This window comes from Mixophyes fleayi, chromosome 5 (assembly GCF_038048845.1).
Source record: "Mixophyes fleayi isolate aMixFle1 chromosome 5, aMixFle1.hap1, whole genome shotgun sequence".
Lineage (NCBI taxonomy): Eukaryota > Metazoa > Chordata > Amphibia > Anura > Limnodynastidae > Mixophyes > Mixophyes fleayi.
In genome coordinates this window covers 1802234-2090591 of record NC_134406.1, presented here as the reverse complement: position 1 = coordinate 2090591, position 288358 = coordinate 1802234, and the positions used below count along the sequence as shown (strand labels likewise).

Genomic DNA, 288358 nt, shown 5'->3' with positions numbered 1-288358 from the left:
CGCATTGGAGCTGACTGGTGTCTGCACCTCTACGTCACAGTGTTTTTGTTTTTTGTTTTTTTCTCTCTCTCTTTTATTATTACGTACATATATATATATATATATATATATATATATATATATATATATATATATATATATATATAATGTGTGCATGGTGAGAAATTGAGATCCTGAATTATATTCAACTTCGATCTTTAAATGTGCCAAATTGGAGCAGCAGGAATTGTGGAAAGTGGAAATTCATCAAAGAATTTTGCGAACTTTGAAAATCTTGGAAATAGAAAATCTTGGAGTTATATCTTTATAAAGTCCCATGTTTATGTGATCTAATGGATTAATTATTAACTTGTCAGAAGATGCCACTAATTTAGAGTAACTCAGATGTATGTTAAATGTTTCGCTAAGTTACATCAGAGTATAGGTGTTATTATTTGCTGTTATTTGTAGTGATCTGTGAGCAGTGGAAGACCAGAGGTCACCATTTACCTCTGCAATCATAGTGCATTTTATTTGAATTATAACTGCACCCAATTACATCTAATTGCATCTAACTGAAGAACTGCACCTAAAATGCTGCATGAACAGTTGTGCAAATAAACTGTGCAAATGTCCTACTGGTCCAGTGGATGGAGATGATCTCGATTTGAGTGTCTAAAGTGTTTGAAAGCTAGTTACTGTTAGGTTGACGGTCTGATCACCAACCCACAGAACTAGATGGCGGAGGTCTTCCCCTATAGCAGCCGCCTTTCCCTTAGAGCTTTATATGCTCACCGGTACTCAGATGCCCCCAGGACTTAACTCCAGGCGTAGTGTGAGTTGGTAATACAGGCCTGTAGCGACAGGCCAGGAGGCTGGATTAAAGGCAGCGGATAGTCAGACGGTAGCCGAGGTCACGTGTCACAGACAAGCAGGATAGTCAGTAAACACACCAAGGGTCAGGGTCACGGGCAAACAGGCAGAGTCCAAAGTCCAGGCAGGGGTCATAAACAGAAAATCTGACAGGCAGAGTATCCACAGGACAGGATCCAACAACTGATAGCAGGTCAGCAAACTGGGTCAGAAGTGCTATAACCGGCAGGGAGGCTAAGCCCACCCTGCCTTACATACTTAGACCAACCAATCAGGGCTCATCCCTGAAAATACACACAGGCCAGTTTTAATTGCCCATTAATCAGCCCACAGGCTGGGCAGGAATTAGCGCCTGAGCCTGGCTGCAATATTTGCCGGGGTGCGCTGTACAGAGAACTCAGCATCCGGCCGTTGCCTTGCGAACGGTCGGACCAACTGGAGGAAGTGACGTCCCAGTCGTTAAGGAGACGGTCAGGACACCAGGCGGGGTAAGAGATAAGTCACGGTGGTGCCCGTGGCCGCCGCGGCTCCTAACAGTACCCCCCCCCCTTAAGGAGGGGTTAAAGAACCCCGACATCCCGGCTTCCTAGGAAACTGTTTGAAGAATTTCTGGATAAGTTCTTTTTTTGCATGAAGACTTCTTCGCCATGATCACGCGGTGGCCACGGGCACCGCCGCGGCTCCTAACAGTTACATCCTGATATATCTTGTTTCAATTGCAAATGAGGATCAATTTTTAATTTGATATAGAGCAGAAGTTGAAGTGACATTGTATTACTGAATATTATCATTATCGGCATTGTATTTCAGAGGACTAAAGATAGTCTATACCTATCTGGTTAGAGAGGAGAAGAGAATGAGAGGAAGGAAAAGGGAAAGAAAGAGAAAAGTGGAATAGAAAGGAAAAAGAGAAAGTTGAACATAGATAGGTTATGAGGAAGTATCCTGGGGGGAGAGGTGGGATCTAAACACTCTACTGCTAAATCTCAGGTTACTCCTATCTCCTCTCCTCTCCTCCTACACCTAAATCTCCTAGACATCCTGGAAGTTTTCATGGCTACAGTCACCTCCGACCCTTAGATTTCTTCTACAGCTGCAGAAATGGATAAATAATTGTGACTTATATTAATGCCTTTGATTGTTCAGAAATTAGATGACACATAATACTGTTGCTATGGCACAAATTGAATCTAAATATATTAAATCTTTATAAACCAGAGTTAGTGATATTGATGATTGTAATGAGGCTCTACAGGTGGGAACCTCTTCTCAGACTTATACAATTAAGAAGTTTGCTGAAAAACTAGATGATCTTGAAAATCATTTTAGACGTAATAATCTTTGTTAGATTGTTATCCCTGAAATGGTGAAAGGAAGTGATGTGATAAAATGTTTTCAATCTGAGTTAATTGAGGCTTTAGGTGCCTCATCCGATGTTAAGATTACAATTGAGAGAGCTCTTAGAATGGGTCCTGAACGTGGAGTCGCCCCAGACCAGTTATTGCTGAGTTTCTTAACTATAGAGAGAAGGAAATTATTCTACATTCTTTTCACAGGGTTAAATCTTTCATAATAAGGGGGTCAATAATCCTGATATTTCAGGACTTTCTTTCGGAAAATCAGATTGATTTTGCTTTATTATATCCCGCTAAATTGTGAATCACTAATAATGGACAACATTTTTTTTTTTGAAGATCAAGGCTAAGACGAGGGAATGTGTAAACCAGATGAATCTTCCACATACTGTGCAAATGAGATAATTTAAAGAAACAAGATGTTGGTTTATATTATTATGTTTATAACATTTTTTATTTTTTTATTTATTTTTTTTCTTTAGTGTATTTCCGTTCTTGTCCCTGGCATGTAACGTCAGGTGCATGAAGTTAGGTCAGGAGGAAAATTAGAAAAGGGAGAAGTTTTGTATATATAGTCCACAACTTTAACATAGGATATTATTGTTATACGTTTTCTGCTGTCCAGGTGCGGTCATAACCATAAAGGTATGGAAACTTGTTCTGGTTCTGCTTACTGGGACAGTGTGCGGGATGTTTAGAATCTTTATTATTGCTGTAGACCCCCCGAGGGTGGGTATTGGATCATTGAGAGATATTATGATAAAATTGAGCTTATATGATGTTGGAGTCTAAATTCAATATTGTCTCCAGAAATGTGGGAGGATTAAATTCCCGGCTTAAGAGGAAAAAAGTCTGGGACATTACTGGGCGCTGGGACATTACTGGGCGCTGGGACATTGGAGTGCTCCGGATATTACTGGGCGCTGGGACATTACTGGGCGCTGGGACATTACTGGGCGCTGGGACATTACTGGGCGCTGGGACATTACTGGGCGCTTGGACATTACTGGGCGCTGGGACATTGGAGTGCTCCGGACATTACTGGGCGCTGGGACATTACTGGGCGCTGGGACATTACTGGGTGCTTGGACATTACTGGGCGCTGGGACATTGGAGTGCTCCGGTCATTACTGGGCGCTGGGACATTACTGGGCGCTGGGACATTACTGGGCTCTGGGACATTGGAGTGCTCCGGACATTACTGGGCGCTGGGACATTACTGGGCGCTGGGACATTACTGGGCACTTGGACATTGGAGTGCTCCGGACATTAGAGTTTATCCAGGAGACGCATTGGAACTGTCCTCAGGGGATGACTTTAAAAACTTCATGGATTCAAGATTGTATCTCTGTCCCGTATCTACCAAAAAAGCATTGTGTTACGTTATTTTTGAATAAAAGATTGCGTGGTATTATTGAGGATATGTTAATTGATGTTGAGATATTCTTTTGTATTTGTTAATTAAGGGGGGAACATTTTACATTTTTGAACATTTATGCTCCTACTTTGCCTAATCGTAGTTTCTTTTTTACTAATCTGTTTGGATTTATGCTTCAAAGAGATTTTCCTAATCTTATTGTGGGAGGAGACTTTAATACGGCGGATAATTCACCATTAGATAAATCAGTTATTCTGTTTATTTTTCTAGTTCTGGGTGGGATATAAGTGAATACTTCAAAGATAGTCATAGACTTATTCATCACTGGAGGGTTCATAACCCAACTGATAGACCAAATACTTTCCAATCTGGGGTTCATCAAACATTTTTACGTATTGATTATTTGATGTCTCCAAGTTGTTGATTTCCAGAGTAAGTTATTCTCAGATTGGGAGTATTTTAATCTTGGATCATGCTCCTGTTTTGCTAACTTTGAAGGTTCGTCTGATGTGACCACACATAGGTCTTGGAGGTTCCCAGCATACTTGGCTCAGTCAGATGATTTTAGAGAATATCTCAACCACAAATGGATGAAATTTATAGACGATAGCTTGGACCATTGGAATGACACAGTGTTATTTTGGGAGACCTCCAAGACGGTACTAAGTGGTCACATCGTTGTGTACTTGGCTAAGCAGAAAAGAGAATTTCAAACTAAATATGATCTTCTGGATGGAGCTGTAAATGTTACATTTGATGCCTATATTAGGTCCCCATCGGTCTCTTCTTTTGATTTCTATATGAAAGAATGTCACCTCTTGGAAGATTTATTGGCCTCTGATGTGAAGTCTAGACCAGATGGTTGTAGAAATAAGGAGAAGCAAAACAAATCCTTATCTGAGATAAATGTATCAAAAAATTACTTAAATAAAAAAAAAAATAAGGGTTACAAAATATAACCCATATATCCCTTAACTTCATTATAACATCATAACGTCTGTTCCAAAATAAAAGTAGAAGTGCCTCCTATATAACACACAGGACCACATCCATGATTGTATTATTATTATTATTATTATTATTATTATTATTATTATTATTATTATTATGGACACAACAATACACAGCTCCGTATGATAAGATAATAATCTGAGCTCTCATGTCTCCTTCTCTTCTCACTACAATACACCTTGGGCAGATTTTATTTATGTTTTCTATGTTGTTGCAACAATGTTGCTGAATTCTGCAAAACAGTTTAACCTTTGTAGAGAAGTTGATACATTTATATGTTGTTATCAATCATACGGGAGACCAGTTATAAACACAGATCATCTTACTCACAATTGGGTGATATAAATAACAAATATTAAATTGACATTTATTTTAACCCTAATTTAGTTGCAGATTTACACCCATTAGATGGAGCTGGATTACTGCTTGTTCTGCTGAAATAACATGAAATATCTGTAACAGTAAATGAACAATTTATACAGTAGCCAAATTATCATGAAAATGGCAGAACAGTTACCAGTCTGGGACATAGAATAAAGTGAGTATGACGCCAGTAGTGTAGAATATATGGCATGATCCCCAGGTAGAGAGCACGTATACACGTCATACAGGTTACCGCAACCACAACACCATCATTCAGTCCATAGCTTCCCAGTGATCATTCTCAAACATCTATTTATTACCTGTCTGGTGGAAAAACAATGTCATTACATGACTTACTAACCTATCTACTTCTGACCTTGTGATGTATCACATGATTAAGGAAAGACAGTAGTTGTTTTTCTCACATTTATCTGCTCTCTCTATTCACTACAATGGAACATTGATGTAGAAAAATAACCAAGTCTGCTGGAAAACAATATTTATTTACAAAATGAAAAGCATAAACTCAAAAAAAGAACAAGTAAATACAAAAATTTTATTCCACCCCCCTAGGACTCGGAGGGACGTCAAGTGCCAGTAAGGACTAAAGTGATAACACTTGGCGTTAAAAGTGGCTTTGTCTAATTGCCGAACATATCAATACCCCATGGGCCTGTACCCAGTAAGAGATGTGCTACTGTGTACCATGGACTGGCCATATACATCTTGGGGTGTCATGTAACTGGGGTGCCTGGAATATACCGGGACATCAAACACCGATTTGTTAGGAGGGAAATCAATGGAAGCAGCCTTAACTTCAGCCGGTCGCTGTGGGAGGGGCATTTGTGGATGTAGGCTGGAGGAGTAATCTTCTCTCACCTCTGGGTAGGGGGCGCTAGTGTAAGGAGGGGGCATGTAGTTATAGTGAGAAAATGATGGGAAGTTGGGGTACAGCATGAGAGGGTGGATACTAGGAGGGGCCACCACATTGGGGGGAACACATTTGGAATAAGATGTAGGTAGATTAAAGAGAATCGTTGGGAAAGAAGCAGCTGGGTCCACAGGTGGAGGCTGAGCTGGTGCTGGAGACTGAGCTGGTGCTACAGGCTGGAGTGATGCTTGAAGCTGGAGAGGTGATGGAGGCTGGAGTGATGCTGGAGGCTGAGCTGGTGCTGGAGGCTGGAGAGGTGCTGGAGGCTGAAGTGACGCTGGAGGCAGGAGTGATCCTGGAGGCAGGAGTGATTCTGGAGGCTGGAGAGGTGCTGGAGGCTGGAGTGATGCTGGAGGCTGGAGTGATCCTGGAGGCAGGAGTGATTCTGGAGGCTGGAGAGGTGCTGGAGGCTGGAGTGATCCTGGAGGCAGGAGTGATGCTGGAGGCTGGAGTGGTGCTGGAGGCTGGAGTGGTGCTGGAGGCTGGAGTAATACTGGAGGCTGGAGTAATGCTGGAGGCTGGAGTGATGCTGGAGTCTGGAGAGATCCTGGAGGCTGGGGTGATCCTGGAGGCTGGAGTGATGCTTGAAGCTGGAGAGATGCTGGAGGATGGAGTGATGCTGGAGGTTGAGGCTCTGGATAAGCTCTGATGGGAGTGTCTTCTGTTTGTAGATGAATGTGATAGGAATTTAGGGACGGGAACGGCAACCCGTGGATAATGTAAGGGGACAGGTCATGTGGATAGCTGTATTGCCGGGTAACAGACGTGTTCTGAAGCCTCATGGCCTCTGCAGGAATCTGAGTAATGTCCACAGTCCAGTAGTTCCCTTTAGCCTGAGGTTTCAGTGGATCTTTCAGAACCTGTGAGAGAAACAAAAGTTCTAATTTTAAAAAGGGAATAAACTGGAGATATTTGTCCTCAAGACTATCTTATGATTACAAAACATGTTACAACCTCCCATAAATATTAAAAATAGGAAAAGTACAGTCATATCATCATCATCATCATCATGTCACACAATAAGAGAGACTGGAATCAATGAGACAGGTATGAGATCAGATTCTCTGTAATAAATGTGACTCTTGTACATTATAACAATTTACTAAAATTCTAAAAAAAACTTTGAGCATAAGATAAATCATACAATAAAATGTGTATTTCTCTTTAAGAAAATAAACATCATAATTCAGTTATATTTCAGTATGTAGAGTAGAATAAATAATTACATATTATTACATTACAATCCCTCAATATTCCACCACGTCCTCACCTTATTAAAGCATCCATTGGAAGATAGGTTGTGTCTGACAGAGTCCTTCCATCCTTGATAATTTCCTCTAAAGAAGGGGAACACGGTGCTGATATAGTCCAGAATCTGGGGGAACAGCAAAGGAACATTCAGATATTTGTCACACCCTATAATGGGAGATTGTTACCCACAGAATCTCAGCTACCCCAAACCCCCATTCTGTCCCCCAAATCCTGAGCTGTCTGAGCTCTAGAGGGTCTGATAAGAATTGTCTCCAAATTACTATAGATATGAAGGGTTATTACAGGTATCTTCTTTCTCAGAATTTGCTGGTTTCCAAATTTGATGTGGTAAATATCTCAAAATACATTCCACTTACATGATGATTACATGATGTGATGGGGGGCATACAGTATTAGGGGTCTCAGTGATATAATAGTGATAGTTCAACTCACTCCTGAGATTCTGTATCTGATTCCCTCTCCCCTAAATCTTATCCACCTGATACCACATTTCATAAGGACCCTCTAGCTCCCAATGTTCTTGGTCAATCAGCTGCTCTTACCTGGGAGAGTTTGAGCCTCCTTTCAGGGGAACCCCTGATGACCATGGCGATCATGGCCAGGTAGGAGTAGGGGGGCTTGGCATAGCGCTGGTAATTCTTCTTCTTCGCGGACCCCTTTTCCTTTTTTTTGAGCTCCTCTGTGGGCTCCGGTTCACGTAGGATCTTATTCCCCTCTCCGGGGCAGTTATTCTCCAATCGAAAGCTTTCCATGCTTGTAAGGTCAAGGCCTGGCATATAGGTGGGATCCCAGGGATGGAAAGTGAACGCCATGTCTTACCAATGTCCTCTGACCTCAGGTGGGTCACTGTCTGCTGTGATACTGGGAACAGGGGGTGTGTAAATAGCACAGGCCACCCCACCTAAAGCTTTCTTATGTAAATGCCCCATCAACAGAGGTAGTGCTGGGAACCTCTGACTATAGAAAGACTTTCCCTCCATGTAAACAACTATACACAGCTAAAGACATCAAGTATGAATATTTGGGCGTGATCCACCTGTGAAATAGGTATTGTTATGTATATACTATGTATATAGTGTGAATATACTGTGTGTATACTGTGTGTATACCACTCACTTGTTGTGTACAAGTCACTGTTATACTCAACCCTCACACTGAGATACAACTAATAATACACAGTAAATATATATGATTTATATATCCCACTATATATATATAAATATATAAAACTATCCATAGATGTGCCAGAGAGGATGTGCAGGCAGTGATCCTAGCCTGAGGAGCTTACTGTCAGTGGAACACTGTCTCAGTTTGTACGACTGGTACTAATGAGATATATGTTTATGCTCTTTATGATTTGTATATATGAAAACATTTTAATCAGCAATTGAACATGTAGTTCCCAACTATTTGAGGACCATAAATGTCAGTGTGGAATTGTTCTAGAACCTAAAAAATAAAAAAGATTATATTATATATCTGGTCATCAGGGGATCGCAAAATATAGATTACAGGATACAACTTTATTATAATATTTTTCTTAATGGGTGTAAAGTGAGCAAATAAATATGAATGTGTCAGTACATCCAGGTAAGGGTGAGGATAGTTCTGGGCAATGGGACATTAGTGGACGCTGGGACATTAGTGGGCTCTGGGACATTAGTGGGCGCTGGGACATTAGTCGGCTCTTGGACATTAGTGGGCGCTGGGATATTAGTGGGCTCTGGGACATTAGTGGATGCTGGGATATTAGTGGGCTCTGGGACATTAGTGGGCGCTGGGACATTAGTGGGCTCTGGGATATTAGTGGGTGCTGGGACATTAGTGGGCGCTGGGACATTAGTGGACGCTGGGACATTAGTGGGTGCTGGGACATTAGTGGGCTCTGGGACATTAGTGGGCGCTGGGACATTAATGGGCTTTGGGACATTAGTGGACGCTGGGACATTAGTGGGCGCTGGGATATTAGTGGGCTCTTGGACATTAAAGAGCGATGGGACATTATTGGGCCCTTGGACATTAGTGGGCGCTGGGACACTAGAGAGCGATGGGACATTAGTGGGCTCTGGAACATTAGTGGGCGCTGGTACATTAGGGGATGCTGGGATATTAGTGGGCTCTGGAACATTAGTGGGTGCTGGGACATTAGTGGGCGCTGGGACATTAGTGGGCGCTGGGACATTAGAGAGTAATGGGACATTAGTAGGCTCTGGGACATTAGTGGGCGCTGGGACATTAATGGGCTTTGGGACATTAGTGGACGCTGGGACATTAGTGGTAGCTGGGACATTAGTTGGTGCTGGGACATTAAAGGATGCTGGGACATTAGTGGGCGCTGGGACATCAGTGGGTGCTGGGACATTAGTGCACCCTGGGACATTAGTGGACATTGGGACATTAGTGGATGCTGGGACATTAGTGGGTGTTGGGACATTAGTGGGCTGTGGGACATTAGTGGACAGTGGAGCATTAGTGGGCTCTGGGACATTAGTGGCTGCAAGATAAGTTCTGTGCTTTCCTAGATCAAAGATCTAAATAATAATTTCATCACTTAACCTGTTTAAATGCACCAACTATGAGCAATAATGTGCCAATATTACCACCACTCCTGTGATTACCATCAGTGCCCTCTAATACCAGTGATTGTAAAGCTCCAGATATTTTATCACATCATAGCCCCCGGCTACAGCTTGTTTACAGTCATTTACACATAAGAGACCCCTGTACTAACTCATCAGGACCCTTATGTTCCAGTGATCTCCATCCGCAGGGGGCTGATCACACCTGACATATCCATACTGCCCCAGGGTAGTGGTCATCCCAGAACATGTAGAACATTGGATATAAACACATTATAGATTATATTATGTATAAATATTGTAACATTGCTGAGGGGATAATATTTACTATAAAAAGCAGAAATATCTGGATTTGGATACAAATAAAAGATGATACATTGTATTTATAAGAAGATACATTACACACGTATCAAGTTTACACTTATTCATCATCACTGAGCTGAGCTTATTTCATTTAGACATTTTACCAGAAATACTAAATTAGCAGAGAAATGTAACATAATTCCACTCAAGTAATATGGATTCCAGTAATATTACAGAATGACATTCACGTTATTCCCTCCGTGTTATTAATATGTCTGTTACTCTTAGTGTGTGAGATAAGAAGCTATCCTCTCTCTCATGGGCTTCTGGGTAGGTGTTCCTATTGACGGACGCACTTGTACAAGATCCCGGCACTCGACGTTAACCAGGGCTCCCAAAATACCAGGCGGACGGCGTCTTATGGGCACTCACGCTGATAACCCTACCGGCAATACAGAAAACCACGCTACCAGCAGCAGACTTCCATGTTGCCAACAATAGGACCATGAGTGAATGGAGTCGTGGTTGTTAAGGACAGGTATCCTGCAGATCTGTGTAGCCGACCTTCAGTACCTGCAGGGAGAAGCCTATGGGGATGTATGTGAGTGTTAGACAATCTGACAGCTGCTGGGATAAGGACAGGGAAGGCAAGCCAGGATTTTCATGCCGACTCCGTCACTAAATCTGCCCAGAGTTTAGCTCGCAGTAAGTGAGCGTTTGTTGTGTGGACATATAATACAGCACACTGTATAAGATTTTTATACATATCATCCTGAGACTGAGATATAAAACCAGACTTGGTCTGGGATAAAAGTGGTGTTGCTGGTGGTGGACCCAGGACTGAGGATAACTCTGTCTTAAAAAGAACAAGCTGCTGTAGGAAGCGTTTGGTTGTGTCCTCACTTGATTGTCCTTGTGAGCCTCTTAAGTGTCCTCTGGTGTCCTCTGGTTGGTGTATGTCTGGCCTATAAATCTGACGATCTCATATAATACTATACAGACCTATATGTAATCCAGTTTATTTCAATGCAGTTTAATACAGCTTAGTATTGGATTCATGACTGATTGATATTGAATGGGTTCTATATTGACACTAATATTGTTACTGCTTTTATTTTTGCAATTTAGACTGAAATAGATGGATACAGGCTACAGACCATAGGAAGAATAGAAGGCCTGTGTGTGCATGTGATATGCTGCTCTTGCTGGACTGGAGATAGACCTGCGTATCGCACCGACCCTTGGATTAGATTCGCATTGGAGCTGACTGGTGTCTGCACCTCTACGTCACAGTGTTTTTGTTTTTTGTTTTTTTCTCTCTCTCTTTTATTATTACGTACATATATATATATATATATATATATATATATATATATATATATATATATATAATGTGTGCATGTTGAGAAATTGAGATCCTGAATTATATTCAACTTCGATCTTTAAATGTGCCAAATTGGAGCAGAAGGAATTGTGGAAAGTGGAAATTCATCAAAGAATTTTGCGAACTTTGAAAATCTTGGAAATAGAAAATCTTGGAGTTATATCTTTATAAAGTCCCATGTTTATGTGATCTAATGGATTAATTATTAACTTGTCAGAAGATGCCACTAATTTAGAGTAACTCAGATGTATGTTAAATGTTTCGCTAAGTTACATCAGAGTATAGGTGTTATTATTTGCTGTTATTTGTAGTGATCTGTGAGCAGTGGAAGACCAGAGGTCACCATTTACCTCTGCAATCATAGTGCATTTTATTTGAATTATAACTGCACCCAATTACATCTAATTGCATCTAACTGAAGAACTGCACCTAAAATGCTGCATGAACAGTTGTGCAAATAAACTGTGCAAATGTCCTACTGGTCCAGTGGATGGAGATGATCTTGATTTGAGTGTCTAAAGTGTTTGAAAGCTAGTTACTGTTAGGTTGACGGTCTAATCACCAAACCACAGAACTAGATGGCGGAGGTCTTCACCTATAGCAGCCGCCTTTCCCTTAGAGCTTTATATGCTCACCGGTACTCAGATTCCCCCAGGACTTAACTCCAGGTGTAGTGTGAGTTGGTAATACAGGCCTGTAGCGACAGGCCAGGAGGCTGGATTAAAGGCAGCGGATAGTCAGACGGTAGCCGAGGTCACGTGTCACAGACAAGCAGGATAGTCAGTAAACACACCAAGGGTCAGGGTCACGGGCAAACAGGCAGAGTCCAAAGTCCAGGCAGGGGTCATAAACAGAAAATCTGACAGGCAGAGTATCCACAGGACAGGATCCAACAACTGATAGCAGGTCAGCAAACTGGGTCAGAAGCGCTATAACCGGCAGGGAGGCTAAGCCCACCCTGCCTTACATACTTAGACCAACCAATCAGGGCTCATCCCTGAAAATACACACAGGCCAGTTTTAATTGCCCATTAATCAGCCCACAGGCTGGGGAGGAATCAGCGCCTGAGCCTGGCTGCAATATTTGCCGGGGTGCGCTGTACAGAGAACTCAGCATCCGGCCGTTGCCTTGCGAACGGTCGGACCAACTGGAGGAAGTGACGTCCCAGTCGTTAAGGAGACGGCCAAGACACCAGGCGGGGTAAGAGATAAGTCACGGTGGTGCCCGTGGCTGCCTCGGCTCCTAACAGTACCCCCCCCCCTTGAGGAGGGGTTAAAGAACCCCGACATCCCAGCTTCCTAGGAAACTGTTTGAAGAATTTATGGATAAGTTCTTTTTTTGCATGAAGGCTTCTTCGCCATGATCACGCGGCTCCTAACAGTTACATCTTGATATATCTTGTTTCAATTGCAAATGAGGATCAATTTTTAATTTGATATAGAGCAGAAGTTGAAGTGACATTGTATTACTGAATATTATCATTATCGGCATTGTATTTCAGAGGACTAAAGATAGTCTATACCTATCTGGTTAGAGAGGAGAAGAGAATGAGAGGAAGGAAAAGGGAAAGAAAGAGAAAAGTGGAATAGAAAGGAAAAAGAGAAAGTTGAACATAGATAGGATATGAGGAAGTATCCTGGGGGGAGAGGTGGGATCTAAACACTCTACTGCTAAATCTCAGGTTACTCCTATCTCCTCTCCTCTCCTCCTACACCTAAATCTCCTAGACATCCTGGAAGTTTTCATGGCTACAGTCACCTCCGACCCTTAGATTTCTTCTACAGCTGCAGAAATGGATAAAGAATTGTGACTTATATTAATGCCTTTGATTGTTCAGAAATCAGATGACACATAATACTGTTGCTATGGCACAAATTGAATCTAAATGTATTAAATCTTTGGAGACCAGAGTTAGTGATATTGATGATTGTAATGAGGCTCTACAGGTGGGAACCTCTTCTCAGACTAATACAAGTAAGAAGTTTGCTGAAAAACTAGATGATCTTGAAAATCATTTTAGACGTAATAATCTTTGTTAGATTGTTATCCCTGAAATGGTGAAAGGAAGTGATCTGATAAAATGTTTTCAATCTGAGTTAATTGAGGCTTTAGGTGCCTCATCCGATGTTAAGATTACAATTGAGAGAGCTCTTAGAATGGGTCCTAAACGTGGAGTCGCCCCAGACCAGTTATTGCTGAGTTTCTTAATTATAGAGAGAAGGAAATTATTCTACATTCTTTTCACAGGGTTAAATCTTTCATAATAAGGGGGTCAATATTCCTGATATTTCAGGACTTTCTTTCGGAAAATCAGATTGATTTTGCTTTATTATATCCCACTAAATTGCGAATCACTAATAATGGACAACATTTTTCTTTTTTGAAGATCAAGGCTAAGACGAGGGAATATGTAAACCAGATGAATCTTCCACATACTGTGCAAATGAGATAATTTAAAGAAACAAGATGTTGGTTTATATTATTATGTTTATAACTTTTTTTATTTTTTTATTTATTTATTTTCTTTGCTGTATTTCCGTTCTTGTCCCTGGCATGTAACGTCAGGTGCATGAAGTTAGGTCAGGTGGAAAATTAGAAAAGGGAGAAGTTTTGTATATATAGTCAACAACTTTTATATAGGATATTATTGTTTAAGTTTTCTGCTGTCCAGGTGCGGTCATAACCATAAAAGTATGGAAACTTGTTCTGGTTCTGCTTACTGGGATAGTGTGCGGGATGTTTAGAATCTTTATTATTGCTTTAGCGGATAATTTACCATTAGATAAATCAGTTATTCTGTTTATTTTTCTAGTTCTCGGTGGGATATAAGTGAATACTTCAAAGATAGTCATAGACTTATTCATCACTGGAGGGTTCATAACCCAACTGATAGACCAAATACTTTCCAATCTGGGGTTCATCAAACATTTTTACGTATTGATTATTTGATGGTCTTCACTTTGTTGATTTCCAGAGTAAGTTATTCTCAGATTGGGAGTATTTTAATCTTGGATCATGCTCTTGTTTTGCTAACTTTGAAGGTTCGTCTGATGTGACCACACATAGGTCTTGGAGGTTCCCAGCACACTTGGCTCAGTCAGAGGATTTTAGAGAATATCTCAACCACAAATGGATGAAATTTATAGACGATAGCTTGGACCATTGGAATGACACAGTGTTATTTTGGGAGACCTCCAAGATGGTACTAAGTGGTCACATCGTTGTGTACTTGGCTAAGCAGAAAAGAGAATTTCAAGCTAAATATGATCTTCTGGATGGAGCTGTAAATGTTACATTTGATGCCTATATTAGGTCCCCATCGGTCTCTTCTTTTGATTTACGACCAGATGGTTGTAGAAATAAGGAGAAGCAAAACAAATCCTTATCTGAGATAAAATATATCAAAAAATTACTTAAATAAAAAAAAAAAAATAAGGGTTACAAAATATAACTTATATATCCCTTGTGTTTTAAACTCCCATTGTCCCATAGATTGTAAGCCTGCAAGCAGGGCCCTCTTACCTATCTGTATGTATTACCCAGTATTGTTTTATTAATGTTTGTTCCCAATTGTAAAGAGCTACAGAATTTGCTGGCGCTATTTATATAAATGTTGTTGATGATGATGATATATCTAATGATACGAACTTCTTATATCAACAATAGTTTATACATCTCCTGTAGTGCACATATAGGGGAAAAAAGTTGTAAACTGGGCTAGTTCTTCAGATAATCAAGAGACCATTCCGTAGTTTCCAAAATATGATTGTATCATTTAAATTCCATACAGCGATAGCACAGCCTCCTTAAGACCACAATGTGGATTAGCTGCCACGATCACTCATATCATATAAAAGTCCAAAGACTTAAGACTTTGATATGGCAGCTAATCAAAATTGTAGATTTAAGGAGGTTATTTATCTATCCCTGGGGCCTGATGGTCTAAATGGGGAATACTACTAAATTCTGTCCTAAAAGCGCTGTATTGGGAATTGTGACGCTTTCTCATGTAATGAGGGGTAGCGGAAAGTTACGTTTGATTATTTCTGCTGCAGCTCAAAAGTATGTTCTGCAAATGTGGTCACAGGAACAACCACAATCCTTAGAAATTTTTCATGCAAAATTGCTTTTTGCATTTAGAAGTGATGAGCTTCAGTCCTTTCTTGTTTTAAAGTGTAGGAAAGATTTATTGATTTGATGCCTAGTACAGAAAAATCACAAATGTTTCATGGTTCAAACTCACAAGTTGTTATGGAAAAAGAATGATCCCCCAATTCAAATACCAAATGATTGGGAAACTACTTTAAATAGAGGCTCCTTAGAGCCGGTATAGACTCTATTTGGATAGATTGACCGCACCTGGAAGCTGTATTATTAAAATCTATGATAAAGAAATTATAACATAAAATATATATGATTAAAATTCATGCTTTTAGCTACATTTTTGGAAACCACAAAAGCTTATAATCCTTTTTACTAGCGGGGGTGTAGGGATCTGTTTCCTCTTTATACTGAAATGCGATGTACAAAGGAGCTCTCAGGACCGTATGAGGGACGTTCCCTGTGTGTAATGTGGCAGAAACATGGACTGATTGGGGGTATTAGCTGACATGACCCCTTACCCCACACAATGTACCCAGGGGCATCTGTCCTAAGAACATCAGAAATAAATAACTGATGAATAATTCAGTCTCCACAACGGCTCTGAGGTCTCTCTCTGCTGTTTACAGTTCTCTGAAACATCTTTCATTAAAATATAAATGGAAAGTTCCTGGGCTGCGGGTGTTGTCCAGAGAAGGACCAGAGTCATCAATTCAGGGGAAACGTTATATGCTAAACTATTATCATAAGAAAGGTGAAACTGTAGTGATTACAGAGCACCAGCAGGGGGCAGCAGGAGCCAGGGGGGAATAAACCAAAACAAACATTGGTTCAGTTACAGACTCTCAGGTCCAGCATTATTCTGCAATCACTGAATAGAGAAATGAACGGTTTTATTTTAAAGTTTGTTTTTTTGCTTTTTTACAAAGTTTCTCTCATACATTATAGCTCTGTTATATCATTATAACTTCATTATAACATCATAACGTCTGTTCCAAAATAAAAGTAGAAGTGCCTCCTATATAACACACAGGACCACATCCATGATTGTATTATTATTATTATCATTATTATTATTATTATGGACACAACAATACACAGCTCCGTATGATAAGATAATAATCTGAGCTCTCACGTCTCCTTCTCTTCTCGCTACAATACACCTTGGGCAGATTTTATTTATGTTTTCTATGTTGTTGCAACAATGTTGCTGAATTCTGCAAAACAGTTTAACTTTAAGTAGAGAAGCCGATACATTTATATGGTTTTATCAATCATATGGGAGACCAGTTATAAACACAGATCATCTTACTCACAATTGGGTGATATAAATAACAAATATTAAATTGACATTTATTTTAACCCTAATTTAGTTGCAGATTTACACCCATTAGATGGAGCTGGATTACTGCTTGTTCTGCTGAAATAACATGAAATATCTGTAACAGTAAATGAACAATTTATCCAGTAGCCAAATTATCATGAAAATGGCAGAACAGTTACCAGTCTGGGACATAGAATAAAGTGAGTATGACGCCAGTAGTGTAGAATATATGGCGTGATCCCCAGGTAGAGAGCACGTATACACGTCATACAGGTTACCGCAGTGGTTCCCAAACTTTTGCAGTTCGCGGCTCCCTTAGAGTCTCCAAATTTTTTCAAGGCACCCCTACAAAATAATTACTGAGCAGTCCTGTTTTAGAAGTAGTTGGGTCAAAAAATTGTAATAAGTATTTAGGTCACGACAGAAATACTTATTTAGTTGTATGCAAAAATGCCCCTCTGCATCCGGACACTCTGCCCCCTTTGCATCCAGGCACACTGCCCTCTCTCACGTTGCCCCCTCTGCCCTCTGTCCCCTCCTCTGCCCTCTTTCACGCTGTCCCCCTCCTCTGCCCTGTGTCACCCTCCTCTGCCCTCTCTCACGCTGTCACCCTCCTCTGCCCTCTCTCACGCTGTCACCCTCCTCTGCCCTCTGTCACGCTGTCCCCCTCCTCTGCCATATGTCCACCTCCTCTGCTCTCTGTCCCCCTCCTCTGCTCTCTGTCCCCCTCCTCTGGTCTCTGTCCCCCTCCTCTGCCATCTGACCCCCTCCTCTGCAAACTGTCCCCCTCCTCTGCTCTCTGTCCCCCTCCTCTGCCATCTGCCCTCCTCCTCTGCTCTCTGTCCCCCTCCTCTGCCATCTGCCCTCCTCCTCTGCTCTCTGTCCCCCTCCTCTGCTCTCTGTCCCCCTTCTCTGCCATCTGCCCTCCTCCTCTGCTCTCTGTCCCCCTCCTCTGGTCTCTGTCCCCCTCCTCTGCTCTCTGTCCCCCTTCTCTGCCATCTGCCCTCCTCCTCAGCTCTCTGTCCCCCTCCTCTGCTATCTGTTCCCCTCCTCTGCCATTTGTCCCCCTCCTCTGCTCTCTCTTCCCCTCCTCTGCCATCTGACCCCCACCTCTGCCCCGCGCCAGGCGCCAGCTATAGAAAAAAGAAAGCAAACAGAAACTTACCAATCCGCACGGCGCTAGGACCCTGCAGCCTCCTCTCTCGCGCAGCTGTCACTGACGTCGATATTCAGTGACAGCTGCGGGAGAGAGAAGGCTGCAGGGTCCTAGCGCCGCGCGGATTGGTAAGTTTCTGTTTGCTTTCTTTTTTCTATGGCTGGCCCGTGGTACCCCAGTGACAGAGCCGCGGCACCCCTGGGAGCCGCGGCGCACACTTTGGGAACCGCCGGGTTACCGCAACCACAACACCCATCATTCAGTCCATATCTTCCCAGTGATCATTCTCAAACATCTATTTATTACCTGTGTAGTGGAAAAACAATGTCATTACATGACTTACTAACCTATCTACTTCTGACCTTGTGATGTATCACATGATTAAAGAAAGACAGTAGTTGTTTTTCTCACATTATCTGCTCTCTCTATTCACTAAAATGGAACATTGATGTAGAAAAATAACCAAGTCTGCTGGAAAACAATATTTATTTACAAAATGAAAAGCATAAACACAAAAAAAAAGAACAAGTAAATACAAAAATTTAATTTCACCCCCTGGGACTCGGAGGGACGTCAAGTGCCAGTAAGGACTAAAGTGATAACACTTGGCGTTAAAAGTGGCTTTGTCTAATTGCCGAACATATCAATACCCCATGGGCCTGTACCCAGTAAGAGATGTGCTACTGTGTACCATGGACTGGCCATATACACCTTGGGGTATCATGTAACCGGGGTGCCTGGAATATACCGGGACATCAAACACCGATTTGTTAGGAGGGAAATCAATGGACGTAGCTTTAATTTCAGCCGGTAGCTGTGGGAGGGGTATTTGTGGATGTAGGCTGGAGGAGAAAGCTTCTCTCACCTCTGGGTAGGGGGCGCTAGTGTAAGGAGGGGGCATGTAGTTATAGTGAGAAAATGATGGGAAGTTGGGGTACAGCATGAGAGGGTGGATACTAGGAGGGGCCACCACATTGGGGGGAACACATTTGGAATAAGATGTAGGTAGATTAAAGAGAATCGTTGGGAAAGAAGCAGGTGGGTCCACAGGTGGAGGCTGAGCTGGTGCTGGAGACTGAGCTGGTGCTACAGGCTGGAGTGATGCTGGAGGCTGAGCTGGTGCTGGAGGCTGGAGAGGTGCTCGAGGTTGGAGTGATGCTGGAGGCTGGAGAGGAGCTGGAGGCTGGAGAGGAGCTGGAGGCTGGAGTGATGCTGGAGGCTGGAGTGATGCTGGAGGCTGGAGTAATACTGGAGGTTGGAGTAATGCTGGAGGCTGGAGAGGAGCTGTAGAGATCCCGGAGGCTGGAGTGATGCTGGAGGCTGTAGAGATCCCAGGGGCTGGAGTGATGCTGGAGGCTGGAGAGATGCTGGAGGCTGGAGTGATGCTTGAAGCTGGAGAGGAGCTGGAGGCTGGAGAGGAGCTGGAGGCTGGAGTGATCCTGGAGGCTGGAGTAATGCTGGAGGCTGGAGTGATCCTGGAGGCTGGAGTGATGCTGGAGGCTGGAGAGATGCTGGAGGTTGAAGCTCTGGATAAGCTTTGATGGGAGTGCAATCTGCTTGTAGATGAATGTGAAAGGAATTTAGGGACGGGAACGGCAACCCGTGGATAATGTAAGGGGACAGGTCATGTGGATAGCTGTATTGCCGGGTAACAGACGTGTTCTGAAGCCTCATGGCCTCTGCAGGAATCTGAGTAATGTCCACAGTCCAGTAGTTCCCTTTAGCCTGAGGTTTCAGTGGATCTTTCAGAACCTGTGAGAGAAACAAAAGTTCTAATTTTAAAAAGGGAATAAACTGGAGATATTTGTCCTCAAGACTATCTTATGATTACAAAACATGTTACAACCTCCCATAAATATTAAAAATAGGAAAAGTACAGTCATATCATCATCATCATGTCACACAATAAGAGAGACTGGAATCAGTGAGATAGATATGAGATCAGATTCTCTCTAATAACTGTGACTGTTGTACATTAAAACAATTTACTAAAATTCTAAAAAAAACTTCGGTTTCTGAGCATAAGATAAATCATACAATAAAATGTGTATTTCTTTTTAAGAAAAAAAACATCATAATTCAGTTATATTTCAGTATGTAGAGTAGAATAAATAATTACATATTATTACATTACAACCACTAAATATTCCACCACGTCCTCACCTTATTAAAGCATCCATTGGAAGATAGGTTGTGTCTGACAGAGTCCTTCCATCCTTGATAATTTCCTCTAAAGAAGGGGAACACGGTGCTGATATAGTCCAGAATCTGGGGGAACAGCAAAGGAACATTTAGATATTTGTCACACGCTATAATGGGAGATTGTTACCCACAGAATCCCAGCTACCCCAAACCCCCATTCTGTCCCCCAAATCCTGAGCTATCTGAGCTCTAGAGGGTCTGATAAGAATTGTCTCCAAATTACTATGGATATGAAGGGTTATTACAGGTATCTTCTTTCTCAGAATTTGCTGCTTTCCAAATTTGATGTGTTAAATATCTCAAAATACATTCCACTTACATGATGATTACATGATGTGATGGGGGGCATACAGTATTGGGGGTCTCAGTGATATATAAGTGATAGATCAACTCACTCCTGAGATTCTGTATCTGATCCCCTCTCCCCTAAATCTTATCCACCTGATACCACATTTCATAAGGACCCTCTAACTCCCAATGTTCTTGGTCAATCAGCTGCTCTTACCTGGGAGAGTTTGAGCTTCCTTTCAGGGGAACCGCTGATGACCATGGCGATCATGGCCAGGTAGGAGTAGGGGGGCTTGGCATAGCGCTGGTAATTCTTCTTCTTTGCGGACCCCTTTTCCTTTTTCTTGAGCTTCTCTGTGGGGTCCGGTTCACGTAGGATCTTATTCCCCTCTCCGGGGCAGTTATCCTCCAGAGGAAAGCGTTCCATGCTTGGAAGGTCAAGGCCTGGCATATAGGTGGGATCCCAGGGATGGAAATTGAACGCCATGTCTTACCAATGTCCTCTGACCTCAGGTGGGTCACTGTCTGCTGTGATACTGGGACCAGGGGGTGTGTAAATAGCACAGGTCACCCCACCTAAAGCTTTCTTATGTAAATGCCCCATCAACAGAGGTAGTGCTGGGAACCTTTGACTATAGAAAGACTTTCCCTGCATGTAAACAACTATACACAGCTAAAGACATCAAGTATGAATACTTGGGCGTGATCCACCTGTGAAATAGGTATTGTTATGTATATATTATGTATATAGTGTGTATATACTGTGTGTATACTGTGTTTATACTGTGTGTATACCACTCACTTGTTGTGTACAAGTCACTGTTATACTCAACCCTCACACTGAGATACAACTAATAATACACGGTAAATATATATGATTTATATATCCCACTATATATATATATATATATATATATATATATATATATATAAATATATAAAACTATCCATAGATGTGCCAGAGAGGATGTGCAGGCAGTAAGCCTAGCCTGAGGAGCTTACTGTCAGTGGAACACTGTCTCAGTTTGTATGTATACAGATGACGACTGGTACTAATGAGATATATGTTTATGCTCTTTATGATTTGTATATATGAAAACATTTTAATCACCAATTGAACCTGTAGTTCCCAACTATTTGAGGACCATAAATGTCAGTGTGGAATTGTTCTAGAACCTAAAAAATAAAAAAGATTATATTATATATCTGGTCATCAGGGGATCGCAAAATATAGATTACAGGATTCAACTTTATTATAATATTTTTCTTAATGGGTGTAAAGTGACCAAATAAATATGAAAGTGTCAGTACATCCAGGTAAGGGTGAGGATAGTACTGGGCAATGGGACATTAGTGGATGCTGGGATATTAGTGGGCTCTGGGACATTAGTGGGCGTTGGTGCAATAGTGGACGTTGGGATATTAGTGGACGATGGGACATTAGTGGGCTCTGGGACATTAGTGGGCGCTGGGACATTAGTGGGCTCTGGGACATTAGTGGGCGCTGGGATATTAGTGGGCTCTGGGACATTACTGGATGCTGGGATATTAGTGGGCGCTGGGACATTAGTGGGCTCTGGGATATTAGTGGGTGCTGGGACATTAGTGGGCGCTGGGACATTAGTGTGCTCTGGGACATTTAGTGGATGCTGGGATATTAGTGAGCTCTGGGACATTAGTGGGTGCTGGGACATTGGTGGGCGCTGGGATATTAGGGGGCTCTTGGACATTAGAGAGCGATGGGACATTAGTGGGCCCTTGGACATTAGTGGGCGCTGGAACACTAGAGAGCGATGGGACATTAGTGGGCTCTGGGACATTAGTGGGCGCTGGGACATTAGGGGACGCTGGGATATTAGTGGGCTCTGGGACATTAGTGGGTGCTGGGACATTAGTGGGCTCTGGGACATTAGTGGGCGCTGGAACATTAGAGAGTGATGGGACATTAGTAGTCTCTGGTACATTAGTGGACGATGGGAAATTAGTGGGTGCTGGGACATTAGTGGGCTCTGGGACATTAGTGGGCGCTGGGACACTAATGAGCTTTGGGACATTAGTGGACGCTGGGACATTAGTGGTAGCTGGGACATTAGTTGGTGCTGGGACATTAAAGGGCGCTGGGACATTAGTGGGCGCTGGGACATCAGTGGGTGCTGGGACATTAGTGCACCCTGGGACATTAGTGGACGTTGGGACATTAGTGGATGCTGGGACATTAGTGGGTGTTGGGACATTAGCGGGCTGTGGGACATTAGTGGACGGTGGGACATTAGTGGACGCTGGGACATTAATGGGCTCTGGGACATTAGTGGCTGCAAGATAAGTTCTGTGCTTTCCTAGATCAAAGATCTAAATAATAAGTTTATCACTTAACCTGTTTAATTGCACCAACTATGAGCAATAATGTGCCAATATTACCACCATTCCTGTGATTACCATCACTGCCCTCTAATACCAGTGACTGTAAAGCTCCAGATATTGTATCACATCATAGCCCCCGGCTACAGCTTGTTTACAGTCACTTACACATGAGAGACCCTTGTACTAACTCATCAGGACCCTTATGTTCCAGTGATCTCCCTCCGCAGGGGCTGATCACACCTGACATATACATACTGCCCCAGGGTAGTGTAGTGGTCATCCCAGAACATGTAGAACATTGGATATAAACACATTATAGATTATATTATGTATAAATATTGTAACATTGCTGAGGGGATAATATTTACTATAAAAAGCAGAAATATCTGGATTTGGATACAAATAAAAGATGATACATTGTATTTATAAGAAGATACATTACACACGTATCAACTTTACACTTATTCATCATTACTGAGCTGAGCTTATTTCATTTAGACATTTTACCAGAAACTACCGACAATACAGAAAACCACGCTACCAGCAGCAGACTTCCATGTTGCCAACAATAGGACCATGAGTGAATGGAGTCGTGGTTGTTAAGGACAGGTATCCTGCAGATCTGTGTAGCCGACCTTCAGTACCTGCAGGGAGAAGCCTATGGGGATGTATGTGAGTGTTAGACAATCTGACAGCTGCTGGGATAAGGACAGGGAAGGCAAGAAAGGATTTTCTTGCCGACTCCGTCACTAAATCTGCCCAGAGTTTAGCTCGCAGTAAGTGAACGTTTGTTGTGTGGACATATAATACAGCACACTGTATAAGAATTTTATACATATCATCCTGAGACTGAGATATAAAACCAGACTTTCTCTGGGATAAAAGTGGTGTTGCTGGTGGTGGACCCAGGACTGAGGATAACTCTGTCTAAAAAAGAACAAGCTGCTGTAGGAAGCGTTTGGTTGTGTCCTCACTTGATTGTCCTTGTGAGCCTCTTAAGTGTCCTCTGGAGTCCTCTGGTTGGTGCATGTCTGGCCTATAAATCTGACGATCTTATATAATACCATACAGACCTATATGTAATCCAGTTTATTTCAATGCAGTTTAATACAGCTTAGTATTGGATTCATGACTGATTGATATTGAATGGGTTCTATATTGACACTAATATTGTTACTGCTTTTATTTTTGCAATTTAGACTGAAATAGATGGATACAGGCTACAGACCATGGGCCTGATTCATTAAGGATCTCAAATGAAGAGGATACTCATTTCAGTCTCCTGGACAAAACCATGTTACAATGGAAGGGGTGCAAATAAGTGTTCTGTTTTACACATAAGTTAAATACTGACAGTTTTTTCATTTAACACACAAATATTTGATAGCTTATTTGTACACTGAAATTTAAAGTTGATATTTGTGTGCTACATGAAAAAACAGTCAGTATTTAACTTATGTGTAAAACAGAACACTTATTTGCACCCCTTCCATTGTAACATGGTTTTGTCCAGGAGACTGAAATGAGAATCCTCTTCATTTGAGAACCTTAATGAATCAGGCCCCATAGGAAGAATAGAAGGCCTGTTTGTGCATGTGATATGCTGCTCTTGCTGGAGTGGAGATAGACCTGCGTATCGCACTGACCCTTGGATTAGATTCGCATTGGAGCTGACTGGTGTCTGCACCTCTACGTCACAGTGTTTTTGTTTTTTGTTTTTTTCTCTCTCTCTTTTATTATTACATCTATATATATATATATATATAATGTGTGCATGGTGAGAAATTGAGATCCTGAATTATATTCAACTTCGATCTTTAAATGTGCCAAATCAGACAAGGAGGAATTGTGGAAATTCATCAAAGAAATTTGCAAACTTTGAAAATCTTGGAAATAGAAAATCTTGGAGTTATACCTTTATAAAGTCCCATGTTTATGTGATCTAATGGATTAATTATTAACTTGTCAGAAGATGCCACTAATTTAGAGTAACTCAGATGTATGTTAAATGTTTCGCTAAGTTACATCAGAGTATAGGTGTTATTATTTGCTGTTATTTGTAGTGATCTGCGAGCAGTGGAAGACCAGAGGTCACCATTTAACTCTGCAATCATAGTGCATTTTATTTGAATTATAACTGCACCCAATTACATCTAATTGCATCTAACTGAAGAACTGCACCTGAAATGCTGCATGAACAGTTGTGCAAATAAACTGTGCAAATGTCCTATTGGGTCGGTGGATGGAGATGATCTCGATTTGAGTGTCTAAAGTGTTTGAAAGCTAGTTACTGTTAGGTTGACGGTCTGATCACCAACCCACAGAACTAGATGGCGGAGGTCTTCACCTATAGCAGCCGCCTTTCCCTTAGAGCTTTATATGCTCACCGGTACTCAGATGCCCCCAGGACTTAGCTCCAGGCGTAGTGTGAGTTGGTAATACAGGCCTGTAGCGACAGGCCAGGAGGCTGGATTAAAGGCCGCGGATAGTCAGATGGTAGCCGAGGTCACGTGTCACAGACAAGCAGGATAGTCAGTAAACACACCAAGGGTCAGGGTCACGGGCAAACAGGCAGAGTCCAAAGTCCAGGCAGGGGTCATAAACAGAAAATCTGACAGGCAGAGTATCCACAGGACAGGATCCAACAACTGATAGCAGGTCAGCAAACTGGGTCAGAAGCGCTATAACCGGCAGGGAGGCTAAGCCCACCCTGCCTTACATACTTAGACCAACCAATCAGGGCTCATCCCTGAAAATACACAGAGGCCAGTTTTAATTAGCCATTAATCAGCCCACAGGCTGGGGAGGAATCAGCGCCTGAGCCTGGCTGCAATATTTGCTGGGGTGCGCTGTACAGAGAACTCAGCATCCGGCCGTTGCCTTGCCAACGGTCGGACCAACTGGAGGAAGTGACGTCCCAGTCGTTAAGGAGACGGGCAAGACACCAGGCGGGGTAAGAGATAAGTCACGGTGGTGCCCGTGGCCGCCCCGGCTCCTAACAGTACCCCCCCCCCTTGAGGAGGGGTTAAAGAACCCCGACATCCCGGCTTCCTAGGAAACTGTTTGAAGAATTTATGGATAAGTTCTTTTTTTGCATGAAGGCTTCTTCGCCATGATCACGCGGCTCCTAACAGTTACATCCTGATATATCTTGTTTCAATTGCAAATGAGGATCAATTTTTAATTCGATATAGAGCAGAAGTTGAAGTGACATTGTATTACTGAATATTATCATTATCGGCATTGTATTTCAGAGGACTAAAGATAGTCTATACCTATCTGGTTAGAGAGGAGAAGAGAATGAGAGGAAGGAGAAGGGAAAGAAAGGGAAAAGGGGGAATAGAAAGGAAAAAGAGAAAGTTGAACATAGATAGGTTATGAGGAAGTATCCTGGGGGGAGAGGTGGGATCTAAACACTCTACTGCTAAATCTCAGGTTACTCCTATCTCCTCTCCTCTCCTCCTACACCTAAATCTCCTAGACATCCTTTGGAAGTTTTCATGGCTACAGTCACCTCCGACCCTTAGATTTCTTTTGCAGCTGCAGAAATGGATAAAGAATTGTGACTTATATTAATGCCTTTGATTGTTCAGAAATTAGATGACACATAATACTGTTGCTATGGCACAAATTGAATCTAAATATATTAAATCTTTATAAACTAGAGTTAGTGATATTGATGATTGTAATGAGGCTCTACAGGTGGGAACCTCTTCTCAGACTAATACAATTAAGAAGTTTGCTGAAAAACTAGATGATCTTGAAAATCATTTTAGACGTAATATTCTTTGTTAGAATGTTATCCCTGAAATGGTGAAAGGAAGTGATGTGATAAAATGTTTTCAATCTGAGTTAATTGAGGCTTTAGGTGCCTCATCCGATGTTAAGATTACAATTGAGAGAGCTCTTAGAATGGGTCCTAAACGTGGAGTCGCCCCAGACCAGTTATTGCTGAGTTTCTTAATTATAGAGAGAAGGAAATTATTTTACATTCTTTTCACAGGGTTAAATCTTTCATAATAAGGGGGTCAATAATCCTGATATTTCAGGACTTTCTTTCGGAAAATCAGATTGATTTTGCTTTATTATATTCCGCTAAATTGTGAATCACTAATAATGGACAACATTTTTTTTTTTGAAGATCAAGGCTAAGACGAGGGAATGTGTAAACCAGATGAATCTTCCACATACTGTGCAAATGAGATAATTTAAAGAAAAAAGATGTTGGTTTATATTATTATGTTTATAACATTTTTTATTTTTTAAAAAAAAAAATAAATTCTGGTGTATTTCTGTTCTTGTCCCTGGCATATAACGTCAGGTTCATGAAGTTAGGTGGAAAATTGGAAAAGGGAGAAGTTTTGTATATATAGTCCACAACTTTTAGATAGGATATTATTGTTATAAGTTTTCTGCTCTCCAGGTGCGGTCATAACCATAAAGGTATGGAAACTTGTTCTGGTTCTGCTTACTGGGACAGTGTGCGGGATGTTTAGAATCTTTATTATTGCTGTAGACCCCCTGAGGGTGGGTATTGAGCTTATATGATGTTGGAGTCTAAATTCAATATTGTCTCCAGAAATGTGGGAGGATTAAATTTCCCGCTTAAGTGGAAAAAAGTCTGGGACATTACTGGGCGCTGGGACATTACTGGGCGCTGGGACATTGGAGTGCTCCGGACATTACTGGGCGCTGGGACATTACTGGGCGCTGGGACATTACTGGGTGCTGGGACATTGGAGTGCTCAGGACATTACTGGGTGCTGGGACATTACTGGGCGCTGGGACATTACTGGGTGCTGGGACATTACTGGGCGCTGGGACATTACTGGGCGCTGGGACATTACTGGGCGCTGGGACATTGGAGTGCTCCGGACATTACTGGGCGCTGGGACATTACTGGGCGCTGAGACATTACTGGGTGCTGGGACATTACTGGGCGCTGGGACATTACTGGGCGCTGGGACATTACTGGGCGCTGGGACATTACTGGGCGCTGGGACATTGGAGTGCTCAGGACATTACTGGGTGCTGGGACATTACTGGGCGCTGGGACATTACTGGGCGCTGGGACATTACTGGGCGCTGGGACATTACTGGGCGCTGGGACATTACTGGGTGCTGGGACATTGGAGTGCTCCGGACATTACTGGGCGCTGGGACATTACTGGGCGCTGAGACATTACTGGGTGCTGGGACATTACTGGGCGCTGGGACATTACTGGGTGCTGGGACATTACTGGGTGCTGGGACATTGGAGTGCCCCGGACATTACTGGGCGCTGGGACATTACTGGGCGCTGGGACATTACGGGGCTCTTGGACATTACTGGGCACTTGGACATTGGAGTGCTCCGGACATTAGAGTTTATCCAGGAGACACATTGGAACTGTCCTCAGGGGATGACTTTAAAAACTTCATGGATTCAAGATTCTATCTCTGTCCCTTATCTACCAAAAAAGCATTGCGTTACTTTATTTTTGAATAAAAGATTGCGTGGTATTATTGAGGATATGTTAATTGATGTTGAGATATTCTTTTGTATTTGTTAATTAAGGTAGGAACATTTTACATTTTTGAACATTTATGCTCCCACTTTGCCTAATCATAGTTTCTTTTTTACTAATCTGTTTGGATTTATGCTTCAAAGAGATTTTCCTAATCGTATTGTGGGAGGAGACTTTAATATGGCAGATAATCCACGATTAGACAAATCAGTTATTCTGTTTATTTTTCTAGTTCTGGGTGGGATATAAGTGAATACTTCAAAGATAGTCATAGACTTATTCATCACTGGAGGGTTCATAACCCAACTGATAGACCAAATACTTTCCAATCTGGGGTTCATCAAACATTTTTACGTATTGATTATTTGATGTCTTCACTTTGTTGATTTCCAGAGTAAGTTATTCTCAGATTGGGAGTATTTTAATCTTGGATCATGCTCCTGTTTTGCTATCTTTGAAGGTTCGTCTGATGTGACCACACATAGGTCTTGGAGGTTCCCAGCACACTTGGCTCAGTCAGAGGATTTTAGAGAATATCTCAACCACAAATGGATGAAATTTATAGAGGATAACTTGGACCATTGGAATGACACAGTGTTATTTTGGGAGACCTCCAAGACGGTACTAAGTGGTCACATCGTTGTGTACTTGGCTAAGCAGAAAAGAGAATTTCAAGCTAAATATGATCTTCTGGATGGAGCTGTAAATGTTACATTTGATGCCTATATTAGGTCCCCATCGGTCTCTTCTTTTGATTTCTATATGAAAGAATGTCAGCTCTTGGAAGATTTATTGGCCTCTGATGTGAAGTCTAGACCAGATGGTTGTAGAAATAAGGAGAAGCAAAACAAATCCTTATCTGAGATAAAATATATCAAAAAATTACTTAAATAAAAAAATAAATAAGGGTTACAAAATATAACCCATATATCCCTTGTGTTTTAAACTCCCATTGTCCCATAGATTGTAAGCTTGTGAGCAGGGCCCTCTTACCTCTCTGTATGTATTACCCAGTATTGTTTTATTAATGTTTGTTCCCAATTGTAAAGCGCTACAGAATTTGCTGGCGCTATTTATATAAATGATGATGATGATGATATAATGATCTGAACTTCTTATATCAACAATAGTTTATACATCTCCTGTAGTGCACATATAGGGGAAAAAAAGTTTTAAACTGGGCTAGTTCTTCAGATAATCAAGAGACCATTCCGTAGTTTCCAAAATATGATCGTATCATTTAAATTCCATACAGCGATAGCACAGCCTCCTTAAGACCACAATGTTGATTAGCTGCCACGATCACTCATATCATATAAAAGTCCAAAGACTTAAGACTTTGATATGGCAGCTAATCAACATTGTAGATTTAAGGAGGTTATTTATCTATCCCTGAGGCCTGATGGTCTTAATGGGGAATACTACTAAATTTTGTCCTAAAAGCGCTATATTGGGAATTGTGACGCTCTCTCATGTAATGAGGGGTAGCGGAAAGTTACGTTTGATTATTTCTGCTGCAGCTCAAAAGTATGTTCTACAAATGTGGTCACAGGAACAACCACAATCCCTGGAAATTTTTCATGCAAAATTGCTTTTTGCATTTAGAAGTGATGAGCTTCAGTCCTTTCTTGTTTTAAAGTGTAGGAAAGATTTATTGATTTGATGCCTAGTACAGAAAAATCACAAATGTTTCATGGTTCAAACTCACAAGTTGTTATGGAAAAAGAATGATCCCCAAAATCAAATACCAAATGATTGGGAAACGACTTTAAATAGAGGATCCTTAGAGCCGGTATAGACTCTGTTTGGATAGATTGACCGCACCTTCAAGCTGTATTATTAAAATCTATGATAAAGAAATTATAACATAAAATATATATGATTACAATTCATGCTTTTAGCTGCATTTTTGGAAACCACAAAAGCTTACAATCCTTTTTACTAGCGGGGGTGTAGGGATCTGTTTCCTCTTTATACTGAAATGCGATGTACAGAGGAGCTCTCAGGACCGTATGAGGGACGTTCCCTGTGTGTAATGTGGCAGAAACATGGACTGATTGGGGGTATTAGATAGCTGACATGACCCCTTACCCCACATAATGTACCCAGGGGCATCTGTCCTAAGAACATCAGAAATAAATAAATGATGAATAATTCAGTCTCCACAACGGCTCTGAGGTCTCTCTCTGCTGTTTACAGTTCTCTGAAACATCTTTCATTAAAATATAAATGGAAAGTTCCTGGGCTGCGGGTGTTGTCCAGAGAAGGACCAGAGTCATCAAATCAGGGGAAACGTTATATGCTAAACTATTATCATAAGAAAGGTGAAACTGTAGTGATTACAGAGCACCAGCAGGGGGCAGCAGGAGCCAGGGGGGGATAAACCAAAACAAACATTGGTTCAGTTACAGACTCTCAGGTCCAGCATTATTCTACAATCACTGAATAGAGAAATGAACGGTTTTATTTTAAAGTTTGTTTTTTTGCTTTTTTACAAAGTTTCTCTCATACATTATAGCTCTGTTATATCATTATAACTTCATTATAACATCATAACGTCTGTTCCAAAATAAAAGTAGAAGTGCCTCCTATATAACACACAGGACCACATCCATGATTGTATTATTATTATTATTATTATTATTATTATGGACACAACAATACACAGCTCCGTATGATAAGATAATAATCTGTGCTCTCATGTCTCCTTCTCTTCTCACTACAATACACCTTGGGCAGATTTTATTTATGTTTTCTATGTTGTTGCAACAATGTTGCTGAATTCTGCAAAACAGTTTAACTTTAAGTAGAGAAGTTGATACATTTATATGGTTTTATGAATCATATGGGAGACCAGTTATAAACACAGATCATCTTACTCACAATTGGGTGATATAAATAACAAATATTAAATTGACATTTATTTTAACCCTAATTTAGTTGCAGATTTACACCCATTAGATGGAGCTGGATTACTGCTTGTTCTGCTGAAATAACATGAAATATCTGTAACAGTAAATGAACAATTTATCCAGTAGCCAAATTATCATGAAAATGGCAGAACAGTTACCAGTCTGGGACATAGAATAAAGTGAGTATGACGCCAGTAGTGTAGAATATATGGCGTGATCCCCAGGTAGAGAGCACGTATACACGTCATACAGGTTACCGCAACCACAACACCATCATTCAGTCCATAGCTTCCCAGTGATCATTCTCAAACATCTATTTATTACCTGTGTAGTGGAAAAACAATGTCATTACATGACTTACTAACCTATCTACTTCTGACCTTGTGATGTATCACATGATTAAGGAAAGACAGTAGTTGTTTTTCTCACATTTATCTGCTCTCTCTATTCACTACAATGGAACATTGATGTAGAAAAATAACCAAGTCTGCTGGAAAACAATATTTATTTACAAAATGAAAAGCATAAACACAAAAAAAAGAACAAGTAAATACAAAAATTTTATTCCACCCCCCTAGGACTCGGAGGGACGTCAAGTGCCAGTAAGGACTAAAGTGATAACACTTGGCGTTAAAAGTGGCTTTGTCTAATTGCCGAACATATCAATACCCCATGGGCCTGTACCCAGTAAGAGATGTGCTACTGTGTACCATGGACTGGCCATATACACCTTGGGGTATCATGTAACCGGGGTGCCTGGAATATACCGGGACATCAAACACTGATTTGTTAGGAGGGAAATCAATGGAAGCAGCCTTAATTTCAGCCGGTCGCTGTGGGAGGGGCATTTGTGGATGTAGACTGGAGGAGAAAGCTTCTCTCACCTCTGGGTAGGGGGCGCTAGTGTAAGGAGGGTGCATGTAGTTATAGTGAGAAAATGATGGGAAGTTGGGGTACAGCATGAGAGGGTGGATACTAGGAGGGGCCACCACATTGGGGGGAACACATTTGGAATAAGATGTAGGTAGATTAAAGAGAATCGTTTGGAAAGAAGCAGGTGGGTCAACAGGTGGAGGCTGAGCTGGTGCTGGAGGCTGAGCTGGTGCTGGAGGCTGAGCTGGTGCTGGAGACTGAGCTGGTGCTACAGGCTGGAGTAATGCTGGAGGCTGGAGTGATGCTGGAGGCTGGAGTGACGCTGGAGGCTGGAGTAATGCTGGAGCCTGGAGAGGTGCTGGAGGCTGGAGTGATGCTGGAGGTTGGAGTGATGCTGGAGGTTGAGGCTCTGGATAAGCTCTGATGGGAGTGTCTTCTGTTTGTAGATGAATGTGATAGGAATTTAGGGACGGGAACGGCAACCCGTGGATAATGTAAGGGGACAGGTCATGTGGATAGCTGTATTGCCGGGTAACAGATGTGTTCTGAAGCCTCATGGCCTCTGCAGGAATCTGAGTAATGTCCACAGTCCAGTAGTTCCCTTTAGCCTGAGGTTTCAGTGGATCTTTCAGAACCTGTGAGAGAAACAAAAGTTCTAATTTTAAAAAGGGAATAAACTGGAGATATTTGTCCTCAAGACTATCTTATGATTACAAAACATGTTACAACCTCCCATAAATATTAAAAATAGGAAAAGTACAGTCATATCATCATCATCATCATGTCACACAATAAGAGAGACTGAAATCAATGAGACAGGTATTAGATCAGATTCTCTGTAATAAATGTGACTCTTGTACATTATAACAATTTACTAAAATACTAAAAAAGCTTCAGGCTCCTGAGCATAAGATAAATCATACAATAAAATGTGTATTTCTCTTTAAGAAAATAAAGATCATAATTCAGTTATATTTCAGTATGTAGAGTAGAATAAATAATTACATATTATTACATTACAACCACTAAATATTCCACCACGTCCTCACCTTATTAAAGCATCCATTGGAAGATAGATTGTGTCTGACAGAGTCCTTCCATCCTTGATAATTTCCTCTAAAGAAGGGGAACACGGTGCTGATATAGTCCAGAATCTGGGGGAACAGCAAAGGAACATTCAGATATTTGTCACACCCTATAATGGGAGATTGTTACCCACAGAATCCTATCTACCTCAAACCCCCATTCTGTCCCCCAAATCCTGAGCTGTCTGAGCTCTAGAGGGTCTGATAAGAATTGTCTCCAAATTACTATGGATATGAAGGGTTATTACAGGTATCTTCTTTTTCAGAATTTGTTGGTTTCCAAATTTGATGTGTGAAATATCTCAAAATACATTCCACTTACATTATGATTACATGATGTGATGGGGGCATACAGTATTGGGGGTCTCAGTGATATAATAGTGATAGTTCAACTCACTCCTGAGATTCTGTATCTGATCCCCTCTCCCCTAAATCTTATCCACCTGATACCACATTTCATAAGGACCCTCTAGCTCCCAATGTTCTTGGTCAATCAGCTGCTCTTACCTGGGAGAGTTTGAGCCTCCTTTCGGGGGAACCCCTGATGACCATGGCGATCATGGCCAGGTAGGAGTAGGGGGGCTTGGCATAGCGCTGGTAATTCTTCTTCTTCGCGGACCCTTTTTCCTTTTTCTTGAGCACCTCTGTGGGGTCCGGTTCCCGTAGGACCTTATTCCCCTCTCCGGGGCAGTTATCCTCCAGAGGAAAGCTTTCCATGCTTGGAAGGTCAAGGCCTGGCATATAGCTGGGATCCCAAGGATGGAAAGTGAACGCCATGTCTTACTAATGTCCTCTGACCTCAGGTGGATCACTGTCTGCTGTGATACTGGGACCAGGGGGTGTGTAAATACCCCACCTAAAGCTTTCTTATGTAAATGCCCCATCAACAGAGGTAGTGCTGGGAACCCCTGACTATAGAAAGACTTTCCCTCCATGTAAACAACTATACACAGCTAAAGACATCAAGTATGAATACTTGGGCGTGATCTACCTGTGAAATAGCTATTGTCATGTATATACTGTGTGTATACTGTGTGTATACCTTTCACTTGTTGTGTACAAGTCGCTGTTATACTCATCCCTCACACTGAGATACAACTAATAATACACAGTAAATATATATGATTTATATATCCCACTATATATATATATAAATATATAAAACTATCCATAGATGTGCCAGAGAGGATGTGCAGGCAGTAAGCCTAGCCTGAGGAGCTTACTGTCAGTGGAACACTGTCGCAGTGTGTATATATACATATGACGACTGGTACTAATGAGATATATGTTTATGCTCTTTATGATTTGTATATATGTGAAAACATTTTAATCACCAATTGAACCTGTAGTTCCAAACTATTTGGGGACCATAAATGTCAGTGTGGAATTGTTCTAGAACCTAAAAAATAAAAAAGATTATATTATATATATGGTCATCAGGGGATCGCAAAATATAGATTACAGGATTCAACTTTATTATAATATTTTTCTTAATGGGTGTAAAGTGACCAAATAAATATGAAAGTGTCAGTATATCCAGGTAAGGGCGAGGATAGTAATGGGCAATGGGACATTGGTAAACGCTGGGATATTAGTGGGCTCTGAGACATTAGTGGGCGTTGGTGCAATAGTGGACGTTGGGATATTAGTGGACGATGGGACATTAGTGGGCTCTGGGACATTATTGGGTGCTGGGATATTAGTGGGCTCTGGGACATTAGTGGGCTCTTGGACATTAGAGAGCGATGGGACATTAGTGGGCTCTTGGACATTAGTGGGCGCTGGGACATTAGAGAGCGATGGGACTTTAGTGGGCTCTGGGACATTAGTGGGGGCTGGGACATTAGGGGACTCTGGGATATTAGTGGGCTCTGGGACATTAGTGGGTGCTGGGACATTAGTGGGCTCTGGGACATTAGTGGGTGCTGGGACATTAGTGGGCGCTGGGATATTAGTGGGCTCTTGGACATTAGAGAGTTATGGGACATTAGTGGGCTCTTGGACATTAGTGGGCGCTAGGACATTAGGGGACTCTGGGACATTAGTGGGCGCTGGGATATTAGTGGGCTCTTGGACATTAGAGAGCGATGGGACTTTAGTGGGCTCTGGGACATTAGTGGGCGCTGGGACATTAGGGGACTCTGGGATATTAGTGGGCTCTGGGACATTAGTGGGTGCTGGGACATTAGTGGGCTCTGGGACATTAGTGGGTGCTGGGACATTTGTGGGCGCTGGGATATTAGTGGGCTCTTGGACATTAGAGAGCAATGGTACATTAGTGGGCTCTTGGACATAAGTGGGTGCTGGGACATTAGAGAGCGATGGGACATTAGTGGGCTCTGAGACATTAGTGGGCGCTGGGACATTAGGGGACGCTGGGATATTAGTGGGCTCTGGGACATTAGTGGGTGCTGGGACATTAGTGGGCTCTGGGACATTAGTGGGCGCTGGGACATTAGAGAGCGATGGGACATTAGTGGGCGCTGGGACATTAGTGGGCTCTGGGACATTAGTGGATGCTGGGATATTAGTGGGCTCTGGGACATTAGTGAGCGCTGGGACATTAGTGGGCTCTTTGACATTAGTGGGTGCTGGGACATTAGAGAGCGATGGGACATTAGTGGGCTCTGGGACATTAGTCGGCGCTGGGACATTAGGGGACGCTGGGATATTAGTGGGCTCTGGGACATTAGTGGGTGCTGGGACATTAGTGGGCTCTGTAACATTAGTGGGCGCTGGGACATTAGAGAGCGATGGGACATTAGTGGGCTCTGGGACATTAGTGGGCTCTGGGATATTAGTGAGCGCTGGGACATTAGTGGGCTCTTTGACATTAGTGGGTGTTGGGACATTAGCGGGCTGTGGGACATTAGTGTGTGCTGGGACATTAAAGGGCGCTGGGACTTTAGTGGGCTCTGGGACATTAGTGGGCTCTGGGACATTAGAGAGCGATGGGACATTAGTGGACTCTGGGACATTAGTGGGCGCTGGGACATTAGAGAGCAATGGAACATTAGTGGGCTCTGGGACATTAGTGGGTGCTTGTACATTAGGGAGCAATGGGACACTAGTGGGCGATGTGACACTAGTGGAAACTCAGACACTAGTGAATGCTGGGACATTAGTGGATGCTGGGACATTAGTGGACACTGGGACATTAGTGGGCGCTGGGACATTAGTGGGTGCTGGGACATTAGTGGACACTGGAACATTATTGGACACTGGGATATAAGTGGATGCTGGGACATTAGTGGGTGCTGGGACAATAGTGGATGCTGGGACAATAGTGGATGCTGGGACATTAGTGGATGCTGGGACAATAGTGGATGCTGGGACATTAGTGGGTGCTGGTACATTAAGGCGCGCTGGTAAAATAGTGGGCTCTGTAATATTAGTGGGCGCTGTGACACTAGTGGGCACTCAGACACTAGTGGATGCTGGGACATTAGTGGGCGCTGAGATATTAGAGGATATTAGATAAAGTCTGAGCTTTCCTAGATCAAAGATCTTACTGTCATTAAATTCATCATTTAACCTGTTTAATTGCACCAACTATGAGCAATAATGTGCCAATATTACCACCACTCCTGTGATTACCATCACTGCCCTCTAATACCAGTGACTGTATAGCTCCAGATATTGTATCACATCATAGCCCCCGGCTACAGCTTGTGTACAGTCATTTACACATGAGAGACCCCTGTACTAACTCATCAGGACCCTTATGTTCCAGTGATCTCCCTCCGCAGGGGCTGATCACACCTGACATATACATACTGCCCCAGGGTAGTGTAGTGGTCATCCCAGAACATGTAGAACATTGGATATAAACACATTATAGATTATATTATGTATAAATATTGTCACATGACTGAGGGGATAATATTTACTATAAAAAGCAGAAATATCTGGATTTGGATACAAATATAAGATGATACATTGTATTTATAAGAAGATACATTACACTTGTATCAAGTTTACACTTATTCATCATCACTGAGCTGAGTTTATTTCATTTAGTCATTTTACCCGAAATACTAAATTAGCAGAGAAATGTAACATAATTCCACTCATCTCCTTGACAAAGACCGTGAGACGGTCGAAACGCGTCGGGCTGATAAGACTGGCATCTGAACGTGTGTTGAGTGCTATAGCAGTTACCTGTTTAAGTCATTAAGGCGGAAGAGTTATCCCGGGTACTTGTAACATCTGACTTCTGCTCGTTATGCACTAAGAACTCGTTTTCCGGTAGGAGCAACCACACACTATTTTTATTGTATGTAATTTTTTAATAAAGTGTTTTAGTTTTTTAAAACGATATAACGCTAGATTTTTTTCTACTTTGCTCCTTCTTCATGACCATCGAATTTCGTTGTTGGAGAGTATCATATTGGGATCGATTCTGAAAATCTTGATACCGAGAGGAGCCCCACATACCACCACGGGCTGGCGATACGTCATATCCGGTATCCAGGGTGCTATTTGCGTTCCATCGTGCACGCTTGCTGGTCCACATTGCTTCCGCTTTGAGTGGTGCAGTGGAGTCGATTCTGGGGATTTTGATGCCGAGGAGAGCCCTTCAGATATCCTACATACTTATATTATCTACGATCTGGTAGGAATTCATTTATACCATTTCCACGGAGGTGATAGGAAGGTGTTTTACATTTTGAAGAACTGTATTTGCATCATGGAATTTGTCACCCCTTACAATTCATAAGAGTGGAACTTTGCATTATGGATATGTCTGATACTTAATGTTATTTCTCTGTATTGTGATCTATGAGTACCTTTATGCGCTGAATGTCCTGATTTCCATTGCTATCATTTCACACAAGTAATATGGATTCCAGTAATATCACATAATGACATTCACGCTATTCCCTCCGTATTATTAATATGTCTGTTACTCTTAGTGTGTGAGATAAGAAGCTATCCTCTCTCTCATGGGCTTCTGGGTAGGTGTTCCTATTGACGGACGCACCTTTACAAGATCCCGGCACTCGACGATTACCAGGGCTCCCAAAATTCCAGGCGGACGGCGTCTTACCTTGCATTTACCTCTGCAATCATAGAACAGTTGTGCAAATAAACTGTGCAAATGTCCTATTGGTCCAGTGGATGGAGATAATGTCGACTTGAGTTTCTAAAGTGTTTGAAAGACAACAGTTAGTTGCATCCTGATATATCTTGTTGCAATTGCAATTGAGAATCAATTTCTAATTCGACATAGAGCAGAAGTTGAAGTGACATTGTATTACTGAATATTATCATTATCGTCATTGTATTTCAGGGGACTAAAGATAGTCTATACCTATCTGGTTAGAGAGGAGAAGAGAATGAGAGGAAGGAGAAGGGAAAGAAAGGGAAAAGGGGGAATAGAAAGGAAAAAGAGAAAGTTGAACATAGATAGGTTATGAGGAAGTATCCTGGGGGGAGAGGTGGGATCTAAACACTCTACTGCTAAATCTCAGGTTACTCCTATCTCCTCTCCTCTCCTCCTACACCTAAATCTCCTAGACATCCTGGAAGTTTTCATGGCTACAGTCACCTCCAACCCTTAGATTTCTTCTACAGCTGCAGAAATGGATAAAGAATTGTGACTTATATTAATGCCTTTGATTGTTCAGAAATTAGATGACACATAATACTGTTGCTATGGCAAAAATTGAATCTAAAGCTAAATATATTAAATCTTTGGAGACCAGAGTTAGTGATATTGATGATTGTAATGAGGCTCTACAGGTGGGAACCTCTTCTCAGACTAATACAATTAAGAAGTTTGCTGAAAAACTAGATGATCTTGAAAATCATTTTAGACGTAATATTCTTTGTTAGATTGTTATCCCTGAAATGGTGAAAGGAAGTGATCTGATAAAATGTTTTCAATCTGAGTTAATTGAGGCTTTAGGTGCCTCATCCGATGTTAAGATTATAATTGAGAGAGCTCTTAGAATGGGTCCTGAACGTGGAGTCGCCCCAGACCAGTTATTGCTGAGTTTCTTAATTATAGAGAGAAGGAAATTATTCTACATTCTTTTCACAGGGTTAAATCTTTTATAATAAGGAGGTCAATAATCCTGATATTTCAGGACTTTCTTTCGGAAAATCAGATTGATTTTGCTTTATTATATCCCGCTAAATTGTGAATCACTAATAATGGACAACATATTTTTTTTGAAGATCAAGGCTAAGGCGAGGGAATGTGTAAACCAGATGATTTTCCACATACTGTGCAAATGAGATAATTTAAAGAAACAAGATGTTGGTTTATATTATTATGTTTATAACATTTTTAATTTTTTTTTATTTTTTTTTTCTTTGGTGTATTTCCGTTCTTGTCCCTGGCATGTAACGTCAGGTGCATGAAGTTAGGTCAGGTGGAAAATTAGAAAAGGGAGAAGTTTAGTATATATAGTCCACAACTTTAACATAGGATATTATTGTTATAAGTTTTCTGCTCTCCAGGTGTGGTCATAACCATAAAGGTATGGAAACTTGTTCTGGTTCTGCTTACTGGCACAGTGTGCGGGATGTTTAGAATCTTTATTATTGCTTTAAACCCCCCGAGGGTGGGTATTGGATCATTGAGAGATATTATGATAAAATTGAGCTTATATGATGTTGGAGTCTAAATTCAATATTGTAGCCAGAAATGTGGGAGGATTAAATACCCGGCTTAAGCGGAAAAAGTCTGGGACATTACTGGGTGCTGGGACATTACTGGGCGCTGGGACATTACTGGGCGCTGGGACATTACTGGGCGCTGGGACATTACTGGGTGCTGGGACATTACTGGGCGCTGGGACATTACTGGGCGCTGGGACATTACTGGGCGCTTGGACATTGGAGTGCTCCGGACATTAGAGTTTATCCAGGAGACGCATTGGAACTGTCCTCAGGGGATGACTTTAAAAACTTCATGGATTCAAGATTGTATCTCTGTCCCTTATCTACCAAAAAAGCATTGTGTTACGTTATTTTTGAATAAAAGATTGCGTGGTATTATTGAGGATATGTTAATTGATGTTGAGATATTCTTTTGTATTTGTTAATTAAGGGGGGAACATTTTACATTTTTGAACATTTTTGAACATTTATGCTCCTACTTTGCCTAAACGTAGTTTCTTTTTTACTAATCTGTTTGGATTTATGCTTCAAAGAGATTTTCCTAATCGTATTGTGGGAGGAGACTTTAATACGGAGGATAATTCACCATTAGATAAATCAGTTATTCTGTTTATTTTTCTAGTTCTGGGTGGGATATAAGTGAATACTTCAAAGATAGTCATAGACTTATTCATCACTGGAGGGTTCATAACCCAACTGATAGACCAAATACTTTCCAATCTGGGGTTCATCAAACATTATGTATTGATTATTTGATGTCTCCAATTTGTTGATTTCCAGAGTAAGTTATTCTCAGATTGGGAGTATTTTAATCTTGGATCATGCTCCTGTTTTGCTATCTTTGAAGGTTCGTCTGATGTGACCACACATAGGTCTTGGAGGTTCCCAGCACACTTGGCTCAGTCAGATGATTTTAGAGAATATCTCAACCACAAATGGATGAAATTTATAGAGGATAACTTGGACCATTGGAATGACACAGTGTTATTTTGGGAGACCTCCAAGACGGTACTAAGTGGTCACATCGTTGTGTACTTGGCTAAGCAGAAAAGAGAATTTCAAGCGAAATATGATCTTCTGGATAGAGCTGTAAATGTTACATTTGATGCCTATATTAGGTCCCCATCGGTCTCTTCTTTTGATTTCTATATGAAAGAATGTCACCTCTTGGAAGATTTATTGGCCTCTGATGTGAAGTCTAGACCAGATGGTTGTAGAAATAAGAAGCAAAACAAATCCTTATCTGAGATAAAATATATCAAAAAATTACTTAAATAAAAAAAAAATAAGGGTTACAAAATATAACCCATATATCCCTTGTGCTTTAAACTCCCATTGTCCCATAGATTGTAAGCTTGTGAGCGGGGCCCTCTTACCTATCTGTATGTATTACCCAGTATTGTTTTATTAATGTTTGTTCCCAATTGTAAAGCGCTACAGAATTTGCTGGCGCTATTTATATAAATGTTGATGATGATGATGATGATGATAATGATGATGATTCATCTAATGATCCGAACTTCTTATATCACCAATAATTTATACATCTCCTGTAGTGCACATATATGGGAAAAAAGTTTTAAACCGGGCTAGTTCTTCAGATAATCAAGAGACCATTTCGTAGTTTCCAAAATATGATCGTATCATTTAAATTCCATACAGCGATAGCACAGCCTCCTTATGACCACAATGTGGATTAGCTGCCACGATCACTCATATCATATAAAAGTCCAAAGACTTAAGACTTTGATATGGCAGCTAATCAACATTGTAGATTTAAGGAGGTTATTTATCTATCCCTGAGGCCTGATGGTCTAAATGGGGAATACTACTAAATTCTGTCCTAAAAGGGCTGTATTGGGAATTGTGACGCTCTCTCATGTAATGAGGGGTAGCGGAAAGTTACGTTTGATTATTTCTGCTGCAGCTCAAAAGTATGTTCTGCAAATGTGGTCACAGGAACAACCACAATCCCTGGAAATTTTTCATGCAAAATTGCTTTTTGCATTTAGAAGTGATGAGCTTCAGTCCTTTCTTGTTTTAAAGTGTAGGAAAGATTTATTGATTTGATGCCTAGTACAGAAAAATCACAAATGTTTCATGGTTCAAACTCACAAGTTGTTATGGAAAAAGAATGATCCCCCAATTCAAATACCAAATGATTGGGAAACTACTTTAAATAGAGGCTCCTTAGAGCCGGTATAGACTCTATTTGGATAGATTGACCGCACCTGGAAGCTGTATTATTAAAATCTATGATAAAGAAATTATAACATAAAATATATATGATTAAAATTCATGCTTTTAGCTACATTTTTGGAAACCACAAAAGCTTATAATCCTTTTTACTAGCGGGGGTGTAGGGATCTGTTTCCTCTTTATACTGAAATGCGATGTACAGAGGAGCTCTCAGGACCGTATGAGGGACGTTCCCTGTGTGTAATGTGGCAGAAACATGGACTGATTGGGGGTATTAGCTGACATGACCCCTTACCCCACACAATGTACCCAGGGGCATCTGTCCTAAGAACATCAGAAATAAATAACTGATGAATAATTCAGTCTCCACAACGGCTCTGAGGTCTCTCTCTGCTGTTTACAGTTCTCTGAAACATCTTTCATTAAAATATAAATGGAAAGTTCCTGGGCTGCGGGTGTTGTCCAGAGAAGGACCAGAGTCATCAATTCAGGGGAAACGTTATATGCTAAACTATTATCATAAGAAAGGTGAAACTGTAGTGATTACAGAGCACCAGCAGGGGGCAGCAGGAGCCAGGGGGGAATAAACCAAAACAAACATTGGTTCAGTTACAGACTCTCAGGTCCAGCATTATTCTGCAATCACTGAGCAGAGAAATGAAGGGGTTTTATTTTAAAGTTTGTTTTTTTGTTTTTTTACAAAGTTTCTCTCATACATTATAGCTCTGTTATATCATTATAACTTCATTATAACATCATAACGTCTGTTCCAAAATAAAAGTAGAAGTGCCTCCTATATAACACACAGGACCACATCCATGATTGTATTATTATTATTATTATTATTATTATTATTATTATTATTATTATGGACACAACAATACACAGCTCCGTATGATAAGATAATAATCTGAGCTCTCGCGTCTCCTTCTCTTCTCACTACAATACACCTTGGGCAGATTATATTTATGTTTTCTATGTTGTTGCAACAATGTTGCTGAATTCTGCAAAACAGTTTAACTTTAAGTAGAGACGCCGATACATTTATATGGTTTTATCAATCATACGGGAGACCAGGTATAAACACAGATCATCTTACTCACAATTGGGTGATATAAATAACAAATATTAAATTGACATTTATTTTAACCCTAATTTAGTTGCAGATTTACACCCATTAGATGGAGCTGGATTACTGCTTGTTCTGCTGAAATAACATGAAATATCTGTAACAGTAAATGAACAATTTATCCAGTAGCCAAATTATCATGAAAATGGCAGAACAGTTACCAGTCTGGGACATAGAATAAAGTGAGTATGACGCCAGTAGTGTAGAATATATGGCGTGATCCCCAGGTAGAGAGCACGTATACACGTCATACAGGTTACCGCAACCACAACACCATCATTCAGTCCATAGCTTCCCAGTGATCATTCTCAAACATCTATTTATTACCTGTCTGGTGGAAAAACAATATCATTACATGACTTTCTAGCCTATCTACTTCTGACCTTGTGATGTATCACATGATTAAAGAAAGACAGTAGTTGTTTTTCTCACATTTATCTGCTCTCTCTATTCACTACAATGGAACATTGATGTAGAAAAATAACCAAATCTGCTGGAAAACAAATATTTATTTACAAAATGAAAAGCATAAACACAAAAAAAAGAACAAGTAAATACAAAAATTTTATTCCACCCCCCTAGGACTCGGAGGGACGACAAGTGCCAGTAAGGACTAAAGTGATAACACTTGGCGTTAAAAGTGGCTTTGTCTAATTGCCGAACATATCAATACCCCATGGGCCTGTACCCAGTAAGAGATGTGCTACTGTGTACCATGGACTGGCCATATACACCTTGGGGTGTCATGTAACTGGGGTGCCTGGAATATACCGGGACATCAAACACCGATATATTAGAAGGGAAATCAATGGACGCAGCTTTAATTTCAGCCAGTCGCTGTGGGAGGGACATTTCTAGATGTAGACTGGAGGAGAAAGCTTCTCTCACCTCTGGGTAGGGGGCGCTAGTGTAAGGAGGGGGCATGTAGTTATAGTGAGAAAATGATGGGAAATTGGGGTACAGCATGAGAGGGTGGATACTAGGAGGGGCCACCACATTGGGGGGAACACATTTGGAATAAGATGTAGGTAGATTAAAGAGAATCGTTGGGAAAGAAGCAGCTGTGTCCACAGGTGGAGGCTGAGCTGGCGCTGGAGACTGAGCTGGTGCTACAGGCTGGAGTGATGCTGGAGGCTAGAGAGGTGCTGGAGGCTGGAGTGATGCTGGAGGCTGGAGTGATGCTGGAGGCTGGAGTGATGCTGGAGGCTGGAGTAATGCTGGAGGCTGGAGTGATACTGGAGGCTGGAGTGATACTTGAGGCTGGAGAGGTGCTGTAGAGATCCCGGAGGCTGGAGTGATGCTGGAGGCTGGAGAGGTGCTGAAGGCTGGAGTGATGCTTGAGGCTGGAGAGGAGCTGGAGGCTGGAGAGGAGCTGGAGGCTGGAGTGATCCTGGAGGCTGGAGTGATGCTGGAGGCTGGAGTGATGCTGGAGGCTGGAGTAATGCTGGAGGCTGGAGAGGAGCTGGAGGCTGGAGTGATCCTGGAGGCTGGAGAGGTGCTGTAGAGATCCCGGAGGCTGGAGTGATGCTGGAGGCTGGAGAGATGCTGGAGGTTGAGGCTCTGGATAAGCTCGGATGGGAGTGCCATCTATTTGTAGATGAATGTGATAGGAATTTAGGGACGGAAACGGCAACCCGTGGATAATGTAAGGGGACAGGTCATGTGGATAGCTGTATTGCCGGGTAACAGACGTGTTCTGAAGCCTCATGGCCTCTGCAGGAATCTGAGTAATGTCCACAGTCCAGTAGTTCCCTTTAGCCTGAGGTTTCAGTGGATCTTTCAGAACCTGTGAGAGAAACAAAATTTCTAATTTTAAAAAGGGAATAAACTGGAGATATTTGTCCTCAAGACTATCTTATGATTACAAAACATGTTACAACCTCCCATAAATATTAAAAATAGGAAAAGTACAGTCATATCATCATAATCATCATGTCACACAATAAGAGAGACTGGAATCAATGAGACAGGTATGAGATCAGATTCTCTGTAATAAATGTGACTCTTGTACATTATAACAATTTACTAAAATTCTAAAAAAAACTTTGGCTCCTGAGCATAAGATAAATCATACAATAAAATGTGTATTTCTCTATAAGAAAATAAACATCATAATTCAGTTATATTTCAGTATGTAGAGTAGAATAAATAATTACATATTATTACATTACAATCCCTCAATATTCCACCACGTCCTCACCTTATTAAAGCATCCATTGGAAGATAGGTTGTGTCTGACGGAGTCCTTCCATCCTTGATAATTTCCTCTAAAGAAGGGGAACACGGTGCTGATATAGTCCAGAATCTGGGGGAACAGCAAAGGAACATTCAGATAATTTTCACACCCTATAATGGGAGATTGTTACCCACAGAATCCCAGCTACCCCAAACCCCCATTCTGTCCCCCAAATCCTGAGCTGTCTGCGCTCTAGAGGGTCTGATGAGAATTGTCTCCAAATTACTATGGATATGAACGGTTATTACAGGTATCTTCTTTCTCAGAATTTGCTGGTTTCCAAATTTGATGTGTTTAATATCTCAAAATACATTCCCCTTACATGATGATTACATGATGTGATGGGGGGCATACAGTATTGGGGGTCTCAGTGATATATAAGTGATAGTTCAACTCACTCCTGAGATTCTGTATCTGATCCCCTAAATCTTATCCACCTGATACCACATTTCATAAGGACCCTCTAACTCCCAATGTTCTTGGTCAATCATTTGCTCTTACCTGGGAGAGTTTGAGCCTCCTTTCAGGGGAACCCCTGATGACCATGGCGATCATGGCCAGGTAGGAGTAGGGGGGCTTGGCATAGCGCTGGTAATTCTTCTTCTTCGCGGACCCCTTTTTCTTTTTCTTGAGCTCCTCTGTGGGGTCCGGTTCACGTAGGATCTTATTCCCCTCTCCGGGGCAGTTATTCTCCAATCGAAAGCTTTCCATGCTTGGAAGGTGAAGGCCTGGCATATAGCTGGGATCCCAGGGATGGAAAGTGAACGCCATGTCTTACCAATGTCCTCTGACCTCAGGTGGGTAACTGTCTGCTGTGATACTGGGACCAGGGGGTGTGTAAATAGCACAGGTCACCCCACCTAAAGCTTTCTTATGTAAATGCCCCATCAACAGAGGTAGTGCTGGGAACCCCTGACTATAGAAAGACTTTCCCTCTATGTAAACAACTATACACAGCTAAAGACATCAAGTATGAATACTTGGGCGTGATCCACCTGTGAAATAGGTATTGTTATGTATATACTATGTATATAGTGTGTATATACTGTGTGTGTCTACTGTGTGTATACTATGTATATACTGTGTGTATACTGTGTGTGTATACTGTGTGTATACTGTGTGTATACCACTCACTTGTTCAGTACAAGTCACTTTTATACTCATCCCTCTCACATATATATAAATATTCACTCAGTGTGCTTGTATACAGATGAGGACTGGTACTAATGAGATATATGTTTATGCTCTTTATGATTTGTATATATAAAAACATTTTAGTCACCGATTGAACCTGTAGTTCCCAACTATTTGGAGATAATAAAGGTCAGTGTGAAATTGTTCTGCAACCTTAAAAATAGAAAAGATTATATTATATACTGATCATCAGGGGATCCCAAAATACAGATTTTAGGATTCCCCTTTATTATAATCTATTTCTTAATGGGTGTAAAAGTGACCAAATAAATATGAAAGAAGTGTTATTACTCCCAGGTAAGGGTAAGGACATTACTGGGAAATGGGACATTAGTGGATGCTGGGATATTAGTGGACACTGGAACATTAGTGGGCGCTGGGACATTAGTGGACACTGGGACATTAGTGGGCGCTGGGACACTAGTGGGCTCTGGGACATTAGTGGACACTGGGACATTAGTGGGCGCTGGGATATTAGTGGATACTGGGACATTAGTGGGTGCTGGGACATTAGTGGACAATGGGACATTAGTGGACACTGGGATATTAGTGGAAACTGGGACATTAGTGGGCGCTGGGACATTAGTGGACACTGGGACATTAGTGGACACTGGGACATTAGTGGGCACTGGGACATTAGTGGACACTGGAACATTAGTGGACACTGGGATATTAGTGGACACTGGGACATAAGTGGGCGCTGGCACATTAGTGGATGCTGGGACATTAGTGGATACTGGGACATTAGTGGGCGCTGGGACATTAGTGGACACTGGGACATTAGTGGGCGCTGGGACATTAGTGGGTGCTGGGACATTAGTGGACACTGGAACATTATTGGACATTGGGATATAAGTGGATGCTGGGACATTAGTGGGTGCTGGGACATTAGTGGATGCTGGGACATTAGTGGGTGCTGGGACATTAGTGGGTGCTGGTACATTAAGGCGCGCTGGTAAAATAGTGGGCTCTGTAATATTAGTGGGCGCTGTGACACTAGTGGGCACTCAGACACTAGTGGATGCTGGGACATTAGTGGGCGCTGAGATATTAGAGGATATTAGATAAAGTCTGAGCTTTCCTAGATCAAAGATCTTACTGTCATTAAATTCATCATTTAACCTGTTTAATTGCACCAACTATGAGCAATAATGTGCCAATATTACCACCACTCCTGTGATTACCATCACTGCCCTCTAATACCAGTGACTGTATAGCTCCAGATATTGTATCACATCATAGCCCCCGGCTACAGCTTGTTTACAGTCATTTACACATGAGAGACCCCTGTACTAACTCATCAGGATCCTTATGTTCCAGTGATCTCCCTCCGCAGGGGGCTGATCACACCTGACATATCCATAGTGCCCCAGGGTAGTGTAGTGGTCATCCCAGAACATGTAGAACATTGGATATAAACACATTATAGATTATATTATGTATAAATATTGTCACATGACTGAGGGAATAATATTTACTATAAAAAGCAGAAATATCTGGATTTGGATACAAATATAAGATGATACATTGTATTTATAAGAAGATACATTACACACGTATCAAGTTTACACTTATTCATCATTACTGAGCTGAGTTTATTTAATTCAGACATTTTTTCCAGTAAAAAATTTCTCTGCTATTATTAGCAGAGAATGTAACACAATTCCACTCAAGTAATATGGATTCCAGTAAAATCACAGAGCCACATTCATGTTATTCCCTCTGTGTTATTAATATGTCTGTTACTCTTAATGTATGAGATAAAATTATTTGTGTAAAATAAGATGCATCAGGCAATGTGTGTGTTCCTGAGATGGAGAATTTACAGATATGGAGAAATGATTTAGCAGCACCAGGGAAATGCATCCCACTCCCACTGGTTATGTATAAATCCTGGTTCATGTTATCACCCTTGTAGGGGGTATAAGTGATATAACTATCTATGAGCTCTGGAGGTCAGGACTGTGCACTGTCTATACTGTAACAATGGATTCTGTATGTACTGTGCCACTATATGGGGGCTTTAAACATCAATCTCAAATAATTAAGGAGGTATTGGAAATATGGGGCAAAATGTGCATCTGGGGCAAACACATTAATATGACATATTTCAGTTCTAAAGTGTCATACGTGTAGTATTATACAGCCACATATTACAGGACACTTGATATGAGAGATACCGGCTCCAATTATTCAACTGCCCAATGCGGCTACTGCTTTTCCTACTGTCTCCCAGGTGCAGCCACAAAAAAACTTGGCAGTTGGAGACGCTCCTGGCAGCGTAAACCCCTCTAAGGTCAATTCTGGGGTATTCCCATCTCATAGTCTTTACACTATTGTCCCTATTGTTCTTCTGACTGCTTTCAGATTGTCAGCTCTTGAGGCATGTTATGCTATGTGAATAAAATATATTAATAATATAGGAGAAATGTTAAATATATGACTACAATTCACGCTTTCAGCTAAATTTTTAGAAACCACAAAAGCTTGCAATCCATTTTACTAGCGGTGGGGGGGGGGGGTGTAGGGATCTATTTCCTCTTTATACTGAAATGCGAAGTACAGAGGAGCTCTCAGGACAATATGAGGGACGATCCCTGTGTGTAATGTGGCAGAAACATGGACTAATTGGGGGCATTAGATAGCTGACATGACCCCTTATATCATCCATGGGACTTTGCCATAGGGAGATTACACCATATTACTATCATGGGACAGGTTACATATAGGGATATATCATAATACACAGACCCTACTGTCCCCAGATCATCATAAATAAATAAATGATGAATAATTCAGTCTCCACAACGGCTCTGAGGTCTCTCTCTGCTGTTTACAGTTCTCTGAAACATCTTTCATTAAAATATAAATGGAAAGTTCCTGGGCTGCGGGTGTTGTCCAGAGAAGGACCAGAGTCATCAAATCAGGGGAAACGTTATATCAGGGGTGGGCAAACCTGTCCTCAAGGGCCATATCCAGTTCATGTTTTTAGGATTTCTTTAATCATGTACAGCTGAGTTAATCTATTTGGCTGGGTCAGTAATTATCCCACCTGTTTTCTGAATTTCATCTCGCAGCTCAGGGAGCTGCAAGATGAAATTTAGCGAGTAATTACCGTATTAATGCTAATATTTTTAGAGCGCTCGTTTTTTTTTGTTTTAGCGTGTTAAAAGCAACAATTGAATACCCCCCTTGGAACAACATAGAAAACATAAATATAATCTGCCCAAGGTGTATTGTAGTGAGAAGAGAAAGACGCGAGAGCTCAGATTATTATCTTATCATACGGAGCTGTGTATTGTTGTGTCCATAATAATAATAATAATACAATCATGGATGTGGTCCTGTGTGTTATATAGGAATCACTTCTACTTTTATTTTGGAACAGACGTTATGATGTTATAATGAAGTTATAATGATATAACAGAGCTATAATGTATGAGCGAAATATCGTAGAAAAACAAACAAACAAACTTTAAAATATAAACCCCCCTTATTTCTCTATTCAGTGATTGCAGAATAATGCTGGACCTGAGAGTCTGTAACTGAACCAATGTTTGTTTTGGTTTATTCCCCCCTGGCTCCTGCTGCCCCCTGCTGGTGCTCTGTAATCACTACAGTTTCACCTTTCTTATGATAATAGTTTAGCATATAACGTTTCCCCTGAATTGATGACTCTGGTCCTTCTCTGGACAACACCCGCAGCCCAGGAACTTTCCATTTATATTTTAATGAAAGATGTTTCAGAGAACTGTAAACAGCAGAGAGAGACCTCAGAGCCGTTGTGGAGACTGAATTATTCATCATTTATTTATTTCTGATGATCTGGGGACAGTAGGGTCTGTGTATTATGTTATATCCCTATATGTAACATGGATGAAATAAGGGGGGGGGGGGTCATGTCAGCTATCTAATGCCCCCAATCAGTCCATGTTTCTGCCACATTACACACAGGGATCGTCCCTCATATCGTCCTGAGAGCTCCTCTGTACATCGGATTTCAGTATAAAGGGGAAATTCAGCACCCACTAGTAAAAAGGATTGTAAGCGTGGTTTTCAAAAATGTAGTTGAAAGCGTGCATTGTAGTCATATCTATTTATTATTTCTCCTCTATCATTAATATGTTTTAGCAAACATGCCTCAACTTAACATTAATATGTTATATTAATAGAAGAGTAACAGACATATTAATAACACGGAGGGAATAACATGAATGTGGCTCTGTGATATTACTGGAATTACTTGACTGGAATTGTGTTACATTTCTCTGATGATAATTCCTTTTAGTTTTGCTGGTAAAGGGGCATATTCAATTCTCGGCGGAAACGTCGAAAATCTCACAGTCCACGCACGATTAACGTTATTACGGTAATCATGCGCAGAAAAAACGTTAATGCGGTCATTTTCTCACTGAGCCGCGAGCTGAAATCCAGCTAACTATTACCATATAAACGGTAAAAAAACAATTGAATATGCCCCAAAATGTCTGAATGAAATAAACTCAGCTCAGTGATGATGAATAAAGTGTAAACTTGTTACATGTGTAATGTATCTTCTTATATATACAATGTATCATCTTATAATTATATCCAACTCCAGATATTTCTGCTGTTTATAATAAGCATTATTCCCTCAGTCATGGGACAAAACCTCAGAGCCGTTGTGGAGACTGTATTAATCATCATTCATTTATTTCTGATGTTCTGGGGACAGTAGCCTCTAAGTAGGGTCTGTGTATTATGTGATATCACTATTTATACAACCAGGTTACCATGATAGTAATATAGAGGGCAGCACAGTGGTCTAGTGGTTAGCACATCTGCCTCACAGCACTGGGGTTATGAGTTCAATTCCCGACCATGGCCTTATCTGTGTGGAGTTTGTATGTTCTCCCTGTGTTTGCGTGGGTTTCCTCCAGGTGCTCCAGTTTCCTCCCTCACTCCAAAAAACATACTAGTAGGTTAATTGACCCTAGTGTCTCTCTGTGTGTGTGTGTGTGTGTGTGTGTGTTAGGGAATTTAGACTGTAAGCTCCAATGGGGCAGGGACTGATGTGAGTTCTCTGTACAGCACTGGAATAAGAGGCACTATATAGATAGATGATGGTGATAGTGTAATCTCCCTATGGCAGAGTCCCGTGGATGATATAAGTTACAGGGGGAGAGCAGCTATCACATGTCTCCAATCAGTCCATGTTTCTGCTGTATTACACACAGGGAACGTCCTGAGAGATCCTCTGTACATCACATTTCAGTATAAAGAGGCTCTCCAGCACCACCCGCTCTCTGCTGTTGGAAGCCACGCTTCTGGGTATCAGCAGACACATAACTGCAAGTCTGGGTGGGGACTTCAAACTTTCTGGGCTATTTAAACTTCACTCTGACACTCAGTGAGCAACTTGTATGCTTCATGCCTCCAGATTCCTTGTGGATCCTTGCACTCTTTTGCTTCCTGACCTGATTCCCGTGTACCAGTGCTGCCTGTTTGACTATTCTGATTCCCCTGCATTTGTGTACTGACCCGTCTTGCTGACCTTGCAACTGCCTGCTGATTCTACTTCTGACGTCCGACCGTGTGCCGAACCCGGAATCCCTTCACGCTGAGACCGTCTCCTGATTCTCTTTATGTACCAGATCTGGTTGTCTTGACTACGAGAGTCTGCTCTCTACCTGCTACCTCCATTTGTTCATCTCATCCGCTAAGTGCTACGTCCGGAGGCAGGCCAAGGGACTGCTGCCTGCGAGCTCCCGACCACTAGGTCCATCCCGCCTTGCAGTGGTTCTTGGTGAACACTGGAGAGTTCGTTAGACTCCGCACCTCTGGTCGGCCAGCACCAATCTAGACAAGCACTAGATCCAATCATATCCGCTACACCTATCTGTGTGGAGTTTGTATGTTCACCCAGTGACTGCATGGGTTTCGTCCGGGTGCTCTGGTTTCCTCCCACACTCCAAAAACACACACTAGCAGATTAGTTGGCTGCTATCAAAAATTGACCCTAGTGTGTGTGTGTGTCTGTGTGTGTGTGTGTGTGTGTGTGTGTGTGTGTGTGGTGTGTGTGTGTGTCTAAGTTAGGGAATTTTGGAATTTAGAGACTGCAATCTCCAAGGGACTAATGTGATTTCTCTGTACAGAGCTGCTGAATTAGTGGTGTTATATATATATATATATATAATGATGAATTAGATAAACTCAGCTCAGTGATGATGAATGTTACATGTGTAATGTGTCTTCTTATAAATACAATGTATCATCTTACATTTGTATCCAATTCTAGATATTTCTACTGTTTATAGAGAGCTACATTTAAAACGGCATTGTGTTTAAAGACAAATCTTGCCTTTAAACACATTTCCGTTTTAAATTTAGCTTTAGCTTGAGTTGAGTAAGGATCATGGGGGCCAGTAAGAGTAAATAGTTGCCTTGTCCACCACATGTGACACCAGCCTCTTATATGTGCATGAAATACAGTAAAAAGACTAGTAGACTTTTAAGGGAATGTAATTTTTGCATCTGACATGATCCTAAGCTTCAGTTTCCACTGCACTACTCCCAAAATCCTTACAACGGCCCCCAGTTACCTTCTCACCATCAGAGCCCTCACTAATTGCCCCCTTCATACATCTTTGACCTCGCCACGAGACACATTCCCACTCACTGCCTGCGCCTCGCCTTGTCTCTGACACAGCTTCCACTCACAATCGCCTCCTACACTTCTCCCATGCTCCCCCCCCCCATTTATGGAACCCCCAATCCACTAAACAAGACTCTTCCCCAATCTTCTAACTTTCAAACTCTCTCTCAAAACACACTATTGTCTATCCCGTCCCCACCTGATACTACTGCCTCTTGGAGTCCCATCTCCAAACTAGTCCCACTGGCTTCTATTGTCTCAGCATTGTACTCTCTCTCTAGACTGTGAGCTCTCATGAGCAGAACCTTAGAACCTTTATTACCTGTTCCAGGTGCCAGACCAACCACTCCCTAATGGGTGGGAACAGAGATGAATGGAACCAGATACCACTTATATATATGGATATGAACATAATCTAAAGCATATCATTGGCTAAACTGTGAGTATACAATAGTGCATTCCTACACATGTGACTAGTAACTAGGGCGACACCTTTTCACATCTTCTTGTAACTCCTTTCTTTTTGAAGTATGAAGATTGCAAAGGATTTTGTCGCTGGCGCACAGTATTTGCTCTCTCTTTCACCAGCCCTATGTGGCTTGTTACCTACATGTAACAGTCTAACATGTCCTGGTGGCGACCACTTCACTCCTCGTCACTGAGAGAGAAAACCACCACCCCAAAGCAGAAAGAGACGAGACACCAGACGCAACATCCAAAGAAGCAGAACAAATACACTTAGAAATAATATTTATTAGGACATGAGCATAGTTTATAATTTTTATCAATGTATTTATTCATTTGATTGAGAAGCAGTTTTGTTAGTTACTTTTCTCAGATATACTGGATGTTGTCCATCAGCACTCTCCAAATGTCCCTCATGGAACTACCCCTTTAAAGACTAATCAGTAATTGGTGTACATTACAATGAATCATCTGTTCTAAAGACCCAGCCGCTTCTTGGCCACTGGAGTGACGTTATCATGCACAATGTCCATAGAGTGGTCACTATTGGTCAAGCCGCAGAGGACGGTCTCTAGGATGGGGGTGATCGAGGCACAGCGCAGAGCTCTGAGAAATAACTGTTTTTAATCTTGTTTAGTTTCAGGGTTTTACAGTCCTGGCGCTCGGTCCCGGGGGGCTGAGTGAAGGTGAATTTCTGGAGCAGAGCACAGAAGAGCAGGAAAAGTTCCATACGAGCCAGGTTCTCTCCAGCGCAAATACGTTTCCCTAACGGAGAGAGAAGGAAGATTATACAGTGCTGGGAGGAAGAGTTGAGTCAGAGTAGATCATTAGATTTATTGTAACATTATAAAATATATATGTGAGTTATATAATATCAATAATCATATTAACAATGGTAACAGAATAAATGTCATTATTCTCACCTGCTGAAAAGGCCATAAATGCAGGTTTTGTCCGGAACTGCCCCTTGTCATCGAGGAAGTGCCCCGGGTTGAACTCTTGGGGGGTTTCCCACTGGAAGGGGTCAGATAGCACAGACGAGATGAATGGAATGACTGTTGTACCCTATAAAGATAGAGGAAAGAGACAGTTACATAATGTATTGATTCATTAATACATTGCAGAGAGATCAGTTTAAAATAAATCATTGGGGTAAATTAGGTTAAAGTGTTTATTGCTCCCAATCACAAATATCACTCATTGACCATTGGACTGACATTTCACTCTGTCATAGAGATTCCCATTCATATTATATATTGTATCATGTGCTGTTATATCATAGAGTGCCCAGTGATACAATGTATCTGGTTATTACTGCTAATATATCATAGAGAGTGTCCAGTGATACAATGTATCTGGTTATTACTGCTAATATATCATAGAGTGCCCAGTGATACAATGTATCTGGTTATTAGTGCTGTTATATCAGGGGCTTCCAGTAATACAATGTATGGGGCCATGTGCTGCTGTTATATAATGAGAACCCCCTGCTACAATATATATATTCCGGCGGTTCCCAAACTGTGCACCGTGGCTCCCAGGGGGGCCGCGGCGCTGTCACTGGGGTGCCGTGGGCCAAGCATTTAAAAAAAAAAGCACAGAGACTTACCAATCCGCCGGGCGCCGGGACCCAGAAGCCTCCTCTCTCCTGCAGCTGTCACTGAATATCGATGTCAGTAACAAGCTGCTGCGGGAGAGAGGAGGCTTCTGGGTCCCGGCGCCCGGCGGATTGGTAAGTTTCTGTGCTCTTTCTTTTTTTTCTATGGCTGGCGCGCGACAGAGGAGTGAGAGGGAGCGTGACAGCGGAGCAGACAGCGGGCAGACAGAGGGGCACAGCGGGGCACACAGCAGGCAGACAGAGGGGCACAGTGGGGCAGACAGAGGGACACAGCGGGGCAGACAGAGGGGCACAGCGGGGCAGACAGCGGGCCGACAGAGGGGCACAGCGGGGTAGACAGCGGGCAGACAGAGGGGCACAGCAGGGCAGACAGAGGGGCACAGTGGGGCAGACAGCGGGCAGACAGAGGGGCACAGCGGGGCAGACAGAGGGGCACAGCGGGGCAGACAGCGGGCAGACAGAGGGGCACAGCGGGGTAGACAGCGGGCAGACAGAGGGGCACAGCAGGGCAGACAGAGGGGCACAGCGGGGCAGACAGCGGGCAGACAGCGGGCAGACAGAGGGGCACAGCGGGGCAGACAGCAGGCAGACAGAGTGGCACAGCGGGGCAGACAGAGGGGCACAGCGGGGCAGACAGCGGGCAGACAGAGGGGCACTGCGGGGCAGACAGAGGGGCACAGCGGGGTAGACAGCGGGCAGACAGAGGGGCACAGCAGGGCAGACAGAGGGGCACAGCGGGGCAGACAGCAGGCAGGCAGAGGGGCACAGCGGGGCAGACAGCAGGCAGACAGAGGGGCACAGCGGGGCAGACAGCAGGCAGACAGAGGAGCACAGCGGGGCAGACAGCAGGCAGACAGAGGGGCACAGCGGGGCAGACAGCGGGCAGACAGCGGGGCAGAGGAACGTGACAGCTGGCGCACAACGGGACAGAGGAGTGTGACAGGGGCAGAGGAGGGTAACAGCGTGCCTGGATGCAGAGGGGGCATTTTTGCATACAACTAAATAAGTATTTCTGTCCTGACCTAAATACTTATTACAATTTTTTGACCCAACTACTTCTAAAACAGGACTGCTCAATAATTATTTTGGAGGGGTGCCTTGAAAAAATTTGGAGACTCTAAGGGTGCCGCGAACTGCAAAAGTTTGGGAACCACTGGTATATTCAATCAAATGTTGTTGTTGTATCCTAGAGATCCTCAATGATACAAGGTATCGGTTCATTACTGCTGTATTACACAATAGTTGATTGCTATAATTGTAGTTCATACACTATATAAACAAAATGTGTATAATCAACTCTTTATTCATTGTGTAACTGTTTATTAATCTGTAATTACTGTAGTAAATGAAGACTGGGCAGCAATTGTACTTCTAGTGATCTATATACATGGCCACTAGAGGGCCCCATCACAGAGGAAATCAGCAATCAGGTAGCTGAGGGCTGATGCATCCAGTCAGCTGCTGCTTTATTGTGTCAATGTATCTGTTAGTATTATTATTGTCCTCATATATGTCATATCTGACAGGTGCTTTTCCTGTGCTATGGAATCTGCGGTGTTCTATGAATAACAGATGATGATGATGATGATGATGATGATGATATCGGGATCACTGAGGTGTCTCTGTTGCCACGGCTGCAGCACTTTTCAGAGCGGGGCTGGTAGCTTGCTGTAAAAGGGAGGGGGGTGTTATTATTTGGTGCCCCCTCCAGTCCAATCAGGGCTGATGCTGGATCACATTGTTATGTAATTGGGGAATTACGGCTGTAACAGTCCCAATCCGTCTAGTGTTGTGAATTTTTGGGGGTGCTACTACTTTGGTTTTTATTTATTTATTTAGGGCTTTCCCTTTCAATTGAAAGGCGTTTCCAGTGCATGATTGTTGATTACAATACTGTAGGAAGCGCTGTTCATTTGAGGTCATTGTTTTATAATACAGTATAGCGTATAATCCATAATATAGCATATGAATAAAAAATATAGCTAATTTTGGGGATGATTCAATTAGACGCACGTTGCCTTGCATGTTATTTTTCCGAGTGTAATGTACCGAGAGTAATTCAATTACAAGACCTGCTGTAAGGATCACATCTGAAAACAAGGCTTAAATCACTCATTTTGCTCACAACCCTCAGAGGTGCGAGCAAAAATGAACAAATTCAGCTCTATTTTCAGGCACAGTCCTTAACTCTGTCTGGTAATTGAATTACTCCCAGTACATTCCTGGCAGAAAAATAATGCGTGGGGCAACTGATTCAAATGTAACAAGAAATGTAACTGTATATAGTTTTATGTCCCTCTCCCTTTCCATACATTGATAACCGCTCTATCTGATGAGTGCATGTACTTAATGCACATTTTAAATTTCCTGTCACAGTCTTTAATGCAGTGAATTAGTGATGTCATGGAGCAGTTTGGAATGGAATCATATGAATGACTTTGTAATTGATTAATGATTCATTATTTTGTTTTTCAATACTTTATTTTTATATTTTATTCTACTTTTGATTAATCAGCAGAATATCTGTAAGAAGAAGATCATAGGAAGGTTTATGTATCTTGTAAGGTAATTAGAGAACAAAACATCTTCAGGAGTTGTTTGAGATAGTTAGATAATGGAAACAGTCCATTGTACTGAAATAAAAGCAGATCTACCAAGGCATAAAATCTTACAAAGTTTGTAAACATGCTCAGATTTTACAGATTATCGCTTAAGGTTAGAAAATATACTATTGACAGTAGCTTAAACAGCCACAGACAATTATTTCAGTACAGGAAGTTAGTAGGATGCTGTTATGAGTTCAGTTTGTTCCATCAACCAACTTGTATGATGACTTCATGCTGATTTAACAGCCTGTTATACTCTGCTGTTGTTTTACCTCAGAAGAATTAAAACTACATAACTACAATAACTACATCTTATTCAAGTTTCAATATAGTTTAGGTTTCCAACTGCAATGTGCGGTAAGAGCACCCCAGGTGGACAATACTGGTACTACAAGCAAACAGTACAAGGATTAGAGAATATTTTATTGTTAACCTGTATTTCTATAGCGCTACCATATTATGCAGCACTCTACAGAGAATATTTAATCATTCACATAAGTCCCTAGTCAGTAGAGTTTACAAACTATATTCCCTGTCACACAAACACACACACTAGTGTTAATTTTGACAGAAGTTCAATTAACCAACATGGATATTTTTGGAGTATTCAAGGAAACGGAGCATCCAGAGGAAACCCACGCAAACATGGGGAGAACATACAAACGCCAAACAGATAGCACCCTAATTGGAATTGAAGTCATGGCCTTAGTGAGACAGCAATGCTAACCCGTATGCTACAGTGCCACATCATGCTATAGTAATGTGATATTAAATGGAAACACCTGAACAGCAGGATGCAATAAAATTGTGATATGATGGTTTCCAATTTAACTCTTGCTACATCTGTATTACAGCTCCTTGTCATATGTAACCCCTCTGTTCCCATTTATCGCTAATTTTCTAATTCTCACCTAGGCTCTGTGCGGATACAAATACTGATGAACATCTGAAGTCAGATACTGTGCATATAAACTGGCACAGGTTCAGCCTAGAGAGTTTCCTTCTCCTCCTCTCCGGTTTCACCATCGCAATGTGATACATTCAGGGTAATACATAGTAACTGCAGAGCCTCTTTAATGGTTACTTGGGCTCAATCCTTCCTGACCACTTACTACGGAGTTGAAGACCTCAAAATACTTTTCAGTTTGAATCTGGGTGTTAATACGCCCTGCCTAAACGTTACTTGTTCTATGTAGACAGCTGTAGAGCTGGCAGAGAGATAACGCAGGATCGGGGCTCTGCACAGGACACTTGGATGATGATCTAAAGTGTACACAGCAAGGACAGACATCTCACAAGTACAAGTAGGATCTTAGTAGTAATGGGGCATTGGTGCTCATTAGATAATATAGCTCTTATAGTGGGTTGGGTACGTGTTTACGGTGTGGATAATTCCGACACCAAGGAGTCCTACACTTAAACTCTGAATCCGAAAAAACAATTGAAATATAAGCAGATTTACCTGCATGCCACTTTAAATTAAAAGGGATAGAGGGCTCAGTGTTGTCAAAGTCTAGTGACGGATACCTGAGTAGTCAGAATCACTTGCGGTCAGGATCCTGCTCCGATCGGAGATCTACATCGTCGGTATGACAATAAGTCTGCTTATATTTCAATCGTTTTTTCACAGATTACGAGTTTAAGTGTAGGACTCCTCGGAGTCGGAATGGTGGTAATCATGAACCACCGCTAATAGTAGATGTATCTTTACGTTCATACGCACACCACTAAAAGACAGTAAGGTTAGAGAGATTTACATGCCCTTCTTTTGTACAGTCTTTTACATGGGACTAGGGATAGAGAAGTCATCATGCAGCTACATGGCTTTACATGACAACTTAACACCCATCTTTAGTCATCATCATCATCATCATCACCATTTATTTATATAGCGCCACTGATTCCACAGCGCTGTACAGAGAACTCATTCACATCAGTCCCTGCCCCATTGGAGCTTACAGTCTAAATTCTCTAACACACACACAGACAGAGAGAGACTAGGGTCAATTTTTTTGATAGCAGCCAATTAACCTACAAGTATATTTTTGGAATGTAGGAGGAAACCGGAGCACCCGGAGGAAACCCACGCAAACACAGGGAGAACATACAAACTCCACACAGATAAGGCCATGATCGGGAATTGAACTCATGACCCCAGCGCTGTGAGGCAGAGGACTAGACCACTGTGCTGCCCTCTATATTACTATCATGGTAACCTGGTTGTATAAATAGTGATATCACATAATACACAGACCCTACTTAGAGGCTACTGTCCCCAGAACATCAGAAATAAATGAATGATGATTAATACAGTCTCCACAACGGCTCTGAGGTTTTGTCCCATGACTGAGGGAATAATGCTTATTATAAACAGCAGAAATATCTGGAGTTGGATATAATTATAAGAAGATACATTACACATGTAACAAGTTTACACTTTATTCATCATCACTGAGCTGAGTTTATTTCATTCAGACATTTTGGGGCATATTCAATTGTTTTTTTACCGTTTATATGGTAATAGTTAGCTGGATTTTAGCTCGCGGCTCAGTGAGAAAATTACCGCATTAACGTTTTTTCTGCGCATGATTACCGTAATAACGTTAATCGTGCGTGGACTACGAGATTTTTGGCGTTTCCGCCGAGAATTGAATATGCCCCTTTACCAGCAAAACTAAAGGGAATTATCATCAGAGAAATGTAACACAATTCCAGTCAAGTAATTCCAGTAATATCACAGAGCCACATTCATGTTATTCCCTCCGTGTTATTAATATGTCTGTTACTCTTCTATTAATATAACATATTAATGTTATGTTGAGGCATGTTTGCTAAAACATATTAATGATAGAGGAGAAATAATAAATAGATATGACTACAATGCACGCTTTCAACTACATTTTTGAAAACCACGCTTGCAGTCCTTTTTACTAGCGGGTGCTGAATTTCCTCTTTCTGCTGTGAGGCAGATGTGCTAACCACTGAGCCACCGTACTGCCCTAGTCTTTAGTCTATAGTGTTCATCAATCTGGTATGTGGGCGGTATAAGTGGGCACATATGGCATTTCCATACCTTAGGGATGGTATATCCTTGAAAGTGCGTGTCTGCGGTCACTGCGTGGTAATGAGCTATTGGTGCCAGGTCCAAAATTCTCTGTATCTCATGGACCACGGCATTGGTGTACGGCATCTGTGCCCTGTCCATAATCCCAGGTGGGCGCAGTGACTGCGTCACCTCATCGATCTCCTGCTGGACTTTCACTAAAATATATAGATGATTACATAAATATGTAGATGATTATATAAATATGTAGATGATTATATAAATATGTAGATGATTATATAAATATGTAGATGATTATATAAACATATAGATGATTAGTCTTTTACACATGAATTCCAATAAATAAACATAAAACATCCTAATAAAAAACCTAAATTCACATGGACTCCAAAAACTACCGGCCAGCGACCAATGAACCACCGACTGCAGAAGATTACAATAGAGGTTGATATTTGCCTTCACATCAAGGCAAGTGCACCCTAAACAGTGGACCTTTGTCAGTAGCTCAGAACACCTAATGTAGCCAACAGACCCCCAGACTGGACTGAGCCCCTTGGACGCACACTAGCACAATGATTGGGGTCTCACACTAGAATGAGTAACAGCCCCCCTGTCAGACCCCTATATACTTAGTAGGTTTAACTTGATCATTCTGGTGTTTAATGCTAATAAACCCATATAGAGGCCTATATCTGACATTTTACTCAGTGGGATCCTCTAATAAAGCTGATAAACTGGTAACTGCACAAGACTTGGTCATCGCCAGTTATGGTGACAGCGCCTATGAGAACAGATTGGAGCATTCACCCTCATTGTTATTATTATAAGTGCATTATATCCACACATCTGCTGGTGGGAATACTGCTGAGCTAGGGGAACTAAGGATACCTTATTGGGTCTTATACAAATACTAGGGGGCCCATCAATTAAGTTACCAAGAGGCCAGGGTGGTAGGTCAGTAACTGGTAAATAGCACAACATAAATTTAAAAGGCAATCTGTTCGTCATCTGCAGGCAGAGCCGTTAGTAGGTAAAGTAGTCAGCATCAAGCAGAAGGTTGGGGGCCACAAATCAGAAAAATAATCAACTGGGTGACACAACACACAAGTATAAAAAAGAAGTCAACAAACAGAGCAGAGGGCAGGAATAACAAGAACAAATAAAAACTTAGGACTCATCTAGCGGAGGAGGCCGGAGAGGACCAGGACCGGGCACTGAGGGTAATTAGAGGCTGGTTCATGATGTCAGTAAATCCTTCCTGACTGAAACCAGTCGAGTACACAACAAAAACCTGATGGCCAGGAGGAGGAAGACAAAGAGCTGAAGAGCTCCACAGAACATTGCATCCAGGCCGTCTCAAGATCAATTCTCATATATTCCCATATAACCAATGTCCAGGCCCAGCGCTCCCATTAGGCAACCTTAGGCAGTTGCCTAGGGCACCAGGACCTGCAGGGCGCCGCTGACTAGATTTTAAAATCTTGGGAAAGAATAGCAGCGGCGGCACCGCTTTTTAACTGTCCGCGTCCTCTTCAGTATGATGCGCCCGGGCTGCCCGGCGCATCTCACACATGATCACTGACGTCATTCAGTGATCATGTGACAGTCTGTCCAGCGGCGCCTGTCTGCAGGTTCTACCCAACACCCCCCTCCCCTCCCAGCAATCACCGCTCTGCTGAGCCATTAAAGGAGATCCTCCCTGCACCTGCTGACCAGCCTCAAAAACAGTGAGTATATTTTTATTTTTATTTTTTTTATTATTAATTTTTTTTTAAAAAAAAAAAGGGGTACCCAAAGGTAAAATACTAAAGTGTGGAGGGAAAAGAAATGTTGGGAGTGGGATTTCATTATTATTTTGCACTTTATGCTCTATCTTAGATTTAAAATTTATGGTGGATAAAATAATTATTTTATTTCACCTTATGATCTATATTTGACTTGCTGCAAGTCAATAATAGAGCATGAGGTGCCAATAAAATAACTATTTTATCCACCATAGTTTTTAAATCAAAGATAGAGCATAAAGTGCAAAATAAAAGTAATTTTTCTCCCACATAGCTTGAAAATCAAATATAGAGCATGAGGTGGAAAATAGTAATTTTTCAATGGTATAAAAATGACCATTTGCTACGTTATACTCTATATTGGATTTGAAAACTATGCGGTGGAAAAATGACTATTATTTGGCACTTCATGCTCTATATTTGATTTAAACACTATGGTGGATAAAATAATTATTTTATTGCACCTCATGATCTATATTTGACTTGCTGCAAGTCAAAAATAGAGCGTAAGGTGCCAATAAAAGTAATTTTCTCCCCCATACTTTGCAAGTCAAATATAGAGCATGAGGTGGCAAATAGTCATTTTTCTACAACATAAAAATGACTATTTGCCCCATCATGCTCTATATTTGATTTTCAATCTATGGTGGAGAAAACAACTATTTGATTGGCACCTCATGCTCTATATTTGACTTGCAATCTATTGTTACAATTTCTACACCATAGTTTGCAAGTGATGCAGAGGGGGGTCCAGTGGTGTGATTCAGAGGGGGGTGCATTGGTGCGATGCAGGTGTTCCGAAATCTAACACCTGGATACCTCCCCTCTAGAAATCCTGTGTCTGCAGTGAAGTCTGGACAGCGTTCTGCATCAAACATCACGGCATCCGGACCGCCGGATAAGGTAAGGCTAATGTTTATTTTTTTTTAAACACAAATGCACAAAGTCGAGTAGGTAAGGGTCTGTAAGGCAGGTATTTGGTGTGTTCGCGAGCGGGGGGGGGGGGCGTCATCTTGAAATTTTGCCTAGGGCGCCGAGAACCCTAGCACCAGCCCTGCCAATGTCATATATACAGAATGTGACTCTTACCTTGTACTTCTGGGAAACAGCTGATCGCAACTAGACAGAAATTCAGGGTAGAACTTGTGGTTTCCATTCCAGCCGCAAGCATGGTCATAACTGTTATCAGTAGGCTGGTGTCACAGAAATGACCCCCAGTCAGATGTTCCTCCTGGTAAAGAAACATCAGGAAATATCATCACTGTCCTTTCATCAGATCACTTTATATAGAGACTTACTACCAACATGAAGATATAGACCGAATGGTCATCAGAACGGGTACATGTGCCTAGTGGCATATGTGTGACAGAAGTGCAAGAGATAACAGTGATTTATTCGGTGTTTGTGGTCCTCCGTGTTTAGGACTGAACCCATTTTATACTCAGAGAAGCAACTTCAAGACTACACCATAGACATTATTTATCAAGGATCATTTTGTTTTTTAAACCACTGATTTTTGGCAATTCTGGCGGGATTAAAAACGCCAATTTATTAAAGGAAAAACCTGGCATGGAGGTTTGTTAAAAACCCCAAAAGATTTTGAAAATGTGATTCTTGATAAATGATATCCAGGTCTGATGTTTGGTCTGCTAGGCTCACTATTATTCAGGGTAGACATAGTAAAGATAAGAATTATTATTATAGTTTATTTATAGTTAGCTGCAAATAGTCTGCAGCGCCGTACATAGGAGGTGAACAGAGTACACATTTAATGGTATTACACAATGCACAGACAGCTATGAATAACACATGATTACACAATACAAATTTATGCAATCGCCAATCAACAACAAATTTACACAGTATAAACAGGGAACATAGAATGACTCTATCACCAACTCTGTTCTTCAATTCTGCCAAGTCTCTCTCTGTCTCCCTCTCCCCTCTCTGTCTCTCTCTGTCTCTCTCTCTCTCTCTCTCTCTCTCTCTCTCTCCCTCCCCTCCTCTCTCTCTGTCTCTCTCTCCCCCCTCTCTCTTGGTCTGTCTCTCTGGGTCTCTCTCTGGGTCTCTCTCTGTCTCCCTCTCCCCTCTTTGTCTCTCTCTATCTCCCTCTCTCTCTCTCTTTCCCTCCCCTCCTCTCTCTCTGTCTCTCTCTCCCCCCTCTCTCTTGGTCTGTCTCTCTCGGTCTCTGTCTCTCTCTCTCTATCTCTCGGCTCACACATGCATTGCTCTCCTTCCCACTCTGCACCACCTCTGTGTGCCTCTGGCACCAGAACACACTTTCAGGTGTGCCGGGATATGTAGTCCAATGTCACCAATGTTTTATTCAACCTGTGCAGCCCATCTCGGTCGCTGGCGCTACATGAGGGCCACAGTTAGATGCACTGGTCACAATATGTTCCTGGGGCAGAGGACTAGGCTGGCCCTGACCTAACTGTATAACATCCACAGTATTGCAGCAGACCATGGACCTTCTTTGGGTTTTCTCCAGGTACTCTGGCTTTTTCCCACACTCCAATACCATAGTGCTGCGTAATATGTGGTGGGATATAAATAAAGTATAATAATAAATTAGAGTAATCAAGTCACGTGACAGAACCTAGCGAATGGTAATACACTCTAGGAGCCTGGCAGAGATGCCTGGGAGTCAAATAGGGAACACTTACCCTCTACCATCACATCCATGAATTGCTATAAATGGGGAACAGTCTCCCCCCCTCCCTCATTATTACCACCCAAAGCTGTCCCCCACTACCACCAACTCCTTCAGCTTCCCCATCATGCACCATTATAATGCTTTCCCTGTGTGTCTAATCACTAGCAGGACAGGAGACGATTCCAGTACTCTGTGAGGTGCTGTATATACAATATTAGGGTTTGTCATGATTCTAGTACTCCGTAAGGTGCTGTATATACAATATTAGGGTTTATCATGATTCTAGTACTCCGTCAGGTGCTGTATATACAATATTAGGGTTTATCATGATTCTAGTACTCCGTGAGGTGCTGTATATACAATATTAGGGTTTATCACGATTCTAGTACACCCAGTGAGGTGCTCTATATACAATATTAGGGTTTATCATGATTTTAGTACTCTGTGAGGTGCTATATATACAATATTAGGGTTTATCATGATTTTAGTACACCCAGTAAGGTGCTATATATACAATATTAGGGATTATCACGATTCTAGTACTCTGTGAGGTGCTGTATATACAATATTAGGGATTATCACGATTCTAGTACTCTGTGAGGTGCTGTATATACAGTATTTAACAGTGAACTAATATCCAGTCCAATCTAAATGTTCAGTATTACTGTTGGCTAGATCATACGTCAATCATGAATCCTTGGTCTCTGTTGCTAGTAAACGTCTCCATGGCTGACGTCACTGGGGGCGCAGCTAAAGACTTTAAATAGTGAATGGAAAGGCTGCGTCGGGTTGCCTTTGATTAAGCCTATTTGCGAAATGCGCGTTGTGAGTTTCTATGCATTCTGCTTACTCTTCTTAGATTTTTCTGCTCACTTATCTATACCAATGTCCTGTTGAATCAATCATGTGGCCAAGTTAGATATTAATCTCAGCCTGGTAGTTTATGCCCCCTCTCTGGACAATCTGTGCTCTATGAATTACACTCAGGGTTACAGCGTTCAGCTTCAGTATCAGGGAGATTAACCCTGTGACAAATGGATCCCTTATATTAACTATATATGACAGAAAAAATAGGATACAAATTATATGAGGGACCAGATCGCAATACTTTTTTCAGATGTTACTCCCATGAACAACAATTATTGTAGATAACACGGTAGCTAAATGGTTAGCACTTCTGCCTCACATCACTGGGGTCATGAGTTCAATTCCAGACCATGACCTTATCTGTGTGGAGTTTGTATGTTCTCCCTGTGTTTGTGTGGGTTTCCTCTGGGTGCTCCAGTTTCCTCCCACACTCCAAAAACATACTGGTAGGTAACAATGACAGGGGACCCCACATTGTAGGTTTCCCTACCTTAGTGTCACCAGACCCAGATACACACAATTGCGCAGTATTCTGAGTCACATGTATCTTAGAACATGTGCGGATTGGAATACACAGTAGACTATGGGGACGCATAGTAAAGTGAGATTTTCTTGTTTTATATATGTCTTTGAATTCTTAGCGTTGGGTGGAATTACCCTGTAAGAACCCCTGATATCTAGCAATGAATTTACCTCTTTTATCTTCACCAGGAAGTAGTCGATGAAGTCCCGCGGGGAGGCTGGGTTAAGAGTCTGTTTGTGCTGCTCAATGTATTTTCTGACAAAGGATTTTAGTTCTGGACAACCCTTGAAGATTCTCTGCTTGAGAATAGGTACGTTCATGAGAACGGGGAATGTGTTTGCCAGCTACAAACCCAGAAAACAAATACATCATAATCAGTGAGTGAAACATTAGGAGCTGCTTAGGTAAAATGCAATCATGTTTACTAGTGTGGTGCTTGTCTCATGAGAAGAAATGTTTGCACCCACAGGGACGTCCATGAGAAGATTTGGGATAGAATAATTGAGATAAAAGAAGAAAGCAGTGAAGGTAACATTACACTATTATCTCTGATTCCAGAACCTGGGTGAGAGACCAGAGGTTGTTTCATTTTTTCTTCTACTTTATATCATGTGGTATCTACTGGGATTTCATCCCTGGTCTCCAACACCCTGACTCAGACCACACAACATCTTGGTTTTGCACAGCTACATCCGGATGGTCTACCCAGCAGACTTCAAGGTGCTCCCCTACTCTACGCTCTTGATAGACACATCTGTGTAGAACTGCTCCTAGGTGAGTGGGGAGATGGAATATTTAGAAGAAGCACATTGTGCAAACGTGTAGGCGTTACATTAAATCCAATTTCCCACCACTGTTCAAGAGAGTGAGGGGACATTGGTCCTTCTTATCAAAAGCCAGTGCATCTACCAGAATGTTTTTGGACTGTAGGAGGAACCTTTGTATACAATGGGTGAAAGTACTCATTGACATGCGCTTCTACAATAAGTGTAACTGACAGGTTCAAAATGCGACCAATTAACAGATGACCACATCCCAGCCAGTTTGGAGTCAAATGGAAGTTGCTGTGTGCCTTGTTCCCCCTAAACATTTGCCCTCTCCGCTCATTTATCTCATATAAATAACTTAACAATAATATATATATATATATCATCATCACCATTATCACCATTTATTTATATAGCGCCACTAATTCCGCAGCGCTGTACAGAGAACCCGCAGACCTCAGTCCCTGCCCCATTAGAGCTTACAGTCTAAATTCCCTAAGACACACACACAGACAGAGAGAGAGAGAGAGAGACTAGGGTCAATTTTGATAGCAGCCAATTAACCTATATATATAGCACCCTGAACAGAGAAACAAACAGGTTTTTGTACCTGAAACTCCACCCACAGCCCTAGCTTGATGGGCAGGTAACACTCCAACCTTCTCTTTAAAAAGAAGCTATCACCACCTGCTTCTGTTTGATTGCTGTTACTGCAGGTACACTCTGTTTACTTACTGCATGGTAACAGATAATTCCAAACCATGTAAGTTAAATAAAACTCTGTGCTTTTATTTTGTCACACATATGTCCTCCTCCTGTTTATCTTTAGACTAGGTCCATTGTTGCACAAATATGTTACTCTGCTTACATCCTTTCTCTGCAGATTGCCAGCTAAATGCCTCCCTTTGTTACATATCCCTCCCCTTAGCGTTACCAACTAGTGGGGCGCAGACTTCGCAAGGAGCGCAAATTTTCATGACAGTGCACCTGCGTTTTTATCCAGAATCCCGGGTCTATGTTCTACTGAGAAATTTAAAGATTGCAGTGCCAAGAACCAGCGGGTTACCTTGGCATTTACGTCCCAGTTGTACTGCATCCACTGCAATGGGGCATTGTCTGTTGTTAAAGTGACTTCTCTGCCTAGAAGATAAAAGCGCAGAGCTTCTGTAGCCCATTTTATGGCGAGACATTCTTTCTCCATAGTGGCATATTTTTATTCCCTTGGAAGTAACGTATGACTTAGGTATAGGGTTAGGGTTAGGTATAGGTACAGGACATGGTTTTCAACTCCATCCTTCTCCTGCGACCAAGGCTGCACCTAAGCTGACACCGAAGGCATCAGTTTGAAGGAAGAAATTCTGGGTAAAGTCCGGGCTAAGGGAAGATATGACCAAGTGGCAGAAATTGCTGTTTTCAAACAAAAGCTTGTCAGTGATGTGAGTGTGTTCTCTGTACAGCGCTGCGAAATTAGTGGCGCTATATAAATAGATGATGATGATGATCCTGGTTCAGCAAGAGGTACAGTACATGCGTCAAGAGACTCTGTAAAGGAACTTGTGGAGTGCAAGTTAGAGAGGCTTCATCTTACTGTAAACAGGGGCATCTTAACACCATTATGGGCCCCCGGGCAAAGCAGTGCACCGGGGCCCATATATATATATATATAGATATAGATATAGATGTATAGATACAGATATAGATATATAGAGATAGAGATAGATAGATGTACTTGCTCGGTGACCCTTGAAGGTTTTTTTTGCAGGTTTTTTTTTTTTTTGCAGGATTATTTATTCTAATTAAGAGCCCTGCCTATGGAGCCCCCTTGCCCGTGGAGCCACCGGGCACCTGCCCATCGTGCCCAATGGAAAAGATGGCCCTGACTGTAAAGCATGAAACTATTGACCGGTTGGTCTGTGGATAAAAGACTGTTTCTGTTAGGTATGCCAAGGAACATGACAAATCTGTGGTATTTCGAGTGGTTACTGTGAAGAGGAGGAAGGAAGAGCAATTGGTAGTTACACAGGTTCATGTAATGTACCCCTAGTGTTGGAAGCTGCACACACTCAGGTGGCAGAAACTTAGGGGAAGGTTGAATGAGGGAACAAGTGCTGCACAGGTTTTACAGGTCCAGAGATTACTTAGCCGTAAAAAGGTTTTGCAGGACTTGTTCTGAATGCCATAAAACCTATCCCATTGTCGCAGTACAGCCGGAGTGAGGAAGGGTTCATAAGCGTCCTTGTGTAAGAATGGGAGGGAAGACAAGGTGTTTGAAAGTAGGATTCTCAGGTGTCGAGAAGATAAAGTCTCCGTTAGTGCACTAGAAGGCGTGATTGTCAGGACATTTAAAAAGGCAATAGAACTATCCTTATCTGGAGCCTTAAAAAGTCAGATGGACAAAACGATCACAGAGACTCTCTTTCCCAGAGATGCGCTCCTTGCGAAGTCCATACCACCCGACTTGGTGACGCTAAGGGGAGGGATATAGGACAAAGTGAGTGGTTTGCCACAGGCCTCCAAGAGATGAGTTAAGTGTTCAACTGGCAAAGGCTGCAGACTGGTTACACAAGTAGGGTAGTTTCCCTAGGTCAAAGGTATACAGGTGCAAGACGTGTGTGACAAAGTAAAAGTATAAAGTGTGATTTAACTTGCATGGTGGAGGCGGATATGTTATTCTTTTACAGCTGGCTGGGTGTGTCTGCAGTGAGATGGATAAGACAGAACACCTGAAGAGACCTCCTTCTCTAAGGACCAGGTGGGAGTGTCACCTGTCAATCAAGCTAGGGGGGAAGAGGGCTGAAAAGTATTTAAACTTGTATTGTGCACTTGCACAGTGTGACCAATGCCAGACAGTGGCCGGTGTTTAGAAAGAATCACTATGTCTAGTCAGGGTTAGGTTGCCTGGTCTTATCCTGATGGATGTGCTCTTTATCTGTGATTGTGACTGGAACAATAAAAGCACCATTTGTACAGCAAGAAGCTGTCTGTGTGTGCATCACCAGAGGAGCGAACGTGCTACAATATATATTTATATATAGATGTATATACAGTCTGCTAAAGGATACAGCTAACAAAGCAGAATGTTTATTGATGGAAGTCAGTGACTTAGGAAATGTGCTGTACTGTCACTTACATATGGCAAGATTCTGTGAGCAACTTCTGAATGTGCATTTGTGGGAACAGAGGTATTTTGGCATTCAATGAAAGGCAACATAACACAATTTACCTGTCTCTACATCATATGTCGTTATATTTGGGGGTTCGTTTACTACATTTCTCAGTTGCTCCTAGAACCGTTCTTCCATTGACTTATATACCTGAGATTTGTCATACACAACTGTCCTGCACCCGGTGTAGAAGTTTGCTGAAGGTTCACGAAATATGATGTAAATATTCCTAGGACTATTTATTACAAGTGTTATTGCAGCAATAAGTGTCATTCCTTTCATTATTTTCCAGCACTATTTATCACCAATAATTTATCATTTTGATGTTTTCAACACTGCTTTTCACCCATTGATAAATTAGTTATATTACATATTGCAATAAACCAGTGATAAATAATAGAGACATTCCCTGCAAATAATAACCAATACTCACCTCGTGTAAGGGTGAATGAGAGTTCATTACAACCTTCCTTGTAGTTATAATAAGTTCTTGTAACTTTGGGTCCTGATAGTCAAAGTGCTCCCCCAACATCGCGTAGCTGGTGATATTTCCTACAGCGCCGCCCAGGAGCATAATAGGATTGAAGGGTTTTCCTAGGAAAACATGATTGTACATTAACATTGTCTTTTTTAATTGGTTTTCTATCATAATAACTTTTGCTACATGAAACTAGGACAATATTGACTAATATTACAACTGAAAAGACACAAATGTGTGTAAACATTCTTTAAAGCATTTTTTATATTATTCATGTTTAAGAATAAGCAACATATTAACAAAATGACGCTAAACAGTGATCAGAGTAATGTTATTGTGCATTAAGAAAGGAATCAGCAATATGCATCATGTTCAACTTAATAAAACACATTACAGGAAGGAATTCACAGAGACATTACAGTCCGCAGAAGTTACACAGTTTCTGTTGCTGCAAAATAATTGGTCGTCCTGAAAACCGGGTAAATCGCGCTGTCAGTATGAACTGAGATTTATTATTGTACAGACTGTTAATGGGACGAAGTTGCTCCATTTGTGTAGTTACTCAGAAGAATATAAGACCCTCACCTCCTATCTCTGACATGGCCTGGATGAGATTCCCGGATTCCTCCAACACCCGCTTTTCCATGGCCTTCTTCCCCATCCCAAAATTCCTGAGTGACGCTATTGTGAATCTGCGGAGCTGGCGCCATCTCTCTCCGTCGATGTTGGGAAAACCTACAGAGAAAGATGTCACATGGACAGTGCAGGTAGCGGGAAACAGGCAAAGAATAGTTGGCGCAGGATAATGTTCTGTATAAGTAGAGATGGGCAAACTGCTCAAACTTCAATTTAGGATTTATGTGGCGTATTTGGTTTTAACATTTCAGATATTTAAGTTGGAAATGTTTAGTAGGAAATAATAATATGTATTAAAAAATAAACAAATTATTATTTTTAACATGTATTTATATAGCGCCAACATATTCAGTAGCGCTTTACAATTGGAAACAAGAACAGTAATAAAACGAGACTGGGTAATACAGACAGACAGAGAGGTAAGAGGGCCCTGCTCACCACCTTCCAATCTATAGGACAATAGTGATTAGATACATGAGAGTAACTGCCGCATATTGTATATTAGTCCAGACAGATAGCGATGGTGGGACTGTATGATCCGGTCACACAGTAATACTGGTTTGGGGGTCAGATGGTTGTTTGAGAAGTGAAGGAGAATAAATGTAAACTCTGAGGGAACAGTGCGAACGGGTGATAATCGGGCAGAATAGGGAGTAACCTGGGCGCAGGAGAAGGGACAGTCAGTTTGCATGGGGTGAATGAAATTCACAGATATAAAGGGTCTCAAATCCTATATGAAGATGTATATAATAAAAAATCTATCCTCAATATAAAGTTATATGATTAAAATAATAATAAACGTAAATTAAAAACATACATTGATAAACAATATATAAAAAGCAATTGTTGCTGAATTACCAAGGATGAAAGCCTAAAACCAATGGAATTATATTGTATAAATAGCTTCATTCTAATAGACTGTGTTAAAATAATTCAATTATAACACATCTAAAACCATCAGAGTAAAAACCAATTCCCAGCGTTGGCCCCTATCATAGTCCACTCAATGTTTCAGCAAGCCCGTTCCAGGAGATCTTTTATCTTTGGGAAAAGGGAAATTCCGCAGAACTGCAGCAGAATGAGAAGAGTCCGGTAACCGGGAATGGGAGCAGATAATGGGCTGTGGATGAGAGGCATAGATTTTGTGTAGAGTCGGGGGGGGGGGGGGGGGGGATCGAGTTAGGAGATATATGAGAAACGGGAAGAGGTGTATGTTGGACCAGTTTTGTCAAATTCTTGTAATAAAGTTTTTTATATTGGATTTGGTAAAATATAGACAACCAGTGTAGGGATTGCTAATGTCTAGATGCTGTGTTCAAAATAGATTATCTGGTTATCAGAAGACCAGTAAGAAGGTAATTGCTATAATCATGTGGGGATACTGAGTGCAGGTGTTACAGTATTGCAGGGGCTTGTGTGAGACCTATGAATATTCTGATAATGTTTATTAGATGTATATTACAGGTTTGGATGCAGATTGAATGGGGGGAACAAAGGACAACTTGGAGTCCAGAATGACCCATAGCAGTGAGCTCAAGGAGGTGTCGTGCTGTCAGCAGAAATAGGAAACTTCTATTGGTGGGGAGGTTATTAGCAAAACAGAAAAACTGAGGTGAAGAGAAGACATCCAGGGTGAAAGGGCAAAGAGACATTCAAAACGTGGCCAATAGGATAGAGGATAGATACATTCAGGTATTGTTCACATAGAGGTGATACTGAAATCCAAAGGAGTCTATTAGTTTAACAAGAGATAGAGAAAAACAGATCAGACTGAGCATTGTGGTACCAACTGATAGATGAAGCAGAGAAGAGTTGGATCCAGAGAAGAACTGAAGGAGCAGTTTGACAAGTTAGAGGAGAACCAGGATAGGACAATGTCCTGAAGACCAATAATGGTTGTATGAGAAGAGAGTCAACTGTGTGAAATGCAGCAAAGAGTCCAGGAGAATTAGAAGCAAGTGTTGACTTACAGATTTAGCAGTGATCAAATCATTGGCCGCCTTAGTCTGTGCACTTTTTGTGGAGTTCTGGGAACAGCCTGAAGTCTGACAGAAGAGGATCCAGCATTTGAGGCAAGTGTAGGCAAGCCTCTGAAGAATGGTAGAGGGGTAGGTTGGCTGATAGGTAGGACAGCAATTTGAGAGAGAGTTTGGGTCAGAATTTTGTTATTTTCAGAAGAGGAGTGTGACTGATGGGCTTACTTCCCCAACGGAGGGATGTCCTTCCCGCGCAGTTTATTTTTGTTTCCTTCTCACCATCAGTAACCGACTGTTACTGACCACTTCTACTGGTGTCACCTTGCCACCAGAGTGATGGTTTATTGCTGTATTAGTCCTGACAAAGGACTTTTACACACCAGTTTGTGGTACTGGTGATCTTCCAGAAGTACAGATGAAATATGATACATGGTCAAACAGAGCTCCCTTTTATACACATTCTGACATTCATGTTGTCAGGGGGTAGCCCAGCTCCCTAATCTGACAAGGCCCCTAAACGTCTGAGATCACATATACAGAGTTACAGTACATATACAGTGTTACCGTACATGCTGTATACAGTGTTACAGTACATATAGTCTTACAGTACATATACAGTGTTACAGTACATATACAGAGTTACAGTACATACTGTATACAGTGTTACAGTACATATAGTCTTACAGTACATATACAGTGTTACAGTACATACTGTATACAGTGTTACAGTACATATAGTCTTACAGTACATATAGTCTTACAGTACATATACAGTGTTACAGTACATACTGTATACAGTGTTACAGTACATATAGTCTTACAGTACATATACAGTGTTACCGTACATATACAGAGTTACAGTACATACTGTATACAGTGTTACAGTACATATAGTCTTACAGTACATATAGTCTTACAGTACATATACAGTGTTACAGTACATACTGTATATTGTTACAGTACATATACAGTGTTACAGTACATACTGTATGCAGTGTAACAGTACATATAGAATTACAGTACATATACAGTGTTACAGTACATACTGTTTAGTGTTACAGTACATATACAGTGTTACAGTACATACTGTATAGTGTTACAGTACATATACAGTGTTACCATACATATACAGTGTTACAGTACATACTGTATAGTGTTACAGTACATATACAGTGTTACCATACATATACAGTGTTACAGTACATATAACAGTCTGCACCTGCATCTGTTTATAAGTGTGTATGTTGAAACCTGCCTGCAACTGTACATACTGCATGTATACTGGATAACAGTGTACAAGACTACACATACAGCTGTATACCTGCATAATACTGTTATTCTCTGATTACCTGCTGTACTACAATCACAACTGTGAGTACCTGAAAGTTCAAATAAACAGCATGATAAGAAGAGAGTAGATACTTCATTTTCATCTATGGAATCACATGAAGACCAAGTGCCAGGGGTGAAGGTAAATTACCTGAGCAGTTTTTTGAAGATACCATTTCTTACCAATCTTGTCCTTGACAGAAGGCTTAGTGTGGGAGGGTCAATAAGAGATTTAAATGTATTAGAGGTGTTTGGGGTTAGAAGCCTGAGTGGAGAGGAGAGACTGGAAGTGTATTTGTTTGGCAGTGTCCAGTGAATTTCCATGGAAGTAAGAGATAGTTGTATATCTGAGGAATTCATGAGAAGTACGAGACTTTCACCATTATCGTTTGGTTTGCCGGAGAGTTTTTGACATCTACTACATAGGTACATGGCTGCATTGCATGGTTTGGAAGTGCCGTCCACGCCTTGAATCTCATTGAAATATCTCACCCTACAACATGAAATCTCATGTTTGCATTACATTACTCCCATCAAAAAGAGAAGATTTTAACATTGTAGCTATCATCGCCACTTAGGAATGCTCACCTTTACCTGTACAGACAGGTATAATTGTGCAAAAAATGGAGCATGAAATCAAATAACAAGAAAGAAGACTTTTGTCCGCACACAAATTTTTAGGAGTGTAAATCTCTCTTCATGGCTATCTGTGCCCCTGCTGGTTCATTACCCCCATCAGAAATAGCGATAGTAGGAATAGGAAGTATCCCAGAAGTATCGCAGCGTTTATCGGATAGAACAAAGTAGGGATTTCACATTTGGAATTATCGTACATGTATATTTAATGGACCATTATGCATAAAATGAAAGCAACTTCATATGAAATTCACAGATATACATATTTAAGCTACACAATCTTGTTAGAAGATTTTCCCATCAGGCTGTGAAGCATTTTGCACTTTGATTTGAACGAGTACAGGATGTTCTGAACGTTGCATTATTTCTGTAGAACACTGACCTATTGCTTTGTAGTACTTGGCTGAACTAAGCATCTATTTGTATTGAACTGCTAGTAAGGTTATTTAGTAACTGGGAAGAGATAAGGCACATGCATTTTAATGAGTTTGTCATTCTGAAGAGTCTATTTACAAAGGAGCGATCAGCAAACAGAAGAGGAAACAGTTTTATCCATAAAATATCCTTATGAAGGGTTCAATGGAGGAGAAATCATAGATTTTTCCTGCCATAACCCATCATCATTGTTATAGCGCCACTAATTCCACAGCGCTGTACAGAGAACTCATTCACATCAGACTGCAAAGTTCTCTAATTTATTAGGCTGATACCATCTCATGATGTTACCTGTAATTTTCAATGGGATCCAGCTGAAGCCTCTCTGGCTTCACAGACTCCCTCACCCATAGAAGTGTCATAGCGCTTTCGCCATTCGCCCGCAGCGTTAGGCTGCTGGTAAATAGTAAAAGAGTTTGTGGAGGGGGGGGGGGGGGACTTCACCGGAGCTCCCAGAGTGGCCCCAGACATGGTACATTACACAGGTGATTCATTAAGTATCGCTGTAATTTGCGGTGATGTATATTGATTTTCATAACAATTATAGAATTAATTAATAGATTCCTAAATCTTCCATACTTGAATACAGAGTAATTAATCAGGCACCATAAGATATTTACTAAGTGAAGTCATTGACCTCATAACACTGACCATAATGTTTATTATTGAGTATTGTTCAACCTTTACATGTTGTTGGATGTAGTTCTCAGTCATCTAATTTCTAAAGACATTGACTTGTTTTCCTCTTTGAATTTATTTGGTAACATATTTATGAAGGTGGAGCTTTGCTATCATATAAGGAGACATCATTACCACCAAAATCAGAGAAGACTACCTAACACAATACCTGTTATATGTGCATCTTTCCTCTCTACTAACTTGGGGTTAATAAACATTTTTGGGATTTTTGAAACCAGTTCCGGCCTCTTTCTGAAACTCTGCAATTCTCCCTCGTTTAGGGGAATGACACCAATGCTGTCGTATTAACACTTTTACATGAGCAGCTGAGAATTCAGTAAATCCATAGAGGTGTCTTACTGTATCCTTCAGCAAATTTGTTCATCACTTCTGAGTGCGGACGACCACTAAACTCCTCGCCATGATTTAACAGAGCGTCTTTCACTACGTCATAGCCGCAGAGAACCACCACAGGATCCGTTAGTTTCCAGATAGTGAATATGGGACCGTACTTCTTAGAGAGCTGCAGAACAAGCACAAGTGATAGTTACACCAATGGCGTTATACCAACATATACCCCAATAAATCTACCCACACAGGTGGCAGAAAAATAAAAACAACCGGGTGTATTAGAGACAGTAAGTGAGTTCATCCAGTAAAATAACTCAGAACGCATAGGGCCTTATGTAACATGATGCTCAGGACCGGCTTACTATAATAATGATGGGGACAGCTGTGAGCCAGAGGATATTTTGGAATAAGGATAGCCTTACCAAGGGGAATTCATCATTGGGGAAAGGACAGCATTATGGGAAAGCACATATCACATTATATCAGTACATACTGTACTGTGCAAAAGTTACAGGCAGGTGTGGAAAAAATGCTGCAAAGTAAGAATCCTTTCAAAAATAGAAGTGTTAATAGTTTTTTGTATCAATTAACAAAATGCAAACTGTCTAAAATGGTTGCTGATGAGAGAATTGCAAGTTGTTTAACTCTACAGTTACTGGGAGAGATCGATTACTGATTGCATCTTGTACAAATAAATAAGCTTCATGAGTCCAGCTGAAACTCCACTTTAACTTGTGGATAACAATTTACCCCCATGTGTTCTGTCTCTTATAAAGTGGCACTAATCTACACTCATTTCTGATAAAGCATCTAACCTGAACAAACTGGATTAATCCTTGCTGCATCTCTGCAAATTTTGTATGATAAATGGTGTATAAATGAACTAAAAGTCTATCGTGATTGATTTATCTAGATAATCTTTTGCTGTAGCATTTAGTCTAGTGGCCCAATTAACTCATTAGCAACCGGTTGTCTCTCAAAAGTATTTATCCAATGAAACACATTTCACTGAAGCACAATGCCTAATTTCAAAGTGAGATATATTTATTCAGCGATCTATGTGTTGTGGAAATTTATGTTTGGATATTGATAATTTTGTTGAACCAAGATTCCTAAAATGTTATTTATTTTGTGACATGTTGCATAAAATTGCATATTGATGGTATTGTGGTATTACTTCCCTACATTAATGCTACTTCACTGCCTCTGTGGTAAAACTTATGCCACAAGCAAAGAGAATAATCTGACGAGTTTATGCAGTTTTAGCCCCTTGTTCCTTGTTTTATTCCAACACTACTGGGGAATCTTTTCCTCTCTACCATACTAACTGGCCTGTAGAATCCTTCCTTACACTACTTCTGGGGGTGCCAACCATCTGCCCCGTGACAACTCGGCATCACGATCAGGATCTACTAAGAGTCCAAAGCAAGTCACCCACCCCGTCTAAAACTAGATGTTGCAGAAGGAGCAACGATCACTCACAGGGAGTGAGAGTCCAATCATGGCTGCCAGTGCACTTATAACCATGCCATATTACTCTGGTCTACAATGGCTCACCAGCTTTTCCGGTTACTCATATCACATTGGTACCAGTTTGCTCTGCGAGTTCTGGAGAAAAATGTATTCGACGTTCTGTCTATAACCACTACTGGAACAACAGAAGATTGAGATCCTAGTTAGCCAATTGAAAGTATCTGCGTTTAGAGAAGTTGAGATGTGGCCTCTCAAGGATGAAGACAATCTAGATCAAATTTTGAAAAAGTTAGCTACCATCTTTGATACACGAATTGTGTCTGAATTTAAGATGCATTTTTATGCCAAATGGCAACAGCCAGGCAAAACCCTGTGGGAATTTGTACTCATACTGCAAGAGATCCTGAGGGGTATTCAGAGTTATGATCCCACTAAAGTTAGACGGGTAGATGAGACTTAATAAACCAATTCATTGAAGGTGCATGTGGAGCAACTCTGAAGTGCATATGCTCAGGCAGCAAGGTCCAGCTAACACCTCCTCAGAATTTAAGGAACCCGCTATTGAAGTCTTGGGCTCTGACCAATGTAAAAAAGTAAAGTTGTAGGAAAACCCAGATATAAAGGCAAAATCAACCTCCCTGAAACCATTTAAATGGGGGAGGTGGTCATCAGCTTGATCCAAGAAGCTACCAGCCAAAGGACCCAAATTGTTATGTCAGATTCAGTCAGCACCATAAAGGTACATATGGTTGACCTGTTTTGTGAAATTAGCATGATAGACAGGAAGTTGCAACACGTCAAGAGTGAACAGACACCACACAAAGAAAAGAGTGAGAGGCACCTAGAGAAATGGCAACGCTACCTCAGGATCGCAGGATCACCCCAGATATACTGGAAGACTGTCCTCTGACCAGTTTGATGGACAAGGAAGAACAAACCTTTAAACTACAAAGCCATGAGGAAGAAGTTCTCCAGTAGATCAACACCAAGGGAATGGTGTCCCTGATATGTCGGCCACTGCCCCACCATCATCGTTCAAATTAATGGGATCAACATACCTCTTGTCTTGGATACACGCTCCCAGGTCATGACAATCCAGTTGGAGAAATTCAAGCAACATTGGAGGGGGGGGGGAAGGGGGAGAACTGACCCCACCACCTCCTGCCTGGCTGAACTTGTTGGCCATCAATTGTCTTAGCATCGCCTGCCGGGGCTATTGGGAAGTTGATTTGAAGATAGGGCAGACTGTTCTGTAAAAACAAGGGTGTGTTATCACAGACGTCTGGGATGACAGAATATCTACAGTGATAATTGGAATGAACATCCTGCAGAGCTGTTCTGATGAATTGGTCATGGCTTTGAAGGCAGAATTACAGACCATTGCACCGCCAGACTGGTGTGCCCTCCAACAAGCAATTTGATTTCTACAAAGGCATCAAAAGTTTGTAAAGGTAGGTGGAGAAGTGGGAAAGGCTAGAATTGTTGACCAAGGTGGTAGCCTACATTTCTGCATAGATTATCAGAAGTTGAATCAGGTGACTCATAAAGAAGTCTACCCTCTGCCAAGGATAGAAGAGTCATTGACTGCATTGAAGCCCGCAGCATACTTCTCCATGCTGGACCTGACCAGTGAAGATCAGGAGAAAACTGCATTTACAACCCCTATGTGTTCGAATTTGAATGATTGCTGTTCGGACGTTGCAACACACCTGCTGCATTCCAGCGAGTCATGGAATCCTGCCTGGGTCACATGAATTTCAAAATTATTGCTACTGTATCTGGATAACATCATCTTCTCCAGAACATATTATTATTATTATTGTTATTATTATTGTTATTATTATTTATTGGGCGCCACTAGGTATTCGTAGCACCGTACAGGGACATACAATTACAATACGAGGTGAGAAAGCACGGTACAGTAAACAATAAGCACAGTAACTCAGAAGCTCAAAGCACAGCTAGAGAGGGGGGGGGAGGGGAGAGGGAAGATCCGCATACGATGTAGCCCAAGAGGGAGGGTGCGGATGACAGGGAAACCCCCAGAGTGGTGAGGAGAGAAGCTAGAGGGATCAGAGGGCAGAGGGTCCTTGAGGAGGAGGGCTAGGCAGCTGGATAGCAGAGTTAGAAGTGTTGAAAACAGGAGAGAAGGCCCTGCTCAAGACATATGAGGTACAGCTGAAGCATCTGGTTTGAAGGTGAAACAGTCCAAGTGCCACCTGTTGAAGCCAAAAGTTCAATACTTAGGACACATTGTCAGCTCAGAAGGAGTGACACCAGAACCAGAGAAGACAAGCGCAGTGAGCGATTGACCTGCTCCCAAAACTGTGAAAGATGTCTGGAGGTTCTTCAAATTTAATGGATACAGTAGGAAGTGTGTGGAAAATTTTGTGAAGGTTGCAGCTCCTTTGCACAAATTATTGCGTGGAGAACCTGGAAAGGGGCATCGGAGGAATATTCCTGTTGAATGGACTGGACATCAACAAGGGGCATTTGATCAGCTGAAAGCTTTATTAATTGTTGCCCACTTGTTGGCCTATCCCGACTGCAAAAAATGTCACGTATATACTGATACCAGTTCCAGAAGGTTGGGCGCAGTCTTAACGCATGTTCAAGATTGTAGGAAAAAGGTCATTTTCTATGCTGGTGTCTGTAAGAGACTGAAAGGAATGATGAGATCTACAGAGCTTTCAAATTGAAATTTCTGACCCTGGTATGGGCAGTGACAGAAAAGTTCAAAAACTACTTGCCAGCCGCCCTGTTCATTGTTTTCACTAACAATAATCCGCTGACGATCTGCAAACGGCCAGATTGGTGCTCTTGAACAAAGTTGGCCCTCTGGACTCACCAGCTTGCAGTACACCCTTAGATACTGGAGTGGAAAATCCAATGGCAATGCAGATTTGGAAAAATGATTGTACACTGGAAATTGTGGCCATGGATCACGTGAAGCTAGAGAACAGTAGTACACGGTACCAATACCCATTGACCATCACAGACCATTACACCAAATTTACAGTGGTAGCACCTGTGAAAGACCAGACACCTAGAACCACAGCTGCTGTATTCTGGGAAGAGTTGGTAAAACTGATGGGTTCCCTAAGAAAATCCTCACAGATCAGGGGCCCTGCATTTAAATCGCAACTGTTCCAGAAACTCTGTGATATGTACAGTTGCAAGAAGATGAGGATGACATTATATCATCCTCAATGTAATAGCCTTTGTGAAAATATTAATTAAACCTTGATTGGCATTGTGAGAGCCATCCCTCTGCCACAGCGACTAGAGTGGCTCAGTCTATTCTCCGAATAGACCTTCCTATACAATAATATTGAACATTGCTCTACAGGGTTCACACCCTACTACCTGCTGTTTGGAAGACAAGGTAAATTGCCTGTAGACCTGTTGTTATACACCAGTACAGATAACAAGAAGCTCAAGGAATTGTCCAGCAGCGCATGGAAGCTGTGGACCAACATCAGAAAGAGAATTATAATTCAAATGCAAGGGCAAAAAAAAGAACAATCACAATAGTAAACTTGATAGTAGATAGGATCTGATTCCGAATGTTGTCACTAACATCCCAATTCATGGTGTTGCTGTATACACAATTGAAATAGAAAATGGCAGAACTTCTAGTGTAGTCCACAGAGACTAACTCAAGTTGTGCATGGTCAGTTCTACCAACATTCAGGAATGTGAGGATGAAGAAGGCACTTCTCTGACAGTAAATCCACGGACTAACTCATGGCTATGTATGGGCCTGTGATCCCAGAGTCACCAATGACTTTATCCCTAGAGTCAGACATGGAAGACATCGTCTAGGTAGAGAGTGATAGAGAGTGATGAAACTGTAAGTGAGGATAATGACAAGGTTGACACTAATATGGATTAATGATTTTGATATTGACAATGTGCCAGTGGCCGTCAGGAGGTCAGAGAGAAGCATTAGGGATGTCTTACTTTCCAAATACAGGCAGTAGTGCAAGGCTAATTTGAATGGCCTATTAACGAGTTTGATTACTTTCATTGCAGATAAGGTTAAAATTGTTTTGAAAAGACTTTTGTGGACTTCTGTGATTCTTATCCAGAATGAGGACATGCTTTGTGTCCAGCGGGGGAGAATGTAATATCCTGCAAAGCACAGGTATGTTACGGCATGCAAGCATTCGGAACACTACAGTTTCCAGAGTGCCTCTGAGAGGTTCAGTGCAAATTGCATTGGTTATTTTGGGGTGGACAAACTGCAAACTACAGCCCTAGACTGCTCACTAGAGCATCTGACTGCATTAGAATAAAGGAGCCATTGAGTGCCTGTGCTAGACTGTTGCCCTGAGGAATTTCTGCAGCTAAAGTTATAGACTTAAAAGTCAGCCCAACATCTTTGAAAAAATAGTAAAAAGACCCAGCTTGCCACTGGCTATAAAATGTCAGCAGGACTCATATGAAGACAGATAAGTTTATGGTTTATTTGCTTTTCTATGTTCCTGTTATTAAGTGAAATATGAAACATCAAGTTGTGTTATTAAAACCTCTAATTGTGACTGTACAGTCATGGATAAAAGTTTTGAGAATGACACAAATATTATTTTTCACAAAGTCTGGTGCCTCAGTTTTTATTATGGCAATTTGCATATAGTCCAGTATGTCATGAAGATGATCAGATGAATTGAAAATAATTTCAAAGTCCCTCTTTGCCATGACAGTGAACCTTATCCCAAAAACAACTTTTTCACTGCATTTCTCTTGTTAACACAGGTGAGAGTGTTGACAAGGACAAAGCTGGAGATCACTCTGTCATGCTGATTGAGTTAGAATAACAGACTGGAAGCTTTTAAAGGAGGGTGGTGCTTGAAATCATTGTTCTTCCTCTGCTAACCATGGTTAACTGCAAGGAAACACATACAGTAATCATTGCTTTGCACAAAAAGGGCTTCACAGGCAAGGATATTGCTGCTAGTAAGATTGAACCTAGATTAACCATTTATGAGATCATCAAGAACTTCAAAAAGAGAGGTTCTATAGTTGTGAAGAAGGCTTCAGGGCGCCCAAGAACATCCAGCAAGCGCCAGGACCATCTCCTAAAGCTGATTCAGCTGCGGGATCGGGGCACCACCAGTGCAGAGCTTGCTCAGGAATGGCAGCAGGCAGGTGTCAGTGCATCTGCACGCACAGTGAGGTGAAGAATTTTGGAGGATGGCCTGGTGTCAAGAAGGCCAGCAAAGAAGCCATTTCTCTCCAGGTACAACATCAGGGACAGGCTGATATTCTGCAAAAGGTACAGGGATTGGACTGCAGAGGACTGGGATAAAGTAATTTTCTCTGATGAATCCCCTTTCAGATTGTTTGGGAAATCTGGAAAAACCATTGTCCAGAGAAATAAATGTGAGCGCTACCATCATTCTTGTGTCATGCCATCAGTAAAGCATCCTGAGACTATTCATGTGTGGGGCTGCTTCTCAGCCAAGGGAGTGGGCTCACTCACAATTTTGCCTAAGAACACAGCCACGAATAAAGAATGGTACCCTAAAACATTCTCCAAGAGCAACTTCTCCCAACCATCCAAGAACAGTTTGGTGACGAACAGTGCCTTTCCCAGCATGATGGAGCACCTTGCTATAAGGCAATATTGATAACTAAGTGGCTCGGGGATCGAAGCATCGAAACTTTGGGTCCATGGCCAAGAAACTCCCCAAATCTTAATCCCATTGAGAACTTGAGGTCAATCCTCAAGAGGCAGGTGGACAAACAAAAACCCACAAATGCTGGAAAAACTCCAAGCATTGATTAGGCAAGAATGGGCGGATATCAGTCAGAATGTGGCCCAGAAGTTGATTGACAGCATGCCAGGGCGAATTGCAGAGGTCTTCAAAAAGAGGGGTCAACACTGCAAATATTGACTATTTGCATAAACTTAATGTAATTGCCAATAAAAGCCTTTGACACTTATGAAATGCTTGTAATTTTACTTCAGTATACCAAAGCAACATCTAACAAAAAGGTCTAAAAACACTAAACCAACAAACTTTGTGAAAACCAATACTTGTGTCATTCTCAAAACCTTTGGCCATGACTCTACAGTTATTTCTGCTACAACATCTAACCTTAATAAACTGGATTAATCCTTGTTGCATCTCCACTGATTTTGTGTGATAAGTGGTGTATAATTGCACTAAATGTCTACCGTGATTTATTTTTCTAGATAACACTAAATGCTACAGCAGCATTTAGTGTAATGGTCTAATTAACTCATTAGCAACCGGTTATCTCTCAGAAGTATTTATCCAGTAATGCCCATTTCACTGAAGCACAGTACCTAAATTCAAAGTGAGATATACAGTATTTATTTAGTGACCTATGTGCTATGGTGATTTATGTTTGCAAATTGCTGATATTGTTGAACCAAGATTACTTAAATGTTATGGATGTACTATACTATATATTGGCAATTATAGGCCATACTGGACACTGGATGTAGTATATTATATACTGGCATTGGAATATACTGTATGCTGGCAATTTTGCAGTGTATTATATATTGGCATTGGGGTGTACTGCACACTAGCATGGATGCAGTATAGTATATTTCAGCATGGGTTATACTGTATACTGACATGTATGTACTATACTAAGTATTCTTAATTATTATTGTTTATTTATAAGGTGCCACAAATATCTGCAGCACTGTACAGTGGGAAGTGACAGTATACAAAAAGGCATAAAGAATCAACAGACATAGCCCTGGACATACAAGAATCATAAAACTGTGCATAAGGCGTTTTAGGTATATGGTATATAAAATGTGTTGTGAAGAGCATGCATGAGGCCACACACAAGGCCGCACAAGTGGAATAGGAGGGAAGACATAGGAAGACATGAGGAAGGAGGCAGGGGCGGGCTGGCCCGGGGTACAGGGGGGCAAATGACACCCGGGCAGGACAGAATAACAGTATTTTGGGCCGCCTGGTGGTCCAGTGGTAATGCAATGGAGACAGCCTGTGCAGGGGCTGTCACATCGCAGAGTACTACAAGTTGTAGTACAATATTCTGTGAATGAATGATGCGGCTGCAGTGAGTACTCTGCGATGTGACAGCCCCTGCACAGACCGCACAGGCTGTCTCCATCCCATCTCAGTAACAGCTACATCACCAGGTCATGTGACCGCAGTGGTCACATGGTAGGAAGTGTAGGCGGGGCTGCTGGAACTCTATGGTCTGTGCAGAGCTGCAGCATTTCTCTCTGTCCCTTGAGCGACTCGTGTACAACAAGGTAAGAGGAGGGGGAGTTAGTGTGTGTAGGGGGGGGATTGAAGCTGCAGGATAGAGGGATACATGTGTGACTAAAGGTGCTGGGACAGAGGGGGATATGTCTGACTAAAGGTGCTGGGACAGAGGGGGACATGTGTGACTAAAGGTGCTGGGACAGAGGGGGGGACATGTGTGACTAAAGGTGCTGGGACAGAGGGGGACATGTCTGACTAAAGGTGCTGGGACAGAGGGGGACATGTGTGACTAAAGGTGCTGGGACAGAGGGGGATATGTGTGACTAAAGGTGCTGGGACAGAGAGGGACATGTGTGACTAAAGGTGCTGGGACAGAGGGGACATGTGTGACTAAAGGTGCTGGGACAGAGGGGGACATGTGTGACTAAAGGTGCTGAGACAGAGAGGGACATGTGTAACTAAAGGTGCTGAGGCAGAGGGGGGACATGTGTGACTAAAGGTGCTGGGACAGAGGGGGACATGTGTGACTAAAGGTGCTGGGACAGAGGGGCACATGTGTGAATAAAGGTGCTGGGACAGAGGGGGACATGTGTGACTAAAGGTGCTGGGACAGAGGGGGACATGTGTGACTAAAGGTGCTGGGACAGAGGGGGACATGTGTGACTAAAGGTGCTGGAACAGAGGGCGACATGTGTGACTAAAGGTGCTGGGACAGAGGGGGACATGTGTGACTAAAGGTGCTGGGACAGAGAGGGACATGTGTGACTAAAGGTGCTGGGACAGAGGGGGACATGTGTGACTAGAGGTGCTGGGACAGAGGGGGACATGTGTGACTAGAGGTGCTGGGACAGAGGGGGACATGTGTGACTAGAGGTGCTGGGACAGAGGGGGACATGTGTGACTAAAGGTGCTGGGACAGAGGGGGACATGTGTGACTAAAGGTGCTGGGACAGAGGGGGACATGTGTGACTAAAGGTGCTGGGACAGAGGGGGACATGTGTGACTAAAGGTGCTGGGACAGAGGGGGACATGTGTGACTAAAGATGCTGGGACAGAGGGGGACATGTGTGACTAAAGGTGCTGGGACAGAGAGGGACATGTGTGACTAAAGGTGCTGGGACAGAGAGGGACATGTGTGACTAAAGTTGCTGGGACAGAGGGGGACATGTGTGACTAAAGGTGCTGGGACAGAGGGGACATGTGTGACTAGAGGTGCTGGGACAGAGGGGGACATGTGTGACTAAAGGTGCTGGGACAGAGGGGGACATGTGTGACTAGAGGTGCTGGGACAGAGGGGGACATGTATGACTAGAGGTGCTGGGACAGAGGGGGACATGTGTGACTAAAGGTGCTGGGACAGAGGGGGACATGTGTGACTAAAGGTGCTGAGGCAGAGGGGGACATGTGTGACTAAAGGTGCTGGGACAGAGGGGGACATGTGTGACTAAAGGTGCTGGGAAAGAGGGGGACATGTGTGACTAAAGATGCTGGGACAGAGGGGGACATGTGTGACTAAAGGTGCTGGGACAGAGAGGGACATGTGTGACTAAAGGTGCTGGGACAGAGAGGGACATGTGTGACTAAAGGTGCTGGGACAGAGAGGGACATGTGTGACTAAAGGTGCTGGGACAGAGGGGGACATGTGTGACTAAAGGTGCTGGGACAGAGGGGACATGTGTGACTAGAGGTGCTGGGACAGAGGGGGACATGTATGACTAGAGGTGCTGGGACAGAGGGGGACATGTGTGACTAAAGGTGCTGGGACAGAGGGGGACATGTGTGACTAGAGGTGCTGGGACAGAGGGGGACATGAGTGACTAAAGGTGCTGAGACAGAGGGGGACATGTGTGACTAAAGGTGCTGAGACAGAGGGGGACATGTGTGACTAAAGGTGCTGGGCAGAGGGGGGACATGTGTGGATAAAGCATGTGGGCAGAAGGGGGGGCCTAATTATAAAACTTGGGTGATATATTGATTTAATGCCAGGGATTGTTGAAGTTTTCTAAATTTCATGTACCCTTTTTTTTTTTTTTTACCAAATAGGACCTCCAAGGATCCAGAGCCAAAATAACCAGCAGCCACAAGTGGTGACAGTGACAAGAACAGGTAGGAGAGAGGAGGACAGTCTGCCAACTGTCCTGAATCTGGTGGGACAGTCCCGAATTTGAGTGACTGTTTCACATAGGAGAGTTGGGAGGTCTGTCCCGCTTCACCGTGTACTGCTCGTGAAGGCAGAACTGGGTATGATCGGAAGGACCAACTGCACGGGATCTGCAACCCCGTAGATAAAAAATATATATAACAAACAAATTGAAGTGAGACCTCAAATCAGAAAAAACACTGGTACTGTAATGTGAATAGTTAAAAACAATTTATTAAAACAAATACATAAACATTTATGTTATTATATATATGTTGATACCATCTCTTAAAGGGATTAACGATAATATAGGTGACCTATAACATTATCAGTAAAAACTTTTGTGATATCCTCAAAGAGCAATCTGGATGGTATAAACTACATCAGGCTCATAAACCTTTTTAACCAGAAAAAATAGTTGTTGTGAAGCTCAAAAAAATATATATAGTTCTTTGTGAGTCTCAGTGTAAAAAACACTATGAATAGATGAGGGTAGGAAATCACTTCTGTTCCCAGACACCTAGGTAAATGTCACATCTAGTGACGTTTTGCAAATCTGATGGTGATATAGCAATCACTGATGCTCCTAAGCGCCTAGGATAGATGATGGTTGCATCCAATATTATCTTGTGGGACAATGGTGATTCCAAAGTTCAGTTCGGAATAGCCCGCATGGTGATGATACAGGCAATAATATGGAGGTATAATACGGAGGTATAGATATAAATATTTTTGGAGGTGTAAATGTTCATCGGGTAATTGGAACAGATAAATATATTCCTTACCAGATCCCTGGGATATATAAAAGACCAGAACGGGGGCCTCTTCGGAACATGCCTGGTCCAGCATATGCGCCCAGTGCACCTGTGAAAGACTGGCACATTAAATGAAGAGACCCCCATTCTGCTCTCTTGAGAGCAGAGCGGGAATGTAAGCAGGGAGCGGGGGAGTGAGGGTGGAGTGGGAGCCTTGAAGGTAAGGGTGACCAGGCTGGACCCCCATCACCTCTGGGCACCTGTAGTAGGTTATCAAAATGTCACCAGTCAAATTGTTGAGTCAGGATTAAACAGACGCTTTAGGATCCACAGCCTAACACAGCAATACAGGTGAACACTAAACCAAGGCAATGCAGAAAGATCAGCATATATAGGCTTCTTTAGTAGAGACATGTGAGACATCCACCCTGCCCAGATACCAGCAGAGCCTAGACTGAATGTAAGCCCTTAAATAGGCCAAAACTCCTCCCCTCTGTAGAATGGGTATGACTTACCCCTGACTCCCAGGAGGTTACCCCCTTTCCTCATATGTGGCATATTCTCACCCTGTCAATGCACCATAGCAGCCGTACCCCCTGCACCCCCATTTTCCAGAGGTAGTTACCAAAAGCGAAATGTGGGTATGAGATAGAATAATAGTCCTATTCTTGCAAATCGAAATGTGTTGTGCATCAGTAAATTCTGCTGTTAGTAAATGACCCTCATTAAATTCTCTGACATTGTCCTTTGCATGCACATTTCTATAGCATATGACATTAGATGCACCAGTTAGATTCTTGTTACCTACCTCTGGAAAGTACTTGCTGGCAGCATGGATTCCAATATATTTGGGGTTCCCCAGTAGAGGAATTGGAGCTGGACCTGGAGGTAGAAACTGATATTTCTTCTGCTTTCTCCAGAACGAGAGGAGGAAGAGGAGTGTGAGGAGGAAGGAGACGGCCACAGACAGCACTGGTAAGATGCTCATGGTCCTGGAAGTTTCAGGAGAAGGGAAATGTGTTATTCTTATCCCTACAGCCATAAACGGACTATCCGTCTAGACCCCCATAGGTCCTAAGGATTCATGTCTAGTACACTGGGAACACTGGGATGACACAGTTGGCATTCCAGGGGTCCCATAATCGTTTATTATGCAACACACACAGTCTAAGGGTGTCAGGAAGAGTCCAAGTGCTTTTCAGTCTGGGGCTCTAAATGTCATGGAGGGGGCACATCTATTGTGTGCGCTGATTGGCCTGGGCATAGTTTTCACTATAAAACGGGCACCACAAGCTTGTACTCACCTCCTGTTATAGTGGAATTCGGTCATGGCTGCCTAGCGCTAGGAAATGTCCCCGCCCTCCCCCCCCCCTCATCCTTCTTCTCTCATCTCAACTCTCTGCAAGATACCCAAATGCCAAGTATTTTAATCCTATCCCCATTATAATAATACAGTATCAAGAGGAATGAATAAGTATGGATGGGGTAATAATCTCTGCCAGATCTCCAGGACAAATGAATAAGATACTTTATTAATATCATACTTAATTTGCTAGAAGTTCATCCTCTCTACTTTCTGCAGTAGTTTTGTAGGTTATAAGTAGAGATAATCACTATCATCATCATCACCATTTATTTATATAGTGCCGCTGATTCTGCAGCGCTGTACAGAGAACTCACTCACATCAGTCCCTGCTCCCATTGGAGCTTACAGTCTAAATTCCCTAATATACACACACAGACAGAGAGAGAGACTAGGGTCAATTTTGATAGCAGCCAATTAACCTACTAGTATGTTTTTGGAGTGTGAGAGGAAACCGGAGCACCCGGAGGAAACCCACGCAAACACAGGGAGAACATACAAACTCCTCGCAGATAAGGCCATGGTCGGGAATTGAACTCATGACCCCAGCGCTGTGAGGCAGAAGTGCTAACCACTGAGCCACCGTGCTGCACTATGTTTCTCTCACTATTACAATTCCCTGGATTTGTGCTGATTCAGAGTCTTAAAACACTTTCTATGATGAAATCCTATATATTCGCTCATAGACATCACCAGATGTATCACATGGACACTTCATTCTGTTCATCGTGATATCTGAAGTTACCTTGTTGTGAATGTGGGGGGGGGGGGTGACTAATGTGAGCTGAGCGTTGCCAGGTACAGGGTGTGAAACATATGTGGTGTCAGCAATTAGACGTTCTCTAATCTCACTGGTTTGATGGTCAGAAAAATGAATTGATGAAATTAGGTCTCTCCAAGGTTCAGATTAATTTGCAATGTGAAACATAGGGAGTTCAGGCTTCTCTAATTGTTCACTTATTGCCCTCTCTAGAGACCTTCAGAATGTTCCAAATATCCCTTGACAGATACATAGTGACATGTTCTGCAAATTATTACATTACTGGCCTCTCTAGAGATCTGAAAACCATATATATATATATATATATATATATATATATATATATATATATATATTACATTATATGGACAAAAGTGTTTGGCCACACCTGTTAATTATTGAATTGAGGTGTCTCAATCAGACTCGTTGCATCAAGCACCTAGCCATGCAGTCTCCATTTGCAAACATTTTTAATTCAAAATGGGTCGTTCTAAAGAGCTCAGTGACGACAAACGTGGTCCTGTGATAGGATGTCACCTTTGTAATAAGACGGTTCGTGAAATTTCATCCCTGCTGGATATTCCACGGTCAACTGTAAGTGTTATTATTAGAAAGTGAACGCATTTAGGAACAACAGTAACTCAGCCATGAAGCAGAAGACCACGTAAAATCACAGAGCGGGGTCAACAACTGCTAAGGTGCATGGTGCATACAAGTCGCCAACTCTCTGCTGATTCCATAGCTGAAGAGTTCCGAACTTCCACTGGCAATGTAAGCACAAAAACTGTGCGTCGGGAGCTTAGTTGTTTGGCAGTCAGATGAGCGAGTCTGGGTTTGTCGGATGCCGGGAGAACGTTACCTGCCTGACTGCATTATACCAACTGTGAAGTTTGGTGGAGGAGAGATAATGGTAGGGGACTGTTTTTCAGGGTTTGGGCTAAGCCCCTTATCTCCAGTGAAGGGCAATCTTAATGCTTCAGCATACCAAGTCATTTTGGACAATACTATCCTTCCAACTTTGTGGCAACAGTTTGGGGAAGGCCCTTTTCTATTCCAACATGACTGTGCCCCAGTGCACAAAGCAAGGACTACAAAGACATGGTTTGATGAGTGCAGTGTGGAAGAACCTGACTGGCCCGCATAGAGCCCTGACCTCAACCCCATCTAACACCTTTGGGATGAACTGGAACAGAGATTGTGAGCCAGGTCTTCTCGTCCAACATCAGTGTCTGACCTCATAAATGCTCTACAGAATGAATGGGCACAAATTCCCACAGAAACACTCCAACATCTTGTGGAAGCCTTCCAAGAAGAGTGGAAGCTGTTATCACTGCAAAAGGGGGACCAACTCCATATTACAGTATATGTATTTGTGTACAATGTCATTACAGTCCCTGTTGGTGTAATGGTCAAGCGTAGGAATACTTTTGTCCGTATAGTGTGGAGAGAGAGAAAGAGAGTAAGAAAGAGAGTGAGAGAGATAGAGAGAGAGAGACAGTAAGAGAGAGAGTGAGAGAAGTTAGAGAGAGAGTGAGAGAGAGAGAGTAAGAGAGAGAGTGAGAGAGATAGAGAGAGAGAGGGAGTAAGAGAGAGAGTGAGAGAAGTTAGAGAGAGAGTGAGTGAGAGAGAGAGTGAGAGAGAGAGAGTAAGAGAGAGAGTGAGAGAGATAGAGTGAGAGAGAGAGAGAGTAAGAGAGAGAGAGAGAGTGAGAGAGAGTAAAAGAGAGAAAGAGAGAGAGTAAAAGAGAGAGTGAGAGAGAGAGTAAAGGAGAGAGAGTAACTGAGAGAGAGAGAGTAAGAGAGAGAGTAAGAAATAGAGAGTGAGAGATAAAGGGGAATTCAGTTTGCGCACCCAAATTTTTGAAATGTAATATAAAGTGTATCACTGCTTTTGCTGACTATACATTATTCAGGATAATAATACAGGAGCACACTGTACACACTATAGACACACTAATCACAATAACAAATATTTGTGTATTAGACTCTGTAATATCAATATGCAAATAATGTCTCAGATAAACATGATTTTCTTAGTGCACATCTGTATCATATTGTAAATGTCAAATTAATGCTCATTTCTATACCATGGTACATACTTCCCTCTGTTACATCTCCCTACAGGTTATAGACAGTGCTGACAGGACCTAGCTGATAGCTGCAATAACTAAATACAGCTATTAAGAAATATTTTCTGTCACCTTGTTGCTGTAGATGGACATTCACTGGTATTGTGCACTAATCTTCATATTTATTTCATATATCAGAATGTCTATTGATGCTACAAATGTTCATTGTTGTGATTAGTATGTCTATAGCGTGTAAAGTGTGTAAAGTGTGCTCCTGCAGTCACATCCTGTATTTTATATATATAATATATATGAGAAAGTGTGAATGAATGAATGAATGAATGATGCTCCATATACTAATCCCCATACTTGTGATTACCTCCCAGACACAAGACTGTGAAGCTGTTTTACTGTCTTCACCTGTGTAAGACTTTCTACAAGTCATTACTGGGATCTGTAATTATCTGACAATTCTCTTTAGAAATGAATATATCACTGACCTGTAAGTCCGGCGGCTTGGACCGATAGATATATAATTCTTGTGATATTCGTTCTACTTGTCCTTCCCCTGGTCACCCTCCTGTTTATAAGCTGAGAGCTCACAGATCAAATATTTACCTCTATCTGGATGGGACCCAGTAACCATAAAAATGCTGGTGCTCTCGCTTAGAGCAAAATAAAGATATAAATATGACACAGGGGGTCTGATTCATCTTTGGATGCAACCTGAACACAACTTGCGTTTATAAACCACCTGTCCCGTAGCTGGTGCAACTGATAACGGTTAAAAAACGTACTTTAGAGAAACTCAGAACTTGAATATGACGCTTCTGCTCCCCCGCCACACCCTTAGTATACATTGCCTATGTTCATCGTCCCCTTCCATCCCCGTTCTGCCCTTCAAGACGTCGGCTGTCATGTTACTTGCGTTCAGGCATGAATTGAATGCAAATGTGGTCATTGGCGCAAGGTCCATTTCTGAACATGCGCAGAACTATTTCACGCCAGATATAACACGCAAATGTACTTATGTCCGAACATGAATCAGGCCCGGGATCTTTAGCATGTCCATAGACAGTGGAAGGAGACGCATTAGAGGTTGTACTTGGAGCCAGAATAATAGAAACACTTTGGGTCAAGGAAACGTTCCCTGAAAAATTCAATAGAAAATGTTATAGAATCTGCAGAATCGGGGGCAAAAACTCTAAATCACCGGGCCCATAGCAAGATTTGGGGGGGCGTAGTCTGGCCCTTGTTCTGCTCTTTTGAGTGTGTGCGGGGGCTTGTGCAGGTGCAGTTAGCCTTGTATGATCTGTGAGTTTAGTAGATCAAAGGCAGTTAAGGAACTCTCGCTGTTGCAGAGTGTGCAGGGGCTTCCACCCCCCACCCCCTATACTTCCAGACCCCATAGTCCTTGCACCCCTACATTATGGATGATGCAAGGTGATGACGCAGTAACGGTTATTACAGACAACATGATGGATGTTGAAGTTTGTAGATTTATCATTTGATTCAATTATACCATGAACATTTTGGCGTTTTCTCTGCTACAGGATAAGCTTCTTACTCTATCATTCGGCTCCACCAGCATTTACGTGGATGTACAGTTTATCACTTTAGGGAGCCATTTCTTAGTGACCTCTGTTAGGAACTTGACTACAATGCTGAAGTCAAAGACAAACCACCTGTAAATGGGTCTCCTAATTGTCCTATGTTCACCAGTTTTTACCTGATGTTACATCCATGAGCGTAGTATGGCTGGTTTCCCAAAGAACAGTTCAGCAAAGAATAGCAGTACTACTGCCAGCTGTCAGCACTGTCACCCAGAGGTTTGCCACAGAAAACCTCTTCAACATCACTCTTCCTTTGACATCCACGAGAAAGTCAGGTAATGGTTCACATTGCTACTACCAACTCCACACGACTAAGGTTTGCCCAGTTGCATATTTATTTGGTCGGTGTGATATCAAACAACTGTACATAGTTGCTGTCACTCAGGAGGTTTTAGACCATGTACAGCACAGGCCGCCTGCAGAGTGCTTTAACATGTGAGCATACAAACTAACACCCTCTCCCTTTCCTCAATGACTCGGGCATACTAATCATGACAATTCTTCTATTTGGTCTGTGGCTTTAGTAGATTCATTTGTGCTAGCCACATGGCTCATTCTACTAAGTCTCTGAATCTCACTACATACTCTGCCAAGGAAGTATCCTGTGTCACAAATCACAAATACCTGCATCATCCGTTGAACCGCATGTACAGTCCGTTCATTTGTGAATGGTAGGACGCGGAACAGAGTCGCATCACTCCACACTCCACGCCAGAGACATCGGACAAGATCACTTATGTATTGAGATTCCTGATCATTTAGAATATCACTGGGAAAGCTTACTCTGCTCTCCTCTCCTAACAGGGGTCCTGGTACAATACCCGCAGTGATCAAGGCCAGATCTACAGCCTCAGGTTGGTATAGTTCACCATGGCAAAGATGTACCTATTCCTGCTCAACCTCATCTATATTATTTAGTGGACCAGTCACTTGGCAATATAAATGCACTATGTCCACAACCACCCACTGAAAAGGTTTCCCAACTACTGGCAAAGACATGAGGGAAACACAATCACAGGGTTCCAAAGCTACTGGAAAGTGTTTCATGACTTAGAGAAGGTCTTCGTCCTATACTCTGGGCAGAAAAAGATTGTGATAGACATATTAGTGATAGGTACCTCCCTGGTGTCTGGCCAGAGAATTTGTGACAACTGACAATAATTATTTGTGAAAGCAATGTGTAACCACTGGTTGCATGTGCTCCATGAAAGGCCTATTTCCTTCTACCTTCCTGCCAACTCTGTAGCCCCTTTAGCCCCTTAAGCCAGGTCATACTCCCTGAAAGGCCATGTGCCAGGTCATTTCTTTTAGAGCTGGATCAGAGAGCTTCCCTTAACTCCCTATACTACGGCCCTCACTCACTGCTAAGTTACTTGGGGCTCGGTCACCTTTGTATTACAAGGGTATACCTGTTACGGCTCCCATTGACAATGGATACATTCTCAGAACCAGACTATTAGAGGTCTTTACCTATAGTAAGCCACTCTTTGCCGTAGAGAGCGATATTCTCATAGGTACTCAGATGCTCCCAGGACTTGAGCTCAGGATTATCATGGACGCCAGGTAGTATAGGTATATGGAGACTCACGTAGCTGGCAAACTGAGAGAATGTACCAGATGGTAGACAAGAGGTGATCGGAGGGAATGCTAATGGTCAAGGCAGGTAGCGTGCAAGAATAAAAGGTGGCAAGTCGAAGTCGGAGCAGGCAACGAGCAAGAGAGGTCTAGTAAACAAAGCCAAAGGGTGACGAAAACTTGCGAGAACTGAAAAAGAAAGGCAAAGGGATGTAATCTCTTATCAATAAGATCAATTTGGGAATGGATGGCTCCAGCACCAACATCAGAAGCATCCATTTCAAGGAAAAAACTTAATTCTGGTTTGGGATGATGAAGCCCTGGAGCAGATATAAATGCTCTCTTTAGAGCAGTCCTTCCAAGGTTGAGGAGTCCAATTCATAGTGTCAGTCCCTTTTCTTTGTCAGGGCAGTGATGGGTACAACTAAGACCAAGTATTTTCTGTAGTAGTTGACAAATCCTAGAATCCTCTGGATGGCTTTTAGGTTGGGGGGTTGTACCCAATCTAGGATGGCCTGAAGCTTACCGGGATCCATAGAAAATCCTGTGAGGGAGAAAATGTATCCAAGAAAGGCAATTTTGATAACTTCAAATTCACATTTTTCCAATTTTTGAAATAAATAATGCTCCTGGAGTTTCAGAAGGACCTTCTTATCATGAAGCAGATGTAATAATAGAAATGGGGAAAGACCAGGATATCGTCTAGATACATTTGCTCAGGAAATCTTGAAGAATGTCATTGGTTAATTCCTGAAAGACTGCAGGAGCATATCTAGACATTTGTAATGTTCAGATTGAATATTGAATTCAGTCTTTCACTCATCCCCTTCTTTTATGCGATTTAAATCATGTGCTCCAGGAAGGTCTATTTTAGAAACAATGCTAGTTGCCTTCAGCTGTCTTGAGTAGCTCAAACAAGACTGAGACAAATGGTATGGGGAAAGTACTTTTGATGGTAAATTTATTTAGTCCCCCTAAAATCAATACAGGGTCGAAGACTCATCTTTTTTAGAAGCAAAGAAGAACTCTGCGCCAGCAGGTGACTTGGAAGGTCTTATGAAGCCTTTACCGAGGTTCTCCTTCATATATTCTTCTATGGCCTTATTTTCTGGAGAAGACAAAGCATAAAATCTCCATTTAGGCAGTCTGGCCCCTGGAACCTGAGCAATAGCACAGTCGTGGTTTTGGTGTGGGGATAGAGTATCAGCTGCTTTTTTAGAGGAAGCATCTAGGAACTCATGGTAAGCATGAGGAAGATCTTGTGAAACAGCCCCAGCAAATAATTTCACTTTCAGTCCAGTCAACGATAGGATTATGATTGTATTACCACAGATGACCTAAAATGAGTGGAGCCATTTGAGAATTAATCTGGAATAGAGACAAATGTTCTGAATGCAGTCTCCCAATGGCTAAACATAAAAGGTGAAATCTTGTTCAGACTATTTCCTACTAGGGGACAGGGGCGGATCTACAATTTTTTGTTACCCGGGACGATTTAGGGTGGGATTGGCGATTTAGTCCCCGCCCCCTGTTTGAAAACTCTTGCTGCCGATGGCTGCACACTATGTGCAGGTCCGTTATGCAGAGACATGCGGGGAGAGTCTGCTGCCCAGCTGCTCTGATTGTGTTTCAGAGCAGCCGGGCAGCACACTCTCCCTGCTTGTCTCTGCCGAATGGACCTGCACTTAGTGTGCAGCCATCGGCAGCAAACCAATGCCCCCCCCCCCCTGGATCCGCCACTGCTTATGGGGATTACGTTCTAGACTGCAGGCTGTGATAACAGGATCCATTTTGGGGAAAGGAAATTTAAAGGCTTTAGCTAACCCAATGTCCAAGAAATTTTCAGCTGCTCTACTATCCATGAAAACTGAGATGTCATAGACTTGCCTTCCAAAAATATACCAGCAAGAATTTGAAGAGAGGTACTGGAACCGAAAAATTATATGCCTAAATGGACCCCTTCCTACTCCACTAGGCTTGGTCTTTTCCCAGCTTATTGGGACAGGTGTGGACCACATGACTCTTACATCCACAGTACAGACAGAGGCCCAGAGAGCATCTCCTGGACATTTCTTCCTGAGACATTCTGTAAGCCCCCAGCTGTATGGGCTCTGGCCACAACAGGAGAAGATGTTATAGATGAAGCAAAAGCACCTTGCTCCTTCTCTATTTTCCTTTTTTAATGCGCCTAGCAATTTTAATAGCTAGCTGCATTAAATTCAGGATTTTGAACCAGGGAATCTCTTAGTATGCAAGTCCAAACAGAATTGGCAACGAAGTGCTAGATTGTTCAACTCTCTGTCCCTGGACCAGTGTCTGAATCGAACACAGTATTAGACTGCTGTTCTGTGACCTTACCTCTGGGATTGTAGGTAACTTTCAGCAGAGGCCACCTTGTTAGGGTCATCATATAGTAATGCAAGAGCTTTAGAAAATGCATCTACTGAGAGGAGTACTCAATGATTAGTTTAGGACCGAGGACAAAATCCCATGTTTGTGGGTCTCCCTGTATTAAAGAGATAACAATTCCCACTTTTTGTTGCTCAGAACCAGAAGAATTAGGCCTCAATCTGAAATATAATTTTCACTATTCCTTGGAGGTGAGAAACAGTTTTTGCTCCCCAGAGAAGTGAGGTTCATCTTACGGCCCATTATCAAACTTCTGGTTGCTTGGGATGCTCTGGTGGCCTCTTCCTGGGACAACAAATGAACAGACAGCACTTGACCAACTGGAGAGACTGTCTGTATCTTGGTAGCTAGTATTTGAGCAGAACTTGGTGTTCCAGTCTCCATGGGATTCCTTTTCCCAGCAGTTATAATTATATGGCTCACACTAACACAGGATAATTTCTTTGAACCCGACTAAATATGAGAGGTCTCCACCAATAGTAAGATGCTTTTACCGTAGAGAAAAAATTTATCATGGATGCCAGGTAGCGAAGGTGTATGGAGATGGTAGACAAGAGGAAACCGGGGAAAATGAAAATACTTGAGGGGGCTCTGTACAAGGATAACGGAGACAAGCTGAAGTCCGAGCAGGCAGCGAGTAAGTAAACCAGTAAACCAATCCAAAGGGTCAAAATGGGCTGCAGATAAAGGAATCACCAGGGACAGGCAGAAGGTTAGGCAACAGGTAATTCAAATATATATAGTCAGTAGCAGCAGGCAAACGAAGTGCAGGCACAACGCTATAATCGGCAGGAGGGCCAAGTCATCCCTGCTATATAAAGTATAGAGGGTCAATCAGAAGTGCTTTCCAGCTACGAGCCCCCTTCCAGCCCATAGGTAAATTGCAATCATATAATATCTTTGTGTAGCCACGGTGCCCCAGCTGCTAAGCAACCAGCCAAAATAGAATGTGAATATAAGTGAGGTTCTCATACAGGAGGCAGCATCCCAGTCGCTACAAGAAGAGATCGAGCAATGGTGATCAGTGCAGCCGCTCATTACAATACCAAGGTGGATCAGTCACTGTAGGTCATGGTGGGCAGGTCATTACTAATCACCACTGGAGCTGGTTTCATACCAAGGACAAGAGCATCAACAGGTCAATCAAACAGGATTGGAGAGGGTTGAAATAATATCTACTGCACTGTGGCGGGATGATGTCTCTCAAGGAGTAAAGGTCTTCTGCAATATGGTCAGTCTAAGAGGACAGCTGGGGATGGATTCAATTGTGCAGTTGGTCAAATAAACCCAGTAGGGACAAACATCGCACATTCACAAGTAGGATGTTAGTAGTGATGATGGTTATTGGCTTATGTAGCTGTAAGGAGAGATTTTCTTTAAGTAAATACACTAGAAGATTTTACATGGACTGCTAGCCTTTGTTTTATACTTTTTATACACATGGCCTTAAGCCTCTTTAACCAATCCAGGCTGACTACCTTAACTGTACATAAGGATCAGCCTGTAAACATTACACTTACTATAGTAGCAGAGGTGTCCACAGGCAGCCAGCTGTCAGGGGTCAGGCCCATGTTGACACCATCCAGTTTTTACTGTCAGGGCTTTGTTCCCATTGTGCAATTTCTAATCTGTATTAGGTCACCAGAGGTTTGGAGCCAGATTACAGGGGCATAGCCCAGAATCGACAGAAGCCATGGATCTCTGAACTCTGCTTGGGCTCCTGGACTGCCATGAGGCAATACTCCTTCAGGGCTCCGTAGAACCCTTCCTCAGCTGCTGCAAGGACCTCACTTGCTGCTGCTGTTTGGAAGTCTAACACCTCTGGGCCCTCCATAATTCAGTCCTCCTTCAGGGTTCATCAGAACCCTGCAGAGCAGCTGTGAGGACACCGGGGTTATTACCAAAGCTCTCTAGATACCCGGTCCTCTAGGTTCACAGGTCACACAGGTAAGGAGACAGGAAAGAAATAATAATCCCTTTTATTAAACAAAGTGCACACACTTAGTAAAATACAACAGTGCTCCCCAAGGAGAAACTTGTTCCCCCCGCCAAATATATCAAGTGTCAGAAAATCACCAGTGCAAGTAAAACTCCCCAACAAAATCCCCAGCAGGTTACCTCCAAGCACAGAGTCCTAGCAGGCCCAAACTCCTGGTAATAAAATCCACAGCTGACAATCCAAGTGGGCCAGGGTTTCTGATCCTTAAGGTGGGTCTGTGTATCTTGCTGATCCCAGCCGCTCGGCCAACTCTCCACCAGCTTGGTGGGACCCTGGGTATCAGTCTCCCTACGGATGTAGGCTCACCAATTCCCCAGAATCTGCGAGTGTCTCCCGATGGAGTGGTAACAGAATCAGTCCTAGAGGTACACTGTCCGATCTCTGTCAAGAAGCTCCTGCCTCAAGCATTCCTTTAAGGCCCTGCGAGAATACGGTTACTCTCTAACAGGTCCTTGCTGTCTCCAGATTCTCCAACAACAACCCCCATCCCCCAGACAGCTCCTTTTTGGTCCCTTCTCACCACCCCCCCCCACTCACTGTCCTCTTGTGATTGGTGGTGTGAAGAGTTTGGGTGGTAACCGGGGTGGAAATAGTGCATGACATCAGTGGTCACCCCTTGCTGTGATGGTGCCATTCAGACTGTGTTGCAGACTTGCTAGAACAATAGTTAGCAAACAGGGAGAGACCCCCTACTGATTTTAGATAAGGTCCTGACCCTCCTTTTTTTAACCCGTTCCACTACTTTTTGATGTCACAGGGTCCACAGCTGATTCACACTTCCTGTGAGCTGCCTCTCCCCTCCCTCTCTGGACACCACAGTAATAACAGATCTGGCCACCGGGCGGCATTTAATAACAGAGTGGGCCATGGTTGTTCAATTGGCCCACTGAGGACAGACCGGGTTGGCACGATATTCTCAATATAAGGCCCGGGTCTGTCACATACCTCCCCCTTATTAAATCAAGGGGACAGTTGGAGTCTGGTGGTCGGGCTCCAGATGTTCTCCTTGGCACGGTGGGTTCCTTAATGAAGGGTTCTCCTCCTCTCTTCTGGAGAGTCCGTCCGCATTTGAGTGGTCTTTTCCCTTTTTGTGCGAGATAGTAAAGTTATAACCTTGTAATGCTAAACTCCACCGTAATAACCTCCCATTTTCCCCAGCAGATCTTTGTAACCAGTAAAGGGGGTTGTGGTCTGTAATTACTGTGAACTCTTGCCCATAAATGTAGGGTTGTAATTTCTTTAGGGCCCACACTATGGCCAGGCATTCTTTTTCAATGGTGGCATAGGCTACCTCTCTATCCACCAGCTTTCGGGATAAATAAACTACTGGGTGCTCATGCCCATCCTCCCCCACTTGGCTGAGCACAGCACCGAGTCCACACCCTGAAGCATCTGTCTGTACCAGAAATCGTTTCTTGAAGTCTGGGGCTGCTAACACTGGGGACTGGGTCAATGCTGCCTTCAGAGCGTCAAAGGCTCCCTCGCACTCTGGGGTCCATTCTATACGTCTAGAGTATTTTTTCTTTGTCAAGTCAGTCAGGGGCCTGGCAACAGTGCTATACTGCGGCACAAATTTTCTGTAGTACCCTGCGATCCCGAGGAACGCTCGTACTTGCTTTTGGTTGGTGGGTCGGGGCCACTGAACAATGGCTTTTACTTTTGCCGGTTCAGGTCGTATGATTCCCCCACCAACACGGTGCCCCAAGTATTGCACTTCTGCCATGCCCATGAAGCATTTGTCTGGGCGAATGGTCAACCCTGCCTGCCTGATTCTCCTCAGGACCTCTGACACCTGCACTAAGTGATCCTCCCACGTCTGGCTGAAGATGGCAATGTCATCTAAGTAAGCCTGGGCAAATTCCTGACACCCCCCCAACAGGTCATCAACCATCCGTTGGAATGTGGCTGGAGCATTTTTCATCCCAAACGGCATTGTCGTACATTCAAACAATCCCAGTGGGGTTATAAAGGCTGACCGCTCCTGAGCCTCGGGGGTGAGGGGAATTTGCCAATAGCCCTTACTCAGATCCAAAGTTGACACAAACTTGGCTGCCCCTAGCCTGTCTAGTAGCTCATCTATTCGGGCCATGGGATAAGCATCAGTGGTGGTGACCTCATTTAGTTTACGGTAGTCCACGCAGAAGCGGGTGGTCCCATCCTTCTTCGGGACCAATACCACCCCTGCAGCCCATGGACTATTTGACTTCTTAATTACTCCTAAGGCCAGCATTTCCTCTATCTCCTTCCGTACTTGGGCCAGTACAGCGGGGGTCATGCGGTATGCTACCTGCCTTATGGGCTTCTCCTCCCCCGTGTCTACATGGTGGGTGGCTAGGTGGGTACGACCGGGCTTACAGGTAAATTGGGCCTGCTCCTTCTCCAGTACCTCCCTCATTTCCTGCCTCTGTCCCTCTCCTAGCTGCGTCCCCACTGTCACTGTCTCCACCCCCTTTTCCTCTCTCACCTCCCCTATCATCTCCAGTAGGGGGTCTACCTCTGTGGGACCCATGGGGGGACAACACACCACCATTGCTGCCACTTGCCGTTCCACATAACCTTTTAGTCGATTGATGTGGAAGGTTTTCAGCCAGGTTTCCTCATCATCCAGCGCTACTACATAGTTAACCGGCCCTACCTGCCTCACCACTTTGTATGGGCCATCCCAGGTGGCTTGAAGTTTATTCCGTCTCATTGGGATTAGCACCATCACCTTCTGTCCTGCGTTCAGCTTCCTATCCTGAGCGTGGGCATCGTACCACTCTTTTTGTCTTGCCTGGGCTCCTTTTAAATGGCCTTGCGCCAGCTGCGCTACTCTCTTCATCCTCTCCCTCATCTTCTCTACATATTTAAGGATAGGCTGCTCATTGGCCTGGAATGTTCCTTCCCAGCTCTCTCTAACCAGGTCTAGGGGGCCTCGTACCCTCCGGCCATACAGAAGTTCGAAAGGAGAGTATCCGGTGGACTCCTGGGGTACTTCCCTGTATGCAAACAGGAGCTGCTGCAGGGCCCTGTCCCAGTCTCTCCCTTCAGACTGTACATATGCCTTCAGGAGGTGTTTCAGCGTTCCATTGAAACGCTCACATAACCCATTGGTCTGGGGATGGTACGGGGTGGTTCGTAGGGGCTTAATGCCCCACTTTTCCCATAGGGTCTGGACTAGGTCCCCTTGGAATTGGGTCCCCTGGTCAGTAACCACTTCCCTGGGATATCCTACCCGGCTGAAAATGTCCACCAGAGCCTGGGCCACATGCTCTGCGTCTATGGACGACAGGGCTACTGCCTCTGGGTATCTGGTGGCAAAGTCCACCAGGGTGAGGATGAATCTTTTTCCGGTGTAACTGGGGATGGCTAATGGACCTACGATATCTATAGCCACCCGGACAAAGGGCTCCTCAATTATAGGCAGGGATTGTAGTGGAACTTTCTTAGGGGCTCTCCCTATTCTCTGACAGGTGTCACAGGAGGCTTTGTAACGTTTCACATCCTGGGTGACTTGAGGCCAGAAAAAAGTCCGCAACAACCGGGCCAACGTTTTTCTGGTCCCAAAGTGCCCCGCTGCTGGAATGTCATGGGCCAGCGCTAATAAATGGGTCCGGTAAGCCCATGGTACTACCAACTGCTTCACTTCTGTCCCTGGGTCTTGATCTAGGGTGGGGGTGACTACCCTATATAACAGTCCTTTGTCCCACACTACTTTACTGCCTGCCACTTCCCCTCCCCCAGCGTCTGCTGCACTCCTCAGTTTGGCTAGGGATGGGTCAGTCTGTTGGGCCTTCCTAAATTCCCTTCTGTCCTCCTCCCCCAAATCAATTTCTGGTACAACATCAGATATTTCTGGGTTACTCACCAACGGTGCTGCCTCTGGCTCCTTGGTTCTGGTTGCCGGGGTTAATCTTGGTGGTCTCCTTGGCGTTGCGGCTTCTTGTGCTGCTGTGGCTTGTGCTCGGCTCTGGCTGCGGGTCACAGCTTGCACAAAGTGAGTGACCAATCCCTGGCCCAAATCATTCCCCAAAATCACTTTTGCTGGTAGTCCATCCAGAATGCCCACCTCCACCATTCCAAATCCCGCCCCCCAATCCAAATGTACCCGGGCCACCTGAATATCTGCAAGATGGCCCCCCACCGTGGAAATCCGGACCTGCTGTCCCTCCATAACTTGGGATCTTTTAATTATATCAGGCTCCACCAGGGTCAGGGATGCTCCTGAGTCTCTCAACCCCTGGACCTTGCAGTCCCCCACCCACACGTCCTGTAGATGACCCTGCATATTCCTAGGGCTCTGCCTCCCCTTCCCCAAAATCAGGTTCACCACATACACCCCGTCCCTTGCCTCTGGCACATCAGGACAGGGTGGCTCGGCCTCAATGCCGATTTCAAAATCTCCTGGGGCATACTGTACAGCGGCCACTGGTGCAGCTCTGGCTCCTGGGATCGGACTTCTGGTACGGGGGCAATCTCTCTGGAAGTGCCCCACCTGGTTGCACCGAAAGCACCTCTTTGGATTCAGGTCCCAGGGTCTGGATCGGGCTGGTTCATCTCTTGGATTCCGGGCAGAGTTCTCTCTAATAAAGGGGGCTCCCGGTGTCACTAGACCTGCTGGAATTGTTCGGCTCCCCCTCCCTGCAGCTGCTTGACTAGGCATACTAGGGGCTCTCCATCTTGGTCGACTCACCACATACTCATCAGCTAGCCCTGCTGCCTCCTCCAGGGTCTCAGGTTTTCTGTCCGCCAGCCATTCCCGGATCTCTGGGGCCATTTTTAGAGTCAGCTGCTCCAGCATAATGAGCTCTTTAATTTGCTTAGCGGAGCGGGCCCCTTTCCCTTCCATCCATTTCTCGCAGGCCCTCTGTAGCTGGCTGGCAAATTCCTGGTGCGACTGTGACCCTCCTTTATTCAAAGTCCTGAACTTGTATCTGTAGGTCTCTGCATTTAACTGGAATTTTACCATCAGTGCCTTTTTCACTGTACCATAATCCCCACATTCGTGAGGGCTTAGAGCCTGGTAAGCTTCCAGCGCTCTCCCAGTCAGGCTGGGTCCCAGATATTTGGACCACTCTTCCTCCTCAATCCCATGGACTCCCATCAAGTTTTCAAAAACCTGGAGATGGGTATCAATGTCTGTGTCTGCCTCTTTAAAAATTGGGACTCCACTATATCCCAGCTGAGGTCTCAACCGGGCCTCTCCCCGACCTTCTACTCTCTGAATCTGGGGTACCTCATATGCTACCCCCAACATTGCTTGGAGTACGGCTGCCCTTTCATGCAGGGTTGCCCTTTCCCCCAGTGCTGTCAGCCAATCTTGCAGCACTGCTGGAGTGCCGGACGGTGGTCTGGGTTGTGTCCCACTAGGGGGTCTCTGTGGCTGGTCTTTGGCCTCCTCCTCTTCCACCTCTGACTCTTCCATCTCCTCAGGGTGGGCCTTTTCCCATTCCATTAGTTTGGCCACCAGAACTTCACGCACGTCTGTGTCATCAAAGTCCACCCCTTTGGTTCTGCAGAACCCCTGCAAGTGTTGTTTCCTTGCTTTCATATAGAATCTCTCTGTGGCTTTTAAGCTGATCTGCTCTGCTTCTGTGGCCATTCCTGCTGACTTCCTAGCTAGGGTTTTTTTTTTTTTTTTTACTAACACTGGTGCTGACAGACTGTTGCCTTGTGTCCTTACAGAGCCTGACCGTATCTGGATACGAGTCCCTGCGCTCTACCCAAACGTTGGGACTGTGTGACCCCACTGCTTGCCACCAAAATTGTGAGGACACCGGGGTTATTACCAAAGCTCTCTAGATACCCGGTCCTCTAGGTTCACAGGTCACACAGGTAAGGAGACAGGAAAGAAATAATAATCCCTTTTATTAAACAAAGTGCACACACTTAGTAAAATACAACAGTGCTCCCCAAGGAGAAACTTGTTCCCCCCGCCAAATATATCAAGTGTCAGAAAATCACCAGTGCAAGTAAAACTCCCCAACAAAATCCCCAGCAGGTTACCTCCAAGCACAGAGTCCTAGCAGGCCCAAACTCCTGGTAATAAAATCCACAGCTGACAATCCAAGTGGGCCAGGGTTTCTGATCCTTAAGGTGGGTCTGTGTATCTTGCTGATCCCAGCCGCTCGGCCAACTCTCCACCAGCTTGGTGGGACCCTGGGTATCAGTCTCCCTACGGATGTAGGCTCACCAATTCCTCAGAATCTGCGAGTGTCTCCCGATGGAGTGGTAACAGAATCAGTCCTAGAGGTACACTGTCCGATCTCTGTCAAGAAGCTCCTGCCTCAAGCATTCCTTTAAGGCCCTGCGAGAATACGGTTACTCTCTAACAGGTCCTTGCTGTCTCCAGATTCTCCAACAACAACCCCCATCCCCCAGACAGCTCCTTTTTGGTCCCTTCTCACCACCCCCCCCCCCCCACTCACTGTCCTCTTGTGATTGGTGGTGTGAAGAGTTTGGGTGGTAACCGGGGTGGAAATAGTGCATGACATCAGTGGTCACCCCTTGCTGTGATGGTGCCATTCAGACTGTGTTGCAGACTTGCTAGAACAATAGTTAGCAAACAGGGAGAGACCCCCTACTGATTTTAGATAAGGTCCTGACCCTCCTTTTTTTTAACCCGTTCCACTACTTTTTGATGTCACAGGGTCCACAGCTGATTCACACTTCCTGTGAGCTGCCTCTCCCCTCCCTCTCTGGACACCACAGTAATAACAGATCTGGCCACCGGGCGGCATTTAATAACAGAGTGGGCCATGGTTGTTCAATTGGCCCACTGAGGACAGACCGGGTTGGCACGATATTCTCAATATAAGGCCCGGGTCTGTCCCAGCAGCTAGGAGACCTCCGACTCTCCCACAATTGGTTCCCCAGACTTGGGACAGGACAAGCGTCAGAATGAACTATAGGTTAACTGAGCCTCCTGGTCTTGGTTAGATCACCAGGTTAGTTTTTACATGTAGGCTTAAACGTTACACATATATATTTATATTCAAGGTACTGTAGTGACCCAAAACACAGATAAAGTTTCCCCCAGTATGTGTGGGGAGGGGAGGAGGAACCAGGCTGTAATTGTCATTTGGAATCTCTGTCAAAGTACTTTGACCTACCTACCTTTCTTTATATGCTTCTCTCTGATTGTCAGTAGTGGACTGTCATAATATTAGAAAGAGTGTGATATTATTATCCATATGGGCTTTACCATTTCAGTTGTCAATCCCTGGTCATTTAATAGTTGGGTTCAAATTCACATTCATTCTTTATATAATCATTAACAAAGAAAGATGTCAAATCTGTTGTTAGCTCTAAATTCCTACTGCCCCCTTCTACATAGGGCACGACTTAACCTTAGTCTCCTCTCATCGTTGTCATTGAAATAATGTCTCATTCATATCATCAATTATTCACATAGATGTTGATAAAATCCAAATCAGCGTTCAAATAGTAAATGGATATCAGTGGTGAGTGTACAGTCTGTGATATATAACTGGAACTCTACTAAGTCCCAAAAATAACAGATCAAATTATAACATCATTTATATATAAATCAAGGACTCACGTGAATCTGTAGAATACAAGAATCAAATCAGCTGCCACAAACTCTTCTAATCGAAAATAACTGCAACAAACTCAGAATGGAAACACGTAGTTTAGTCTGTATCGTATAGGTGACCAAACACTCCACCAAAAAGTATGTAGAATTGAGTTAGAAAGTAATCCTTCAAAGTTAAGAAATTAAATTTTGTCCAAATAGTGTGCACCCATGCAGAATAGCCTTTATGTGAACACACAGAGACTCAGTCCCCCATAAGAAGTATGCTTACTAGAGGATATCTTGCTGTATTCATAGCAATCACAACGTAGTGGGAATAGACTTAAATCCACTTCAGGGCATGCAAAATAAAAAAGGAACATGACTCTAGTGCATTAACTTTTATTAAGTAACACAGGTAACAAATAGCATTGCATTCTCATAAAAACAGGTAAAGAAACAAGGCTGACTTGATAAAGACTTCACTTCAAGGAGCTGAAATACGTCGATGGACTGACCTACTTCACCCATCTCCTGGAGACATCGTTGGTGGAACACCAATCCCAGGTGCATCTTCTGCCATTGCTTTATATGCGCAATCACCAATGAACTATTTGGTGTGGGTATTTTACCCATAGCTAGCATATAAAAAATAGAGCAGCTCTGGGGGGCATTATCTCTGTATTATGTGGTGGTAACAAGGATGATCTCCATATTGTGTTTGCATCACATGGATGCTCTCTGTGGTCTCTGCGTTCACTATAATGCTAAAAACTAAACAAATGGCGCTGGTAGATGTTAGTATTTCATTGTAGCTATTTGACAACAATTTTTCATGTATTTTATTGCCTATATATATATACCTGTGCTAGGGGGTAGTTTTATCTGGTTATAATGGAGTGTTGTGTATGAACTAAACATTCAGGGCTTATTAACATTTTTCATTCAATACAGTTTTAAATATTTTCAAAACAGGAGACAATAAAACTGCAAGTACAAGTGAGAGAGAAGAGCAGGTAGTCAGAGCTGCAGGAACAAGTGAAAGAGAAGAGCAGGTAGTCAGATCTGCAGGAATAGGTGGGAGAGAAGAGCAGGTAGTGAGAGCTGCAGGAACAGGAGAGAGAGAAGAGCAGGTAGTCAGATCTGCAGGAACAGGTGAGAAAGAAGAGCAGGTAGTCAGAGCTGCAGGAACAGGAGAGAGAGAAGAGCAGGTAGTCAGATCTGCAGGAACAGGTGAGAGAGAAGAGCAGGTAGTCAGAGCTGCAGGAACAGGAGAGAGAGAAGAGCAGGTAGTCAGATCTGCAGGAACAGGTGGGAGTGAAGAGCAGGTAGTCAGATCTGCAGGAACAGGTGAAAGAAAAGAGCAGGTAGTCAGATCTGCAGGAATAGGTGGGAGAGAAGAGCAGGTAGTGAGAGCTGCAGGAACAGGAGAGAGAGAAGAGCAGGTAGTCAGAGCTGCAGGAACAGGTGAGAGAGAAGAGCAGGTAGTCAGAGCATCAGGAACAGGAGAGAGAGAAGAGCAGGTAGTCAGATCTGCAGGAACAGGTGAAAGAGAAGAGCAGGTAGTCAGAGTTGCAGGAACAGGTGGGAGAGAAGAGCAGGTAGTCAGATCTGCAGAACAGGTGAAAGAAAAGAGCAGGTAGTCAGAGCAGCAGGAACAGGTGGGAGAGAAGAGCAGGTAGTCAGAGCTGCAGGAACAGGTGGGAGAGAAGAGCAGATAGTCAGAGCTGCAGGAACAGGTGAGAGAGGAGAGCAGGTAGTCAGAGCTGCAGGAACAGGTGAGAGAGAAGAGCAGGTAGTCAGATCTGCAGGAACAGGTGAAAGAGAAGAGCAGGTAGTCAGAGCTGCAGGAACAGGTGGGAGAGAAGAGCAGGTAGTCAGCGCAGCAGGAACAGGTGATAGAGAAGAGCAGGTAGTCAGATCTGCAGGAACAGGTGAGAGAGAACAGCAGGTTGTCAGATCTGCAGGAACAGGTGGGAGAGAAGAGCAGGTAGTCAGAGCTGCAGGAACAGGTGAAAGAAAAGAGCAGGTAATCAGAGCTGCAGGAACAGGTGAGAGAGAAGAGCAGGTAGTCAGAGCTGCAGGAACAGGTGAGAGAGAAGAGCAGGTAGTCAGAGTTGCAGGAACAGGTGAGAGAAAAAAAGCAGGTAATCAGAGCTGCAGGAACAGGTGAGAGAGAAGAGCAGGTTGTCAGATCTACAGGAACAGGTGAGAGAGAAGAGCAGGTTGTCAGATCTGCAGGAACAGGTGAGAGAGAAGAGCAGGTTGTCAGATCTGTAGGAACAGGTGAAAGAGAAGAGCAGGTAGTCAGAGCTGCAGGAACAGGTGAGAGAGAAGAGCAGGTAGTCAGAGCTGCAAGAACAGGTGAGAGAGAAGAGCAGGTAGTCAGATCTGCAGGAACAGGAGAGAGAGAAGAGCAGGTAGTCAGAGCTGCAGGAACAGGAGAGTGAGAAGAGCAGGTAGTCAGAGCTGCAGGAACAGGAGAGAGAGAAGAGCAGGTAGTCAGAGCTGCAGGAACAGGAGAGCGAGAAGAGCAGGTAGTCAGAGCTGCAGGAACAGGAGAGAGAGAAGAGCAGGTAGTCAGAGCTGCAGGAACAGGTGATAGAGAAGAGCAGGTAGTCAGAGCTGCAGGAATAGGTGAGAGAGAAGAGCAGGTAGTCAGAGCTGCAGGAACAGGTGAGAGAGAAGAGCAGGTAGTCAGAGCTGCAGGAACAGGTGAAAGAGAAGAGCAGGTAGTCAGAGCTGCAGGAACAGGTGAGAGAGAAAAGTACAGTCTGTCTAAATTTGAATGCTGGATAATATGATATTATATAATATGCTGAATGTCAACATATAGCTCCTTATGTGCATTCATTTTTAGTTTATTTGGGGCGGAATCGCTACAGATGTATTAGCCTAGGCTGGCAGGAAACACTTGCACCACTTTCCTAAGGTATTGATCTGTAATGTACTATGCCAGGGGAGGAAATGTGTATTCTGTGACTTTCTGAAGAAAGGACCCCATGTTAATCTCATGTTAATTAGACCTTTTAATGTGTGAGTGTCCAACACACCTGACGGCACAGGAAGGTTTAATTAGACTTGCTGCTAGATTTTCTCTGTTCCTAAAACAGGATTCAGGAAATCGCAGCAAGGTTTAGAAACTCACATATTGACTTTTGTAAGTTTAATTGTATTAGATGCAAAATTAGATTACATCCTGAGATCAGATGGAATATTTCAGACGTGGCAGAGCCACATAGGATCAGGGGGAGGCGCTGGCTTGTACTGAAATGTATCATTCTTGCACCATCTATACTTCTGGAAAGATTGCTAGTATCACAGACTGGCGTGTGAACTGCTCTTGTTAGGACTACCTGAGCTAATAAATTATCTTTTTCTTCAAGAACCTGCTTTGACGACTACTTACCCTGCTGTAAACCTACAGATTAGACCCAAATCTAATTTGTTATCCGGCTGTTCTGAGGTTGGGACCCAGCACCCCAGTACCAGCATTTTGACCGCTACCAGCAACTATGGCCAGTGTGATAGACCACGGGGGAACCATCCACAGTAACCCTGTTCGGAAGGCAAGAGGTCAGGGGTACCAGCCCAGGGGTACCAGTGAGGGCGTACACTAGCAGTGACAGTTACCCAGAAGGAAGCGGTTCTAGGTGCAGGATGGCATAGGCGGTCCATCCTGTCCCACACCCATATACCATATGTTCTGTTATTGGATTGTCTGGCATATCAGTGTGATGATCAATGATCCCTGTGATCATTGGTTATCTAGCTGACTCCGCAGCCTACAGGACGTGGAATGTGGCTTATACACAGGAATATTAGCGGAAACATGCGTGTGCTGTGACCTTTACCCCACGGCTGCTTTTCACTCCAAATCTAAGGTTGATCACTGTTATTACATCCTATTTGCTAAAGACAAACATGACAGATAAATAGATTTAAATAAATACAAGATTACAACACCGCCCCCATGAATAGTCTATCACTGACCTGACATAACACTCTGCACAGTGGGCCTGACCTAGCTCCCACCGCAATTTGTTGCGTTTCCATTTGAGTACACGTATCAGTGCGCTCTGGTTATACGGTACTTCTCGTACGCAGACAGAACACACTGCAGGATGCACACAATACATATGTGCAATATAAAGTCCCATCGGAATGCATTGAAGAAAAAATAAATACATTAACAACTCTTAATACTATAATCATTAATAAAAATACATGAAAACTTTTTTTTCAAATAATTTTTTTAACATGAAATATATTTAGCAGGATGTTATTAATGTCTACTCTACATAAAATGCAATTTTTACAATTGCTCTTGATTGCAAACACATGTTCTAGCTGTATACACATGTTCTAGCATGTTCTTTGGTTTCTTCTTGTCTTTGGTTTCTTCAGATCCCATAATATTCCATAAATGCTTGTAATCCATCTTCTTTCTAAAGACCCCATAATAATTCCATAGGAACCGGCTTGGCAAGAAAACAAACCATAATAAACGACCAGTCTATTTATACTGTACGGGGGTTTTCCACGATGTCATGGCATAGAATACAAGCAATAATGAATCAGGCCCGAGTGCGTGGATACATTTATAATAAATGTAACAAACACTTTAATAAAATATATAATTAAAACATGTGTACTCAATATAAAGTTGTATCTAAATACAGTAACTAATATCTTTATGACAGTGGTTCTTGTTAGAAGATGTATTACTTTGCCAGCTGTTTCAGGGATATAGAGATATAGTTATGTCTATATAGAGTACAAACCTTTTAATTATATTTTATGTACAATTAGGGAATAAATAATAATTAAACAGACAAACACTTTTATGAGGTTGAGTATTAGACTCATTATAAATATATTAATAAATTTGGATGTTATAGTAGCTATGTAATTTTAATATTATGCTAACTATTTCTACTAGCCTACAAAATTTCCTTTAGAAACTAATCTTAATTCACAATAATATATCACTATGTCTAATACCTATATATATAGATCATACCAGTGGATGCGGTGCATTGGGGCCCATGGAGGTAATGGGGCCCCCTGCATGGGGGGCTAGCGAGCTGTGGACCCCAGTTCCCTCCTCCCCACTTCCCTACACCGGGGCCCTCTGCTGGCTAGTTCCGCCTCTGGATCATACTACTCTAACTTACTATCTAAAAGTCTGAAAATAATACTAAATTATACTCATTACTCATTAGAATAAATATTAATTAATATTAATAACAAACCGAAAACTTCACATTTCACAGTATTGATTCTTGCTATATCCCTCATCTCCAGGCCAAGTTATGGCAGGTACACTTATAATACCGTTGCTTAGTTATATGTCAATTTTAGTTTCTAAATGATTTGTATCTGAATTCCATATCAATAATGATGTAGATGTAATAAATTTATATATAATTCAGATTCTCTGAAAAATGTATTTCTAATGACTCAGATATATATTGAATGGACCTATATCACAGTCTTTGGAATAAATATTTATAACGATGCAGGTGTTAAATCAATATCTTCCTTTCACTTCAGATTTATGTAATATAACGATATGACAGTTTCTCAGGTTTACTCACAAGAACCAGGGTTTGATTATACCAACACCGCTATTCTCACTGTTTCTTTGCCCAGAGGGTTGCTTTTCTTTTTCAAAATCATGTTTCTCCTCACATACGTTTTGATTTTATAAATAATTATCTTTACATATATTTCTATCATCATATGCTTTTTCTCATAGATCTTTCCTGATGCCGAGGACTCTGGGATATGTAGTCCCAGCCAGCTCCGGATTCTATATTTATGTTTAATTTCCACTCAGCGGCAGTTACACTTAATATGTATGGTGCGGTCTGAGATATTACTAAGATGAAGGTGATAGGGATGAAGGGGGTTATTCTAGGACTGCTTAACTGAACACATTGCCAGAAGGGTGTTCTATCAAGTTATCTATTGATTATTGCTTTATAAGTTAGTGGAACTACAAGTGCCAGAACACTGTCAAACAGAGAAACTGAATTTTCTTGATAGTCTTTTTGTGTCTTAACTGTCGTCTATGAGGAGCAGACATCTTGTGTTTCATGAGTATTCTGTATTGTTCAATGCACTTTGCTGTTATCCGAAACGCTGCCAGGACTGATTTCAAAGTCTGTCTGTGCAGTCTGGATTTACGCACTTATTAATTAACTTGTTTAGGGTGATTGCGATGTGTGATATGTGTAGTAGATCTTTTGTAATGAGACACTAAAAAAGAAATACAGGTTCATAATTTAGTGAATGGTATTGTTGTAGGTAGAAAATACCATATTAAAGTCTATTTGTGTTATTCATTTACAGTACGTGTACTGTTGTCCAAATACTCATCTTTTATCACAATGAATTGAAATTCTTTGTGTTAGACTTTTGTGATCATTTATTCAAAATATGTTATATATAACAAGCAGTGGCTGACCTATTATTTGCCAATAACTTATACGGGGGGTTCTACACCAAAGCTGAGTGTTAATTTGTAGGAACAGTGAGTGGTGGGCAGGGGGTTCCCCAAGTGTCCCCCTGGTGTCCATGGTCTCAGGCATTGCCCAGAAGTAGAACCATTTATCAAGATTGACAAAGGCTGAGCCAATCAGGGCTCATCTTTCCCCGCTGGCCAATCAGCGGCCGGATGCGCGAGCCAGTCGCGGTTCGCGCCTGGCCATTCAAAAGATTGGCGCCGACGCGAGCCAATCAGCGCTCGCGCCGGCTGATGACGCCGCGCCGGTGACTATATAAGTCGCCGGGCGGCGCCATTTCCTCAGAAGTCCGTCGGCGGAGAAGAGGGAGGACGTCTCTTCAAGACGTCCAGCAACAGGATCAGCGGCAGCAGCGGCAGGGGGCCCTTGTGAGGGCCGTGAGCTACCCTGCCGCCCGAAGACTACAATCAAGCCGCCGGAGCAGTGATCGCCGGCGGGGAGCCCTTGTAAGGGCTGAGAGCGCCCCCGCCAAGCAGCCCTCAACATCGCCGAACCGGAGAAGAGGCGCCGCCGGCTGGAGGGTCTGGAAGACCCGGAGAAGGAAGAAGACGGCGTGACAAGTTGAGATTCCTGCGCAGAGCAGGTAAGTATACTCAACGTTAAATTCGGGCACTAGGCCCGGGGCCACGGTCGGGCACAAGGCCCGTTGGCACAGTAAATTAGGGGCACAAGGCCCAGGGACCTGGGCACTAGGCCCCTACTAATTAGTGGGCCAGTAGGCCATAATATTTGTGATAAAGGGGACAAGCCCCTGTTAGTTAGACAGGGGGCGTGAGAGCCCCAGGTATAAAAGGGCACAAGGCCCTTAGATAGTTAGTGGCCTAGAGGCCATAGGAAGGCCAGAGGGCCTGGTTAGGGGCTGGTAGTCCGTAGGCTATAAAGGGCACAAGGCCCTCAGTCAGTCAGGGAGGCCACAGGCCTCAGGCAGGGGCTAGGACCCCTAGGTAGCAGGGCACAAGGCCCTAGTTAGTGGGCTCAGAGCCCTGAGGTAGAGAGGGGGCTGAGGCCCATTAATCAGAGCACAAGGCTCTGTGTGCAACTGGGCAAGAGGCCCATGGTGTGAAGGGCAGAAGGCCCTGGTGGTGGTGTGGTAGAGGCGTGGGAGCCTCGTGAGTGTAGGCGCGGTCCTGTGTGAGGTGAGCACACGTGGTTAGGGGGTACAGTAGAGCTGAGGCTCCTGTGGTGCTGTAGCAACCGGCTGGTTGGCTAGCAGCGGTGTGCTCTGGTAAGTAGCTTACAAAGTACTGTATATTGTATTCTGTCTGTGCGGCGGGTATTGTTGAATTACAGTATTTTGGGTGTGCTACGTATTTGTGTCCAGGGGCAAGACGTCAGGCCCCCATTAAAGGTAGGCTCTTGTTCCTGTGGTTTCCTGTGCTAACCCGTGCTGTGGGGACAAGTGTAGTTACCAGCATACACATAGTCAGGGGAGAACACACGTAGTTTTCCTGTCCCTTAGGTCCCCGGGGTCACACTGGTTCCCAGAGGGGGTGGCTGAGTGAGTTGGTGGCAGTGAAGCACACCTTGAGGCAGTTCCAGAGGCGGCCGTGGTTCTGATTGAGGGTTCCCAAGGCCGGTTCCGTGCAGGTGGACCTGTGGTTCCGGACGTGTGAGATACCAGAGTACAGGCAGTCAGGCGGTTCAGTTCGATCGGCTGTTCCGTGCAGCAGTCGGCCTGCGGGTTAGTGTGCTGTTCCACTGAGCCTCAGCCGGGCTTGAAGCAGCCGGTCCTTAGGGTCCGTGGGTGACCCCATCGTAAGGAGACAGTCTCCTTGGTTAGACCTGGGTGAGGGGGTTAGGAACCGCCCTCCGGTTTAGTCCGTGAACACCGGCTGGTGTTCCCCATAGTGTGTAAGTGAGCAGTTCCGTTAGTGCACCACACCTAGTTAGTCATAGTGGTTTGACTTAGTTGTGTTGCCGACCATTAGAACGTTGTTAGGGTCGGGTCGCTGTTGTAGTCAGTCCAGTTTTGTGGGTGCCATCTTAGTCTCACTGAGAGCGTAGAGGGAGGCTGTGTGTTCTTGTCATCCGCAGGAGTCGGGAAGGTGCAGGGGAACCGGATCGGAAGTGGGAGTGTCCCGGTGAGCATCACGCTCGATTCCCCCTTTCGGTTAGGCCCTCACCGGCAGGTGTGTGAGGTACTTGAGGCGGGATTAGTCCTCGGACTAGTCTTGGTCTTAAGTGCCTGTAGTCCCCCGCGTCTTGGCAAGAGCAAAGCGAGGAGGCGGCAAGTGGGCTTGGACTGAGAGTGTCCTTGTTCGTTGCCGTATTCTCGGACAGCCCTTACCTGGTAGGCACGGCCGTAATCTCTGTCTCTTTCTTAAAGGGACGTGGTTGGAGGTGACAAGGGTTGCGGCTGCGGATCTGCTGGGATTGGATCGCAGCTGGGATATTGGAAGCGGACTGGAGGTGACCATCGTTTTCAAGGTAAGTTCTTTTGTGTTGCGTCTGTCCCTGTTTTCCCCGCAGGGGGCGTTACATCCCCATTCGGTGTCTCTCTGTGTCCCCTTCACTCTCCTTTACTTACCTTCTGTCCTGACGTCCTCTCTGCTGCTGCTCCTCACTGAGGCTGACGGACGTGATGAGGTCACGCCCCCGGCAGTCAGTGAGGAGGAGGATCCGGCGCTGGATGATGGGTAAGTTTTGCTTTTTATTTGTTTTTTTCTCTTCTCTTTCTTGCTAGGGATCACGGCACCCCTGTGACAGGGAGCTGCGGCGCACAGTTTAGGAACCGCTGTACTAGTCAATGTACAGTAAGGACGCGCCGAGCTCGAGCACCTACAGCAGCGTCCGATCCAAACTCCGGCATCTCTCGGGTAAGTGAATTTCAGTCCTATCACATGCTCCAGCTACAGGGCGGGTGTAAGTGCTGATTACTAGTGATGACGGCTGTGTATACAGCTAGGACATGTGTCTGTAATCAGGAGATACTGTAATAATGTATTTTCTGCACCCTAGACATTAAGAGCAGCCTAATAAATGTTTTTCATGGGGGAAAAAAACAACAAAAAAACACAAACTTTTTTTATTTTTTAATGTTTTGTCATTAATGACTTTATTATCAACAGGTGACATTATTGAATTTTTTTTTTCTGTTTCTTTTATATTTTAGACATATCCAGCAGAGTCCTGCAGACCTAGACTCGTATTCATCACCCTACGTACTTTTACTTCCGCTCCTTGTTGAATACGGACAACACATTTGTTTTCCGTGCCCTAAATTTTATCTATAGTGTGTTTACACATCCAATGTTATATATGTTCTGGAATGTTTAATTCATTATTATTTAAGTTTGCAATCTATTATTACAGTCTGAAATTAAAAATAAAAAACAAGTCCTCCCTCTGTCTCCCAGACAATATATATAGTAACGGATAATGACTTCCTAGCAGGGAGCAGACTCACTGTGCTATCTGGTATATAGCGGTGGATGGTGATATAATGGTGAATGTGCTCACTTGGAGGGGATACAGGAGCAGAGGGGCTGTATAGGTGGGATAGATGTGACATCACTGAGAGACCACTACTGTAAGTTGGGACAGTATATGTCAGGTGTGATCAGCCCCCTGCGGAGGGAGATCACTGGAACATAAGGGTCCTGATGAGTTAGTACAGGGGTCTCTCATGTGTAAATGACTGTAAACAAGCTGTAGCCGGGGGCTATGATGTGATACAATACCTGGAGCTTTACAGTCACTGGTATTAGAGGGCACTGGTGGTAATCACAGGAATGGTGGTAATATTGGCCAATTAATCCTTATAACTGGTCTAATAACTGTGGCAAATAAGAGGTTAAGTGATGTATGTAATGTCTCTGACTGTAAGCTCTTTAAACTAATGCAGACCCCAGAGCCATAACTTAGAATTCTAGCGCCTGGGGCGAGAAAGACAAATGCCACCTCCCATGCCCTCAATTTTAACCAAATTAGCCTAAAATATTCCTATATTGCGCCCCACTTCAGCGTTGGGCCCTGGGCGATCGCCCCTGTCGCACAGCCCTAGTTACGGCCCTGGCAGACCCTATCTCATACTTGCCAAAAAAAACGAAATTCTGGTCGGTCACACAGACTCCCGGGAGAGCAGGCAAGTCTCCCACATCCCGCAACTTCCTAGCCTAAATCACACGATTTACGGTGAATCGCATCATTTTGGCAGCGCCCCTCTCCCGGACTACACTTGCCGAAAGTAGGCAACTGTGCCCTATCTTGCCCTGTTGTGGCCCTTATATTCTGATATAAGGTCAGTAAATTCCCACAATAATGTAAGAGAAATGTTAGAAAATACATCAGCTGTAATCTGCATCTTATAGAGAGAGCAGAATATGAGGGGGGGGGGGGGGGTCTGTATATAACAAACAGAAAAGAATACCAGTTATTATAAACATTCAGCATTCTGGGAGATACGGTTGTCATACACTATTCCATACTCCACACAGTGATATTATACACCAGGGCCTATATAATGGAGCACACTGTATATAACAGTGTTATACACTACACCATGTATTCTGATATTATACACTAGAACCAATATACTAGAACACAAGTGTGTAACGTTTGTGTTGGGGTCACAGTATATATTTTGGTGGTCTGTCAGATATGCAAAACATTCTTTTGGGAAAGACCCCTTATGGGGTCCCAGATAAGATAAGGATAAGCATTTCTATATACAATCCTGTCTACGGGTATGATACTGGCGCTGATAGACTGAATATATACAGTAATATATACTGGAGCTTTTATATGTTGTCCACGCTCTTATCATCTCCCGCTTGGACTACTGCAACCTCCTCCTTACCGGCCTCCCCCGCACTCATCTCGCTCCCCTTCGCTCTGTACCGCTCGGCTCATTTTCCTTTCTCGCCGCTCCTCTTCTGTCTCCCCCCTATACCAATCCCTTCACTGGCTCCCCTTCCATAGCCGGATTAAGGGGGGGGCACAGGGGGCACAGGGGGCACGTGCCCCAGGCCCCCCCGCTCTCTGAGGGCCCCCCGCCGCCACCCGCCACCCGCCATCTGATCGGATCACCTGTCAGTTGGTGATCCGATTCTGTTGCTTTTGCTTTGAGGCATAATTACTTTAATAATTACTGACAAAATAGGGGATCCCATAACATATTTGTTGTGTGTGCCTACGTATATACATATATATATATATATATATATATATATATATATATATACATACATACATACATACATTATATGTGTAGATAGATAGATATATCAAAATTATTGACATGTTATAAATGTTTCTTTCATTTTAATGTGGGGCATCATTGCTCTTTATGTATGTGTATTTATATGTATACATATATATACATTTATACACATACACATACATAAAGAGCAATGATACCGCACATTAAAAAGAAAGAAACATTTATAACATGTCAATAAGTTTGATATATATATATATATAAGTTAAAACTGATGTAATTTTATCAATGTTTTTTTTTTTTTTTTAATGTGCAGTATCAGTACTATTTTCTGAGGCGGGCTGGGGCGGGAAGAATAAAAAAGACTATTTTGGGCCGGTCCCTGCAATGGCCCAAGTCTCTATTAGTTGGTGGATGGCCCCTCCTCCGAGACCAGCCACGTTCTATCATTGGCTGCAGATTCTTACAATCCGTTCCCCTCTTCCCCTATGTGTGGCTGCTATTGTTGTCAGGGACGTGCACCACGTGACAGGTGCCGTCCCATTTGTGAAGAGAAACAAGGCCATACAGCGTGCAGATAAAACAAAGTTAGTGGGGGTAGTATGTTAATATAATGTGTGTGTGTGAGGGGGTAGTATGGTAATATAATGTGTGTGTGAGAGGGGTTGTATGTTAATATAATGTGTGTGTGAGGGGGGTAGTATGTTAATATAATGTGTGTGTGAGGGGGTAGTATGGTAATATAATGTGTGTGTGTGAGGGGGTAGTATGTTAATATAATGTGTGTGTGAGAGGGGTTGTATGTTAATATAATGTGTGTGTGAGAGGGGTTGTATGTTAATATAATGTGTGTGTGAGGGGGGTAGTATGTTAATATAATGTGTGTGTGATGGGGGTAGTATGTTAATATAATGTGTGTGTGTGTGTGTGTGAGGGGGGGTAGTATGTTAATATAATGTGTGTGTGAGGGGGTAGTATGTTAATATAATGTGTGTGTGAGGGGTGTAGTATGTTAATATAATGTGTGTGTGAGGGGGTAGTATGTTAATATAATGTGTGTGTGTGAGGGGGGTAGTATGTTAATATAATGTGTGTGAGGGGTGTAGTATGTTAATATAATGTGTGAGGGAAGGGGGTTTTTTAATATAATGTGTGAGGGAAGGGTTTTTTTTAATATAATGTGGGAGGGAAGGGGGGGTTCTTAATTTAATCGTGGATTGCAGGTAGATGCTAATTATTTAATGGGTGCTATTTTATTTGTGGAGTGATGGTGGGGCAATTTAATGTAATAGTGTGGGCTATCAATTTAAGATGGGGTGATTGGACCTTTAAATTTGATGCTGGGGTGGTTTGGAAGCTCATAAATGAATGTGGGGCTGTTTGGGGAAAATTAGGTCTGTTTATTAAATGTGGATATTAATTATTTAATGCAGTGGATGATTGTGCAAAATGGTTATATTTTTTAAACATAAATGCCATTTAATTTATTGATAGGGCTGTTTCGAGGGAGGGAAATATGTTTATATATTAAATGGGAATACTATTGATTTAATGCTGGGGTTGGTTGGAATTTTCTAATTTTCATGTACCCATTTTTTTTTCCAAATAGGGCTCCCATCATTCCAGTATCCAGACAAGCAGCAACTGAGCTAAAGACACCAGCAGCCACAGGTGGAGAAAGTGACAAGAACAGGTAGGAGAGAGCAGGGCAGTCTGCCAACTGTCCTGAATCTGGTCGGGCAGTCCTGAATTTGGGTGACTGTCTCAGCGTAGTCAGGATTGGGTCCGACTACAAGGACAGTTGGGAGGCATGTCCCGCTTCACCTTGTACGGCTTGTGAAGGCAGAGCTGCGTGCACCTAACAGCAGTGCACACAGCATTGCCTGTGTGTTTGTCTAAAATGATAACCATGTTACATCATAAGGGCCCCCCTGCCTAAAGTGCCCCGGGCCCCCCAGAGCCTTAATCCAGCTCTGTCCCCTTCCCCTACAGAATAGTGTTCAAGCTCCTCACACTTACTTTCAAGGCCCTCTCCAACTCCACTGCTCCCTACATCTCCAACCTCATTTCCATCCACGCTCCATCCCGCCCTCTGCGTTCGGCTAATGACGTCACCTCACCTCCCCCCTGGTTACCTCCTCCCATGCTCGCATCCAAGACTTCTCCCGCGCTGCTCCCCTCCACTGGAACCAGCTCCCCCGCTCCATCAGAACATCCCCCAACTTGTCCAGCTTCAAACGGGCCTTAAAAACCCACCTCTTCCTCAAAGCCTTCCAGTCCCCCACCTAACCGACCTCCTTCCAGCCTCCCACCTACCGCCCTCCCTGTCATTCTCCTCTCCCCCCTCTCCCTCTCTGCGTTCTCCCCCTTTCCTCCTCCTACCCTTGTGTCTCTGTCCGTCCTACCCTCCCCTTAGATTGTACGCTCCTTCGAGCAGGGCCTCCTCTCCTCCTGTTCTCCACCACCTTAACTCTGCTCTCCAGCTCCTTGTCTCCTCCGTGAGGTCCTCCTGCCCTTCTAGCTTCACCGCTGGGGGCTCTCACCTCTCATCTAGCTGTACAGATGAGCTTCTGAGTTACTGTGCTTTTTGTTAACTGTACCGTGCTGTCTCACCCTGTATCGTGTTTCTGTCTGTCCCTGTACGGCGCTACGGATACCTAGTGGTGCCTTATAAATAAAAATTAATAATAATAATATATATATATATATATTAGAGAAGCACATAAACTGCCATTATACACTGAGGTTTATATACTAGAACATAGATATTAGGATTATGCACTGGAGCTTATATAATAAAGACCTGCATTAGTATATACAAGTGCCAGATGTTTTATTTGGAAGCACATTGTACAGAAAGTTCTTAAAAATAAAAAGTAAAATAATTGGTGGTGATGTCATTCACAGAGATGTAATCACCTGGTTCTTCCTACAGTCACTGCGAGGAGCTCTGCTAAACAACTACTGAGGAGCAGAAGCCACCATAAGCCATGTGATTAAAGATAGTGGTAAATGATATATGTATTTCAGTAAATATTGGGTATGGTGTTTTAGATCCATTCAGAAACGTACAGGCGTCGTTCCTGCGTTCCTTGTCTGCCGCAGGGACAGACGTCGGTTATCTGGACTGCGCATGCACGCCCCATTGCTAGCTAACAGGATGTGACTTCTTATGTGTGGTCAGCCATCAGGTGATGACACTGACAGCCGGGATGGTTTAGGACTGCCTATGTAAGGCAGACTCTGGCACTAGTCCAGTGTCAGAGTATTGGGTTTCACACCTTCAGTCTGTGCTATTATTCTAGTACCCTTCTGGTTCTACACTCTACACTCTCGGATATCCTGGTTATGACTTCTGCCTATTACCGACTTCTCTTCTGCCTCACGAACTGGTTCTGTTTGGATCAGCAGGTTCTAACCTTGGCTACCGAGAGTACTCACCCAGATACTTCCATTGTCTATTCTGGTTCTGACCCCGCTTGTCCACTACTCTCTACTAGTGTCACCAGCTACCTCGCTAGCAACTGACATTGAAGGCCGAAACCTGCACGTCCCACCCAGCTAAGCCCCCACCTCCTTGTGGAAGTCCCTGGTGAACACCGTGGACGTGTTAGATTCCGTTCCTCGTTGCTCATTAGTGCCAACTGCTGCCAGGTATATGTCCATTAGTTTTCCCAGTGAGTTTGTGACACAATACTCTGGCCAAAAAAAAATATATGGACAGTGCTGGAGAACCATCAGCTCATGATTTTCTTCGGCATCTGGCGATAAGGGGGGATCAGCAAGAATCAAATCAACTTCTTTAATGCCTACAAGGACTAGCCACTCACCTGGATACTATTCACAGCTCTCAGACTATACAAGAACAAGTATCTCCTCTGTCTGCACCACAGACACACATTCCTACTCCAGACAAATTTGACAGAGATCCCAAAAAATGCTGGGGACATCTTAACCAATGCGCAATCAGGTTTGAGCTTTCTCCAAGAATTTTCTCATCAGAAGGAGCGAAGGCTGCGAGTATGATTTCTTTGCTGTCCATCCGCAAGTCCTCCTTCCTGGCAAGAGATGGTTTCTTTTTTGGTAAATAATAAAATAATCTATACAGCATCTATACAAGGGACAAGGTCTAACTATAAAGAATCTCTACCCGTTGTTTGTTATCTCTAAACATTTTAACTACATACGTGGGGCCAAAGTCTTTACTAAACTAGATTTATGAGGTGCTTATAATTTCATTAGAATCCATCAGGGAGATAAATAGAAGACTCCCTTCAACACGTGAGACTACGAATACCTGGTAATGCCCTTTGGCCCCAATAATTTTCCAGCAGTCTTCCAGGGATTTGTGACTGAGGTTTTCCAGGACCCCTTGAGCTACTCAATATTCCTCAACCTGGATAACATTTTCATCTTTTTCAAGGATTTGAATTCCCACGATAACCAGCTGAGGAAGGTTCTCTATCACCTCCAATCCCATCGTCTGTGTTGTAAACTGGAAAAATGTCTCTTTGAAGAAGAGAAAACTCCATTCCTTGGATATATAGGGGCATGTTCAATTGTCGGCGGAAACGCCGAAAATCTCACGGCATGCGCACTATTACCGTTATTATGGTAATAGCGCTTGGAAAAACCATTATTACGGTAGTTTCCTCGCTGGATTTCAGCTTGCGGCTCCCTGAGCCACGAGCTAAAATCCAGCTAACTACTACCGTAATAACGGTAGTAGTTTTAACGCCGCGGAAACCCGCAACAATTGAATATGCCCCATAGTGTCCGGTCAGTGTCTGCAGATAGATCTGGAGAAAGAGACTTCTGTATCCGGCTGTTCTGAGGTTGTGACTCAACATCTAGTACCAACGCTCTGCCCACTACCTGCAGCTCTGGCGTGTGATAGGCCAGGGGGAACCATCCACAGCAACCCTGATATCAAGGAAGAGGTCAGCTCTGGTGCCCAGCAAGGGGGTACACTAGCACAGAGACTGTGCAACTTTATAGAGACTGTCATATTTTTTCCTGTTACCAGTAAGAGAACTATATAATATATCAGTATCTACTATCATACTGAACGGATCACCTAATAACTACATTCACTTCACTTACATCCATCATTTACAAAGTAAAAATATTGTGTGTTTCAAAGACATTTCTGTTATTATCAACATGTATTTATATAGCGCCACCATATTCCATAGTGCTTTACAATTGGGAACAAATACACAAAGGTAACAAGACTGAGTATTACAGACAGACAGAGAGATAAGAGGATGCTGCTCATGAGCTTCCAATCTATGGGACAATAGGGGTTAGTCACATGAGAGTAAGTGCCACGTATTATATATGGGTCTAGTCAGAACATGGGGGGGAGAGAGGCTGGAGAAAACATGGTGGGGGGAGAGGGGCTGGAGAGAACAGCGTTGGAGAGATGCTGGAGTGAACATTCGGGGAGAGAGACTGGATAGAACAGGTGAATATGGGGGGGGAGGGGCTGTAAAGAGCAGGAAAACATGGGGGGCTGGATAGAACAGTGATGGGGAGGGGATGGAGAGAACATGGGGGGGAGAGAGGCTGCAGAAAACATGGAGGGAGAGGGGCTGGAGAAAACATGGAGGGAGAGGGGCTGGATAGAACACAGTTGTGGAGGGGATGGAGAGAACATGGGGGGAGAGAGGCTGCAGAAAACATGGAGGGAGAGGGGCTGGAGAAAACATGGAGGGAGAGGGGCTGGATAGAACACAGTTGTGGAGGGGATGGAGAGAACATGGGGGGAGAGAGGCTGTAGAAAACATGGTGGGGGGAGAGGCTGGAGAGAACAGCGTTGGAGAGATGCTGGAGTGAACATTGGGGGAGAGAGACTGGAGAGAACAGGTGAATATGGGGGGGAGGGGCTAGAGAGAGCAGGAAAACATGGGGGGCTGGATAGAACAGTGATGGGGAGGGTCTGGAGGTAACATGGGGGGAGAGAGGCTGGAGAAAACATGGGGGGAGAGAGGCTGGAGAAAACATGGGGGGAGAGAGGCTGGAGAAAACATGGGGGGAGAGAGAGTGGAGAGAACAGGAGAATGTGGGGGAGAGGCGCTGGATAGAACAGCATTGGGCAGGGAATGAAGAGGACAGGAGAACATGGGGAAATGAGCCGGAGAACATGCGGGGGCTGGACCCAATGGGGGGAGAAGGTCTTGGAGAGAAGGGGGATTTTCTTTGTGGTGGATAAATATATAGACACAAATACTATAAAACAGAACAATTAAAGTTATTAGCAGTAATAGTCTCTATTGAATGTGGGTGAAATTTATAAGCTAGTTGAGAGGAAAGAAGCCTATTTATTAAATGTGAACACATAATTTAATGCCTGGCTGGTAAGGGGGAATGAAGCATAATTAAATATGGGTGCTATTAATTTAATATTGGGGGGGTGAATAGGCATATTTATTAAATGTGAATACCATTAATTAAATCTGGGGGCTGATTGGGTGGAAGGCCTGTTTAGAGAACAAAAAATACTACTGATTTATTGCCCGGCTAGTTGAAGTGGGGGGAGGCCTAGAGTGTTCACTCACTGTTCAGCTTTGCAGGAAGTCAATAATAATTCTATCTATTCCAAACAGGGACCCAACATTCCAGGATCCAACCAAGCAACAACCAAGTGGAAGACACCAGCAGCAGGTAATCAAAGCTACAAGAACAAGTGGGAGAATGTACCGTAGGATGACTGCGCCTGCCCGGCAGTGCGCCCCCACTGAAAGGAAACATCTACTTCCTCAAAGATTCGGAGGGGGGGGCACTCTGGACTGTACAAGCTGTATGGTCCAGTCACACAGCAATGTTGGCCTGGGGGTTGGAGAGTGTAAAGAAAGTAATCGGGAATGGAAGGATGTGATGAGAGTGGAAGAGAGACGCAGATCTTGTGCAGAACGGAGGTGTCGAGTTGGAAGGTATTTTGAGACAAGTGAGGAGATGTATGTCGGTGCAGTTTTGTTGATGGCCTTGTATGTTAGTAGAAATACTTTAAATTGGATTCTGTACCGTACAGACAACCAATGTAGAGACTGACAGAGCGGAGCAGCAGTAGAACATTTTGTGAAGAAAATCATTCCAGACGCTGCCTACAATATGGATCGGAGCAGTGAGCGTCTGGTTATGGGGAGACCTGTAAGGAGGACATTGCAATAGTTAATGAGGGAGATTATAAACGCTGCAATTATATGTGTTGATGAAACACCAAGTAGATGCTCCTATTACTCCAATAGCTTAGTTTGATGTCATTGTGTGGATTGAGGACTACAATACATAATAGACATAATAAGTGGAAGCTGCGAGCTCTGTCCTGTGATAATTGAGGGCGGAGGCGCTGAATCTCGGGCTCCACTTGGTCTAGAATCATTTTGTCCACATTAAAAGCTGCTGAATAAACTTGGAGCCTTGTAGCAGCAATGTACAATACAGTGGAAGGTTTAATGCTAGAACTGCAAGGATACAAAGACTCAGAACTAATGACCTTAGGAGACGTCACGTCTAACTGCACAATGATCGTTTTACAGAGAAGGACGTGTGGGCCACGGTAGCAGCATTCTGCGGAGGTGATCAGAGGACCTGGTCTCATGATTCATTTAAGACACAAATGAGGATAAACACAGCAGTATTTTAGGAGTAAACATTTAAATGAATGAAAAGTGTGGTCCTAACATGGTAGGAGGGTGAACTTTGTGAACTTTTTACGGTTTCTACCACGGGCATTTTCTGGAGCATCAACCAACCCCCACAACTTCCGCTGGCGTTTCCAAAGAATCCTGGATTGGGTGGGCACCTTGAACTACACAGCAGACCAGTGTATTTATACAGCCAAGTGCCTGTAGACTAAGGGCCTCATTAGGGGTTAGGAGCGAAGCAAAAAAAAAGTAGCAAATTTGCTCCCAGAAAAATCATATTACGATGCAATGTAAATGTATTTATTTTTGCATGCAGGGAAAGTACTGATTGCATCTGCATGTAGCAGACAAATACTGAATTTTTACACTGCGGCCCCCTCCCAACTCTAAAACTGTCTGCACATTGTAAATTTTCCACCTGAAGTGCAATATAGTTTTGCCCAGGTGCAAATATGCTCCTTTGTTTTTTGCTTTGCTCCTAATCCTTATTTAAGGCCCAATTTATGTGGCCAAATCATCCTCTGGACCAATTAGCGCCAACAATTTTATCCACAATCAGTCAAATTTTGGTCAGCATCAGACCGAATCTTCCACCAGTAATGATACCCCAAAGATTCTGACCTGATGTTTATTGAGATCAATGGTTGTTATATGCGCACACATGCTGCAAATTGCCCCTTTATCATTCCTGTCAATTGTTCGTTGTACCAGGTCAATACAGTGTGTGTGCGTCACCGATTCAAGGGAAGAAAACCTGGAAGTCTCAGCATTTATCTCAGGACACAGGCAGTTAAACATTGTATCACTATAGTCATAGAGTCAGATCTCTGTTCCCTGTCCCTGTCTGTGTGTCACATTATCATGCGAGACACACAAGAGAGGTGCGGACACTGAGATTATAGCTGTGCATCACTAGATCTTTGTATGTTACTAAATAGTATTTAAAAGAATATAAAATTAGGGTTAAAATTAATTTAAAAGTATTAAATAACCTAAAGTTTCAGGGACTAGTTTACTCAGTTACATTTCCATACTGTTACTTCTAAAGTCCCATTTCGAACACCAACTTCTGTTTGGCTGTCATACATTTATTATACAAAGGCGTCTTTATTTATAAATAAGACAGGTCTGAACTTCATTTCATTTGCTTAAGTACGAGGAGCAACTCACAATAAAGGCCAAGATCATGGGTGGGACAGTTTATTTTATTACATTTAATCTGAGCCAATAAATCTGTTGTATATGGAATGGCTGTCAGTCCCTGCACTGCCTCCTATTGGTAGAAAGAGGGAATGACAGAGGGTTGGAGGTAAATTGTGTAATCATTGAACGAACCTTTTATGTGATGCTGGTTATACAATTTTAGCTTTATTTTAAATACCCTATGACACCAGACAGTAAACATGTTTAACTTGGTCACCTTATAAAACACAGAACGGTAAAAAGACATTTAATGTAAGTTCTGCAGCTTGCCCAAGCATCCCTCCAGCACATCGCCATTGCTCTGCTATAAATAGGGATTCAGTAGTAAGAACATTCAGTGCACGTACAGCTATGTCGGGAGAAGATGTGCTACATAGAAGCTTCCATCGCCCTTCAGAATAATACAGTAAATGATCACATGATATTACAGCCTAGCCGCTATATCAGTTTAGAGCAGCCAACCTGTGGATCCCCAGGTGTTGTGAAACTACGAGTCCCAGCATGCTTTGCCACTAGAACGCCCCCTAGAGAGCCACAGGTTGGCCAGGCCTGGTTTAGAGGCTACAGAGGGGCTCTGAAGAGGATTTTTGTATTTCCCTCGAAACGTTTGAGGGTCTTCCGTAATGGAATCCACTATCGCCAAAGCTCGCGGGAAGATTTTCACGTGAAGCGACCTTTAAAAGTGTCCGTAAACACAAGCAAGGACGAGCTCTGCTACCAGGTCATTCTGCGGACTGTCACGGGCCCCCAGGGGTGCTCCACGTCACTTTCTGGGCAGTGTGCTAGGTTTTTATAAAAAAATACTTTTCCTTATTGCACCGCATTGCTCAAAATAAAAAAAAATTAAAAACGTCACGTTCCCAAGTTCAAGTTATTTTATAGACCTGAATTTTGTTATCTTTCCTAACACAATATTCATTATTATTTCGTGTGTGATGTAACCCAGAGCAATTAATCAGACATTAATTAGCTTTCATTATTCTGGCCTCACTAGACCACTCTGACCGGGTGCGGTGGGTTACACGACATGGCTTCACCAGGTAATTAGCTATACACCCCGATATTTGCAAACTCAACAGCTGGAAGTAAAACATAAACCAATTGTTGCCACTGTTTGATGTCACGCAACATACTATGAAATAACTCTACGTGACTGTAGACGGGATACTCATTTTTATCTGGTAAATGGAATGATTCACAGATCTTTCATACTGCTAAGAAATAGATTGATATTTACAAACTGTAGAAAAATAGGGAATGGTAAAATCAGTGGATGTTCAGTGCTTCATTCTTTGTGTACAAGACTACGGTATACTCCAACATCCCTTAAATCAGCCTTTATCTTGGTTGCATTATTTTCTGGAACTTTGCATTGTTGTCACAGGTACCATTTAACGTGTTAATGAATATGACAGTCCTGCCGAATAAATTAATATGTAGATAAGGAAAGCAGAGGTAGGCAACCTATGTCTCTACAGCGGTTGTGGGACTGGGACTTGTAGATCCGCAAACAGTGGAGAGCCACAGGTCACCCAAGTCTGCTCTAGGCAGAGAGCTGGGGAATTTGTCCTATATGCCATTATGAAGAGCATTATTGTATTCAGAAGTGAAGAGAAAGCTGCAGATTGCCCATCGATAGACCATCTTGTCATGGAATGCTCGGTCTCCATCATACAGGCACAAGCGGGAGTTTCTTTGGTAAGATGTCTAGGTAAGTATCGCTTACAACGGTACGCCATTTGTTCACTAGCTAGTCATCCAAGTAAACATCTTATTGTCTCTATAGGACTCTCCTGAACTCCTTTTGTTGTATATAACAATTTCTAACCATTGGTGTAAATTGTCCACAGTTCAGGTCCCCAGAAAATTCAGCAATGCAAACAGGCCTGTCCAAATAACGCCTCTGTTGGTAATTCTAACACAAAGGAGTTCTGAGAAGGTTGAAGAGGAATTGGCACCAGATGGAAAAAGCTGCACTACCTCTGTGGTCATTTTTTAATTAAATTTCCTAAAATCCTAGGCAATTTTCCCAGTTTCTTATCTCTATCCTCAGCCTCATCCGTTGGACTCTGCTGGTCTTCCTTTTTGCAAAATACTTCGAACCTACTATATACTCGTTTCTCTTTCCTAATACTTTCCATACGCTTTAACAGAATGTCTCTATCCTCTGGGGAAGTTGTAGAGGGTCGTGAAAAACGGCTTCGGCTTAGAAAGCTTCCTGTCCGGGTTACGGAGGATGAATCTGTACTGTTGACCTCCTCCGCTTTGCTTTCTGATGAGGTAGAGCTGGGAGAAGACACCTCGGAGTCATTTGTGCTCAAAGCTTGTGTCTGCTTGGCCATCTCAGCCCTGTTTTTCTGGCTATTGGCAGATATTTGCTCCAAGATAACCTTTGTGTCATCACGTAGGTTACTGCTGAAGATGACATTTGAGGTTGATGCAGACAACCTGCTTTGGGAAGCAGATGCAGACTTTGGAGAAACAGATGGTAATTTAATGGTCTTTTCTTCACCATCCACCACAGGTGAAGATTCCAAATTTTCTGTTTTAGAATGTCTCCTGAGTGCGCTATTCTGTTTTTCTACTTTAGCTGCATCGGAAGCCGCATCTTCTTCTGCCTTCTTCTCTGCTCTTGATTGCAAAAATTGTTTGAGTTTCATGGACCCTCTCCGCATGAACTCAAAGGGACTCTGATCAGTTTTTGACAATTCCTCCTCTGACTTGGTCAAGGTGCTGACTGGAGTTGGGTTTTGTGACATATTCTCTAGAGCGCTTCCGAACAGAAGACCAGAGGTAGGTCTGCTCTTGGGCTTTTGCACTTCGACCTGTGGTGATTTTGGTGGCTCTTCAATTTCAGTGATAATGGGTCCGCTTTCTTTCGACTCTACAAGGGCAGGTTTGTTGCTTTCTATTGCCTGGTGACTTGAGACCCTTTGTTCAATCTTTGTGAAAGAGCTAGTCTGTGTCTCTTTGCCAAAAAGGTCTTGAAATTGAGAAGTAACTGAAGACTTATATTGAGATTCAAGAAATGTTCGACTAAAGGAATCTTTTTCTAGTAGCTTAGATTCTAGAGATTTGTATGCTAAAGATTCAGTGCTTCTCTTCTGCCCATTATCCATCTCTTCCTCAATAACTCTGGAGGCTTCTTTTTCTTGCATTATCGCAGTAACATCATTATCTTTGTTGACACTTCTGTACTTCCTCAGGATCTCAGCCACTTTGGCTGTGCTCTTTGTAATTTCATTTTCCGTAGTGACCTCACTTGTGCTTTGCTCTTTCTGAACAACCTGTACAGCCTCAGCAGTGGAATTGTGTAGCTCCAGCTTGGAGTTGCTGAATATAAGCGATGATCTTAGACGGGAACTTCTTTGGATCAGCGGGTTAGTCCTTGATCGGAAAGAATCATGTCTTGCTAACAAAGAGTCTTCTTTCTCCTTCTCCAATATGGCTATCTCCTTGGATGGTTCTACTGGCATAGGGGCATCAATAATGGGCAATGAGGGCTTGTACGGGGGTATAGGCTCAACAGAATACTTCACATAAGATTCACTTATGGGTGCTGACTTGTCCACAGGTACAAAAGAATCATCAAAGGGCTCTGAATCTATGGGCACGAGGAGACCTTCTTCATCATGGTCTGGCTGAATTCCACTCAAGTAGGAGGAGATCCGCCAGCTGCGTAAACCTTGTTTGTTTTCTTGAAGTTTTTTATCTGCATCTTGGTCTTGAAAAAACTGCTTTTGCTCATTGCTCTGCTTCTGTGTGGGTGACATTTGACACATGAATTTCTGACGTTGCTGTGACCTTTGCCCAAATCTTCCTTCTCCACCATGCATAACCCGGTCCGAACCTTGTCTAACCTCTCGGGATGAATTGGAAGGGTTGTAACCTAGTCTTGTGTGAGGACCCTCAAGAGCCAAATTACTTTCTCCTTGCAAACCCTTGTATGGGGCAAACCTGGAATCTATATCCTCCACTTCCTGCAGTCCTTGGCGATTGCCTCGAATCTTTTCAAACAGCCCCTGAGTCCGCCCAGGACGTTCCATCTGTACAAACTGACTTTTCTGAAAATGGCTTGACTGCATGCGGTATTCATTATTATCAGTGTTCATAAACATTTGCCTAGAGTATTGCTTAGAGGCTGTATAATTTTCAAAAGTGCCTTCAGCAAAGCTGTGCCTCTTATAGGCTTCAACGTCCAGGTGTTTGCTCTGCATGAAAGGCATCGGCACTTTATCCATGTGCATCGGGTCTGGATACATCTGCCCATGGGCTCTCATGTTAGGCGAGTCCAATGCATGCCTCATGTCTTCTCTGCGCAATGAGTGGAGGAAATGCCGATCAGGATCTACACCAAAGGAGGGGTAAGAATTTTGAGAGCCGTCGTCCCTGGGGTACATGAAATGAAGCTTTCGCTCATACGGACGAGGGCCAGCATAGGGAACCATTCCCATGTATGGCTTGTCCATCTTCATCAAAGCATTCTCCGGAGGTATGAGAGGGTCGGACTGGGCAAACAGGATCCGAAACTCTTCATCGAAGCTGGAAACCAGCTCTCCTTGGAAGATGTGAGCCATGCTGCGGTGGATCTTCTCAAACGACCACATAAAACTGTGGGAACAGAAGAACATAGACACGTTATAAACACACTAAAGTATTCCATATATTAGATATATTGTGGCAGAAAAATATTCTTAGGAAAAACAAACAGACTGTTAAAAACAGCTTTTCTGCAGCAAACCCTTAAATTAAATAAAAGTCAATGCATCTTCAAGTGTAGAGGAAAGGACAGAAATAGCAGAAATATTTGCAGTGTTGACCCTTCTTTTTGAAGACCTCTGCACTTCGCCCTGGCAGCTGTCAATCAACCTCTGGACCACATACTGACTGATGGCCGCCCATTCGTGTGTAATCAATGCTTAGAGTTTGTCAGAATTTGTGGGTTTTTGTTTGTCCACCTGTCTCTTGAGGATTGACCATAAATTCTCAATGGGATTAAGGTCTGAGGAGTTTCCTGGCCATTGTTACAATTCAGATACCTGTATTAATCCTGATAGCGCAGGCAGACCAGAGTCAGAGTCTAACGGATTCCCCGGTACTCACCAAGAACCGCCGCAATGGCTTAGCTGCCAGAAATCCGCAGGTCGCGGCCCTCAGGGTTGCCTCAGAATGTAACACTAGGTCTGAATCACTTGATAATGTCTCTGGAGAGCAGCGGATCCGGAGGGATGCAGTGAAAGAATCAGACACTGCAAATACTGACTCTTAGCATAAACTTAATGTAATTGTCAATAAAAGCCTTTGACACGTATGAAATGCTTGTAATGTTACTTCAGTATAACACAGTAACATCTGACAAAGGTCTAAAAACACTGAAGCAGCAAACTGTGTGAAAACCAATAATTGTGTCATTCACAAAACTCTTGGCCATGACTGTACACCGACCATACATTAAACAACATAAGAATAGATTTGCAGCATATAGAAAATTTAGATTAAAAAACAGAAATCCTTAGAGATTCTTGAGGCATAACTTAGAATATTTTGTGCTACTTATAATAATCGTTATGTAATACCACCTCTCCTTTTGCAGGTTTATAAATGTTCATTAAAGATGGAGGCTCTTTAAATCAAGGTGAGGGTATGTAGATATGTTATGAAAAAAATATATATATTTATATATATTTGTTTTTTTTAGGTGATCCCAAAGCATTTGATGTACATGAAAATTGTCATGGTGATTGAGATATTAAATACCTTAGGCTATGAGGGGGTTAAAACAAAACTCACTAGACCCATATCAGACACAAGCGCTCAGTACCCCCCAGGATGTGGGCACCTCTACCACTCACCTGTAAGCGCCGCTGAGGACCACCGTGCAGTCCACCAGTATAAACTTCTCCAACAGGTTCCCCTTGAATGTGGTTCCTGTCCTGCAGAAATACGTGGGGCCAGAGACCGTCCGGACCCTCAGGAACTGTGCAAAGCAGAGAGAAGAAAAACAGATCTTTGAATACAATGTAACATTTTTATTCCAGCAAGAAAATGGTTTTCATTTCTCAGGACTGTGATACAGATACGTTTCATCTCTTGTTTCTTAGTTTATAGATCTATATGATGCCCCCAGATCAGGGCCGGTGCTAGGGTCCATGGCGCCCTAGGCAAAAATCGGCACCCCCCCCGCAAAAATCGGCGCCCTCCTCCCCCCTCACCCCGTCTTTTCTTACCTTGTCTCACCACCGCCGCCTCTCTGCTCCGTCTCCTCCCCTCCACTCACTGACACTAGTGAGTGGAGGGGAGGAGACGGAGCAGAGAGGCGGCGGTGGTGAGCAATAGCCTCTCCCCCCTCCCCGTGCATCTGAATGCTGTGCGGTGGCCGTGACAGGTATGGTCAGCGGTCGCCGCACAGTTTTAAAATTAATTTCCAGTTCTGTGGCGCCCTCCAGAGCCCGGCGCCCTAGGCAAGTGCCTAACCTTGCCTAATGGGAGCGCCGGGCCTGCCCCAGATTCAGACATTGCTGCTGATAGATCAGATCTGTGCCCATTTTAGCCACACGTTACCGCAAATTGTACAGGTTTGGACTCCTGAAGATAGGCAAAACCACAGAATACCCTCCGGTCCCACAAAGTGTGTTCTACAGATGGTCCCTCCCATAGCTGCTATCATCGTACAATCGTCTGATAAAAATACAATCAGTCCAATCAGATTTTGATTGGATAAACTGGCTGTTGGTCCCACGTGGGCCATGGAAATCAGTAAAAAACGATCCGACACAGGAAAGGATTTATATAAAAGGTCTTCTATAAAGCACTGTACAGCTGTTCCTTATATATCTGAATGTCTAAGAAACTGCTGGAACATTGACACATTCATGAATAGACTGTTTACAGCAAGTTATATTTATACTTAATGATCCCTTAACGAGTAACTACACCCAGAACTTAAGGTTTATTATTGGGCAGAGTTCACCAAGATAAAATACAGAGAATTATTGACCAATCGTGCGCTGTATTCCCCAACCACCGAGGCCTACGCACTCAGCGATCCAGCGCCAGGCTCTGCCCATTTCCCAAGTCAACCCGATTCAAACACACAGCAGTGGTGTCAATGCCAACTCGTGTCCTTTCCCAGGGTAGAGGGGCATCAAAAACAATGCTTAGTGCCCGGACCACACCGATGGGACAATATGCAGAGCGGTGCTGTACCGAGGGGGCCTTGGGAGCCTCGGAAGTTCCAGAGAAGGGCGCCCTCCGGATGAAGAAAACTCTGTATTTTATATTAACTTAAGGGCTCCATTGCTGAAGATCTGTATCCAGCCTGCCGATACACACGGATGACTAAGTTGGACAGATCCAACCATTTGCCAATTAGGACGAATTCCTTCGGACATATTTCAATTTCGGAACAAATAGGCAGAATAAGAAAACAATATTGGATGTGTCATTTACACACAGACAGAAAGGGTCTATAATTCATTGGCAAAACATTGTGTACAATTCTGGGATCAAGTTTCCAAAAAGACAAATCATGGAAAAAGATAGCACCGAGGTTCTGGTAGGTGGGACTTGTAAGCACTCCTGTCCCTAATTAAAATATAACTTTTTTTGATATTTCATTAAAATATAATTATCCAGCAAACAAAACTCGTGCAATATTAAAAACAAATGAACATAAACACAACAGACACGTGATTAAAATCATCACTTTCAGTGGCAGAGTAATTAGAAATACACATGTACCGAGATTGTTCTCGTTAATCTGCAGTTGGAACACTTAATATTCTAGATAATAATTAATCCCACAACATATAAAGTCATGCAAACTGTTACTGCCATTGTGGACTAAAAAAATTACTAGTTGGTGCTTAACTGCCTATTGTATACAGTTATATTTATGCCGAGTTGGCTATAATTACGCTCTGCTGTTCTGGATCAAAATTATTCACTGGTTAGCGCTGCAGCTGCCTGTTTTATGTAGCTGGGTTGCTAGACTGAAATTGAGCTCTGCTATGAGGTTCTAACTTAGGTCATTGCATTTACGTATAAAAGCGTTTGCTACGATGCCCTGGGGCTAAGTCGGCATAGGTGGTAAATCTTATAGCCGAAAACAGTGGCATAAACAACGTCCACACTGGCAGGTGAAACGTCAAAGGACGCGACTCACGACGTACGTTTCACTTAAATGCTTTTACCCCTGAAAAAGCATTTAAGTGAAACGTACGTCGGGACTCGTTTTTTTCTATATATAGTGGGATTAAATATTATCTAGAATATTAAGTGTTCCAACTGCAGATTAATGAAAACAATCTCGGTACATGCGTATTTATAATTACTTTCCAACCGACGGTGATAATTTTAATCACTTGTCTGTTATGATTATGTTAATTTGTTTTTAATAGTTCACAAGTTTTGTTTGGTGGATGATTATATTTTAATGAAATATCAATAAAAGTTATATTTTAATTAGGGACAGGAGTGTTTACAAGTCCCACCTACCAGAACCTTGGTTATATTCTTTTCTAGTTGTTTATAGAGGACCAGCACCCCTCCTGTTATACAGAACTATACAAGAATATAAAGTAATTAATTCTAGCTATAAGATTCAGGAGGTTTCTCTCTCTCTCTCTTGGTGCAGAACATTCTTTTTTCTTTTTAAAATAAAATGTCAGAGAAGAAGCAACAAGACCAAATATATGGACAAGTCCAGTTTAGCAGATAGAAAGTGCATATAGAACGGTACAAAGAGTATTAGGCGCTGTAGATGTAATGAGGATGTTTGACATTAGGCCGCGTCTAGAACAGATATATAGAATAGATACCCTAATAACATCAGATCTAGAAAGCAGCTGCTGCAGTACCACTTGTGGACAACAGATGGCAACACAGAGCCAAGTCACTCCCCTAGCCCTTGTTAATCAGACCCTTGGGCACAGTGATTTATAAAAGCATTTTAGAGGGAGGTGAATAGAGACTTATAGGTTTGTATTTTATAAATAGAAAAAGTTTAGTTTACAGATGGAGCAGAATTTAGTGATTGTGGCAATAGTCTCTCACGAAACTCCTCGTTCCTACTACACTCACACAGAACCATTATTCAGTGAATAGGGTCAGGATTAGCCAAGAGAGACCTTTGGGGTTATAAGACTCACACAGGTGTCCCGTTTTATTACTAATAGATCCAATGCATACTATATCTATTAGTAGATACAACAGTCCTTATTAGAGCCAGGTAGCATGGGAATAACAATAATGCCTTGTGGGGGAGGGGTGAGTCAGCTATACTGTGCCAGATACCAGGCCTGGCGACCAGAAGGAAATCTCATAACTGTACCCGGTGGTCAGGATAGGGTGACCCATGCAGGAGCTTTATCACCAACCCCCCCTCCCCCCCACCTCATCAACCCACTGTGCTTTATCGTCAGATATATCTAGATGTGCGCAGGGTAAAGGATTAAATAATAAAACATATACACAATATATAACAGGTTCAGTATCCCGATAACGTCGTTGGATGTGTAAAGTAGGGCGCACACGGTTACACTGCGCAGCCAACAAAGAGCCGCAGGATCAGTTCCTAATCGGCTCACACACGACAGAGGTCATTTTGGACAGACCCAGGCATTTGGCTCTTGGACCACGTGCCCAGATCATCGTTAGTGTAGACAACAGATGATCGCGACCACCGTCATCTTCCCAATTCCTCAGACGACTCATGGCCGGACTAGGGGGCTCACACATGTAGATATTGGTCCATTTTGGGGATGATCAGAGCTCCTGCCCGGGTTTGGGCAGCTTAAATCCAGGTCTTTGCTCTTCTGCGAGTACTTCTAGAGTCTGTGTTATTGTATCTAGGATCTACATCATCATTTCCCATCTAGGACGGGGACAATAAGACAGTTGCTGTATGGGAGAGGTGCAGGTGTGGTCGCTCGTCGCCCTACACAGGGTGTCATTAGCTCCAGGTAAATATAAGAGTCACTGCTGGGTGGGAGCAAGAGATTCACAGCTAAATTCAGGGACAGGGCTGGGACAATGGTTCATTATTATCAGTAGTCTGGGATGTGACGTCAGAGGGAGAATATGGGGTTGATCCAGAGACTACAAGATGGCAGCACCCTCGCTCCTCTGCACGGTGCTGCAGGAGGTGGGTTACCACCGGAGGGACCTTTACTTATTCATTTTATGGTATGTTCATAATAATGAATCTTATCCAAACAGTCCTATTTCTGTACTTTTAGTAAAACATTACACGGCAAAGACAAATCACAAAAAAAGAAATATACAGTGACCGTAGCAGATCCACCAGCGGGAATCAAGAGGCAGGAAACTGCCACAGAGGAAATACTTCTAGTAGAGAAGGAAAAAGAGAGAAACTGATCTCTGTGCCGGATTACCTGGAGATTACACTCTGTATCCACACAATTCTGGGAGATTTTGACCAGCAACAACTGAAATATTAACCATTTCCAAACTTTACCCCTGCAAGGGATCTTCTCTACCCCCCCACCTGTAGATCACTTATTGATCTAGAGGAGATTATTTTTACTTTATATCAGTGTATCCCAAACCCAGTCCTCAGGACCCCACAGTGCAGGTTACCGGGTGACAAGAAAAATAATTATCCCACAAGTGGATTTGTTACAATGTGTCAGTCGGTAATGATTACACCTGTGCTAAAGCAAGGAGATATGGAAAACCTGCACTGTTAGGGGTTCCGAGGACCAGGTTTAAGACGCATTTCTCCATAGGTCCATTGGATGAAGGTCTCCAGCTGTGGTGCTTGTAGGATGGACTTAGATGATTTATGTCCAGAGATTCCAGGACTAGACAATCTGAAGATATCGAACGGTCCCCACTAAGTCCCGGGGTCTCACCTCCACAAAGTTCAGGTTGACCCTGCACTTAGAAGCCATATCCAGGAAGTGCTGAGAGTTCATCTCGTCCAGGATCATATAGACCGGAACGCGCCGAGCGGCAGCGTCCAGAAGCTCCAGGAGGATGTCCACATCTGTGAAGATGTCCATGACGATACCGATGACCTGGAAAGAAGAGTATAACATAGATAACGACCGGACCTGAGCAGATATCTTATTTATACCATCAGAGCTCATTCACATGTTGGCCAGAAAAATAGATAAAAATGCAGGAAAACAGGCTTCAAACGCACCTTAGTCCCATTATCTAGTTACATGTTAGTGCGTTACATGTGCTGCAATCTATCAATTGTACAGGTGGATCATGGGAAATAGGTTGGACCTCGTACTAAATCTCACAGTGCATATAGTGTGAACAGAACCATTGACTCTTATGTTACCTATTTTGAAGGCACTTTTAATGTATTTATTAACATGAGAACAACCCTCAGATCTCACCGCACAGCGGTCACTTCTTCATTTAAAGTAAAAAAATCCATTAAACAGAAACTTCATAAAACAATAATATTTGCAATTTAAACATTTATCTTCATTGGTGAATGTATATTTAGGGAAATATTCACTAAACGGCGGGTTTAGTGAATATACCCCAATGTAGGAGATGTTGCCTATAGCAACCAATCAGATTCTAGTTATCATTTATTTAGTACATTCTACAAAATAACAGCTAGAATCTGATTGGTTGCTATAGGCAACATCTCCACTTTTTTAAACCCGCTGCTTAGTGAATATACCCCTTACTCTTTTTGTTTGTTTGTACTACACATTAGTGAAAATTATGTTTTGTCTTCCTTTAATGACCATTTAAGATGAATTAAGATGATCCAACATCTAGAAACTGAATGGAAAATACAACAGAACTTTCCTTTTCATTCTGTCCTCCAATAGTTAGGTGACCAGAATACTTTAAATGAAAATCGGGGACAAGTAGTGTGCAGCCGAGTTAGGGGGTCTGGTGGTCAGTGTAAGGATGGGCGTGGCCAGTACATGGAGGGGGTGTGGCCAGTACATGGAGGGGGTGTGGCCAGTACATGGAGGGGGTGTGGCCAGTACATGGAGGGGGTGTGGCCAGTACATGGAGGGGGTGTGGCCAGCCCACGGAGGGTGCACTTTGTGCTGAACCGAGTACTATAAGTGCAGCTATTTTATTCTGCTCTCATTTTTAATTGTATAATAATTAGCCAAGTGAGAATCATTAAGAACATATCTGTAATTGGCTGGTGCAATAAATACTCCAGTCACCGTGTTCCCACTATTTTGGCTCATTAAGAAGATCCTCATGGAAACCTGTCCTGTTAGAGGTCACTGATAACTGGAGGTGGGAAGCGGTTTATAAATTACTCAGTACAGTTATACATCATACATAGAGAGAACTTGGGCAGTTTCCTACCTGCTGTGCGGATCGGATCATCCTGCGGACCTCCTCCTTAATGCTGGGGCAGTCGGGGGGAGGAGGATGTATCAGGGTGGTCACCTCTGTCCCTTGGAAGCCATAGATCGTGGGCCACCCAAGGTCCAGCTCTGGGGCAGCAGTGTCCGAGTGCATTGGCCAATATGTCCCCGAAGAACAGTCATCCTCCTGAGCGCTGTACACGGGGTCTGAGTAGGAACTTTCCTGGCTGGGTTCTGGGGGTCTCTGTAGGTATTTGGAGATATGGTCAATTTCAGAGTTGCATAAAAAGTCTGGAGCGCCCTCGTCCATGAGGAAACGCTCGTAGGCATTGGGGCCATCCTCCGCCAGAACATCGATAGCGATGCGATAATATTCCTTATAGTGCGGAGGCAGATAATTGGGGTCCAAAGGATTATCCCCCTGTGAGGAGCTCTGAGACCGACGTGCCATGGGTCTACACCAGAGGGAGGGGAGAGACGGGACCTAGGGGAGAGAGAGGCAAAATTATTACAGTGTAACTACTGCCCCCAGCAGGGCATTATACATATTACACACTCCATACTGCCCTCAGCTGGGCATTATACATATTACACACTCCATACTGCCCCCAGCAGGGCATTATACATATTACACACTCCATACTGCTCCCAGCAGGGCATTATACATATTACACACTCTATACTGCCCCCAGCTGGGTATTATACACATTACACACTCTATACTGCCCCCAGCTGGGTATTATACACATTACACACTCCATACTGCCCCCAGCTGGGCATTATACATATTACACACTCCATACTGCCCCCAGCAGGGCATTATACATATTACACACTCCATACTGCCCCCAGCAGGGCATTATACATATTACACACTCCATACTGCCCCCAGCAGGGCATTATACACTCTATACTGCCCCCAGCTGGGTATTATACACATTACACACTCCATACTGCCCCCAGCTGGGTATTATACATATTACACACTCCATACTGCCCCCAGCAGGGCATTATACACATTACACACTCCATACTGCCCCCAGCAGGGCATTATACACATTACACACTCCATACTGCCCCCAGCAGGGCATTATACACATTACACACTCCATACTGCCCCCAGCAGGGCATTATACATATTACACATTCCATACTGCCCCCAGCAGGGCATTATACACATTACACACTCCATACTGCCCCCAGCAGGGCATTATACACATTACACACTCCATACTGCCCCCAGCTGGGTATTATACACATTACACACTCCATACTGCCCCCAGCAGGGCATTATACATATTACACACTCTATACTGCCCCCAGCTGGGTATTATACATATTACACACTCCATACTGCCCCCAGCAGGGCATTATACATATTACACACTCCATACTGCTCCCAGCTGGGTATTATACACATTACACACTCCATACTGCCCCCAGCAGGGCATTATACATATTACACACTCTATACTGCCCCCAGCTGGGTATTATACATATTACACACTCCGTACTGCCCCCAGGAGGGCATTATACATATTACACACTCCATACTGCTCCCAGCTGGGTATTATACACATTACACACTCCATACTGCCCCCAGCAGGGCATTATACATATAACACACTCCATACTGCCCCCAGCAGGGCATTATACATATTACACACTCTATACTGCCCCCAGCTGGGTATTATACACATTACACGCTCTTTCCGTGTGGGACAAGACTGTTTTTGAAGCTTCATCTTAATCCAAACCGGAAATTCAGCAAAAACATAACAGACAACCTGCAGCAATATTGGGATTGGCGATTGTAAAGTATTTGCTTAGAAGGAGACACTCACAGTGTGTCCCAATTCCTTCTCTGCTGAATAAACAATATTTCATATTCTTCAGAATGAGAACATTCCTCTGACTGAAGACGCAACCTGGACCAACATGGAATGTCCCCTACGACCCCTCCACCAACTTCATCATCATCATCATCATCACCGCAGCTCGGTGAACGGCTCCAGAAATTAGGTGCCCATCCCTAAAATTTACGGCTAACTGTGTGCTGGGTACTGCCTCTGTCATTGGCAACAACCACCATACCACCAGACTAAACAAGGCATGCTGGGTCAGAGCGAGGCACCAGGTTAGAGGCATGCTGGGTCAGAGCGAGGCACCAGGTTAGAGGCATGCTGGGTCAGAGCGAGGCACCAGGTAAGAGGCATGCTGGGTCAGAGCGAGGCACCAGGTTAGAGGCATGCTGGGTCAGAGCGAGGCACCAGGTTAGAGGCATGCTGGGTCAGAGCGAGGCACCAGGTTAGAGGCATGCTGGGTCAGAGCGAGGCACCAGGTTAGAGGCATGCTGGGTCAGAGCGAGGCACCAGGTTAGAGGCATGCTGGGTCAGAGCGAGGCACCAGGTTAGAGGCATGCTGGGTCAGAGCGAGGCACCAGGTTAGAGGCATGCTGGGTCAGAGCGAGGCACCAGGTTAGAGGCATGCTGGGTCAGAGCGAGGCACCAGGTTAGAGGCATGCTGGGTCAGAGCGAGGCACCAGGTTAGAGGCATGCTGGGTCAGAGCGAGGCACCAGGTAAGAGGCATGCTGGGTCAGAGCGAGGCACCAGGTTAGAGGCATGCTGGGTCAGAGCGAGGCACCAGGTTAGAGGCATGCTGGGTCAGAGCGAGGCACCAGGTTAGAGGCATGCTGGGTCAGAGCGAGGCACCAGGTTAGAGGCATGCTGGGTCAGAGCGAGGCACCAGGTTAGAGGCATGCTGGGTCAGAGCGAGGCACCAGGTTAGAGGCATGCTGGGTCAGAGCGAGGCACCAGGTTAGAGGCATGCTGGGTCAGAGCGAGGCACCAGGTTAGAGGCATGCTGGGTCAGAGCGAGGCACCAGGTTAGAGGCATGCTGGGTCAGAGCGAGGCACCAGGTTAGAGGCATGCTGGGTCAGAGCGAGGCACCAGGTAAGAGGCATGCTGGGTCAGAGCGAGGCACCAGGTTAGAGGCATGCTGGGTCAGAGCGAGGCACCAGGTTAGAGGCATGCTGGGTCAGAGCGAGGCACCAGGTTAGAGGCATGCTGGGTCAGAAGCATGCTGGGTCAGAGCGAGGCACCAGGTTAGAGGCATGCTGGGTCAGAGCGAGGCACCAGGTTAGAGGCATGCTGGGTCAGAGCGAGGCACCAGGTTAGAGGCATGCTGGGTCAGAGCGAGGCACCAGGTTAGAGGCATGCTGGGTCAGAGCGAGGCACCAGGTTAGAGGCATGCTGGGTCAGAGCGAGGCACCAGGTTAGAGGCATGCTGGGTCAGAGCGAGGCACCAGGTTAGAGGCATGCTGGGTCAGAGCGAGGCACCAGGTAAGAGGCATGCTGGGTCAGAGCGAGGCACCAGGTTAGAGGCATGCTGGGTCAGAGCGAGGCACCAGGTTAGAGGCATGCTGGGTCAGAGCGAGGCACCAGGTTAGAGGCATGCTGGGTCAGAGCGAGGCACCAGGTTAGAGGCATGCTGGGTCAGAGCGAGGCACCAGGTTAGAGGCATGCTGGGTCAGAAGCATGCTGGGTCAGAGCGAGGCACCAGGTTAGAGGCATGCTGGGTCAGAGCGAGGCACCAGGTTAGAGGCATGCTGGGTCAGAGCGAGGCACCAGGTTAGAGGCATGCTGGGTCAGAGCGAGGCACCAGGTTAGAGGCATGCTGGGTCAGAAGCATGCTGGGTCAGAGCGAGGCACCAGGTAAGAGGCATGCTGGGTCAGAGCGAGGCACCAGGTTAGAGGCATGCTGGGTCAGAGCGAGGCACCAGGTAAGAGGCATGCTGGGTCAGAGCGAGGCATGCTGGGTACGGCCAAGCCTCAGGTGACTGCTCAGGCAGGGTGTGAACCAGATTACAATGGGTGCATATATGAATGGAATGTCAGGAGTTGTCGGATACCTGGCTGTAGAAGTATAAGCAGCGTCTCCACCCAATACAGAGACACAAACCACCTGCACTCAGATCTGTGTACACTATAACCAGAGAGCCACAGGTAGAGGGTACTTCTGGCTATAACATCGTTGCCCTGGTTGTGTTTTGCCAACTTCTACCGGTAAACTAAATACACAGCCGGGAATCCACTGTCAATCCAAACCTTATGGTGGAAACTCAGAAGCCGGAGGCTGGAACGCCCTGCGGCAGAGATGGAAAATGTGAGCAGAGCGCAGGAAGTGTGTGTGTAGGTAAATCACCTGCAGGGACCGTCACTATGTCAGGAATCAGCCTCTGCATTCTCTACACACAGGGCGTTTACTGCTAAATATACAGATGGCTCAACCGGGGGAGGGAGAGAACCGACCTCAGAGCCAAGAGTCCCCTGTACGGCTGGGCTCCCCTGACCCCACAGATTCAGATATCACCCCCTCCCCCATAGGCACCCTACGGGGGAGGGGGGGCACACTGATACCGCCCCCTGAAACCGGGTTCTCTCTAGCTGGCAGGAGAGAAAATAAAAAGATATGATTAACTTATAATAGTAGACCCCTTGGATGACCCCCAAATCCTTGTGTAGCAGTCGTCCAGTTTGTAGCCCCCCACCCAGTCCCACGACTTCTGAGACACCAGTTCTACGAGTCCTGAGTGAGTCCCGTGTTGTGGTATTTACCTGAGAATGACAGATATGAGACTAAAGTATTTGGAAACTGTGACCCACATTTTTGTTTCCAGTGATTAAGGAACGCAGCATTACAAATATCTACACTCCAGACGACGCCCGTCAGACCAATACATGGCAAGGTCTCTGCACCAGAGCGAGTCCCAGCTACGACTCTCTACCTGTCCCATGTATATCTTGTACCAGGTAGATCTAATCTCTGAATATATCCAACCACCGAGCAATCACCTCATTACTAAATATCAACCACAATCCTCCCAATCATCTTAGGAGAGGTGCTCCCACACAGATTAACCATAAAAAGTAGAGAGAAAACATACTTTTACCTTTGCGTTCTAGCTGGTCCAGTGTACAATATGATGTAGCACATGCCCTTGTGTTTCTAACTTCCATTGTCCTATAGATTGTAAGCTTGTGGGCAGGGTTCTCTTACCTCTCTGTCTGTATGTATTACCCAGTATTGTTTTATCAGTGTTTGTTCCCAATTGTAAAGCGCTACGGAATTTGCTGGCGCTATATAAATAAATGTTGATGATGATGATGATGATGATGATGATGATGATGAGTACAAGGGGCACTCAAAGGTCTATATAAAACCTACTGTCAGACTTTATTAGTATACATTAAAATATTCTCCAATCCAAGAATTTCCTTTATATAGAAGATCAAATTTAATTAGCGAAATGATTAAAAAGTGAGTATTATTAATGTGAACCAAACATGTGAGCAACTGTAAGAATATCAGATCCACACAGCTATATCACGCTGCTTATTTACAATAGTGAGGTCCTATAATGCCTCTAATGCGTCCTCCTATATATAAAAGTCATTATTACCTTATTTACTGGTGCCTGATTCGGTTCACATTAAGTACTATCACAGTATGTTAGGGAGCCAGCCCACGAATTTTACAGAGTGCTGGGACTCCTAGCTCCGTCATGAGGTGGAGAACGTGCACCAATTATACTGAATCACCAGAACGCATTGTATTAGGACCAGGCACACGTTTCACACGTTGGCCCAATCTGGGGGACTTCTCCTGACTGCTGGCAATGTTGGGAGGTATCATTTGCTGACCATGGTTTCATTCAAGGGTCTTTTTTTTTAGGGAGAGGGGGTTAGGGGCGGCTTAGCACTTCAGGAGCCCCCGGGGAACATGACCTTGCTCTTTTTTTGTGTGTGCTCTTCGCAGATTGCCCTGATGTGGAATGTTGGCTGCATTTCTGCTGCCATTTTCCACTTTTGTAGATCAGTCTCATTGAGTAGCGAATCTCCGAACACAAAGCATCCTGGGAACTTTAGACTCCAGTACAACTCTGTGCCCCATGTCTGCTGGGTGCGGCCCTAAATACCAGTTGTGCAGGAATGGTACTTACAGCTCATCCTTGTAAAACACCTGAGACAGCTACAGGACTCACAGACAACATGAACCTCCCTCAGGATGAGATCACAGACGTGGCACGGAGAGCTGCTCCCGTGGCATTCCCAGAGCGTGGCACGGACATGGCACAGACAGCACGTGATTCAACCAGAGAGATCTCTCAGCATCGGCACCAGAGTATGATGCCAGTTTGCAGAGCATATCTTGCGTGAGACCATGCCCAGAAATAGGGCACACACATGTAGGCTACACAGATTTCTCTGTCTCTGGCACTTACACCGGTTTGCGCTAGGAGTGGTGGGACGGAGAAGGGAAGGTTCTATTTTAGCCTAGTACAGTACATGTGCTGCTGGTGTGGACCTGCTGGTATCTTGCGATAGTTGCAACTTTGCATATACCCACAATTGTGTCTATCTTAGTGCATGCAATGTGGGGCACAATTGTGGCCCAACTGTGCATCAGCTCCAGGGGGTGTAAACCCAGAATAACTGAACTGGAAGAATTAAGCAGCACTCACATGGCACAGAGGGCAGCACAGACGTGGCACAGAGTGTGGCACAGAGCATGGCACAGAGGGCAGCACAGACGTAGCACAGAGGGCGGCACAGACATGGCACAGAGCACAGCACAGAGGGCAGCACAGACGTGGCACAGAGCGTGTTACAGAGGGCGGCACAGACATGGCACAAAGGGCAGCACAGACGTGGCACAGAGCACAGCACAAAGGGCAGCACAGAGCACGTGAAGCCACTTTACCATCATGATGCACAGAGAGACCCAACAGTTGAGGTTTCCGTCAGGTGAATACAGCACAATCTTCACCTCACATATACAGGATATTTGTAACTTTTGGTGCTCATTAAGGACATTTTCTCACACCGCGCCCTGAAAACACTTTATATATCCATGTAGAACAGGAATGGTAAAAAATAAAGTGCAGTTGACAGATACTCGTTTCTGTGAACATCCAGATACTATACAGATAATACAGCTTTGTACTCTGTATCCCCTGTACAGATCCCTATGGATGAGTCCTGTATTCCTGCCCAGACCCAGTCTGGGTCCGGGATGGGTCGGGGGAAATTTACTATAATGAGGTCAAAGTGCAGAAAACACAACAGATTTGTTCCTAGAAACAAAATGTTTACTAAATATTCAATTTCCTGGAAGTGGCTATAAATCCACCTTGGACGTTATCTCTGAGTTTTCTTACAGTCACTACAGAAATATTCTCTTCTGACATATTTCACATTTTATTATCTTCACGAGAGATCTGCTCAGATTTGCTTCACAGCGACTCTAAAATTGAAAAATTTGCTATGATTTTGTGAACTTTAACATTTAAGCTAAAAACAAGCAAAAAAACAGGTTCCCCCGTGGTCACGCTTGTTGGGCCTCCGTTGTACAGTATGAGCGGCTTCCCATGCAGACGGCAAACTCATAATTTAAGCTTGAACACAGCGGTATTTACTGTCCAATAAAAAAAAGCATTAAAATAAAGTATAACATGCAGCCATTTCTAGTTTATTTGAACTTCTTCTTTTAACTGCGAGTATTGGACCTCAAACCAAACTGGAACAAAAACCACAATTGTTTTGCAAACAGCTTAGAGCTCCGACCAGCCAAAGTCCAGACAATTTTGAACCAGTTTGAATGATTCCAGCATCTAAACTGATTTCTTACCACTGATCTACTCACAATATTCTGTAATGTCAAAAGTTTTTCTTAATTACTAAGAATAAACAGACAATAAATTATTACGTATTCAGTCCAAAATAACAACTGGTGTAATCAGTTGGCTTCAGACAGTGTAGAATTAATTCTGTGAACAATGAAAGTGTTTCAACTGGTTTTAAAATTAATGTATCTTTGCGTTTCTTACATTTCCCATAGATTATAAGCTGGTGAACAGCGTCCTCTTACCGCTATGTCTGTATTACCCAGTATTGTCTTATTACAGTTTGGTCCAATTGTAAAGCGCTACGGAATATGCTGACACTTTATAAATAAATGTGATGGTGTCTGGATCACTAATAAATAATTTATTGTATAAATATATTTAAATTATTAGCGCAGAGCGCCAATTTATATCACTGCAAATGTACTGATTTTGATACTGTGTTATATTTGTGTTTGTTTGTGTAAGAAAGGATGAAAGGAAATCCTAAATTAAGTTAATTAATTATTTTCATCTCAGACATAACAAACACCTGCTTTGGCCTGAAGGCCGGGCAGGAGGTCAGTACCTGTGTACATGTCGTGTTAGAGGGACATGAAATCTCATAACAATGTAGACAGCAAATCTGAGGAAATCAGATTGGTGTGAAAGTTAAACTGTGTTAGATGCAAGATTAGATTATATCCTGATATTACATTATCTAATGTGATATCAGACATTTCGGTGCCAGCTAGAGTCAGAGGACTGGATTACCTCCTGCCTGGGTATGTGTGTGAATCTGTATAAAAGGAGGACTGTTTGACCATGTAATGTATCATTTTCCATCTGACTTCTAGATGATCACTAGTAGCACAAACTGGTGTGTAAGAGTTCTTGTCAGGACTCTTGAGCAATAAACCATCACTGTTTGGAGATTCCGCCTGCGACTATTACCTGCTGTATTCTGTGACAGATAAGAGCTTACACTCTAATCCGTTCCTCGGCTATCCTGTGTTGAACCCATCATCTCTGTGTCAACGCTCTGCCCGCTACCCAGCAGTCCCGATCCATAGTAAGTGGTCAGGAGGTACCAGCCAGCCCCCACCAAAGAGGCGCTGCAGCAGCTATAACAGCTACCACAGAAGTACAAGGTTCTGGACGCCGCAAATGAGTCGAGTGGTGGCAGCCAAATTCTCCTATAACTATTGTGCAGTTGGCATTTGAATCGGCGAGTGTCTGGTGGCACCAGGAGGAGTGGTCAGAAACAGTTCATTACTGACGGTGAGAAGGAAACCGAAATAAACTGTGCAGGAAGAACATCCCTCCGTTCCTCCTCCCCCTATAGAACGGGAGGTGAAATAAGCCTACAGGTCACAGATAATATTAATCATTTCCAAGAGTTTTGTAAACAAGATCAAATAAATTAAAGCAAATCTGAGAAAATGTTACGGACAAGAAATTATTGGAGGAAGGAGATAAGATGACATGAGATCGGTACCACACTGACCAATGAGAATAGTTATTAAGAATGTTTACGTTTGTTACCCCCGTCCCGTGGCATGCATGGATAAAGGCAATAAAGTTATTATATATACTGTTACCTCTAAGCTGAGTGTAACATACCAAACCCAAAACATGGGGAGACTGATCTGTGCAGGGTTGCATCAAACAGCAGATTCTCAGTCCAAGGTGAAACCTTTATTTCCGGACCTCACAGCATAGAATAAACACGATCTTTATATGATGCTGGATAAACACTTTAGTATAGTTTTTAACCACAAATATATTAAGATTAATATACGGATACATTTTTGTCATTTTGTTGGTATGACGGAGTGTCAGCTCACATGTAGGCGATGATAATTGAGAAGACACATTCTGCAGGATTCTTTCTATTGCACAAAGTCCTCCAACTTTACACAGCAAAATACACAGCGTGGAAAACTATATCCAGTTCCTGTGTTCTCAGCAGCCAAACACTAAGAATAACTTCGCCTAAGATCGACTTTGTGTAAGTGGCTGCGGCCTGGTCAGACCATGGGAATAAATGTAACAAGAAATGGCAGAATCAGGACAAGGCGCAGAGAGGATTGCACACAGAGAATTCCAGAGACTGGACACGGCGGAGAGAGGATTGCACAGACAGGATTGCACAGAGAGAATTGCACAGACTGGAAAAGGCGGAGAGAGGATTGCACAGACAGGATTGCACAGAGAGAATTGCAGAGACTGGACACGGATCAGAGAGGATTGCACCGGGTGTAAGTAGCCAGTGGTCATTAGAGACACTTATCGTTGAGACAGAATATCTTGTACTCAGCACCCAGTGCGTGTTCTCTCTGCACATGTATGTCCTGGTATTGCGGGTTCATACAGGTGCGGTGGAACTGGAAACTCAACTTGGGCTTTTCTCCCTTTATTCTTAATATAGAAGAAGAAGTTGTGGCCACGTTCTCACATTTTTCCTTTTACCAAAACCTAAGAAGCAGATTGATGAAATATTTTCACTCTTTGTGTCACACGTTTCACAATTTCCTAGAAGTACTTGCAGAGCTCTCCAATAGGCGCCCGCTGGGTGATCAGTAAATGTTTTACATACTTTGTGACTTTGTCAGTCTAACACACAAGGGCTATTATCACCTGTGAGTTATAACTGTATAATCAGGGTGTAGTGATGTCACAGTATGGAAGAGGACACGTCACCCGCCATCTGTCTGTTACCAGCGCAATCATTTACCTATAACCAGGACAATATTTGGATAAAATTTGACTGTACCAATATGAAAAACAGATATATGTGAGGTTCTTCCTCTTCATATTGTAACATTATGCCACTAAAAGCTAGAAAACCTCATGGTCTCGGAGCGAACATTAGGAATGACCATGTAACAAATATATTAAACAGCCCCTTTCTGGTCTATAGACCCCCAACAACCCCTCACAATATTGCTTTAAATGCACATAAAATATGGCGTAACTAAAACTCATTATAGACAGAACTGAGCTTCATAACAAACATACAATGGTGAGATACTCCAGCCTCGTACCAGAGAGCTTACAATCTATTACTGGCCATGTGATGGAGAGAAGATCAGTTACAGAGAGAAATGAGTAAATACCCTTTAAATCACACACATCAAAGGCCTCGTCTGGTTTCCTGTCATTTGAGATAAAGCCATTAATTACCTACTTAACACAGACATGACTTGTGTGTGTGTCAAACGGCTACAAAACTGGCAGCATAAGAATATTCAGTCAGCTCCGAGTGTCAGTTACCAGAGACTGCCGCTCTCACGTACTGCCTACGGGTGCCAGCAACGTCTTACATGTAATTTTGTATATACTAAGCTGGCCTAAGGTACCCGCATATTCCTTGGCCCACAGATTTCAGGGATCAATGGAAGGTTTTGTGGAAGATTCACTACTGAAAATATTAGGAACCAACAGACTGCCAAGCTGCCCAAACATGGGCCAATCTGGTGGTTCAACAGGCCATAAACCTCAACGTTCAACAAACAAGCGGTATCACATGCCAACGTGATAGCCGTGTGGTCAATGGGCGGCCAACTTCAACATTTACTAAATCATCATCTATTTATATAGCGCCACTAATTCTGCAGCGCTGTACAGAGAACTCACATCAGACCCTGCCCCATTGGAGCTTACAGTCTAAATTCTCAAACACACACACAGACAGACTAGGGTCAATTTGATAGCAGCCAATTAACCTACTAGTAAGTCTTTGGAGTGTGGAAGGAAACCGGAGCACCCGGAGGAAACTCACGCAAACACAGGGAAAGCATACAAACTCCACACAGATAAGGCCATGGTCGGGAATCAAACTCATGACCCAAGTGCTGTAAGGTAGAAGTGCTAACCACTGAGCCACCGTGACCTTAGAACCAAGAGCATTACCTGCACAATAACCAGTCGGCGGCCCTCAGTTAGTGATGGCCGCCAAAGGTCCTCTGTACAGAAATGCAATCTGTATTACGCTGTATACAAATATAGAAGGAATAGAGCAGTTCAGTGCAACTCTGCGGCGCCGGGCTCAGGGTACAGCTAATTATTTTACTATAACCTGCTATATAAAGGAATCGGTATAGTTATCACATGGGTACGATGTGATTTTGATGACACATGAAACTTCTGCCACCTTTACACCCACTGCCCTGGATGCCAATCACCATCCACAAGTCACGGATCAGGGCAGGGAGCAGACATTACAGACGGTAGATCAGTCTGGATATTGTATATATTTACACTCCCACATCATTCATCAGCAGATGAGACAACGTAATCACTCCGGGATTCCTAGAACAAAGGTCTACGTAACGCCACCAGCCCACGGCTCTATGTGACTGTTCTGTGACAGCATCTGGATGCTTCGCAGTGTTATCAGATGTGCACTAGATCTTCAATAAGTGGAATATAAGAAATCCTGCCGATTCATTCTTGGTAATGTAAAACATGCAGTCAGGATGTCCCTGTTTAAGATTTCCCTTGCACAGCACAAGCTTCCCAGGCCAGATACCTGCTCTGTGCATAATTGCTCCTTGGCAGCCTGTCTGTACCTGCAACGCATGTATGTTCTCTGACTCACAACCTGCTTCTACCTGACGGCGTCTCCCAGCCAGTAACGCGTAATTCCCTGTAACCCGTTCACTGCCTGATGGGGCGAGAGTGGCAGCTGGTCTGTGCTCCTATCATTACTTATACAGAACACTTCACAATCTGCACTAATCACAATCCTCTTTTACTTGAAATTCTCTTTATCCCGATATTCACATAGTCCCCAAATCTGAACGTACAGTAAACATATAACTTTAGACCTAGGCGGTGGCGCAGTCCCCCACCATCGTCTTACAGCTGCCCAGTATTCACGGTTACTGTACATATATAAATAACGACTGTACAAGATAAAGGACCAGGACAGCCAGCAGCATAGTGTGACGTGGGAGTCTGTGGTTTTCCATATGTACAAAGTGTAGCTTAGGAACAGATTAATAACATGTGTTGTGACAGCAGTGTTATCGTGTGAAGCGGTCATAGTCCATGTATTTACTGGTCCCACAAACAGCGTAGACTGTACAGTAATACTGCTGCTGATCCTACAGTCCTAGGCTATCCTTTATACCACTTCAATGCACAGAAAACTGTAAATAGAGAGCGCCAGATACAACGTATTGGGGACACCCTTCCCCGGTCCCCCCCCCCCATTCCGAACAGGTAGAGGGACCTCAGAGTCCTAACCTACCACAGACTGGCTCCATGTGGAGACGGATGGACTGAAGGACTCCGGGAGGTCACCGTGCAGCAGGAAGGGAGGAGGTGTGACGGCCATCCAGACTTTCTGCCCCCACGTCTTCGTCTCGTGGACCACCGGGAGGTACAGGCTCCACGTTGCCGGCCACCCTGACTGCATCATGGGGCCGGGGTACTTACATACAGGATAGGACATGGTCACAGATCCATAGATCCTGCTCTGTGCGAGGTGGGACAGTCACTGAGCCTCACGGTGACACAGAGGGAGGGATATTATGTGTGGGACATACTTACCAGTTATCTGTCACTTAATCCCTTCACTAGGCCCAAACCCTCATTAAAAACTTCAATCGAGCCGCGCCGCTGAGGTGAATGTTCTCTGCTTTGAAGAGGACGGTGTGATGTTTGGGAAGCTCAGTACGACACAATCACACCTTCAGTATCTCTGGGGATAAAGCTCTATACACAGAAATACCTCACCGGACACAACGTGTCTGAGATATCACAATGACCGGTTATTATTACATTACATGGATCTACCACCCTGCGTCCTCCGCAGGGGGCCTTTAATGGACCCTCAGAGCTTGGCCCCGTTACTAAACCGTAAATGAAAGTGGAAACACTTAGTACAGTCATTCACAGAATGAGATTGTTCTACAACTGATGGCGAGAGGAGGACGGTTTGTGGAAGAATTGGGAAATGTTAATGGACAGTGAAACTCCCCAGTGCCTGGCCCCCCAATCCCCCACACTAAGCTCTCCTTTCCTCCCAGCCCCCTGGCAGCCCCCATCAGGCTCCTCCTTAGTCTCTGAATCCGCAGAGACTGACTACCAGGCAGCCCAACAGGACTGGGCAGCTAGTAATTCTCCCCCTGATCAGAAGGTCATGTGATCCCAGAAAGCACAGGTGGGGGGGGGGGGGGGGTCTGACCAATGGAACCCACCCCCTGAGTTCTCCACGAATGGCAGATCTATGATTGACACAGAAATATTCATTAATTGTAACCATCTAAAGCTGTACAGACCAGACACATTATTCGTTGTTACAGAGATTGTTGGCAGCTGTACAAGGCGTTTACTGTGTTTAATGAGGCATCTATATGAAACTATAAACTGCCACAAACATACAGTATACAGAGTTCTGTTATTGTGTATGGTAGCGTCATAGATTTAAATAAGCTGCTGCACTTTACAGTATATACTATATAATAACATACCATAAATAATAAATATGCAAACTGTATATTATATGTATTTTATCTCTGTCATAAATTTATATTCCCGCTTCCTTCTGAAAAAAATTATATGTATTTATTTTTAAACTTTCTCCCAAATTTCAACATTTTATCCACGGTTCTCTCATCCTCTAAACCTTTTTAAAAAGGGAACTTTTTCCAGACTTTGCCCTGTTTTCATTGAATTATAATTGTATATTTGCAGTAACTACTTATGTGCAGTATATAGCGCTGGATACATTGGATACATTTGATGTGTATGAAACCCCAGAGTAGATAAATTCTACAGAACAATCAGTGCTGAAGTTTTAAACAAAATAATACAATGTTCTCAGCTGCAAAGAGAACGTCAAGTGGTCACTTAATGTTTCTTCAGTGAACGAACAAGAAAAGATCATTTCACGTCAGGGCGGAGCCTACAGAAGGCGTCGCCGAGTGGATCAGCGCCAGGAAAGAACTTCAGGGGCCCTTTAGCCGCACATATATACAAGGTACAGATATACCTATAGGACAGAGAGCAGCATTCCTCCGACCATTGAAGAAACACACAAAGAAGAACAAGAAACATCTCAGCGAGACAACCAAGGCTAATCCAACCAGCAAAACGATTTGGGATAATTAATAAATTATCCAAAAGAGATCTCTGTTCCAGGATTATAACGTTATCTAAAAGTGCCGCAACTCCACCACTTACTGGTACGAATTCCGGCTATGAACACCACAGATTCCCATTTTCTTGACCAAGGGTCTATTGATGTACAATAACGCTTATTGCAAAGACAAGAAAAATCTCTGCCCATTGAAAAGATGTTTTATTCACATAACAAAACATTTTCTTCTGTTATCGCCGCCCTGAGAGTCTTAGTGGCGTCAGAAGATATGGTTATCGGAGAGGTCTTGATAAATAGACCCCTTAGAGGGCAGATGTTGGCAGGATTCTGGACACCCCAGGGTGGGACCATTGGGTGTTGGAACCTATATCATTTTACTCCATTCTTACGTCTTCTGGGTGACGCCTCCTCCAAAAACTCTACACAACTTGTACCTGACTCCGAGACTGCGCCACATGTCGGTTGCTGCGGTCCTGGGGGTGCAGGGTTTATGGAGGATGGATTGTCCTGAAGTACAGAGCTCCGATGTCTTACAGACATGAAACCTGGATAAGAGGGAATCACTGACTTCCACATACACAACAGAACATATTATTCACAAGGCACATGGGCTGCGCTGCAAGTCATTATGTGTCCTCTCCAGTGCGTCTAGATGGTCCGCCCAGCGCACAGAGACACGCACTTAGTACGGGGCACCTGGTGTGCGGCAGGTCGGGAGAACCTGACGAGGAGCATTTCTCGTAATGTCCAAAACTTCTCCTACGTCACCTAAGAAACAGCTTGGTTCAGTTTCATTGATGGCTTTAGGGGCATATTTAATAAAGCACAATAGTGCTTTTAACGGGTCATTAAGGTCCCACAGTGTCCTCCGCAAATTTATTAAGGGGGCATCGCAGCAGATATCATGGATATCTGCTGCTTTGCACTCCTCTTCGTTTTTGGGAGCAGTCACCATTCAACAGAACAAGTCCCGAAAAAACATTTTTTTCAGGAACTTGTCATGTTAATGTACCAGCTGAAGCTGGCGTACATCATCCGAATTGAGGAAATCTAATGCTGTCAGCACTGCTCCGGAGAGCAGAGCTGGACAGCGCATGTGTGGAGGGATCACATGATCCCTCCCTGTCACTCAGTGCTCTCTCTCTGCAACTATCGTTGCAGAGACAGAGAGGGGATCTGTGTGCGCATGTGCAGTTCTTGGAACTGGACATGCGCAATTAAAGAGTGAAGAGAAGACCCGGAGACAGCGCTTCCGAAGAGGGGGGTAAGTAGGATTTTTTTTATCTCTGAAACAGCAGTTTTTCGGAACTGCTGTTTCTGTGCAGGGCCGTACATAAATGTGAGAAATAGTCCAATCCTTATCATTGCGATAAGGATTGAAAACTACTTTTCACTTTATGTGAATATTGATAAATGTGCCCCTTAATGAGAGTCAGGGTACCTCGGGATATGGGACATGTGACACGTGTGTGTGTGTTGGTTTTTAATATATTGCTCAGAATGCGCCTAGAAAACGTTTCTCCACCAAGGTAATAATGGAAGGAGCCAACAGTGCCCTGTTATAAGCATAGGTGGAGCCCTAATCTCTGTCAGATTAGGAACGACCCTAAAATCGTACCCTACTCATTCTAAGGGGGAATTCAATTCCCCCCCGAAGCACCACAGCGCTAAAACTATTACTGTTATTACGGTAGTTCTAACACCGACTTCGGAGCCAAGACAGAAAGCCGGGTTAGTATTACTGTAATAATGGTAATATCTATAGTGCGGCGGTACTTCAAGGAGGTCCAATTCAGTGCGAGGTGTCTCAGGAGTGTCCGTGGAGACACCTCACGCCGATATTATGGCTGGATTACTATCCCGATGTGCGCCGCCTTACATCGTAGTGATGTCTGTGCACCACATAGTCAGCATTTGAGTCTCCCCCTAAAAATCTTGTTTGGTCTGCAGAACTCTGCGCGGATTCCGCTCTGGCCAATTAACGCCTTCGCCGTGACCAGCTCCTCCCTTCTGGCAGAGAATCTCCTGCTTCTCCACAAACGTTAGCAAAACTCTAGGCGCCCCAGCACAAAGAGACGTGTGTGACATCAAGCAGGATCTTACTGCGGCTACATCGGTTTGCCATGTTGTGTGGCCCAATGTTAGTAATAATGGGATATTAGTAACATGGCGGCCACCACGGACAACAACACTACTGCTCCTATAGAACGGGAATAATTACATGGCTTGTATGTAGGTTAGACACAGACTGTGAGGAATAAAATAACAGATACATGTTTATGAGCCTGGGCCGGGCGCCTGAACATGTCAGAGCGCTGCCCGGAGATGGGGAGAGAGAGAGGGAGAGAGGGAGCATCAAGCAGAGCCCGGGGCATTATCTGTGCAGCTGTCAGACATGGCTCTTACCCCTCCCTGGAAACATGATCCCACTATACTGGGAGCAGGTAACTAGGAAGAGTAATGCTTTCCAGAGCTCACCTATAAAACAGGGATAATAGTCCCAGAGACACAGAGGAACAAGACAGGGATAATAGTCCCAGAGACACAGAGGAACAAGACAGGGATAATAGTCCCAGAGACACAGAGGAACAAGACAGGGATAATAGTCCCAGAGACACAGAGGAACAAGACAGGGATAATAGTCCCAGAGACACAGAGGAACAAGACAGGGATAATAATCCCAGAGACACAGAGGAACAAGACAGGGATAATAATCCCAGAGACACAGAGGAACAAGACAGGCAGGCCCGGTGCTCCCATTAGGCAAGGTTAGGCACTTGCCTAGGGCGCCGGGCTCTGGAGGGCGCCACAGAATGTTAAATGACTTTAAAACTGTGCTGCGACCGCTGACCATACCTGTCACGGCCGCCGCACAGCATTCAGATGCACGGGGAGGGGGGGGGAAGAGGCTATTGCTCACCACCGCCGCCTCTCTGCTCCGTCTCCTCCCCTCCACTCACTAGTGTCAGTGAGTGGAGGGGAGGAGACGGAGCAGAGAGGCGGCGGTGGTGAGACAAGGTAAGGAAAGATGGGGTGAGGGGGGAGGAGGGCGCCGATTTTTGCGGGGGGGGGGGGGGGCGCCGATTTTGTAAAAATGCCTAGGGCGCCATGGACCCTAGCACCGGCCCTGAAGACAGGGATAATAATCCCAGAGACACAGAGGAACAAGACAGGGATAATAATCCCAGAGACACAGAGGAACAAGACAGGGATAATAATCCCAGAGACACAGAGGAACAAGACAGGGATAATAATCCCAGAGACACAGAGGAACAAGACAGGGATAATAATCCCAGAGACACAGGAGTTTGGAAGTGACGGTATCAATGTAAAACAGATATGTGACTTTTTCTGTTTGGGGAACTGGGGTAATTAATAAGGTGAGATGGAAGTGGGGTAATTGGGGCAATTAACAAGGTGAGAGACCCTGACCGTGTCCTGTGGGTCCTGACGCTGCATATATCAGATACCTGGACCTTCGGTTTCATTTCATTTGTTGCCTTGTACACACCCTCCTGCAGCTTTCACTAAATACACTATTTACATTCCTGGCTTCTGTGCTTTCCTGCAGTGTCTATATATCATCGGGCCGAGCTGGTTATTTCTCTTGCTCCAGGATACATCATAAAGTTGCTACTGGATACAATTGTATCAGTGCAGATCTGTGTTGTATACCGCTGATATAAAGGCATGGATGAAAAGCACAGACGGAGTTGAGGAGATAATGCAATGTATTTATTAAAAGTTGAAGGAGGGCGTGCATAAATGAAAGTCGATTGCAGGTGAAACAGCCGAGTGTTTGTATTCACCTCAGCTGAGGCAGGTGTGACCATGAACGGGGTCTCACACCCAGGCCCCCTGTAGATTGCACTCACCCGCTTTTTTGCATTAGACGCCCACCCCCCAGTTATCACTACATTGCCGATCCCTTTTCTTTTCTTATTTTACAAACTCAGCATTTTCCTATAACAGTGAAAGCCCCTCAAGCACAAAAGATGTAAACAAGTGTCCCAAGTATCAGAAGTTATTTAGGTAATCCCCCTCCCCGAGTAGTCAGCAGTGCATTGTGGGAAAATGGTACTGGCCTGCCAAATCCCCTGCCCCAGAGACCTCCTGTGTCAGAAATATCCCCATGTACTCCCAGTACACATCAGGCAGTGCGGTTAGCATTGTTACCTGGCAGCGCTGGGGCGGGGTCCGTTCCGCGCAGGTGGTATCTACACACTATACAAGGTATGTGATACCAACACTGGGTGATCAGTGTCACTATTACATTTGTCTCCAATGCAGCAGCCATAGTGGCTGAGCTATTTACATAGGCTTCAGGGCATTTTGGCCTCCAGAAAAATGGCTGCCGCCTGTATAATGTATCCAGTAATAGAGACACATTGGAAAATAGACTATTTGGCAAAACTTCATTCTGGAATTTCCCCTCAGCAGAGAGAACAAACCAGAAGATCATTATTCATCCCCAATCTTAGGACACAGACAGGTACATTACTATTGTATATACTGGGTGTTATTCTCAGTCTGTGATGTGTGTGTGTGTGTGTGTGTGTGTGTGTGTGTGTGTGTGTGTGTGTGTGTGTGTGTGTGTGTGTGTGTGTGTGTGTGTGTGTGTGTGTGTGTGTGTGTGTGTCATATCTGCCTCTGTTTTGTCTGTGTGATCCCAGGTGTGTGTCTCATGTGTGTCCCTTGTGTATGACATGTGTATTTCTTTTGTCTGTGTCTCATGTGTGTTCCGTGTGTGTGTGTGTGTGTGTGTGTGTGTGTGTGTGTGTGTGTGTGTGTGTGTGACATATCTGTCTCTGTTTTGTCTGTGTGATCCCAGGTGTGTGTCATGTTTCTCTCTTGTCTGTGTGTCCCATGTGTGTGACGTGTGTGTGACGTGTGTGTGTGTGTGTGTGACAGGTGTGTCACACACACACACACACACACACACACACACACACACACACACACACACACACACACATCACTATCTAGCTCATTACTAATAACAGTTATGGAGAAATACTGGGAGGGGGGTAAAAACAAAATTAATGGAATTTAAATGTGAATTTAATTCTCACGTAAGGGGGCGGGGTCAGGAGGCATGGGGTGTGGCCACGTTACATTGGGAGCGTGTCATGACCCCCGGGTTGTTCCCACAGCTTCAGCGCTGCCACTTATCCTAAAAATACCCCATTCAATGCCAAGTGCACCCGCTGGACACATCTCACAACTGTCCCCGAATTGGGATAAAAGTCCAGACGGGACCCTCATATCTGGAGGTCATCACCCAACTGGGTCAGTTGTAGAATGGAATTGGCAGCGGCTGAGTACATGGGCACGTTACCCCATTAATAAGAGGACATACATTCACCTTCACAGAGAGACAGTTAACATGTATCCCAGATGTGTTACATGCAGTGTAATATGACAAATACTTCTGCCGTTTTCCCCCCATAAAACCAGATGGAAATAAAAGTGGGACTGTGCCTTGGGGAGGTTATTGCCTTTGAGAACAGATAAGATTACTGCAGATAGTTGCTGTGGGATTAGGACTCTGACATTTTATTCTCTCCAATTGTCTTCTTACAGGGATTTACTAATGACCTGCAGTAAAGGACTAGAGATTTACAGGAAGATCAATATTATATCAGGTATTTAAGCAATGTAGGTGCAGACACAATATAAACTGGATCTATACAACGACACTACACATTACAAAGTATCACACCGTCCACAACACACCTATGCTGTATAGGGCGAAACGAAAACAATACCCATATAGTTGACGAAATCGGCTTTTCACCCGGTGATAAATCAACTTTTTTTATTTGTAGATTTCCACTTGACCTATGAAACATTGATGTGGTGGGAATCACAGATTACGTAAATGTATTGGTTTGGTTAAAGAGTAACTCAAAAATGATGTTGCCTAATTAAATCCGGATACAAAAACTTACAGGAAGAACAATTGATATTTGTAAATAGGATAATATAAAATCACCTTTAGAAAAGTCAGAAATATACTGTTTGACAGACAAGTTGTGAACAATCGACCTTCCTCAAACACAGATTTCTTTTTGTCTGCACTGCCTGTTCTAAGGGTTACAAGAGATGCGAAGGAAGGTTAGTTATTCACAACCTGACAGTAAGAGTGTGTTTCTGTGTTTTGAAAAGTCGATTTCAGACAGAAGTCCTATTTTTAGGAATCGGCATTGTTATGATAACTCCCTATTTCTCACAGCTTCCCTCCAGGTGATGCTATAGAGGTGTGATAAGAACAGAAGAGAGTGTCTTCATGACGTGGGCAGCACATGGAGTATAATAACACAAATCAGGCCCCTGTCCACGATCTGCGTCATGACATCACCAATACATTATGGATCTTGGTGCTGGGGAGACACAGACAATAACAAGATCTGAAAGCTCAGTGATCAGCAGATAAAACTGCCCAGAAAAACGGGTCAGGGCCAGAGGTGCAGAATAAACTCCCCCAAAACTAGTTCCACACGTAACCCCCCCCCCCCCCCCCCCCCAGCACTGAATGTACCGATAATAAAGATTACATAATGAACTATTGTCCTCGGGATAAACAGCTGCTTATAGTGAGGAGGAGAAGCTGCAATGACAGATAGTAAAAGCCGGGTAACTGTGCTCTGTACACAATGAAACACAATAGACAGTTATCGGACTCCGATCGGTAGACGTTGGCGGCGTCCAGGACCCTGGAAAAATCTCTGCCCAGAGATGTAACAAATAGACCCCCAATTCTGTCTCACTGAGGAATAACGGCAAAATAAGGAAATACCATGGTCAGTTATTCGTATGGCGTAAACATGTTCCGTAGCGATGTACAACAGGGGAGGCAATCTCCCACAGACGTACCATTTGGACGCACTTTACTGAACTCGCTGTAGACCTGTGCGGGATAACAGCAACAGAAGTGGCGACGGCCTGGGTGATCGTACAGGTAACAAAGGTCCTGGGGGCCCGAACCGGCCATTAATTAGCTCTCTCGTTAATCAGCCCGTGCAAGTGAGCAGTTTATTTATTTACATTGATCCCACAGCGGGTTATATTGAGGCTCCATACACTGGTCAACATCAAAGATATTGTATATAAGTCCAGGGGTCATGCCCACTATAGATCCCACACCTAGGAACTGAAGATCTCACGTTGTATTTATACATGTTATTGCTCTCTGTTATCAGCCATTTCACAAATAGAGGCTTCCTGCAGCACTCTTCAGTAGATTTAAAGACAGGAAAACAGTTGTGCACGGGGGAAAAAATCCCCCACCCTTGTCACAACTTTACCCGACATCTACCAGTCCGGTGGATCCCGAAATGTTCATACATCTATTTATGTTAGGAGCAGTTGTTTAAGCCAAACTTGTATTTTAGGTTTAGTCTGTTAGGTCCATGAGGTCAGTAAATAGCCCCCCTCCCAGACTAATGACCTCTCCTATTCTTATCACACGCCCATAGCATCACCCGGAGGAAGCTGTGAGAAGTAGGGAGTTATAACAATGCCGATTCCTAAAAATATGACTTCTGTCTGAAATCGACGTCTCAAAACACAGAAACACACTCTTACTGTCAGGTTGTTAATTAATTTTACTAATAGAGTAAAATTGTGCCGTGTGTGCTGAATGCAACAATATTTATGTTATCGTAACATCGATGTAACCTCAGGAATGAGTTATTTTATACAATGAACAATACAGAGTGAGGTGGGAAATCCTGGGGTCTCCCCGGGCCTCAGGCCAAATAAACCTAGACACAAACCAGCTGTGCAGTGGCCGAGTGGACACACAGTGACCTCCGACCCGTCTACTTCTGTCTAATAGCCAAACAGTGGTACTCCAAACATGAGCAGACAGTGGTACTCCAAACATGAGCAGACAGTGGTACTCCAAACATGAGCAGACAGTGGTACTCCAAACATGAGCAGACAGTGGTACTCCAAACATGAGCAGACAGTGGTACTCCAAACATGAGCAGACAGTGGTACTCCAAACATGAGCAAACAGTGGTACTCCAAACATGAGCAAACAGTGGTACTCCAAACATGAGCAAACAGTGGTACTCCAAACATGAGCAAACAGTGGTACTCCAAACATGAGCAAACAGTGGTACTCCAAACATGAGCAAACAGTGGTACTCCAAACATGAGCAAACAGTGGTACTCCAAACATGAGCAAACAGTGGTACTCCAAACATGAGCAAACAGTGGTACTCCAAACATGAGCAAACAGTGGTACTCCAAACATGAGCAAACAGTGGTACTCCAAACATGAGCAAACAGTGGTACTCCAAACATGAGCAAACAGTGGTACTCCAAACATGAGCAAACAGGTGACGAGGTGTCACAGAATCTCTGCCCCACAATCTTGTTCCATGAATCATTACAGGTTTCAGATTGCTGCTCGCTGATGTCTAACATTTAAGGACAGTTCACTCTTATGCTGCAGATTTCTTCCCCATAATAAATGAAATATAGTTAAAACTCATCAGAACGGCTGCAATTTTCTAGAGATGAGCGGGCTCGGACTCCGCTAATCCGAGCCCACCCGAACAGTGCGGATCCGAACGGGATCCGAGCACTGTTCGGATATTTCCGGCGGGCAAAAAATTGAAAACGTGGCTCTGTCGCCCAAGTCTCGCGTCGAATCTCGCGAGGGGTGGGAGGGAGGGCCCAGAACAATTCCATCTTGTACCTCTTTTTTTTGGCATTATGTGCTCAAGCTACCTCGGTGCAACCTTTTGGCCTAAAACAATATTGTGAGGTGTTCAGAATAGACTGGAAATTAGTGGAAATGATTGTTATTGAATGTTATTGAGGTTAATAATAGCGTAGGAGTGAAAAAAAAAAAACACAAAACTGGTTTTTAGCGCTTTTTAAAAAATAAATCGGAACCAAAACCTTTCGTCGGATGTTTTGGCAAAACAAATCAGAACACAAAACCTCAAGCTAATCAGAACCCAAAACCCAAAACACTAAAAGTGGCCGGTGCACACCCTTACAATTTTCATGCAGATTTATGTATGTGGATGTCAGGATGAGTCCTCAGACTTTCCGCACGATGCGTTGGATAAAGGGAGAAGAGAGCCCTTAGATTCAAGATGTTATTTCTGATCAGTTTGCTACCACCTTAAATCCAGGAAACAAGCAGTAAGGTGACAGCGAGCCGCCCCGCTGGTTATTCTGCGCACGCACCACATCACAACCTGCGAGAGCCGGGCTGGTCACTGACTAATCGATAAATCATCACATTTCATCAGACGTTCCTCATGGAGGAGGTCAGAGAAATGACTAATGGAGTCTAATTCCAGGAGTGAAGAACGAGGCCGCAGCCCTCCTTCCCTGAGACGTCTCAGGTGTGAGGACTGGGCCTACCTGTCTTACAGCGCCTCCTCCTCAGTACAATTGGTTTCTGCCCAGAGGCCACCACAGCAAATCCATGTCTATAATCTAGACGAGCGGGAACCAGCTAAAGATCGTCAGATATAATTCAACAACAACCTGGGTGTCTGAAGTCCCGAACCCAAGTCAGGAATCTTGTGACACTCCAGCAGCTGTAGGACTACAAGTCCCAGCACTCTACAACAGCTGGAGAGCTAGTAGCTGTCTGAGTTTGTTCTACAACCTAACACCACCCCGGGGCAGCGGGAGAGTTTGTGAGAGACAACTTTAATAAATGGGGGGGGTATTCTGAGTAGGGCGAGTCTCACCCCACAGACCTGCTGTAATGCAGAGAGGGTGATGTGTCTGGATCCACAACAACAGCCCCACTGTCCCTCTTGGTACAACCTCTGGTGTGAGCCTGGGAACCGGTCATTAAACCTCCCTGATCGGTCTCCGCACCTCCTCCCTCTGTCACTCATAATGAGCGACCGGCCCACAGCCATAATCCATCCCAGCCTACGGACTGGGGACAATGCAGTGCTCATCCATGGGAGAAGGTTCCTGCCCCCCTGTGGGGCAAGTGACGGGAGGAAGACTGTCCTAGGAGCAGACTCTGCTAGACCAACAGGGGGTCAGTTACCCCAAAACACAGTTCTGATACATTTACTGACAGACATCAGTGTGTGCCCCACATCACACAGAGACTGCTGGATTATTCAGTGTTAAACTCCTTACAAAAATTATATTACTTTCTAAAAGTAAAGTTCAAATTTAAATACTGTCTTTAGAACAGAAATAAACAGTAATAACTGTTCACTAAATAATAGCACAAGGATCCCAGTATAAATAATACATATTGCTGCAAATGATTTGTGTTCAGTGTATTATTAACCTGTTGAATCTGCTATATTCCTTCAGTGGTCTGGTCATTACCTGGAGCTTTGGACGAACAGGTAGATCCTGAAACGCTGTCCTGCCACCTGTGCCAGGGCAGACAGGACCTGGCACTGTGATATCACCAGTGTACCGGGTGAATGTACCGGGTGAATGTACCGGGTGGACCTCACTGACAACCGGTCATATAATATGTATCAGAAAGCGACATTATCAACAAAGGGCAAAGTCTCAGTAACAAGAAATAAAGATTCTCAACATTCCTCCCGCAACAACCATTATGTGTCAGTAAATTTACTGATGGGGGACTGATGAAATATGGCCTCCACCACTGTGCTATTATAGAACCATAGAATTGACAGACTATATTTCTATTAATGCCATTAAATGTGAGATTTACAAACCAAAATACATTGTAATTATACAGACACCAGCGGGTGGGATTAAGCTGCTCTAATAAATGGCTAATAATTCTTACAGTGAAGGAATTGTACAGTATAGAGGGAATGGCATATATAACAGAAATAAATTGTTTTTATTTGTCAAAAATGATGTTAAGAGGCGCAGTATTTACAGACTGATAATAGGCGCAAACTTCTCCGCACACACACACACATATATATATATATATATATATATATATATATATATATATATACACACAGAGCATTATAACACGTACAAAGCAGAGACAATAAACATGAGAACCCTGCTCAGAAGAGCTTACAATCTAAACAACACACAGTTTGTCATTACGTTGGATCCCTATGACCTTACGGCCCAGTGTTAGTCCACATACACATATAACAATAACGGACTGTACATGAGGATCATTACAATGGATATATTGGTGTCTATACTATAATCTATCAGCGTCAGTCATTATTATCGCCGAAGGCACACAATACGAGAGAGTGAACACTCACAGCTCCGTACCTTGTAATCCTGGCATGGGACCTCTGACCTACTTCTCTAGTAATACCCAGTATTGTTTTATTACTGAGTTTCTTCCCAATTGTAAAGCGCTACGGAGTCTGCTGGCGCTATATAACTACATATTAATGATGATGATGAATGGGAGACTCACAGATCAGATACAGACTGAACTTTGTCTCCAATAAAAGTTACATAAAAGTCAGACAAGTTACTGAGCTGTCTGCTGGAGGGGGCTGTACCCTCCCAGAGCCCCCCAGTGTCTGATAGAAGGGGTGGTGGGCTCCTGTCTGCTGGAGGGGGCTGTACCCTCCCAGAGCCCCCAAGTGTCTGATAGAAGGGGTGGTGGGCTCCTGTCTGCTGGAGGGTGGCCTGGACTCTCCCCAGTGTCTGATAGAAGGAGTGACAGTCTCCTACCTTGGCAGGTGGTGGGGAGCGGTCTCTCTGCAGCTCTGCCTGTCTCTTCCTGGAACTCTCACTCCCTATCAGACTCCCTCAGGAAGAGAACCGTAAACTCCACCCAGAGCCAGTGACTAGTGAGAGTCTGGCAGCTGCAGTGTTTGTTCACCAGTAACTGGGAGCTGTCAGATAAAAAGACATTCCTGAGCCTGACCCAGCCCTGCACTCTCCTCCCCCACCCTGCATCTGCCTGTCTCTTCCTCACCTAGGTGTGCACCATTATCTTCCCCTCACTGTGTGTGCATGCTCCTTTATCTTCCCCTCACTGTGTGTATCCTCCATAATCTGACCCTCACTGTGTGTGCATGCTCCTTTATCTTCCCCTCACTGTGTGTGCATGCTCCATTATCTTCCCCTCAATGTGTGTGCAAGCTCCATTATCTTCCCCTCAATGTGTGTGCATGCTCCATTATCTTCCCCTCAATGTGTGTGCAAGCTCCATTATCTTCCCCTCAATGTGTGTGCAAGCTCCATTATCTTCCCCTCAATGTGTGTGCATGCTCCTTTATCTTCACCTCACGGTGTGTGCATGCGCCATTATCTTCCCCTCACTGTGTGTGCATGCTCCTTTATCTTCCCCTCACTGTGTGTATCCTCCATAATCTGACCCTCACTGTGTGTGCATGCTCCTTTATCTTCCCCTCACTGTGTGTGCATGCTCCATAATCTTCCCCTCAATGTGTTCATGCTCCATTATCTTCCCCTCACTGTGTGTATCCTCCATAATCTGACCCTCACTGTGTGTGCATGCTCCTTTATCTACCCCTCACTGTGTGTGCATGCTCCTTTATCTTCCCCTCACTGTGTGTGCATGCTCTGTTTTGTTAAACATCACATGCTCCATAATCTTCCCCTCAATGTGTTCATGCTCCATTATCTTCCCCTCAGTGTGTGTGCATGCTCCATTATCTTCCGTTCACTGTGTGTATGCACCATTGTCTTCCCCACACTGTGTGTGTATGCACCATTGTCTTCCCCACACTGTGTGTGCATGCTCCATTGTCTTCCCCACACTGTGTGTGCATGCTCCATTATTTTCCCTTCACTGTGTCTGCATGGTCCATTATCTTCCCCTCACTGTGTCTGCATGCTCCATTATCTTCCCCTCACTGTGTGTGCATGCTCCATTATCTTCCCCTCACTGTGTGTGCATGCTCCATTATCTTCCCCTCACGATGTGTGCATGTTCCTTTTTCTTCCCCTCACTGTGTGTATGCTCCATTATCTTCCCCTCAATGTGTGTGCATGTTCCTTTTTCTTCCCCTCACTGTGTGTATGCTCCATTATCTTCCCCTCAATGTGTGTGCATGCTCCATTATCTTCCCTCAATGTGTGTGCATGCTCCTTTATCTTCACCTCACGGTGTGTGCATGCACCATTATCTTCCCCTCACGGTGTGTGCATGCTCCATTATCTTCCCCTCAGTGTATGTGCATGCTCCTTTATCTTCCCCTCACTGTGTGTATGCTCCATAATCTTCCCCTCACTGTGTGTGCATGCTCCATTATCTTCCCCTCACGGTGTGTGCATGCTCCATTATCTTCCCCTCAGTGTATGTGCATGCTCCTTTATCTTCCCCTCACTGTGTGTGTATGCACCATTATCTTCCCCACACTGTGTGTGCATGCTCCATTATCTTCCCCTCACTGTGTGTGCATGCTCCATTATCTTCCCTTCACTGTGTGTGCATGCTCCATTATCTTCCCCTCACTGTGTGTGCATGCTCCATTATCTTCCCTTCACTGTGTGTGCATGCTCCATTATCTTCCCTTCACTGTGTGTGCATGCTCCATTATCTTCCCCTCAGTGTGTGTGCATGCTCCATTATCTTCCCCTCAGTGTGTGTGCATGTTCCTTTTTCTTCCCCTCACTGTGTGTGCATGCTCCATTATCTTCCCCTCACTGTGTGTGCATGCTCCTTTATATTCTCCCTGTGTGCATATTCCATTGTCTTCTCCCCACTGTGTGTGCATGCTCCATTATCTTCCCCCCACTGTGTGTGCATGCTCCATTATCTTCTCTGCACTGCGTGTGTGCATGCTCCATTGTCTTCCCCTCACTGTGTATGCACCATTTTCTTCCCCTCAGCGTGTGTGCATGCTCCATTGTCTTTCCCTCACTGTGCGTGCATGCACCATTATCTTCTCAGTGTGTGTGCATGCTCCATTGTCTTCCCCTCACTGTGCGTGCATGCTTCATTATCTTCCCCTCACTGTGCGTACATCCTCTATTATCTTCCCCTCACAACTTACTATATGTGAAATCTCCAACTTCCCCTCACACTTACTCTGAGTGCATCTTTCAGTATCTTCCCCCGCACACACTTTATACACATCCCCTCACACGTGTGAATGCATTTTTCAGTATCTTCACTCAACATCTCACTATGTGTGCAACAGTAATTATCATCCCCTCACACATCACTAAGGGGGTCATGTTGTGTTGGACTGGGCGTGTACAGTACGTAGTCAATGTAAGTTGCATGCCTTAATGCATGCCCTGTGTGCATCCTTCAGTATATTCCCCTAGCACCTGATGAGGATCTCACGCTACTCTGCCCTCATCTGCTAGAACCGCTTTGTGAGATGTTCACCTTTAGCAGCCCCCTTTTACGAGGAACTAGTTACATTCCACAGTACTCTGGTGCCTCTAGGATTTAGCCTTAGGTAGTAGCAGTTGTTGGTCTAGTACCTGCCCAGTGGAGAAGACAAAGCGCAGTAGGAGGTAATAAGCAACCAGGGTATACAAGCAGAACTCTGTGCCAGACAGGCAAGGGTTAATGTGGAGTAATCTGGCACTTGTCTGATGAAGTGGAGAGCACACGTCAGCAGGTAGTGAGTAACCAAACTGTATATAGCAGAACTCTGAGCCAGACAGGCAAGGAATAATGCAGAGTAGTCCGGCACTTGACGGAGTGGACAACTCATGGTAACAAATAGTGGGCAACCAGAATGTATTTGACAGGACTCTGAGTCAGACTGCCAGGGATCAGGCGTAGAGAAGATAGTGGAATTCTTTAAACAAGTCAGGGGTCAGGGCAGGTAGATATATGAGAGCAAACATGTTTAACAAATCCAAGAGTCAGGAGTGGGGAAGACAGCAATTCCTATAAACAGTCGGGTTTAAACACTGATAACAGAACAGGTCAGTATACAAGGCACACTAGGTCAAGCAGGAACTATCACCAGCATTGGTATGCTGTCAGAAAGAGGTTTATAAAGGCAGCAGCACCAGTCAGAACTGCAGGATGATTAGTTGCATGAGTGAGGTAGGTGATTGCACACATGAGGCTGCCAGACTGAGAGCTGTAACTATTTGACTAGCAACTAGCTAAATCATTGAACTGCAGGAATGATCCTACACATAGTAGTAGCAATAATTGCTCAGATGATAGATCAAAAAAGCAGGAGAGTTCCTATTTCTTAACATTATCCCCTCTTCCCCCTTAGGAGGCGTCGAAGGACCCTAATACCTAAGTTTTTGAGGGTTTCTTTTATGGAAGTCCACTAATTTTTTTAGCATGAGGACCTCTGGCTGGGACCCAGGACCTTTCTTCTGGGTCATATCCTTTCCACAGGACAAGTTAATGCAGCTGTTTCTGAACCTTCTTCACATCCAGGATTTTCTCTATTTTGAACTCAGCTTAACCGTCTACTGGAGGTGACTGAACCTTGGACGTGGGTCTAAAATTTTTAGTCTTGAACACAGGTTTAAACAGAGAGCAATGGAAGGTCCTAGGGATCCTTGGAGAGGAAGGAAGATCCAATTGGAAGCTTACAGGATTTCTCTTCCTTGTAATCTCAAATGGACCCATGAAAATGGGTCCAAATTTATTAGAAGGCTGCTTTATCCTTGTATTTTTAGTGGACAGCTATACTCTGTCCCCCACTTTGAAGTTACATTTCTTGCAATGTTTATTAAAGAATAATTTAGAACGCGTTGCAACTCGAGAAAGAGACACTTGAACTTTGCTCCAGCTATTTGTAAGCTTCCTGGTTGTTCTGGTGTCCCATTTATTAGTAAGCCTGGAATGAGAGAAGAAGCTTTAGGATGAAGACTAGAGATGGAGACGGAGACGAGACAGTGTTGTTATAAGTGAACTCTGCCCATGGTAATGCCTCGGCCCAGTACTTGTAAATGTGGGAAATGTAGCATCTAAGATATTCAATGAGAACTTAATTAAGCCTCTTGGTTTGTCCATTAGTCTGAGTATGATAAGCAGAAGAAAAGTTAAATTCCACACCTAAGCTTGAGCAGAATGATCTATAGAATCTAGCTATAAACTGAATCCCTGTCGGAGATGATATTAGTAGGGATCCCGTGTACTTTAAAGATGTTCTGGATGAATAACAAAGCCAAAACTGAGGGTATCCCAGGTACAAAATGAGCCATTTTACTAAAGCGGTTTCACTTCAAGGTGTTGCTGCATAAAGCATCTAGAAAGAGTGTAAGCTTTCAGATCTTTAGACCCAGGTGAAATTAAACCTGGAAAAGAACAGAACCCAGCGAGCTTGTCATGGGTTTAGTCTTTTTGCAGACTTGATATAATGCAGGTTTATGTGATCGGTATATGCAGTACCTTGCCTCTTCACCCAGTGCCTCTATTCTTTGAAGGTCCACTTGATGGCCAACAATTCTCTGTTGCTTACATCATAATTCATCTCCGCTGTGGAGAATTTTCGTGAGAAGGCGCATGGGTGTAATTTGTTATCAAAGGAGCTATCGTGTCACAGGATAGTCCCGGTTCTGAGATCAGAGGCGTCTATTTCAGTGATAAATGGTGGCTCCAGATTAGAGAACTTAAGCACCGGTGCTTTACAAAACCTTTTTTTGATGTAAGAAAAGCTTCTGAAGATGGATCTGCTCCTTTACGGGTGATAAGAGGAGTAACAACAATGGAGAATGTATGGATCTCTGATAATAGTTTGCAAAGCTGAGAAATCTCTGCAAAGCTTTAAGATTGGTAGTTTGGATCTACTTCTGTAATGCTTGAATTTTGTTAGGGCCCATAGTAAATCCTTGGGGGCCAATGATATAGCCCAGGAGGTCACTTGAAAAACCTCAAATTCACACTTCTCCAACATTGCAAAAATTGTGAACTTTTTAAGTTACTGGAGGACAGACTTAACATGGTGCCGATGTTGCGACAAAGAGCAAAAGTATACCAGAATGTCGTCCAGATAGACCACAACGTATCTCTCCTCTCTCAGGGCGTTATTAATGAGTTCCTGGAATACAGCAGATTACTGAGGCTGAAGGGCATAAGAAGATACTCGTAGTGCCCCATAAGTAGTGAAGGTGTTCTCCACGTCCCCCAGGCGTGTTCCTAAGAGGTTACATGCTCCCGAAGATCTAAGTGCTCCTTTTAGTTGATTGAACAGCTCCAGAATGAGAGGAAGAAGATATCTGTTCTTAATAGTTATCTGCTTCAATCCTCCATAGTCAACACAGGGTCTCAAGTCACTATCATTCTTTGCCACAAAGAATAAACCTGTGCCTAATGAAGACTTTTAGGGTCTGATAAAGGCTTTGGCTACGTTTTCGGAAATAAAGTTCTCAACAGCCTTGAGTTCTGGGGCAGCCAGATTGAACAGACGACTTTGGGCAGTTTAGCTCCTGGCATAAGATCAGTGGTGCAGTGATGCGGCCTGTGGGGTGGAAGTGAATCTGCCGCTACCTTACATGATATATCTGCAAATTCAAGAAATGCAGCAGGACCGGAACCAGGTAAAGATGAGGAAGTCTCATAGAGAGTGAGAGACGGGATCGTGAGCACCATTCACTCCAGCGAGTAGTCTGTCCGAGTGGTCAATCATTCTGAGGGTTATGTTGAAAGAGACATGGAAACCCCAAAGTTCTGGGATAATTAGGAGAGCGGCTTCTTTGGGCATTCTCATACCGAATGTCCCTTGTCGCTGAACGGCTAATGGGACTCTCAGTCCCTCCAGGTAACGGAGGAACATCCTGAAGCATAGTGAGCATTAATTTCAATATTTTGGGGAGATGGGAAACAAAAGAATTTCCCATTGGATTACGACAAATAAAGAACAAATAAAGAAGATTTTGTAGTAAAGTGATGGATGAGGATTTGGGTATTAAACTTTATTAAAATGCGTTAGTGTTATTAATTTACTCATTTATATACTTTTGGTATAGTGTGACCTTAAGGGGATCGAATCCCGTTGTCCTTGAATCTTGTAGTGCAAACGAATTGACTAGAACTTTGCATGGCCTCCTATACGCTAAGCAGTGATAACGTAGGCACAAAAAGTCAATTATATCGGGCTGTGAAAAAGGTGAAGAACTGAATGATGTAAAGATAAAAATGTATTATTATTAATACAGCAATATAACCTACAAAAGCTGGGAATTGAATAAGCCTCTACATTACTTATCTTCTAACGCTGTATGTTTTGTTTTACAGAATGTGGGGGGTGGGGTGGGGGGTCTAAAATTGATGATAAATCTCCTTGGAGATGCTGCATTCATGCTAGAAGCCTCGACCTCTTCCTGCAAGTTGCCGTTAACAAACATCCTGTCGCACCACCATTGTTTGATCCCGGCTCACAGTGACCTCATTCAGTTCCCGACCCCTGAACATTACAAGCAGTGGTGACAGACGAACAGTTTCCTTAATGTGGAAGCGTCAGCAGGTTGTGATATGAAGTCTGCTGCACTTTCACATGATATTAAATGTATCAATCCTAATACTTCCCCCGTCACAGGAGAAGCTGCGCTATCTAAACCCCGCCCCCCTGGTGTTTTATCCATACTGATAGGTGGACCCCTTACAGGTTGGTGATTCTGGGAGCGCAGGCGGAACAATTTCATTTTGATTGTAACACACATTTTATTTATTGTATTGTAACAGGTTGTATTTCAGCGGACAAGTAAAGAGTTACTTTATGTTATTGTATCTATATGCACGTGGTCTGTGCAGGTATAATACTGCAACTGAACATCACTCATTTCTGTATTTTACTAAAATAAATCTAGTTTGAATATTTTTATGTAAATATGTTCATACTGATTTTATTTGTACTCCCAATACAGCTGCGCAGAAAATGGTGGACTTCATGCCTTATTTCATCTGTTTTTCAATTATAGTTTAAGTCCTAACAATCACATAATTTGTGTCTGATATATTGTTACGTTTACTGTATATGTCCCTGTAGCAAATGCTGGGAGATGATTCTATGGATGTATCCCCCTGGCTGTATTCATTATTCCTCATCATCATCATCATTTATTTATTTATATAGCGCCAGCAGATTCCGTAGCGCTTTACAATTGGGAACAAACAGTAATAAAACAATACTGGGTAATACATACATACGTAGAGGTAAGAGGGCCCTGCTCACAAGCTTACAATCTATGGGACAATGGTTTGATACAAAAGGGTAAGTGCTACATCGTATTGAATATTTGTCCAGCTAGAATGCAAAGGTTACAAAGTATTTAATAGCTGTGTGATCAGTTACACAACTGTGTTGGTCAGAGGGTGGTAATAGGGTAACTTAGGGAGATTAAGAGGGTGGTAGAGGAATATTATTCCTCATGTTACCTCTCAGTCTCCTTATCCCCAATATTGGTGCTCCTTTGTGCTGGACATTTATATAAATATTGTGTTCCTGATCTCTATTATTACCTATCATGTCCCCTCTCTCCTCTAATACCAGTGTCTCCTGTTCTAGAAATCCTCTTATGTATATAAATATTGCTTCCTGATCTCTATTAATACTTTCCTATCAGATCCTGTCTGCCCCTTCTCTCCTCGTCCTATCATCATCATCACCATTTATTTATATAGCGCCACTAATTCCGCAGAGCTGTACAGAGAACTCATTCACATCAGTCTCTGCCCCTTTGGAGCTTACAGTCTAAATTGCCTAATATACACACAGACAGAGACTAGGGTTAATTTTGATAGCAGCCAATTAACCTACTAGTATATTTTTGGAGTGTGGGAGGAAACCGGAGCACCCGGAAGAAACCCACACAAACACGGGGAGAACATCCAAACTCCACACAGATAAGGCCATGTCGGGAATTGAACCCATGACCCCAGCGCTGTGAGGCAGAAGTGCTAACCACTGAGCCACAGTGCTGCCTGTCCTAAATATAAGTGTTTTTCCCTCTCTCCTCGTCCTATATATGTCTTGTGCTTTCCCCATTCTCAGTCCGCCCTCTGTATGTCACTTTCTTCACAGCTGCCTGTAATGTGGGACTAAGCAGCATGTATATTAACTAGGGCATTTTATCACAATAATTTTCTCTCTCTATCACAATGATAAGGAATGAGAGACCTGAGCATTTACTAACAGTGTTCTTACAGCAGTCACGATAAGCGTCTGTTCCTGTGAACACACAAGTGTAACCCTCATCTATGTCCTCTATGGTCACTATCACAAGGTGGTGACCGGAGGGAGGGAGGGGGGGGGGGGGCAGATAAGACGCGGTGACCGGGCCGAAGATCCCTCTACCGCAATGTTCTCCCCATAGGCTTCAATGACTAACACCAGCTGATAGTGTTAGCCGTCCTTCGAGAACAAGTTCTATAAATCATTGATTTAATATTACTATTGTGTATGGTGCCGGCGGGACTACAGCAGACTAGTTATAAATAGAGGGGAGCTTGTTAAATAGACCCCCAAAGGTTTCATCTTCTGACACATTGTCCTGCTGTCCGTCAGTGACCAGACCACATTCTGTCTCCTCCGGCACCAGCTCAGCACAAGGCTCGAGGTCCCAGAGCGTCGGAGCCTGAATAACTGTTTTATGGAGTAATTCTGAGTTCTCTTGGCCAGAAACCAGAATATAACTGGGACACAGGGAATAGGAGCAGCCTTTAAAAATAACCAATTTCCCTTAAATGGAAGTGTAAGAGAACAGCCTGTGTGGGAAGGTTTAACAGACTGTGAGACTTGTGCTAGTAAATGTTTCCATACCTTGAGATTCTCGGATGACGTGCGCCATTACCGGTATGATGGGAGGTCACAGACCGTTCTCCAGCCCTTCAACCCCCCCCCCCCTCGTGGAGAGTTTTAGGGGCACATTTATCATTATTCACATAAAGTGAAAAGTAGTTTTCAATCCTTATTGCAATGATAAGGATTGAACTACTTCTCACATTTATGTACAGCCCTGCACAGAAACAGCAGTTACGAAAAACTGCTGTTTCAGTGATAAAAATAAACATACTTACCCCCCTCTTCGGAAGCGCTGTCTTCAGGTCTTCTCCTCACTCTTCAAGTGCGCATATCCAGTTCCAAGAACTGGACATGCGCACACAGATCCCTGAGCTGTGAGTGACAGGGAGGGATCATGTGATCCCTCCACACATGCGCTGTCCAGCTCTGCTCTCCGGAGCAGAGCTGGACATAACGAGGAAGAAAAGAACATGTTACAGTTCTGATGATGTACGCCAGCTTCAGCTGTACATTTACATTACAAGTTTCCGAAAAATGTGCTTTTTCGGAACTTGTTAAATGCCGGCCCCGAGCAGTCATCATTCTGTTGTATGGTGACTGTTAGAAAAAACGAACTGCAGCGAAAATTAATGGTTTGGGAGATTGAACAGTCGAACGGAGCTGTCATAAATACCAATTGCAGACTTCCTTCACCTATTTTCACGGTAAGTGCACGATAGTGCAATACCGTCATTTGTTAAATGTGCCCCTAAGACGTTAATCGTGACGGATTAGCATAATATTACAGATTTGTTTTATCCGATAATTTTGTAATGAGTAACGCTGCAGAACCGTATGGGCTGATACTGGGTGACCCCTGCGCACGGGGTACTGCGCCGGTACTTTTTTATTTTATTTTAGTGCATCCCGGTGAGTGGAGTAACATCTACCACTCAGTATCGTCGCTCAGCCCCTGGAGATATTTTCTTGATAAATTGCGGCATTGACTGTTATATTTCAGTAATAAACGGCATTGAAAAAATCCTCCTTATCGCCGCAGATTGATCATCAGGCCCCAGTGTGAGGACGGAGACGTACACACTGCGCTGGTGACGCGCTGGCTGCCCGAGCCGCACTCACTGATGTGTAACTTCATCTATTTCTTGTAGGCTTTGTCCATCTGGGCCCAATAGGAACATGGGGCTCAGTGAGCGGGTGAATTCAGGTGAGTGTGGCTCAGTGAGCAGGTGAGTGGGGCTCAGTGAGCAGGTGAGTGGGGCTCAGTGAGCGGGTGAATGCAGGTGAGTGGGGCTCAGTGAGCAGGTGAGTGGGGGATCATCGAGCAGGTGAATGCAGGTGAGTGGGGCTCAGTGAGCAGGTGAGTGGGGCTCTGAGCGGGTGAATGCAGGTGAGTGGGGCTCAGTGAGCAGGTGAGTGGGGGATCATCGAGCAGGTGAATTCAGGTGAGTGTGGCTCAGTGAGCAGGTGAGTGGGGCTCAGTGAGCGGGTGAATGTAGGTGAGTGGGGATCATCAAGCAGGTGAATGTAGGCAAGTGTGGCTCAGTGAGCGGGGGAATGTAGGTGAGTGGGGATCATCAAGCAGGTGAATGTAGGCAAGTGTGGCTCAGTGAGCGGGGGAATGCAGGTGAGTGGAGCTCAATGAGGTGGGCTTATTGAATGAGAGATTGCAGGTGAGCAGGTGAATACGGGTGAGGATGGACAATCTACAGTCGCCCGTATATGCAGCATTAGGTTTCCCCTGTATTGGATGTGGCCACCTCTGATCCTACGTGTCTGATTTCCAGCAGTTCCAGAGGTGACATCTTTGCAGAATATTAATAATAATGTATAATAATAGTAATATGACACCTCTATCGCTCTCACCATACGTTCTATATTGAACCTTTTACTCTGAGTCTTTGAATGTGTTACAAACAGTTTCCTCAGATAGTGATTGTGCACTAAAAGCGCTAAACGGGTAATGCAGCCACAGCAGGTGTAGTGTTGTACAACAACCATCTATCTTTATGGAAACTGAGGTGGGACTTTAACACTTTCCTACCCAGCAGAACTACTTTATACAGCACAATTCTTGACTAGAGAGCTGACAATCGCGGGACCGTCACCCTTAGGGCCTATTTAATAGTGAATGGGTTTTTGCCGTTATCATCTGTTATCACAACTTTTGACAGATGACTTTTCGTTTCATTTACTAATAAGTTTGGACTGTGCACCCGCATGGTTTAGGGCCCTTTACTCTCCCCAGGCCCCCAGGGTAAAAGTCACCGCCAGCCTACATCATTCACACTGGGTACAAGAACAAGTGCTGACTCTGAGTGAGCACTCGGCTTACTGACTGGTGGTACTTGTGAGCTCACATTCCCCACTCACAGCATCACTGACCTCGCCTGGGGGTGTAAGAGGACGTACACACTCAAATTGCAAGTTGTAATTGCGGCTCCTGTTTAGAGTTATAAGCTGCTTTGCGCAGTGGGTGTGGCTGCATTAGGCCAAGTTTCTTATTAAACCTCAGTCCCCAGAATTTTCAATGTGTGGGTCAACTTACCAGACTTCAGAAAGCCCAGCTCTGAAGATGTCACCCCTTATCATTGTGACAAGGCACGATATTTAGCAGGGGGGCACATGCAGCCATTAATAAATAGGCTCCTAAGTGTCCTTAAAGGAGTTGTCCACCTTCAGGTTACCTATGTAATCCGGCTCACTGGTGTATTTCTGCATTACACCCCCTCTGTAGCCCCCTTGGGTCAATCAATCGGCTCTAGCTTAGTCTCTCTCACCTCAGGCCCTTGTGTGTGACCAGCAAACTGGTGACGCTGCAGATGTATGATAACAGGTGTAGTGGGAGTAATGTCACTTGGCACAAGAGCTGACACTTATGCAGTGGTACTGTCAGCTCATGACTACACTTGGGGTACTAGCACGTGCAGTCTGGAACCGTCCCGGCCTCTCTGTGTTCCGGAGCCTCCCTCTCAGACACACTGGAGTACCAACAGTTTCTCAGTAGCCGGAATTTAATTCTCACACAGCAGGAAAGAGTGTAAGCTTTATAGCCAAGTCTCCAAGTGGCAGAAGTAAAATTGGATCTTACTGGGGGATCCGCAAACACTCCACACACCCCTCAAGACCTCACAAGGGGCAGAACTTTCATCACGCACTGGGAGTTACTCTTTATTTTATTGTCATTGATGTACCTTTGTACTAAGTACCCCGCTTTACCATTCAGGCTTCTGTGATTTCCAGCCATGCTGTTATATCATTAAATATTTTTATATTGAATATGCAATAACTAAAAAAACAAAGTTATACAACCTGAATATGGCGTCCAGTGTGAATCTGTTACTTAGTATAAATGAGGGAAGACGACAGCCATAGACTGATTCTACAACATAAGTATCTTATACAGATCTCTCATATATTAGGGTTTCATGAAACCCCTCTCTCCGTATGTGTGACGGATTCTTAGTGATGGACGGAACGTGTTCAGATTAGAGGTTTAGGTGGTCTCCTGTCTGCCGGAACCCCTCAGTCTCCACCTATCACACCTGGGGGTTAAGACATAAATCACAGCTGATGTCTTCACATTAAAATTCCTCATACCAGTAAAAACTTGTTACTAAAAACATTAAATCCGTCTGACTGGTAGAATATAAAATCTTCTTTCCCAGAGACCTGGTGATAGGATCTTGATCCATACCGGTCACCTGACAATTATTTCCAAAACAGTCCCAACATAAATGTCTGGAACAGTCCCTACTTTTCTTTTTATGCCGACAGTTGGACAGGAAATCCGCAGTCTCTTCTCTAATCCTTGTAAGACAATATTGAATGAAGACAAAATAACCAGGATGAGTAGACGTTGTGACGGGGATTGTAGTAGGTTTAGATCCATCCCGGGAGTATTGTATGGAGACTAATCTGTATAAAACTAAGACTCAGCTGGTGCTGAACAAACGTAGAACTAGACACATAAGCGACCATCAGTTATTGGCTAAACTACAAGAGGATCCAATAGGAAAACACTTTTGGGCCTGAGTGATATTCAGATGAATGTCCATTTGTGTAGCGTATCCTGCGTGAAATAGATCTGCGCATGCCCGAAACGGCTCCTATGCCAATGAACGCAATTCATGTCTGACCGCAAATAACACGACTGCCTGCGACTTAAGGAATGGGGGAGGGTAGGGGCAGACTAATGTTTCACCAGCTACAGGGCAGGTGTAAGAGCCGACAGACACGGCCTAATGTTTGAGTTAAAAATTATGCATATGCATGGGCAGCACGGTGGCTCAGTGGTTAGCACTTCTTCCTCACAGCACTGGGGTCATGAGTTAGATTCCCGACCGTGGCCTTATCTGTGTGGAGTTTGTATGTTCTCCCCGTGTTTGTGTGGGTTTCCTCCAGGTGCTCCGGTTTCCTCCCACATTCCAAAAACATACTGGTAGGTTAATTGGCTGCTATCAAAATTGACCCTAGTCTGTCTCTGTCTGTGTCTGTGTATGTTAGGGAATTTAGACTGTAAGCTCCAATGGGGCAGCGACTGATGTGAGTGAGTTCTCTGTACAGCGCTGCGGAATTAGTGGCGCTATATAAATAAATGGTGATGATGATGATATGCATGCCACTAGCTAGAACAGAACAACTATACGCAACCAAGACAGACTATAAAAACACATTGACATCTTTATGTTATGTGAAATATTATTTAATATTTAGATAAATGATCATACTGATAAGTCGTTATTTTATTTCATACAGTAATCTTGAGATTCACTCGGATTTGAATATGGTCAGAGATATGCCGACATTCCCAGCTCCGTACTTGAATCAGTCTCATTGTATCATTTACAGACTGACCATATCTAGATAAAGTTACTGTAAATTACATTATATATAGCGTCACATTGCAGAGCATTGTCCTCTCTCACCAGCTATTACAAGCTCCACAAGGCTCTCTGCAGTGACATTCACAGGAAGCCACTGTCCCTACAATAAAACGTTCCCCCAGCAGTAAAGCCATATCTCATAGGTATTTATAGCCCATATACTTGTGACAGCTATGCACTGTGCTAGGAAGACAGCGGGTCTGAAGATCAAGGTGTGATTGGAGGGTGGCTGTTTCCCTCTGCACAGCAGACTTCCTGTATTTAAGTCTACAAGAAGGAACCTGAAGGGCTGATTTATCAAAGCGTGAAAATCCTTATTCCTGGCGGAATCTCCCGATAAGGAGCACAGTGGTCACTGGATGAGATCCCTCCCGGGAAGATAACCGCACCCACAAGCCAATAACCACAATGATCTGATCCATCTACTTTACATCAGTATTGGGTATTGAACGTGTCGTGAGGCCGCAGTTGTCTGGTACCCCCAGGTTCATGTAGGTATTGGTGAATGTGAAGTCAAACTGTCCTTAAAAAAGAAAAACACGCGGACACGCTTTACATGGCGTCAGATGAACTACGCCCAGGCGGAATCTCGTCCTCCAGATGACACAATGGGCCATTATTCACCTCTTATACACAAAGGTGGAACAGGAAATCATTACAGGAAAAGAGCGAGAAAAAACACAAAACTCAAATATTAAAGTAAAAATAACAAATCAATCACAAAGACCAATAAAAAAAACCAAAACAAATATTAAAAAGGGAGAAAGGTTAGAAATGGCCACTTTTATAATCTATTATTTTGTACAGTGTCAGCTACTAACACCAAACACTCGTTCCACAGGCGAGTGTCACACAAGACCCGCTCTCTGGCCTCAGCGTGGCAGGAAAGGTGAAGACCACTGAAAGACTTTATAAGAAATGGAAACTGGGCTTCTCTGATTCTGTCAATAACAATGTAACAAGGAAAACACACTTTGGGAAATACCAATTCTCCAAACCCCAACGCAGCGAAATGACGGCAGTCGTGTATGGACAGGATATGCGGCCCCTGGCTAAGCTCTAGGACCCTGTGTTCTATACTTATTACATCATTGTCAGGCACCTGCCCTGAATCATCAGAAAACCAGAATATGGATCCCACAGAACAACACGACGACAGATCTTACATACGACGCTGAGCACTTGGTGGGTTGATGATTGCGGCAGCTGCGGGGTTAATGTAATGGAGAACTGGTTGGGTGGAGCCGGCAGAACTTTTACAACTGGTAACAAGGCCAGGTTGTGTACTGGGTGTGGCGGGACAGCTGGGAGGGAGCGCCTCTGTTTGCCCCCAGGCAGGGGGTGGGGGTTAGTCAGACACCTGAGACAGGACCAGCCGGTGATTGCAGGATGTGGAGCAGGCCGGGGAGATAGCAGCAGGTAGAGGAGACGGAACAGGTGATGTGAGGGTGCAGCGATGAGGGGGCTCCAGACCACCCTCCCAGTCCAGGGGTTTACACATCACAACGCCGTTATCATCCATGTAAAACATTTGCTGTCTGTATTCCAGAATGGAGACAACGTTTATAATTCAGGTTCTGGAATGTTGTGACATCAACATTTATTTATATAGCGCCAGCAAATTCTGTAGCGCTTTATAATTGTGACAGTAATAAACATTACTGGGTAATACAGACAGAGAGGTAAGAGGGCCCTGCTCACAAGCTTACAATCTATGGGACACCTAGTTCTCTATATATTGGGGACACATTTCCTCATCAAAGAGTGGGATTGCTACACGATTTTACTGCAGAATTAATCCCATTGAAGTCATTCCTGCCCCACCCCCAAACTATACAGCATCAGGACATTAACCGACGCTCTCGGCAGCACAATTCCCCCGGATCCAGCCAGTCCCTGCGCATTGACCAGTAACCATCAGCTCCTGGATGTTATATGGGCCACAATAAACATAATAAATATCAGACGTCATTAATAACACAAAACACACACTGACACATAAACAGCAATCTAGAGACAACAGTAGCAATAAGCAGCAGTACTTGGGGTTTCACAGCTTACATAACTTGTAACGTGTCACATATATATATATATATATATATATATATATATATCTATCTACTATATAAATGCCTAGTGGCGTGTGGGAAAAAAAAACCAAGCTGCAGCGCCACCTGCTGGGCAGAGTTATACACTGACCTATATATTTCTTGAAGGAGAAGTGACAGTTGGGAGTGGTTGGTGGTTGGTGGGGGTGACAGTGGGGAGTTTTTAACACCTTAAGTAGCTTGATGAAGGATGTGGCGATGAAGATGAAGGATGAGGCGATGGAGAAAAATGATGAGGTGGTGACATGTGGACAAAACCACGTTAAAAAAAAAGCGCTTGCGTTGGGAAGTAACGCTCTTCCCCTGAGGAGGCCTGGGCTATGGCCCAAATGCATGACAAGAACCTTTTTAACACCTCAAGTAGCTTGATTTGACTAGAATGCATGAGTATCATGCACGGGTTAACACTATATATATATATATACACACATATATATATATATACACACACACACACACACACACACACACACACACACACACACACACACACACACACAACAGCAGAAAACTCAGCAAGCAGAGGTAGTGTTTTTATCTCCTTATTTTGAATAAGTTATTTTTGCAGTAGGGGCCGGTTCCCCATTTACAGGAGATATTAGTGTTCAGTGACAAATGTAACAGATATGGCCACATATATGATATAAGGTCACTCTCCTAAGCGGACCTAAAATAAGACGAATAGATCAAACTGCAAAAGAACAGCATGGCAGCATGCTAGGACATCACCGATCCACACAAAGCAAGATGGCAAGAGAGCCAGTCACACTGTCAACCATCTAATATACCAGTTGGACGAGGTAGAAACATGATGGACCTTTAAAGGCTGACTGCACATCTGTATGTATATTATAGTGCTATACCTAAAGCAGTTTATTTAAAATCTCATAGCTAGCATTTATTGTTGGTTAGATACCCACTATTACAGGACTACATAATAAACGCTAAAGTCTGCAGCCAATTAAGATCATGTTTCTGTTGTTTGATTTCAAGCATGGTCGCCAACTGTCCGCAATGAAAACTCTAAACGAACGCCATATATTTACTGCTGACCCCATTTGGTCTATAAACAAATGAAAGTCACTAAACTGCACATAATAGCTGGCTCTGTCTCAGTCATGTTATTAACCCTGTGTTAGCATTTCTTAAAACCTCTTGTATAATAAGCAAAAATAAGATGTAAGTGGAAAATACAGTTGCCCACAAGGTGGTCTTCAATTTTTTTATTTTTTTTTCCATTAAATGGTTGATGTAGGTTGTACACACAGATGTTAGCACTGCGTATACACCATCAGTGTAACAAAGCTACAATAGTTACACAAGGACTTCTGTCCAACATAGATAGTGACAGCAAACTGAGCTCAGGAAGACTCCAAAGCCTCTCCGTCCGCATCCAGAGGGGGATCCAGGGAATGAGAATAAAGAGCATCGGATAGAAACAAAGGACAGATGTCTATAATCGATCAAAAGGGTTTATGACATTAATTCATATAAAGATGTTCGGTTCTCACAATTTGATGGACACACATTGGCAGAGAGCAGCCTTGTGTCCCATCATAAGCAGCCCCAATATACTAGTAGCTGCCTCCCCACATACAGCCCCATCCATGTTGCAATTGCCGGCTGAAGAACTTTGAGGCACGAGGTACTTGTTGATCCTAGTATCTCCGTCAGTGTCATTGTGAGAGCAATATTTTCTTTTGTATCAATTGATGATATTAAAACTCCTTTGCTGGAGTGGAGGCTTCAGTGCTTTGTCCTTGTCTGATGCTCTCTATCCTCCTCTGAATGTACAGACGATGGTCCGTGTTGTAGATGTGCTGTGCTCGCCCTCTAGTGACAGAAACAGACTGCAGCAAGGTGAGTATGACCACCCTGGGGGCCACACACACCTGGGATATAAATCTAATGTCCTGAGCACACATTCCAGGGACAGATAATTATCCCACCAGCAGGTTTTACACTGAGAGGAAGCAGAACAGAGACACACAGAAAGAACATAAACTGAGCACGTGTATTATATGTCACAGACGTTTCCCCATACGTGCAGCAACTGAGATGTCCAATTTGTTTATTTTACATTAAGCTGGTTGTAGCTGGCAGTAAGCACAGGCCCTGAATGATCGCCCACCACAAATGGGAAATCGCTGATTGGTGAGATCTAAGTGTGTGAGCCAGACCGGCGCACTCCAGCCTTGGGCCCTGGCAATGAACAGCCAAATCACATATAATCATTGTCGATGACTAATGAGCAGTTACTAAAGACCATCCTTTATTGTAAGCCTGTGAGCTGCGCCCTCTTATCGCTCTGTATTACCCAGTATTGTTTTATTACTTTGTTCCTAATTGTAAAGCGCTGCGGAATTTGCTGGCGCTATATAAATAAATGTTGAAGATGATGTTATGCATAATATTGTCCCATTATTCCAGCTTAAACCCCAACAATACACCAGCTTTTCTTCTGAATCTGTGGCCCCCCCCAATAATGCTGCATTCAGTCATCCACCATAACAATCTACCAGCAGACATACGGTCAATAAAAAGGTCTAAATTGTAAGCTCTCAGAAGGGTCCTCTCTGCCCTCCCATGTACCCAGGGTTTGTAACCGACTGTCCAGCTCTGCACCTTATAAACGATGATGATGATGATGATCTTTATTGGGCAAAACAGAAGCCATTCAAGAGACTCTATTCTGTTTGGCATTTTCTGGCCAGTCCCACGATTATTCTGTCTGGATCCCCTTAAAACTTTTACTCTCATCTGAGACCTACACCCGGCACAAACAGTTCCCAACATGTTTTCAGTTACAGCCATGTGTCACGCCTACAGTACAGACATGGACAGTACCACACGATCTGCTGGTGTAGATTACAGCTGGGTACACACCTATACAATCTTACTTCAGATGTTTAACGATTTCACCAATGATTGAAAGTGCCGATGAGCAGCCGATTCATGTGCCTACAGTTTTACCTCCATATGTGTCCCCCCCCCATCTGTCATAAACATCTGCTGAAAAGACATTGGTCCATCGTTGGATCGTGAGGTTTAGGAAACCAAATCAACAGATGTGATATGTTTTGGTACGATACAAGATGATGGTGTGAGCGTACACACTCTTATAATATCTGACACAACGGTTGCTTATTGTGTGATCGGCACAATGACTGCATAGACGAGTACCTGGCTGTAGACCGGGACTCATCACATGATCTGAGGACAACCATCCGGGAGGTGAAGGGTTTCAGTTTAATTTGGCACTTAAATTATCTTTTCTTCTAAACAACCTCAACACTTAATCAGGAAAATTGTGAATGGTTATATTAAAAGAATATCTATAGTTAGTGCTCACAATCCGATCATCGTTCCAAATATCACATTATGAAGTTACATAGAGTCACTATAAAACCTCACTGCAGTCTGACACACCAGGAACATTCCATTGTAATCGCTGCAGAAACTACCTTATGTTTCAGCACAATGGAATCACAGCAAATAAGCCCACATTGTAATCACCTTACACGTCTGTACATCAGCAATAAATAGAGCATACGTCCCCATTATCTGCACAGAAACCGATAGACACAATGATACATCACAGTTTATGTGATATAATTGTAATTCCCAGACACAACTGGAGGATCTACGGAAAATAGTAATTGTTTAATGATTACACCAGAATAATCTGTGTCTGTATGGTCAGATATGATTGAGGTTTGTTGTGTAACGCATACACAATATAAATCATAAAACTGCCCAATCTAAATACCTCCTGGTGACCAGGGAAGTCTGCACATTAATCAATAATTATACAAAACTACGCATGTGTTTTGAACCAGGTGCAGTTACAGCCACTGAACAGCAGGTGTCTCCCAGAGCCAAGACACTGGGCCTGGTTCAGTAAGGAAAGCAAAGTAAAAAATTGAGTAAGTTTTCTGGACAAAACCATGTGACAATGCAAGGGGTGTAGATTAGTTTATTATTTTTCACATAAGTTAAATACTGTTTTTTCATGTAGCACACAGATACTTAATAGCTTATTTGTATACTGAAATTTAAAGTTGATATTTTTGAGCTACATGAAAAAACAGCCAGTATTTAGCTTATGTGCAAAATAATAAACTCTTTTGCACCCCTTGTATTGTAACATGGTTTTGTCCAGGAGAAAACTTACTCAATTTTTTTTACTTAACTTTCCTTAATGAATCAGGCCCAGTCGCAGCAAAGTCTGAGTACCACCACCAGCTGGATATGGAGGTCTCCTCTGTTGCTTCCTGTGATATTTAGATATTTATCACCTCTGTGTTATTTCTCACCACACTGTACACGTCTGTTAGATAATGACAAGGGATCCAATTCTCCAGCCAGATTCTACGATGTGTAACCAGCTCTCACGGTCTGTGTGTGACGACGTCCCATCGCCCACTGACTCCAACAGAGACGCAGACTCGGTGTAATGTAAAGTAAACTTTATTGTTTGTGAGCCACAAAATAAAGTTCTTTGGTTGTACAAATATCACTAGTTACAGCCTTCAGGGTCTTTACACAACTACTCCAACGTTTAGTGCTCAACGGGAGGTAGAGAGAGACCCCAAATCCTCGCCCCGATATGAGAGAGGAGCTCGGTAATAATTCATAGAAAAACCCCTCTGGACGAGAAGCAACGTCAGTATCATATCAAACCCCTTCCTCATTCACATGCCTGGTCCATGGCTACAATAAGGCACCAACAGAACAGGGATGCTGGCCATGCAGCTCGAATGCCTAATAATTCCCAAATATGTGTGATGAATCTCACCCCCCAGGGTAGGCCTCAATATTACTATTAAACAGGGCTTCCTCTGTGACACCACATTCTATAAAATACACAACATAATCAGCCACCAGTAATCGTACACCCCCTCCCCCCCCCCATCCCAGCTCACACTCCACTGAGTGACCTATGATACAGGAGTACAGTACCACCACTGTACTCAGTTCCTGGCGCTTAGATCTGGGGATATACTAATGACAGTCATACGTGTAATATAGTAAACCTTTGTTTCCTAAAATCCTTTAAGGGACACTAACAACTAAACCAATTCCCTTGGTAATTGTCTCTTGTTTTGCTCCCAGTACAATAAAGAAGTGAATGCGTTCAGACCTGTCCTAATCCGGAGAGTTGTGTTGTCTCTCCGTGATCTGCCCTCCGCAGAAGACAGAATCATGCCACAAATCAAGGACGTTTATATTGAGGGGACTAAATAAATGCAGCCTGGGAAGTGCAGGGGGACAGGGCAGATCTGGAGAACTCACCACACAAACACGGACTCTCCCACATATTAACTATGAGAAAACAGCGTGACCCCGACAGGTAATCAGTGGACTCATTTTAGAAATAGTCGTTTTTCCCCCCTCAAAGATAGTGTCTGGGACATCACTTTATTCATCCAGCAATTCACGTGCAATTGCTAAGAAATTCGATGAGCAGATGCTGGGTGAGTAATGGGTGATATGATCAGTAAATAAGACCCAACCCCCCCCATAATTATTCCCAGCGGAGGGGCTTAAATACCCAGCTGGGCTCTGCCAGTGCCTGATTGAAGGACATGTAGACAGGGGCTCTACGAGTAATAACAGTTAAGAAATAAAAACGCAAACAAGATTACACATTTTCTTTTTTACTTTGACCTCCGATGATAAAATCCCCCCCCCCCCCCTTAAAAACAAACGATATGTATGTAAGATGATCTCTGATAGCAGGCATTGGCAGTGGTCAGAGGCCCCTTACATGGCATTAATAGACACACCAGTAAAGATCGCAGAGTAGCGCCGCCCTAGTGGCTGTTCCATGATATGAATTCATATTTCTCAGTCTTACAGACCCAAACAATGGAATTTAAGGCTATTATGATGGGTTTTTGGGAGCCAGGAAGCAGCCGAGATTGGGGGAGTCTCCTGTCACCCCCTATTTTGAAGTCACACGGCACAAGGGGGAGCAGAGACGTTACCATTTATGAAAGAATCACAGAGCACCGGAGACACCAAGATCAGAGCCGCTGGTATCCAATGAATCATATAATAAGAATACCACATTTTGGTGACCCTGTCACCTTTATGCTAAAATAATCAGCATGCCAGACCCCAGAGGAGAATTATACCCCAAAATATTGCGGTGTCTTCATTCGCTACCTAGTATTTCCCTATCTCACCCTAAGCAATATTAACCATGATAAGAACGGATGATTAGGTAATCAGTCCTCAGTATAACATCCTACCTCACTGGTGGCAGCTCATGTACAGAGGGACAATGCAACAATAATCACCATAAAACATAGGACAGAATCCGTTTGAGGACCGTTTTCCTTAGTGAACGTCCATTCGGCACAGACAGGTCACTGGCATTAATTATTCTCCATCTTCTGTGATAAAGGAGGACCTGAGCCTGGCAGCAGTGCAAGGGTTAACATCTCAGCTTGCCGACAGCGCCCCCTTCTGGTTTAACGGAAGACCCCAATGACCGATGGGAAGGCAGTAAAAAAAAATTTAAAAATAAATCAGCGGACCCGACACACATTCCCCGAGTCACCACAGATATGCAGTCTGCACACACTCGCAACACACTATAAATATACACAGGCATCCATAAATATACACACAACCACTTCACACATCAGCCTCTATCCATTCCCTCCTCTTGTAATCTACCAGTCTTATCGGACACCTTCACCCATTCACCACCATCCACTTACAGCACACACACTGCCACAATTCACACAACACTCCTCACACAAGTCCAGTACATAAAAAAGGCCATCGCCCATTATCTCTCCCCTGTGTCCGTCCGGGGGTGACTCTTCAATAAGGATTAAAAACAAGGGCACTGGAAGACTCGTCTAAGCTACGTGGGGTAGAAGAGGCCATCGACTAAAATCTGATACTAGTAGTGTGACGTACAATGGGGGTTTTACAGGGATTGTGGGAACAAGCAAATAAAAACCTTCCTAAAAACAACCTATAAAATACGGAGAATTCTAAACAAAACCAGACCCCATCAGTCTCACTGCTGCCACCGTCTGGTAGGTGTGATAAGCAGGTTATACAAACTAAGAACTGTTCTTGCAATAGTCATAGCTGTACCCCCCCCTTCATCAGAACTGGGTCAACTAACTTGAGCTAAAAACAACAGTCAGTAGGAAGGTGCAGCATTCAGTACTATGTAACTTCATTAGACACTGCTGGTTTCCTATGGCTCTGGTCAGTAATAATCAGCTGGCTAATTACTGGTTACACTGGCTGTCCATTGTCTTCTGTGAAACTGCCGCCCGTATTCAGTGTGAAAAGCAACAAACACCTCCAGAAGCGCTAATCAGTACCCTCCACCGAGCAGGGAATCCGCAGGCAGCGAGCGGTCTGACCGAGCAATCAATGCCTGGCTGGGCTCAGCACAGATCGGGGGACAGCGCGCTGTACGCGCAGTCTGGATGTAGTGAGTATTCACAGTGCTGGCTGAGTGCGAAGATGAGAATTTATGTGGGTACGGCGGTCTCCAGACTCCGCCGGGTGTGCCGAAGCTTCCGCTTGCTGCTGTAAGTGGCCATTTCCTCCAGTGCTGATGTGTTGGATGCAGGGACAGTGTTGGGGTCTTCGTGTTCCTCCTCGTCACCTTCTAATGCCTCTTGCTGCTGCTCCGCTTCCTCTAAACTACTTGGTGCTGTTAGTAAAAAGAAAAAACTGAATGAGACGAGAGCCATCCAGTCAGTGACGGAGCGGCGGAATAGTGCAAGGGGTAAATTCAGTGGGATAATGAACTTTATTAGCAAATTGCACAGCAAATCTGCAAACGGGCAGCCAGATTGTTAATCATCAGCAAGTGAAGGTATGAGGCTGCGTGATATCTTAAGCCTGCAGTGCAAGGCACACAACAAACCCCTTATTCCAATGTGGGACTTTTCTAGAGAGGTCACACGCCCACCCTTCGGCTACTCATTCTCTTAAAACGACTTCACACCATGCATAAATCACAGCAGAACGCAGCATAATCCTACCCAGAAAGCAGCGATGCCAGGAAGGAGACAGGACAGAGGGGATCAGTCTGTATCGGAGCACAGAAAGGATTTGAGAGAGGACAGAGGACTATGGCTCTCTGCAGACTATTGCTACACTACGACGTATCACCCACATCCCTTCACTAATGTGACAGCCAACTCCAAACTACAAATCATCAGAGCTGCAGTCATCTATGCAAAACGAATTTCACCCACAAGACGTCCCCGCTCCCTCCACAGCCTCACCTGATGCTCTGCCATCCTCTGTGTATCTCAGCGACGTGTCGGGCGACTGGAAACCAGAGACACAGGTTATTACAGATCATACGGTGGATCTATATTATATATAGTTATACACACACCACGAGCATAAAGAAAGCGTAATGTAGGGAAACCAGAAAGACCATTCCCAGAACACAACACATTTTGGGAAAGGAGAACAAGTTTAACAGAAGTCATGTGACTTACAGACCCTGGTGTCAGCAATTCGTGAACCAGGCAACAAAATGTTATAGGGAGCTGGACTGGCTGGGGAAACTGTGCCAGAAAATGTCTGTGCACATTGCTATATGAAGTAATAAAGTTATAACTTCAATATACAAAAGGATGACATCACTAACAAAATGATAGAACCTGCAGGTCATTTTACCTACATTAGGGTCACACTGACCCACACCCCAAACAAGACCAATCCCAAACTCAGAACCCACAACCACACCCACCAGGAAAACACCTTCCCATATCACAAGACACCGGAGAGAGACTGGCTATAGAGGCAGTTGGTTTTGCATTCAGACACAGATTGGCGCTCGGGCCAGTCATGTGACAGCATGCACACGGTACCTGGATCTCATATACGGGTTTGGAAGACGGGATAGCAGCAAACTCTCTGTAGTCAAACTTCTTGTCTGAGAGAGACTGGAAGGCAGAGCAAGGGGGTAAGACAGGCAAGAGACAGGAGGCAGAGGGCGGGGGGGTAAGACGGGGGGGAGATAGGAGGAAGAGCGGTGGGATATAAGGCGGGTGGGAGATAAGAGGCAGAGCGCGGGGGGCAGGTGGGAGATAGGAGGCAGAGCGAGAGATAAGACAGGTGCGAAAGATGTGTAATATTAAAGCCATGTACATAGCAGATTATAACAACAGAACATTTGGCGTTACAGACAGGAGTAAAGAGTGAACAGGAAGGGAAGGGAAATGCACAGTGAGAATGTGAGCAAGAGGAAGATAACCAGCAGTATTCAGAGCCCAGTCTAATCAGACTCCCACTGCAGACACCATCACACTTTGTATATATGGGGGACAGTGCTCATAGAAACACAAGATAATACTGTGTAACAGATGTGAAGAGAGGAAAGAGGTGCAGGAACCAGCAATGACTTTCTTGGGTGTAAGTATCCAACTCACAAATCACATTATGTTTAGCTTAATCAGTGAATAATCACTGACAATGTCGACAGGTCAGTACTAGAGACAAATAGGGAATGTGAAGGTCACAATGTCGATGGGTCAGTACTAGAGACAAGGAGAGAACGTGAAGGTCACAATGTCGATGGGTCAGTACTAGAGACAAGGAGAGAACGTGAAGGTCACAATGTCGATGGGTCAGTACTAGAGACAAGGAGAGAACGTGAAGGTCAGACAATGTTGATGGGTCAGTACTAGAGACAAGGAGAGAACGTGAAGGTCAGACAATGTTGATGGGTCAGTACTAGAGACAAGGAGAGAACGTGAAGGTCACTATGTCGATGGGTCAGTACTAGAGACAAGGAGAGAACGTGAAGGTCACAATGTCAATAGGTCAGTACCAGAGACAAGGAGGGAATGTGAAGGTCAGACACTATGTCGATAGGTCAGTACTAGAGAAAGTAGATAGTAAAGTATTAGAGACGAGATAACAGTGAGTGAGAATGGTCTGCGTGATTGGGGAACAAGTAAAAGGACGTGTGGAGAATGTAGGATACATTAATTGCTGTTACTCACCAATCTCCCAGGAGATGTTAAGAGCCGAGGGCTGTAATCTGAGGACAGACGTATATAGTCACATACGTGTACAACAAACATGTCCAACACAGACACTGGCACCATACTGCGTACCTTCCAATGGGGTTGGTGACGGGGTGGGAGCTGGGGAGGGGGATTCTGCCAACTGGTCTAATGTACTTCGTTTCCTTCCTTCCTTGGAGCGAGCAATTACTACCTGAGCTTTCAGAGCATCCTGCTCCAGAGACTTCATCCTGAGAGGAAGAGAGATGCAGAAGTATAAGTAGGAGGCCAATGATGGAGAGAAGAAGAAATATTAGAGGGAGTGCTGGGGGGAGAGATGGACATTGGGGGCCCAGCGGAGGACAGTGTGGGAAGAAATGTGTCTTAACATAGACAGCAAAAGGGTCGATGGAAAAACAAGGGGAGGGGAACAAAGTGCACCCGTTACCAACGCGTTTTGTGGCTGAACCAATATTCATCAGAAAGCAGTGGCCCATCGGTGGCACGTTAACAAAACAGAATGTAAGGAGACAGTGGGATCATCTGTGTATTCCCCATGCAGCGTGTGAATCCATGCGTTCCTCCTGAAAGTCTATTTAATAATACAGTGCAGGGACCATGATGGTAAAACTCAGATATCCGCTGGGACAAGTTCTGCACGTTGATGCTGGTTGCATTATATTATTAAACAAGGCTTTTAGCTTGTGTTAGGGATCACAATAGTCAAAAGCACAATGACAAAATACTCACAACTACATTAACAACAATACAATTATTAGCTATTAGATTGGGCCGAGGAAGATGCCGGCCCCGGGGAGAGCCCAGTGTGCTAAATTATAATAGGGACCACCAGCTAAGGAGTCTCTGGAAACAAACAGTTCTAGGTCTAAAACACCCGTACAAAAGACGCCCAAATATTATGAATGATAAAGGAGAAAAAACAAACCTCGGTCTCTGGAACTAGGAACTGAAATCCCTGCAGAGCTCAATATCGGAGCAAATGTGTTTAAACAGAAGCAAACTGGGGTGTATTCATTAAACGCACTTCGGTCCCATTCTGGTAAATAGGGCTAAAGCCGCCTTCATCTAAACAAACAAGTCCTACGACGGATACAGGATTTGGTACTTGCCAGATATTGAGGTCGGGGTGATTTATCACGGTTTATAATCAGCGTTAACATGCTATAACATTAACAGATCTAGGGACGCTCTGGGCCTTATAAGAACCGGATTAGGACACCCCAACGTTTTCTGGGAGCCGGGTTCCTCCCAGCTCACTAACGCTATTAATAACGATTATGGACCATGTCTGAAGCTGCGCTCCGATAAATTTCCATTTGCGTCTCTCTGGCGGCGGAGGGTACATATTACATCTACGGCGCTCACAGATATAAAGCAGTTGTTTCTGACTGGAGATTTTAGCAGACATCTATTAATTCAGTTGTAAAAGACAGTGGTCTGAGCTCACCCCCCCCTCCTCCTCTCTATTCACAGCCGGCCAGGACTGTCCTTAGCTGTTACAAAGTGTAACACTATTGTAGCCACAAAGTAACAACAGGTAAACAAGCGCTGCAGTCGTTGAGGTTACATGTTGCTTCTTTTCCCGCAGACTGGTGATTTGACAATAAAACATGTCAGGGGCCGTCATCTCCCCTTACTGTAACACAAGCTCACAATGGGGTATTACAATCCATCCAGTCTTCTCCAGTATCTCTACAGTGGACGGGTCAGACCCCCAACAACTCAGACGGACAACGATCAGCTAAGTCATGCCAGAAAGCCATGTGCTGTACAGGGACATGCAGTGCGTGTGCAAACTTAGCCCAGGGTTCACTGCACAATTATCTGGAAACACGATGCTCGCTGTACATGCTACTAGCCGGGCGCAGTGTGTACATGTGATTCCAGCTCACACCTGCTGCCGTCCTCGGGCGTTCGGGGTCTCTGCTGCCGGGCCTGGTACAGCTTCTTAGCCAGAGACTGCTCATACTGCTTAATACTGTCTTCCAGAGTGCTGCCCGCAGGGACAGAGAGCGAGACAGCAGGAGGAGAGAGAGAGAAACGAGAGAGAGTGAGGATAGAAGAGATCAGGAACATCTCATGTAAACAGAGAGACAGACAGGGAGCAGGTTATACTGTGGCCCCAACTGTCCTCAGAGCCCGCACCTTAGGAGCCAGAGAGTAGCAGGAGAGTGTATAGAGGGACCAGGAGAGAGGGGGAGAAAATGATCACAGGACACAATCTATATAAACATTACTCCATACATTGAATATCTCAACAGCTCTGGGAACGGAACCTGCTGCAAATAAATTCCCTTTCTTGGGTTAAAAAAAACAACATTTTAAGATTTACAAAATACTTTTTTCTTTGGACGAAGAATTTTGTTCATTTCTGCTGTCAGAACAGGACCTGGCCTGAGATGTGATACTACAACAGGAAACTGTTTCACTCTGTCCCATCCATTCCTGGGTGTGCAGTGGTTACAACCCCCAGCAGAACTACAGCCCCCAGCAGAACTACAGCCCCCAGCAGAACTACAGCCCCCAACTTCCACAGTCAGTTACCTGGCAGCTCTCCACATGGCTCTCTTTTCAGCTTGTAAAGCTCTGCGCTCTGCAGGCGACAGTTGCATCTCTTGTTCTGTAAGCTCCGGGCTCTGCACCCTCAGCCGCTCCTGAAGACGTCTCTCTGCTTTGGCAGTACGCACCGGGGCTGCTGCATCTGGGCCACCAGGGTAAACTGGGCTCAGTCTGTGGAGGACAAGAGGAGGAGACTGACAACTGTGTGAAAGCAGGCGGGAGACTGCGGCGGCAGGAAGAAGGGGTGGGGGGAGACTGCGGCAGGAAGGAGGGGGGACTGCGGCAGGAAGGAGGGGGGACTGCGGCAGGAAGGAGGGGTGGGGGGGGACTGATGCAGGAAGAAGGGGTGGGGGGGGACTGATGCAGGAAGAAGGGGTGGGGGGGGGGACTGATGCAGGAAGAAGGGGTGGGGGGGGGACTGATGCAGGAAGAAGGGGTGGGGGGGGACTGATGCAGGAAGAAGGGGTGGGGGGGGACTGATGCAGGAAGAAGGGGTGGTGGCGGGGGGGACTGCGGCAACTGTGAGACAAGAAGAGGAGGAGACGGACGTGGCAGTGACATGAAGCCACAGAGGACTATACAAAAAACACTGGAATACAAAACATACTGTTTATTTGTACTTTCTCCCTCTTAGCTTTAACAAATATTAATTGTGCACCCGGCACCAGGGAGCAGGTAAAGATACTATAAACAACATTCATGAAATGAAGATCCGCCATCTCTCACCCGGTCATGGAGTTAGGCCTCTGCTCCACCCTAAAAGCATCTTCCAGTGAATTTCTCTGAGACTCTGATGGAGATAACCTGCAGAGAAGACACATTGTGTCACACGCCCATCACTGCCCCATCCCCCCTACCCAACACTTTCCCACGCATCTAGCACCCCCCCAATCGTTACCTCATGCCCCCAGCCCCTCCCCCATCACTGACTCCTACACACCAGTCAACAAACACACTAATCAAATTGAGAGGTGTGACAACGCATTTCGCTCCAGTGTCAGTATGTCTGAGTTTCTGAGCACAAATGTAAGTAAATAATATAAGCAGAGATGACGGGCATCTCACCCGGTCAGCGAGGACAGGCTCCCAACATCCACACCCTCAATGAACACATTGCTTGGGGTGCTAGAGCCCACGGTTCTCGGACTGGAGTCTCCAGGGTTCCCCTCATCCTCTTCACGCAACATCTGTTCGCGCTTCATCTGAATCTTTCGGGCTGAAAGATCGGGATAAAAAAAAGATACAAGGGACAAATCAACCATAAGAGAAACCGAGACACAGAAGATACGGAATGGGTGGCTAGGAAAGATGACATGAGAAGAGATTAGTCGACATCCTCCACTCACCTTCTTCTTCCTTCATTTTCCTGAGATCATCCTCCCCAACAAGGGAAACGCGTTTCGGTGGCCGCTCCGCTTGCTGCTGCTTCATATCCATCTCAAAGTATTTTTGCCTGTCACGGAAAGATCGCTGCTCGGGGCTGTCCAGGCCCTAAGGACAGGGAAAGGGGTCCCTGCTGTTAACCCAACAGTCTCCTTATTAGTTCCCACACATCGCTGTGTAATTCTTACAAACACCCCACTGAGATCAGAGACGGACCCACCAGGCCTCGCCTATTGTAAAGTACATGGTAACAGGACAAACATTTCCTTCTCTTCCTCCAAGCCAGCCAGATACTAAAGGGTTAAGTCTTGGACCTGCTGAAGGCTACACATGAAAATGAGGCTGACCTGTAACATGTATGTTCCATCCATGGGGGAGGAAGAGCTAGAATGATACCAGCAGAAAGACAAGCTATGTCTGTAGAGGGTGTATGATCAGCAAGAGGTCGGAGCCGGGACAGATGCGGATTGCTTTATCATCTCTCGGGACAGATGCGGATCGCTCTATCGTCTCTCGGGACAGATGCGGATCGCTCTATCGTCTCTCGGGACAGATGCGGATCGCTCTATCGTCTCTCGGGACAGATGCGGATCGCTCTATCGTCTCTCGGGACAGATCGCTCTATCATCTCTCTGGGACAGATGGCTCTATCATCTCTCGGGACAGATCGCTCTATCATCTCCCGGGACAGATGCAGATCGCTCTATCATCTCTCAGGGCAGATCGCTCTATCATCTCTCGGGGCAGAGGCAGATCGCTCTATCATCTCTCGGGGCAGATGCAGATCGCTCTATTATCTCTCGGGACAGGTGCAGATCGCTCTATCATCTCTCGGGACAGGTGCAGATCGCTCTATCATCTCTCGGGACAAATGCAGATCGCTCTATCATCTCTCACCACAAGCAATGTACAGTCTAATACTACAAACAAGGAGTGAATGAACTGGTTGGATACACACCAGTTAGTACCTGGCAGCCATGGGAGAATTATGTGTGTATCTCTCTATGATGTCTGTTATGCTGGGGTGTATCAGAAGACACTGGAAGATGATGACATTATATATAGTCCTCTCCCGACCAGTCTTCAGCAGGTCTGAGGATTAATCCCTTAATCTCTTATTTATATAGGAAACACCCTGACAGTGCTTTGCAGACAGAGCTAAACACTATTATAAATATAGAGCCATCTGCTTGTGTCTCTCTCTATGTTGTATGTTATGCTGGGGACGTCTCAGAAGACACAAGAAGGGGGGAGGTGACATCTGTGTGTGAAGTGCGTTCTAGACCGTTATGAAATACATTGGAATGTAATAGAGATATGTGGATGATTAACCAGCATTGTGGGACTTTGCGTTTTCCAAATAATGTTTTTTTAAATCCATTCCCAAATCATACTGGATTAAAGAAAGTAGGCCAAACTTTCCCCACACAGCCGCTAGCACTGCTTCTCATAGCGCCACCATATTACGCAGTGTTGTACATAGATTATTGCTCATTCACATCAGTCCCTGCCCAACAAGAGATTACAGTATGAATTTGCTAACACAATACATACAATACACACACACACACACAAACAAACACACACACTAGAGTTCATTTTGTCAACAGAATAAAAAAACCCTTTAGTTTTTGGAGTGCGGGAGGAAACTGGAGCACACACAAACATAGGGAACACATACAAACTCCACACCGAGAGAGACAAGGTTGGGAATCAAACACATGACACAGCAACTCTAACCACTGTGCAACCCTACTTGTATGTATATGTATCTATGGAGAGAATTCAATTCCCCCCAGTTTAGCGCAGCGATAACTATTACCGTTATTACAGTAAAATCAATCCAGCTTTTTGCCCGTAGCTCAGGGATCTGTGAGCAAAAAGCTGGCGTTGAAATTACCGAAATAACGGTATTTAAGCGCACAATTACCGTAACATTGTGTTACTGTTTACAGTAACGCGGCCAAATGAATTCCCCCCTATATGTACAATACTAACCTACAACGACAAATCTATCAGGTTACTGCTGTGACCCCACTAACTACGCAGAGTACACGACTCACCTCTGGGGTGGTACAAGAACGATCCGGGGTCCGGGGACACGCTGGGTCCTAAAGGAGAAACAAGTGGACTAAGTGGCCACATCCTCACTTCACACAAAAACAATGTAATAATAGAAGATGGAAAGAAGGTGACAGACAGGACGCGGAGACGCTCTGCCGTACGAGGATCCTACGCCCACCCTGCCGTACGAGGATCCTAAGCCCACCCTGCCGTACGAGGATCCTACGCCCACCCTGCCGTACGAGGATCCTACGCCCACCCTGCCGTACGAGGATCCTACGCCCACCCTGCCGTACGAGGATCCTACACCCTGGCACTTAGTCTTGTGATGGGACAATTGTGTGTTATATTTACACAGACCAGAACCTGGTGCTCAGAGGGGACAGCAGAAAAGAATTTATAAGCTTGTCTGGTGTTTGCCTGAAGCCCATCGCTAGAGGAGGACGAAGTCTAAGAGTGAGAGGAAGACAGAGAGTAACAAGGACGTCAGAACATGGCAACAAAATAACTGGGGGAAACTTCAACGTATTATATGGGAAAATAAAGAAGTACCATCGAGATTTCTGTTCAAAAATATGCAAATGAAAAATGAAAGTGTTTTTCAAGGTAAATAAGTGAATATATTACTAAAGATGTCATTTTACTGCAGTAATTCTACAGCACATGAAAGGAAGGAATTCACATACACAGCAGGTGTGGTAAAATAGATTATAATCTCCTTTATAAAATGCGGTCGGTCACGTCCACAACACTGATAACCAGGAGGTAGAGAAACCACCTCGTAACCACAAACTTAGTGCTATAAAGGTCGCTGATAACATCACAGATGTGGGAAGTTATCTTTCAAAAGCGCTTTTCCACCTTATCATTTATAGATAACTTCTTTGTTTTTTAACCATGTTGTCTACTTTAGTTCCCAGGTATAATCCACACCAGAGGAATAAATCCATGGGCCAAAACGCAGCCAAAAATCTGAAGTCCACCAAAGGAGAGATCCCCTTTAATGAAGACGAGAAGTTGTAGGAGGAGAATTATAGGTTAGTGAAGGAAAGAGGGGGCGTCAGATGTTGGCATTAAGGCTGTGTATTTGTTGGGGTGCCAAATGCCAATATGCCGCTGTTGGACGTGTGAGATTGTGAGGAAAATCCTGACATACTACAGGGGCACTACCGCAACTGGACTCACTTACCGGTCGGCTGTCACCATGGCTCAAAAAGTTTATCGATGCCTGAAATCAGTAAAGAGGAGTTACCATGTATAGCAGTAAATACGGTACAGATATTACATAGCAGAAGAGAGTCACCACATATAGCAGTAAATACGGTACAGATATTGCACAGCAGGAGTTACCATGTATAGCAGTAAATACGGTACATGTATTACATAGCAGGAAGGAGTGTTACTATGCGGAGAAGACGATATAGCATAGATATTACACAGTTCATAAACTATAGTTACCAGACAGAGACCTCAAATCCAATTTCAATATAAGGAAGGGAATTCAATCAGGCAGCACATTTTTTTTCAGCACCACAACATCGCAGACTTCATCTCGCACCCCTATAGGGGTGCTCTCCTACCCTAACACTGACCTGTCCCTTCCGCTGCACTCCAACCCCAACACTAACCTGTCCCTTCCGCTGCTCTCCAACCCCAACACTGACCTGTCCCTTCCTGCTGCTCTCCAACCCCAACACTAACCTGTCCCTTCCACTGCTCTTCAACCCCAACACTGACCTGTCCCTTCCTGCGGCTCTCCAACCCCAACACTGATCTGTCCCTTCCTGCGGCTCTCCAACCCCAACACTGACCTGTCCCTTCCTGCTGCTCTCCAACCCCAACACTGACCTGTCCCTTCCTGCTGCTCTCCAACCCCAACACTGACCTGTCCCTTCCTGCTGCTCTCCAACGCCAACACTGACCTGTCCCTTCCTGCTGCTCTCCAACCCCAACACTAACCTGTCCCTTCCTGCTGCTCTCCAACGCCAACACTGACCTGTCCCTTCCTGCTGCTCTCCAACCCCAACACTGACCTGTCCCTTCCTGCTGCTCTCCAACGCCAAAACTGACCTGTCCCTTCGGCTGCTCTCCAACCCCAACCTGTTCCTTCCGCTGCTCTCCAACCCCAACACTGACCAGTCCCTTCCGTTGCTCTCCAACCCCAACACTGACCTGTCCCTTCCTGCTGCTCTCCAACCCCAACACTGACCTGTCCCTTCCTGCTGCTCTCCAACCCCAACACTGACCTGTCCCTTCCTGCTGCTCTCCAACCCCAACACTGACCTGTCCCTTCCTGTTGGTCTCCAACCCCAACACTGACCTGTCCCTTCCGCTGCTCTCCAACCCTAACACTGACCTGTCCCTTCCTGCTGCTCTCCAACCCCAACACTGACCTGTCCCTTCCTGCTGCTCTCCAACCCTAACACTGACCTGTCCCTTCCACTGCTCTCCAACCCCAACCTGTCCCTTCCACTGCTCTCCAACCCCAACCTGTCCCTTCCTGTTGGTCTCCAACCCCAACACTGACCTGTCCCTTCCTGCTGCTCTCCAACCCCAACACTGACCTGTCCCTTCCTGCTGCTCTCCTACCCTACCAATGACCTGTCCCTTCCGCTGCTCTCCAACCCCAACTTGTCCTTTCCTGCTGCTCTCCAACCCCAACCTGTCCCTTCCGCTGCTCTCCAACCCCAACCTGTCCCTTCCTGCTGCTCTCCAACCCCAACACTGACCTGTCCCTTCCTGCTGCTCTCCAACCCCAACACTGACCTGTCCCTTCCTGTTGGTCTCCAACCCCAACACTGACCTGTCCCTTCCTGCTGCTCTTCAACCCCAACACTGACCGGTCCCTTCCTGCTGCTCTCCAACCCCAACACTGACCGGTCCCTTCCTGCTGCTCTCCAGCCCCAACACTGACCGGTCCCTTCCTGCTGCTCTCCAGCCCCAACCTGTCCCTTTCTGCTGCTCTCCAACCCCAACACTGACCTGTCCCTTCCTGCTGCTCTCCAACCCCAACACTGACCTGTCCCTTCCTGCTGCTCTCCAACCCCAACCTGTCCCTTCCGCTGCTCTCCAACCCTAACACTGACCTGTCCCTTCCTGCTGCTCTCCAACCCCAACACTGACCTGTCCCTTCCTGCTGCTCTCCAACCCCAACACTGACCTGTCCCTTCCTGCTGCTCTCCTACCCTACCAATGACCTGTCCCTTCCGCTGCTCTCCAACCCCAACTTGTCCTTTCCTGCTGCTCTCCAACCCCAATCTGTCCCTTCCGCTGCTCTCCAACCCCAACCTGTCCCTTCCTGCTGCTCTCCAACCCCAACACTGACCTGTCCCTTCCTGCTGCTCTCCAACCCCAACACTGACCTGTCCCTTCCTGTTGGTCTCCAACCCCAACACTGACCTGTCCCTTCCTGCTGCTCTCCAACCCCAACACTGACCGGTCCCTTCCTGCTGCTCTCCAACCCCAACACTGACCGGTCCCTTCCTGCTGCTCTCCAGCCCCAACACTGACCGGTCCCTTCCTGCTGCTCTCCAGCCCCAACCTGTCCCTTTCTGCTGCTCTCCAACCCCAACACTGACCTGTCCCTTCCTGCTGCTCTCCAACCCCAACACTGACCTGTCCCTTCCTGCTGCTCTCCAACCCTAACACTGACCTGTCCCTTCCTGCTGCTCTCCAACCCTAACACTGACCTGTCCTTTCCGCTGCTCTCCAACCCCAACACTGACCTGTCCCTTCCGCTGCTCTCCAACCCCAACACTGACCTGTCCCTTCCGCTGCTCTCCAACCCCAACCTGTCCCTTCCTGCTGCTCTCCAACCCCAACACTGACCTGTCCCTTCCTGCTGCTCTCCAACCCCAACCTGTCCCTTCCGCTGCTCTCCAACACCAACACTGACCTGTCCCTTCTTGCTGCTCTCCAACCCCAACCTGTCCCTTCCGCTGCTCTCCAACCCCAACCTGTCCCTTCCTGCTGCTCTCCAACCCCAACACTGACCTGTCCCTTCCTGCTGCTCTCCAACCACAACACTGACCTGTCCCTTAATGCTGCTCTCCAACGCCAACACTGACCTGTCCCTTCCTGCTGCTCTCCAACCCAAACACTGACCTGTCCCTTCCTGCTGCTCTCTAACCCCAACACTGACCTGTCCCTTCTACTGCTCTCCAATCATAACACTGACATGTCCCTTCGGCTGCTCTCCAACACAGACCTGTCCCTTCCACTGCTCTCCAACCCTAACACTGACCTGTCCCTTCCTGCTGCTCTCCAACGCCAACACTGAACTGTCCCTTAATGCTGCTCTCCAACGCCAACACTGACCTGTCCCTTCCTGCTGCTCTCCAACCCCAACACTGACCTGTCCCTTCCTGCTGCTCTCCAACCCCAACACTGACCTGTCCCTTCTACTGCTCTCCAATCATAACACTGACATGTCCCTTCGGCTGCTCTCCAACACTGACCTGTCCCTTCTACTGCTCTCCAATCATAACACTGACCAGTCCCTTCCGCTGCTCTCCAACCCCAACACTGACCTGTCCCTTCCTGCTGCTCTCCTACCCTAACACTGCCCTGTCCCTTCCGCTGCTCTCCAACCCCAACACTGACCTGTCCCTTCCTGCTGCTCTCCAACACAGACCTGTCCCTTCCACTGCTCTCCAACCCTAACACTGACCTGTCCCTTCCTGCTGCTCTCCAACCCCAACACTGACCTGTCCCTTCCGCTGCTCTCCAACACTGACCTGTCCCTTCCGCTGCTCTCCAACACTGACCTGTCCCTTCCGCTGCTCTCCAACACTGACCTGTCCCTTCCGCTGCTCTCCAACACTGACCTGTCCCTTCCGCTGCTCTCCAACACTGACCTGTCCCTTCCGCTGCTCTCCAACACTGACCTGTCCCTTCCGCTGCTCTCCAACACTGACCTGTCCCTTCCGCTGCTCTCCAACACTGACCTGTCCCTTCCGCTGCTCTCCAACACTGACCTGTCCCTTCCGCTGCTCTCCAACACTGACCTGTCCCTTCCGCTGCTCTCCAACACTGACCTGTCCCTTCCGCTGCTCTCCAACACTGACCTGTCCCTTCCTGCTCCTCTCCAACCCCAACACTGACCAGTCCCTTCCTGCTCCTCTCCAACCCCAACACTGACCAGTCCCTTCCTACTGCTCTCCAACCCCAACACTGACCTGTCCCTTCCTGCTGCTCTCCAATCCCAACACTGACCTGTCCCTTCCTGCTGCTCTCCAATCCCAACACTGACCTGTCCCTTCTTATATGAAACATTGCGCCCTGCGCCTGATTGGAGAGTCACTACCCCAGTTAGAGGATACATTTTTATTTATTTTTTAAATTATTGTATAAAGTTAATGGACATTGCATCAAACATGATATACAGTTTCATGTTATGTATAAAAGCATGCACTGTTACATACACGTAACATGAATTTAACCGCCTTCATTAAGAGCACAAGTAGAAGCTGGATTACATTTAACACCGAATATTATCATTAGCTGCCAATGCCATAAAACGGAGAAGGAATTAGTTCACTGTCAATGTTCCACTCTACACCAAGCTATCCCGCTCTCTACCGCGAACACAGCAACGTCCCCGGTTCCGCTCTCTACCGCGAACACAGCAACGTCACTGGTCCCGCTCTCTACCCCAAACACAGCAACGTCACTGGTCCCGCTCTCTACCCCAAACACAGCAACGTCACTGGTCCCGCTCTCTACCCCAAACACAGCAACGTCACTGGTCCCGCTCTCTACCGCGAACACAGCAACGTCACTGGTCCCGCTCTCTACCGCGAACACAGCAACGTCACTGGTCCCGCTCTCTACCCCAAACACAGCAACGTCACTGGTCCCGCTCTCTACCCCAAACACAGCAACGTCACTGGTCCCGCTCTCTACCCCAAACACAGCAACGTCACTGGTCCCGCTCTCTACCCCAAACACAGCAACGTCACTGGTCCCGCTCTCTACCCCAAACAAAGCAACGTCACTGGTCCTGCTCTCTACCGCGAACACAGCAACGTCCCCGGTCCCGCTCTCTACCCCAAACACAGCAACGTCCCCGGTCCCGCTCTCTACCCCAAACACAGCAACGTCATTGGTCCCGCTCTCTACCCCAAACACAGCAACGTCACTGGTCCCGCTCTCTACCCCAAACACAGCAACGTCACTGGTCCCGCTCTCTACCGCGAACACAGCAACGTCACTGGTCCTGCTCTCTACCGCGGCAACGTCACTGGTCCCGCTCTCTACCGCGAACACAGCAACGTCCCCGGTTCCGCTCTCTACCCCAAACACAGCAACGTCACTGGTCCCGCTCTCTACCGCGAACACAGCAACGTCCCCGGTTCCGCTCTCTACCCCAAACACAGCAACGTCACTGGTCCCGCTCTCTACCGCGAACACAGCAACAACCCCGGTTCCGCTCTCTACCCCAAACACAGCAACGTCACTGGTCCTGCTCTCTACCCCAAACACAGATTCTACATGCACTGGATTTGATGCCCGGCTGAGCTGCACCACACTGCATTGCAGCTGCGATACTTGTTCACACCACACATTCTTCCATGAACATATAGGAGCTCATGGAAAATGACATTATAACCTTATATTACTCTAGCAACAGGTAGCCCATGTTAGGCAGATACAGGCCCCGCTAGATGCAGGCAGCATAGGCAGATACAGGCCCCGCTAGATGCAGGCAGCATAGGCAGATGCAGAACACAACATAACTTACAAATCGGGTTTCCCTGCCAGCGAGGTGACAGGACGGTGGTGGGACAGCCTGACACAGTAGAAAGTAATGTGTTATACAGACAATGTGACAAACTCGAAGGCAGCAAAATTATAGAAGAAACATTTGTATTTTGTCATGTTGCTATGTCGCTGCCGCCATCGCCAAGCGCGCAGAGGGCGCTGCCGCCATCGCCAAGTGTGCAGAGGGCGCTGCCGCCATCGCCAAGTGCGCAGAGGGCGCTGCCGCCATCGCCAAGTGTGCGTTCTCCAGACTCACCTGCTGTGCACTCGGGGAGCAGGGAGAACATGGGGCGTCCCTTTTGGTTCCAGTTGTGAAGTCCCCAGACGGTGTCTGTAAGGCAGACAATAGACGGATCAGATTATAGCCGTGTTTTATTCAGAAAGAAATGTCAGAGAGAATTATACAATGTCCTGCGGTACGCCTGTAAAAATATACAGGTAACGTATATATATTGCCCATCCTATAACACATGGTGCAGTGAGTAATAGATATGGCTGCCTGTGAACCCAGTTACTCACCTGAATCTAATACAGAGACTTCCCCGGGTGACCCAGAGACGGCGCTATGTATTATCCATGACTTATTAGTTGTCCTTAACATGCAACATCCGGCTGAGCTGCAACGTGGCCCCTAGTTTCAGATCCCAGGAGGGCCCCAGTCCCACTATATACTCTAGTCTGAGGCGTGTGGGCAGTATTGTATATAAATATTCATCACTTTCCTATCACCTTACCCCCATCGTCCTTCCTGCTTCTCAATAACTAAACACCTGGTTTGTGTCTGGACAGAAAGCTTCATGCAGAGATCTTACTTCATGTGTCTATTTGTGTCTCCTCCGCCATAAAACTCGCTATTTCCTAAAACAGCCTCACACCTCTCCCCTCTCTACATCAACACACAATATAAACTCTGAATGGGACACGACAGCTGAACCTCACACCTGCTGAAGGGTCTGTAAACCAGAGCGACACAAAACCAGACTCCAGGCAGCATCAGCAAGAGGTGACCCCACGTCCCCCACAACCGGTGCACAGACAACAGATCACTACAGACTACGCTCCCCTGAATACAGATAGAACACAATCTGAACGTCACACTGCAATACACATACAAGCTACAAGGTCATAGTTACACAAACCCACGAGAACTTGGTGACACGACAAACAGCGGTGAGCGTGGAGCAGCCAGGGATGAACACACGGATGTGTCGCTGTAAGACATCACACTATACATCTATTGATTGTGGGTTTGTCCGGACGCCTACGCCACAGACAAAGTACACAATGGTTCACACGCCAGGATTACACGCACTGGAGCGCTGTGATTCACACTAAGTGACAATTACAAGCAGCCAGAAGCAGGCAAGAAAACACCACACGAGAAAACTTTGTGAAGTACAATAAAAGTCACACAATGCAAACAGCAGGACCACATAAACCCACAGCTTGCGTTACACAAACTTCCCACAGAACCAGGCCGTGGAACATCAGGTTGAACGTGGTTCTGCTGGAAACAGGTTGCATGTTACATTCCTGTGTTACAGTCATGTATGGCCGCTGCGTGCACTACAAAGTACGCTTAGCATGTGACAATGCTAGCTCACACGTGATGTACATGCTACACATGTGGAAACACCACACGTGCACAAAACACACACAAATGTGCCGCTTGCCTTTTTGGAGTACACAGTGGTCTTCAGGACCCCAGACTTGCCATATCCAGTGGGAGGACCACCTAGCGTGACACTGCTGGCCCCAGGCCGCTTCTTGTTTGCCACCACGAAGGGGTTTTCACTGAAGAGGAGGGACTGGCAGTCCACAAGCACCTCCTCCGATTCCACGTCACCCAAGGGGGTTCCAACCTCACTCGGCACAACCGCCGGGGAGGTCCGAACATCTGGGGGAGGAGAGGCAATCGGAAGGGCAGGGAGGCAGGTTGGGCCATTGGCAAGGATTGTAGGGACAGGGTGCACAAGAGCCACAGGCACCAAGACAGGAGAGGAGGCTGTATCCATGCCCAGAGGGAGCTGCAAGGTCGACAGATGTCAGAGGAGAGACAACAAGAGGTGGGAAGGAGAGAAGATATCATGAGAACAGAAAACACTGACCAGCGTTCCACTACAGACACACAAGTCATACATTACACCCGACAACCAGGGGGCCTCCGACCTCACCAATAACTCTATGGAGACTCCTCCTGCTACGTATCATGACCCACTCCTGGAAGCCCCTCTACAATATAACATCCTCTGACAGCTAACAGACAGGGGCCCCCGGGCCCCTCACCTGAAGTCAGGTGGCGGATGGCAGTGCATATTACTACAATCTGCCCGTACAGAGGAGGCCCATTATCCGCTCAATGGCGGGGGTTAGAGTTAGAAGCTGTCCAAAAGTGATCATAACCCCAATAAAGGTCGTCTAACTTCTGAAACATGCGGCAAAGTGTTTGACACTGAGCGGACACGAGTGCTTGCATGAAACTAACTCCGTTATTACAGCACTTTCCAAACTGCAAATATCAATACAAAGTCAGACTTGTCATACATTCTTCTAACAGGAGACTGGGGGAGGGGGGATCGGATCAGTGACATATCAGTCCCCCCACGGAGACACAGTGTACCTGTCGCCTACAGAGAAGGAAGCCTGTGCCCTCAGCCAATCATAGAGTATGATTCCACTGGCTGCCCACACTGTGTATACTGATCTCACATCAGTATAATGGAGTGTTAATCATACCTAGACCAATCCTTCCAGGAATCCTCACATACAGCAGATCTAATACAAACACATCATAAAATCACATTCTGTCTGAGCGTGACCCCGCACACCATAATAACACAACACGTATATCTCCCTTACAAGCACCGTCACGAGGACAAAGCTCAGGAAAACAGACCAGAAGTTTCAATAAGGTCAGGAAGAGACCCAGGAACATTGTACAGACACTGGGAGAAGACATCTAACACCCGTCACTATATCACACATCAAGCACAATGAGAACGACCGAGGAGATGACAATCAGACGACAGCAGGTGGAGGAACACTGGTCACAAGAAGACAACAGAGGACATACATTGGGGTACTCACAGCTTCCGAGGTGCTAACTGTCCGTCCGAGTCCTCACACTACTTCACCAGGAGGGTGAACAGAAACAAGAGCTTCCAAAAATAGTGTGAGGAGGAGGAGACCCCCCCCCTGTGAATCAGGAATGGCAGCTGTGAGCCAAGATGCAGGAATAGATCCTGACAGGAGGAATGACACATTCCCAGAAAACCACCACATTCCACAGCCCATCCCCCCGCTCCAATCCTGTCCACACTGTATGGGAACCACAAGGTCTCTGAGAGACCGCACCGAAGACTCCCTGGTCCCACCAAGAACTTCAATAGGTAAGTACCTACCAGCCTAGATCGGCTCAGAGTCCTATGGTGAGAATCTTGCTGCCGCCACCCGGGGGGGCCCAGCCTAATCCTGCCGCCACCCGGGGAGCTCCAGCCTAATCCTGACGCCACCCGGGGAGCTCCAGCCTAATCCTGCCGCCATCCGGGGAGCTCCAGCCTAATCCTGCCGCCACCCGGGGGGCCCAGCCTAATCCTGCCGCCACCCGGGGGGCCCAGCCTAATCCTGCCGCCACCCGGGGGGCCCAGCCTAATCCTGCCGCCAACCCAAGGGGCCCAGCCTAATCCTGCCGCCAACCCAAGGGGCCCAGCCTAATCCTGCCGCCAACCCAAGGGGCCCTGCCTATTCCTGCTGCCACCAGCCAAGGTGCCCGGCACAGTCTCTTTCCAATGACTGCCTTCATCACTAACTCGTATATTTCTATAATCTTTAGTGCCCTTAACGTACAACAAATGGCGACTGTAACACCGACTAAGGGGAAACGTCACCGGAGCGCTGATGTCTCTGTTCCACGTCTGGACATAGATCACATAATGATATATAAGATACGGGGTAAATAATGTCATGCAGAGCTCTTTGCCCACTCACTCTGTTCCCTTTGGGTAGGCCGCTGCTGGGTAACGCTGCCAGGGTCTTGTAATCTAGTCTGAGGAGCTCAGTAGTAGCTGTAGAAGTAGTATATCCCTGAAACATACAGAGAAGATGGCAGTGACTGGTAATGTGATGGCACAGATACCAAGTAGCAGATACTAGCACAAGACGTGAACTCCCATCTGCCCAATTTAGGTGCGTCTGACCCCCTAAACTCCACACAAACTGATCAACAAAGGTCCACCTGACTGCCCCTCCCGAGACACAAACGTCCATCAAACCCCCGCCCCCCTCCGCGAGGCGCAGACGTCCGCCTAACCCCTCTCCGCGAGGCGCAGACGTCCGCCTATCCCCCCTCCGCGAGGCGCAGACGTCCGCCTAACCCCCCTCCGCGAGGCGCAGACGTCCGCCTAACCCCTCTCCGCGAGGCGCAGACGTCCGCCTAACCCCTCTCCGCGAGGCGCAGACGTCCGCCTATCCCCCCTCCGCGAGGCGCAGACGTCCGCCTATCCCCCCTCCGCGAGGCTCAGACGTCCGCCTAACCCCCCTCCGCGAGGCGCAGACGTCCGCCTAACCCCCCTCCGCGAGGCGCAGACGTCCGCCTAACCCCCCTCCGCGAGGCGCAGACGTCCGCCTAACCCCCCCACGAGGCGCAGACGTCCACCTATCCCCCCTCCTCCACCGAGACGCAAACGTCCGCCTATCAGCCCCCACCCCCTGCCGAGACGCAAACGTCCGCCTATCAGCCCCCCCCCCTGCCGAGACGCAAACGTCCGCCTATCCCCTTCACGAGACACAGACGTCTAACCTAATCCCCCCACCCCCTCGGGATGCGAACATCCATCTAGCCCCCCCATAACACACCAATGTCAGTCTAGCCCCCCCCCCCCCCCCCCCCGCCCCTCCAGACACAAACATCAATCTCAGTATATGTTACCTGCTTAGTAAACATTTACTGGCAACAAGGTAAAAATACATCAGACCCTTTATCTATTTAATGAGGACTAGTCACATGTCCGGCACCGTACCGGGTTGTTATAGTGTATGTACGAGGGGGAAGCTGATCCGTCAGCTATTTAGCGTCACGTATGGGCTATAAAAATGGAACAATCGAGTCTGGGGAAAGCAGTAGCTTGAAATGAAACAAAACAAAAAGTAAAACCTTTATAAAAAGCAACAAACCTAAATTAGCAGCTGCCTTATATAAACAGCCTCTCACACTACTCACAGATATACGCACAGGGTCATAGCTGTAGGTACGACAGGTAGCTGTGAGGATACATTAGTATGTATACCAGACTCTCTGTCTTTGGATGTCTTACACGTGCCCCCGTTGTCTTTACTAAATATCTTCATTGTTCCTTCTAGGCTTTTTAACCATGTCTGATATCATTAGACCGTTCCATCAAGGTATGGAATGTTTTGCATATATTTACAAATGTTATAAGTAACTGGTTTATAGAAGATAAATCCCATTGTTTGTTTACTGGCCCTTTAGTGTGACGTTTATAGAGCTCTGTACTGAGCGTTGTTCTGCCTGTGATGGTGGTTTCTCACCTTGGCCTCTTCCTCGAGGAGTCTCGTAGCCTCCTCCCGCTCCCTACGCATTTTCTCCTTGACAGAGACAGGATAGTCAGAGCAAGCCGCAGGTGCCGAAGCCATGCACAGAGACAGGAGAATAAGGGGAGAAGAGTAAGGGCACAGAAGCAGCATGCTGTAGGAGACGGGAGGGCCAGGGGAAGAGTCTTAGGAAGGGGACCCAGAGGATGAGGGAGATTGGGGAAAGTGAGGAAGACTGATGAGAACAGAAGGTGGACGATGAGCAAACGGGGCAAGTAGATGGAAGGTTTGATGCAACGTAAAATGTGAAGATAGAAAGGGTTCAGCAAAGAGAGACAAGAAGATAAACATCTTGTGAGCTGGATGGAACAGAAAACAGAGAACTGGGGCAGGAGGAGCTGGTTTGAGGGTTCTGTGGAAAGTATGAAATGAAAATGTACAAGAAGCGTACAGATAATTATATAGAAAACATATAGTGAGGAGAAAAGTGAGAATTAGTGAGGATACGTGTGGCAGAAAATTGGTGGGGCGGGGGAAGGCGGCCGGGCGGGGGACACGGTGCGGCCAGGAAGGCGGCCGGGCGGGGGACACGGTGCGGCCAGGAAGGCGGCGGGGCGGGGGACACGGTGCGGCCAGGAAGGCGGCGGGGAGGTGGGGCGAGGGCCACGGGGGGAGGTGGGGCGAGGGCCACGGGGCGCGGTGTGACGAGGGCCGCGGTGTGGCGAGGGCCGCGGGGGCGCGGTGTGGCGATGGCCGCGGTGTGGCGAGGGGCGCGGTGTGGCGAGGGCCGCGGTGTGGCGAGGGCCGCGGGGCGCGGTGTGGCGAGGGCCGCGGGGCGCGGTGTGGCGAGGGCCGCGGTGTGGCGAGGGCCGCGGGGCGGCGAGGGCCGCGGTGTGGCTAGGGCCGCGGTGTGGCTAGGGCCGCGGTGTGGCGATTGGCCACGGGGCGCGGTGTGGCGAGGGCCACGAGGCGCGGTGTGGCGAGGGCCACGGGGCGCGGTGTGGCGAGGGCCACGGGGCGCGGTGTGGCGAGGGCCACGGTGGGCCAAGAGGTTTAAGGTAAAATGAGTGAAAAGGGATAGAAATAAGGTGCCATATTTTTGCCATTAACGAGCAGAAATGTAATTCTGATGTGAAATGAGTTAATGGAAACTCCCCTAAGACTTTATACTCTGCGGCAGAATCCTATTTTCAGCGGTCACTATAGAATGATGTCTAGTTATGGGGTGTGAGATGTAGGATCATGCTCTCACCACTTTCTCCATGTCCTCCTTCTCCCACTTCACTTCCCGAACCATCTCTATCTCCTGCCAGAGAGGAGCAGAGAGTCACCACTCGTCCCATGAGGGTATGTACATTATAACCCATTTTACCCCAAACTCACCTTCTGCAATCGTTCCGTCTCCTCGGGGCTCATATCTCGGTCTATGGAGGAGATGCTTTCCATACTGTTCTTCCTCCCGAGGCCCGTGGCGAATGGATTGGCGATCACGCCAGGAGAGGCCTGAAGACAAAACCAGGACAGGTCAGCTTTGCGCCATTCCTCGTACTACACTAGTGATGGGCTTTATGCACCAAGACTGAAGACTACACAATCACTGATCCGCAGAATGGCCACTTTATGAATGTAACATTAAGATTTGTGAGTGTGTTAGACTCCCTCCTAGGCCCCACGCCCTCCCATACCCTAACTGGAGGCGATGTTGCCCATGACAGGGATAATGTCGTACAATGAACGCCTCTGCAGATAGCGGGGGAGGGCTGTTTCCCATCTTACCTCTATGGAAACGGAGGACGATGGATCAAAGCCGTCACACACGAGGACCAGGAGGGTGTCGCCCACTCCACGAAGAGCTTGAACCGCCTCCGTGTGAGTCATCCCCAGCAAACTCTGCTGATTCACCTCCAGGATCCGCATACCGACCTTCAGCCTCCCATCACGTGCTGCCGCCCCGGAGGAGCTGACCTGGAAGAGGAGGAGACAGGAAGTTGGCCAAACGTAAAGAAGAAACAACATGAAATTGCAGTTATAAAAAAAACAAGAATAATATAACACTTTCTTTTTCATTTACAATTTCTCTCTTTATTTATTTTCAAGTTAACTCATGTTTTAAAATGGTCATTTCTAATGTTTATTCTGATTACGCAATATGCACTTCTGCATCCATCCTTCATATTTGCATTCTAGTTACGTTTTCACTGTAGACCTTTGCGCATGCCCTACGCACGTGTCTCCTCCCCCATCCATGGCAATGTGCCATATACCGTCCTCTTCGCTGGAGACGCACATGAATGACGCAGGAAGCGATAACTGTTCACCAACACTGCTTGTGTCATTTACACTGTTATAACTACATTAGTAATTAATGATCTCGCTCTCCCAGCATGCACCACTCCTGACCATGTGATGAGCGGAGCGGCCAGGTGAGAGGTCACATGATACTTCGTCTGGCTGTACTTTGGAGTCTCTATAAATGCTGAGACATTAAACGTCATCGTAGGGTTACATTAGTTATGAGCCGCTGTGTAAACCAATTGTTCCTTAAGACTTTATTATAATCTCTATTAGCTCCTGTGCGGATCTGTGTGGCGGAGGAATGGTAATTAGTAGCGAGGACACAGTTGGATGTATTTAATATATGCTAAGTAACCAAGAATGAACTGACATTAGTTTCTTTAGGGTGAGGGACACGATCAGGGGGCCCCCTTGGACAGCGATAGTGTAACTGCACCTAGGACACAAAAAATCTACACAAACAACAACAAACTCAACAACTGTGCGGTGTATACGAGATACAGATACTAAACACAAAGCGGACAGGAACTCTGCACCATCATTCAGTATCTCCGCTAGTATTCCTGGCTGGGAAGGAGCAGGGGGGGATCCAACATCTGTAACTTTCTTTCCTCCCTCCGTCTACGAACAAAAAGGCGGCTTTAATTCGCACTTACCTTGGAGATAAAAACGCCCTCGTCAGTGGGATCCAGGGGGTTTCCCGGGTGGCCCTTGGCTCCACCACGAATACTGATCCCCAACTTCTCTCCAGGAGTCTTCACGATGCAGATTTCCTGTGGAGGACACACAGATAACGCTGTGGGCAGAGGACCGCCAGGCTGTGACAGGGGATAGATCTCCCCCTCTAATAGAATGATCTGTGGTTCTGGCCTGACCGGGAACTATGGTTTGTACGGTAAGTGTACGGTAGACCAATAGCACGAGGGTCTAGAGATAACACCTATATATTGTCTTGTTCTAAACACAAATATCCTGGACATTGGCTGGAACGCTTTAATTACACTGAAAGGAAATAATATCAAACATCCTGGTAAAAGGCTGATATTTAATATCTGGACTTAATGGATGTGTCTAGTTTTGGAGCCCCATGTAGACGTCAGGTGTGGGCCCTTATGCTGGGCCACTGCCTTAATATGACCACAGACAAATATGGGGGAACATAGAAGGGGGGGGTGTATAATGTAGGCGTTGCCTGACTGGTCAGGTACTGTGTCCATCCAATCAGATGCCATCTACACCACACACCTCCCACTGACAACTCTCCCTGCACCTTAAGGATTAAGAAAAAGAAAGTATATAAAGTGTAGACTGAGCGGTGACACCCTATATACCAGGCAGCCTTTGTGGTGGCCAGGGGATGACCTGGATAATAATGTATAGTAGCAGTGGTAGTACCTGCATGCCCAGAGGAGGAGGGTCTCTCCTCACCAGCAGACTGAGTTCCTGGGCGGGGGACAGCAGCGCTTTCACAGCTTCCTGGTGGGTGGCATGTCTGAGGTCCACTCCAGCCGCCTCCAATATCCGGTCTCCTACCCTGAGACCACTCCGAGCGGCCACTCCGCGGAGGATCACCTGTCAGGCAGGAGAGACACGGTTACATCTGAGTGTATGAGTCACATTCAGCAGCAGCATTAATGAGAGAGGGGGGAAGAGATCTCTCACCTTTGAGATGAAAACGCCTGGTTCTCGGATACCGAATGGGTGGCTGGAGTGGTCGCTGCCCCCCACTATACTGAGGCCCAGCGGACCCCCTGCTTTTACCAGACAGATTTCCTATCGGGGAGAATAACTGGTCAATTACCCGTAACACACGTTGCCGACATCCAGCTGTACGGAGCTGTTTTGGTTTGGTTTTGAAGGTACCTCAGTGACCTCCAGCCTGTTCTAGAGTATAAAGCTCCAGATAGCTACAGGACAAAGCTATAGACCCATCAAAGGGCTCACCTCAATAGGATACTCGTCTTCCATCCCCTGGTTGCTGTGGTTCTTCAGAGATCCAAGGTCCTCCTCAGTCTCACCATTCTCACTCTCCGCGGGGGGTGGGGGGGAACGTGGCCGCGCTCTGTGCAGTGACGGCGACGCTCTTGGGTCGGTCCCTGGTTGGGTTGGCTCTCTCTCCACCAGCAGAGTGATGGTGGGGGAAGTGCTGGTAAGCAGGGCTACTGCCTGATCATGCCTGGCTTCTGTCATGTCTACCCCATTGATCTAGAACAACGTGCAAAGCCAGAGGGTCACAATCCTGCCAAGTTCTACCAGTTCAACTCCTACTACTCTCCTGGCGATGGACACTATACTCTCCATAATGTATAATACAGTTAGCACGGGACCAATGACAGTTACTACAGATTGCAGCTATCATTGTAGAAAGAAGAATGTTAACAGATCCATTGTTGCAGATTGAAGGTCAGTAACATGCTTGTGTTTTGTGGAGATCATTCTATACTCCTCCAAATCACTTCCCTCTCTGTGCGTTACCATCACCTATAGACTAACAGTAATTTGCCAGGATGGAGAAGCTAACAAGAGTCCTGCAGCAGCAGCTTTGCACAGCAGACGTAACTGTGGTCCGGTGGCATGGAGCACACACAGAAGTCAGCACTGACGAGGCAGTATCCACTCTTACCACTGACTGCGACCAGGGTAACTCATGCTGTTACCAAGACGGCAAACAGGACAGAGGATCCCACCACCAGAAGAGAGAGCCAGAGCCAGATAGGAACATGGCAGGAGAATGGGAAGAGCAGGGAGGGGGATTAGAGGTTAGGTGCATAGGGACAGGTCACAGAGGAAGAGACAAGACGGACAACAAGACTGGAGAAGAAAGAGATTGTTAGCCATGTTGTAGCGGACACTCACAGAGAGCGGACAACATTAAACAGACCCAGGCAAACTACAGAAATACAACGCTGCCTTCACTTCCTGTCCAGACTGGACGTAGACAACCCTGAGCTACGAGGAGAGCAAACTGACCCGTCCCCCCCTGGGCTACTTACCTGACTGTTCTCTCAGAGGGGGCACCGAGTCCTGGTAACTCCAGAGAACAAGTTTAGTAACCCAACTCAGGGCACAGAGTCCAGATTGCAAAGAAACAGGAGTGGGCTCTGTACTACAAGAACCATGTGCCCAACATAAGTGCCATCTCACTGTACAACTACTATAAGACGGATCTGGCCCAAAGCTCAGGGAGGAACATGGGGCAGATGTTTATCATGGTAGAATCATATGATGGACACATAGGAAGAGGTTACTTACAGACATAACCCTGTCTCCAACCCTAAGGGTCCCGTCTCGATGTGCGGCTCCCCCTTCTGCTATCCGTGAGATGAATATACCCTAGAATTAGAACAGTTCCGTTAGCTGGGGCGATATTCCTGAAATATGTCCCCCACTCTTCCCATAAACCAGTCACACAGGATGTATATACACAAATACTGAGCCTGGTCTGTGCACAGACTGGATGGAGCCTCCGTCATCAGCCTTCCAAAAATACCCCAATCCCAGGTCTCAGGGAATCACGGGAGTGGGGGGAGTAGGTGTCGTATAACAGGACCAGGCTATTTTCAGCCCCCAGACTATTTCACTGCCAGAGAGACTCTGTAGAAATCCATGAACTACACAATAGATGTGAAACACTGGTTCAGATAAAACCAATATTTACATGACAGCGAAGGGATCCAGGGCACCATGCAGACGGGGGACGGGAGACCCGCGCCATGCAGCCGGGAGACCCGCGCCAAGCAGCCGGGGACGGGAGACCCGCGCCAAGCAGCCAACACATCCAGCCCATAAAAAGACTACTTCGCTGGGTGGTCAGAGGTACTTCATATGGGACAGTATATAGGTGTCACTGTGTATCCCTATATTAGGTTCTCTGCACATAAGTTAGCCCTATCCTGCCTGGGCTTTGTGGTTTAGCTGTCTGGTTTTGTACATACAGGGGGCTTCCGGTGACCTGGGAGGGAGCAGGGACATTTTACACAATAGGGTTACACTTGTGGTATAGCAGAGCCCCCAACCCTTAGTTACTATCTAATTACTGCCCCCTGTGCTCATCATGTGGTGTGTCCTCTGACCACCTGCCCAGGTCAGTGGCACTATCCCAGCCGCCCTCTAGGTGAGAAGGCACAAGTGGTGCCAGTCTGGAGATCATTGGAGCATGCAGCTGGGCACAGTAGCTGCCCTGGCTGGCAGTGGGACTTGGGGTGAAGGAGCCCATTTGTCGGCGGCAGTAGATGGTAGCAAAGTCTCCGGTGAGCCGCTCTTACTGCGCCGTCTGTGTCTGATGCTTAACGCTGGATGGAAGATACATTGTGAGCTGTCCGAGTGTGGTATCCTACCCGCAGTGAGGTACCCAGCAACTCCACTACTACCCCAGTCCTAAAAGCGGTCCGCATAGGTAGGATATAAGCCATGTCAGTGGATATTTACCCATTACAGACTGTAACAGACAGAGCTCTGCCGATCAGCATAAAACGGTTCTTTGCATAATAACATAGCAATCTCAGAAACCAGACAAGTCAAATAAATATCCAACCACTAAACATATTGTAACACAAAACTTTATAAAGGAGAGCTCTGACGCCAAGACCCCAAGGACGCAGTAAGCCCCCTGTACATAGGGACTGACACACTACTCAGGAACTGAAGTTCTGACTATGGTGCTCTCCTTCAGCGTCAGAGCTTAGGGGCGGTGGGGTCCCATTTCCAGGCCATACTGATAAAACAGTAGGTGTGAGAGGCATCAGGCACCTGTACTACATAGTGAGAGGCACAGACAGATGGCTCAGTACTCGTTACCATGGCTACTGTATATATGTATATACTCACAGTGTCTCCTACCCGATATGGGGTGCTCCCGACGCCCCCAGCGATGCTGAACCCCAGCCCCTTATCGTTCCGCATCAAGCAGGCGGTGATCCGCTGGTCGGGACTGTGCAAAGACTCCTCTTCCTCCTCAGGGTACTGGATGACAACGCGTTTCTCCCGTGGGTTGTAGTCGTCCTCTGGGCGCAAAGGTGTCACCGTGATGGGGTTGTCAGGCTCCACCATCCGCTCCCGTAAAACGGTCATGGAGACAGAGCTCCCGGAGCTCCGCAGCGCCTCAACCGCTGTGTGGTGTTCTGCATTATGCAAGTCAACTCCATTCACCTGCCGGACGGAGAGAGCCGCACATCAGCCAATCTATGTACACGTCGTAGTAACATTAATGTGATAATAAATCCCCAAAACTCACCTCCAGGAGCTTATCCCCCACCCGTACACCAGCACGAGCTGCGGGACCCTCCTCAGCCACACGTGATATGAAAATCCCCTGCAAGTAGACAGAAGGAGTCTGTAAGAAAGTCAGAACATGCCCCCGGTGATGGGTAACAAGCGCTACGGAATATGTTGGCGCTATATAAATAAATGATGATGATACTCTACGCTGGTGGTACAGGACAATTGGGGACCGGGAGGCTGATATCGCCCTTCACCCCCAATCGTCACAATGCTACAAACACACAAGCAGTATCGGTGCAGGTAAGACAATTTGACGCTTGCACCGTCTGTCTGTCCGGAGTGGGGTTATAGGGATTAAACCTACAGCAATAAAATGATGGACACAAAATATCCTCTCTCACCGCGTTACAATCTGTTCAATGGGCAGAGAGTGGACAGAAAAAGTACAAAACCAGGGAAAGGCGAAGTGAAATAAATCTGTAAACTTGGTGTTAAAACTGCAGGAAATATTTAGCAATGAGAGGAAGGACACGACCACGTTTACATCAAGTCTCCATGGATTCTGGTTGTGGGTTTGCGTCACTGATACGTTGTATATAATTAATGGGATAAATTTAATACCTGTGTGTAGGGAGATACCAGGCTGCCCAACGCCGCAGGTTCTGCTACTCTCTATATGTTGAACATGGCATCAAATGTTACGTTCGGGCTCGTACACAGAGGTGATAAATCTGCGGTTCCCCGCGCAACAAATCTGCTCGGTGACGCCGAGGCTCCAAAGAACAACAAGCAATTGTACAAGTCACTTTCTGACAAGAATTCACAATTAACGCTCTGTAAAATATACTGGTATTCTATGGGAACCCTTATCACAGAGCAAAGTACAGAGCACATCCTGCAGCGAGGTCAAATTAAATATACCTTTATGAGCATTGTCTCCAGCGCCCACGTGTACGTAGCCCAGGAATGACCCCCCCCACCCCCACGAGCTGCGTAGCGAGTGATGTGGCCACATATGCTGCTATAGTCATACGGGTTATCTCTTGTATCGCAGCAATGCTGACGACTTACCTCGTCATCTCCCTTGTACGGAGTGGACCCTTTGCCCCCAGCAATGCTGATCCCCAGACCCCCAGTCTGACGCAGGATGGTGAGGGTAAGCTGCAAGCAGAATATGGAGCCCATTAATGGGGTAAGAACACAACACAGCTAGATGGAAATCACACACCCCACAACAAATATAACACAATCCAATATGCAAACAACACAACGCTCATTGGAACGCACAGCGGACGGGGGTACACCGGCGGCATGCAACGAGGGAGAGTCCTCACAAGTCAGAAAGGAGTCACCACAACATACTGGAGCATTGATGGAGTGTGACATGTCAGGGGATTGTATACATGTGTCCTGAATTACTGGTACACTGTACATACGTGTGTTTGTATACACGTGTGACTACAACTCTAGGTGTGCTCAACCAAACACACTAAAATCACACAATGTGTATCCTAGATACACACACAGCATAATCACTCTACACTGTTAATACTACCTACATTAATCTTGAGCTAAAGAAAGATTTGGACAGAGCCGAGTACAAATGTTTAGGGGAGGTTTGTCAAATAAAAATAATTTTTTATATTCTCTTACACCCAGTACAGACGGCCATTAGTCCTCTAGAAAAAGCCCCTGTCTCACTGTCACGGACTATGAAAGTATTCTCGATCCAGTTAAGCTAGATACACCTACATTTCAGGATTTACTCCAACAATCAACCTGTCTCCTGACTGCAGACTATTCACAGTCCTGGAAATCATATATCCTAATCCTGTAATATCTGCTCTGTCTCCCTTGATACCAGACCATTTCAACATAGGTTGCAGGCCTCTTGAGATGTGCCAGAGTTTCCATTATACTGATGCACCTGGAACACCTCCAGAGATCTGCAAAGTAGAACAAACTGCTGAGACCTGAATAACATATAAAAATATGAGGTCAGGAAGAAGCAAAAAAAAAAAAAATCATTCATGTTATTCAAGAACAAACAGACAAACCTATTTATTTCTGGACTGCACCAGTAATCCTCAGACAGAGTCAGCGGCACTGAGGCAGAGCCCACAGTAAACAGACAGTATTTTCCTGGATATTGGTTCAGAACAAAATATGTCTGCACTGGGTGTAAGTAATGAGTGTACACTCAATTCCATGAGGGTTCCTATTTACTAGGTCCACCCTTAAATATATTCTGTAGTTCACTGAAGAGAGGTGACAGAGGACAATACATCTGAAATACTCCGATTTTCGTTTATATTATCTGGATCACAGAGGAAACCTTTCAGCGAAACCCTGTTCTGAAGATGTGATATTAAAGTTGAACTTAGCCAGAAAAAAAAAAAAGATTTTTATACTTGCGCTAAATGCTTTTAAGTCTATTGGGGGGCACTGGAAACACTGGGGTATAGAGGCTGGACTAGAGCTTGGGCACCTTAAATCTGGCTCCAAAATGTAAGCTTCTCCTCCATATTTCCCTCGTAGCCTGTCGGCAACTTACGTAATTTGCTAACAAAGACCAAGGGCAGAACCAGGAGGAATCGAACGAAGAGAGAAAGAAAAGGTTCTCCAATAACAATAACAGAAAAACCTTAACAAAAAGAACAGGACAGATCAAAAATAAGAGCTTAAAGGGTGGCCCCTTCTTCTCTTCTCTCCACTTTTCTCTGAAAGAAAACACCTAAGGCAGAAAACTGAATCTTCATAGAGCCCAGTCTCGAGCCCCATCCAGACCCTCCAGCAAGATCCGCAGGTCAATCGGAAATGAAAGGTAGGTAAACCCTTCCTTTCACACCAGGAGTTGTGGAAGTCTTCCACACACTGTCAGTCTAGCTAAAGCCAAATTCCTAGTCTTGAGCATGGTATAAAGCACATTGTTGGAGAAACCCTTAGCTCTAAGAATCATGGCTTCAATGTCCATGCCGTTAAAATCAGCAGAGCTTTCATTGTGAAAAGGCCCTTGGCTTAACAGGTCTTATCGGCAGACACAACGGGCACTGTGCCAAGCTAAGAAGGTCCATGTACCATGACCACCTCTGCCAATCCAGTGCCACCAGAATCACCTGTATGCCCTCTTATTTTTATTTTCTTGATCACCTGTGGAAGGATTAGTATCAAAGGGAACCGGAAAATAAAACAAGGATATAATGGTAGTGACATGGTGTCTACCAACAGCACCTTCAGATCCCTTGTCCTAGAGCAGCACCTTCTGGTTCAACAGAGATGTCGCCAGTCCACAATCTGATGGAAGACTTCCAGGTGAGGGGACCATACCCCAGGGTGAAGGGCATACTACAGATAAGATCTACTTACTACAGATAAGATCTACTTCCCAGGATTCCACCAAAGGGTTGAATACCACGACGGCAGAAACATTCCCTCATCTAATGATCTTGCCGGTTTCTCTCATGGAATTGCCTGACTGGTTTCTTGTAGCCCTTCCTTAGAACCTTTGACTAGAGCATTGGAAACTGATCTGAGTTCTAGCAAATTTATTGGAGCCTTGATGACTCTGGAGTTCAAAGATCATTAAGGTCGCCCGGAAGAGTGACAGCCCCTACTCACGAATGATGGCATCCGGTGTCCAATTCCAAATGGTGAAGGGGCGTCCCTGTAGAGGATGTCTCCCTTCAGCAACCTAAGGAGCAACTGATATAGCTTTGGACTCAATCTGATGAACTGGCTGGTTAGGTAATGGGGTGACTTGTTCTGTTTTGAAATAAGCTCAATCTGCAATGATCTTCAGTAGAACCGTGTAAACTGCACAGCCTCAAAAGGTCGAGACCATCTTTCCTAAAACTTTCATGCAAAACTGAACAGACGTATGCAAAATAACAGGGACATAAGTCCCTGTAGAGAGGCTCTTGTTCTGAAAAGTGTTGAACAGGAAGTCCATGCGCTAGGAAGGAGTCAGGTTGGATTTCTTGCAGTTGATGATTCTAAACTTGAGATTTTAAGGTCTGAGCAGTTTCCAATAACATGAGCCTACAGCGAGGCTGGGGAGCTCACTTCGAACTGCAGATCGTCCAAGTAGGAAATGACGGCCACCCCCACTGGATCTCAGAAGGGCAGCCATCTCTGGCATGATCTTCGTGAACACTCTCGGCGATGTGGTCAGGCTGAAAGCTAGAGCCCAGGATTGAAAATTATGGGACTACACAACAAATCTGAGAAAGATACTGGTGTCCTTCCCAGGTTGGAACATGCAGGTATGCATCCTTGATGCCCATTGACACCATGAACTCTTCCCTGATTCATGCTGTTGATGGCAGACCTCAAATTCTTGAACCTGTCTACCCTAAAGACTTATTTAGGGACTCTGTATAGGTCAAAATGATCATTCCGGATTCTGGACCAAGAAGAGACACGAGTAGAAACACAACCTTTTCTGCTCTTCCGGTACTGGAACAATTACCATAATGGGAGATCAAGGACTGAATGATTTTTCAGGAAGGCCGGTGGTGAAAAACTGTGTGGGTGGGGACTTCAAGAGACCTTCGATGTATCCCCAACTTATAATTCCTCTCACCCAGACACGAGGTGGAATTGAACCTCTGGTCCCAGAAGAGAAGCAAACGGGCTCCCATCATGGGAGATCCCTGATAGGCATACTGTTTGCCTGAAGACTTGGGAGATGGATGCCGAGCTGCTCAAGCCTGTTTTCCTCTCGGCTGTCCTCCACAAGGAACGGAGATTTGTCTGGAGGTCTGACTCCTCCCTTTCCTTAAGGACAGGAAGGAATCAAAACATAGGTCCTTTAGGCCAAAGGGAATAAAAGAGTAGAAGAGAAAATAATCTTATCCGGTTAAGGTCTGCATAAGACATCCCCAGAGAAAGTCAGGGGCTCCCTCTTGGACCCTACATCAACCTACTAGAAAAAATTTAAAGTGCCCAAGCTCCAGGGCAGCCTTAAAAGCTCAGTGCTTCCAGTGTCCCCACATGGATGAAGGAAATATATTCTGAAATATAAAATATTTTATCTGTTTAAGTAATTAAGCATCTGGTGAGTGCATGCAGCTATATTTGTGCCGTGTGTGTTGGATCAATGAATAAAAATGAATAATCTTCTTCACCAATAATATAAAGTCGTCACCCCCCCTCCCCATATACACCGACTCATATTGTGAGATGGTCTGCTATTTGGTATCCTATTCAATACTTGGAGCTGTTTCTAGAGCACACTATGACCAATTCTCAGTGATGTCACTGGTTTCTAGTGACTGGATAGGCTGTACTCTCAGTGATGTCACTGGTTCCTAGTGACTGGATAGGCTGCATTCTCAGTGATGTCACTGGTTCCAAGTGACTGGATAGGCTGCACTCTCAGTGATGTCACTGGTTTCTAGTGACTGGATAGGCTGTACTCTCAGTGATGTCACTGGTTTCTAGTGACTGGATAGGCTGTACTCTCAGTGATGTCACTGGTTTCTAGTGACTGGATAGGCTGTACTCTCAGTGATGTCACTGGTTTCTAGTGACTGGATAGGCTGTACTCTCAGTGATGTCACTGGTTCCAAGTGACTGGATAGGCTGCATTCTCAGTGATGTCACTGGTTCCAAGTGACTGGATAGGCTGCACTCTCAGTGATGTCACTGGTTCCAAGTGACTGGATAGGCTGCACACTCAGTGATGTCACTGGTTCCTAGTGACTGGATAGGCTGCACTCTCAGTGTATTTATCACCTAAAAAAATGTGCAGGTAACAGATACACTTTAAGGCCAACACAGATAAACCTTACACTGAATCTGACCTCTCAATGCTTAATTTCCAGGGTACTGTAATAACATTAGAAGATAAATAACCAGGTGAGAGTAAAAGACAGACATGAAACACACCCGTCACCCAAGAAACGTGGAGCTGAAAGGGAAAATGTGCTGGATTTATTCAGTGATTTCAGGGGGAGACAGAGGGGGGCAGAGAGCGCCAAGCTGCAGGTACACACCTCTTCCTCCTCTATCCGAGCAGGCTCAATCAGAAGATTATTCACTTGATCAAACGACACCCCCTGTTAGAAGGGAAATCCAGCAGAGAGAGATGAAGGGAGACAGAGAAGGAGAAAGAGACAGGCATGCGGATTAGTGGAGCAAACATTACCAAAAACACCCAACACCATGAACCTACCTTTGATGCATCTCTTCTGCGGTGCTCGTAGGACATTGCACATACTCTGTGCACCATCGTACTGGATTAGTGCAAACACTGAAATGACCCACAACCTACACCCCCAAAGCCAATTTTATTTCTGCAGTGAGAGTGTGGCCCCGAGAACCGGGGGCAGAGCGCTACATCGATGCGGCACCATGGCTGTCGCAGGAAGTGCAGTGTCCCCACCCGTAGCCACGACTACCACTGCACAAACATCACGGGTGGAAGGTGTGCTCCCTCTCCCAGCATACAGCAGATAGCAGGGTAAGTAGGTTTAGTTTGTGCTTAACCCTTTCACAGTTTTAGCAGTTAATGTGCACAGCGCCACAGAGTACCACGATATGCTGGAAGGATTGCAAAGCAGCAGGGATGAGAGGGTTCTGGGATGTGTCTGATAGTAAATTATCTGTTACACAATTACTGTGTTAACGGCCTTCTGTAAATGATATCAATACTAAAGGAAGAGAGTCAGACATCAGATTCCTGCAGCTCCTCTATCAATGGGACTAAAGTGTAAACTCTACAGATAAAGTCACCTACAGCAAATCTGAGTAACAAACGTTTCCTTAAAGTGTAACTCTGCTTTCAGAAGAGGACTTGTGTTCTCCAACAGCAATTCTGCTGTGTAGCTGCCATTGTATTCCATGCACAGATGATAACAACGGGTTGGATAACAGTTCTCTGCTGGAGTTCCCCTTTATAAAGCTTTTACTAGGAATATGGGAACAGCTGGTTTATAGTAACAGAGACAAGATAAGGCCTTAATATAAAAGGTTTCAGTGCCATCACCATAGATAAAGCAGTAATTCTGACTGCCACATGTGTGATATAAATATGTGTGTGTGATATATATATATATATATATATATATATATATATATATATATATATATATATATATATATATATATGAATGTGATATAAATATGTGTTGCTGGACTGGTGTTTTTTTGTTTTTTTTTACTTACCAATATTTTATTTTTTAAACCAGGGGATGAAGCTTCACCCCGTCTGGCTCATTCATATTCTATTTAACCCTCTCGCTCCCTGCTCAGCTTACAAATAGCAATGATTACAGGATAAACAATGTATAAACTGAACACAAAGAGCAACATAAGCTGGACATTCCCCTTCAATAAAGACAAATCTGTATTGTCTCCATCGGCCGTTTGAAGGGCACAGACATAAGTAGTTGATGTAGAGGCCACCAAGAATAAACAGTCTGTGGCACTCTATAAAACGTGGCGTCTTTTCCACAGAAACCCAATGATTCCATGGCCAAAATTCATTCACCTTCCAGGGGACCTAGCAGAGGACTCACGGAAAAGGTTCAAGAGAAATAACAAACTTAGATCAAACTACTGGACCCCAAGTCATAGTACACACCCTGGAATCCTTGGACTTAGTCACACATCTTGGTGAACAGTCCACTCACTGGACTGATCTAAAGACGGAGGCCTGAGATGAAGAGCTACTACCGCCAGTTTTGCATCTAGCCATATACACAAAGAAAAAAAATTAAAATAGGCAAATGAAATATGCGTCCGTTTGGAACAAATCTGCATAACATAATTAAGTGCATTCAATAACTGTCCTCGCAAATAGAACGACACAGACTGCAGAAGGTATAATGAATGTTTATGTATCATCTGATACCTAATGGTTATCACTCGAGACTGCTGACACATCCTAGCTGTAATCCAGCAGGTTACATTTTATATGTCCGTTGTTTTTAATATATTTGGTCCGGATCTATTACTGAGGTTGTTGATATTTTATCATATACTGTGAATAAACATTGTTTTTGCCATATACTTATGATTACACCTTGCACTTACCTCTCCACCCACTATAGTTACTGCGCCAGGGAGAATACCTTTTTGAATGAATGTTTAAGTATAGTTTGTGCAGAATATTAAGCTTGAAATTGGCCCTTCCACATCTCCATAGAAATGGTCGGCATCAGAGAAGTACAAGGGGATAAGGAGATCCCACTAGTGGGACGGGTGCGACCAGAGTCCACTTCGGATGCACAGTAACTCCAGATGCAGATACAAAGCAAAGTGGGAGATGAGCAGCCTCTAAAGTACCTTCTTCTAAACCGATAAGCTTGGGGAGCCGGGAATAAATGATTATTCTGCCTCTATTAAGGGCCCCTTGAGTATCATTCCCAAAGTACCTAAAAGAGGACTTGTCCACAAGTCAGGTTGTATCTATAGGAAAGAATCTCGTCTAGAACGACCTGGAAGAGGATCCCACAGCAAGAACGTACTGTAGCCCCAGTCACTCACACGACGGGTACGTTTACTAAAACCGGACTGAAGATACAAGTGACCACCGCCAGCCCTGCCCACATAAATACCCTGTCCTGAGAGCACTACAACAGAGGAGAATTAGGTAGGGTGAAAGGAGATAGAACTATACTAGTTATGTCTGTGCCCCACTGGTACCTCAACGGCGGCTGAATTCTGGCCTCTATTCCACCCTTAAGTGAACTAAACAGAAATATAAGTTAATAAAGGTCACTGAACATCTGTGTATTCCTGTGGGAGGGTTGTACCTTGGCATTCTGCTGGGAGCTGCTCCTCTCATCCCTGGCATCCTCCTGTTCCCAGTCCTTGTCCTCCCCCTCCACTTCATCCTCTGCGGCCTGTTGTGAGCACCTGAAGAACCCGGGTCCGTCTCCATCCGCCGACAGCCCACAGGGGCTCTGGCCCTGGAGTAGAGCCACCACTGCCTCTGTGTTGGGCAGCTTGGTGATCTTGGAGTGCTTCTTGTAATGAGGCGTGTCCTTACGAATCAGCCGTTTCTTCTCTGGGGATCCTCGATCTTCATCGTAGTCATCATCCTCATCGTCATCGCAGTGCACTAAAGTATCCTCAGCAAAATGTACCGAGTGCTGGGGAAGTGTCAGAGAAGGAAGAACAGACTGAAGCGTGCTCAGGGCGGATCAGCAATAACGCTCTACGCGAAACATAGAAATCTCACAAAGAAATAGCAGTAGCAAGTTTTATATACGGCCCATCACATCATCACGTGTTACAGGGGACTCTGACTCAACGATAACGTTTAACAGAGCTGCTCCTTCCCCTTAGTGGAGCCTCTGGAACTGTGTAGAGATTACTCCGTGCTCTGCAGACTACTACGTTACTCCATGCTCTGCGGACTACTACGTTACTCTGTGTAGACATTATGAAATGCTCTGCTGAACACTACGTTACTCCATGCTCTACCGGATATTACGTTACTCAGTGTATACATTACTCCATGCTCTACCGGATACTACGTTACTCAGTGTATACATTACTCCATGCTCTGCCAAATACTACGTTACTCGGTGTATACATTAGTCCATGCTCTGAAGAATACTTCGTTACTCAGTGTATGAATTACTCCATGATCTGCAGACTACTACGTTACTCCATGCTCAGTAGACTATATTACTCAGTGTATACATTACTCCCTGCTCTGCCGGATACTATGTTACTCTGTGTATACTGAGGTGGTGTCAGGATGGTGCACGGCCAGGCAGTAATATACAGTACTGCGCCCTCACCTCCATGTACTCCACATCCATATCATCCGCCGCCGTCTCCTCCTCCTCCGGCACCTGGTTCACTCTGGTTGGCTCCGGCTTCTGATGCTCATCCGGGTAAGAGGCGGATACGGTGCTGCCGCTACACTGAGACTCCGCACTCTGACTAGAGACTCCGCTGAGACGCTTATCCTGCGGGAACAGGTCACATGTCACAGTCCCTGACGTACTTCCCCCGTCACAGGTGGATTCATTACTGATCGATACATTGTAACAGATCCCCAGGAAGTATAATTATGTCACCTGGACACCTGCTGAGGACCAGGGTCAGGGACCACCGGGCTGGAGCCTCTGACTGTATGTGACCTCCATGGTCACATGTCCCTCACAGGACAGATCGTCTGACAGTATCTCCTGGTGATGATTATATCGCCCCCAGCAGAGACACCTCCCTGATTATATCTCCCCGACTGGGTGCTGTGACTTTATTTTGGGACATGATTCCAGTCTTTCAGATAAGTACATAATGACCCAGCCCACTGCGCAGTAATATTTGGGAAAGTAACATTCTCACCTCCTCATTGGGGGACGCGGTGTCCGGCTTCGCAGTGTACCCCTCATTTCTGCGCTCTTCAATCCCTTGCTTCATCACCTTTAACTCGCTGGGATGCGGAGTCGCCCTTCTCTGTAGACCCTGTGGAAGCCAATCACATGACCAATACTTCTCTTACCGACGAATACGCAAAGCATCACCTCTGCCGCCAACGCCACGGGCGCAGAGCCTCTCGCCCTCTGCCGCCAACGCCACGCGCGCAGAGCCTCTCGCCCTCTGCCGCCAACGCCACGCGCGCAGAGCCTCTCGCCCTCTGCCGCCAACGCCGCGCGCGCAGAGCCTCTCGCCCTCTGCCGCCAACGCCGCGCGCGCAGAGCCTCTCGCCTTCTGCCGCCAACGCCACGCGCGCAGAGCAGCTCTTCATACACCGCTACAGCATGTATGCAGAGTAACGGCCACAAGCCTATAGGACTCACCCTCCTCTCCGCTGCAGCCTCATCGTCTTCCTCCTCTGGTCGGAGCTCTTCCTGGAACTGAATGACGCTGACCCGATTGAGGTTCCCGTCTATCCAGCTGTCATCCAGACTGTTCTGCAGCGAGCTCTCTGCAAGCACATCACAGATCAGGTTTATGTCTATAGAAGTACACACGTGTGCCAGTCGTGTCCCCTGCATGGGAACATCCACCAGTACCGACACACATGTAACAACCCCCCAAATTACCCCTAATACAACTGAATGGATGGGGGACTGGTTGTTATAAACCAACCTCAGAGCACACAGCCCAGCTCCTGGAGCCCACTTCTATTCCTCAATGAAAGAAGCCCCAATAAACTAATACACATAAATATCCCCCAAGCGACAGAGCCTGGGCTGACTACACGAGCAGCACACTCAGAGCTCACGTCAGCGCAGGTCAATGGCGCAGAACAGTAATCACCACCAGATTGTCCTAAAGTGGATCATAGTAGAGCCTTCATGTAATATAACAGCTGTGCCGGGACAGCCCCCTGGCGTACCGATGCTCGGAGACGGCTGCTGCGGCAGGAGGTAACAGGTCAGGACTTTGGATCCGGTTTTCTCATCGTCCTCCGTTTGGAATTTCAGCATGGGCTGGGACTGGTTCTCTGCCAACCACAGCGCCTTCAGGTTCAGGTTAGTAAGAGCGAAGGGCAGGTTCAGGAGTCTGGGGGCAGGAAGGCACAATATAGGGATTATAAATCCATCCAGCGACAAACACACCTTCAAATATAATACACAACGCTAAAACCAGCTGCCCATGGCGGCCAATAAGATCAGCCCCGGTGACTGGCGCTGGGCTCCCCCTCTCCCCCCCATCCGTATTATACCTGTTCCCGGCAACATCCAGCACGTGGAGCTCCGTGGCGTTGGCGAGCTCTGGCGGGAGAGCGCTCAGCTGGTTATCGCGCAGACACAACATATTGAGGCTGGAGCAGCCGCCGATCTCACTGGGCAGAGACAGAAGACGGTTTCGATCCACATTCAGGTTGGTCAGTTTGGTGAGATTTCCCATGGATTTGGGGAGAACCTGGGAGCGAGGAGGAAATACATAGGGGACAAATGGGAAAACCAAACAGTTTTGTGCAGATTTTAAGTTATTTTTCATTCTCACCTATACAAACACTTCATCTACTGCTCATTATCCATATATTACCACCACATCACAGAACATGTTACATGTGTTACAGATTCCACTGTACTGACCCGTGTACTGTCCAGATATTAAATACATAAAGTTTATTGTCTGCTGCTCTGTGAGCACCGCCTGTCTTATTGCTACCTATGAAGGTGAAACATCAGGCACCTACCGTCAGCATGTTCTCCGTCAGTATGACCTCACTCAGGTTCTCACAGTCCCCAATAGACTCCGTCAGCTGGGTCAGACGGTTCTGATCAACCTTCAGGATTGACAACTGCTTCAGTTGACCTGAAAAGACAAATTTTGAAATATGAATAACTTATATAGAACTTTGCCTTCACCCCTGTATTCTGCCAGGTCCAAGCACTTCCATCTGGCCACGGAAGCTGGGTGAGGGGGGGGGATTCCATCAGAGAGATAACTGACCGATGCCTGCCGGTAAGCCGCTCAGCAAGTTCTGGGACAGCAGCAGGTCCGTCAGAGACACGAGGCCACCGATTTCTGTGGGAAGATGTTCCAATTTGTTCTCAGAGATATCCAGACAGACCAATCTGCGGAGGTTTCCCAATTCCTGCAATACAAACATCAGAGTAAACAAAGAGGGGTCATGAAACATTCTCTCTCTGCGTTGCTGCTTATACACGTATCAAGACAAAGAATCTAGGGTCCGAAGCCAGCGGCCTGGCCCTCGGGTTACATCTACCAGCAGATGGTGAGAGTTTTGCACATTATGAGGGACGGAGAAAGGTTTAGTACGAAGTGTACAGAAGATGTTTGTGAATAGAGCAGCAATGGGCAGCGCTGTACGACTGGCGGTAAGTGCGCAGTGTCTAATACTGACCGGGGGCAGGGCAGAGAGCTGGTTCCTGTCCAGCCACAGCTCCCGGAGGTTGGGTAACGCTCCAAGCGTGTCCGGCTGCGGAGGAAGAAGAGGAGGAGCGATATTAGACACTAACACAGCGACAGCTCTTATACATCTATTGTTTAATGTCCTCCTTACCAGAACCTGCAAATCATTACTTCCAAGATCCAAATGTTCCAACTTAACCAGGAATGACAGCGACCTGGAGAAATAATGGATTATAATACTGCACAACGTATACAGCATGAGCACATTGATCAGAATGACCCGTCCATGTAATGTGCTGTTACCGATAATACTACTTGTGTGGATGTGATGATATGTAATGTGGGTGCGTCAGTCGGATATCCAAGAACTGACCGACCAATCTGGGGATCAGTGTTGGTGGAGATTATAAGTATTACAGGAAAACATTCACTGCTGTCGGCAGATGCGCTGCTGATCTGTTGTCATTGCTCAGTCTGCCAAGGATATTAATTATTACCGTCTGTGACCTAATATCCACTAACAAGACCCCACCCTCCCAGCTCCGACACCGATATCCACTAACAAGACCCCACCCTCCCAGCTCCGACACCGATATCCACTAACAAGACCCCACCCTCCCAGCTCAGACGTCGGTATCTATTAACATTAAACATCTGAGCAGCAAATGTATTTAACAAGCCAAATACACTCTCAGAGGGATGCTGAGCGCTGTGGGCGGGATCTTGTGCGCAGATTGTACAGTACAGATCTCCCTCCTGTATATACTTACGTAGGCACAGATTTCAGAAGGTTTTCCCGCAGTTCCAATGTCACCAAGTTCGCCAAACTAAGAAAGACGAAATTCAAAGATTAATACAACAAAAGGAGCTACAAATAGCTGCTGATACTGATATAAACACTCTGATATAAGCTACGATTGGATTAATTATCAGTCTGAATAATGATAAATTACTAACTCTAAGGATATAAAATGAAGCCATTCATGTTACGTTAGATACTGAACACGGGTTTGGTCTAATCACATACAACCCATGGGTCTAATCACATGACTTTATTCAAATTTATGGGAGGGGACTGTTAGGACCTGGACATTGATTCTTCTGGGGCTTATATTGTTATGAAGTCAAAAGGAGGACGAGCTGTACACATCATCCCACCCTCTCCCGTGCTGTACACATGTATGGGACACTATCGCGGTACCCTCTGTGTACTAGAGGCGTCATTATAGAGGGTACTCAGTATAGACCCAGATAGCGTCTAGCGATATCTGTTTCTGCATTTGACTACAAAAGAGCCTTAAACAAATATATTAGTAGATCAGGACTTTCTTTCTCCTCTGGGCATCTTGACTGAAAGCCACAAACATGGACAGTACTGGTATCAGGACACTCACTTGCCAATGTCACTGGGCAGGGACTGTAAGGACACATCGTTCAGTGCCAGGTGTGCCAGGCTGCGGAGCTGGGTGAATCCATCGGGCAATCTGTAGAACAAGAGAAGAAGAGTAACACTGCATTCTGCCAGACAGCCAGAGGAGGGCGCCATAATCACACCCACATACAGGGGCTCACAGAGTTTATAATGGCCGACATCCAGAGACTGCCTCTGCTCTACACTTCTAGATTGTCAGCTCATGTGCACATTATTCTGGAGCAGGGAGCCTGTTACGCAGACACCTTGTTGATCTCCTCTAAGATGACAGAGTAGCAGAGCCCGGAGCAGCTGGACGGCAGCTACACAGATTCCGACAGCTGAGGGTGCCGGCTACCGTCACTGCTAGTCCATATGCCGCTCACTGGGAGATATTGGGTTAATGGATCCCATGTGATGGTGCCGGTGTGTTACTACTGAGATAATGAAGTTTATACATTTCTGCAGAGTTCTGGGATTCTGCCTTTTGCCCTGTGACACCATGAGATCGAACTCAGCTCCCCCAGAAAACCCGGAATCAGATTCTATACATTGTTACATAAAGAATTCATCCAAAACGTATTAACTAGAGGACGTCTGTAGACGGCCACAAAGAAATCTTGTTTTTTTGCAACAATTTGTTTAATGGTTTTCAGGCTCAGACTTTAGGAACAACATTAACAACGTTCACAAGGAGTGAACCAGAAACACCAATTACCAGTCATTATCTGCGCACCAGGCCCAGCATCTCAGTGGTGACTGCTACTAACACGGTCTACGAATAATTCAATCACATATAAAAGGTCTGAGTCTCAATGAGCCCTGTGCAGTACACTCTTCAGAATACCGCAAGGGAATGTGGTACTCTTAAAGGTGTTCATTTTACCAGTATTTCTCCTGTGTAATCACTAATATTACTGCAATGTTCTGCATGTGCAGTTCACATCTCTGGCCACAAGGTGGCAGTGTCCTCGTATCCCAGATCAGCTAGTGGTCTCCAAAGTTCATTTTCTGGAGGGAGTTTCCTAAAAATACCAATGACCTCTTGGAGAACAGAGAGAGTGAGAGGGGACCCGTCTCCAGGTTCTAGACTGGAGTTTCACTGTTCCTTGTGCACAGTGAAATACTAAAAATATGTGGTTCGTTCATGCCCTTGTTGACCTGGAAGCATTTAATAGAACACGCTCTACATGAGCTATGCTGTCTTCTGGCTTCCTCGATGCCTCACAGCAGGAGAGGTGTGAGGCACAGAGGAAGCCAGTCTGGAAAGAGCTACAGATAATATATATTATACAGAACCCAGAGGCAGGTTACATGGTCTCTTTCCTTATCCTAGTAATGTTTTCAGGAACTGAGAGATAAAGATCTGTATTCCCAGCACTGTAACCTTGTTACACAGATATAACTGTGGTACATTCACAGCGCAGCCCGATGGCCGTATCGGAGCAGTTTGGATAAAATTTGCCTTCAGTTGTATGAAACGTGCAGAAATTTGGACGATCAATTTAGTTGCGTTAGACCAAGTTGATAACAAATTGATGCTTGTGGCGGTGTTTATACATCTAGCTAGCCCCCAGGTGATCCCTGTGAATGGCCCGAGCACCAAGCCAATGGGTCTGTCCAATTTAGTGCTCCAAATGGACTCTGGTGCAGCCTCTTACTGCGCTGTTTGTGCGACCGGAACACTGAATGAAAGCAGCCGTCAGAGCATCAGGAACACAGGAAATAACCGATAACGACTGGAGCCACCAGTGTATAATTATAGTGATTCAACAGATTTTACAAATAAAATACTGCAGTTTTCAAATGATCATGATGAAGCTTAAAAATTTTCCACGCAAAAGATTATTGACGTGCTGTGGTTGTGGCAGCCATTATACATAACTATAGATCCATTATAACACGTTGGGTTCATCGCTCCAACCCTCATCCCACATTAATTACATTGTGGGTAATGTGCTTAACTTGGATCTGAATAATAATAACCTATATTTATAGCCTAAAAGTGTAACCGATGGCACAGCAGCTAATACCACTCTATGACCTTATCAATCGTATACCAATCCCAGCCTGGCTGTCAGAGTGCTTTGTATAGTCAGATTACACAGACCTACAGACAAGTATACACACAGATATATACACTATATATATTCAGTACCTGGACAAGGGGTTACCACTGAAATCTGCAATCTCCAACGACTTGCAGAACTTGATGCTTTCTGGAATTTCAGGAATGTCTGAAATACAAAAACAGAAAGTGAGGAAACGGAGACAGAAATATTATTAAATGTCAGAGGAGTCAGTGAGTAACGATCTGAGAGAGGACGGGGAACGAGCGAGCGGGTGAAGGGCCGGGGGAACGAGCGAGCGGGTGAAGGGCCGGGGGAAAGAGCGAGCGGGTAAAGGGCCGGGGGAAAGAGCGAGCGGGTGAAGGGCCGGGGGAAAGAGCGAGCGGGTGAAGGGCCGGGGGAAAGAGCGAGCGGGTGAAGGGCCGGGGGAAAGAGCGAGCGGGTGAAGGGCCGGGGGAAAGAGCGAGCGGGTGAAGGGCCGGGGGAATGAGCGAGCGGGTGAAGGGCCGGGGGAAAGAGCGAGCGGGTGAAGGGCCGGGGGAAAGAGCGAGCGGGTGAAGGGCCGGGGGAAAGAGCGAGCAGGTGAAGGGCCGGGGGAAAGAGCGAGCGGGTGAAGGGCCGGGGGAAAGAGCGAGCGGGTGAAGGGCCGGGGAAAGAGCAGAGTTGGCTAGGAGAACGGACAGGGGTGCGAGAGAATAGACCTGAAAAACAGGGGAAACAGAGGAGATCTGACAGTGGAGATCTAGTGAGGGAATGAAGAGTAGATCCAAGAGAGGAGATGCAAGAACATAAATGTAAGATAGTGAGTGAATGACAGGAAACCTCCGGAAAGGTGGGAGAAACTACATCAGAGGGAGTGCAGGAGAGGAGACCTGAGAGATGGGGAGAGCGAGTGAAGGGACAGGAAGCCCCAGGAAGGGGGAGATACTACATCAGAGGGAGTGCAGGAGAGGAGACCTGAGAGATGGGGAGAGCGAGTGAAGGGACAGGAAGCCCCAGGAAGGGGGAGATACTACATCAGAGGGAGTGCAGGAGAGGAGACCTGAGAGATGGGGAGAGCGAGTGAAGGGACAGGAAGCCCCAGGAAGGGGGAGAAACTACATCAGAGAGTGAAGAAAATAACTTGTGTGAATGATTCAATATTTCCTGTACAGCACCAAGTAATATGTTGGCGATATACAAATAAATAGCGTTGACGCAGACTCACCATTGCGTGATATGTCAAACTCCACAAGTTGCATGAAATTGGCCACTTCTGGGGGAAGTCGTTGGATCTCATTATCACCGAGGCCCAATTTCCGCAGATTCAGCAGCCGGAAGAAAGGCTGGACATGGAGAGATGACATAGGAACAGGGACAGGAAGGGAGAGAGAGAGAACACAGATTAATATACAGAAATCACAATATACAGTCACTGAGCGGTGACAGGTTCTCTGTGTATCGTGGATATATCAGAGACCTGCGGGTTACACACAACGAGGCCATGTCAGGTGTGATGGGAGAACGCCAGCTGAGTTTTGACTGACGCATCGCCATGTTGTAAACTACACAGTGCGCAGCCCCAAGGGGGGATGTGGAACTACTGCTGTACATATTAATGAACAGATAGAACTGGAATATGCTCCAGCAGATTACACCAATACAAGTTTATATTCCTCTTTCCAGCAGATTATTTATGAAGCGCACAGGTCAGTCAAACATACAAACTAGGAGAGTTTCTGCAAAGTTCCCCCCACAGACTATTAATACACCTGTCAGCCCCTCTGTATAACTGTCTCTATGTGGATAAGAGAAAAGATTTATTTCAGCCAGAAGTCAGAAAGGTAAACGGTCCCCTTCCCCCCTTACTTGGGAACATCAGCCATTAGTGAGGGGCTGGAACATCTAAAACTCAAACCTTTGTTACTCTGAGAAAGAGGCCCCAGTGTAAGGAGAGAGAGGGGGCGGCCGATCCAGGTTCAAACAGAGTTTCCTAATGAACGTCTGGTGTCTAAACTTATTACCGGGGAGCTCAGAGAGACACAGAGGGGACAGAACAAGAGGCATGCAAGGAGCAGGACTGAAATATATATGTAAAAGCTTCCACACCACAGCTGCTATTCTCTGTTATCAGCGATTATCTGTAACAGGGTCTGCTTACAATTAATTTTCATGTGATTATTAATATGAAGCCATTTGTGGCTTGCATCAATATTCAGACCATTAATTCACAAGAAAGTGCAACATATGTATATATATATATATTTATTCATATTGTCTGATCTGACTACAAGTGTGTGACTCAATCATCCCTCACTGTCTGCAGCAATTACTACAAGAAGAAAATAAAAGTATGAGATGAAACAAGTGTAGAAAGGAGAGTCTGAGAACCCCCCCCCCCCTCCCCCCCGTGCCCAGCCCCCGCAGCCCCCGCAGCCCCCGCAGCCCCCGCAGCCAGCCCTGCCAGCAGCAGGACAATGGGCAGATCGGCAACACATAGGGAACAGCTGTGTCAGCCAGACCGGGCCCCTGCCAGAGATTAGCGCACACACAATAATGCAGGCGGCACCTGCTGTAACACCCTCTGCCCCCCCATCACCTCTCAGTGCAGACTGCGGTCACCAGGAGAATGCAGAAGTCAGACATTACCCACAATTTATGGAAGGCGTTACTGCTACATTATTACATGTAGAGCAGCTGCAGTTATCCCAGTAGCTTTTCTCCCTCAGTCACATTAGCGGACATATCATCAAACGAGACCTGACTGCTGTGTGACACACAATGGTCCTTCCAAATTAATATAAACTTGTCATTGTCATTCTGAACACAGATTACAGAACAATAACCCCAAATGAATAATAACAGAATAATAACTCCCAGCTGCACCGGGAGATATGCAGAGAATCCGCAGCGTCAGCAGGAATCAGATTGTTCTATAAACATGTTGTCTATGATGTTCACAGAAGACTTTCATCCCACACACAGGGAAACCCTAATAATGTTTATTATAGCAATTATTCATTGATTGGGTTCACATCCCCCCTGCAACTTGTCCTCTATATCTGTAATGTTATCTATAACACAGCATGGTCCTGGATGACGCACGTGTACCTACATACTGCGCCACCTGACAGCGGCGCTGATTACAGACCAACCACAACGCGCAGAACAAACTCAGACCATCAATAACACAAAGTTTTCATGTGTTTTGTGAAGTCCAATATTCCAAAGTGTTGCAATCATGTTCCGGTATGTTACATATTATTATGGATTACGCTTACCCTGGTTAGTGACCTCTGTGCAGACCGTCGCATAATAAGGGCCGTTTAAAAAACACAAAATATACACCTGTAATGCTTCTTTGTGTACATTCTGCAGCTACTTCTGTGGAACGCAGAGAAATCATCACATCCCAGCCCCCGGCTGCCACTCTGGGACCAACTCATTTGTTCATTTACCCTCTATCATCATCATCAACATTTATATAGCGCCAGCAGATTCCGTAGCGCTTTACAATTGGGAACAAACATTAATAAGACAATACTGGATAATACATACAGACAGAGAAGAGAACCCTGCTCACAGCTTACAGTCTATGGGACAAATATTCTGCCTGGTATCTACTTACGGCCCAGGATGGTGCGGGGAGATCAGGTCAATTTAATGCAACGCGGAACTTTATGTATTTTGAAACTTTTTATGACTGATTGAAATGCGATTTCCGCAGAAATACAACGGAAGGTGCGGAGTGTCCCCGATATAAGGAACAGAACCCGGCACTCAGCTGCCAGGAGACCCAATCTCAATACTTCAGTAATACAGTGGGTGCAGAAGAGCGTCGTGTCTGAAGGATCTGCCCGACTCTTCCCATCAGCCCTGAAGACAGCGGGCAAATCTAGCAGACCTTTCTCCATTAGTTTTGGAGTTCTGCACATTTGTAATTGGCAAATTCCTGGACTAAAAAGTAGGAGCAGCACCGGCAGCGAGCAGGCACCCGACGCCAAGGGCCGCGCGGCAGAGGCACCCGCCGCCAAGGGCCGCGCGGCAGAGGCACCCGCCGCAAAGGGCCGCGCGGCAGAGGCACCCGCCGCAAAGGGCCGCGCGGCAGAGGCACCCGACGCAAAGGGCCGCGCGGCAGAGGCACCCGACGCAAAGGGCCGCGCGGCAGAGGCACCCGACGCAAAGGGCCGCGCGGCAGAGGCACCCGACGCAAAGGGCCGCGCGGCAGAGGCACCCGACGCAAAGGGCCGCGCGGCAGAGGCACCCGACGCAAAGGGCCGCGCGGCAGAGGCACCCGACGCAAAGGGCCGCGCGGCAGAGGCACCCGACGCAAAGGGCCGCGCGGCAGAGGCACCCGACGCAAAGGGCCGCGCGGCAGAGGCACCCGACGCAAAGGGCCGCGCGGCAGAGGCACCCGACGCCAAGGGCCGCGCAGAAAGGATGTTAGCAGCCTAAACGTTTTATTTAAGTGGTCTGGAATATCGCACGGTCTGAAATGTTTCAGACAGATTAAAGCACCAATCTTGACGAAAGCAGGAGGTAAAATAAATGTAGGAGTCAGCACACAGCGCACGGCGGCATCTGGGGGATTAATCTCTTTCCCTATTACGAAGTCGCTATCTTCTGCTACTACACTGCGCTGCTATTTAGATTGTAAGCTCCTATAACCAGTACTGTGAAATAACCTGGTGCCCTCACATAATACTGACATATGATCAGGAGAAGATGGGATTAGATCCAATAGAGAGAGAGAGAAGATGGTGGACATGGAGACAGACTGAGATCACAACAGGAAATCTCCACTTCCCACAACACAGCACCGGAATCAGGAAGGAAATGCCGAGAAACTGCCCCGGGCAGAATACCAGATCTATTCGCTATATTGGGGGGATTGGAAATTGGATTCATGGTCCGAATACAACTCAGACGTCCAAGAAACATTCTGATTGCTGTCATTACAGGTAATCATCAAACCCTCACACCAGCAGCTGTGCACTTCTCAAATAAAAAGAACAATAACGCTGGAAATAAAGGGCAAGATTACAGCCGCACAGCGTCACAGCAATGCTACAGCCGCACAGCAATGCTACAGCCGCACAGCGTCACAGCAATGCTACAGCCGCACAGCAATGCTACAGCCGCACAGCAATCCTACAGCCGCACAGCAATCCTACAGCAGCACAGCAATCCTACAGCCGCACAGCAATCCTACAGCCGCACAGCAATCCTACAGCCGCACAGCAATCCTACAGCCGCACAGCAATCCTACAGCCGCACAGCAATCCTACAGCCGCACAGCAACGCTACAGCAATCCTACAGTGTCACAGCAAGATTACAGCTGCACAGCAATGCTAGTGTCACAGCAAGACTACAGGCGTATAGCGTCACAGCAACGCTACAGGCGCACAGCGTCACAGCAATGCTACAGTGTCACAGCAAGACTACAGGCGTATAGCGTCACAGCAATGCTACAGTGTCACAGCAAGACTACAGGGTGTATAGCGTCACAGCAAGACTACAGGCACACAGCTTCACAGCAATCCTACAGTGTCACAGCAAGACTACAGGCGTATAGCGTCAGAGCAAGGCTACAGTGTCACAGCAAGACTACAGCCGCACAGGACAGCTTCATGGGTAATTTTTCAAGAGCTGTCCACCAGATAGTCGTTAGTTTTATACTACTGTACATTGGTAACCAACATACCTACTACAGAGAAAAGCAACTTTATGACAGAGTGGTGACATTTATCCTACAAGAATCTCGTGTGTGTGTGTGTGTATAATTATATATATATATATATATATGAGTTACAAATAACATAGAACGCTGCAGGAAGCAGCATTATGGCCACAGGCCTCTTACTGTAATAATACCAGTAATACAGTAACTGGATATTTTCCAGTCCAATGAGAGTCGCTCACACACATCACTGGTTATTATAGGCAAGTGACTGACAGTCGGCCATAGTAACCTTTCCTTCCAAGACAGCGCGGTGAATGTATGTTACAACACTAAACACAGATTACAACCTTTATTTTCCCAGCTCATACAGGGTATAAACTACTTCATGAACAGACATGATGCCCCCTTAGGGGACATATTATGGGGCAGTAAGGAGGGCGCTGTATGCCCAGCGGCCTCAGTCCTCTCCAGGTTATAGTACTATACAAGAAACAAAGGGTATTATTCATTCTTTATTCTAATTTACATATTTCAAGAGACTGCTGTGATTGGAGGGGGTTATACCACACGAGGCTTGTGATTGGCCAGACAGTGACACACTGTGAACACGATGAGACAATGTTATAGGATGCACAGGACACTGGGATATTATTCCCTCTGTATCACATTGTGCAGTGTGTACATAGTGTGGGGGACACGTCATACAGAGATACAGGACGTGTGATGAACAGTCTGTGGTCAGCGAGATGAGGTAGTGATCTGCTGTCACCTCTACAACACTCATTTCTCATATACGCTCTAAACCACTCACCACATACACGTGCTGGAGACAGACATAGCACGTCTGCAGAATCACAGAGCTATTACATACATGTGCCGGAGACAGACATAGCACGTCTGCGGGATCACAGAGCTATTACATACATGTGCCGGAGACAGACATAGCACGTCTGCGGAATCACAGAGCTATTACATACATGTGCCGGAGACAGACATAGCACGTCTGCGGAATCACAGATCTGTGTAACAGAGCTATTACATACATGTGCCGGAGACAGACATAGCACGTCTGCGGAATCACAGAGCTATTACATACATGTGCCGGAGACAGACATAACACGTCTGCGGAATCACAGATCTGTGTAACAGAGCTATTACATACATGTGCCGGAGACAGACATAGCACGTCTGCGGGATCACAGATCTGTAACACAGAGCTATTACATACATGTGCCGGAGACAGACATAGCACGTCTGCGGAATCACAGATCTGTGTAACAGAGCTATTACATACATGTGCCGGAGACAGACATAGCACGTCTGCGGGATCACAGATCTGTAACACAGAGCTATTACATACATGTGCCGGAGACAGACATAACACGTCTGCGGAATCACAGATCTGTGTAACAGAGCTATTACATACATGTGCTGGAGACAGACATAGCACGTCTGCGGAATCACAGAGCTATTACATACATGTGCACAGACCTGTCACACTAAGCCAATACATGTATGTCCTCGCAAGACAGGGAAAACACAAAGTCAGAAGCATGCCACACGTCACACTGCATATATCATCATCTATTTATATAGCGCCAACATATTCCGTAGCGCTTTACATATATGTACATGTACCATCATACACTCCACGTCTCAGTTGTGTTTGTATAAAGTAAGTATTGAGCCCTTCCAGTGACTCCGTGTTTAGCAAATAAGCAGCAGACTCAGATCCAGTGTTATCCTGCACCAGGGCTGAGTACACGTCGTATTGTGTGTGTAACGTGACCACCCATCCTGCACACATAACACAAGGGGACTGTCGCCCTATTAGGGTCTGTGTGACTGTTCTGTCTCCCGTCACCCTGTCGTGTCACCAGAGAAACAACATCCGCACTCTGCTCTCTATGTGGCGTCTCACATCACAGAACATGTAAACATTTGTGTGTGGTTTGGTTTCCTCTAACCCCAAAGGGTAGATTTACTGCAGACAGAGCGTTCTCTCTGGTACAGAAATAGGAGACGTCAATGTGGTGCCCTCGGCCACGTACACAGCAATAGTAAAAGCAATGCTGACCACTGTGCTGCCCAGGATCATCGCTGCGATATTAGATAACGCATTTCCCGGCGTCAGACCTGTCTCTACGAGGAAGCAGATTTCTGCCACTTACAAACATGTAAAAATAAAAGTCAGCGTCTCTTTATAGTCATCCTGATAGATATGCACTGTAGCTGCTTTACCGGCTCTATAATTCATATATACGCACAATGCTGTACACTAACTTCCCACCCACTATCCTGAGAATATCCTGCCCCCTCCGACACAGAGGGGGGCACAGGGCTCAGTCCAGACCCCCAGAAGACAGGCCGGACCCTTGTACATCCCTGTATGGCAGGAATCTGCAGAGTCCCTGCGGTGAAGACACTGTTTAGAAGCAGAGAGTACCCTGGACCAGCGATCCCTACGCCAAGGGAGATTTCACGGAGGAGGCCGACGGGTTTCTCCCACATCCCTATTCCCAATAGTACTAAACACCCAGCGCAGCGATACTATGACGGACAGAGAGCACAGAAGAGCACAGGACACGTATGTATCCCGAGGAGATATACAGAGACCTGTCTCCTACGTTACATGTGAAGCATTCCTCACATTCCTGCAGGCAGGACACTACACACTGTATACAAGACATAAGGCCTGCGCTTCTCATTACAAAGCAAAGGAGGACTATTTGTCCTACAGCTTACAATCTAATATCATCTCTGACAAGAGTAGAACATTATTTTAACAGTTAACAATCTATGAATTATCCACCTATGAATTTAACCAGACTCACAGCAGTAAATGGGCGATAAAGTGGCGTCTACGACTTACGCCAACTCCGGACGGAATAACGCAGAATCCAGTAGCCGTTGAGGTAAATCAATGCGGACGTATTAGGAGGTGTCACACAGGATATGAGCGGGTTAAACCACCACAGACATCATGCTCTACTACTAGATGTAGTTATCCCTTGTATTCAATTATCAATACGAATGTTGTCCTATCAAAGGGAATCCGTAAACATTTATGGAACAATATTTGGGAAAGTGTGAAACGTTCAGGAAGTAATGAAGATCAGAGTTCTGGACGGGATCCCCCGAGATCCAGGTGAACGTGACAAGCGCAGGTTTAGACTCTGTGACCTCACACACGTCTGGCCGAGCGATCTACCGCTGTGTTTATGGTGGACAGGTCTGTTCCCTTCCTCAGCAGGATGTGTTTAGGAAATTAGTCAATGTTGAGTTTCCCCTCGGTAAATAACAGACGCCTGTGCCTGACATCACCCCGTTAGTGTACTGATCGCTTACATGTATATGGGTTCATTTCATTCATTGTTTCCTACAAAAAACAAAATCACTGAACGGTTCTGACCTTCGACTTTCGTCTTATGTTCCTTTTATTCTGTTCACTAGAATAACCCTGATTCGCCTTCCCGGATCTCTCTCTGTGTAACCTGAAGGTGTAATTATAGTCACTGCTGCCGCCACCGGTTACGCCAGTTACACAATTCCTGTTGTTACCGCCTTTAACCCTTTGTCCCTCCTAATACTTATATAGATAGCGACGTGAGATGAACGTGGTAAGAGAAAGGATGATATATGTTTCAGGCACCGCAGCTACAAACCCAGTTGGATTATATCTATAAAGAACTAGAAGTGAATAATAACGGTCGCTCATCACACAGGAATCAGAGTTACACACGGAGCAGGCGTGTACAGCGCAGCATTTGTCTGGCGACATCTCGCTGGTAGAGGGCACATTCCTCGCAGTCAGACAGCTGGTCTGGGGGTGGCACATGACAGGGGCACCAGACAAATGGGTAATGACATCTAGCTGCAGCTTCTTGTAAAGGTCCCTACTTTATAAAGGATACGCTGCACGTTGCGCCATCTCACTCACCTAAGCTGGGAGTCATTTTGTAGCATTATGGGTGTAAATCTTACACTGCTCCGTCTCACTCATTAGCTCCACAAACATATTACAGACCTATGTAATAATAAGCACCCGATCCCCACATGTAAAATGCAAGGTCAGAGATTTACGTTGGTGTCTTCAGTGGGATACCCTATAATGCACAGGGAGAAGGGGGACTCAGACACGAAGCCCCTCTCCTACAGTGACTGTCTGGTGGGGAAGAGACCTCAGAGAGCAGCAGTCAATGGGCCGAGGAATCTGAGACAGAACAATGCAGCCTTGTGTCTGTCACTCTGACAATCTACGTTGCGTTCACCTGATCTGCTGAGCCCGGGGCAGAGATGTTAAACATATCTGCAGCTTATCCCCAAGCACAGACCTCTCAGTAGAACATGCAGTGTGTCTGTCGGACATGATGGACCCAGATTTCAGGCTGTACAGCACAGACACCTTATATCACTGTATAATGCCCAGTCAGCCCCTCATACAGGGGTGACTGAGCCAGATAATACGATAGGGGAGAGATGCTGGAGTTACACTGGGAGGTCAGAGCCAGATTCCAAGAATGCAGAGAGGCCTCTTCCTCATTCCACAGAACAGGAAGTTTCCTTCCCACTCACCCCCTCTGGTCTGTCCCCATCTCTACTCCAGAAACAAATCACCGACGTCCAATCCCTGCTTCCTGTCACCCCTTTTATCCACCGATACAGTACAGTACAGACAAAGGCCAGGTCCCCCTGTGCAGACATCCATCACTCCGTAATAATGTGCTTACAGGTCTTATAATAGATACTGTGCAGCTACAGAGAAATCAGGACTGGAGCGGGATTACTAAAGTATCAGATATTCTAATTTTATACGGCGCGGACCAGGGCAGGAGGGGGGCGCGGCGCGAACCGGGGCAGGAGGGGGGCGCGGATCGGAGAGGGGCGCGGAGCGGAGAGGGGCAGGAGGGGGGCGCGGAGCGGAAAGGGCCAGAAGTGGGGCGCGGAGAGGGGCAGGAGGGGAGCGCGGAGCGAAGAGGGGCAGGAGGGGGCGCGGAGAGGGGGCGCGGAGACGGGCAGGAGGGGGCGCAGCGCAGATAGGGGCAGGAACAACTTGGATACACAACAGAATACACAAGACAGATGAAAACACATATCGGCTCTGTTCAGTAACATCCCTCTCTCTACAACCAATTATCCAAAATCATCACATGATAAGAAATCAGAAACTTTATTTTCCCAGAAAACGAGGGCGCGTGATCACCGATATATTCAGACAAATATATTTTCCTACACATTGGAACAACTGACATACGTGTAACGGTTCTGCCTCCAGAGCCGTCTCGTTGTACCGCTGTAGAGGAGACTGGCTGCTTGCACCACTGGGTGATCGTTGCAGCCAGTTGATCTGCAGTTGCCCCATACGGATGAGTGCACAGATCCTGCAACCGTGGAGTAAGTGATTCCATCCTCGGAGTCCAGGCTGACATCACCCAGGACACCGCTCCTTGTGGGACATTAGTATGCAGCACTGACTTGGTCACTGAAGCTCCCCAAAGATCACGGAGGTTCCTCTTGCAGCAGTAATTATAGGCATCTAGGGCAGTCCAACGTCTACACATGACCCCGACCATCACGTGATTTGCTGAATTAACACAAATGAGCTTAAAGCCTGGTCCTTCCATTGTTACCACTACCTGTAGCCTTGTGGACATCAAATGTCATGAAGGGATCCAAAATAAAGAGAAAGGACCCCCGCCAAACACTTCATATCGGGGGCAGCAATTCCTCCCAAATGATTACTCAGTAAAATAATTAGTAACTTTATATTGAAAGATATCTCACTATTACTGACAACCCCAACGTTAAATAAGACAATGGACCCACAAAATGACCTTTGACCTAATAATATAAATACTTTTTTCTTTTTCTACATGAGAGGAGCAGAAAAGGTTACAGAGAGCGTCATTATACACACACACACTACCACACACAAACACAGACACACACTACCACACACACACTAACACACACATACACACACACACACACTACCACACACACACACACTAACACACACATACACACACACACTACCACACACACACTACCACACACACACACACACACACACACACAGGCTTTTTCAATTTGAAAACGGAGATAAAAAAGGGTTGGGGGGGGGTCACTAACATTACAGACACATATACAGGTAAATGGGGATGCGCACCTTCAGACGACTAGTACATGGCTTCCTGCACCTTGGACTACAATCATTGTTTCTCTTCTGTCGCTTCCTTCAGCCAATATAACCAGGCATTTATTTCATGGGGAGAGCTGTTGGTCATGTCCCTTGGAGACGACACAGACCTTCTGTGCTCTCTTCCTTGGGTATAATTGTATCCAGAGAGCTGATCTATGTTGTACTGAATACATGGCTAAAAATCACAGGCTGGAGATAACGAAGCGGAGTTTATTGCAAACTTTCTGTCCCATAAACAATGCAATAAACAACTTCATCTATAGTAAAAGTTGCAGGAGTGCACACAAAAAATTAAAGTCACATGAAGGCGGACATCATCATCAACCCACTAAAATGACAGAACACATTTCCCCATGTGTAACCCACATATGTATGTAAAAATAAGCTCTTATAATACATCTGAATCTGAAGGGTTAATAAGAGAAAATATTGGAACAAAGGTTGACTGTGAAGTCTGCCCGAAGCCAAATACCAGGCAGGACCGACATTACCATACGCAGCGATCACACCCAGAAACTGGGCATTGCAGACAACAGGGTAACACAACCTCTAGGTACAACACACCAGGAAGCGCATAACAAGTTAATCTTGTAATTACCACTCATATTATTTTACTGGGTGGAAGTTGTTCTTAACTCTCCCTCCACACAGCTGAGCGGAGCACAAGTAACAAGGTCTGTGGGACGGAGACACAACAGTGCTCTCGTTTCAATGGAAGCAGCTGCCATTAATACACCACCCTTAAAGCAAACAAGACACCCGGGAGTTACCACTCTGTGGCCCTCGGTTCACTAGAGCCCAAACAAATAGGTATTGTGCAGTCCTACAGCAAGACAGAGAGGAACACGGAGCATGAATGTCAGAACCACGGTACCAGAAGCCTGTCAGCCCTACATACATGTCTTTACTTACATGCATCACACCAGTGACCACTTGCCCAGCGCAAGACATCATTTCTAGAAGAAAAATAACTGTGTCCAACTGTACAGAGGTCTTTACACAACTTTTACTACATGTATCGCCTATCTTTCTGTTCTCACTGTATCTTTATATCATCAGTCACCTCTATTACCCTGGGCTAGGGTACAGATCTGCACTCTGCATTCACAGAGCAATATCCCAGAGCAACACAAATAAAAAGGGCATGCACAAACCAGTAAGGTAACGTTATCTAACTAGCATGTAGGTGACCTGTAAGAAGTTCTGCAGCAGCGGAGGGCTGTCTACATATAGCAGAATAACATGTGAACGCCGGGTACTTTTCTCTTTGGTGACAACCAGCCATCAGCAGACCCAGAGTGTGGCACCTGCCTTCTCAATGCCAATTACCCAGGTTCTAGACCCACCTCAATTGTCCCAGTCATCACAAACCCTGGTGGTCGCTGCTGCTTCTAGTGACCAAAACACCTGAAGCCCTTATCAATAGTCTCAGCCCTCCAGTAGCTTGGAGATTGCCCCCACAGCATCAATCCACTCTGCCCCATGTGTTCACCTGTGCAGTGCCAGTCCCCGCTGTCAGGCCCACTTTCTCTAGTGTCCAACTTGGCAGTGCCAGTTCCCTGTACACTGGTGCCAACATAAACAGTGGCTGCACCCTGTCTTGTGTACCATTCCATCTACTTATACCATCTGCAGTGCCTACCTATACCCTGCTGGCCCTTCTGTCTCCAGTGCCCAGCTATAGATCACCAGTCCCCTCCATCTCTGGTGCCCATCTATAACTTGCTGGCCCTTCTGTCGCTGGTGCCCACCTATACCCAATTGGCCCTTCTGTCACCGATACCCACCTATAGAACACCATTGCCCTCCATCTCCAGTGCCCACCTATACCCAACTGGCCCTTCTGTCGCCGATATCCACCTATAGCACGCCAGACCCTTCCCACTCCAATGCCCACCTATACCCAGCTAATCCTTCTGTCACCTGTGCCCACCTATACCCAGCTGACCATTCTGTCACCAATGCCCACCTATTGAACGCTAGTGCCCACTTTATGCTGCTGGCCCTTCTGTTCGCAGTGACCAGCTATAGAACACCAGAACCCTCCATCTCCAGTGCCCATCTCTACCCCAACTGGACCTTCTGTCACTGGTGCCCACCTATACACTGCTGGCCCTTCTGTCACCAGTGCCCAGCTATAGAACTCCAGACCCCTCCATCTCCAGTGCCCACCTATACCCAGCTAACCCTTCTGTCGCCGGTGCCCATCTATACCCAACTGGCCCTTATGTTGCAGGTGCCCACCTATATGCTGCTGGCCCTTCTGTCACCAGTGCCCAGCTATAGAACTCCAGACCCCTCCATCTCCAGTGCCCACCTATACCCAGCTAACCCTTCTGTCGCCAGTGCCCATCTATACCCAACTGGCCCTTATGTTGCCGGTGCCCACCTATAGAACACCAGTGCCCACCTATACGCTGCTGGCCCTTCTGTCACCAGTGCCCAGCTATAGAAATCCAGACCCCTCCATCTCCAGTGCCCACTATACCCAACTGGCCCTTCTGTCGCCGATGCCCACCTATCGAACGCCAGACCCTTCCCACTCAAATGCCTACCTATACCCAGCTAACCCTTCTGTCACCAATGCCCACCTATACCCAGCTAACCCCTCTGTCACCAATGCCCACCTATACCCAGCTAACCCTTCTGTCACCAATGCCCACCTATACCCAGCTAACCCTTCTGTCACCAATGCCCACCTATACCCAGCTAACCCTTCTGTCACCAATGCCCACCTATACCCAGCTAACCCCTCTGTCACCAATGCCCACCTATACCCAGCTAACCCTTCTGTCACCAATGCCCACCTATACCCAGCTAACCCCTCTGTCACCAATGCCCACCTATACCCAGCTAACCCTTCTGTCACCAATGCCCACCTATACCCAGCTAACCCCTCTGTCACCAGTGCCCAGCTATAGAACTCCAGACCCCTCCATCTCCAGTGCCCACCTATAGAGCTCCCTCCATCCCCACTGACCCCCCATTCCTCACCAGCCCCCCAGCAGCAGTCCCCGGGCGCTCACCTTGGGCAGCTCCCGCAGCTGGTTGGAGTCCAGGAGCAGCTCCTCCAGGCTGCGGCTGTAGCGGAACACCTCCTCGGGCACGGCCTGCAGGGAGCAGTGCCGCTTATCCACAGACTCCACATGCCGGTTACACCGCCACAGGGGGATGCACTTCAACATGGTGCCCCCCACACCCCCCGGGCCGCCGCTCACACACACCCGCTGGATGCCAGAGGCGCAGACTGCCCAGAGACGCCACCCGCGCTCAGCATGACGGGAGCTGTAGTCACAATGCTCAGTGCTCGCCGCGGGAACTACAGCTACAGAACCACAACTCCCGGCATTCCTCTACACTGCCCCAGTGCACGCCGGGAACGTGTAGTTCCCTCATTCACTACTAAGTGCAGTGTCCACCAGCTCAGGACTACATTTCCCGGCAACCCATGCGATTTCCCCCTATTGTCTGTCGGGAAAAGAAGTGTCGTGTATTGATCTGTAGCCCTGAAGCGCCCTACCCGAGACTACATCTCCCGACATGCCCCACTGCTCCGCCCAGGGTCCGCTACAAAGCGTACTGTGGTAACTCCGGCCGCTAGGACCTCATCTCCCGGCATCCCTCACTGCGGTGCATGCTGGGATATGGGTGACCTCCTGCTGGGTCTCACAGGAGGCAGAGCTGCTGTTGCTGATGGCTCTGTAAGACATAGACAGTGCACGAACTAAGATGATTGAAATGAGATAAAGTTGTGTAGAGGGTGCAGCCTGATTTGTAGGGTGCCCTTTGCAGTATGGGGAAGGAGGGGAGGTGGGGTAATTGTCTTCTGAACAATTCAGTACCTGGCTGGGGAAGGTGACCGCCTGTACTTTTAATGGGATGTATTTGCGCCTTCTAGTTCCAGTTACTTGAGCGATTAGTGAACAAACCCCCATCTCACTCTCCTCTCGCTCCATTATCGACTCTCTGCAATCAGGCTTCTGCCCCCAACATTCTACTAAAACTGCTCTAACATAAGTGATCAATGATCTATTTACTGCAAAGTCTAAGGTTCATTTCTCCATACTCATCCTGGACCTCTCTGCTGCTGGTGACACTGTTGATCACCCTCTTCTCCTACACATCCTTCACTCCATTGGTGTTTGTGACAGTTCTTTCCCGGTTCACTTTCTACATATCGAACCGCTTCTTTAGTGTTTCTACCTCTGGCACATCCTCCCCTCCACTCCCACTATCTGCTGGGGTCCCACAAGGCTCTGTTCTTGGCCCTTTACTTTTTTCATTGTACACCTCTTATCTTGGGGCACTAATTCAGCCTCCAATACCACCTCTAACGCTGATGACACCCAAATCTATCTCCTTATGTACTATCTCATGTACTCTACTGTCTTTCAGGTATCTTCACATGGATGTCCCAACGCTACCTAAAGCTCAACATGTCCAAAACAGAGCTTAGTTTCTTCCCTCCTATCAGAGTCACCACCTGCCCTCAAATCTCCCTCAATGTCAATAACTCCACAATTTCCTCAGTCTCCCAAGCCCGCTGCCTTGGTGTCACACTTGACTCCGCCATCTGCTTTATTCCTCACATCCAGACTCTCTCCCAGTCCTGTCGATTCCACCTTAAAAACATTGCTAGAATACGCCATTTTCTTACTCAACATGCTACCAAAAGTCTTATCCATTCTCTCATCATCTCCCGTCTTGACTACTGCAACCTCCTGCTATCTGGCATTCCTGACACCCATATAGCTACACTTCAATCCATCCTAAATGCTGCTGCAAGACTGATCTTCCTCTCTCATCGCTCCACATCTGCTGCACCACTGTGCAAATCACTACACTGGCTCCCTGTGTCCTCCAGAATCCAATTCAAATTACTCTCCCTTACCTACAAAGCCCTCTACATCACACCCCTTCATACACCTCAAATCTCATATCAAAATACTCTCCCTCCCTCCATCTTAGATCTACCTCTGACCTGCACCTTGTCTCATCTCTCTTTTTTTTTTTTTTATAGCTTATTCATTGCTGATGATGCTATTCACACTAATACACCGTCACAGCTGTCACAATCTTCACTCCAAGTCACACTCGCTCCTCTTGTTTCAGCTGTGCCCTCAAAGCTCTCTAATGAGCAGGGTCCTCATACCCTTTGTTTTCATGTTTGCATTTATTTTGTCTGACTTGTATGTCCTTGTTTTATGTATGTTTATGTATGTCCTGTTTTCCCTACTGTATGGCACTGCAGAGCACTGTGGCTCCTTACAAATCTACGATAATAATAATTTATAGATAAGAGCGCTCCAGACACGTGGTTACAGACAAGTGCCCTGTACCAATTTATGATCTGGGTCGTAAAGCCTTTGAAATCTTTCTTTAAGGTTACATTAATAACATATTGGATGTGATGATGATCTCAGACAACAGCATATCAACTGTGGGGCCAGAGCAGCAGGGATAAGTGTAAATGCAGGGCAATAAGGGCACAGGAACATGTCATGTTATATCTGCTCAAATATCCTACTTACAGGGGTCATGTTTGGTATGCAAATGAAAGGAAACATATGACCTTCTGTGTGGAGGTAAAATCATCTTTGTAGGACATTTTGGTAAGAAGTTAGGCCAGTGTAAAGAAAACCTGACTTGAAAGGTGTTTGAACAGAGGTCATAAACAACTAAATTGCATTTACACAGACTTTCTAGTTCTGACAGCACAGTTGAAGGGGGGCTGTCGGTAACTGCAGCATTATTAAAATGTCCTGTACCTTTAATAAATGTGTACACATTTTTGGGAGTGCATGTGCTATTGAAAAGTGTTCTTTTAGTTTGTGCTCTCCCAGCAAGGCAGAATCTGGTCATTTGTAAGTTATCAGTTGTTGTTTTATTCCTTTTTATTTTACAAGAAACTATTGTATTATATGTTTGTCATTTTGTTAATTGTTTTTATCTTAAGCATTGTGGATTTATTTCCATATTAAATTACACTCGGGTCTCTGTGTTCTTATGAAGTCACACGTCAGACAGCTTGGTTTTAGAACACTACATAGTTGAAATAGATGAGATCATTTGGTTTATGATAACTAATGAAAGAAAATTGTGATATATTCGTTTAATGGGAGAACTGAAGGTTTCCTGAGTACGAGTATCAGCTCTTCACACCAATACCTTGGTGGTGGTATAATTGGTAAGGCAAAGTTAGTGTGTGGCATAGACAGGGAAGTTATAATCATTTTAAATAGACCAGGTGGTTGTTTTTGATTAACCCTTTGTCACAGATATGTTACGAAGGTGAGTGCTGGATCGTGACTGAGCGTAATATAAAGTCCTTGGAGGTGGATATACAGTGATTAGAGGGTGAATATAAAGTGGGAAAACGTGGATATAGTGGTCAGAGGGTAGATATAAAGTGGGAGGAGATGGAAATAACCTGGTCGGAGAATGGATATAAAGTTTTAGGAGGGTGGATATAAAGTGGTTGGAGGGTAGATATAAAGTTGTAGGAGGGAGGATATAAAGTGGTTAGAGGGTAGATATAAAGTAGGAGGAAGGTGGATATAAAGTGGTCAGGGGGTAGATATAAAGTTGTGGGAGGGTGAATATAAAGTGGTTGGAGGGTGGATATAATGTGGGAGGAAGGTGAATATAAAGTGGTCAGAGGGTAGATATAAAGTGGTTGGAGAGTAGATATAAAGTAGGAGGGTGGATATAAAGTTGTAGGAGGATGGATATAAAATGGGAGGAGGGTGGATATAAAGTTGTAAGAGGGTGGATATAAAATGGGAGGAGGGTGGATATACAGTGATCAGAGGGTGGATATAAAGTTGTGGGAGGATGGATATAAAGTGGGAAAAGGTGGATATAGTGGTCAAAGGGTAGATATAAAGTGGGAGGAGATGGAAATAACCTGGTCGGAGGATAGATATAAAGTGGTTGGAGGGTGAATATAAATTGGTGAGAGGGTAGATATAAAGTTGGAGGAGGGTGAATATAAAGTGGTTGGAGGGTGAATATAAAGTGGTTGAAGGGTAGATATAAAGTTGTAGGAGGATGGATATAAAGTTGTAACAGGGTGGAATAAAATGGGAGGAGGGTGGATATAAAGTGGTCAGAGGGTGGATATAAAGTTGTAGGAGGATGGATATAAAGTGGGAAAAGGTGGATATAGTGGTCAGAGGGTAGATATAAAGTTTTTGGAGGGAGGATATAAAGTTTTAGGAGGGAGGATATAAATAGGACAGAGGGTGGATATAAAGTTGTAGGAGGATGGATATAAAGTGGTCAGAGGGTGGACGTTTGATGTGACATTTACTATTTTGTACACCTGTAATATTTCTTCTGCCTCTCCGCACACATCTAGTTTGTAGATGCGTCTCCTGAGAGTAGAAGTTATTGTGTATGTAAATATTCGCAGGGTGACCCATCTGGTGCAGAAATGTAAAATGAAGGGTATCTGTGCTGCGCCTCTAGGGCCTGATTCATTAAGGATCTTAACTTGAGAAACTTCTTATTTCAGTCTCCTGGACAAAACCATGTTACAATACAAGGGGTGCAAATTAGTTATCTGTTTTGCACATAAGTTAAATACTGACTGTTTTTTCATGTAGCACACAATTATCAACTTTAAATTTCAGTGTACAAATAAGCTATCAAGTATTTGTGTGCTACATGAAAAAACAGTCAGTATTTAACTTATGTGCAAAACAGAAAACTAATTTGCACCCCTTGTATTGTAACATGGTTTTGTCCAGGAGACTGAAATAAGGATCCTCTTCATTTAAGATCCTTAATGAATCAGGCCCCAGGTGTGGTTGGTAAATAATGGTAATACCGGCATTACTATATTTGGTCCACACATCCGTCCTGAGCATCTGACAACCTCTATCTCTATAGACATATACTTCCAATGGCCACGGTATAAAATCAACACACGTATCATTAGTACAAATCTTGTTTAATTGTAAGCTCTGAGGGATAGGGTCCTCTCACCTCATGTCCCTGCATTTATATAGATGTGTCTCTGCGGTATAGAGCTGTGGAGTATGTTGGGGATGTTTAATAATAATAATAATAATAATAATAGTGATGGATTAATCTAATGTGTCAGGTTTTGCATTTAGAAAGGGAAATATTAAAGTAGATGCAGCGCTCAGCTCCACTAATCATCTCCTGGCGCCACCTGCTGGTAGTTTATATAGTTTATAGCAGACATATATTCAGCTCAGCTTATAATAACCATTCATCAGAAGAGTGAGCTAGATCCAGCTGGGCGCTGTCACCACAGAGACAGCAGGTTGGAATCAGTGGTTGGGACATGGTGGAGAATATACCTGCACCCCTATAATAATAGTGCTTATGGTGCTATTCAGCCCCTAGGGTGGTAGACTGGTATCATCAGGTTCAGGGGGGTAACAGAGCTACCAAATGTGGGACAAATACTGTCTCATCCCCACGTCTGCTCAACTTTGCCCCAAAACAGACCCTCAATTGCTACAGACCACATCCACTATTGAGGAAATTATGATTATTTGTGCCAAACATGGGTCACTGTGAAAGGATTGTAGTTGGAGCTTCTTTTCCATGTTGAGCTAAGTTAATTTACCATATCCCCAGAGCGTATTAATGGAAGAAACATCTCACCCTTTATAGTCCATACACTGGTTTATCTTGATAAAAGTTTTGATAATATTTTGGAATATATTCTGTATTGTGGTAAATTGGGCTAAGTTACAACTTTACGTCGGCCTATAGATCTCCTCTAGAGCAGGTGGACGCAGTACGTTCAGTCCTCCTAGCGGTCAGCTTGAGGCCATAGTGGGAGAGGTCCCAGTAAATGGACCCCAACCTTTCATTTCGCTATATGGGGAGCAGGGTAGGAGGAGGGTGAACAATCTATTTAAACTTTTCTTTACAGATTTCTCACTTTTTAAATCAATATAAATTTTTTTGAAAACCACGATAGGAAAACCTTATTTTATTTTTGTTTTTTTACCAGATAAAAAGTACCTTTGTCACACATCGGGGTCTTAGCTGCACTTACCACATCCGCCGCTGTCATATCGCGGCTACCCGGGTCCCTCCTGGTCGCCTGCAGCATTCCTGTCCATCACATCTTCATTTGTAAACAAACACATACTGTTGGTTCTGATGCATGGGCGCGGCCATCTTGGATGCAGTCAGGTGATCATTCCCGACCAACCAGATTCAGCAGCTGTGATCACATGAACTGTGCAGCCAATAGTTGTTTGGGACACCCTATTTAAATCTGCTGTTGAGGTCTGTTCATTGCCAGAACAACACACATCTCCCCTGAGGATATTTCTTGGCTCCAGGTTCCAGTTGTTCCTGATTTCTCTGCATTTACAAAGTGATCATCTTCTGTGAACATCCTGCAATACCAACTAATCATCACTTCGCAAATATCCTGTATTTTCAAGTGCACATCTTTCTTCAAATACCTGCACTTCCAAAGTGCACATCTTTCTAGAATTATCCTGCACTACCCGGAGTTCATCACTCTGCACTTCCAAGCTGCTCATCTTCCTGCAATATTCTGCATTCATCAAGAGTACTCACCTCAGTAAGAACTTTGCACTCTCCAGTATTCATATGCAGTACCTGTAGTTTTACCGGTATTATCCGTTCTGTTGCTGTGGCTGGTTCTGAGTCTCTAGGGCTTGTTTCCAGTTCTGTGTATCTGTCTGCGGGTTCCAGGTCTGTGGTTGTCGCGCAGTCCTGAGTTCACCATTCTGAGCTCCAGTTCCAGTTCGCTCTGTTCTGCGTTTCTGCGTGATTTACATTTTAAGTTCTTATTAGTGTGTTCCAGTCCCGTGTGCCTGGTTACAGGTGCTGGGATTGAGTTCACACAAACAGTTCCAGAGTGTTCCAGTTCCATACTATGGCGCAGACTCCGGTCCTAGACTCCTACACTGCTAGTGTTACTCAGAGTACTCTACATGAGCAGAGAGCTCATCAAGACTTCCAGGTTCTGTTTCACTCCTGCTTCAGCCAGACCCAAGGGCCCCGAATCGGATCCAGAAATACAGACGACCGTGAAAATCTTCTACTTGATCCATCCTCGTTCAGCCCGTGGTGTACGAGTGACAATAGACATGAATGACTTATCCCGTTATTATACTTTTCCTCTTTTCAAATTTAATATCCCCACTAAACTTTTACCAATAATTACAACTCCGAAACCTTCATAGCACAGTTCAGAAATCAACTTTCTCTTCAACCCTTATCTACTGTTGAAGCTCTTTGTCTAGGTCAGACGTTGGTCTGATTTCTACTTTATACCCAGAATTCACTCTATCCAATTTGGCAACATGTGATGCACATGAACTGGCCTGGGAGCGGGATTTGGGAAAGACCCTGGACAACGAGGACGGCTCTAAGATCCAGGAGAAGGCCACTTCTAGCTCAATTTGTGTAAAACTAAATAAAAACAGGTACAAAATTTTATATCATTTTATGGTCAGTCAAGAAAATACAGAAAGTAGAACGATAATTCTGTGTTACAGGCAAAGTGAAACCAAAACCGCAATTGTGATATATCGAATACGAGGGAAAGATTAGACAAAAAATTACCAATTTTTACAGTTTAGAGAGCGATATTAAAAGTAGGGTGTAGGAACAAAAGGGATTGTGAGGGGGGACCACAAAGTTAAGCAATGTGAATATTCAGAGGACAATTAGGGTGTAAAGAGCCAAGAGCAGAGGGAGGGGTGTATGTCAGGCCGAGGCTATGGTCATCGCACATGGGACAGGCTGGAGGAAGCGTTAGGTTGAGGGGGAGTTCTGCACTTAGTCATGGGGCCCATACTTGGTTGAAGACATGGCCTCTATCATGAAGGTAGTATGTAATCTCCATGGCAGCCACCTGCCAAATCTGCTTTTTGAGGGCTGAAAGGGATGGGGGTGAGGTGTTTTTCTAATTGAGGGCTATGAGAGATTTGGTCAGTTAATTTTTTTGAGAATTGTCCAAGTCTTGGGGAGGGTAACGCAAAAGAAATACTCAGGGATCTTTTGGAATGGGGGCTTCAAATAGGGTGTTTAAGAAATTATGTACTGAGTCCCAGAAGTATCGTACCCCTGTGGAAACAGCCCCACCAACAGTAGGGCGAAGAAGAGGGAAACATTCTATGGAGTCTTGTGGTGGTGTAATACCAGCGATAATACCTTTTGTAGGAGGTGTCCTTGAATTTAGGTGATATAGAGCATTTAGCTATCCCCAGTCTCATGTCCTCCCAAGCCTCACCATCCAGTGGAGGACCAAGATCCTTTTCCCACTCGTTCTCATGAGGGTTTGGAGAGGGAAGGGCATAAGTGAGAAGAATACTATATATTTGAGAAAATCATGCCCTTGTCCAAGGATGTCGTCTACAAAGAGATTCAAAGGGGGTGAGGTCCCTTAGAACATAAGTTGACGGTAGAGATCGCAAGAAATGGCTAATTTGGAAGAATTCAAAAGGGCTGAGGACTTGGGACGGGGATTGGAGTTGGAGATCCGCTAGCGGAAGCCAGCAACCCTGTTTGGGGAAATCCACTTGAAATATGAAAACTGCACGGGTCCAGTTACGGTGTGTCGTCGTGGAAGATCCAAGAGGGAACACCGGATTGTGCCAAATGGGATTTAAGGGGGATATTGCAGATGAGTTTTAATTTGATGGGAAACCCAGAGATTGGTATCAAATTTGATGGAGGGGAGCAATTTAGCGGAGGGGGGGCGGTGAGTTAGTGATAAGCCCCATAGAGAGGAGAGATCGGGCAGAGTTAGGTAGGCCAACTCTATGTCAAGCCATGAGATGGAGCCTGAGGGGGTGTATGAGGTAACAATTTGCGAGAGATGGGAAGCCAGATAATATAATTTGAGATCAGTGAGCAGGTACAAAATTTTATATAGATGGTACTACGTCCCAACAAGGCTAAAAAAAAGATACACCCTGACTCATCAGACAGATGCTTCTGAGGATGGAGTCCCATCTGCCATCAAAATAAACTTATTTAACATATTATCTCGGCAGCCACCTGTCAAGTAGCTGAGAACTGAAAACAACGTACCTCTCCCACCACCCAAATCATCAGTAGTATAATCTGGCATACCCAACATATGGACTACATGACTGGTATGAGCGGAGATTTAAGCCATAACATCGGCGCAAGGTGTTTCCACGGACGTTCCGGTGACACCTCGCGTTGAGTTGAATCTCCCCCTAACATGCAAAAGAGTCCAGCTGAGGACGTCTATTCTACGGAAAGCAAAAGTCAGGAGACTCCAGCAAACCTTCCTCAATGGCTTCACCCCTTCAGTCACCGAATCTTGCACCCTCATCCTAAGAGCTATCCCCACCTCCCGACAAATGTTCCCGGTCTCTGACCAAACAGCCCAGAAGGTTTTGCTGCTGCTACAAACCTCAATCCACACCGTATTCTCACCGTATTCTCCAAGAATATAGGCAGCTTACAGCAGACTTGTGAGTCAGAGTGGTGAATGGGCAACTGCAAGCCTACAGTAACCTCGTTAAAGTCACAGAAACAGTTGAGGTTTGTTGGCTAAAATACATTATAAAGCCAAGCTAATAAACGTTCTGACTCAGGATGTCTCACCAGGGCTATTATGTAAGAGAAGAAGGTGGTTATTTTGCTGTAACGTGTCTGTAATATTGGTCTACTATGTAGTTCCTGGGCAGAGGTCTAAGATGGTCACTGTAGATCCACTTACGATTGTCATCTTCAATGTCTCCACCCAAATCAGACTTGTATGTAGTCATACAAAACCGATGTGATCTTCACTCCTAATTGGTTAGCCCAGGAAAACACTTGTCTGTCTTGGCTGTGACACCAATTATCAACTGTGTAAACCAAATATGATGTATTTATCAGAACGGTAAAGTAGGTAGGACTAGGGGTGGTGAATGGTAGAGGGCAATAATTAGGTAAGTTATATGTAATGCAGGGTAATGGTACAGGGTAGCACAGACTGGATATATACAGCCACTCTCGACAGTAGTAAAATAGTGTCACACACACACAGTTTCAACTAATGCCCGTCTTCTAAATTCTCTAAACATAAAGTTCATATTTCGCCGGCAAACGCTCCCCCATGCTTATTTTTTTTAATAGGTACTCGGATCAGCCACAATGACTGTTCTGCTAACACCATCTTAGAAGCAGAGAAGGTCTTCAACGGGTTCTCCTGGCCCTTTCTCGAAAAACACTACAGAATTGCTGGCGCTATATAAATAATTGATGATGTTGATGATGAAGCATGGGGTCTTTAACTGGTTCTCCTGACTCTTTCTCTTCCATCATCATGATTTGGGACATATATTTATAGACTTTGCACATACATAACATGACTCCAAAGTCCTGATTACAAATAATTAGAGATGCTCGGGCTCGATTTTCTGAAATCCAAACCCACCCGAACTTAGGGGATCCGAGAAGGCTCGTGAGACTGCTCGGTACTTTCGCGCATCCTCGGATCTGAATCGAAGCAGAACCTCATTGTTGCGATGTCGGATCTCGCGGGTTTTGGATTCCATAAGTACCTCCCTCCCCAGGATATCCAGTGCCATTGCTCACAAAGAAACAGGGGTAGCAGTGTTCTGGTCACTCTCCAGAGCCATTGCTCAGTGCCATGGCTCATACAGAAACAGAAGGGTTAGCAGTGTTCTTGTCACGTGACAAAATTGACTAGAAATGACTGGAAATTAAAGTTATTTAGGTTAATAATAATGTAGGAACAAAATAAGAGCCAAATTATGTGATTTTGAAAAGAAATAGTAATTTTAGAAAAAAATAGGGATCTAAAACACGGGGATCAGTGAACATCTCTACAAATAATGACATAGATCTGGCAGCATTAAGTAAACATTTATTGCTCAGATGTCTCTGCAATAAACCAATATTAATTTGTGTGTTACTTTAATAAGCAGACCCCTTAGTTTGGAGCACCGGTGGATGATCCCTCTCACTGCTCCCAGTCAGTCTGTTACTGGACCCATTACATACAGCCCTATATACTGTCCCCGTCTTCTACCAGCAGGAAACACTCAACTCAGCTCTTTGTCAATGTTCTCCTCTCCCACCGGCAGCAATATAAATATGTGATCTGCTATCAGGAGAATGAGAACTTCAGGCACTTCCTATAAAACATAGAGCTCTGTATTCTATGTATTACCTGCCTGGGGGGTGACACTAATCATTCATTCACTACCGAGCTTGTTCTCATTTGTACAGCACCGCACAGTAGGCTGGTGCTATAATGACCTGTTTCCCGCATGCACCATTCTCGGCTAATTTACGTCTGATTAGGTCAATGCACCTTATTATTATCATTCTTTATCTTCTGCTCGTCTTCCATTTCTCCAGCATCAAAAATCTTGTCAGATCATGGGGGTGGTCACAGCAGCACAGATTATTTCAGGCTATGGGTGTACTGTTCTTGTGGGAGGCAGAGACCAGTACACTCGTGTAGTGAGGAGCGCGTGGTAAATAGCGCGTCAGTGCCATGATGTGAGGAGGGGGATGGGGGTGAGGAGCGGGGTTCCCCAGCATTAGGCTCCCGTCACACTGATGCTCCCCTGTATATAACATGACGTTCATATATATAACTTGGTAGAGTTGTCAGTGCACCAATGTTCTGAGACCCCGAGAAGGTAGTTTGCAGTAGACTTTATTAAATCAAAGGACCGCAAAAAGCAGATTCTAGGTCTCCACTATTGAACAACCCACAGATTGTGCGCCATGGGCGGATCCGTGTGACATGGGCGGAGCTGTGACCTTAGCCGCTGTACCCCTGCACCCCCCTATTGTTACACCCCATTTTGTACCTCTGTTTATAACCTTGAGACTATAATAATGTAGAATATGTAAAGAAACATTATGGTTGAGTCAGATGAACAGGCCCAATGGTCACAACATTTCTGCATCCAGGGCAGGATTGAGATTTGGGGGTCCCAGGACAGGTAACTTGTGGGGCACCTGCCACTAAAACTTCCATATGCTCAGCTGCCTGATCATTAAACATGACAAATCTCCGCCCGCTCATGGCATCCGTGCCCCATCCGGCCTACGCATGTGCTGGCCGGGCAAGTACTGGGCCCCACACCAAGGTCCTCCCTACACATCCTCCATACACCAGATAACGGGTATTGTCCCAGATGGCCCTATATGTCATCATTGCTATTATACGTTAGTATGACCTCTTCTCACATGCATGAACTGTATCCAGCCTGTCCCTGGGGTGGAATACATGCTATTTCTGGAGCAAGATGTGTTTCTGTAATTAGGTGATGGCCTCTCAGCCGTCCACAAAACCTGATTTTCCTGTCCTGCTGGGACCAGGCGGAGGCGGATCTCACACACACGTTCTGCACGGTCTGGGAGCGTTGTTATAATACTCCCAGCTCACATTAAACAACCAGCAGAGCAATGAGTCCGGTAATATTCATGGGCCTAGGTCTTAACATTACATTTATTGCTACTCTTTGCTGCAATTTAATGATATTTGGTCACAATGGCAGCTGAGCGATAGTACTGAGCGAGCGCGGCGCCCCGGGGCGAGCGTGGCGCCCCGGGGCGAGCGTGGAGCTGGAAACCCACATTGTGATAGAAATAAAATATAAGTTATAGGAACCATCCCCACAGAAAATAATGTTTATATTCTGGGGACATCGGCCTATTCCAGTTGCAGAGATGGAATCTTCCGATCCTCACTTGATCATAACCAATCGGGTTCATCCCAATGGTTAAACAACCAGCTGTCACCTGAGACCAGCGTCTCACAGCCGTATCCTGCTCTATAGTCACTGCCAGCTCCTAATTATATCCCACAGTGGTTATTATCCCCTCAGCGTAGGCACATTATGGGCTCGTCTGACATGTGTCTCCCCGGAGCCTCCGCCGTACATTGTATGTGGGAATGTCCCTGAATTAAGCACTTTTGGAGACATTCAACATCTAATAAACTACTCCCATATCCCCTGAGTGGGCTCTTCTGGGTGTGGTTGACCTTTCATTGGGATAATCTAAGGGTGCTAGAAAACTGTTATTGATCATTTTGGAAGTAGCTAGAAAATGTATTTTACAATCTTGGACACAACCCCCTGATTTGACTCTGTTTTAAAAACAAACTTTTCTTTGTATTATGTTTGTCCCCAATTGTAAAGCGCTACGGAATATGTTGGCGCTATATAAATAAATGATGATGATGATGTATTTTGAATGGATTGGCTGAAGACATCGTTACATTAAGAATCACACACGGCAAAACTCTTCACAACCTGGGGACATTATATTAATTGTTTATCTCATACGACCCAACAACTTGTTCTAAACACAACGTGATACAAAACAAGACTGTTATTGGAAGATCCCCAACACTGCTGGACAAAGGGCTAGACGTGAAGCGTTCTTCTGTTATAACCCCTCTCACCCCATCTGTTTGAGTCCATCCCTTTATCACCTATACGCATGGATTTGTTGTACATAATTCTATAATAATATATTATATAATGTCGCTGTGTTGTCGATCCTGCCTGTGTCTGTCTGATGACAATATGTATTATCTCCTTCTCATGTAACCAGATTCATTGCCTACTGTTGTATTATAACACGTACTTTGCCATTTGTTTAATCTATGTTACTCCAGTAAAAAAGTTGTTACATAAAAAAGATACTGACTATAAGAGTGTATTTAGTGAGTACGGGAATGGAGAGACAGAGAAGGTTGGTGGAAAATGAAATGAATAATTAGAGAGTATTTAGTTGTAAGTTCTAAGCAATGGCCTCTCCAACGTCAGCTCAGTGTTCAAATTTCCCGGCTTCAGTGGACGATGGTAACAATGTAGCAATGTGACCCTTTGTTCCACAATAGAGGCGCTGACCCAAACATCTCCTAAGTAGGGATGAGAACGGGTCACTTACATGGGCTGCTCAGGGGTTGTTAAAAATTAGACAGAGGAACCAGGCAGAGAGGAGCAGATTTACTCACTGGGTCCCTCTCCAGGCTCTGTACCTCGAAGTGAAGATCTATCTGGTCCTATAAGGTGATGAGATCATATGAACATATTAAGGGTGAGTTGGGATCGCAAGATGTTCAGAGATGCCCAGCCAGAAGGTGGGGTGTTTAATTAGGGTAGATTTCAGCTAGGTCCTGCTATCTGTCACATTATGCTATTTCCAGAGAGGGACAATGTTAAAGGACTGCACGGGATATTATCCCTAGGACTTGGAAGCATTGGTTCTGTCTATTGAGCTGCTGCAGCGCTGCTTGAGTCCGCCCTTTGCTCGGAGAACTTACACCCTATGATTTTGCTTGGAGCATACTAAGATCAACACACCGCCCACTTCCTGTCTCCAGCCAATCCCCTGCCTCCTGGGGGTATATAAGTCTGACACAGTATTGTGTCTTGTTCCAGTGCTCCTCTGACTTCTGATTACCTGTGTATGACCTCAGCTATCCCTATCTACCTGGCCCCCTGGCCCTCGCTTTTATTACAGACTTCTCCAACTCTTCAGCTACAGCGGTTACTACAAATCATCTTGGTTCCTCCATTGCAGATAGCAACAAACTGTCGTCCTGCTCACCAGTTCCTACGCTACTCCTGACTACCGGGATCCTAATTCCCGATATCCAAGCCAGACATTACTTTGTATCACTGGAAATATCGCCCCAGTCTTCAGATCATTATATACACATCTGAGACATCTCTTGTAGAGGTAGATGGGCCTTCAAAAGGTGCACTAATAGCATTATAGTGTTTGCAGATAATCTATAATATAAATGTCTAGTGGCGTGTGTTAGTCTGTCTGTGTGTGTAAAAAATAAAACCAAGCTGCAGCGCCACCTGCTGGGCGGAGTTATACACTGACCTACTAAATTCTTAGTGTGTGTGGAAAAAAAAATCAGAAAGGGCTGAAATTTGGTATACTAAGATGTTTTTAATTTGTTAATTTAATTTAATAATTGTTAAAAGTGTTTATAAAGATTTTAAAAAAATATATATATATTTCTTGAAGGAGAAGTGACAGTTGGGAGTGGTTGGTGGTTGCCGGGGGTGACAGAGGGGAGTGGTTGGTGGTTGCCGGGGGTGACAGTGGGGAGTTTGTAACACCTTAAGTAGCATGATTTGACTAGAATGCATGAGTATCATGCACGGGTTAACTTGTATATAATATAGTGATAGTACATATGTATAACGTCATACATACATACATACATGCATACATAACATACATTTGTATCTTATTGTATGTATAGTATGTGTTCAGTTTCTAAAGTGTAATCCTACATCAATATATATAATATATATATTGGTATATTTGGATATGCATCTTCAAATCTCACGTACTTTGCAGGTTAATATTGTAAGGTGATGGAATTAGAAATATTTCAAGGTTTTCTTGAAGAATGTTTGTGCTAAAAGTAAAACAAGTGGAAAGTATGTGATGACGTTGGCTAAATATTGATTGTTGATTGTTCTTGTTGATTGATGTGTTCTACCAAAGAGACTGACTTATGGGCTGTGTACATATATATATATATATATTATATAAAACACGACAATTAGATGGGTTTTTGTATATTGTCTGTTACTTTTTTTGAGAGACGCAGAACTTTTAGTTTGTGACACAAGAAACATCAGAACTGAAATGTTTGTAGATAAACTGAAAATTTGTTATTATTTCTTTATTATTGTGAACTGATAAGAAAATCACATTAATGATAATAAATATGGAATTTGCAGATCAGCCCATCACTGTCACACAGCTGAGATCTGCGCTGATTTAACTTAATAAAACACTTTCTTTTAAAAAATGAAAAAAAGCGCTGGGCACGTTCCTGAGCCACTTGGCGTTTTCATGGGCGCCGCGGTGAGTGGTGGGACAATGTCCTGATCTGACAAGACCACAGGTTGATAGGCGTGGAGAGGGGTCATTCTCCAAATCAGAGGCATTTGCGCCAGGTCTACATCCGGTTTAACGATTGTGTATAATTACGCTCCACAATAGCGCAGAGATGCGACTTATACACAAGAGATTAGTGTTCTGGAGGGATTATTACTACATGTGAAAGTTGTATTTTCAGGATGAGATGTGATTAAATACAAACACCCCCACATCCGTTGTTACCCTGCAATGTGGAATCTTTCTTACAGTAATCCAAATAGGAAGGTATATGTGTAATACGAATGTAACCAAATGTTTTCACAGGACTATAAACCGCTCTTCAAATTTAAATTTTTGGGTTAATCATTATTTATTGATTAAGGGGCAAAATTAATTTAAAATTATCTTATGGTGAAAATGTTATTTTTCATTATATTAAGGGGACAAAATTATTTAATTATTATATTACTCAGGCACTATGTAATACCAAATTGTGCAACATAAATAATTATATCCACCATTAACAATCAGTTAATATTATTATTATATATTCACATTTCCCCCATAATATAATGCTATAATAGTGACCCCTTAAAATAAAGAAAAAAAAATCTCCATAAGTTAATTATAAAATCATTTTGTCTCTTAATCAAATAATGATCGCCCTAATAATGTAAATGTGAATGGTGCGTCCTCCTATGTTCTGAATGGCTGTTTGGGTTTTAATAAATACGGCGATTTTAAAATTGCTGGAAAATCGCCGAAAATTGTCAGATTCACCAAACTGCCCTTTAGTAAATTTAGCCTTTAAAGTAGTGAGATGTAGGAGACTGTCCCCTGATACTGCAATATCACAAGGTGTGTACAGGGCAGGGCTGGACTGGCCATCGGGCACTTCTGGCAAATGCCAGAAGGGCCGATGGCTAGTTGGGCCGATCCGGTGGGGCACCATGTCGGGCCGAGCAGCGCAGCTCACTGCGCGCTGCTGGGCGGAGGGACTTCAATGAGATGTGCGGTCATGTGATATTAATCACATGGGACGGCACCTGTCACATGGTGCGCGTCCCATGTGATCACTGGCAACAGCCGCACATCACATTGAACTCCCTCCGCCGAGCAACAAGATAAGTGTGTCTCACTGGGGGGGGCTGTGTTTCTCTGAGGGGGGCTGTGTTTCTCTGAGGGGGGCTGTGTTTCCCTGAGGGGGGCTGTGTTTCTCTGAGGGGGGCTGTGTTTCTCTGAGGGGGGCTGTGTTTCCCTGAGGGGGGCTGTGTTTCTCTGAGGGGGGCTGTGTTTTACTGAGGGGGGCTGTGTTTCTCTGAGGGGGCTGTGATAAATGTAATGTTTTATTATAATGTATGTATCAATGCCCCATGTTGGCCACACGGCTTCTTTCCTGCTTGAATTGAGGTGGGCCTCTGTATTTTAAATGCCAGGGATGATTTTTAGTCCCAGTCCGGCCCTGGTACAGGGCCTAATATACAATGGGCTGTCTAGGCTGCACCCTAAGGGCTGAAGATTTTGGGGGGACATAAACTGAAATGAACTTGAAAATATAAGAGGATAGTTGTTCTCCAAAGTAAAAAGAAACCAAGAAAGATGTAGTAAGGTTTTAATCTTGACATATTCCCATGGTAGAGGCTGAAGACAGTGAGTTATCCTTAGGGGGCGTTGGGGATAAGAGAGTAGGAGAGACGAGGACAGCGACAGGCGCAGGTGTGACAGCCCCTCACCCTCTATATCTTCACCCTCAGTAGCGCTCGTTCACGTCTCCGTGCTGCTCTACAGTTCTCATATTAATGAAGATTAAATGAGTGATAAATATTGCTGTGATCCTTTTAAAAAGTCAAGTGGAGCTGATTTTCGTAAACACAGGAACATAAACATTGATGATGGGAGTGAAGCTGGATTTTACATTAAGGACGAGTTTTTTAACTACCACATAACACCTAGCGTATTACAAGCTCAGGGTGAGATAGAGGAGTTGAGATGGGATATTACTAAATTGAGTCCAGATTTCCCAGATTTCCAGAAAGAAGCAGATGAATTCCTCAGGATACTGGTGATAAGAGCCATCGGTAGCAATTAAGCAGTTGGCCATATAATAAATGTGTTCGGATGTAATGTGTATTGTGGCTGACATTGGTTATCTGTATCTGATTTACTTACAATGAGATATTGAACCTCAGTGAAGAATACCTGTATGACCAGACAAGTTCACCAGATTTAGGGGCACATTTATCAATATTCACATAAAGTGAAAAATAGTTTTCAATCCTTATCGCAATGATAAGGATTGAACTATTTCTCACATTTATGTACAACCCTGCACAGAAACAGCACTTCCGAAAAACTGCTGTTTCTGTGATAAAAAAAATCATACTTACCCCACCTCTTCGGAACGCGATGTCCCTGGATCACCTCCTCGTCCTCTTCACTCTTCTTCTTACTGCAATTGTGAAGAATTGGACATGCACACAAACATCTCGCTCCGTCTCTGCAAATATAGTTGCAGAGAGCGAGCGCTGAGTGACAATGAGGGATCATGTGATCCCTCCACACATGCGCTGTCCAGCTCGACTCTCCGGAGCAGAGCTGACAGTACTGAGATTTTTCATTTCGGATGATGTACGCCAGCTTCAGCTGGTACATTATCAAGACAAGTCTCCGAAAAAAATGTTTTTTCGGGACTTGTTAGATTGCGGCTGGGAGCAGTCACCATACTGTAGAATGGTGACTGCTCCCAAAAACGAAGAGGAGTGTAAAGCAGCAGATATCGGACACGGAGGCACCTTATTTTGCCGGTAAGAGCACTATCGTGCTTTCTTAAATATGTCCCATGGAGAGAAGATCCTGGCTCCTGACAGCTTCTCTGACATCCGGGAGAAACGCTCGGACAACTGTTACGGAACTTGTTTGGCACCAGATGCCAACAGTGTTATACACATTCTCTTTATCCCACACGCTGATAGAGTATACTGCTACATCCGTCCCTATATCCGACCAGTCTTCTGCATCCAGGACCTCTTTTTCCCAATTAGACTCACCCAAATAGTTGGAAGATGCGTGGGGCGAGGGGGGTGGGGTGCTGAGATGAGGTCGGGGCAGTACCCCTCCTGGGGGGGGGGAGAGTGGCAGATTGTGAAGGGGCAGATGAGGCAGCTCTGTAGATTTCAGGGGTCAGTAATATTCAGTTTCCTGCTGCTGCATCTTATTCTTTTTTTACTGGACACTATAATCTCATTCACAGATTGGAGACTATTCTACAAAGTGTCATTTGGATAAACGCATCAAACTGCGAAAGAAAAATATCTTTGCGTCTTCGTATATTTCAATAAAATGTCAGAAAACCTATCAAAAATTCCCCTTTCATCTGTTCTTATAAGTGAACGTAGTTCAAGAAGAAAACAGTTTAAAATAAACATAACCAAACATTGCAGCGATACAAAGCTTCTATCATTAACAGAAATGATCAAATGTGAATAAAAATATTTTGGAATGAGATAAAGGTTTTAAATTAAATTTTAAGCAACAAGTTTATGTTCCAAATGGTGAAGAGCAATGACATTATATAACAGTCTGGGATAAAGGTAATTCCATGACGTTTCTGGCTTCCTACATATTTTTATACTATATTTTAGTTTCTCTTTAGCTTTTTTTGGTAATCTTTTAAAAAAACAACAACCACTAAAGGAGAATATTACATTTTAATTTTTTTATAAATTTCACTTTTTTCAACATTTTTCCTCAATATATTTATAAAATATTCTCCATTGTATCCTCAAATGTAACTAAATTTACATCTTTCTCCTCCGAGATAAACTGTGTGCACACACCAGCTCCACGGAGCGGCTTCCCATATGGTATTTACATGTAACTACCAGAAGTTATTGCTTCCATACCATAAAATAAGATAAAGATCCGTTCTCATGGTCTATTGTGAGACTGAAACACAACATAAAATATTGATGAACGGTGGGAAATTGTATTGAATATTTCATACATTGACAGCTGTTTAGGATGTTCCTCCCCTGTGTTATGTCTCAGGGTTTATTCTGTACAGATGGAGATGGTCTTAAATCATCATTTCAGAATATACGTTATAACGTATTTCCTGCAGTTGTATTGAATATAAAGATCCCCCCCCCAATACTAGAGAGTATCACGGCTACCATCGGTCTAGTCACCTGTAATATGATTATATCCTGTTCAGATATTCCCAGTAATTTATGTACAAGACACTTTATTCATTGTTATCATTTTTGGGGGAATTTATAACAAGCTCAGGACACCTTCTCTGTTCACATTACGTGTTTGATATGTGCACATGGATGTAATATGTATGGATATATAAGGACATACTTCAGTGACTGAGGACTAGACGAGCTCTGGATATCTGCGTTGTCGTATGAGCCCTTTCTGTCACCATAAAATGTCCGACCATCATTCAATGAACTATATGAATATGTATTTATGAATTTTAGATACAGAAAAACAATCAAAAGAAACCTCGGGTGTTTTATTTTTCACGTACATGATTTTTTAATTACACACTAGCGCTAATCACCAGGACATCGTTCCCCAATATAGAAGGACTTATAGTTGTCTATTTAAATTCCCGGGAGACATCTTGTTAACAAATTGTTACCATTACTGTCACAATTACAGAACGCTTAGAACAAACCGCAGACATCTGAATGTAGAGCTGATTATATTAATGTTGATAAATAAGCTGGGAGATGAGGTTTGGACCATGAGAGATAATGCTGAAGCCTTTGTTCAGACTTTCCTGAAGAAAATCAAGTATAGGAAGACTGAGAGGCAATAATTCTACTTAGAGATGAACCATCTATGCACATTTGTCACAGTCAAGTGACACTTCTGTGTGTTTAAATGTTTTGTTTATCAACATAGATCTAAATACACCTAAAATTAATCTCCTGAAATGCAACTGGGAGGTGCAAAATGCTCTTTTAAAAGTATAGGGACTAGGTTGGATTTCTGCCACCTCTAATGACCCGGAGCATTGAAGTCCCTGCCAGGAGGCCTCCCCAAATGAGCCTGTACCACTCCTCAAATAAACCATCCTGTCCCACTTCAGGACCTCGCTAGGAACACCTTGAATGTGCCCAGCTCATCCCACTGGATGGTGCAACCCGCAGATGCCACTTGGCTGGGGTAACAATCAGAGACACGTCCGGCCTCTTAGTCCTGAGAGGACTGGTCATGAGGAACAAGCTGAAGTCAAAAGATTGTAGAAGGTAGAATAGTGATGGCCAAAGCCGGGGTTGAATGATTGGAGAATGTACAATGTGCAGTCTAAAAATACAAGTCTTCTTTAAAGCACAAGCAGAGAAATCCAAAACAAAACTTTGCTCCTGGAAAAGTTTGGTAGATCTAAGGATACGAACAGATGAGATAAATGTTCTGATTGGTGTGACCTGTTCACTGAAGGGCTGATTGCTGAGTAGGGATCGTGCAGTAGTCCAGACAAGGCAACTATTATTTATGTGTATAGTGTGTGTTGCCTGGCCTAAAATATATATTTTTTTAACCTCCTAAAATTTAGCTGCATCTTGTGGTCCTATGTGTCTTATATTCTGCAAAATGCGGTGACTATCCTTTATCGCCATCACCTCACTTAACCTCTCGCTGCCCTTCTTTCTGTTCTCTATCTGTCGCTTATATCTAGCCTATCATAGTTTGCTCCGCTCTCCTTTCTGTCCTCTCCCACCACCCCAGTGTTTACCTTGCCACCCACCCCCTCCATTCATCCTCCTTATCCCTCTCCTCTGGCAACCACTCTGACTCGCTGTCTCCTTCCTCCAGTTTCCCTTTCTCCTCCCCTCACCCCGGGTCTCTTTAGTCCCCCTCGCTGCTCAAGCCTATCCCCTCCCCCCCTAAGTTCTATTCCCTCTCTTCACCCCCTTCTCTCTCCCCCACACATTTATTCCCCCCCAGATCAGCCCCATCTCCACTACCCCACAATCGCAACAGGTTTATACACAACTCTCCTCTATCCTGTGGTCTCTGGAACGCCAGGTCAGTATATAACACATTGGCCTCCCACACAACCTATCACTAGCTCCTTCAACCTGCTTGTCATCACTGAAACCAGGCCATCCCCTGATGACACCACCTCTCCCATTGCTCTATCTTTTGGTGGCTTGTCTTTCTTGCACACACCTACACGAGAGGTGGCATTGGAATCCTCCCCCCTGCTGATCTTTCCAGGTTATGCCCCTGAACCCTCCTTGTCTTTCTCCCCTTCGAGGCACACTCCATGCCTACTCCACCCAGCCCACTTCCGTGTGGCTGTTATCAACCTTCCATCTGGTCCTGTCACTTAATTCCTTGATCATTTCCCCACCTGGTTCTCTCCCTCATCTTGGGGGACTTTAATTTCCAAATAGAAAATCCCTCTGACCCTGCTGCTTCCAAAATTTCCAACTCCTCGTCTCTCGGTCTCTCATAATGGACATCCTCTTCCTCCCATATGATTGGCCGCTCTCTTGATCTGGTCTTTTCTAACCTCTGTAATGTCTCCGACTTCAACATCTACATTTCCCTCTCTCTGCCCACCATCTCCTCTATCTTCCCCTAGTTATTCTCATCAGTTCTTTGGCCTTCAGTACCACTTGTATGCTGATGCCACCCAAAGCTATCTTTCCTTCCCTGACCTCTCCCATTACATCTTGTGTCGCTTTCTGTCTCTTTTTCAACTCATCATGGATGTTCCAACATTCTTAAGCTCAATATTTCCAAGACTGAAATAATCGTCTCTCACCCCATCCAGGGCTCCATCTCCTACCTTCTTTTCTGTACCTCAAGTCTGCTGCCTAGGGGTCATCCTAGACTGCTCCTTCTCCTTCTACCCTCAAATTCAGTCCATCACCATTTCCTGACACCTACACCTCCTGAATATATCCAAGATCTGGTCCTTTCTCACCATGGAAGCCACAAAAACTCTTCACTCCCTTATAATCTCTCGCCTTGATTAATGTAACCTCCTTCTCTCTCTACCAAACTCCCACCTTACTCCTTTCACGTCTATCCTGAATGATGCTGTCCACCTTATTTTCCTTTCCCGACAATATTTCAGTGTCCCTCTCTGCCAGTCACTACATTGACTCACCATGTTCTACAGAATTTAATCTAATCTCCCTCACCTACAAAGCTCTGAACCAATCTCACCCCTACATCTCTATGAACATTCCTTGCCGCCCCCTCTCCTCCTCCAACGACCACACTGATTATCTCTTCACACTCCTGCCACCAGGCCTGGGCTGCTCCCCATCCCTGGAACAATCTCCTACACCCTATAAAGTTAGGCTCTACTCTCCAAGCGTTCCCTTAAAAATCACTTCTTTATTCAAGCCTATCAGCCTCCTCCCCTCCCCCCTTTAGGATATAAGACCTCATGATGAGGGTTCTCTTTCCTCTTCCTTCTACTATCCCATCCACCACCCTCTGCACCTCTAGGCTGCTTTGCTAGCCCCGTTTTCTACGGCCAGGCCGATTTCTCGTTGGACCATCCCTCTCACTCCTTGTCCCATAATAACTTAATCTGCATTACCGAGTTCTCTGTGTGTAATTTGTTTAATCAGTATATACAGTCTTTGTATTCTTTCATTGTTCATGTATTATGTAATGTGTTATGGATCATTGCTGTCTATCGTACTCTACTATAAATGGCTTGTACAGCATTGCAAACCTTTTGTAGAGCTATATATATATATATATATATATATATATATATATATATATATATATATATATATATATATATATATATATATATAAATGATAATGAGAATAAAACTGTAAACGGTCTCACGTCTACTGTCCTGGATACCAGGCTCGATAGAGGTGTATGAAACAGCTTCTACCCTGCAGCAATGACTAACACCCAGACTGCACTCCAATAACACGTTTCTGAGACCGCACTCAGAGCACCATCATTATTACTCCAGCTCTTCCACTGTTATAATATTCAGAAACACATATTCCTTTTCATTTTGTTTTCTTCTGACTGTATATCACAACTGTATGTAAATAGAGAAACAGGTCAAAGTCAAAAAAATTAAATAATAGGAGGGCTTTGTGCCACATTCATACTTGTAACACTGACACATTCCACCTCTGCACAAAGTGTCACATTGATAGAGCACAGTGAAAAGGGTGCATGATCTATGCCTCCCCCACTTAGGTACTGATCACTTGCATTAGTGATCTAGTGATAGGCGGCATGACAGACAGAATTACATCATTACTACAACTGATCTATTGCTGCCACAGTGCAGGATGCTTGGAGTTAGCCATACTCTGCCATTGTGACCAAAGAAAGTGTAATCCAATTCTGCTACCTCCACTGTTCTGACAATGGTTCCTGCTACAGGACAGGAAACAACGTTTAAAAGACAGGATGTGAAGTCAAATACAAAACAGAAAGAAAAAAAACCCATTTAACAGAAAGAAGAAATCAATGAGCCACAAGAAACTGAGTATTACTAACATAATGGGTCTTCTACAAAAGTATATAAACTTAGGTGAATACAAATCTTCTCACCTTGGAATGGTCCTATGTCATCAGAGAAGAAAGGCCAGGAAACCAACCATATCCACCCAAAGAGCAAAAGATTGGTTTGATGAGGAACAGCGGCTTGTAGAATTTTCCAACCAAAAACCAATGACCGCAAGTCACATGGTTTATTGCAAAACGCTGTACACATGTAGGAAATCTATATGGCTACATGACAAACTGTGGACCTAAAATGGGCCTTGTGGCCCTAAGCGGCTGTGTGCAATATTGATAACAAACACCAACCATTGTGATAGAATGGCGATGGTTTGCGGTGCAGGACCATGATTCAAACACTGAAGGTAATTCTTATCTGGAACCTTCTGGTCAATAGAATGAGGATGGTGGAATCTGTGAAACACTGTTCTGGCAGTTTAATACTGGGACAGAAAAGACAGCCATCAACTTAGAAGACTACTTCATTTAGATTTAGTAAGCAATACACCAAAAATTATTTAGGGGTTATACAGGTATTCCTCACTTAACGACCTAGTTCCGTTACTACGACTAGGTCGTTAATTGAATTGGTTGCTAAGTGAGTACAGTACTGTAATATACACTTCCATGTATTGTAATCATTTATATTGATTGTGAATAAAGAAATGGACTAAATAAAATTGTATTTTGAAGTTTGCATAACTCTAACAGAAATAAACGTGTACAGTAAAGCTGTACAAACAGCAGCAATAACAAGAGGGCCCAGGGAGATCACAGCAAGGATATCTAAGGACCTGTCGATGAGGTCCTAGGTGTAGGTTTCGGGAAGTATTCTGTTAGTGTGGTTTGTTTTGTACATTTTTTCTTTTCTTCATAAATTTCACGATAGCATAGCAAAAAAAAATATTTATTTTCCGCTCCACTTTCATGAACCGTTCCACATTCGGGTCCATAGCCTCTAGTTGTAACATAGTCGCATTCACTTTTGAAAACACACCAGCTAACTCTTTTAAAGTGAACTTCTTTTGCACTTCTTCCATTTTTTCCTCTTCTTCGTCATTTTCTAAGTGTTGCTGACCTTCCAACTCCATTAAGTCTTCGTTGCTCAGCTCTCCAACATATTCCACTAATTCTTCAATATCTTCTACTTCAACCTCCAAATTAAGATTGCTAGCTAGTTGCACAGATGTTTAATTTATGACATCGACCTGTGTGTCTACATCAAATACTTCAAAATTATTTGCGAATCTTTTTAGGCATTTTTTCCATATGCTTTGCATACATTTTTCTGACACTTCCTTCCAAGATGAATCAACATTCTGTATGCAGCGATAAATATTGTACGACTTTCAAAATTCTCGAAGGGTTACCTCATTACTTTCAGTTTCTGCTACAGCTTTGGACAAAGTTGTGCGCAAATAGTGCTCCTTGACCGTAGCTATAGCCCCCTGATCCATTGGCTGAAGAATGGCAGTTGTGTTTTAGGCAGATACACCACCGTTACATCTGGGTGTAGATCATCAAGATGTTGTGGATGGCCTGGGGCATTATCAAGGAGGAGCATAATTTTAAAGACAACTCCCTTCCCCTGACTGTATTGCTTGACTTGGGGTATGAAGCAGTTGAGGAACCAATCCTCAAACACAGCTTGTGTCATCCATACCTTCTTATTTGAACGGTAGTAAACGGGCAATGTGTGCTTATTAATCTGCTTAAATGCACGTGGGTTCTCAGAGCGATAGATGAGGAAAGGCTTTAACTTGAACCCGGCGATATTTCCTCCCTACAACAGGGTGATCCTATCTTTAAAAGCCTTGAAACCGGGCATTGTCTTTGCTTCCTTGTGAATGTAAGACCTTTCCGACATTTTTTTCCCAAAAAGTCCGGTCTCATCCACATTAAATATCTGTTCCATACAGTAGCCACCTTTCTCAACGATTTCATCAAATTCGTGAACAAATTTTTTAGCTGCTTCAAAGTCAGCGCTTGCTGCCTCACCACAGGTACTCCGATTATGCAAATTTAATCTTTGACAAAACCGTTGAAACCATCCATGGCTTCCCATAAATGTTTCTGTTGATTCCTCTCCTTCAAAGTATCAAAGATACTGCGTGCCTTAGCTTAAATTATGAAAAGGCTCATCGGCATTCTTCTTTTGTATCTGGTCGTCAAACCAGATTGCCAGTAACTTCTCCATTTCATGAATGAGGCCTTTCCGCTGCCTTGTTATGATGACTTTAAATCCTGTTGAGGCTTTCACTACCTCTTTCCCTCTTTGTCCTTCAGAATTGTTGAAATGGTCGAATGTGCCAGCTCCAAATCTTGTGCTATCACTTTCACTTTTTTACCAGCTTCATAGTCTTTAATGATCTTTATTTTCCTCTCAAGGTCAAAAGCCTTTCTTTTTTTGGACATTTTGTATCTATGGGTGTACACAAGGGTTCAAATTTAGAAACCAAATACTGTTTGTACAGCTGTATGTTGTATGTACTAATTGAGTGTGAATACGAGCTAACTTACACATGCACATACACGTGCTTCAAGAGTGAGGACAGGTTTAGTCCGGCCACATTGACCGCTCCTCTCCCTGTTTAATATGAAAGTATTGCAAATTATTGCAAGTCTTGTTTGGGAAACCCCAAAAGAGGCACTACATAATGGGGATGTGGGGCACTCCTATCCTTTAATAGTGTCCTATGTATCTGGTTACTAAAATAAAAGTTATTTTCATTTTAAAATAGTTTCAGCAGCTTAGTTGAATCATGAAAATCCTGTATACACATGCATGGCACGAAAAGAAAAAAATCAGCATGTGCAGTTTTATTTTCCTTCCTTTAGTAAAAAGATATTATGTTTAGTTAATGTCCGTGCAGTATTACTTCAGAACCAAGTGCTTTCAAGTAAGTATTAATTGAGTGTGAATGCAAGATAACTTACCGCACAATGGAGACTGCAAGGGTATCAGGTGCGTCTTGTCCTGTCTTCTTCAGCTCAGAAAGACACTACGCGGGTACTACGGGCGGGGTTATGTCCCGTCGCAAGGGCAGAGGTCATTAGCGCACTAATTTCCCCCGTTGATGAGCCGGACGTAAAAATGGATCGTAAATCCAAATAGTCGATAAATAGGGAGGTCGTTAAGTGAGGAATATTGAAAGGTTTTTGTTTTTAAAGCTTCGCCAGTCTTTGTAATTAATGCTCCTGCGAGAGCCAGAAAACCTGTCCTGTAGGTGAAGGTTGAAGATACTGATAAGAACAATTTTAATGGATTCTGGTCATTCACAAAGTTATTCCCAATAAGGATCAATAGCTGTTTGCACAATATAACACACAATTCATGTCCATAACCAGCACACATTGGTGTGAAGAGATTCAGGTGATTGGGTCCAGGGGTCTCAGGCTCAAACTTTAAAAAAGTGTTCATGAGACTCACATCTCTGTACAAATAACTACAATTTTACTCTTATCATTGGAACCAGCTCTCTCTCCTCTTTTTTGGGTCATCAGACCCATCTTATGTAAATACAGATACACAAGTAGGCACACGATTTAGGATAAGTTTTATAATAAAAATAATGAAATTCATATTAGCAATCCGTTGCCATACTTGTACACAGGTTATGCTGGGCCAATCCATGCAAAGGGGTAATCCCCAAAGATGGTAAGGTCACATGATTTGAACCAGCCAATCCAGCATAGGACCTGCAACTTGGGCTGTTAAAGATAACATAGTGAATTTAAATTACACTCCGGCAAGGCTTTTCTGTAAGACTGGACCAACAGACATTAACCAGTTAATGGCCACAAATTATCTTGTCGCCCAACATTAATCTAGATCATAGAACAGAAGAATCAGTGTGATGCTGGATGGGAGAACCGCATGTACACAAAGTGAAAAACAAAAAACAAACAGACTTTATTTCCCAGCTTTCTACTCTGGAGAATAAGGACAAATCCACAATCATATAAAATAAACAGTACAAGGACAATTGGGGGAAGGGATAAAAGTCCGAGAAGTATCATGCCGATAGATCGCTGTTGTCGAACCTCTCTTGGTCGTAAACTTCTGCCACTACTTTCCGTCCTGCGAACCAGCGGCCATTCAAAGCCTGTATGGCTTTGTGAGTTTCGCTCACCATAGAGAACTCAACAAATATTTTAACAATTATTTCCGCATCTTCCTCCTCGCCCTGCTTTTCCTGATAGATGATAACTCTGTTCACTGCGCCAAACTTGCCACATTCCTCAGTCACTTCCCCCTCTAGGTCATCGTCAATGTCTCTGGGATCCACCATGTTGCGTAGAACCATGACAGTAGACTGAGAGGAAAAGAAATGTCAGAGCAGAAGACCTTTGCATATGTAACATTTCCTGTACAATGACTGACAATATGACCAGTAAGGAGCCCGCATTTTAAGATGACAAACTTAAGCAATAGCACAGAAGTGTCAGAAATCTAGGTCACACTGGACCATAGGTCTATCGTGTCCATGTGATTGGAGGGGAGGGGGGGAATTCTCACACACTCACCTCCTGCTTCCGCATGAGTTTCTGCATAACCATATGCCGGGCGCTGCTCCCGGAAATACTCATGTGCTCCTGTTCACTCAACATCTCGGGCCGCTCCGACTCCGGTGCCAGCTCCTCTTCCTCCTTCTCCTTCTTCATTTCCAGCTGTGCCATTGCTGGAGGGCTCGACAGTATAGGGTTCACTAGTCCCACCTGTGGGATGGTGACCGGGAGAGAGGGCCGTACTGGCGTTACACCTGGAAGGAGACAACCAGCCATGATCAGTCACTGGAACATACAGACAAATCAGAGGTTCAATGTGACCCCAAAAGAGGTAACTTCCAACAGACTTACACATGTTTCTCTTGTCCTGACCTTAAGGTCTGGATAATACAAAGTGTAAATATTGAACCCCACATTTCTATGGGTCATTTTATTTCTACATGATTAATGTCCTGATTGTGCGTCTTCTAGGATGTTGCAGCTCTCTACGCGCAGGGCTCGCGCACCTCTACGCGCAGGCCTCGCGCACCTCTACGCGCAGGCCTCGCGCACCTCTACGCGCAGGCCTCGCGCACCTCTACGCGCAGGCCTCGCGCACCTCTACGCGCAGGCCTCGCGCACCTCTACGCGCAGGCCTCGCGCACCTCTACGCGCAGGCCTCGCGCACTAGAGCTCTGTTGTTGTCCGGACGATCATATGAAAAATACATCCGCAATAGAAAGTCAACAGTATCTTAAAAAAATTCTGGCTAACTTCAATAATCAGCCATCGCGCACGGTTATTACAGAGTAATTGTCAGTTTCACAGACAATAACCATTACTCTAAGAAACAAATGTTGGTCTTTTTTAAGACGGTATTAAAGGGGAATAATACTGGAATTTTTTATTTACATTAACCATGGTAGTTTAAATAGAGGACAGTGTGACCTGTACAGATTACTTGTCTCAGAGGAGGAGACACTATCCAGGTGTTGTCTGCTTCTCCCAGGGCCTGTCCTCAGCCAGCAGCGACACACCCAGACATGTTACAGGTGGTTTATGCATAAGGTGTTCAAAATCGTGCAAAGAAAACCCCCCACAGCCTTGTAATACAAGTTTAAACTATTATATAGCGCGTTACTGCGTTATATAAAATAGATAGGGGACAGCATTTTTCTAGGACATCCACCAGCCAGGGAAGCAATGCATCGTCTCCACATATAATACACCCAGCATTTCACAGTATAGTCTATACAAGGAGTGTGGAATTGTGCAGAGTGTAAACACCATAGACAAACGCCACAGCTAACAGTGTTGTGTGCGCACAGGTTCATGTGAATACCCACCAGTAATAACACCTGGGGCCTGTGCTGCCATGACAGCCTGTGGTAAGGCTCCTAGCGGCTGTGCCAGGGTTAGTGCCGGCGACACCAGACCAGGACTGGCCAACGTGCCAAGAACTGCTGCTCCAGCCACCGCTTCCTGTGGGGGAGAGATAAGATGGTGAATTCTCACATATAACACACTGTATCCGAGACTATGGGATCCTCAGGCTATGCAGAGATAGACGGGGAGCCAGGAGACTACTGCAGTGAGCACTAGTGTCATTGGGGTACTGAGTAATATGGAGGAAGCAGACGAAACGTGTCAGCTTGTGCTGTATATAACACTGCAGTGACTGCCCTCCCCATCTGGTGTCACTGGATGAGTCAAGCTCTTAGAAAATGCTGGACACTTACTAGTGGTGTCCAAACAATGTCCAGTAAATCTCTCATCTGCTGTATAGTCGTTAGACTTGGGCAAGCTAGCCGACAATTATTGCAAACCCCAGGTGAGAGGACCCTGAATGATCCCTCTACTGCTTTTTAGTCTTATGACAGCTGAACGTATTGCTAGCACATCACTGTTATAACAGTTTACAAGAAATTGCTATAATCATATAGTGTAAAGTTGTCAAAAAAAACCAAAACCCCCCCCCCCAAAAAAACCTGTGCATCTGCCACGAGGTCCCTCCGTCGCATGGAAACAACTAGGAATGGCTGTGAAGATGCGGTCACTGTGTCCTCACTCACCTGAGCAGTGATTTTGGCAGTTGCAGCAGCTGCAGCCACAGCAGCTGCAGGGGGTAAACCTCCGGGGGTGGCCGGCGTGAGCAGAGGCATTGGTGGAGTAACCGCTTTTCCTACTCGAAGATACTGACCCCCCAAATCAAACAGGTTCATGGAGGAGACGGCATCCTGGGAAGACTGGCCTTTCTCATACTCTGAAAACAGAGAACAGCAGAAACTGAGCAGAACGGAGACGTCATTTCCCATTAAAGAGACATCTAAACCACTACCGTATTTCTCTGGTTAATGGTGGCATACGCTCCAACTCAAGAATTTGAGGCTAAGTTGGGGGCCACATAAAAGCTTTAAAAGGTCCACGTCTGACCCTACACTAAATGACGGAAATAAAAAAAAAAAAATGTCAGGCCCCTCACCTATAAAGCCGTAACCTTTGTGTTTTCCGGTCGTGGGGTCCCGTGCCAACATACAAGACTTGATCTTTCCGAAGGCCTCAAACACGCTCTTGATGTCGTCATCTGATAAGTCCTGGTGGACAGACGCCACGTAGATCCTGTTAAAGGAGCGGGCCTCCTCTGCCAGCTGGTCTATTATGGGCTGGGCCTGGCCGATGTTGCTGGGTCTGCCCACCTGAATGAAGAGAGACGGGAGCAGAAGAAAAGGTGAACTGAGGACGACACAGGGAGGTTGGTAAATGTCAGTTACCAGGAGCCTATAACCTGTTCTGAGTTATATTATGGCTGGTAGTGAAACCATGTGCCAAGCTTAGCTTTATATAATAAGACATAGTTATAGTCACTACAGACCTCCGCTCATCTCCACCCACAACCCTATTACATCTATCAGGGTGACCTGCTGACGTCAGCTCTGGCTACATCATAGCATTACTAGTAAGAGGAAATGTGACACTACTGAAGAGTAAGAAGGTTCTTTATTCACATTTCATACACACACATTACATGGTGGTGAGAAATGGTGACCAGCTGCAGCGTCAACGCTGGTACTGTACCCAGGCACCTCCGGCTGATTGTCCGGGCGACTTCCTGATATGTCATAGCCCCCAACCTCACTAGAGATAGAAGTGCAACCCCCACCCAAAAAACCCCATTACTGGTTGGATACTACATAACTAATGTACATTTTACATACTGGCCAATTAGTAGCCATCTACCCACCTTTATGTTCCTTCCACCCAACATGACGGAGTTCATCTGTTCGAGTGCAAGTTGTGCAGCTTCCGGTACCTCGTATTCCACAAACGCGAACCCCTGGGGAGACAGGATAGTCAGCACCTGTGCAGTTCTGGATACGTTTCCATGGCTTGCGGGAACCCGAGGTCATATTGTATCTACATCTGCCGCGATGATTTAGCATATTCCGCTTGAGGAGCCAATCTGGCCCCAAGCACATATAGGGAAACATTGCTGCATGTGGGCTCCAAAACAACGGCGATGCCAGATAATGATCCTACTCAAATCTATAGGATCATTATTGGGCATCGCTATCCACCAGTACGTGTGGTGACCTTACAACTAAAGTTTAGGTTTAACAAGAGATGCTACGGTTCTCTAGAATGTCCCCTGGACGTGACGGAATGATGTGTGCAGGAGGACATCACATAAAACCAGATGTTCAGACATGTTTATCTTCTATACTTACTATTGAATTCAATAACACATTTGTCCTTATCCTGTTACACATTATATATTCCCCCCTCTGAGTCCTCACCTTGTGCTTCATTGTGACCGAGTCCCAGGACATGTCAATGCTCTTGATTGGTCCGAACGGAGCAAAGGCTTGCCGTATGGTGTCCTCTCCCAGCTCGTAATAGATAGACCCAACATACACGCGGCACATTATGGCAAGGGCACGCTGCCTCTGAGCTGCCATCTACAAGAGAAAGCCCGGTCGTTAGAGGGAGAGGTGTCACTTACAGGAACTATGTGCACACCAAAAACATTTCACCTGCCTCAACCCCACCACCACCCCCTTCCACCGGACACGGAATCCCCCGTTATCTCACCACCTCCAAACGGCAGCTAGTGGCCGCGGCTAGCCCTCCCCGATCTGCAGGAGGAGGAAACCGGTTAGGGACACTCTATAAATAAAAGGACCAGGATCCATTACCTGAAGCCTGAGAGCCTCTTCCGCTGGGTATTTCACAACGCTAACACTGACTCTCTCACGCTAAACCTTCACCTATCATTTACACTGTCTTAAAAGAAAATGTTCTCAGCACAGAACAAAACGGAATATAAGAGTAAAAAGTGCCACCTTCATGTAGTTACAGCACCACTGTGGGCTCTCATGCAGCAATCACACCCCCCCTCGGAGGAACACGGACAATCTATACATGTGCCACGTGCAGGTGTCTTCCCCAGGGCCCCGCTTACACACACATCACAGGACACCCCAGTCTAACAGCCATGCACATTACATGGATGGTGTGAGAATTATTAATCACAGGAAGAGACACACAGCTATTACATGATGGAGGTCAGCGATACAGGTTAATACGAGAGATTATAATATTACACAGCCCCATTTCATCATAACAGGAAGGGAACTATTTAGGGAACTTTATGGGGGGGGGGGGGGGGGGGAAGGGGGTGGGGGGGTGGTTATTACATATTTTACAATTTCCTAAGCTGCACTTATTGAAGCGTACCTAGAATCGGATTTGTTGTTTTTTCCCCCTACAAGTTATCTCTTTTCATAAATTAGTGGTTTGTCAGGTTAAGGAGAAAGCAGGAACTGAAGAGGCCGGGGTCTAATAGTGGATGGACACCCACATGTCACAGGTCCAGCGGCTCCGTGGCACGTATGTACTATAAAGTGTTTTCTGTAGCAGTACACTGCAGAGACACTGATGGGGATTCTTACACCTATTCTCTGCTGTGTGTTTATATCATCAGGCAGAGTCGCTCCCATGTCCTGCGGCTGCTCTCCGGGTACAATTATACCCACTGCAGAACTGGAACACGTGGCCTGATGATATGAAGCACTGAAGGAATCTAGAGAAACTATATATAGAAATACACGAAGAAGCCAATAAATTAAACTAATCTCAACATAGAAACCGGGGGATAGATTACACTTCACATAAGATGAATGGTAGTAATTGTAAGTTACAGTTTAAAGTGGAGCTAAACAGGGACAATTACAATCTTAGGCTCTGCTGACAGCGAGCCGCCATGACATCTCAGAGAGTGAGATACCGGTGTTATGACAAGTCAGCTATTAAATTACAGCAAGTTTATTTCCAAGCCCATGAGCTGGGATGAGAGAAGTATGGCAACATCCAGCAAACAACTTGTAAATAGAGCAATTTCAGGATTTAAGGAAAATCAAGGTACAGACCACCCTGTGTGTAACATGTTGTCAGGTTTAGTTCCACTTTAACTGTTGAACTCAGGATTCATGTAATAGACACGTGATTTAAGGTCAGATGAAGCGACAGACACAAGATGAGAACTCTGCACTCACTCCATGCAGTCACAGGACAAGCACTCCATATGCGTTAGTCTCCTGCCTAAGTTATCATGGCTTATTACCTCTATTCACTATGCTTTATTAGGGGAACACACTTGGATGAGCAGGTAGTAGGCCAAAGAATGGAAACACCAATATGAAATCAGTTCATGGGGCTGTATGTGTGGTGGCATTAAGTCTACCGATGCTGGAACTGGGCAGAACGCAGCAACATCTTCCACAAGAAAGTCTCATCTGGCAGCTGCTTGACGGTGGTGGAAACACTGTATCGTCCCAGAATATCCCATCAATGCTGGATCGGGGTCAGTTCTGGTGAGTGAGGGGATGACAAGGATTCTATCGGTGTCGGGTTCATCAATCCACTGCTCTGTAGATGGGGCAACGGCCCCCACTTCCGTCAGGAAAGAAATGCAGCAACGTGGGGTGAAGAGGGTCCCTCAGTACCATTACGTAGCAATTAGGACTGACCGTTCCTTCGAAGGGAATGACTGCACCCAACCATGCCAGGAAAATGCAACATTACAGAACCATCACCGTTGGTAGCAAACGTGCTCTCGTCCCGCTCTGAAGAGTTCTCAGACTGTTTTTGATGAAACCACTCGAACCACACTTCCAGATCTGCAGTTGCCGTGCTCTTGGTAATATCTTTGCCGTGATTCCATCAGAGTGCGATTTCATCCTCTGCTGTCCTTTTGCTGATGATTTACCTCGGAGTTCAGGCTGACATCACCTTAGACACCGTCCTTCTGATCCGTCTTCGTCACTGAAGTTCCTGCCCCTCTAAGTCACAGTCTCCTCTCGCAGCCATAATTATAGGCATCCAGACTAGTCCACTACTTTTATACCTGACTGACCAGGGTGGGACATGAGCTACTTCTGTATGGAAGCCATTGCTTTCAATTTGGGGCCTCTAATTTATCCAAGTGTTTCCATTTTTTGTACACTACCTGGTATTAAATTTGTTATGTATAGGTGCATCTAACAACAAAATCTTCCTGCACCAGTGTGACAGGAGCGAGACACCCCTCTTCTGAGCTGTTATCTATCTGCATGCTAGCCAGGCCCCCTCTAATACTGCCTACACATGGACATAAAGGAGTCGGACAAGCTGAAGCACATATGTAAATGTAGAACATCCTCATGCTCTGATTGGCTGCGGGTAGTCCTAGTCCTCCACATCCACGTGTACACAGTTTAGAATAATAATAACAGACGTTCTGTTCCTATGTGTGGCTTGTAAATGTAGATCCACAAAGAAAAAACAGGATTTTTGTACTTACGTTCAATCCTTTTCTCCGATTCCATTTGGGGACATGAACAATGAGGTATAGAGGGTCCAAGCAGGAGTTTGGCACTTTGAATTGTTATAACCTAAGTTTACCCCCCTTTCCCCCTTTATATATCCCCCCAGCAGAGAATTCCATTATTTTCTAACCAAGCCCCATAGTAGAGGAGAAGAAAGGAACAAAGAGAAACAATATTTACCAGCAACAAAACTTTTTATAGGAAAATGAGAGAATAAAGCAGTGTCCCTTAACAGATTTCCTCTTTTATCCTATGGGGACACAGACTTTCCAAAGCTGTACTTCCGGTATGGAGCCACCGTCCTCTGAAAGAAGACCGATCTGAGCTTCGGACTTTGAAATAATTGGGTCTCAATCCACCATCCAACCAGTCAAAAAAAATTAAAAAAAATAAATCATCCCAGTACTCTACTGCTGGAATGAACACAGACCATGCTGGACCATTTAGTTCCGTCCAATGGATGATCTTGTTGGTTTCTGCCATCACAAAGACGTTGCGTTGCTCCACGATGGTTGATGCATGCCAGTTCTGTAGCAATGTTGGATTGAATCTTTATGGCGTTTACCCAAACTTAAATATGTCCTAAATCATTCAGCAACACTCTGAGTTCTAGCACATTTATTGGAAACATGTCTGTTTCCAAAGACCTTGAAACCAACATTACAGAGTGACAGCCCCCAGCCCCAAAGGTTACCATCCGTGTTCATAAATGTTTAATACCAAACGGCAAAGGACGGCTCCTGCTGAGGCCAACAACTCAGCCACCAAGGAGACCGTTTGATGGTCTGGTGAAGCGATTGAGACTTGTCCCACTTCGATACAAGCTGGATCTGGAATACTTTTGAATGGAAATGCCCAAATTTCATGGCCTCGAAGGTCGAAATCAACTTCCCAGGATTTTCGTGCTAAAATGAACAGATATCTGTTTAAGAGTCAATAGAGAGTTTACTAGTCTGTGTAATGAATATCTTGTCTTAAGGCAAAACCACCCCCTTCTGCTGTCAGGGGTTGAACAGTAGACCCAGAAAGACAAGTGGCTGGGTAGGAACTAGATTGGATTCCATGAACTTGTCCTGTTCAGTGCTGGATTTAACAAATCTCTAAAATACCATCTTAAATGTCTCCACTTGAACTTGGGTGTACAGAGTCTCGAGGTTCAAATTGGGCCAAAAGAATCAGCCTGGGTTCTGGACCAAGAAGAGGCTCAAATAAAACCCCATTCCCTTCAGGTCTGCAGGGACTGGGACGACCACCCCTATCATAATTAACATCTGAATAGCTTCCTGTAGAGCCCTACTACGTCTCCGGGAAGAAAAGTGGTGAACAAACATGTGGGTGGAGATCAGAGATGTATAATATATCCCTGATCTATGAAGCATCTCACTAAGGAACGTCAAGTGGAACTGATGCCTGTAGAGAATTAGATGGACTATCATCACAGGCTCATGCTGGTAGGCAGAAGGCCCCTCATGATGTTTGTCTGAGAGCTTGGAAGCCAGTCATCTGTTGTCCTCCATGAGGGGCAGAGGAGTCACCAGCACTCCAAGGGCTGGCCCCTTGCTTTAACCACAGTGTGAAGACACTGAAACCTGGAACCCCACAACCACAAAATAACTTTCCCCACCATTCGTTTAGCTAAGCACAGCACGGAGCACAGAAACACTGAAGCAGAATTCTAGCTCGAATGAGCTCAGCATCCAGAGCTACGTCCTTCAATATTCAGACGCCTGTCGAATGTGTTCAACTAAGGTTAGTAATTCAGACATGAACCTACCATATTGCGCTGCCTCCAAAAGCTGCCCAGAGCCTTTTACCCACCACCTTATTAACCTATATGGAGATTAAATGGGTCTAAGAGTGACCCCAGCCACAACATATCAAATTAAGGATGGTCTCAAATTTCCTATACCTGAGGGCTGCAGCATTTGTGCTATGGGGGCATTCAGGTTTGTGCACACCTCTATCGGAGGAATAGGGAAGGAAATTAACAGTGTATTATCCAGCACCGCTGACTACTCAATAGTCTAATATTTAGTGCTGCCGCAAAGCCTCAGTCACCCACACCGCGCCGCCTAGTGGAATCCAAGTGCGAAGAATCCGCATGTTCCATGTCCATAAGTGTGTGGAGCTTGTAGTCTGCAACCTCACAGGACTGC

The 288358-nt window shown here is 44.8% G+C and overlaps 7 protein-coding genes and 1 long non-coding RNA gene across 30 annotated transcripts in view; 1 reads left to right on the top strand and 7 right to left on the bottom strand.

Annotated features, from left to right (window-relative positions):
- Window positions 1-5616: 5616 nt before the first annotated feature.
- LOC142157957 (forkhead activin signal transducer 3-like) lies at window positions 5617-7974 on the bottom strand. Its single transcript, XM_075211459.1, has 4 exons — window positions 7705-7974; window positions 7161-7265; window positions 6506-6750; window positions 5617-6019 (listed from the first exon to the last, which is right to left on the bottom strand). Exons 1-4 carry the CDS (start codon window positions 7972-7974, stop codon window positions 5617-5619), a joined length of 1023 nt encoding a protein of 340 aa, XP_075067560.1.
- A 10679-nt stretch (window positions 7975-18653) lies between these two features.
- Window positions 18654-20987, bottom strand: LOC142157956 (forkhead activin signal transducer 3-like). The gene is made up of 4 exons (XM_075211457.1): window positions 20718-20987; window positions 20174-20278; window positions 19543-19762; window positions 18654-19075 (listed from the first exon to the last, which is right to left on the bottom strand). The coding sequence occupies exons 1-4, from the start codon at window positions 20985-20987 to the stop codon at window positions 18654-18656; spliced, it is 1017 nt and encodes a 338-aa protein (XP_075067558.1).
- A 1133-nt stretch (window positions 20988-22120) lies between these two features.
- LOC142157955 (forkhead activin signal transducer 3-like) lies at window positions 22121-34015 on the bottom strand. Its single transcript, XM_075211456.1, has 5 exons — window positions 33746-34015; window positions 33203-33307; window positions 32544-32788; window positions 32011-32345; window positions 22121-22836 (listed from the first exon to the last, which is right to left on the bottom strand). The coding sequence occupies exons 1-5, from the start codon at window positions 34013-34015 to the stop codon at window positions 22121-22123; spliced, it is 1671 nt and encodes a 556-aa protein (XP_075067557.1).
- A 19978-nt stretch (window positions 34016-53993) lies between these two features.
- Window positions 53994-93643, bottom strand: LOC142157598 (cytochrome P450 2F2-like). The gene is made up of 10 exons (XM_075211201.1): window positions 93576-93643; window positions 89693-89876; window positions 77303-77465; window positions 71838-71987; window positions 71208-71368; window positions 67014-67187; window positions 63887-64028; window positions 61023-61210; window positions 54649-54790; window positions 53994-54490 (listed from the first exon to the last, which is right to left on the bottom strand). The coding sequence occupies exons 2-10, from the start codon at window positions 89870-89872 to the stop codon at window positions 54297-54299; spliced, it is 1494 nt and encodes a 497-aa protein (XP_075067302.1). The 5' UTR covers window positions 89873-89876; window positions 93576-93643; the 3' UTR covers window positions 53994-54296.
- A 34492-nt stretch (window positions 93644-128135) lies between these two features.
- FAM83H (family with sequence similarity 83 member H) lies at window positions 128136-167613 on the bottom strand. Of its 2 annotated transcripts, none has more exons than XM_075211565.1 (5): window positions 167470-167613; window positions 141049-141534; window positions 139599-139763; window positions 134577-134701; window positions 128136-133335 (listed from the first exon to the last, which is right to left on the bottom strand). In XM_075211565.1, the coding sequence occupies exons 2-5, from the start codon at window positions 141499-141501 to the stop codon at window positions 130713-130715; spliced, it is 3366 nt and encodes a 1121-aa protein (XP_075067666.1). In that variant the 5' UTR covers window positions 141502-141534; window positions 167470-167613; the 3' UTR covers window positions 128136-130712. The 2 variants fall into 2 exon arrangements, with proteins under 2 accessions (XP_075067666.1, XP_075067667.1); XM_075211566.1 differs by lacking the exon at window positions 167470-167613 and adding an exon at window positions 160003-160053.
- Window positions 160112-211623, top strand: LOC142158008 (uncharacterized). Its single transcript, XR_012692708.1, has 4 exons — window positions 160112-160318; window positions 161410-161471; window positions 200383-200506; window positions 211590-211623. It is a non-coding gene; the product is annotated as an uncharacterized LOC142158008 (long non-coding RNA).
- SCRIB (scribble planar cell polarity protein) lies at window positions 187887-250754 on the bottom strand. Of its 21 annotated transcripts, XM_075211551.1 has the most exons (46): window positions 250463-250754; window positions 236779-236896; window positions 235661-235739; window positions 233486-233575; window positions 232862-232918; window positions 232243-232306; window positions 232084-232158; window positions 231669-231813; window positions 231412-231530; window positions 230932-231131; window positions 230602-230768; window positions 230060-230187; window positions 229605-229724; window positions 229052-229222; window positions 228056-228394; window positions 225293-225355; window positions 220368-220457; window positions 219310-219387; window positions 218904-219224; window positions 217329-217409; window positions 216021-216281; window positions 215739-215849; window positions 215472-215648; window positions 214733-214849; window positions 213558-213746; window positions 213165-213284; window positions 213034-213087; window positions 211779-211835; window positions 210219-210314; window positions 207905-208258; window positions 206488-206562; window positions 206212-206259; window positions 200659-200697; window positions 199836-199919; window positions 199469-199516; window positions 197369-197513; window positions 197088-197238; window positions 196749-196826; window positions 196008-196193; window positions 195358-195456; window positions 193554-193693; window positions 193440-193477; window positions 192303-192377; window positions 191706-191751; window positions 191460-191506; window positions 191037-191125 (listed from the first exon to the last, which is right to left on the bottom strand). In XM_075211551.1, exons 1-45 carry the CDS (start codon window positions 250619-250621, stop codon window positions 191502-191504), a joined length of 5457 nt encoding a protein of 1818 aa, XP_075067652.1. In that variant the 5' UTR covers window positions 250622-250754; the 3' UTR covers window positions 191037-191125; window positions 191460-191501. The 21 variants fall into 21 exon arrangements, with proteins under 21 accessions (XP_075067643.1, XP_075067659.1, XP_075067644.1 ...); XM_075211542.1 differs by lacking the exon at window positions 191460-191506 and having other exon boundaries at window positions 187887-191125; window positions 218916-219224; window positions 250463-250753; XM_075211558.1 differs by lacking the exon at window positions 191460-191506 and having other exon boundaries at window positions 187887-191125; window positions 250463-250729.
- Window positions 250755-278740: 27986 nt separating this feature from the next.
- The window catches only part of PUF60 (poly(U) binding splicing factor 60), a 16432-nt gene continuing 6814 nt past the window's right edge, over window positions 278741-288358 (bottom strand). For both annotated transcript variants that reach the window (XM_075211567.1, XM_075211568.1), the window contains 7 exons: window positions 283134-283295; window positions 282581-282673; window positions 281822-282035; window positions 281412-281602; window positions 280686-280821; window positions 279379-279614; window positions 278741-279167 (listed from right to left, as the gene is read on the bottom strand). In XM_075211567.1, the coding sequence (XP_075067668.1) occupies window positions 278868-279167; window positions 279379-279614; window positions 280686-280821; window positions 281412-281602; window positions 281822-282035; window positions 282581-282673; window positions 283134-283295 (1332 nt within the window). In that variant the 3' untranslated portion in view covers window positions 278741-278867. The remainder of the gene's footprint in view (window positions 279168-279378; window positions 279615-280685; window positions 280822-281411; window positions 281603-281821; window positions 282036-282580; window positions 282674-283133; window positions 283296-288358) is intronic.

Coding starts and splice junctions, on each gene's coding strand:
- LOC142157955 (XM_075211456.1), bottom strand. CDS start 34,015: ATGGCGTTCACTTTCCATCCTTGGGATCCCAGCTATATGCCAGGCCTT. Junction 33,308..33,745: donor GGAGGCTCAAACTCTCCCAG/GTAAGAGCAGCT, acceptor CTGTTCCCCCAG/ATTCTGGACTATATCAGCAC. Junction 32,789..33,202: donor CCAATGGATGCTTTAATAAG/GTGAGGACGTGG, acceptor TTTCTCTCACAG/GTTCTGAAAGATCCACTGAA.
- LOC142157956 (XM_075211457.1), bottom strand. CDS start 20,987: ATGGCGTTCAATTTCCATCCCTGGGATCCCACCTATATGCCAGGCCTT. Junction 20,279..20,717: donor GGAAGCTCAAACTCTCCCAG/GTAAGAGCAGCT, acceptor CTGTTCCCCCAG/ATTCTGGACTATATCAGCAC. Junction 19,076..19,542: donor TTGCACTCCCATCAAAGCTT/ATCCAGAGCTTC, acceptor AGTCTCCAGCAC/CAGCTCAGCCTCCACCTGTG.
- LOC142157957 (XM_075211459.1), bottom strand. CDS start 7,974: ATGGCGTTCACTTTCCATCCCTGGGATCCCACCTATATGCCAGGCCTT. Junction 7,266..7,704: donor GGAGGCTCAAACTCTCCCAG/GTAAGAGCAGCT, acceptor CTGTTCCCCCAG/ATTCTGGACTATATCAGCAC. Junction 6,020..6,505: donor GAGCCTCAACCTCCAGCATC/ACTCCATCCTCC, acceptor GCCTCCACCTGT/GGACCCAGCTGCTTCTTTCC.
- SCRIB (XM_075211558.1), bottom strand. CDS start 250,621: ATGTTGAAGTGCATCCCCCTGTGGCGGTGTAACCGGCATGTGGAGTCT. Junction 219,225..219,309: donor TGGGGGATAAGCTCCTGGAG/GTGAGTTTTGGG, acceptor TCCGTCCGGCAG/GTGAATGGAGTTGACTTGCA. Junction 200,698..206,211: donor CTGGCAGGGAAACCCGATTT/GTAAGTTATGTT, acceptor TACTGATTTCAG/GCATCGATAAACTTTTTGAG.
- FAM83H (XM_075211565.1), bottom strand. CDS start 141,501: ATGGCACGTCGGTCTCAGAGCTCCTCACAGGGGGATAATCCTTTGGAC. Junction 134,702..139,598: donor TCAACCTGAACTTTGTGGAG/GTGAGACCCCGG, acceptor TGCTTTGCACAG/TTCCTGAGGGTCCGGACGGT. Junction 133,336..134,576: donor GTCCTCAGCGGCGCTTACAG/GTGAGTGGTAGA, acceptor CTGTTCCCACAG/TTTTATGTGGTCGTTTGAGA.
- LOC142157598 (XM_075211201.1), bottom strand. CDS start 89,872: ATGAGCATCTTACCAGTGCTGTCTGTGGCCGTCTCCTTCCTCCTCACA. Junction 77,466..89,692: donor CCAGCAAGTACTTTCCAGAG/GTAGGTAACAAG, acceptor CTTGTTCTGCAG/CTCTCTAAGAAGTACGGTCC. Junction 54,791..61,022: donor AAGGATATACCATCCCTAAG/GTATGGAAATGC, acceptor CTATCTTTATAG/GGTACAACAGTCATTCCATT.